At 38.1% G+C, this 288,358-nt stretch overlaps 1 protein-coding gene, 1 long non-coding RNA gene and 1 pseudogene across 14 annotated transcripts; 2 read left to right on the plus strand and 1 right to left on the minus strand.

The window, feature by feature from the left end:
• The first annotated feature begins 3,481 nt into the window (after positions 1-3,481).
• Positions 3,482-232,568, plus strand: AHI1 (Abelson helper integration site 1). Of its 11 annotated transcripts, none has more exons than XM_033235377.1 (29): positions 3,483-3,692; positions 4,027-4,088; positions 9,630-9,693; positions 11,159-11,283; positions 33,583-33,636; positions 34,857-35,416; positions 37,943-38,124; positions 43,821-44,040; positions 45,639-45,831; positions 48,077-48,172; positions 53,417-53,602; positions 54,717-54,869; positions 58,780-58,912; positions 63,318-63,441; positions 68,451-68,680; positions 70,403-70,509; positions 71,718-71,836; positions 72,958-73,088; positions 74,412-74,552; positions 92,658-92,854; positions 98,846-98,872; positions 108,856-108,976; positions 146,866-146,921; positions 189,662-189,824; positions 194,370-194,467; positions 214,399-214,457; positions 225,758-225,860; positions 228,388-228,450; positions 230,924-232,568. In XM_033235377.1, the coding sequence occupies exons 3-28, from the start codon at positions 9,684-9,686 to the stop codon at positions 228,436-228,438; spliced, it is 3,639 nt and encodes a 1,212-aa protein (XP_033091268.1). In that variant the 5' UTR covers positions 3,483-3,692; positions 4,027-4,088; positions 9,630-9,683; the 3' UTR covers positions 228,439-228,450; positions 230,924-232,568. The 11 variants fall into 11 exon arrangements, 8 of the variants coding, with proteins under 8 accessions (XP_033091270.1, XP_033091268.1, XP_033091269.1 ...); XR_004442955.1 differs by lacking the exon at positions 228,388-228,450 and adding an exon at positions 217,946-218,006 and having other exon boundaries at positions 3,507-3,692; XM_033235379.1 differs by lacking the exon at positions 33,583-33,636 and having other exon boundaries at positions 3,482-3,692.
• On the minus strand, positions 201,772-202,602 carry LOC117097492 (annotated as a pseudogene). The gene has a single exon (XR_004442958.1). The product of XR_004442958.1 is annotated as a 60S ribosomal protein L7-like (transcript).
• A 30,786-nt stretch (positions 232,569-263,354) lies between the features above and the next one.
• On the plus strand, positions 263,355-266,295 carry LOC117098073. 2 transcript variants are annotated; one of them, XR_004443164.1, is made up of 4 exons: positions 263,355-263,471; positions 264,620-264,740; positions 265,518-265,625; positions 266,085-266,295. It is a non-coding gene; the product is annotated as an uncharacterized LOC117098073 (long non-coding RNA). The 2 variants fall into 2 exon arrangements; XR_004443163.1 differs by lacking the exon at positions 263,355-263,471 and having other exon boundaries at positions 264,568-264,740.
• Positions 266,296-288,358: the final 22,063 nt, after the last annotated feature.

The following is a 288,358-nucleotide window of genomic DNA, read 5'->3' on the forward strand; positions in this document are numbered from 1 at the left end:
TTGGCATTTTTATGTAAGGAAGAGCTTTTCTTTATCCTGATTTTTCAAAAAAAAATCGTTTATTCATTTTACTATGGGCTCAAATATTCCTATTTTATTCAGTGGACTATAATCCATTAACATTATATTGGTGCTCAGATTGACCCAGATGTGGCCAATGGGGGCCCCTTCAAGCTGGCTTTGTGCCCTTTTGATATGTTTCTTCCTTCTGTGTTAACTTCCTTAATTTCTGGTGCAACAAGATTTTTCAGGCTCCTCTTCTAAAATCAACTATTTCTCCAAGGGATCCAGTTACTTTTAGTGAATAATAGTGTTCAGAAACCAAGATTTAGGCACATGTGCTCATTGCTTCTAGCATACCATTACTCTGAAACCCTTTCAGCAGATAGAGCTAGGAAGAGCATAATAGATAGATACGCACACACATATACAGACTTTCCTCTATATTTATTTCTACATGTGTTTATGTATATATTGAAAACTATAGGTTCACACTGACATATTCAATTCCAATCCAACATCACCACAAAGGTCATTGTGGAATTCCTCTTCTCTCAATTTGTAACTTCCTTCTCTGTCAGTGAGAAACCTGGCTCCCTTTAGACCCAACATATTTATTTCCTCACTCCCCTTTCATGCTTGCCACCTCTTTACTTGCCAAGGGGAAGGCGAAACAGCTGGTCATCGTTTTTTATTATTTCTTATCATTCATTATTCCATCCAATCAATCACTAAGTCCTGACATTTTTACCTCCTAAAAATTTCCCGAATTGATCTATTTCTCTCCATTCTGATTTTTCTTAGCCTTGACCATACCACCTTTGTCTCTTACATGGTTTACAGCAACGCCATCTTAAATGGTATTCCCGGATCTAGATTTGCTTCCTTCCTGTCTGTTCTCCACCCTGCAGTCAGAGTTATCTTTATGATATTAATATTTGAGAATTTCACTCCATAAAATTCTACAGTGGTATTGCATTGACCAGTACTGTCTGGGTCTCTTCACAGCCTGTTTAACTCTCTTGTTTTGTTTCCTCCAAAAGACCCTAGCCTCATTCTCTACCTTTTAGTTAGCCAACTTGAACTTTTTTTTTTTTTTTTTTAGTTCTTTTATTATACCAAACTTTCTTTTAGTGAACACTATACGCCACCTTCTTCTACCTGGAAACCCTTCCTAACCTGGACAACTCTACACATTATTTTGGTTTTTGCTTAAATGTCACTTCTGCTACGAAATATTCCCTGACCTCCCCACCCCACTGCACCTCTGCATGCTACTGTAAAGGCAGAAGCAAGAGATGATAACAGGGTTACACATCCGTAAGTCTGGGAATTGTATTCTGAAACTAAAACCCTACTAAGAATGAGCAGCCAGAGTCATAACTTCCCTTTGGAAAAGCGGGTACTTAAATGCAGTTGTGAGGACAAATGAAAAGTACATAAAACACCCACAATGCATAGCTCCTAGAAGGAGCTCAATATATGTTATTCGTTATTCACTCAACAAATGTTCATGAAATGCCAACTATTTCATAGATACTGTGGCAGATGCTGGGGATAGAAAAAATACAATGTAAACTATGAAAACATAGAATGAGTATGCAAAGTCTAATATATAGAAAGAATATCCAAAGTCTAATAAGGAGTAGGAGTATTTGAAGGAGTCAGTCAACGTGGTTAAGATTCGAAGGATGGATAACATTTGGCTGTGATATGCAGTAGTGTAAAAGGAGGAATTTTCAGGAAGAGAGGACAATATGTGTAAGGACAGGGCGTGCAAGGCTATGGATTGTTTTTCATAGTACACATAATTCAATGTTGCATAAAACTGCATGATACACATGATTCAATATTGCATAAAATTGGAACAATAAGCTAATGAGAGATGAAACTAGTCAGGGAGATGGCGCATCTTGTATCCTAGGCAAAGTAATCATTTTCTCTTACAGGTTGCCTTTCAAGAATTTTCAGCAGGAGAGCGCCATTATCCGATTTACATTTTTTTTTTTATTTTTATTTTTTTATTTTTTTTGAGACGGAGTCTCGCTCTGTCACCCAGGCTGGAGTGCTGTGGCCGGATCTCAGCTCACTGCAAGCTCCGCCTCCCGGGTTTACGCCATTCTCCTGCCTCAGCCTCCCGAGTAGCTGGGACTACAGGCGCCGCCACCTCGCCCGGCTAGTTTTTTGTAGTTTTTAGTAGAGACGGGGTTTCACCGTGTTAGCCAGGATGATCTCGATCTCCTGACCTCGTGATCCGCCCGTCTCGGCCTCCCAAAGTGCTGGGATTACAGGCTTGAGCCACCGCGCCCGGCCCCGATTTACATTTTTAGTCAGGACATTCTGAGAGCAGTGTGGGGAATTTTAAGAGTCAAAACTGGAGTCAGAGGACTGGTAAAGCGCCCACTTGAGGAATTTAAAAAGAGAATGGATATGCTTTGGTATAAGATGCATTTAGGATACTCTACAGTTCTTACTAAAACACTGGGAGCAAGTGTTTGACCCTTGATAGTGCAAGATTACAGCAAGATAGTGGTGGCTTACAGCAAGATAGAAATCTAGGAGAGTAGGTTTAGAATGCAAAGTTGAACAGCTCAGTTTGGTATACACATCGGATTAGTAATCTTTCTCGTTGCTTCCTCAAAGGATTTAGGGAAGCACATGGCATAGAGATATAGTTTCTAAGGTGTGGCGATGCCAGTGAGAATGGAAAAGCTGGCCTCCATAAACTCTCTCTCTGTACAAACGAAGCAACAGGTTACAGCGCGTGGCTGTAGATACAGGAAATGGCGTGTATTCATGAGTCCACGAGTAGCGCAACTAGTATTTTTCCAGCCCTGGTGACTCAGAGCTGAAGATGGCGCCTGTGGCAGAAATCAGAAAAGTGGGAGGGAGCATTAGGTGCAGAAAAGTATGGCGTTTTTACTTTTGTTTTCCACACACAGGGAGATAGATCAAAAGGAATCGTGCATAATTTTTTCTTAAGATTTTGTCCGTAGTACAACTTCATTTTCCACGCTTTAAAAATCATGTTTTCTTTTGTGGGCGCGATCGCGTGGGGAGTGACAAATCTATTTCTTTGCCTCATTCATTCATTTTCTTATTTTGGGCGACTTCCATAACAGCCTCCCCAGTTTTCCTTTGCCCCGTCAGGTTTTCCCTGCGCTTGCTACAATTCTAAGGCGGAAAGAGTATTTTTGGAGGTGAGGGCGGGGAAGACTCAGGCTCTTCGGGGGCACCCGCGCATTTCCGACTCCCTTCCAGCTACAAGCGGAGGAGACTCTTCCCGCTCGCATGGCCTCGGAGGCTGGAGCCCCGTAAGTTCCCCGAAGCGCCCGCCCGCCAACAGCCTGAGGGCTCCGGTGCAGGCGCCGCGCGGCCCCTTCTCCCCGACGGAGGCGGAGGCGGAGGCGGCGCGGGGGCGGGACCGGGGCCGCGATCCGGGCCTAGAGCGCGAGACGCGTCGGTCGCCATGGGAACGGCGGTGTAGGCAGGCGCTGACGTCAGCAGGCCGCGAGTTGTCCGCACTGCGGCACCGAGTCGTGGCTTGCTCCCAAACCCCGGTCGCTGGCGGGTAAGGTGGCTTCGTGGCCGCCTCACTTCGCGCCCGCGCCGCTGGGCGCGGGGGAGTCGATTTGCACTGTTCCGGGTGTCGGCTCGGGCGGGACGGGCAGTTCTGCCTACTCCTCCTCTCCGTGAGTACCTCGTGGGTTCGCTGGTGGCAGGAGCGCGGGCCCAGGTGCTCGGCCTGCCTGGCCCTCTCCGGGACGGCGTGTTGGGGCTGCTGGAGTCCGAGAGCGCAGGGGGCTGATCGCGGACTGACCGGGGAGCGTGAGCCGGGTGTCCCGGAGGAATGCGAATTCCCGGAGTCCTCAACGTACTTTTCCGCTTCTTTCACTAGTCTCCGTGTCTCCGGAGAGTTGAGCATGGTGTTCTGATAGGGAATTCAATCTTTGCCTTTCCTACTCCCGATTCTTGTTTAAATGCTTTTAAATCAGATGCGTACTGAGTATGTTTATTTCCTTTTAGAGTGTCATCCTGGGGCTGAATCTTCAACCTGTGAAAGCCTTCTTAATTACGTCTGAGAAAAGGTGATCAATTTGTTAAACTTATAAGAGCCAAATTCTATTAATAGGATTGTTTCGAGATGCATAAAAATAGAATAAAAATGTAGACTATTTAAGAATCCTTATCAAAGGTTGTGCTGCGTTTGGCATTCCTGTGAAAACATCTAATGTGAAAATAAAGTTTTTCCCTTTTGAGAAAGAGATGCCAACAGTTTTTTCACCTGTTGCATTAGCAGTTGCTGTTATTGCTTGGATTAGGAGGAAGATTGCTTCTTATGAGTACTCTGGGAAATTTTTTAAAGAATGCTTGAAATAAATTAAAATACCAAGAGTGTTTTTAAACCATACTTAGAATCTTGTTTATGAAGAATAATATTTATGAAGTTAGAATCTTGTGTACTTATGAAGAATCTTGTTGATCTATTCATTGAACTTTGTGTACAGGATTTTTGTTTGTCTTTTTTTCCCTTGCGATAACATTTGGTTAGAGGGAATTATCAAGCCTCTCAATTTTTTCTCCCGTTGATATTGAGTCACATATTGGCTGATAATCAGGTGGTCTGTAAAATAAAATGAGATGAAATGTAATCCATTTAATTTTCTTTTTTTTTCTTTTTTTTTTTTTTGAGACGGAGTCTCGCTCTGTCGCCCAGGCTGGACTGCAGTGGCCGGATCTCAGCTCACTGCAAGCTCCGCCTCCCGGGTTTACGCCATTCTCCTGCCTCAGCCTCCGGAGTAGCTGGGACTACAGGCGCCCACCACCTCGCCCGGCTAGTTTTTTGTATTTTTCAGTAGAGACAGGGTTTCACTGTGTTAGCCAGGATGGTTTCCATGTTCTGACCTCGTGATCCGCCCGTCTCGGCCTCCCAAAGTGCTGGGATTACAGGCTTGAGCCACCGCGCCCGGCCAATTTAATTTTCCTGTATAGTATCTCTTAGAAGCTCCTGTGAAAGGGTTTGTGAGGGAGAAGTTGTAAAATAATGGAATATATAAGATTCGGAGATGTCTTTTAAAGTCCGACCTGAATTTTCGCAGATATGTTACTAATTAAATATTAGTCATTAATTCTATCATGTGTTTGCTATAGTACACATTAAGATTTAGAGATGGCTGAGCGCAGTGTGTCACGCCTGTAATCCTAGCACTTTGGGAGGATCAAGAGTGGGTGGATCACTTGAGGTCAGGAGTTCAGTATCCTGACCTGTATCCAGGCCTGGCCAATGTTGGTGTATCCAGGCCTGGCCAATGTTGGTGATCATCTCTACTAAAAATACAAAACTTAGCCAGGTGTGGTGGAGCATACCTGTAGTCCCAGCTGCTAGGGAGATTGAGGCAGGGGAATTGCTTGATCCCAGGAGGCGGAGGCAGCAGTGAGCTGAGATTGTGCCACTGCACTCCAACGTGGGCAACAGAGGAAGACTCTGTCTCCAAAAAAAAAAAGAAAATTAGAGATGATTTCTATAATGTATTTGCTGTGTTATTAAATAATATTAGTATTTATTCAGTTGCGTATTAAGCTATTAATAGTAAATCTATGATTTATGTATTTTATTAATTACTTATTTTTAATACAATAATAATGGACAAAGTAATTTTATTTCAGTGTACTCATTACTTTGCTTTTTGGTATTTTCTCCTTGCAGTACTAAAACAAGTGCCATTTTAAATTCCCAGACAAGGAAAAACCAAGGATTAGAAATTAAGTAGCTTACCCAAGGCCACATCAGTAAGTGGTGACACTAGAGCTCAGACCTGAGTTTTTTTACTCTAGGACCATTGCTACTGCTTCACTTTGCTTTACTTCTTGTCGCTTCGCTTCTCTTCTCCTCTCTCTTCTTTCATAGTGGCAGATACATAACTATAGAGAGCATTGGCGTGGCCTCCAAAGCTAGCAGTTTGGTGGGAGTCAGAACATTTTACCAGGATGAAAATTCAGGGCTGAGGTAGAGGGAGTTACAAAGATTCAGCACCCTGGGAGCACAGAAGAGAAGTGCTTCACTGCCCTTCAAGGTGCGAATGCTCTCTAGAGAAGATACTTGCCTTCAGAGGATAATGAGGAGTTCGTTAGAATGACAAAGGAGGAAGGACATTTTTCAGGAGAGGGGATATATGTGTAATGATACAAAAGCAAGAGAGGACGTGGCACATGTGAAGGTCTGGAGGTAGTTTCACATGGCTGGAACACAGTGTATAGTGTGAAGGGGACATTTCATAAATGGCCTTGGACCTCAATGGTAAGGACTTGATATTTTTTTCAGTGTGTGATTGGGAGCTAGTGAAGAATTTTAAGCAAAGAAATGACACCGTCACATTTGAATTTTAGAAAATGACACTAGTTGCTGTGTAGATGATGATTTATTTTTTAAAAGGGAAAGGTGATTGTGGCATGGAAACAATCTTAAAACAAACAGCATCATCCTTCCACAGTATTTTTGTCCCAGAGTTACTGTCTCATGTCACTGCCTTTAGGGGTGATAGAAAGACAGTTGGAAGAATTCTGTAAAGAATTGTCTACATGTCCCTTCTACAGGGGTCACCTTCCATTCATCCCTCAGCCCCAGCCTGCTAGGTTTCTGCCCCTCCATAAACAGCTTTGACACATGTGACTTCCTGCTTGCAGATTCAGTGGACTTTCTTCAAAACCTCCAGCCTCTTTTGTTGCCACACAGTATGTAGGCTACATCTCCTTTAAAACTGTTTCCTTCTGTAATGCTTCTGTCTCCCAATTTTGTACCTGTCTCCCTGATTTTACTTTATATTGTGGGCTCTCAGGATTCTCATTGGCTTTTTATTTTCTTGCAACTATCATATTTATACATAACTCCCAAATCTTCAGCCTAGGGTCTCCCTGCTGGATTAATAGATTGCCTAACAAACATTATATGATTATATACATAAACACAGACACACACATATGACAGTAATAACAATTGTTATTTTTGAAGGGTTTGACCATGTGCTAGGCATTGTGCCAAGTATTTTACTTGCATGTTCTCATTTCATCTTTATAAAAACACTGTGAGTGATTTATTATTGTGAAAGATTAGGAAATTGATGTCCCTAGAGTGAATCTGCTGGCAGGTAGAACTGGTATTTGGATCCAAGGGTCTGACAATGGAGCTGATGCTTGTAGCTGCTCAGTGCCCTTCAGATACCCAACTCAACATGACCCACTCTAAGCTCAGTGACTGCACCCTAACAAGTACCTTTTATAATTATAGCTAACATTTATTGTTGCTGCTTCTGTCTAAGGTACTGTTGTAAATCATTTAACCCTTACAACAACCCTTTGAGTCGGCACTAGTAGAGTGTTTTTACAGATGAGGAAGCAAAGTCACACAAGTGACTATGGAAACTAATTCTAGGACATAGGTTTTAAACTGCTCTCCTATACTGCATTATATTACAGTTTAATGAGACTACTAACCTACTTATTCTACTTCTAGAAACGTGGGAATCATGTCCGATTCTTTCTCCTGCCTCTTCATTAGTTATTTAATCTTTCCAAAATATTATCTCACTCCATCACCCAGGCTGGAGCACATTGGTGCAGTCTCGGCTTACTGCAACCTCCACATCCCAGATTCAAGCGATTCTCCTGCCTCAGCCTCCCGAGTAGCTCCACGCCTGACTAGTTTTTGTATTTTTAGTAGAGATGGGGTTTTACCATGTTGGCCAGACAGGACTCAAACTCCTGACCTCAAGTGATCCGCCCGCCTCATCCTCCCAAAGTATTGGGATTACAGGCATGAATCACCATGCCCGGCAGACTTTTTTTTTGATGAATCATAGTCATAATATTGTTCAGCTTTTTCCCTGCCTGTTAGATGACTGTCAAGTAGTATAAATATTACATTTTTGTTTGTTTTATGATTTTTCTACTTACGTGCTCTCAGGGATGCTGTCATTGTGCTTGCCTTTGCAGCTTCTCTTTCTAATTTGATATAGACTAGAAAGTAGAAGACGAGTTATTAGATTCATAACTGCTAAAAGGAGTAAATACAGACTCCTATCACTAAAGTATAGGAGTTTTTACTCCATGGATTTAGTGATGTCTGTTTTGTCTGGGTACCACATGGTCGTTACCTAAATTAACTGACATAGTTAGGTATGTTTACATAATCATTTCTTTCTTTTTATAATTTCTTAGACATTTCTGCAAGAGGAACATGAATGTGGATCTCCAGGGAATTGGAGCATTAACCAATAAAGCCTTGGACCCAGTGTAGTGGCTCACACCTGTAATCCCAACACTTTGGGAGGCCGAGGTGGGCAGATCACATGAGGTCAGAAGTTCAAGACCAGCCTGGCCAACATGGTGAAACCCTGTCTCTACTAAAAATACAAAAATCAGCTGGGTGTGGTGGCACACACCTGTAATCCCAGCTACTTGGGAGGCTGAGGCAGAAGAATCGCTTGAACCTGGGAGGTTGCAGTGAGCCGAGATCATGCCACTGCACTGGACAAAGGGAGACTCCATCTCAAAAACAAACAGACCAATAATCCCTGAACCAGCTTTTCTTCTTTTTTTTTTTTAAACACTCTTCAGTTTTAGTCTCAGTAACATGCATATTACGTTCTAAGTGTTCTAATGTGAGAATTAATATGTTCATTTTAGACATACACCCCCATTTTTTAATAAAACGGGCAATTTAGTAGTATACATACTGAGTTTAAACACGGTTTTGAGTTCTGACACACAGTAATACACACCCAGGTTTTATTAAAGAAAGATGGTACACTTATTTGTACTGTCCTCTATTGTAGCAGAACTTTCAATGGCAGACACAGAGGTATTTAAATTCACTGTCTTGAGTATGCTGCCCGCAAGCATGCTTTAATGTAATAGTGAATGCTCTTAGGAAAGTCAATCCTGAGATGGAGTTTGGTTTCTTAAAAGTGTGTTGAAATGTTCATTAATATATTGAAACATTTTCAAACGTTTATTAACATACCACATTAGACGTTCACTGCCTTCAAAATGTTTTTTTGTTGGTTTCAAATATATAAATACTTTATTCATATATGATCCAGTTTGTTTCCCTTGATTTTAGGGCCCTAAACTGATTAAAATGTACCCAAGTCATTTGCATAAGGTTGGGATAAGGGAACATTGATTTATTATTATTATTATTATTAATTTTTTTTTTTTTTTTTTTTGAGGCGGAGTCTCGCTCTGTCGCCCGGACTGGAGTGCAGTGGCCAGATCTCAGCTCACTGCAAGCTCCGCCTCCCGGGTTTACGCCATTCTCCTGCCTCAGCCTCCCGAGTAGCTGGGACTACAGGCGCCCGCCACCTCGCCCGGCTAGTTTTTTTGTATTTTTAGTAGAGACGGGGTTTCACCGTGTTAGCCAGGATGGTCTCGATCTCCTGACCTCGTGATCCGCCCGTCTCAGCCTCCCAAAGTGCTGGGATTACAGGCTTGAGCCACCGCGCCTGGCCTGATTTATTATTATACACTTAATGAAGTAGTGGACATACAATGGCACGATCTTGTGTGAAGAATGTTTTATAATTTTTATTTGGAAGTTCCATATTACAAATACATCGTCTTTGTTTCAATAGGATCCTGATTGAGTCAATGCTTTACATTCTCAGTCCTCTGCATAAAGCTGAGAGATGCCTACTGGTAAGACTTTCATGAAATTTATGTATAAAATTTATATTTTATACATTTACTTTTAAGTTTGGTTTATTTTAAGGGATTCTTTAACAGGTCAATGAATACATTAGATGTCATTTACCAAATGTACTACATTTAGAGACACTTACTGGTTTTGTATTCAGTTTTCTATTTAATGTTGTAATTAAGGTTAGTATGTATTTAATGGATGGTAGTTTGGGACTCAGCTGGACAAGGTAAATAATGATTACAACATAGGGTTAGTTTTTACTTTTTATCATCAAAATTGAATGTTTTACTCAACCACAAGCATTGGCAATCTTTTCTAAAAGGCCCAGCTGGTAAATATTTTAGTCTTAGTCTCTGCTATAACTACTCAACTCTGTGTCTCTCTCTCTTTTAAAGCATGAAGGCAGTTATAACAATTCTTAATCAAATGGGCATGTCTGATTTCAATAAACCTTTACAAAAACAAGTGACTAGCCTGCAGCCCATAGTTTGCCAACACTTGCTCTAGAGCACCCATTCATTCAGCGTTTATTAATTCAAAACATAATGACTGAGTATGTACACTATGTCAGACCTCATAATTGTTGCTAGGGATGTAGTTATGGGGGAAACAGACAATATGTTTCTAAGAATTAAACAATTTCCATTTGGGTTAAGTGCTGCGAAGGAAGAGAACAACCCGCTATGTGAGAAAGATGAAAATTTAGATGAGTTTGTCAGGAGATGTTTTATTTACAGACAGCATTTAAACTAAAGACAGGTTAACACCAGCCAGGTGAGGAGTTAGAGGAAGTTTGCCTCAGAAACAGCTTCATGTGGGAAGGAGCTTGCTGTGACAGAGGAGCTAAAGGAAGGGTATTATAGCTAGAACATAGGCATCTGAGAGGGTATTTGTCTTGACTTGAAGCCCTAGAGATAGATCAGGGGATATGGAACCCTGTAGGGCATATAAAATACTTATTTTATCCTAAATGAAATGAGAAATTTTCAGGGGCTTAAGCATTATCTTATTGATGTTTTAAAGGAAAAACCTGTTAATGTTTGTGGAATACTGATTACAGGCTAGGCAGACCTTAGCCATTTTTCCTGCAAAATGATCTTTGACATAAGATAATTGTGATTTTACAGATAAGGAAAATTAAGTTCAGAGATGTTAAGTAACTTGTCTAAAGCCACATAACATGTAACTAACAGTGGTAGATGCTACTGTTTATCAGAAATAAAAAGTTAGCGAAGGAGACTTTTAGAGTGGCCAAAAAGGTCAGAGGGATACCGGTGAATGTTGTGATCACTAAAGTCAAAATAAAAAGTATTTTAAGAAGGAAAGACTGGTGAGTTTTTCTAACATAGCTAGAGAACTCATGCTGGTATTTACAAGACTTTATTTCTTAACATAATAGTAGTGTAGGTTATGTGTTACAATAGAGTCGTTTACAAAATGACATGACTCTGTCTTTTGTAGCTGAGAGTGAAGCAAAAGTAAAAACCAAAGTTCGCTTTGAAGAATTGCTTAAGACTCACAGTGATCTAATGCGTGAAAAGAAAAAACTGAAGAAAAAACTTGTCAAGTCTGGAGAAAACATCTCAGTAAGTAAATGATCATTGGGTAATGGTGATTTACATATCTGCATAAAATGCAGATATGACTGCATTTCATGTTAAAATTCTAAGGAGTTTTGAAAATTAAAAACAGTAACACTATGTCATGGTCAATAACACATGGTAAAATAAAGTTTACATTAGAATCAACATCACTGTGGAAGTATTGAGTTCATTCTTGAGTGCTGTCCTACAGGAAGAACACACACACAGTGGGAAGAGTGACCGGAGATAGTGGGGAAACTCCAAACTAGCCATGATACCATTTTGAAGAAAATATTTTTAACCCATAATTGTGAAGAACTTAGGAAGTAGTATCTTAACTTCTGATACTGAGTAGCTTGTGCTTATTTAAACTTTTTCTGTGTGATTCTACCCGACAGAACCGGGAGAAATCAATGGCCTTAAGGCAATAATTATCCTTTTATGTTTGAGACACACTTTCAAATGATAGAATTTTTGGCAGCACACTTTAAGGGATTAAAAATACAGTGCTTAAAGTAAAGACTAAGCAAATCAGCAACTAACTACAACCTGATCCCCTTGGAATCACAAAGAGTCTGTATTGGCATCCACAGTTAAATGTACTCTACACCCTTTATACCTATCTCGCTACTTCAATTGTGCTTTTTACTACTTTGACTGTTATCTCTTCTGTCCTCACAGAAAAAGAAATAGGTTCTAGTGTAAATAATAATGTAGTTTTTTTTTGGCAGGAGTTTTATGATGAGTTATACATCCTACATTTTGCTTGTTGTAAGATTTACCCCATTTTTTCTTAAGACCTATTTATTTTAGTATTCTGTCTGGCAGCTGTCAATGTAACAGTATAAATTCTGAAGTGAGGCAAAAATAAGTACTAACACAGGCCAAAATCCAGCTGCACACATGTGAGGGTTCATAGTATATACACTGGTATACTACTGCACAAAAATTTCCAACTGACAGAATGGGACAGATTAGCACTTCCATAGTGAATGCTGCTCTGAAATAGCATGTGCTTTTTCCGGTGGTGCTGGTGCACAATATGGTAGGGAATAGTGACATGGAGGATGAAACAGTGCTTATTGGTATATGCCTTCCCCTCAGATGGAGTGGTTTATGTTGGGCAAAAGCAAAAGGAACCCTGGAAACAGTTGTCTGCAGAGATGTTTTATGCTCAGAGAAGAACCTCATATTGTCTCTCAGTATTAAAGAACTGGGAGTTGTGAGCCATGAACAAGACTGAATCTAAACTGATTTAGACCAAGGTTTAAATTAAATGGATAATCAGAATGGGCAGAGGTTATTTCCATTTACCTAAAGTCCAGTTTAAATGTTGAGGGGCACATAAGTGTGAAATGACTAAACATAATTTACCCAGCCTCTCTTTGCAAACAGCAGGCCTGACTAGGCTTCTTTTCTTTCAGAAATAAGTACACTAGAAACAGATATTTGGAAAGAGATTTCCCAGCTCAAAAGAAGGGGAATATTTCTAGAGGACTTAGAGGAAAACAAAATATTTTTGACATGATTAACTTTAGGAAGTAAAAGAATAATACCTGCTTTCATTTGCTAGATGCCTGAATGCTTTCTATCTTTAGGCACTCTTCTAAACACTTTATATATATTCAGTCATTTAGTACAAACGACGAACTTATGGGGTTTCATTTCTTCGGAGGAGAAAACTACATCATAGAAGTTAAGAAACTTGCTGAAAGTTACATTGTAAATGGTAGAACCAGGATTCAAACACAGAGTGGGAGTGCAGAATCCACTGCCTTAACCACCACCCAATATTACCTATTTTAATGAAATTTGAAGAGATAGGACCTCTTCTTGAAAGAAGAACAGGGAATCCTACATACAAAACAGGCTGAGATGAGAAAGGGAGCAGTCTGAAATAAAATTAAGCAAGGAAAAAAGTCAAAATAAGGATTCATAATGGCAGGTTCATCTTATGTTCCAATTATATATAAGGCACAATAATAAGAGTTTTACAAATATTATTTCTAAATCTTAATGTTAATCTTGCAAGATAGGCATTGGGACTCTTTTTTTGCACATGAGAAATTTTATAAACGGACATGTTAAGTGATTTCCTTAGGTCATATAGTCAAAAATAGGATAACCGGGATTTAAGACCGCAGTCTCTGCAATTTTAAAAGTACATGTTCTTTCTTCAGTTGCTTCCTTAAGACTATATCTCAGGCCTAAAATGATAGAATTGACACTATGTTTGAAAAATCTAATCAGTGAAGTGGGAGACAAATTCGAGGTGAGAAGAAATGACCAAAACTAAAATGAAAGAAATAAAGAATGAGGACATAGGAAAATATTTGACCCACAAATAAGTATTCCCAGACAGCACTAGTGGAGCAGCAACAATAACAAGCATGACGAAGAAACCTTGCTGAGATTTCTGAAGAGATGAGTCCATCTTGCATTCCAGGCAAAACTTACGAGATGAGAACTATATCTAGAAACATTCTTTTGTTTTTATCTTAAGAGTAAAATAAATATTACAAACACTTAAACAGAAAAACATATAATACATTTCAGACTTCTCTGTAAAAACACTAAATCCAAAAGACAATGGAGAAATATTTAGAGCATTAAGGGAAAAATTGTAGCCTGAGGAATCTAGTCACCTAAGTTGTTAGTCATTTTTGATGGTAGTTGTAAACATACATGCATTATTAGCGAAATATTATCAGTGTTCCCTCCCTGAAAAAAAAACAAAGATTTAAGATTTATTAAAGATGTAGTACCATTTCTAGATAAGAATCAAAGTTAAGAATTTAAGAATAGAACATCTTAAGATCTTAGAGGGAGGGATGAAGAGAAGTTGGTTAAGGAGTATAAATATACAGTTGGAAGGAATAAATTCTAGTAGTTAGTATTACAGTAGGGAAATTACAGTTAATAATTTATTGTATATTTCAAAATAGCCAGAAGAAAAGATTTATGTTCCCAACATAAAAGATAAATGCTTGGAGTAATGGGTATGTCAGATGCTCTGATGTGATCATTATATACTATATACAGTGTCAGAATATCACATGTACCCCCAAAATATGTACAACTATTATGTATCAGTTAAAAAAATTTTAGTGGAAAATTTATGAACCAAAAATACATTGGATGAACTTTGGAATCAGTTAAATATGTAGAACTTTCTTAATTATTATATATGTCCAGAATAATTCCTGAAGATTTTACATTAGATATGTGTCTATGATAATGTGAGAGAACAGAACCAAATTGTTTTCAAAGATTAAGCAAAGCATCTTAACTTAGGAAGAAAAAGTCACGTAACCATTATTCTTAACTATAGCGTGTAGTCAAAAGTTATTATTTCATCCTAGAGTTTGAAATAAATAAAACAAGTGATATATATAAAATAGATTATTACACTTTCTAAGTCGTCTGAATTAAAAAAATTAAATGAGATTTTTTAAAAGAATATAATAAGAAATTTAAGAGCAAACTCAGTCATGACAATACATGTAAATAGTTTAAGCTTCCTATTTTTGAAAGCAGATTCAAAAATAGACTTTTAAAGTAATCAGGACCAGGCGTGGTAGCTCATGTCTGTAATCCCAACGCTTTGGAAATCCAAGGTGGGAGAAATTGCTTCAGTGCAGGAGTTCAAGACTAGCCTGGGCAATGTAGTAAGATCCCATCTCTCAAAAAATGAAAACTTACCTGGGCATGGTGGCATGCGCTTGTAGTCCTAGCTACTCGGGAGGCTGAGGTGGGAGGATTGCTTGAGCTGGGAGGTTGAGGCTGCAGTGAGCCATGATCATGCCACTGCATTCTTACCGGAGTGATAGAGCGAGATCCTGTCTCAAAAATAATAGTCATAATAAATAAAATAAAATATCAGGTATTTTGCTTGCAAGATTCACACATTAAACAAAATGACATAAAGTTTAAAAGTAAAAATGTGCAAAAATATAGACAGTTGTCTATGTTTTTCTTTCTGAAGAAAAACTTATAGCTGTCTCATTTATGAATGTGTTTTAAGAGAACAAAATCGCTATGTAAATATATGAACACATTGAAATTAATCATGTTAATAATCTGTCTCAGCCATATAGTTCCCTCGAAGAACTCAAGAATAGCTTCATAATTGGATATCAGTTAATATTAACAAGTTAGTGCAAATAAATTGAATAAAAACCATATAATATAAAAATAACAAGGAAAAAAGCTGTTGTATTTTAATTGGGAATAGGATGGTAATGGATTTTTTAGAACATTTTGTGTTCATGTATGTGAAAGCCATACATGTGAGCACCAAACCTAGAACACACTGTGGGGTTCTAGGAAAATGCAAATCCATACATATACATGGTATATTATGTATGATTTCAATAGTTTTCTGTGGGTCCCCTTGAAAAGGGGGACACTTAGCCTATAGGTTCTTCCTTTAAAATCAGGACCTGCAAGGGAAGATGTCTTTTCATCATAAGTGTTTAATAATCTTGAAGTAAATATATTAAGACATGAAACATGAAGATATGATAGCTTTTTTTCAATAGGTATTTGTCCATATTTGTTGCATAGCAGGCACCATAAGTGTTTTACATGTATTAACTCATCTAATTCTCACACACATCCTATAAAATGAGGCACAGAGGTTAAGAAATGTACCCAGGATCATATAACTAATAATAGTGAATCCAGATCCTACTGATTCTATAGCTTGTACAGTACAGTTCATAACAACTATACTGACTCCCTGTTATGCCAGTGCATAGTGTACAGTGTGGGCAAATATGATGCTTAGTGAGGAGAACAAATGATCATTATTGATGGTTTGAATGCTAATATTAGAAAACCTATGTGAATCAACCTGTGTCAACAAAATAAGTACATAAAATTAACGATTATAGCTAGAAACAATAAGAAAATATTGGAGAAAAATACAAAAATACAGATAGATACTACATACATAGAAACTACAAAAGTCCTGAAAGATCTTAAAAGTAAAATTTCCAAAAGTACAGATTCAAATAGAAAAAATTTATTAGTAGGTGTTACAGATAGGTTGCACTTTATATATACCAGGTGTTTCCAGATTAATTTTTAGTTTTAATCCAATTGTAATAGTTTCCAGTGGATGATTTATTTAGTTGCAAAATTAGGCTAAAGTTAATGCAGAAAAATACAACAGGAAGATTAACTGAAATATTTAAAACAAAAGGCCAGGCACAGTGGCTCACACCTGTAGTCCTAGCATTTTAGGAGGCCAAGGCAGGCAGATCACTTGAGGCTAGCAGTTCAAGACCAGCCTGGCCAACATGTTGAAACCCAGTCTCTACTAAAAATACAAAAAATTAGCCAGGCATGATGCTGTATACCTGTAATCCCAGCTACTTGGGTGGCTGAGACACGAGAATCACTTGAACCCAGGAGGTAGAGGTTTCAGTGAGCTGAGATCATGCCACTGCACTCCAGCCTGGGTGACGAGCGAAACTTTGAGGGACGGAATTTTATCTCACAAACTAAAAATTACGTTTCAGGTAACTCAAAAACTTAAATGTAAAAATCTAATAGGCAGGTATTTCCATAAGACAATAAAAATGACTGGCTGGTTTAACCTTCCAGTGTATAAAGATATTCTGTTCTTAAAAGGGATAAAAGACCTCCCAAATGAAGACAGCATTTTCTGCCTGCACACAGAAGACTCAATGAGTATTTGTTGAATGAATGAATAAATCTGATGTATAAGATACTTTTTTGTCAAAAACCAAACCTGGCTATAAGCCAGTTCACTGAGAAAAGTATGTAGTATTTTTATAGTCATAGCATTATTGCTCTTACATATAGCTACTGATAATAATTGCTAATATTTATTGAGCAACTACATAATGTGGAATCAGAAGGACCTTCTGAGTATTTTATAATTATCCTATAATCCTTGTAACAACCTTATGAGTAAGTTTCATCCCTATTGTTAACTTGTAAGGAAGTTGCATAAATTGATTCCATAAATATTAAGATGAGCAAAAGGAATGAGCTAAGTGAGCAAAAGGAATGAAAAAATAAAACCAGATACAAGAGAAAATAACATTGACTAATAAAATGTAGTAATATTTTAAAAGAGATTCAGATTGGAATACCAAGATATTTTTGCTTATCAAAAAGGTATTTAAAAGTTTATTAGTAGTATGGTAGCAAGCAAGGCTTTTTGGTAGAATGCTGGTAGAAAGGTTAACATGTGATATGGTTTGGCTGTGTCCCCACCCAAATCTTATCTTGAATTGTAACTTTCACAATTCCCATGTGTCATGGGAGGAACCCAGTGAGAGGTAATTGAATCATGGGGGCAGGTCTTTCCTCTGCTGTTCTCGTCATAGTGAATAAGTCTCATGAGATCTGATGGTTTTAAAAATTGGAGTTTCCCTGCACAAGCTCTCTCTGCCTGCCGCCATCCATGTAAGATGTGACTTGCTCCACCTTGCCTTCCACCATGATTGTGAGGCCTCGACCATGTGGAACTTTAAGTCCATTAAACCTCTTTCATTTGTAAATTGCCTAGTGTCAGTTATGTCTTTATCAGCAGCATGAAAATGAACTAATACACCGTGTTTGAAGTGGTTCAGGTTTTTCCAGCAGTATTCAATAGCCTGATTATAGTTATGGAAATAAAGTTCACTAAATTTGAACAGTGCCTGCAGTTTTACCAGACAAGTGTGATGGATAGGAAGTACATGAAAATGGCGGGTGATGATTGAAGTGATGGATTGTGGGATCAAAGTATCAGGAATTAGATAAGAGGGGCTTGATAAATACAGAGAATATAGTGGGCTCAGAGCATAATAAACTGCTTATTATTTTACACTGCTAAGTCTGGAGTGGTTTGATACTCAGGAATAGTAACTGGAACAAATAAATATGAATTGCTAAGAGTAAGTACTCAAATTGTAGCTATAACGATTTTTGGAGTTGCATATGCATTCTTTTAAAAGGGGAAAGTTAAGCCATATTTTGCTCACTTTTATTGTGTATATTGTATTATCTTGATTTTATCTTCTCTCACTTTATTTTTATAATAGTTCTTTTGTAGAGGTGATATCTTCTTCATCTTATGAATTACATTTTCTAAAACTTTTTGTATTGTGCACTGAATTGATTTTAAAAGGGTAGAAAATCTTCACAGTTTCCTAGGTATTAATAATATCCTTCATGTGTTCATTCACCTATATAAGTGCTGGCCTGGATTTAGCTTATAAATCTGTAATTACCTTTGGCTCTGTCAAAAACAAATTTAGAACCCCAATGTTTTCAGGGGGTAACTAAATTTAAAAAGTCTTAAATGGGCTGGGTTTGGTGGCTCACGCCTGTAATCCCAGCACTTTGGGAGGCTGAGATGGGCGGATCACAAGGTCAGGAGTTCGAGACCAGCCTGACCAACATAGTGCAACCCTGTCTCTACTAAAAATACAAAAAAAAAAAAATTAGCCGAGTGTGGTGGCAGGCACCTGTAGTCCCAGTTACTTGGGAGGCTGAGACAGGAGAATCACTTGAAGCTGGGAGGTGTAGGTTACAGTGAGCCAAGATTGCACCACTGACTCTAGCCTGGGTGACAGAGTGAGACTCCATCTCAAAAAAAAAAAAAAAAAAAAAGCCTTAAATGGATTATACTGGTTGAAGTAATTTCAGTGTATCCCAGAGCAAAGCCCAGCAATATTTAAAGGATTGCCAACAAAATCCAGCCACCAACAATATAAAATTTATAATGTCAGATATTCAATCAAATCTACCAGGCATTTAAAAAAAGAAAGATAACCTGACCCATTACCAAAAGATGAGTCAATCAATAGAAACAGACTCTAGGAGAGGAACAGGAAAACATAAAGAAGGTGTAAAAGAAAGAAATAGAACATATTTTCAAAGACCAAATCATACTTCTACAGATTAAAAAAATACAGTATTCAAAATTTTTAATTGACTGCAGTTAGCATACTGGACAATGCATTAAAATTATCAGTAAACGTGAAGAAATAGCAATATAAATTATTCAAATCAAACACAAAAAATCAGTGGTGGGCTGACATGGCCTGTCCAGGTTTATGATCGTTAAATATTAGGGAATTTTGTAAATTGGTTGTTAAACCATTAGTAACTTAAAATTGGCTATTTATATGAATACTTATGTCATGGAAGTTGGTAAACACTGGACTAGGCTTTTTGTTTGTACTACCCTATCCTCGCTGGAGAGTTTATTTAATAGCATACCACTAAAAAAGGCCTTTGGAATAGGAGTTGGAGAGAAGGAAGAAGAGAACACCAATGACCTATAGGACAATATTAGGCATTTTAACTTATGTGTACTTGAAACCTGAGGAATGGGGACAGAATACATTGGAAGAAATAATGACTAAAAACTTTGTAGACTGTGTGGAAACAAAATACCCACAGATCAGGAAAGCTCAACAGGTCATAAACAGAAGAAATATGAACAAAATCATACTACAGTTGCTGAAAATGAAGGATAAATTGAAAATCTTAAAAGCAGCCAGAGAAAATAAAGACTTTTTATGTGGGAGAATAATGCTAGCAGACTTCTCATCAGAAACTATTCTAGCTAAAAGACAATGGAACAATATTTCAAAATACTGAATAAAAAAAATTGTCAACCTAAAATTCTCTGTCCTCAAAAAGTTTCTATTTCACCTTCATTTTTGCAAGGAGACATATCTTGCAAAAATGAAGGTGAAATAAAAACTTTTTGAGGTGTACAAAAGCTGAAAGAATTTGTACAAGAAAGTGTTAAAAAAAAAATACCAAGTGGACATTTTGATTTACAATAAAGAAGAGCACAGCAAATAGTAAACATGATATAGAAGGCTTTTCTCTTACTAAAAAATCTCTTTAAAAGATTTTTTAAAGCAAGAATAATTAGTTGTTTTTTTGTAGGATTTATAATAAATGGTGAGTATCCCTAATCTGAAATCCGAAATGGTCAAGAATCCAAAAACATTTTGAGCATGATTATGCTCAAAGGAAATGCTCATTGGAGTATTTTGGATTTTGAATTTTAGATTAGGAATGTTGAACCAGTAAATAGAATGCATATATACAAAATCCAAAGAAATCTGAAACGCTTTTTGTCTCAAGCATTTTGGATAAGGATATTCGACCTGTATTTGTAGAAGTAAATGATTTAACAACGGTCTTAGTTTTCTGTTACTTATAACAGAATATCAGAAACGTAATTTATTAAGAAAAGGAATTTATTTCTTACAGGTTTTAAGGCTGAGAAGTCCAAGGTCAAGGGTTCACATCTGATGAGAACCTTTTTGCTGGTGAGGACTCTGCAGTCCCAAGGCAGTGCAGAGCATCATGTGCCAAGGGGGCTGAATGTGTTAGCCTAAGTCTGCTTCTTATAAAGTCACCAGCCCCACCGTTATGATGATCCTCTAATCCAGCAATCCCCAACCATTTTGGCACCAGGGGCCAGTTTTGTGGAAGACAGTTTTTCCATGGAGCGGGCCAGAGATGATGGTTTCAGAATGAAAGTGTTCCACCTCAGATCGTCAGGTATTAGTTAGATTCTCATAAGGAAATGTGCAACCTAGGTCCCTTGCATGCGTCATTTATAATAGGGTTGATGCTCCTGTGAGAATCTAATGCTGCCACTGATCTGACAGGAGGTGGAGCTCAGCCAATAATGCGCTCGCCCACCACTTACTTCCTGCTATGTGGTCTGATTCGTAAAAGGCCATGGACAAGCACCGCTCTGAGGCCTGGGGCATGGGGACCCCTGCCCTAATCCGTTAGCCCATTAATCCATAAATTGGTTAATCCATTGATGGATTAATCTGCTCATGAGGGCAAAGTCCTCATGACTCAATCACCACTAAAAGGCCTCAACTTTCAATACTGCCAAATTATGGACTAAATTTTAATGTGAGTTTTTGAGAGGACAAGTGTTCAGACGTAAGACCAACATAGCACAAAGTATGGGAGGAAATAAATAGAAGTATACTTTTGTGAGTTTCTTCTTTTTTCTTTTTTTTTTTAAGACAGGGTCTCGCTCTGTCACCCAGGCTGGAGTGCAGCGGTGAGATCACAGCTCACTGCAGCCTTGACTTTCTGGGCTTAAGCAATCCGCCCACCTCCACGCCCTCAGTAGCTGGGACTACAGGTGCACACCACCACATCTGGCTAATTTTTGTTTTTTCTGTAGAGACAGGGTCTCACTATGTTGCCCAGTCTGGTCTTGAACTTCTGGGTTCATGTGATTATCCTGCCTTGCATTCCCAAAGTGCTGCAATTATAGGTGTGAGCCACCATGCCTGGCTGAATTTCTTAAAATATATGTGAAGTGGCATTATTTAATGGTAGAACATTGTATTAGTCTTCTCTCACTGCTATAAAGAGCTAACTGAGACTGGGTAATTTATGAAGAAAAGAGGTTTAGTCACCTTACAGTTCAGCATGCTATATTGGGGGACATGGCTGGGGAGGCCTCTGGATGCTACAATCATGGTGGAAGGGGAGGCAGGCACAGTTTTCACATGGCCAGACCTGGAGAGAGAGCAAGCAAAGGGAGAAGTGCTACACACTTTCAAACAAAGGGATCTCAGGAGAACTCAAGAGAACAGCAGCAGGGAAGTCCACAGCCATGATTCAGTCACTTCCCACCTGGTCCCTCTTTCAACATGTGGTAGTAATTCACCATGAGATTTGGGTGAATACACAGAGCCAAACCGTATCATTCCACTCGTGGCCTCTCCCAAATCTCATGTCCTTCTCACATTTCAAAACACAATCATGCTTTCTCAACAGTTCCCCAAGTCTTACCTTATTTCAACATTAACCCGAAATTCCACAGTCCAAAATCTCATCTGACACAAGGTAGGTCTCTTCCATGAGCCTGTAAAATAAAAAACAAGTTAGTTACTTCTGAGATACAATGTGGGGATAGGGATTGGGTCAATGCTGCCATTCCAAAAGTAAGAGATTGGCCAAAACAAAGGGGCTATAGGCCCCTTGCAAGTCCAAAACCCAGCAGGGCAGTCATTAAATTTTAAAGCTCCAAAATAATCTCCTTTGACTCCATGTCTAACATCTAGACCACACTGACACAAGGGGTAGACTCCCAAGGCCTTGGGCAGCTCTACCCTGTGGCTCTGCATGGTACAGCCCCTGCAGCTGCTTTCACCGGCTGGCATTGAGTGCCTGTGGCTTTTCCAGGTGCGTGGTGCACACTGTCTGGATCTACAATTCTGAGCTCTGGAGGACAGTGACCCTCTTATCACAGCTCTACCAGGCAGTGCCCCAGTGGAGACTTGTGTGGGAACTCTAACCCCACATTTCCCTTCTGCACTGCCATAGTAGAGGTTCTCCATGAGGGTTCCACCCCTGCAGTGGACTTCTATCTGGATGTCCAAACATTTCCATACATCCTCTAAAATCTAGGCAGAGGTTTCCAAACCTCAGCTCTTGCCTTCTGCACACCCACAGGCTCAATACCACATGAAAGCTGCCAAGACATGGGGCTTTCACCCTCTGAATTAATAGCCCGAGCTGTCTCTTGGCCCCTTTTAGCCATAACTGGAGCCAGAGCAGCTGGGACACAGGGCCGCATGTCTCAAGCCTGCACAGAGCAGCGAGGCCCTGGGCCTGGCCCGTGAATCCATTTTTCCCTCCTAGGCTTCCAGGCCTGTGATAGGAAGGGCTCTGTGAAGGTCTCTGAAATGACCTGGAGGCATTTTCCCCAGAAAATTAGTTGTTCTTTTTAACCTCTTGGTCAGACTCCAAATTTTCCAAACTTTTGTGCCTGCTTCCCTTTTAAATATAAATTCCTGCTTCAGGTCGTTTCTTTCTTTATGCAAATGAGCACAGTTTTTTAGAAGCAACTAGGCCACATCTGAACACTTTGCTGCTTAGACGTTTCTTCCACCAGATACCCTAAATCATCTCTCTCAAGTTCAGTGCTCCACATATCTCTAGAGCAGGGGCACAATGCCACCAGTCTCTGCTAAAGCATAGCAAGAGCGGCCTTTACTCTAGTTCCCAATAAGTTCTTTGTCTCCATCTGAGACCTTGTCAGCTTGGCCATCTCTGTTCATATCAGTATCTGCATTTTGGTCATAGCCGTTTAACAAGTCTTTATGGAGTTCCAAACTTTGCTGTCTTCTTCTGAGCCCTTCAAACTGTTCCAGCTTTTGCCTGTTACCCAGTTCTAAAGTCACTTGCACATTTTCAGGTATCTTTATAGCAATGTCCCACTTCTCTGGTACCAATTTTCATATTAGTCCATTCTCACACTGCTCTAAAGAACTACCTGAAGCTGGACGCTGTGGCTCACGCCTGTAATCCCAGCACTTTGGGAGGCCAAGGTAGGCAGATTACCTGAGGTCAGGAGTTTGAGACTAGCCTGGCCAACATGGTGAAACGCTGTCTGTACTAAAAATAAAAAAAGTGGCTGGGTGTGGTGGCACGTTCCTGTAGTCCCAGCTACTCAGGAGGCTGAGGCAGGAGAACTGCTTGAAGCTGGGAGGCAGCAGCTATAGTGAGCCAGGGTCACACCACTGCACTCCATCCTGGGCAACAGAGTGGAGACTGGGTAATTTATGAGAAAAGAGGTTTAACAGACTCACAGTTCAACAGGCTATACAGAAGGCATAGCTGGGGAGACCTCAGGAAATTTATATTCATGGTGAAAGGTGATGGGGAAGCGGGCATGGACTTCACATGGCCAGAGCAGGAGAGAGAGAGTGCAAAGGAGGACGTGCTACACACTTTCAAACAATCAGAGCCAATCAGGTGGTGGGCACCTATAGTCCCAGTTACTCGGGAGGCTGAGGCAGGGGAATGGCATGAACCAGGGCGGTGGAGCTTGCAGTGAGCTGAGATCACGCCACTTCACTCCAGCCTGGGTGACAGAGCGAGACTATCTCAAAAACAAAAAAAAAAAAAAATGAGGACAGAGACAAAGAACAAATAGGACAAACAAAAGGAAATAATAGAATGGTATATTTAAACTCAGCAATATCAAGAATAATTTAAATGTGGATGGTCCAAATAGACCCAATAAAAAGTAGAAAGTGTCAGATTGGCAAATAAGAACCAACTATATGTTGACCATAAGAAACTTGCTTTGAATATAAGGGCATAGGTAGGTTAATATTTAAAGGATGGAAACATATACCATGCTAACACTAGTAAAAAGAAAACTGGAGTTGTTACATTGATATCAGAGAAAGTATATTTTAGAATAAAGAATATTGCCAAAGGTAAAAAGGAATTTTTTTAATGATAAAGGTGTCAGTATCAAGATATAACTGACTGTGTATGAAACTCATAACAAAGCTTCAAAATACGCAAAGCAAAAACTGATAGAAATGAAATGAGAAATAGATAAATCAGCAATTACAGTTAGACATGTTAGTATCCTCTCTCAGAAATTAATATAACAAGTAGTCAAAAAATCAATAAGAAAGTAGATTTCAATAACGTTGACAAATTTGAATTGAGTTTTATGAGAACATTATATCCAACAAACACAGAATACTCATTGTTTTCTAGTGTGTGTGGACTATTCACCAAGACAGACATCATTCTGGGCCATAATACAAGTCTACATAGCTTTATTTTATATATAAAAATTAAACTTTTAAATATAAAAGAAATTTTTTTAATAATACAAAATGTTTTCTTAGGCCACAACAGAATCAAATTAAAAATAGTTAACCAAAAGTTATCTGCAGTGTCACCAAATATTTGGAAATTCAATAAGACCCCAGATCAATATATTGAAGAAGAAAACACAAAAGAAATTATAATGTATTTTGAACTCGCTAAAAATGAAATTACAGCATATCAAAATTTATGGAATGCTGCTGAAGCATTACTTAGAAGGAAACTTGTAGCATTATATTAAAAATGAGGAATGGTCTGAGATCCATCATTGAAGCTTTCACCTTAAAAAAGTATGAAGAACAAATTAGACAAAATAAACACAGGATAGAAATAAGAGTATAAATCAGTGAAATAGAAAACCTCAGTAAATCCAAATGCAACTTTTTAAAAGAAGAATAAAATTATCATGTGTTGGGGATTTCCATGGCCACCCCCAGGCTTGATAATTCACTAGAGAGACTCACAGGACTCAAAAGCTGTTATACCCACACCATTTATTACAGTAAAAGGATACAGATTAAAATCAGCAAAGGGAAAAGGTGCATGGGACACAGCCCAGAAGAAACCAGATGCAAGCTTTCAGGTGCACCCCCCTAGTAGAGTTGCAAGGGACTCACTTAATTCCTCTAACAACATGTGACAAAATGTGCAAAGTGTTGCCACCCAGGGAAGCTCACCCAAGCCTTGATGTTCATGGTGTTGTGTAGAGGGCTGTGTGAGTTTTGTGTAGAGACAGTGCATTCAGTGCCTGTGTCACCAACCTCAGCTGCTCAGACTCCAAACCCCCAAAGCAAAAACACATGGTCACCATAAATCACATTGCTAATATAAGCTTTCCGGTGAAACTGTTATAGTGAGGCCCAAGGCTTCAGGCATTTAGAAACACTCTTATCAAGCACAACATTTCAAGGACTGGTCCTAAAAATAGGCCCTTCTTGGGATTTGCAGTTTTTTAGCAACCCAGGCTCATGAGTTAACTGTTTTCTGTACTACCTGTAACCAGGCTGATCAGGAAACAAGGAAAGAAGACGCAAATTGCCAATATCAGGATTGTAAGAGGGTATTTACTTTAGATGCTATAGACCTTAAAAGAATAATAAGAGTATTATGAGTAACTTTATGGTAATAAATTTAGCAGTTTAGATGAAATGTATAAATTACGTGAAGGGCACAAACTACTGAAGCTCACTCAAAAAGAAATAGATAACTTGAACATTGTATATCTTTTTAAAGAAACAGAATCTGTAGTTAAAAATCCTTTGTCAAAGGAAACTACTCCCAGGTGGCTTCATCAGTAACTTTTCGCAAACATTTGATGAAAAAATAATGCCAGTTCTATACAGACTCTTCCAGACTATAAAATAAGAGGGGATCCTTGTCCACTCCTTTTTGTGGGCAATAATTACATGGCTGCCAAAACCAGACAAAGATTTCAAGAAAAATACAGACCAAAATACCTTTTAAATATAGATGGCAAACATCTTCAGCAAAATATTAGAAAATCAATCTTATAAAAAGGATAATACCCCATGTCTGGGTGGAGTTTATGTCAGGAATATACTGTCAGTTCAGCATTAGAAAAAGCATCCAATGTAATTCCCCATATCCAAAGATTGAATTAGAAAACTGTGATCATCTCAATAAATGGAGTAAAAAGACTTGACAACATTTATTACTCATTCTTAAACCAACAGTAGATGGGACTTGTCTAAGGTAATGAGTTATCTCAATGGATTGTTGACAGTCAGTTATAGATTGAACTCCTTGTTCTACTCATACTCTCAGTACTGCATTTGACTAGTCTAAAAAAAAAAAGAATAGACAGTAACTTCCTCAACCTAATAAAGGGCATCTAAAAAATCCACAGCTAGCATCATGCTTAATGGCACAAAACTGAATGCTTTTGCTGTAAGCCTGAGCATGTGTCAGTCACTGTGTGTATTCACAATTGTATTGGAGACCCTGACAAATGCAGTAATGCAATTTTTAAAGGCATACAGATTGTAAAGGAAAAAGCAAACTGTATTCTCCGATTACGTAATTGTCTATGTTAATAACTCAAAAAATTTACAAAAAAGTGCTACTAGAGTTACAGATGGTTCTTATGATGGGATTATGTTCTTTGTAAACTGAAAGTATTGTAAGTTGAAAATGTATTCAATACACCTAACCAACTAAACACCATAGCTTGACCTAGCCTACCTTAAGTGTGCTCAGAACATTTACATTAGCCTACAGTTGTGCAAAATTAATACCAAGCCTGTTTTGTAATAAAGTGTTGAATAACTCACATAATTTATTAAATACTGTGCCAAAAGTGAATAACAGAATAATTGTATAGATACTTGGAAGTATGGTTTCTACTGAATGGCATGTTTATGTGCCATCATAAAGTCAAAAAAATCGTATGTCGAACCGTCATAAATAGAACCATTATTATTCAGGCACCATCTGTATTAGGGAGGTTAGCAGAATATATGGTCAATGTGTAAAAACCAGTTGTATTTCTATACCAGTAATGAATCACTTGAAATTAAAATTTAAAATAATTTATAATAGCAAAAAAAATGTGTAGCATTCAGGGATAAATTTATCAAAAATGTTCAAGAGTTGTACACTGAACCCCTCAGAGTGCTGAAAATAAAGACCTAAATAAATAGATATTCGTGTTCATGGATCAGAAGAATCAACATTGTCAAATGTCCATTCTCTGACAAGTTTTCTGTTGATTTAATTCAATCCTAATCAATATGCCAGAAGACTTTTTTTCTTGAAAATCTAAATGAGAAATAGAGAAATTAGCAATTACAGTTAGATCTGTCAGTATCCTGTCTCAGAAATTAATAGAACAAGTAGTCAAAAAATCAGAAATTTATTGGGAAATGTAAACAACAGACCTAGAATAGCCAAAACAATTTTGAAAAAGAAGAACAAAGTTGGAATTACACTTTCTGATTCAAAACTCATTATAAAGCAATAGTGATGAAGACAATCTGGAATTGTCATAAAGGTAGGCATATAAATCAGTAGAGCAGAATAGAATATAGAAATAGATTCAAATATTTATGTTCAATTGACTCTTGACAAAGTTGCCAAGGTAATTCACTAAAGGAAAGGATAATCTTTTCAACAAATGATCCTGCAACAATCAGATATTCATGTATAATAAACTTGGGACCATGTCATGTTTAAAAATTAACTGGAAGTAGATCAAAGACGTATATATGAGCTAAAACTGTATAACTTATAAGAGAAACATAGGATAATTGTAACCTTGGGTTAAGCAAAGATTTCTCAGGATACAAAAACACGAACCATAAAAGAAAAAAGGGCTAAATTGGAGTTTGTGAAAATTGAAAGCATTGCTATGGAAATGAAAATGTTTTATAGCTATAGGTTTGGATAAAATATTTTTAAAGCACTCTCTGATAAAATGTTGTATCTAGAATATTTTAAGAGCTCCTACAGCTCACTGATATGAAAACAAATGTCCTAATAAAAAAGGGCAAAAGATTTGGACACTTAACCGAAGAAGAGCTATAGACAGCAAATGGGCACATGTAAAGAGTCTTGCTGTCATAGTAATTAGGAAAATGAAGTTTAAAACAATACTGAGGTACTGTTGCACACCTCATACAACAGCTACAAAACAAAAATTGACAGTATTAAGTGCAGGCAAGGATGGTAAGTAACTGGAACTCTTAGAAATTGCTGATAAAAATGCAAAAGTACAGCCAGTTTGAGAAGCTGTTTGGCAATTGTTTAATAAGTTAAATATCTACTTACCATGTAGCACAGCAATTCCACTTCTGGATATTTACCCAAAAGAAGTGAAAACATATCTAATACTAGCACAAAACTGGAAATAATTCACATCTATTAATTGGTGTATGGAGAAACAAAATGTGGCATATAACTGTACAGTGGAATACTACGCCACAAAAATGGAATAAACTGCTATAAATACAGCAACATGGGTGAATCCTAAAACCTTTGTGCTGAATGAAGGAAACTAGACACAAAAGGCTATAGATGGTATAATTTCATTTATGTGAAAGTCTAGACAAGGCAAAGCTATTGTGATACCAGATCAGTGGTTGAGTAGGGACAGAGCATGGAGGGAAGGCGTTGACTCTGTAACAGGACATGTGGAATGATGGAAATGTTCAATGTCATGATTATGGTGGTGGTCACATGACTGTATACATTTGCCAAAATTCATTTAATTATACAATTAAAATTGGTGAATTTTATTGATGTAAGCTATATCTTAATAAAGCTGATTTTAATAGCACACAAACCAAAGCAAAAAACCCCGAATTGTTTAAAGAGGTAAAAGATGGGCAAAGATATAATAGGAACATGAGTGAACAAATGTATTTGGGATGTTTCAAAATTTAAACATAATTTGATCCTTGAAACAAAGGAGACTTTTTTTTTTTTAAACAATGGTACAGTACAACTAGAAGTTAACAAAAGTTTATGATTTACAAACTACTTGGGAATTTATCCCATAAAGCTGTTAGAGAGGGAAAGGAAATCAAAACCGCAAAAACAGGCTATTTAAAAAGTAATGGGCCGGGCGCGGTGGCTCAAGCCTGTAATCCCAGCACTTTGGGAGGCCGAGACGGGCGGATCACGAGGTCAGGAGATCGAGACCATCCTGGCTAACATGGTGAAACCCCGTCTCTACTAAAAAAAAAAAAATACAAAAAACTAGCCGGGCGAGGTGGCGGGCGCCTGTAGTCCCAGCTACTCGGGAGGCTGAGGCGGGAGAATGGCGTAAACCCGGGAGGCGGAGCTTGCAGTGAGCTGAGATCCGACCACTGCACTCCAGCCTGGGCGACAGAGCGAGACTCCGTCTCAAAAAAAAAAAAAAAAAAAAAGTAATGAAAATGTCAGTATAATGCTATGAAAGGTAGAGATGCTACTGAAGATACTCTGGGAACTTCATTCACTGCAGTATTTAAAAAACAACTAAAGAAAAAGACAAATTAATAATAAATATAAAGTCATAAAATTAATGTTATTAGTGCAAAGGCTGACAGATCAATAGTAAATAAACAAAAAACAGCCTTTTCCGATTAGCTTGCCTGGAGTTTCAATTTTAAAATTTTTTCCTTGAGACTAAATCTTTCTTCTCTTTCTAATTCATGATTAGGTCTTTTTCTAATTATTTCCTTCAGGAGTATACTCACAATTTGTATATATTGGTGCTACATTATTGGTACTCACTGAAAAAGTAGAAATAAAAATTTGCATATGCCCCATTTTAACATAATGGAAATTCAAGGTTATTGAGGTATGAATGAAGTCATAGAAAAAGAACATTCTAAAAAAAATAGCAATTTTTAAAAATGTTATTTTATATTCCGGGATACATGTGTAGGACTTGCAAGTTTGTTACACAGGTAACAAACCTATCAAACTGTCACCTAGGTATTAAGCCACATATGCATTAGCTTTTTATCCTGATGCCCTCCCTCCCCCAGATTCCCTGACAGGCCCCAGTGTTTGTTTTCCTCTCCCTGTGTCCATGTGTTCTCACTGTTCAGCTCCCACTTGGAAGTGATAACATGCAGTGTTTGGTTTTCTGTTCCTGCCTTTTATCCATGTCCCTACATGATCTCTTTCCTTTTTATGACTGATTAGTATTCCTTGGTGTGTATGTACCACATTTTCTTTATCCAGTCTATCATCGATGAACATTTGGGTTGATTCCATGTCTTTGCTATTGTGAATAGTGCTTTGGTGAACATATGCACGCGTGTATCTTTATAATAGAATTATTTATATTCCTTTGGGTATATGCCTAGTAATGGGATTGCTGGATCCAATAGTAATTCTGGTACTAGGTCTTTGAGGAATCGCCACAGTGTCTTCCACAGTGGTTGAACTAACACCACCAACAGTGTAAAAGCATTCCTATTTTTCCATAGCTTCACCAGCGTCTGTTGTTTCTTGACCAGTCACATTCTGACTGGTGTGAGATGGTATCTCATTGTGGTTTTGATTTGCATTTCTCTAACCATCAGTGATGTTGACCTTTTTATCATGTTTGTGGGCCACATGAATGTCTTCTTTTGAGAAGTGTGTATTCATGTCCTTTGCCCACTTTTTTATGGGGTTGTTTGGTTTTTTGTTATAAATTTGTTTAAATTCCTTGTAGGTACTAGATATTAGACCTTTGTCAAATGGATAGATTATAAGAATTTTCTCCCATTCTGGAGGTTGTCTGTTCACTCTGATGATAGTTTCTTTTGCTGTGCAGAAGCTCTTTTATTAGATCCCATTTGTCAATTTTTGCTTTTATTGCAGTTGCTGTTGACATTTTTTATTATGAAATCTTTGCCTGTGCCTATGTCCTGAATCGTATTGCCTAGATTTTCTTCTAGGGTTTTCATAGTTCTAGGTTTTACATTTAAGTGTTGAATCTATGTTGAGTTAATTTTTGTATAAGGTGTGAGGCAGGGGTCCAGTTTCAATGTTCTGCATGTGGCTAGCCAGTTTTCCCAGCACCACTTTTAAATAGGGAATCCTTTCCCTATTGCTTGTTTTTGTCAGGTTTGTCAAATATAAGATGGTTGATGTGTAGCCTTATTTCTGATGTCTTATTTCTGTTCCATTGGTCTATATGTCTGTTTTTGTATCTGTACCATGCTGTTTTGGTTACTCCAGTATAGTTTGAAGTCAGGTGGTATGATGTCTCCAGCTTTGTTCTTTTTGTTTAGGATTGTCTTGGCTATATAGGCTCTTTTTTGTTTCCGTATGAATTTTAAAGTAGTTTTTTCTAATTCTGTGAAGAACGTCAATGGTAGTTTAATAAGAATAGCATAGGATCTATAAATTACTTTGGGCGGTATGGCTGTGGATTTGTCATAAATGGCTCTTATTTTGAAGTATGTTCCCGTAAGTACCTTGTTTATTGAATGTTGAATTTTATCGAAGACCTTTTCCTGTGCCTATTCAGATAATCATATGGTTTTTGTCTTTAGTTCTGTCCATGTGATGAATTGTGTTTATTGATTTGCGTATGTTGAACCAGCCTTGCATCCCGTGGATGAAGCCGACTTGATGGTGGTGGATAAGTTTTTTGATGTGCTGCTGGATTTGGTTCCCAGTATTTTATTGAGGATTTTTGCATCGATGTTCGTCAGGGATATTGGCCTTAACGTTTTTTTCTTTCTTTGTTGTGTCTCTGCCAGGTTTTGGTATCAGGATGATGCTGGCCTCATAAAATTAGTTAGGAAGTAGCCCCTCCTTTTCAATTGTTTGAAATAGTTTCAGTAGAAATGGTACCTGTTCCGTTTTGTACCTCTGGTAGAATTCAGCTGTAAATCCATCTGGTCCTGGGCTTTTTTTGATTGGTTGTTTGTAGGCTATTTATTACTGCCTCAGTTTCAGAACTTGTATATTAGTCTATTCAGGGATTCAACTTCTTCCTGGTTCAGTGTTGGGAGGGTGTATGTGTCCAGCAATTTATCCATTTCTTCTAGTTTTTCTAGTTTATTTGCATAGAGGTGTTTATAGTATTCTCTGATGGTTGTCTGCATTTCTGTGGGGTCAATAGGGATATCCCCTGTATCATTTTTTTATTGTGTCTCTTTGATTCTAAAGTGATTCTTATGTCTCAACCTCCCAAGTAGCTGAGATTACAGGTGTGCACCATCATGCCTGGCTAATTTTTGTATTTTTGATAGAGATAGGGTTTCACCATGTTGGCCAGGCTGATGTCGAACTCCTGACCTCATGTGATCCACCTGCCTCAGCCTCCCAAGCTGCTGGGATTACAGTCGTGAGCCAGCATGCCCAGCCTCATTGATTTTTTGAAGGGTTTTTTTGTGTGTCTGTATCCTTCATTTCTGCTCTGATCTTGGTTATTTCTTGTCTTCTGCTAGCTTTGGGTTTTGTGTGTGTGTGTGTATTTTGTGGGGTTTTTTCCTTATTTATTTATTTATTTTTACAATTTAAAATTAAATATTGCTTCTAAAACCGAACATGTGAAAATAAACTTTTTTTAGAAAGAGAAATGTTATTTTTATTAGATTTGATTGGTGAAGTTTTTTTGGAGCCTATGGCATCATAATTTGCCCTCAAAGAACAGATAGAATTTGGAAACATATTTTAGGTGAGCAAAAGAGTCTTAGAGATGGTAAGATTTTAGATATGTATTGGGAAACTAGTTCTTTCAGCATTTTTAAAATCACCTTTTTATATACATTGGATATTTTTTAACTCTTTTAAAATATGGGGAGTTTCAAAGGTCAAACTCTGGTATGTATTGTTAAGTTTATTCATTTCTGGCACATTTCTCCATTTTGATTTTAGATTCATCTTGTAGCACCAAATGTTAACATGTAACATTCATACATTACAGTGTAACATTCTGCACGACAAAATGAATCCAAAGTGTTAGTCCAAAATGTTAATCTGAAGTTATATTCAGAGATTATTAATGAAATTCTGGAAGCATAAATTATGAGAGTACTCAGCAAGTGCTCTAAAATAGTATCATTATGTCCATGTAAAAAACTAAATAATCTTCCCAATAATTACACATTGTTGAACATTAATTATTGAGTTTTTCTTTATACAACCAATCTACGCTTAGCTGAAACTTTGTTATTGTGTCTTCTTTTTTAGCCTGACACTATTAGAAGTAATCCTCACTGTATTAAAGAAACTACAAGTGATGATGTAAGTACTGCTGACACTAACAGCCTGAAGAAGAGCATGAGAGTCACTAAAAACAAATTGAGGAACATACAGTCAGCAATGGTTTTTGTCCATTCTGTTTTTCAACACATCTGTTAAACTTTTATTTATATTATTCAGAATTTTATTTTGATATCAACAGTTGGATTTTCTTGGTCCAGTATGCTTTTGCATTTCTTTATTAATATTAATTATACTTATTTAAAATTCTTATTTATGATATGTATTTTCCTTTGGTGTTCATTTATTTATTGTGTTTGATTTGGTGGCTTTCCTTCATTGTGCTACCTTCCTTTAGTGTTTGTTAATTTTCCGTTGTCAAGCCATCTTTATATTTGAGAATATCTGTTCTGTTCCTTGTTGGTTGTTTTTAACATGGTCTGCCTCTGCAGTTTATGGGAATTGTACCTACCTGAAGCATACTGCCCTTTCTCTCTGTGCTGCCATGCTTAATCCATGGGTGAAAGTCAGCACAAATGGAGATGGGAAGCAGAGCTGTTCATCCCAGCTCCTTGATTGGTCATCCTTTGGTCTATCTAGTTTATCCCCTCCTCCTCCTTATATTACTTGACTCTTACCCTTATTTATTTTTTTCTATTAAAAATATATCTCATTATAAATAACTTTAATTGGGGAAAGAGGTACAAGATTGTGCTTAGTCTGTCACTGGATTTAACTTAATATGTAATATTTAGCAGCATTCTAGTGATATACTTAGATTTAGTGTAGGGTGATCTTAGAGCTGTAGACTTTTGATTTTACAGTGTAATTATGAAGCAAAATAAATGACCCATGTGTATTTCCTATTGGGTTAGCTGAAATGTCAATTCAATGGCTCTTTTGGCAATTTCTCAAGTATCTGTTAATTATATTAGAGTGTATATCATGAGGAAAATATGTATGAGAAAAATAGCATTTGAGATTTGAGCAATTAATTCACTTCTTAAAGGTCCTTAAGTACTTTTTTCCTATGTCAATTAACTTATTTCATCTGAAGTTACATTCAGAGATTGCTTATCAAATTCTGGAAGCATAAATTATGAGAGTACTCAAATGCTCTAAAATAGTATCACTGTGTCCAGGTGAAAAACTAAATAATCCTCCCAATAATTCCACATTGTCAAACATGAATTATTAGGTTTTTCTTTATGTAACTAATCAATGCGTAACTGAAACTTTGTTATCATGTCTTCTTTTCCTAGCCTGACACTGTTAGAAGCAATCTTCCCCATATTAAAGAAACTACAAGTGATGATGTAAGTGCTACTAACACTAACAACCTGAAGAAGACCATGAGAGTCGCTAAAAACAAATTGAGGAACACACAGTCAGCAACTGAAAATCCTAATGATGATGTTAGTGTAGAGGAGGACAAACAAGGAAAGCCAAATAAAAAGGTGGTAAAGATGGTGCCCCAGTTGACTACACAAGACATGAAACCGGAAACTCCTGAGAAGGAAGTTGATTCTACACACGAGAAAGCGCATACAAAGCCACAGCCAGGCATTGATCATCAGAAAAGTGAGAAGGCAAATGAGGGAAGAGAAGAGAATGATTTAGAAGGGGACGAAGAACTGATGCAAGCATATCAGCGCCATGTAACTGAAGAAATGGCAAAGGAGATTAAGAAAAAAATAAGAAAAAAACTGAAAGAACAGTTGACTTACTTTCCCTCAGATACTTTATTCCATGATGACAAATCAAGCAGTGAAAAAAAGAAAAAGAAAAAGAAAGTTCCAGTCTTCTCTAAAGCTGAAACAAGGTATTTTTACATTGATAAATGTAAAATATCCTCTTAGAAAAACACTATATTATTTTCAGGGTTTGAATATTATCTGTGGTTGGCAAAGAAAATTTTTAGGCTTTTATTTGGAGACATTGCCACTAAGATAAGAACACCCAGCTTTTACGTAGCACCTTACTATGTACTAGGTGCTTTACAAGAATTAACTCATTTATTTCTTATGACAATCTTATGAGGAAAAGTAATGTTCTTCCTATCTTGCTGATGAGGCAACTGAAGTACAGAACTAGTAAGAGGCTGAGCCAGAACCTTGTCTCTACCCTGAACTACTCACTTACATCTGCTTTCAAAGTAATAGCAACCTAATTACTTCCCCTTTTTTGAGTTACAAATACCTGTTTGGATATATAAATACAGCTTTTTTTCTTACACAAATAACATTATCTCATTGTAGAAAAACTATTCAAAGATAATCGCTGTTGGCAATTTGGTATTCTAATCTTTTTCTCTCTATGATGCTTATATATGTATGTACTTGTATATAGAGTATGAGTTTAAATGAACATATACATACATATATGTTCTCTACTCGGATAAAACAATAAGATAAAAATGCTTTTTACCTGCTATAATTAACTTTGTTCCCTCCTGCAGTTCTCCTCTAGAGAAACAGCTTGAGGTGGGAACATTCTATATGTGACTATTCCTTGGCATTCAGGATCAATTTCCCCTAAAACCCTCAATCAAAAATAATTCCCCTTTTTTCAAAAGCTAGGTGACTAGTGATAATAAAGATATGACAAACCAGGTTGCTGCAGGGACATGATAATATGTATTATCTGTTGATGCATTAAAGAGATTATCCCATAATTTAGCAGCTTTTAGGATGACAAGCATTTATGGTCTCATAGTTTCTATGGGCCAGCAATCTGGGACTGACTTTGCTGGGTGTCTCTGTCAATCACAGGTTGCAATCAGGATGTTAGCCAGGACTGAAGTCACCTCAAGCCTTGACTTGGGGAGGATCTGTCAAGTGACATAGCTGTTAGAAGGCCTTAGAAGATCCAGTTCTCAGCTCATTCATGTGGCTGTTGGTAGGCCTCAGGTCCTGACTGGCTTTGGGCCAAGTATACCAGTTCCTTGCCACGTGGACTTCCTCCATGTGGTCTACTCACAATATGGCCACTTGCTTCCCCAGACCAAGGGCTCTGAGAGAGAGCGAGACAGAAGTCACAGTCTTTTTGGAACCTAATCTTATAAGTGGCATTCATTACTTTTATCATATTCTGTCTGTTAGAAGTAAGTCATTAGGTCCAGCCCACACTGAAAAGAAAGGGGATTACACAAAGACATGAATATGAAGAGGTGGGGATCAGTAAGGTCCATCTTAGAGGCTTCCTACCACAGTAAACTATAAATCTTCCTTCTTATAGCTACCACCTCTGTGGTAGACTGGTAAGCCATAGTCAACATGAAATAAGGTTAGCTCATGAATTGTAAGTAACACATGACAGTGGTGTGCAAAGGGTAGCTGTTCTCCTTAAAGAACAGTGTTTGGTGATCAAATAGAATGGCTTTATGGAATGACTAATTTGAAATATTTCTCTAGTCTTATTTTCCTCAACCCATTTTTTGGAAAGGTGACTAAATATATTGGAAATTAATTTTTTATTATTTAAATGCAGATTTTTTTTTTACTTGATACATTAAAATGTTAGTAGGTTGGTTTTTCTTTAAACTCAGCATGCCTCTCGGTTGCTACTTCTTACCATTTACTAGTTCGCGTGATACAGATTTTAATTTTAGTAATAGCCTTCTGAAAATGTAGTGACTCACCAACCACTAGAAAATACAAGGAATTAATTTTTACCTAGAAATCTCAGCCTGAGCAATATGGTGAAACTCCATCTCTACAAAAAGTACAAAAATTAGCCAGGCATGGTGGCATGTGCCTGTAGTCCCAGCTATTTGGGAGGCAGAAGTGGGAGGATTGCTGGAGCCTGGGAGGTTGAGGCAGCAGTGAGCTATGATTGTACCACTGCACTCCAACTTGGGTGACAGAGCGAGACCCAGTCGTAAAAAAAAAAAAAAAAAGAAAGGAAAGAAAAAAGAGAAATCAAAAGCTGTGCTTGTGAAGCCTCTTGAAGACTGAACAAACCTAGAATACATTTTATACTTTTAAATAAGGTAATTTAAAAATTGGTTGATCAGTCATTTACTTGGCAGCAGGGTGGGCGTGCTTCGATAAGTCTTATGTAAAGAGAGATCAATTGCTCATAAAATATTAATACAATTTCCTTTCCCCTGGGGTTTAGAGCTCAGTTTTAGTTGAATCATGTAACTCCTCGCGAAGTTACAACCTGTGATACCTGTTTGACAGCTAATCATTTTAGTGTGTAGGAAGATATATGCATCTCAAGAAAAATAGTAGTGATTTTAGGATTATCTTTGCTCCTATTTACTGTTCACTCTGTTGCATCATGAATAATAATAATTATTATAATAATATATCTGCAATGGCTGATACTTGGATTATATTTGTAGTACATTGACCATCTCTGGTGACACAGTTGAAGGTGAACAAAAGAACGAATCTTCAGTTAGACCAGTTTCTTCAGATTCTCATCAAGATGATGAAATAAGCTCAATGGAACAAAACACAGAAGGCAGCATGCAAGATGACACAAAACCTAAACCAAAAAAACCAAAAAAGAAGGCTAAAGCAGGTTTGTTATACAAATTAAGTGAAAAATTGTGTACGTTGGTAGCAATAACTTGATTCTAGGAATTTTAGCCCTTAAAAACTAAAACTGTTGGGTATACTTGAAAATAATTCAATATAGAGTATGTGGTACTTCTTCTTGGATTCATCTAGATTAAAGTACACATGTATTTGTAGCTGTTTGTCTCTGATGAGTTTGTATCACTTGAGTCTTCTCTGATTCTTTTTATTTTTTAATTTTTGAGATGGTGTTTTGCTCTGTCTCCCAGTCTGGAATGCAGTGACACGATCTTGGCTCATTGTAACCTCCACCTCCCAGGTTAAAGTGATCCTTCTGCCTCAGCCTCCTGAGTAGCTGGGATGACAGGCGCATGCCACCATACCCGGCTATTTTTTGTATTTTTAGTAGAGATGGGGTTTCACCATGTTGGCCAAGCTGGTCTTGAACTCATGCCCTCAAGTGATCCACCTGCCTCAGCCTCCCAAAATGTTGGGATTGCAGGCATGAGCCACCATGCCTGACCTTCTCTGATTCTTCACATACTTTAAATTCAACTCTAAAATGATAGTGACTTTGTAGTTGCTATTGTGGCATAGAGGATTTCTTCTTTAAACCATTGAGTTTACATCCTTTAAATGGTTAAGACTCAGTTGTTGAAAGCTATAAATGGTCAGCAGCCAATAAACATTTCTGATGTTAAGGCTGCATCCTGTCAAAGATGGAATCTTCCCAATTCCTCGGCCTAATACCCTTCTCTTTCCTTTCTCAACTTTCTCTTTCCATTGTTGCTTTGTCTTCTCCTTTTCTTGTTTGTTTTCTCTTATTTTTCTTTACATATTCTTTTCTACTTATACATCCTTTTTTAGTCTTTCAGTTTCAATTTGGCGAAAAATTGGGATCAAAATGGGCAGTTTTAGATTTTATGGTACTTACTCATTAGAGGATGTAAGTGATGTTTTGTGGTTTCTATAATTAAATTTTAAAAATCTTTTGTTGAAGCATAATATATGTATATATATATAGAAAAGCACTAAGCAGTATATTTGTTTTAAATGTTTGTATATAAAGCACTAAACAGTATACTCATTATATACATATTTTTGAAGTTTTTTCACAAACTGAACATACCTGTAAAATCATTATCTGATTTAAGAAACAGAACATCATTAGCACCCAGAAAAATCACCTTGCCGTTTAGTTGCCCTATAGGAGTAACCACTACCTTGATATCTAACAGAGTTTATTTTTGCTTATTTTTATACTTTAATATGAATAGAATGATAAATACTGTGCTCTTTGTGCCTGGCTTTTTTTACTCAATGTGAGTTTTGTAAGATTTATACTACTGTTGCTTGCATACAATTGAGCTTATTCATTCTTAATTCTGTTTTTGTATTATTTAGATATCCATTGTGTGAATATACCACAATTAATTGGCCTATTTTATTGATCGACATTTGAGTTGTTTCTAGTTTTGGGCAATTATAAGTAAAATGGTAATTCACATTGCAGTCATGTATTTGGTAAGCACATGCTTACCTTTATCTTGGGCATATTAGGAGTAGAGTTGCTGTCATAGATTATGTATGTTTTTTGCTTTAATAATTACTTCCAGTTTCGAATGTTGGTTTACCCACTCGCAGTGTTTGAGAGTTGCAGTCACTCCACATCTTTACCAACGTGTAATACTGTTTTTTAAAGTTTTAGTCATTCTTGGCAGTGACTAAATTCCTCATTCTTCAGGAATGTATATGATATTCATTTTGGCTTTAATTTTATATCCATGGTAACTAGTGAAGTTGAGTGTTTTCATGTTTATTAACTACTTGGGTTTTGACATTTGTAAATATATTCAAGTTGTGCATTTTTTAAAAAACAGTATTGTCTTTTTCTAATTGATTTGTAATGATAGTTTATATACTCCAATATGAGATTATTCTCAGATATATACATACACGCATATATATTGCAAATGTCTTCCTACTCTAGTTTATTTCTCTCTCATTGGTGTCTTTTGAAAAGCAGAAATTTTGAATAGTCCAGTTTATCCATTTTTTTCCTTTGATGGTAAGTGCTCTCTGTGATTTAAGAAATCTTTCCCAAGTTCTGAAGATGTTTCTCTAAAAGTTTTATTTTAAGTTTTACTGTTTCTGTTTTACTTTTCACATTTATATATGCAGTTCATCTGAAATTGGTTTTTGTTAGGAAGCAGTGATCAAGATACGTTTTCTCGTGTGGATATATGTTATAATTGATCCAGTACCATTTACTGAAGAGAGTGTCTTTTTGCCTCTGTGTGGCAGTGTCACTTTTCTCATAAATAACATGACTGTGTTTATGTGTGGATCAGTTTTTATAGTCTCTATTCTTTTACAGTAGACAGTCTGTACCAACACCACCATGTCTAAATACTGTAGCTTTTTAATAGGTCTTGCTATTTAGTATTGTACTCTAGCTTTTTCCTTCTTCATCTGCATTGCCTAGGCTATTCTTTACTTTGCATTTCTATATGGATTTTAGAAGAGCTTCTCAATTCTCCCTCTTCCTTCCTACACCCATCCTGTCTTGCAAGCTGTGATTTTGATCTAGACTGGGTGAATCTATAGCGATTCACAGTATAACAGCTCTCTAAAGAGACTTGACATTTTTACAAAGTATTGATTCTCAGTCTATGAATTTGGTATGCACTTCCATTTATTTGCATCTTATTTAACATATCCCAGTAATATATATTTCAGCAGAATCTCTCCTTAGATTTATTCCTAGGAGTTGATGTTTCTTAATGATATTGTAAATGGCATTTAAAACTTTTTTGATTTTGGCTGGGCGTGGTGGCTCACGCCTGTAATCCCAGCGCTTTGGGAGGCTGAGGCGGGCGGATCATGAGGTCAGGCAATCAAGACCATCCTGCCTAACACGATGAAAGCCCGTCTCTACTAAAAATACAAAAAATTAGCCAGGCATGATGTCGGGCACCTGTAATCCCAACTACTCGGGAGGCTGAGGCAGGAAAATGTGTGAACTCAGGAAGCAGAGCTTGCAGTGAGCTGAGATCACGCCACTGCACTCCAGCCTGGGTGATAGAGCGAGATTCTGTCTCCAAAAAAATTTTTTTTTTGCTTTGTATTTGTTGCTGGTACATATGTGTAGAAATGTATTTACATTTTTTTAACGTTGTATCTATTGATTTGCTAAATTCACTTATTGCAAGAGTTTATTTATTTATTTATTTATTTTTGAGACAGGTTCTCACCTGTCACTCAGGCTGGAGTGCAGTGGCATGATCTCAGCTTACGGCAGCCTCCATTTGCCAGGCTCAAGGGATCCTCCCACCTCAGTCTTCTATGTAGCTGGTACTACAGGCATGCACCACCATTCCCGGCTAATTTTTTGTAGAGACAAGGTCTCACTACATTTTCCAGGCTGGTCTCAAACTCCTGGGCTCAAGCAATTCTCCTGCCCCACCCTCCCAGATTACTGGGATTACAGGTGTGAGCCATCATGGCCAACAGAGTTTATTGTTATATTGTTTTGATTTTTCTACATATACAATCATGTAATCTGTTAATAATGATAGTTTTATTGCTTCTTTTTCAGTCCTTATGCCTTATAATTTTGCTTGTCTTGGTACAGATCAAGATTTAGTTTCTTATCAGTCTTTTCACTTTTTTTAAAGCTTTTCTCAGCTATTTGATAGACTGTAGTTTTTGATCCAAATTTTCAAATTTTCATTTCTGTAGCATCTGAAAGGCTGTCCCATTTTTTCATTCATGGGATTGGCAATTTGTTTTCTCTCAAATTCTTGATCAGTCTTAGGATTTTAAGTTTATGAGTCTTTTCAAAAACCTTTAGCTTTGATTTTCTCTATTGTACATTTATGTATTATTTTAGTAGTTTTTCCTTGTAACTATATTATTTTCCTTTGTACTTATTCGAGTTTGATTTGCTACTTATTTCTAACTTTATAAATCAGATTTTATAAGAAAAATTTCAGTCTTCTTTTATATGCATTTAAGACTAAATTTCCATCAAAATACTACTTTACCTGCATCTCCAAAATTGTTAATATTGTGTCTTTTTATTATCATTTAACAGAAAATATTTTCTAATTTCCATTTTAATTGATCATGCATTATTTAGAAGTATGTTGCTTAGTTTCAGGCAGCAGATGCTTTTCTAGTTATCTTTTATTGGTTTCTGTCTTCTATTGTTGCAGATAACATTATGAATGATTTCAATCCTCTGAGTTTATTGAGGCGTTTTTTAATGACCATTTTATGGTCAGATTTGGTAAATATTCCATGCTCACTTGAAAAGAATGCAGTTTCTAATGTTGAGTACAGTGTCCTTTGTATGTCAGTTAGGTCAAGTTTAATTGTGCTCAGTTCTTCTTCTTAGTTTTTATGGTCTACTTATTCTGTCAGCTGTTGAGAGAGGTATTAACATTTCCACTCTGATTTTGTTTTTCTTGTATCTCTTATCAAGTTATCACTTTTATCATTATGCAGTGCCCTTCTTTATCTCTAATAATTCATAGTCCTAAATAATTTTTTAGCCCTAAAATACAATGGGAGTTTCAGTTTAGCCCTTCAGTGCTTTTCCACTTGCCATTTGCCACTTCAAAATTTGGCAAATTCTTTAAGCGGGAGACTGGCTATATGTTAGCCATCCTTCAGGTATCCTCTGTCTTTTTGTCACTCTCGCTACCATGCATGCCAAAATCTCTGCTGGTTTCTCTGTCCCTCAGTAGCAACCTTCTGCCAGAAATCGCACCTGGATTATCAACCTAGATATGTGACCAGAATTGGTAGATGACCCCAGGTGAAAAGTGGCTCTTGGTCCTCAATGTAAATTGACCACATCCTCCAGGGCTTCATCTTTGCCTGTTTTGTTTTGGTCCCCTTCCCCTGGCAGATCCTGGTCTGCTAGCACCACAAGCCTGGGAGATTTCACTACCTCTCTAGCTTCTCTATAGCATCAGAATTCAGTTTTGTGAGAAAAACTGGTCATGTTTGAGGCTTCTCAAATCTCCAGTTTTATCATTTTAGTCCTGTGGAATGACTGAAAGTTTTGCTGATTTCTCATTCTCCTGGCAGTGACCTTCTGCTTAAGCCAAACTCTGATCTTCAGCTCACACCCTGAATCAGCAAATGTCCCCAGAGACAGAAGCAGCTGCCAGTCCATCAGCTGACCTCTGACTGATTCTCCCTTTCTGGAATTTTAATCTGTCTAGTATACCTTGCTTCTGTACTTTCTGATGCCTTTAAAATTTAAAATAAGATATTTGTAATTTATTTGGCTCTTTCCAGTTGTTACCCAAAGTGTTTACCTGCTGCATCCTACTGCATCCTACCCAGAGGTAGAAATTCTAGTTGAGTCATGTATGTTCCACTTAGAAAATACCTAGATATAGTTACTTTTCTGACTTTGACTCTCTTTTTTTTTTTCTTTTTGTATTTCTCCTACTTATTAGGAAAAATATAAACAAGGATTTCTCACCTTATTTTTAATGCATTAGCAAATGTAGTATTTTACTTTCAGACTATGGTTTGCTGTTGTCTGGCTTTTTCTTTCTTTCCCCTTGAAGTTCCTTTGTTAACAAAGTGAAATCTTCATAGATCTTAAAGATTAGGTTATATGTAAATACAACTGTGGGAACAACTAATTATAACATTGATTTTTTTTTTCCATGCGTGTAGTTACAGATGATAACAAAGATGTTGATGGTGATGGTGTTCATGAAATAACAAGCCGAGATAGCCCAGTCTATCCCAAGTGTTTGCTTGATGATGACCTTGTCCTGGGAGTTTACATTCACCGAACTGATAGACTTAAGTCAGATTTTATGATTTCTCACCCAATGGTAAAAATTCATGTGGTTGATGAACATACTGGTCAACATGTCAAGAAAGATGATAGGTAATTTTTTTTAATTCCACAGCTAATTCTTGAAACTGAAACTGTCTGCAGTAGAAGTCTTTTTTCTGCCATTGGTAGTTGAAAGTCAGTGGGAATGGAGTTAGGATTTGTATTAGAGAATAGTCTACTAGTTGTAGGTGTTCATCAATCATTAACGTTGATCAGAATGTTGTAGAAGAAATGGAGAACATAGAATTTAGTAATTACTTTTTTTGTGGGGGGGGGGATGGAGTCTTGCTTTGTTACCCAGACTGGAATGCAGTGGTGCAATCTTGGCTCACTGCAACCTCTGCCTCCCAGGTTCAAGCAATTCTCCTGCCTCAGCCTCCTGAGTAGCTGGGATTGCACAGTGCCCGCCACCACACCGGGCTAATTTTTGTATTTTTACTGGAGGCGGAGTTTGGCCAGGCTGATCTCGAACTCCTGACCTCAGGCAATCTGCCTGCCTCAGCCTCCCAAAGTGCTAGGATTACAGGCATGAACCACCACGCCTGACTCAGTGAATACTTTTAAGTGGAAGGGAATAATTCATTTTAAGTGATAGAGAGCTTCTACCAGCTTACTAGACATAATTTATGGCATAAAATTGCATTGTAAATATTTTATATTGCATTTGTAAATGCTTTAATTGTCCAACCTCATATTTTTCTTTTGAAAGTAATGTTATCTGGGCCTCAAGTAAGGTAGATGAATCTTTAATGTTTTTTCTAAGATTACTTCTATAGCTAATGCATGCTTAGTTATGAAATCCCAAATGAAAAGTACAATGAAGTACATGTTTATACTAGAATTAAAAAAAAAAAAAAATTGTTTGGAAAGCCAGTGGGAAATGGAAACAGGAAGATTGTCCAAAAAAAAAACCCATTCACTTATTTATTTGCCTTAGGGCATGCAAAGAAAATATGACAGCTCAAGGGGTTTACAGTCTTGTGCCTTTTTTTATGTAAAATCAATTTTGTGTCTTTTTTTTTTTTTTTTTTTAAGACAAGATCTCACTCTCTCTCACCGGCTGGAGTGCAGTGGCACGATCACAACTTACTACAGCCTCAACCTCCCTGGGCTCAGGTGATCCTCCCACCTCAGATTCCCAAGTAGCTGGGATTGCAGACCTGTGCCACCATGCCCAGCTAACTTCTTTTCTATTTTTTGTAGAAACGAGGTTTCACCATGTTACCCAGGCTGGTCCCGAACTCCTTAGCTCAAGCAGTCCACCTGCCTCAACCTCCCAAAGTGCTGGGGTTACAGGCGTGAGCCACCGTGCCTGGCAATGTCTATTTTATTATAAACTCTTATAAAATTCTGAAGGAGTTTATTCCAGCTTTGTATGGCAAAGGTATAATCATACTTCTCACTTTATATTTCTATAATAAAATAATCCCGTGAAACTGATTGATAGTACACAAATGTAAGATGGACTGTTACTTTTTTAAGTCTTACGAAATTTGTAAGTTTCTAGATAGACATCAAAATAATCTTTCCTTTAGTATTATTGTGGCAATTCATTATTTCTGGTTGCCTCACCTTATACACTATATATATTTTTTTCTCACCTCAAAATTATAAAAATTGCATTAATGGAAGTATCTTTTTTTGTACAGTGGACGACGTGTTTCATCTTACTATGAAAAAGAGAATGTGGATTATATTCTTCCTATTATGACCCAGCCATATGATTTTAAACCATTAAAATCAAGACTTCCAGAGTGGGAAGAACAAATTATATTTAATGAAAATTTTCCCTATTTGCTTCGAGACTCTGATGAGAGTCCTAAAGTCATCCTGTTCTTTGAGGTAGGAATTGAATGGAGCAATTCAAATTAAATGATAGTTAATATTTAATAGCACAGATATAAGCTATTATTTTTAGTAGTCCAATAATGCAAAAAAAAGTAGTGTGAGAATTTAATCTCTAGGATTTAGTGTTTGTAGAATGCTGTGGAATACAAGTGAGACGCCCTTTTATAACCAGTGATAGCATATTTGCTGAGTACTACTTTGCCTACTTTGTATCATTTAATAATTACAACAACCCTGTGACTGTTAACTGTACTGAAGTGATGAATCCACTCTATATGAATGTATTTCTCCATTTTTAACCCATTTCACTAAGTGTAAACTCATTTAACCGTATCAGACACCCTAAGAATATGTGTACCACCTGGATAAATAAATGTACACAGATCAGTTAATTAATGCAATGTCATATGTAACCAAAAATGATGTAGAACTTCTGATATGTAAAGGGTTAGTGGTGGGTCAGAGAAGTCAGTGAAAGCTTTATGGAATAGATGGCTTTTGAGCTGACTAGTTATTATATAATTTTCTTAAAAATGAGAAGGTTTGGAGTAAAAGTGATTTCTCTAAAGTTACTCAAATTTTAAGTGTAAAAAAATGTGTTTGGAGATAGTTTGAACCTAGAATACCACATTTCTTTTCTCTGTCATGTGTTCTGTCTCCATAAGCAAAGGAAAGTAGAGAAAGCCCCCCTTCCAGTGTAAGCTAGATGGAGAAGTTTAGCATGGGAACAGCAAGTAACTTGGCATAACCAGTGCTGAAGATTCATTTTTTAGAATTACTTGTTTTTATGATCCTTCACTTTCAGATTGTCTGTATTTATGATATAAATATTCCAATATTTACATTTGTGATGATGTTGTGTGTGCTTTACATAAAGCTGTTATTGTTGAAAAATGGGTATAATTTTTACCTTAAGGAATTTTTTCTTTGTCTTCAAAATTTGTCATTTGTTATAATTTTCGGATAGATTGTTGTATTATAAACACTTTTGGTTGCTTCTTAAGTTTTCATATAATATGTTATTGCCTATGCAACTACTTTTTGATCTCAGTTTTTAAGTGTTTATTGAGGACAACTTGATAATGTCTCTCACAAGTCTTTAAAACCATTATTTTACTCCTAGGTATTTATCTTAAGGAAAAAATGGCAAGTCCACGAAGATGTGTGTGCAAGGATATTTATTTCAACACTGTTTATAATGGCAAAAATTTTAGGGAGATAAAATAACCTATATTTAGATCAGTAAGAGATATGGTTAAATAAGTTACAATTTTTGTTAAGTTTATGGTATTTGTGACGGAAGAATAGTAGGCAGTCATTAACATTATGGTATTCATGTGTATGTATTGACATGAAGAGATATTCACTACATGTTATATGAAAATAATTTGTGAAATAGCATTATTAGATTTGTAGTTCCATACATATGTTTAGGAATGCACAGAAAAAGATTTAGCCACCATTAACATGGTGGCCATCTATGGGTCTGGATTACAAGTTGTTTTTACTTTGCATATATATATATATTTTATATTATGTTTTCACTGAGCATGTATTATATCTGTAAAAAAGATTTAGGTATCCAAAAAACACAGACGAATGGAGTCTGTATCGTTTCTCAAGCAGTATTTTTTCTATAAAGGTCTCATTTTCGCAGCTGAGCTTTTAATAAGCACCAGTAAGTTTGAAGTGATAGCCTCTTATAAGTACCTAGAATACAATCTCTGTGGCAGGTTGCTTGCAAATCCATGAGCTTTAATGTCCAGACAGGATAGAGGAATGGAAGAAATCCTCTTGAGAAGCCTAATTATAACATATATCCAAAGAGAAAAACCTCAACTTCAGGAAGGTGATCCAAGACAAAGACCCAGAAATAGAGTCGTGAGTTTTTTAAACAATCCTTTGAAGTCTGCTCTGATACATAAAAAACAATGAAAGCTTAAGAATTCTATGCCTAGTGTATTTGTACCTAGGTTATATTTGAGGTGATTAACACTTTGCCTTGGATTTGAAATAAATCTTAGTATTTATGAATGAAAGATAAAGTAGTCAGAAAATGGACCCTCCCTAATTGAATGAGTTAACTTTAAGGTGAATGAAATGAGATAAAAATGTTTTTACTCCCTGTAAAGGTCAATGTTTTTAAGTACTATACAAATGATTTTTAAAATTTGTAATAATATACTGTTAGAAAATACTAAATTTTAGATAGCCTAGTCTTCTGTGAATTTATTTGCAGATTCTTGATTTCTTAAGCATGTATGAAATTAAGAATAATTCTGAGGTTCAAAACCAAGAATGTGGCTTTCGGAAAATTGCCTGGGCATTTCTTAAGGTATGTTTTTCACCATTTTAAACACTTTTAAAATAGTCTTCAAATGTAGTTGGCTACTTTCTCCCACGTCAGTTTGCTTTCATATAAGGAATTAGAATCTAAGGTAAGGTTGTAAGAATGAAGAGTCATTAATTCAAGCTCAGGTTATGCTCATTCAGATTCTTAAATATTTATAAATTTTTGTGTGCCAGTTACAGTATGTGCCAGTTACACTCTTTGGTTCTGAGGATGTAGCATTAAAAAAGACACAAACAGCCATGCCATTTATTCAATTCAACAAATATTTATTAAGACTTTTCTATGTGCCAGCTACTGTTCTTGTCAGTGGACAAAGATGACAAATCTTTGAACTCCTGGACTTTATATTCCAGCAACATAAACATAAAACAGTTGACTTCACAATTTGTCATTTAATTATAAATTTTTATAAGTATTATAAAGAGGTATGGGATGGATGATGGACTGTGGGGTCAGGGAAAGGATTCCTGAGGAAGAGACACACTGCCACCAGTGGGGAAGAGATGGTCCATGGTAGAGGGTACAATATATGCAAAAACCCTGATATTTGAAGGAGCAGGGTTAATTCAGAAAATCATAAAAAGGCCACCAGGATTGGAGGACAGAGACTAAGGGTGCATGAAGAGGTTACTAAGGTCAATGGGATGTTAATTATGATGAGGTCTTCTCAGTCATTATAGCTAGAGGAAGCCATTATAGAATTTAAAGAGCAATGGGAAGCCACTATAGGATTTTAAACAAAACAATAAAATAATCTGATTTATGTTTTAGAAAGATATATACTCTGTTATGTAGAGAACAGATTCTAGAGGGAGCAAATGTGGATACTGGATAATCAGGAAATTCTTACAGCAGTCTAGGTAAAAAATGTCTTTGTACATTTGTCTTTGACTGGGTGTCTGACTAGGGTATCTTTGACGAGGATGTTTCAGCAAAGATGAAAGACATAGATTGATGTTTTTTAAAAAGGATATTTTAATTTTATATTATCTGTTATTCCTTCAGACATCAATTTAAATTATGAAAAGTCTTGAGTAATTAGTCTGTTTTGTACCATCTTATAAAAACATTTTCATTTGTGCATCCATTCATTCAACACATGCGATCTATAAAATGTGAGATAGTCTGCCCGGCGCGGTGGCTCAAGCCTGTAATCCCAGCACTTTGGGAGGCCGAGGCGGGTGGATCACGAGGTCAGGAGATCGAGACCCTCCTGGCTAACACGGTGAAACCCCGTCTCTACTAAAAATACAAAAAACTTGGACTCGGGAAGGGGAACATCACACACTGGGGCCTATCATGGGGAGGGGGGAGGAGGGAGGGATTGCATTGGGGATTATACATGATATAAACGTTATGCACATGTACCCTAGAACTTAAAGTATAATAAAAAATAAAAAATAAAAAAAAATAAAAAAAAATACAAAAAACTAGCCGGGCGAGTTGGCGGGCGCCTGTAGTCCCAGCTACTCAGAGGCTGAGGCGGGAGAATGGCGGGAACCCGGGAGGCGGAGCTTGCAGTGAGCTGAGATCCGGCCACTGCACTCCAGCCTGGGCGACAGAGCGAGACTCCGTCTCAAATAAATAAATAAATAAATAAAAAATAAAATGTGAGATAGTCTGCTAAATACAGTACATTCATAGATAAATTAGACATTTTATATACCTGCCCTCCAATTTAATTTCTATGCAGACCTGTTACCTACGTTATTATGTGCTACAGAGCAGATGCTGTGAAAATCCGGTTGAAACATTTAATCCATATTGGGGGTTAGAGAGAGATTTTAGAAGTATTACAGTCAAAGGACTGAATAGCCGCCAGGTTGGCTGTGGTGAGTAAGTTAATTGAGAGTGGCCTTAGGCATCACCTGGTCCAGTGTACTATCTGTGATCACCCTTATATAAATCTTTTATGCCTTTTTCCATACCAGCTTTGATACTGATTTAGAGCAAAGAAAAAAGCCATTTATAAAAAAAAGCAAAAAAGTTCACTTTCACATAGTAAACATTGCCATCTTGTGGTTTTATTAGAAACTGCATTTCTTTTATGCTAAGATTCGTGCACACCTGCAGTATTTACTGTAAGTTGCACTTGGGAAATAGTAACATATTTCACAACATTTTTACCTCTAAATACTGTATGGATTTTTATTTATTTATTCATCTTATGCCATTGGCAAAAATGGCAGTCAAGAATTCTCCTTATCCCATCCCCACCCTGCAGAAAGGGTAAGGTATTCTATGTGCTTCACGTCTTCTAATACTTCTGTCTTTTTCATTAGACTGTCAGCTTTTTAGAGTCACCAATGACTTCTTTTGGGTAAATACGTTGAGCATTTTTAGTCCTTATTTTACTACATCTTTTTGCATTTAATATATCACTCTCTTGAAACTTCATGCTATAATATCACCAGCTCCCAGCATATTAATGGCACATAGAAAGTGCTTGGTGAATATATATATTGAGGGAATTAATCAATGATGATAGAAAGAGTGGCAAGGATAAAATTCATCTTCAAGAGAGTGGCATGACGGATGCAGTTGCTCACACCTGTAATCCCAGCATGCTGGGAGGCTGAGGTGAGCCAATCACTTGAGGTCAGGAGTTTGAGACCAGCCTGGCCAATATGGTAAAACCCTATCTCTACTAAAAATACAAAAATTAGCCAGATGTGGTGGTGTGCGCCTGTAATCCCAGCTACTCGGGAGGCTGAGGGGGCAGGATTGCTTGAACACGGGGAATGGAAGTTGTAGTGACCCGTGATTGTACCACTGCACTCCAGCCTGGGTGACAGAGTGAGATTCCATCTCAAAAAAAAAAGAAAATGGCATGAAGACAATTAAAATTTAAATCTTTTATTGCCTGTCCTATTGGTTCCAGGGATGTCTTGGATAATTGTTAAGTTATTACAGTAGTTCAAATGAGACTTTATCCTAATTCTCAGCTGTGCCTCAGATTCTCAGGTACTCTCAGTTCTTTTAGTACATATATGTGGCTATTCTTTTAAACTAAAAAGTGACAAAGCCTTATTTATTTGAGCTCTACATTATATAATTTATAACCATAATAGCAGGGTCTTGGCTGAATCTTAGTTGTTTACTCATGCTAAGCAGCATATTAATGTAAACTAAATTGCCTGGTTAAATTAAAACAATCTATGGAAAGTATGGTTTAGAAGCTGGGGAATATCTTTAAAATCACCGAGATGAGCTTTGGGGAGCTGTAGGAGAGTTAATGAAGGGAGTCTCGAGTGCTTATGATTTAATGACTGAACACAGCTATTACTCAATTTGGAACTGTTCTTTACCCCTGTGTGTCATTTGACACTAATCACAATGTCACCTGCTCAGCTTATAACCTCCATTGTCTTTACATTCTTTCCTAAAGGGGTAGGGGAAAAGATGGGCTGTATTTTGCCATCTCTCTTGTTGATGCATCATTCCTGAACTCATCATTTCTGAACAACATTCTAAATTTTTCCTCTGCCACTAAAGCTTCTCCAACCAAATCACTAATGATTTCTATTTTCCAAATTTATTGAACGTTTTTAAGTTATTTTGTCACATCTATGCATTTTACATATCACACTCTTGAAACTCTGTTACCTTGGTTTTCTTCACACCATCCTCTCCTGATTTTACTTATACCATTCTTTCAGTTTCCTTCATGGTCTTCTATCTACCTCCTTAATATCAGTCCTGCTCATGGTTTCATCTTTAACCCAGTTTTTTTGGAACCACTTTTCTCACCTGTGCTTCAGATTTGTAAATTCAGTCCCCTACTGGACATTTCAACTTGGATGACTTATAGATATCTCAGATTCTCCCAAACTGAGTATCCTTGCTGCTCTCTCTGCTACTTCAATTGGTGGTACCACCATCTGTCCACTCTCCCAGGTTTATGAACTTGGAGTTACACTGCTTTGGTAGCTACAAGTCACGTGGCAGTTTGAATTCAAATTAAATATAATTAAAAATTTAGTTTCACATTTGTACTAGCTATACTTCAAGTGCAGGGTAGCCACATGTGGATTCCGAATTGGTTAGAGTATTCCCATCATTATAGAAAGCTCTCTTGGACAGTGCTATCTTAGAGTCTTTCTTGACTCTGTGTTTTTTTTACTTTCCAAGTTACATGAGTCTACAGGCAACAGTTGTTAAATATGTTCCCTGCACTCAGTGCCTATTCTTCTAATTTAAGATACTTCCATGTTTTGTGTGAACTGTTGCAAAGGGTTCAAACTATCTTTCTGCTCCTAATTTGGAGAGGACATAAAGGTTAGACATTTCATTTCCTATGTTGAGTCATGGTCTAATGAAAGAGAATGTATTCTGACTTGGTAAGATTTTTATTTTTCTTATAAAAATCTCCATTTAAGGCCAGGCATGGTGGCTCATGCCTGTAATCCCAAAACTTTGGGAGGCCAAGTTGGGCAGATCACCTGAGGCCAGGAGTTCATGACCAGCCTGGCCAACATGGCAAAACCTCTGACTGCTAAAAACAAAAATCAGCCAGGTGTGGTAGCGTGCACCTGTAATGCCAGCTACTCAGGAGGCTGAGGCACAAGAATCACTTGAACCCAGGAGGTGGAGGTTGCAGTGAGCCGAGATTTTGCCGCTGCACTCCAGCTTGGATAACAGAATGAGATTCTGCCAAGAAAAAAAAAAAAGACAAAAATCTCCATTTATAATAGGGTTTTAAAGATAGACCTTTGAAAGAAAGTACACTAAAATACTGAAAAAAGTAATGAATGGCTTAAATGAGTTTAATTATCTTGAAATGGTTTTAACTTTTTAAAAATTTAAAACATCATAAAATTTTAACCATTAAAAATACTGATATTAAACAAATGGAAAATTTGTGTCTTGTGTAAATATACAGTTTAACCTTATCATTATTTCAGACGACTGGTATATCAATCACGTCCTTTGTTCAGTCTGAAATCTGGCACAGTAGTGTAAATGCTATACCAACAGTGTGAAATTGTTGTATATGTGAAAAGAGAGCTATCAGGAAAATATTTTAAAAGCCATTTGGGTTACCTTTTGTCAAAAATGATCTGGAACTGTGCTTAACTAAGTATGTAGTATTCTTTGCTTTGTAAAACTAAGAAATTGCAGCATGCCATATTAATCTTTTAAAATGTTTCTGACTTTATGCTATTGCTTTGTTGGATATATTTATTTTCAGTGACGGTCACATTTTATATGAATTCTTGTTTTAAGCTTCTGGGAGCCAATGGAAATGCAAACATCAACTCAAAACTTCGTTTGCAGCTGTATTACCCACCTACTAAGCCTCGATCCCAATTAAATGTTGTTGAGATGTTTGAATGGTGGTCAAAATGTCCAAGAAATCGTTACCCATCAACACTGTATGTAACTGTAAGAGGACTGAAGGTTCCAGACTGTGTAAGTTAATATAGTACATATAAGTGTATATCTTCTAGTGTTGAAATTAAATGGTGACATAACATGTTTTTCATTTCCAAAAAGATAAGACTTCTAATAATAATTTTAATAGATATCTGAGGTTATATATTAAGACTGTAATAGCTGATATTTAAAAGATGCTTAAATGAATTTTAAATGTGAAATACAGCTTTTAGTATTAGGAAAAATGTTTTGTTATAATTTGATTTTCAAAAATTAAAGATAAAAGGTGGACTTAAAGCAGAAGTTGAAAAATATTTTCTGTAATGGGCGAGATAGTATTTTAGGCTTTCGCCCTGTAGTTTCAGTCAATTTTGCCTTTATAGTGTGAAAGTAGCCACATAGACATATGTAGGCCATAACTAAACAAATGGGTGTGAAGTGTTCCAATAAAAGTTTATTTACAAAAGCAGGTAGCAGGCCAAATTTGGTGTGTGGGCTGCAGTTTGCAGACTCCTGATTCCTGGGTACATTTTTCACAATATTATTCAAATAATCAGTATGTAATGTTTCTACTGCTGCTGTTTTCCATAGATTAATATTATAAATAATCTTAGCAAAGAATTGACCCTAAAATAAAAAAGTTTTGCTTTTGTCTTATTTCTTATAAGACATTAATTTTTCAGGTCATTTGCACATTCTGTAGCTGATATATACTGTCACCACAGGACTGATTTGCATTGGTTTGGATGGAGTTAAATCTATTATTGAGAAATGATTTTTAAAACTTGAGATTTTTATGATACTAGTTTTGTGATTTTAAAGATACGGTATTATATCAGAGCCATGGCATAACTCATAAGTATTGGTGAAGAAGCAGAAACAAAGGGTAGAGTTATTAAAATCATTTCATGTAAATTTGTAGTCATATTTTTTCCTCAAAACCTTTTAAGACTTTTTGGTTATAGGACTGTAGTTTTAAGCAGCTTTTTTATTTTATTTAGAATAATGTACAAATAAAAGTAGAATTTTTTCTGGATTACATTTTGAAAATATTTTCATATTATTTGTTTCAGTATTTTTAAAACTATATGCTAGAAAAAGAAAAAGGTGAACATGATATATAAATTTTCATATTTTAATGCATGTTTAGATAAAGCCATCTTACCGCTCTATGATGGCTCTTCAGGAGGAAAAAGGTAAACCAGTGCATTGTGAACATCACCATGAGTCAAGCCCAATAGACACAGAACCTGGATTAGAAGAGTCAAAGGAAGTAATAAAGTGGAAACGACTCCCTGGGCAGGTGAAGTGTTTGATAATAGTGGATTTCTTTAGATGTTTACTTATTACCTTAAAAACTCCGATAACTCCTAGGATATCTAGCTTACTACTGAAAATCCTTGCTATTTATGATTTTGCCTTTCCATTAATTAATTTGATGAATAATAAGAGTGCCTAGCATGTGTATATAAGCACTATCTTACATTCTTCGTTTGGGCACTTGGGCAATTGTAAATTGTATTAGCTTGGGCTGCTGTAACAAAATACCACACACTGGGTGGCTTAAACATTTATTTCTCACAGTTCTGAAGGCTGGGAAGTTCAAGATCAAGATGCTAGCCAGCCTAGTTCCTGGTGAGGGTCCCCTTTTTGACTTGGAGTCAGCCTCCTCCTTGCTGTATTCTCACATGGTGGAGAGAGAGATCACCTTTCTTGCGTCTTTTCTTATAAGGGCACAAATCCGATTCATAAGCGTCTCACTCTCAGGACCAAATTACCTCCCAGAGACCCCCACATCTAAATACTATCACATAGGGGATTACAGCTTTAACATATGGTTTTTGAGAGGACATAGGCTTTAGCCTTTGGTCCATAGCAAAGATCAAGGTGCTGACTGGGTTGATTTCTTCTGAGGCTTCTCCTTGTCTTACAGTTGGCTGCCCTCTTGCTGCCTCCTCACATGATCTTTGTGCATGCACACCCCTGTTGTCTTTGCCCCGGTTGGATTAGGACCCTTCCATAATTATTTCATTTTAACGTAATCACCTCTTTAAAGACCACATCTCCAAATACTGTTACATTCTGAGGTGCTAGGGGTTAGAGCTTTAACATACTCATTTGGGTGACAAGAGGTAGGGGTGTGAGTGGCAGGAGAGAGGACACGATTCAGCCTGTAACAGCAGTCAGATAATGTAGATTTTTAGCCTGGGCAATATAGCAAGACCCATTCTCTTTAAAAAGGTTTTTTAATTAGATGGGCATGGTGGCATGCACCTGTAGTCCCAGCTACTCGGGAGACTGAGGAGGGAAGATTGAGCCCAGAATTCAAGACTGCGGTGAGCTATGATTGTGCCACTGCACTCAAGCCTGGATGACAGAATGAGACCCCATCTCTTAAAAACAAAATTAAAAAAATTTTTAAACAGATTTTTGATGTCTGTAAGACGTGTATCTCTTAATGTTTATGAATTCATGAAATTCTTTACAGCACCTGGCTTCTTCCCAAATCACACTTTGATAGAGATATGTACATATATATACTTCTACCACAAGCTGAGCGCATTTAAGCTTTTACTAAAGTGTTCTTACTAGATGAGCATTTTTTGCAATGGCGGGAAGCCTTGCTGATACAATTTTGCATTTTTTTACTTGTTTTTACAAAGAATGGAGTGGTTTATTTTATGCATATGAGCTACTACCAGATGAAATGTATTCAAGATCTTAATTTATTCAAACATCTAATGTAGAAATAAGAACTGACTGTTCTTATTTAGTCGTCTTCATTTTCTGTATTTTACATCACATTTGACTTTTTTTTTGAGGCCGATTTTACAGATACATTTTAAAATCACTTTGTGTTGGAATACTTCAAGCATAATAATATGGAGAGAATAACACTTAGATTTGCCCTTGGGGAACTTCCAGGTTAGGTGGGAAAAGACAGCAGTTACAGTGTTGTTTATTTTCAGATAGGCTTTAGAGAAGTCTTGAGGAAATGAGGAAATATAGGTATAAAGATGGTTGTACAGATCAGCAGTTCTCAAAATGTAGTTTGGAGACCTCTGGGAGTTCTGAGTCCCTTTCAGGGGGTTCTTGAAGTCAACTTCTTTTCATAATGATTCTAAGGTGTTACTAGTCTCTTTCAGATTCATTCTCTTACAAGTATGCAGTAGCATTTTCTAGAGGCTAAATAACATGTGATATCACAAGAGAGTGGAAGTAGTTATGAAAATCTAGATTTTATTAAGCTAGACATTTAAAGTTAGCATGGTTTATTTTATTTTTATGAAAACTCCAAATAGCCTCTGAAAAAAATGTTCAAGAATGTAAAGCATCTGGAAACTAAAAACATTCGAGAATTGTAGATATGAAGACTGAACTACAGTGGTGGAAGAAGGGCTCATTCAGCAGTGGAGCTTGAGATTGGCTAGGATGCCCAAGGTAGGGGTGAGTGAAGGAGGGATAAGGAAGGGTATTTCATATGAAGGCAAAGTTGCAAATAAGTGGGAAAGGACCTGTTGTATTCATTAGGCACTCAAAAGCTTGGCTGGTTGGAAACCGGAGTTTGTAAAAGAGGAGATGAAGTAGTGTACTGGATTAGGCCCACATTGTGGAGTGTCTTGAATGGTAGCCTAATACTTGATTGTGAGGGATGTGAGGAATAATGGAAGGTTTTCAGGTGAGTGAGAAAAGTAACAGTTGTATTTGAGGATGAATTAATGCGGGCAGTGGCATGGGGAGATCTTGAAGTAGTAACATCAGAATTAGACGGCAGTCATTGATGTGTGAGTTGATGAGGGTCTAATGAATACGAGAGACAGAAAGTAAGAACGAGCATGATTTAGTGACTGACAAGGTAGTAAAGGAGGGGAAAGAGTCAAGGCTTTTGAGGACCTTTATTGGAGTGTCTGTTCTGGATAGGGTACAGTGTCAAACCCTGAGAATACAAAGAACATGATAGTGGCTTCAATGTTTTCATTTTCAGCCTAGGTAACTGGGCACAGAGTTTTCCTTAACTACACTTCCTACTCTAGGAGCAGCAGCAAGTGGTTATAAAGCCTCATGACATTTCTTTCAGTTTTTGTTCCTTGTTACTCTCCTCTCCCTTTTCTTAATTACGTGGATGGAGGATGCAGAGAGAAAATGGGTAGCATGGAGTCTGGTACACGATTGACACTTAACAAATTCTTTTGAATTTTTCACATTCCTAGTAGCTGGTTGTAATGCTGTCTCCCGAGGTACTGCTAGATCTTGGTAGTATTTGTGAAAAACCTGGTACCTGTTTAGAAAGCATGCCCTTGAAGTAACAGTCTTTGAGTAGGTCCATTAAGCTAGGCTTGACCCTTGGAATAATCCTTCCTAGCCATGTAGAGCTAATAATGGTTACTCTTAGCTAGTAATAGCTACTCATAGGATGGCTGTGATGAATATACTGAAAGACATTTGTAATAAAGTACAACTTTCATGACGTATAGTAAGAGCCCAGTGTATGTTTAATTCAACTTTTGAATTATAAGAAACAGAAGAACTAAGGCTCACTGAAGGTTGGAAGAGATAGAATTAGGATAAATAAACGTAACTGATATTTTCTACGGTATATATTAATACCCAGAAAATTTGGGCTTCATCTGGTAGAAGAGAGTGAAAACATTAAAATTTTGAAGAAATTGTACTAATGAATGAGAGACCAATAAGGGCCAATTGATTACTTTGAAAATACATTTTGGAAGGCAGCCACAAAGGGTGATTATTTTAAGGTATGCAAAGAGAGAATGAGCATTCATACATTCTGGCTTAAGCTAGGCCCCATAGGTACTTGTGGTCTTGAAAAAAGCTTGTGACTTTAACAAAAGTGGCTTATTAGTGCTGTCACTAATAAGAATAAGGCTGTGACATACATTCTTTTAGTAGCTATATAGAAGCAATGTGGCAGCGAAGGCTTTAGAGTATCAGATATTGAAATTTTTCTATTTATATTTAGGTGAATTAAGTACTAGTTAAACATGAAGAACAAATCCACTTTAAAATTTTTATAGGCACTCATTCTCTTTTTGCAAAGTAATTTACTATGGTTTTTCAGTGTTCTGTATACTTGTTTTTCCCTTTCTCTGCGTCATAAAAGGACTTAAAAAAACTACAGTAGTTGAAATTAAAAAGTAGCCTTTGCATTTTAATGTTTTCTAATTTATATTTTTTAAATGTATTTTTTTTAGGCTTGCCGTATCCCAAACAAACACCTCTTCTCACTAAATGCAGGAGAACGAGGATGTTTTTGTCTTGATTTCTCCCACAATGGAAGAATATTAGCAGCAGCTTGTGCCAGCCGGGATGGATATCCAATTATTTGTGAGTAATAATCCTACCTGTTTAATCTGATTATAGTCTGCATGGAGGACGTTCTTTAGTTTTTTAAATTTGTGGAAATCTTAACTTGAGTAATCCCCTGTACTTCTCAATTAAAGAGAACAGATTTTCTTCAAGTAAAGAAAGTTCTTTTATAATAATTTTATACTTTTCTATACAATAACTGTTCAGAAGTAGAATGAGAATGATCAAATGAAAGATGGTAAATTTATTTTTAAAACATGCAGGAGGATTTTTGTAAACATTTTGTATTTTAAATATAGAAGTTTGGAAACAAGGATTAATACATCTCATGGGGAACATGAGTCCAGTGTGGTTAGTTGATAGCAGTGATGATGTGAGTTACAAAAGCCCCCAAATTTGCTGTGTAGTGCAATACAAATAATTGACTCAAGAGTACCTAGATGAAAACTTCTCATTATGTTAGGGAAGTCAGCAGAGAGGCCAAGCAATTATTTCTGTAGCTTTAGAGACTTTTTAAAGTGAGCATTAACATATAGACTTAGAAGCATTAAATACTCTTTCCTTTACTTCTGCCTCAATAGTAAGACCAGCTCTCCTCTGCAGAAGTAGCCAGCTCCTTGTGGGCATCTGCCCTAAACACTAGATCTTACTGAACTTTTCTCAGCTTAACACAGTTTGCTGTTACTTGGTTGATTCCTTTTTTTTTTTCATCAGGGACTCATAATTGACTTGGTGGGCATTTATTAAGTAGATATTGCTCCCCACGAAATAGTAATAAATTTTAAAAATAAAAAATCACTGTGTCATTTGATTACCACTATGCTATTTTTAAAATTCATCAAAAGCCCATATGTAGAGGGAAAAAAGGTTCTTAGGAAATGCTCCTAAGTTATTAATAGTAATTTATTTCTTTTGCATAGTGAAAGAATTATTTTATTCTGATTTTATGTTTTGAGAGCTTCTGTGATAAATATCTTATTTATGCTTAAATAAACCTGCTTAAAATGCTATGTAGATTGAGATATTGCTTAAATATCAAAAATAGAGGAAGAAGAGGAATCTTTGTCTTTGGTTTTTGACTATTTGATTATGATGTGTCTACTTGAAATTCCTTTAACTTGTTGTATGTGCAGATCAATGTTTTTCACAAATTTGAGAAGTGTTCAGTCGTTCTTTCTTGAAATGTTCTGTTTGGCCCTTTTCTCTTTCTTCTTCTGGGAGTCCCATTATGCCTGTGTTGGAACTCTTGGTGGTGTCCCGCAAGTCTCTGAAACTTTTCTGTTTTTCTTCATTCTTTTTCTGCTTTTTTCAGACGGGATCATCTCAGTTGACCTGTTGTCAAATTTAGTAATTCTTTCAGTTTGGATCTGCTGTTGAGCCCCTCTAGTGAATTATTTATTTCAGTTGTTGTACTTTTCAACTGTAAAATTTCTAGGTAGTCTTTTTTTTTTTTAATCATATCTGTCTCTTTATTGATACTCTGTTTTTTGGTGAGAAATCCTTTTCACACTTTAATTCTTTAGACCTGGTTTTCTTTAGATCTTTGAATATATTTATAACAGTAGATTAAAAGTCTTTGTTGAGAAAGCCCAGGGTCTGGGCTTCCTCAGTTTCTATGTAGACTACGTTTTTCCCCTGTGTATGGGCCACTCTTTCCCGTTTTTTCCATTTCTCATAATTTTGTGTTGAAAACTGGATGTTTTATTTTTATTTTTATTTTTATTTATTTATTTATTTTTGAGATGGAGTCTTGCTCTGTCGCCCAGGCTGGAGTGCAGTGGCCGGATCTCAGCTCACTGCAAGCTCCACCTCCCGGGTTCATGCTATTCTCCTGCCTCAGCCTCCGGAGTAGCTGGGACTACTGGCGCCCGCCACCTCGCCCGGCTAGTTTTTTTGTATTTTTTAGTAGAGACGGGGTTTCACCGTGTTAGCCAGGATGGTCTCGATCTCCTGACCTCGTGATCCGCCCGTCTGGGCCTCCCAAAGTGCTGGGATTACAGGCTTGAGCCACCGCGCCCGGCCTGGATGTTTTAATAATACAGTGTGGCAGCTCTGGAAATCAGATCCCCCCGTTTCTCCCCTCACGCCTACCCAGGATTTATTTTTGCAGTTAGCTTTGTGATTTTGGACTAATTCTGTAGTCTTTACTCTCTGTCATGTGTTGCCATTGATGTCTGTGCTCGGTTAAGTTAGTGGTCAGACAGTGATTTTTAAATACCTGAGTGGATAGGTCTACTGGTCTTTGCTGAGGGACTCTGTGTGTGTTGGGGTATACCTTCAGTGCTTCAATAGGCAATCTACAGCTCTGCCTTAGCTTTACTTTCTGTTTGTGCTGAGCCACTTCAGGTCAGCCCGAGTAAGAGGTAAAGACTCTTAGGTCTTTCTTAGTTGTGCATATTGCCTTCACATACATTCATGGGAATCCTCCTAGATACCCAGGAATATTTTGGAGCTTATCACTGTCCCCTATGGACATCTCATTCCCAGTTTTTTGTTTTGTTTTGTTTTTTTGTTTTTATTTTAAGTTCTTTGGTGAGCGTCTTCTTAGCTTCAGTTAGTATCAATGCCTCAGGCAGCTGTGATATTAAATGATGCCGTGGGTGGTTGTGACATGCACGTTAAGGTTAGGGCTGTTCTCCCAGAGCATGCTGTGAGCCAGGTCAAATCAAGGCAGGCCTTCAGAGTGGATCTTTCCTGGAGGGCCAGACTGTCAAATAGTAAGAAGTCTTTGGGGATGGGGCTTTTAGGGAGCATCAGACCTGTTCTGCCCCATCCAGTGGCTGTTAATCTCCTGATTTTTATTGGTTTTTAAGGCTCCTTTAAAGTTTGAGACAGGAATGAGAACATGGCAAGTTAAAACACCATAATAAAGCTCAATGTTCTTACCAAATTCAGCCATTTTTCTTAAATACTCTTCAAATTTTTGTAAGCTTTACTTAATTTTCAGAATTCTGAAAATGTTGATTTTTTGACAGTTTTTGCCAGTGTTTTTGCTGCTTCTATGGGGAGGAGATTTTTTTTAAGACTCTTATTTTGCTATTCCGCAAGTACAGTAGTCCCTCTTTTTCCATAGGGAATATGTTCCAAGACCCTCAGTGGAAGCCTGAAACCTCAAGTAGTGCTGAACCCGATTGCCATCAGTAGAAACACGTCTGCTCATGCTTTCCACCCACAGATTTGTATCTTTTCCATCTTAACAAAGTACTTACCATGCACTGAAGGCCATTACTTTTGTCATTTGAGGCGTGACAGCAAAACTAGCACAAACCTCTTTTTCGTTCTTCACAATTTCACAGATAGATTTTTACTGTAGATCCTAGCAACTTCAACATATGATTTTTTTCTTTCCTTTTTAAATCAAGAACTTTCACCTTTTCACTCAAAGGAAGTACTTTATGGTTCCCCTTTGGCATATGCCAAGTGCCAACATTATTACTCTTGCACTTTGGGGCCATTAAGTAAAATAAGGGTTACTTGAACAAAAACACTGGTTGACAACCAGTCTGATAACTGAGACAGCTCCTAAGTTTCTGATAGACAGTTAGCATCAATATAACATGGATACATTGGACACAGGATAATTCACATCCTGGACAGATGGAGCTAGATGGCGTGAGATTTCATAGCACTACTCAGAATGATGTGCGTTTTAAAACTTAGGAATTATTTGTTTCTGGAATTTTCCATTTAATATTTTCAGACCATGGTCGACTGCTGGTAACTGAAATCACAGAAAGTGAAACTGCACATAAGCGGGGACTGCTGTTATTTCTGAACTGCTAAGTATTTTAAAAGGCAATTGATTTTTACCACTAGATGGAAGCAGAGACTTGGAAACTTTGTTTTTCTGTGTTATTATCTTAGATTTCATTTTATGTTTAAACATAGAGTAAAGTACCACGGTGCTTTTTGTGTCTGATTGAGTCATTGTTAATTCCCATACTATCCCTGATTACTATCCCTGTTCATTTTAGTATTAAAATTTACTTTTGACAATAGCACAATTTAAATTTCTCATTACTTCAAACAATGAAACTTTTGGTTGGCATTTAGTTGATTTTCAGGTAAAATAATAATGAAAGCCCAAGTTATAGAATATTTTAAGTGAATTGAAATGTAAATGTTACTATTCAACTGATAAATTTGTTATTAAAGATTCTTAGGGGATTTCTTTAAAGAGATGAAAATAATTGATAATTGTAGCAAAATTATAACTCATAATTTTGCATGTGAATTTTTGTGTAAAGCAAATGAAAAACTATTCTTAAGTAAATTTTTAAATTTTCTTTATGCTGCACATGTCTTTGGTTATAATTTTGTTACAGACTGCTTATGTCTAAATAATATTAAATTATGTATTTGTATATTATTGGATTAAGGATTTCTGTCTGGAAACCTACTAATTTCTAAATATTTTCATTAGTATATGAAATTCCTTCTGGACGTTTCATGAGAGAATTGTGTGGCCACCTCAATATCATTTATGATCTTTCCTGGTCAAAAGATGATCGCTACATCCTTACTTCATCATCTGATGGCACTGCCAGGTTAGTATCCTTGAGAAGTACTTATGTGCATACTATTTGCCATCAAGAAAAGCAAAGAGAATACAAGGTGATGTAACTACTCTTATGCTCCAGTCATATTTTACCTATGAAGGGACTGTCATAAATATGCATCATGCAGACTGATTTCATAAATTATAGTAACACTTTTTAAAGACATTTTTCTTAAATGTCGTTTATTTATGTAGTATATAATATTTCTAGTCCACACCATCTTTAAATGATCATTATGTAAACTGATTAATGCTTCAAGATGAGGTTAGGGGTTATTAAACACCTGAGATTTTCCTGAGATTTTTTCTAGAGCATAAGCTCTTGGTGGCAGGGATACTGTCTTCACTGTTGTCTGGATATGCAGAGGCTAGCATCCAGTGGTGCTCAGTACATCACAGTAGAGGAAATAAATATGTAGCTTACATTTTAAGAGTTTTATAGATTGGTTAAACATTTGCATTTTTCAGAATGTCAATCTTAAAAATAATTTATCCCTTTTCAACTTAATAAGTATCACAAAAACATTTTAAAAGCGAACTTTTAAAGTTTCATTTATACTTTTTTAGTTGCTTGCTCTACCTTGTAACTAACATGTAAGCAGTTGAGATCCATGCTGAATTCATTGTCATTTACTTCTGCCTTCTCTCTTAACAGTTCATTTTACTTTCAGTGTTTGGACCACTTCGTCTACTGATCTTGCCAACCTCCTTTTCTGTATAAAATGTCTAATCAAGATATTATCATTATTGGTTAGTTTTTATTTAAATGAAAAAGACGAGAATGAGTAACAATTGACTTCCTTCTTGGTCATGCTGGGAACATACTATTACTCCCTTTTGACAATATCCTCAAGAACCTATCTGATCTGTTCTTTTAGCACAGCCATTCTGCCTAATGCCAGGCCATACTAGAGAAAAATGTTTAACTTTGCTGAGGGGTGACTTTGGATTTATAAGTCTTAACATCACCTAAGCTGTCATCTCTGCTGAGGAATCCTTTTACTTTACTCAGCTTCCTTTTCTCATTCCTCTGGCAGCAGATCCAAACTTACCATGAACATTCTCTACAGTAAATCACAGTCTTCGCATTTCATTAGATGACTATATTCAGTTTAGATGAAATTTGTCAGACATGAACTTCATATATTTCCCTCTGATTTCCCTCCTAATATCCATAGATATATCCATTTTTAATCTCTGTCCATCTCTTAACAAAGAGGCATGAGACTGACTTTTTAAAGGCTGTTTGACCTGTACGTTTAATCTCAGTCCCTGAAAATTTGTATTACATCTACTAATCTGATGAATATCTTTCCCTCTATTGATTGTGTCCTCTCATCTTAGAAATAGGCTCAAATGGGCCGGGTGCAGTGGCTCATGCCTGTAATCCCAGCACTTTGGGAAGCCAAGGTGGGGAGATCACTGGAGGTCAGGAGTTCAAGATCAGCCTGGCCAACATGGCGAAACCCTGTCTCTACTAAAAATACAAAAATAAGCTGGGTGTGGTGGTGCACATCTGCAGTCCCAGTTACTTGGGAGGCTGAGGCAAGAGAATTACTTGAACCGGGAGGTGGAGGTTGCAGTGAGCCGAGATTGCGCCATTGCACTCCAGCCTGGACAACAGATTGAGACTCTGTCTCAAAAAAAAAAAAAAAAAAGAAAAGAAATAATGCTCAAATGACCTTATCTTAAAAACATCATTTTTAGTTCTTCCTGCCTTCTAGACTAGCCCATTATTTTTCTCTTTCTACACCATCAGAAGCATTCTACACATACTGTCTTTACTTCAGCCCAGTTATTCTGGCTTTCTTTCCCACCGTGCTACATAAACTTCTTTCTTCAAGAGGTTGGCAGTTTCTTGCTATTTTTAAATCCGTTTGGCCAGTTTAACTCCTGCTATGCTTGCCTTCACTGTAGTAATTGATTATTGACCAGTCTTGAAATACTTTGAATTCATGGTTTTCATTGATAACCTCTTCTCTTCTGTTTTTATTACTCTGACCAGTTCTATCCATTCTCTTTCTCTGTTTCATTTTCCTCTCCTGATTGTCTATATGTTTTATCCCCAGGATCCTTTACTTGATCATCTCCTGGTTTTATATGCTTATCCTAGTTTCTCTTACCTTCCCCAGCTTTGACTCTCACTGATATGCTAATAACTTCTAGTGCACACCTTTTTTTATGAATTTGACTTCCTATTACACGTTTCCATTTAAATGGTCCATTGCCACCTCAAATCCAAAACCAAACTTACCAACCTCTTTAAATTTTGTTTTCCTCCTTTAATTCTCTTGCATATATTTTAATGGCATCCTTATTCACCATCTCCCAAGCTGAAAACTCAGAGTAGTGTTCATCGCTTCTTTCTTTCCCATCACTTCTTTCACATCTAACTAGCACTAAAGTCTGCCAATTCTCCCTCCTAAAAGGCTCACAATTTTGTCACATCCTCTCTATCGCGTTTGCTTTAATTCAAGCCCTATTTTGCTGTTGACCTCAGTGTTCATTGTCTAAGTCCTCTGTCTCTGCTGTGCTAAAATTATCTTTCCGTAACTATCTTTCATAATGCCTTAATTTTTTAAAAGACTTTACCCATTGTCCCTTGAAAAATTTTCCAGTTCCTTAGCATGGCCTAACAGGCATGTTCCTCGTTGACCCCACATTCTTCTCTCATGCCCTTCCTTGTACCCTTTGCTTCACCCACGTAATCTTTTGAAACACCCTAGCATCTTATCTTCTTTGGCATCTTCCTGCCCTTTGAAACCTACCTACTTTTCCTATACCTAAATGACCTTCTCCTACCCTTGCTGACTAACTCACTCGTTCAACAAAAATTAAATGCCTTTTGTGAGCTCTCATAGGTTTGTAGTTATTAGTTAAAATCCAGCTCGACTTCTATTATTCCTTGAGGCTATCTTGGGTTTCTGCACACAATATGTAGTATACTATACTAAAGCACACATTTTTTCCTTATTTATCTTTAAAACTGATATTAATTTAGGACTGTTTACATCATTAAAATAGTATTGTGAAAGCATTAACTGAGTGAAAAGAGAAGCATTGTAGCTAGCATCAAAACAACAAGGAGATTTTTGAAAGAGGTAAGGAATACTTGTAATAAATGAGCTGTTGTCCAAAGAAAAAAAATTAGAATTGCAAATGCTCACAAGTGGCAGAAGTATGGATTTCTGTCCATGTCTTCACCTTCTTTATTCCTGAGGATCCCTGACACATATTATTGTCAGTGTCTCCTAAGTATTTCCCACTTGGTTAGCTCTCTGCCATATGGGTTTATCCTAAATACCCTTATTTAGATATCCCCAGAATAATCTGTTTTTCTCAAATCAACAACGCCTAATACAGTCAGAAAGACTTTTCCATGTATAATGGCTCCCAAACAGGCCTACATGTCCCCACTATTCCCTCTTTCCAAACATACGGCTTAACTTCGGTGTGTTTTTTCTTTCCCAAATCTAGTAATTTTTATGTGTGTTCATTCAGTCTTTACAAGTTTGTGTTTCTTTGTTCTCTATGATCTAGTCTGATTTTTTTTCCCCAAGCCCATTTATATATTCCTTTGAATGTCAGATTCTCCCATCACCTGGGTAACAGAAGCCATCATTGATTCCAGTTCAGTTTTTACACAAAAAGTGTTACTTTTTTTTTTTAATATTATGTCTAATTATATTGAGCTGTTTTGAAGATGTATTTTCTTCATTTCTGCCTGTTATATAGTATTTTAAATAATGCTACTAAGATTTATTGCCAAACAACTGAGTTTTTTATCTTTTATCTTTTTAATATTTTCCCAAAATTAGTGGTTTTATTCTTCTAATAGGCATCATATTTCCTATAAATATGCTTATTGAAAATATACTGTGGTAAAAAAATGTTTGTGCAATTGATTCATGTGTTTTATTTTTACTCGAAAACATGTTCTTTCACTTCCTCTATTATTAGTTTGGATTCTTAGTAATTGAAGATCATATCCTATATTGTAAGCAGCTGCTGAGGAAACTCATAGAATATTATTCTTGAATAGAAACTGTTTTTTTTTCTCTTATCAGTAATCTTGTAACAGACTTACTTTGCTTTAGTTTTCAAGCAGTAATTAAAAGGATGAATACAAATCCCATATTTAAAATTAATATGTTCTTCTAATTTTGATAACCAAATATATTTTAAAAACCAATGCTTCACACTTATATAGCACCTGTATATTGGTAGATTTCACCTAGTTCTATACATTGCTAGAAATGCAGAGTATCTAACAGATTAACCCTTAGGGATTTACTCATTTGTCAAGACTGTCGCAGTGATTATAATCTTAATTTTTTTTAATTAGCCATTATTTAGAGGACAGGATAATGAATGTTAAACACAAAGAACGTGCTTAATGTAGGATAGTCTTTTCTATCAAAATGTCATAGTTATTTTAATCTTATTTTACTTGAGAATTCAAAATATAATAATTTTAGTATCTCTTTTAAATCTTTGAGATTTTCATTTTTACTATCTAGGCTTTGAAATTACAAATATAAAAGTTAATAGACGATGCTATTCTCTAAACCCCCATTAATAAACATTTTGTAAAAGTGGTATACACAATGTAAATGGGAAATCATTAAAGTTTCTCCTTACATATTTTTTATGCATATTGTACTAAATGCAATATTTTACCAGCTGTTCAATGTGTGTTTAACCAATGACAAAATAGGTAGGTTTAAAAAACAGTTATTAATTTTATAGTATAGATTACAATTAGTGGATGTAATATGCTGGATGATAACTATAACAAATAACTTTGTCACAATGTGAAAATTCCAGTCATCAAATATGAGATCATCATTATATTTTTCATTGTTTTAAAACTTGGTTTACCATTGGTAGTTGTCACTTGCTTACTCAAGGTTCATTGGCTATGTTGGTTCTTAGAAAAACTGTTAAAATAAACTTCTGCTTTTCAGAAGCAATATGTAACTTCTTATCCTTTTCCAGGATATGGAAAAATGAAATAAACAATACAAATACTTTCAGAGTTTTACCTCATCCTTCTTTTGTTTACACGGCTAAATTCCATCCAGCTGTAAGAGAGCTGGTAGTTACAGGATGCTATGATTCCATGATACGGATATGGAAAGTTGAGATGAGAGAGGATTCTGCCATGTTGGTCCGACAGTTTGACGTTCACAAAAGTTTTATCAACTCACTTTGTTTTGATACTGAAGGTATGTCAGAGACTATGAATGAAGACCAGCTATGTGAAGAATTTTTTTTACCAGAATAATAGTTATCGAGGCTTGAGAGGGTTATGTACTGATGATTGTGCGTATTTAGGTTTATGCTTGTTTTGCAGGTCATATGATAGATTTGACATTGAAGGAGTTCTGTTTGTAACTTTTAAGTTATTAAATTCTTAAACATTTAAAATTGCATAAATATATTTCTTTGAACTGGTGATTATCATTCTTACTTTTTTTCAAGAACCTTAAAATTTGCAAACATATAGAAGGGAAATTTGCAATTATTTAAAGTAAGAATAATATAGTGGCTAGGCACGGTGACTCATGCCTGTAATCCCAACACTTTGGGAGGCCAAGATGGGTTGATCATGAGGTCCGGAAATCAAGACCATCCTGGCTAACACGGTGAAACACCATCTCTACTAAAAATACAAAAAATTAGCTGGGTGTGGTGCTGGGCTCCTGTAGTCCCAGCTACTTGGGAGGCTGAGGCAGGAGAATCACTTGAACCTGGGAGGTAGAGGTTGCAGTGAGCTGAGATCGCGCCACTGCACTCCAGCCTGGGTGACAGAGTGAGATTCCGTCTCAAAAAAAAAGAATAATGTAGTATGTCTTAAAGATGTAAAACATAAATCATTTTATTATCCGAAAGAATAAAGAAATTTATTATATCTATTAAATAGTCACTTTTTACATAATTTCAGAGACTAGGCATGTAGGCTGTCACTATAATTAATTGGCATGGGATCCAGATCAAAAGGATAATACTGCTGATTTACTCAGTTCAGCTGTAGGGATGTTAATAAATTTGGAACATATTCAGGAAAGAAAGGTATCTGAAAACTAACTGTCATAATAGCAGTAGTTCAGATTGTAAAAGAGACATAAAGACTTTCTTCAACTATTTGGCCATAAGATATCCAAATGTGCAGAAAAAAAGAAAAAGAAAAAGAAAGAAAATTGGTCCATTTTACTCCAGTGGGTAGAGGTGGGCCAAAACTGTAGAAGGTAGATTTTCTTTGTACAGAATTACAAAGAATATTTTAATACAGGAAGCAGTTCACCAATTGAATAGTTGTTTTGTAAAATACTGAATTCACCGTTGCTGAACAGCCATCTGTTAGTGGTGGTGTTTGAGATATTCCTGAGTGGGTATGAAGTTGAACTTTCTGAGGTCTGTCAACTTTAAGATGATTTGACTCCAAAGAATTGATGTTAAATTGGAATACCTGTTATTTATTATTTTATTCATTTCCTGATCATTTAATGAGTTTCTACTGGGTCTCAGGTATTATACTAACACTATGTATTAGAATATAGGTATTTTTCTAGGACTCCAAAATAGATTTATAGGTTAATAAAGTGAGAAATAATGTTACATGTCGGATGGTTCAAATTATTTGGCTTTGGAATATGAGCCATATACACATGTACTGAGAGGCTCATTTCTTTTTGTAGTTAAATTCAGGTAAGTGACAAAGGGAAATAAGTCATCAAAAATAATTTAAAAGAGTAAAGAATTCATTTAAAGATAATTGGGGTTTGTTTGTAAGTTGCATTTTGATTTTTGGCTTTTTTAAACTGAAATACCTTTTAATAGCCCTTCAATTCTTTGACTGTTTTACTGGGGTATGGTTCCCCCAGTCTCCTATTATTTGTTTCTAACTCTGGGACATTCGTAAGTGAGTAATCTTGTTTTTTAAATAGGTCATCATATGTATTCAGGAGACTGTACAGGGGTGATTGTTGCTTGGAATACCTATGTCAAGGTTAATGATTTGGAACATTCAGTGCGTCACTGGACTATAAATAAGGTATAAAATCATATTTTATATTATGGGATTTAATTAAAGAAGTTGGAAAACTCCAATCACATGACTTTAAGATAGGATGTCAGGACATTCTGTTCTCTCATTTCAAAAAATTAACACTTTTTCTTAGTCAGTTATCAATAATTAATTAGCACACGCTCCTGGTGGCTGATTGATGATATAATGACTTAGTGAAGATTTTTAAAATTTCGGCCAGGTGTTAATGTCACTTTTTTATACCCCATTTGCACTGTGGCATTCAGTAATCCATTGGGTGACATTTATGCTAAAATGAGATGTATGTTATATTACCATCGATAAGTAATAATTTATATTTTCTGTTATATCCTTTTTCCTTGGTCCAATAACATCTCTAAAAACAGTGTTCTCAGTATTTTGTCAACACTGGTGTCTTTCAGAGTTATGTAATTATTATGAAAGTCTGTCATTTAATCACAATAATTATTTCATTTGAAATTTGCTAAATGGAAACAAATGAATAAGTTCTTTCATTTGGGGGCAGGAGTGTTTTTAAGACAGCTTGTATGTTAAGCAATTTTGTTAGTGTACATTTTTTACTTTTTATTTAAAAATACAAATGAATCATTAAACTTGAATTTATTTTATATAAATTGATCCAGTTTCTGCCTAACATATTATACCTTTTTCTTCAGTTTTTCTTAATAATAACAGTAGTTGAAAAAAGACACCCTAAGTGAAAAATAATTTTCATTAATTTTAGTTAAATCCATTGAGTCTATCAGATCTGTTGAAAAAGCAGTTCATCTGTTGTTAGAAATTCTTATCTAAATAAGAATAGAAACTTGAAAATTGATTCTACATGTGGTTTTGAATTTATAAAAATTGGAAGCTTCTTACATGATTTTAAACAAAAAATTTCATGTTACAAGATGTGTTTGTTGGAAATGCTTCTTGTTTGGGATTGACTAAATTTTGGGAAAGTGAACATACTACAGAAACACATAATAATTAAATTTGCATTTACATATTGCATAACAACACAAAAATACAGTTCATCAGCTTTATTTTCAACACTAAACTGAAGTTACTCAGAATCCTTTTGCTAACAATTATAAAGCATCCTATACAGCAGAATTGGAAAAGGTATTTTAAGATTAATTTTGTACCCCCAAAAGAGTTTAAGATTAGATAAACTTTTCATTAGTACTATTTTTTTTTTATCATTTTAGGAAATTAAAGAAACTGAGTTTAAGGGGATTCCAATAAATTATTTGGAGGTTCATCCCAATGGAAAACGTTTGTTAATTCATACCAAAAACAGTACTTTAAGAATTATGGATCTCCGGATGTAAGTATATTTCAGTATTGACAGGATAAGTACTCACAGAATAAGTAATGAATTAAATTATATTTATAAAATTCGGTAGTGGTTCTCAACTAGGCAGTGTCCCCACACTCACCAAGGAACATCTGGCAGTATCTGGAGATTTTTTTTTTTTATGTTGCTTCTAGTATCTAATGAGTAGAGATCAAAAATATTGCTAAGCATCCTACAGCCCATAGGATAGTCTCCCTAAAACAGTTATCCAGCCCAAAATGTGAATAGTTCTGAGGCTGAAATGTAGTTAGTTGCTTTTATTTTCACAATTTAAAAAAAAGAAACTTCTACCTTCAACAATGATATTGATTGATACTGATATTATCACTATGATACTGTTACAGCATTAGTATAATATGATGTAACAACAGGACAGGGCTTATGATTTATACGTCCTTGTTTTTTTCCTTTATTTCCAAATAATGGTGAACGTAGGGAAATATCCTTCTTATAAAAGGTGGGAGCAGCGTTCTGGGAAAATCAGCATAGACTTCTAGTGCACTTTTGTTTGGTGTTAGAGATGATAATAGTGCCTGCCTGGCACAAAGTATGTGCTGAAATGGTGTTTACTATTTTTTCGTGAGTGCAAAAATATGGAAGGCTATGTACCATATTTAGCAGATGGTTTAATAATATGTTTTATCTAATTGTTTTCAGAGATCAAATATTCCTTGTATTATTTTTAAAAATTCATCAGTTAGAAGACTATATGAGTATAAAAATTCTATCCATTATTTTAGTTACCAGCTCAAATGCTATCCATAGTCTCTCTTTCTCTGTAGCTAGAATTAATTTCTCTTGTCCAAGTTTGAAAAGAACTCTTCTGTTTGTCTTTTGCAGTACGTTCTACATCCACCTTCTATTTTACATTGACATGTTTCTCCTCTCTTGCTAAATTGTAAACTCCCTGGGCTCTTGGGACTAGCTCTCCTTTATTCTGCATCCATTATATTATAGAATGTCTCCCATATGACAGATTCTCAAAAAATGTTTGTTGAATGGAAATTAAGCATTTAAGAGAAAATATTTTATACCACCAGTCATTTACATGATTAAGACAGTTACATTTGTAAAATCTTTTCTGCTTGTAGATTAGTAGCAAGGAAATTTGTAGGAGCAGCAAATTATCGGGAGAAGATTCATAGTACTTTGACTCCATGTGGGACTTTTCTGTTTGCTGGAAGTGAGGATGGTATAGTGTATGTTTGGAACCCAGAAACAGGTGAGTATTTATAGAACTTTAAAAATCGTTTGGGGAGGTACAGGGCTTTGAAGAAGTGTGAAAATTCTACCATTTTTATGGAATAATTTTCAAGGAAATTCTGCTTTCGGGTTTTCAATTATGGTTTTTAAGATTAGAAAGCCTTCAGAGGAACTTATCTACAGCCTAAACTTGTATTAAATTTTGTTCTCTATTGCTTTAATATCTTTATGGATTTAGAATTTCACATTATAATTCAAGGTTTGTTCTTTCATGGCCTATGAGACATTACTGATCTTAGAAAATCGTTTAATGGAGACTAACACAAAGTACAAAATGTTACAAGCTGAATTTGGAATATGATTAGGTAGACAAATTGTTAAACATCTATAATATATTTTCATTAGTAACAGAAACATACCTGTGAAAGTTTTGAAATCTGAAACTTAAATAGCAAGTTACCTGAATTACTGCAATTCAGTTTTTTTCCAATAGACAATTACATTGGGAAGTTCATTTGTGCCTCACCTTTGCTTTCCAAAAGAAAATCTAAAGCTACATGAATGTTTTTAATAAGAAATTGAGAGAATTTCATAAAACTAACTTTAAAATTTCTTTAATGAACAGTATTTGATTTTTTCCTTGTTTATTTTTGTATTTTTTCTTTTAGGCATTTTGACTAGTCAGCTAACTTAGGCTTTTGTTTGAATGTTTCCTGTACCGTGTTTTGATGCTTTAGCATCAATTCAGTAGCGTTGTCTCCCTCACCTTCAATAAATGAATCTAGGTTCTTTGCTTTTTGATTCCTGACTGATTTTCTTGCGTTCCACAGATCTCTGCTTTAGACATCTTTTAGGCCAGAGTCATAAGTATCTTTCAAGCAAATGGGTACCTCAAACAGCATCTGGGGAAAAAAAAAAAAAAATGGAAAAGTTAATCCTTCACCAAAACTCACCCAACTAGAGTTTCTTTAGTTTTAGAGTCCTGTAATTTCTCCCATAGTTCTACCCAGAGTTCTCTGTCATTTGGAGTTTGCTTAGCTCTGTCCAATCTCCAATCTCAGAGTCATATACCTCTCTACTTCCTTCTGTGCCCTTTGTCTTTCTTTTGTGCCTTGAAAACCTCATTGAAGAGGTAGAAAGTAGAAAGAGGAGGGTCAATGAAATGTAAAATAAAGATAATTTCATACATTGTCACTCAAACATTTTTAAATATTTGAGGTTTTCACATAAATAATATGAGCATTACTATATTTTCTAATAAATGGCAGAATAATCTTGTAACAAGATTTATCTGATATAGATATGCTCTGATAAACATTTTTTAATCTCTCTTTTTATTTAGGAGAACAAGTAGCCATGTATTCTGACTTGCCATTCAAGTCACCTGTTCGAGACATTTCTTATCATCCATTTGAAAATATGGTTGCATTCTGTGCATTTGGGCAAAATGAGCCAATTCTTCTGTATATTTATGATTTCCATGGTAAGTCCACCACTTGGTAAGTAAAGAATTTTTAGAGTAACATTTACATTTAGACTAAACCGGGAATCTGTCTGGCATTTAAATGCTGACCAAAGTACACCTAACAATTGTGCCCTTCCGTTGGAATCACAGAAAGCTAGCCACCAGTTTCTTTGTAAATCAATTTAAATAAATAGAATTTACCTAAAAAATATTTGGAATATGTTAACTAAATTTAAGAGGTAAGTAACACTTAGGAAATACAGATCTTTAATGTTTTTGGTTGACTATTGAGTTAATATTTTATCCTATATTCTTAACTAAAGCATATAGTTTTAATAAGTTGTAGTTTTGAGAGTTTCTTAACATAAAAAGTAGGGGAAAAATCACATGTCAGTGAAAACATCACCTGGAATTAGAAATCTAATGTCTTTCAGGTCTGCAATTACACTATTCTATCATTCTGAGAAATAATAAGGAAATAAAAAGTTTGGATACCTTATATTTCAGGGACAGTATGGTATTTTAATAATTCTCTGGATTTATGCTGGTTTTCATATATTTCTTTAATTTCTGTCCTGAAATTAGGATTCCACTCTTCTATATTATACTGTTAGTGCTGTCATTCTCAAAATTGCATTTCTGTTTTCTTTATACATTCTTGTACAAAAATGAAAAGTCTTCGTTAGTTTCTTTGATTTGCTTATGGAAAGTTAACTGTATTAAGTTAATATAGATTGAATTGATTAATGGTTGTGATAAATACTAAGTTATTAGGCAATTAAGTTATAAATCTGAAGTTCTTGATCACAGTATGGATTATATTATGCCTTCCTGGGTGAATTGTGCTAGAGAAAAATATTTTCTAGCATAATTTATTGTAAAATCAAGATTTAATCTTTATTTTAAAGAATTTTATAGAGAAGAAATCATTTCTGCAACACATACTCAGATTTATAGAACACTATTACTAATGGTGGAATTGTCAACCAACACAGTACCATTTACTGTTACAAGCAGACGTTAGCAAAAATAAACACTGCCTGATTATACGAAAAAGCAGATGCATTCCTCAAATCATTCAATGTCCAAATCTGGTGTCTAGTTTCAACATGTATCCTGAAACAGTTCTCTCTTTGTACCCACTCTAAATCTTCACATAAATGAAGAGTTATAGCAAAGTACTTTATATTTGGAACTGTTATACAGGAAATAGGCAGCACAGTTATTTCCTCAGACTCTTAAGAGGTTTTACAATAGTCTTCATTCAATTTCTAATTTGCTTTTTATGCCTTTGAAATTTTCACTACACATACACATTAAAGTTCCACTCTATCTTTTCTTCAAGCAATTTATTTTTTGTCACTGACAGAGGATTTTATCATCAGATTAGCCCAGGATAGTTAGGTTTGCCAATTTGGTTTTTAGGCAATAAGCATGGAAGTCCATTCTAGAGGCATAGTAGTAGAAAGAGCTAAGCATTTTAGGAGTCCAAAAAAACGGGGTTTAGACTCTATTCTCTTCCTCTAGTGACCTTGCACAAGCATCTTTCCTGAAGCTCCATTTTCGTATCTGTTAAAATGTACTACAGTACTAGTACCTGTCCTACCTAAGAGAGGTATTTGTGAAGATACTGTGAGACCATGACTGTGAAAGGACTAGGTAAATTGATAAGCACGGTATTGAAACAAAAGATAAAATGAGTTGTCATGCTTATCCAACCAGTATACACTTGACTACATGTAAGAATTTCTGTTTTAATATGCTGATAAGCATCTCTATATAGAAAGGAGTTGAAGAGTTTTTTTCTCCTCCCTTTTACTCTGTTGCTTAGTCTTTTATTTATTAAAGTATGTTTCTTTCCAGGTTAATTTATTAGAGTATAAATGCATAAAAATTAAAAATCAAAGATGTTATTTCCACACTATCTTAATGTGCAAGAGGAAGGATTTCTGTGAGCATTTTAGAAATTAAAATATTCAAATAATAGCACATTAAATTAAAATTATTTGTGCAATATATCACAAACACAATTTTTGATATGCAAACACACCTTTACAAATTAAAACTCAAAAATGTTTCAACACATTCTCCCAACTTGTTGCTATTTTTAAAAAGAGGAAGCTTAAGAAGAAGTTAAGTAATCTTAAGACATCTAAGATTTAGCAGAGTTCTTGTGAATGGTATAGATCCATAAGAAAAGTGTAATGTTTATTACTGACCTATTAGAGTTTTGTCTTATATTTTATTTTTTAATACAGGAATATTTTGCTCATAATGTTTTGTTTGAAAATAAAGTTTACATATGGCTTTACATAAATATTTTAATAGTATAAAATTCAAAAAACACAAAAGACTTCAGAGATTTTTAAGTGGTGTTTTAAAACATTATCAGATAATTTTCAAGGAAAATGGAGCAAGCTTATTTTTTTTTTATAAGCTAAACAAGTTGTGAATGAGACCACAGTGGTAACTAAATGTATCATCCATCTTTCAGTTCTAGCAAAATCTGTGAAGAGTTAGCAAGCATCTTTCCCTGGTAAACATATGTTCAGGTTGTGGTCTTTTGGGTCTTTCATTCTACTGACTTTTTGCTTTTTTTGGTAAGAAATATGATTTTTACTTTCAGAAGGCAGTTTTATTTGCCTGATGTTGAAAGGGTTAATCATCCAGTAATACAAAATTTAGTCACAGAGTACCACAAATAATGTACTTTTAGGATTCCCATAATAACAGAGCACTAGTCAGAGAAACGGCTTCTACTGAATTAAATTCATGAAGCTAGACTTCAGTTAATGTTTTGTTGTTAATCAATATTTATTCACCTCGGTCTCTAGGATATTGTTCTAAATTTAATAATAATTTTGGTTAATACTTACATAGCATTTTCTTTGTTCCTGGTACTGTTTTTAAGTTTTTGCAATAATCTTGTGGCATAGGGGCTGTTATCCTCGCTTTACAGGAGCCATGGCTTTAAATCAATGCAGTTTGCTCCTGGAGTCCATGCTCATATTTGCTGCACTAAATTTCCTTTTCAGCACATTTCTTGAAATATTAGTTTCTAAATGTCTAATAATAAAACCTTGTTTTGTCTACAGTACAGTTTTTTCTATGTTTCTTTGTGGAGTATGTAGTTTCCTTGTATTTTCTATACTTTGTAAGAAGCAAAGATGGAAGCTTGTTCATCTTTTTCCTACTAGTACCTACCCAGAATACTGACACATAGTAAATGCGCATGTAGTGTTTTCAGTGGAGTCAAGTCTAATTTGGGAAGTTCTCAACATTATTTGATAATTCTGCGTAATAAGGCTGATTTTTCACTAGGTGGCAATGTCTCCTCTGAACCAGTATTAACTCTGGAGTGCTTTGTAGTCGTAGTATCTTAGACAAGACAAATCTTTATTAAGCACCTATTGTGTGTCAAGTTGAGCTGTGCTATGAAACGCAGGAATCAGACTCAGATTACCATTCTTTTTTCTAGTCCTTTGTACTTCCTAGTTAGTTGATTACATCTGTAAAAGAAATTTAAACCAAAAAGCAGTTTCTGCTACTGACATGATTTTATTAATACATTTCATATTAATTAATGATAGCCTACATTGTCATTATTAACAAACATTTTTTATATTGTTACACATTTTACCAGAGTTCAGGGCAACATGTACCTTTAGTTTCCTGTAAAATTTGTTATTTAACTTGCTCATTGCCTAGAAGCATGTGGTATTTATAATGCCATATGTCTAACATAGTACCTGGCATATTACTAATATGCAATAAATGAGTAAATTTTGGCATTAACAATTACAAATCCTGTAGAATAGCATTTTTTCCTTAAATTTTATAAAAATGTATACTGAGAGGTATCATCAGTTAGTAAATTTGGGGCTAATAACAGTGGTAGTAGTAGCTCATATTTATCAAGCATTTAATGTGTCTTCCACACTTAGGAGCATTTTACATCCATTATCTCATACCATCCTTCTAAAACTCTTCAGTGTAGGTCCCATTATTATCCTCATTTTGCAGATGATGAAACGGAGGCACAGAGAAAACAATAATTTTCCTAAAGTAACACGGTAGTAAAGCCACCATTTTGTTCTAAGCTGACTCCAGAGTCCGTGTTCTTAATGCATTAAGCTATCTGTCTTAGGCACTTATTTAGTCTTTGCGTTTCCTGATCGTGAAGTAAATTTAAAAGGTAGCTAAATATTCCTATGATAAAATGTGTTGTTGGTTTTCAATTTCAGCATTTAGGAGAACCCCCTTAAGAAAGGAAGTTTGCTTATCTAGTATTATTAATAGTTCACTCCTTTAAAAATGTGGGAGGTGGCTGGGTGTGGTGGCTCATACCTGTAATCTCAGCACTTTGGGAGGCTGAGGCAGGAGGATCGCTTGAGGCCAGGAGTTTGAGACCAGACTGAGCAACATAATGTGCCCTCATCTCTACGTACATACATATGTACATACATGCATACATACATAAAAATAAAAATTTGAGGATTAACATAATTATGGTGTAATAAGCCATTATGTTCTTAATGTAGTTTAAAGTACAAATATTCTTTAGTATATAGCATTAATTTTTATTTTTTTTTTTTTTTCCTTGAGACAGGGTCTCCGCTCTGTCACCCAGGCTGGAGTGCAGTAGCATAATCACAGCTCACTGCAGCCTCAACCTCCTGGGCTCAAACGGTCCTCCAACCTCAGCCTCCCTAGTAGCTGGGACCACAGGATACTCGCTTAATTTCTTGTGTATATTTTTTGTAGAGACAGGGTTTTGCCATGTTTGAGACGAGCCTAGGCCTGGTCTCAAGTGATCTGCTCACCCTAGTCTCCCAAAGTGCTGGGATTACAGGCATGAGCCACCATGCCTGGCCTCATTACATTTTAATATAACTCCTTTTACAATATTTTTGAAACAAGGTAATGTCCAGTAGAAATAAATTTAATACCCACAGTTTTATGTACAATATAGGTACAATGTCGTGGTTTTCTATATTGGAGATAGCTATTTGTATGTATTTATTTGTAATACCATGTACATACAGTATATCTACAAATGTAGAAATACATTTGTTTTCAATATTCTATATGGCATTCATTTCTAATGCGAATAATTCAAAAGCACATTCAGATATCATAATTCTCATACGAGATTATATCATTAAAATATAACTAATAGTAGAGCAGAATTTTAAACATTTATTTTTAGCCTGGTAGGAGAAATTAAAAGATAGAAATGCCACATTTTAAGACATGCCAAAACTACCTATTTCTTGGTTATATGCTGAAGTACCTATTTTAATATTATTCACATAATAGGTACTTTGATTTGAGAGTTTGTCATTCAAGAACTCAAAACACATGGAAAATTTAGTCAATTTGATAGTATTGAGCATAAACCAGAGCCCTGAACTCCTCTTTAAGGCATTTTTTAAAAATGTTTACAGTAGTGTTTTTAATTGCACTAAGGCATGAATGATATGATGTAAAATAGACAGCAACAAAGACTGGAGTAAGAGAGCGCTGGCATTCTAGACAAAATACTGCCACTCTCTGTTTGACCCTGGTCAAATAATTTACCTTTCTGCACCTGTTTTTTTTTTCCACTTGTATAATTAGAATAGCATCTATTCTATTTTATATCAATATTTTTATCAAAGGATAAAATGAAACTATAAAATGAGGCATGAAGCATAAATACAGGCGTACCTCGTTTTCCTGGTCTTTGCTTTATTATGCTTCATAGATACTACGTTTTCTACAGATTGAAGTTTTGTGGCAATTCTATGTTAAGCCAGTCTATTGGTGCCATTTTTCCAACATTGTGTGCTCACTTTGTGTGTCTCTGTCACGTTTTCATAATTCTCAAAATATTTCACACCTTTTCATTATTATATCTGTTATGGTGATCTGTGATGAGTGCTCTTTGATGTTACAATGGTAATTGCTTTGGGGCACCACAAACTGTACCCATATAAGATGGCAAACTTAATTGATAAATGTTGTAAGTGTTCTGACTGCCCCACCCACCAGCCATTCTCCCATGTCTCTCCCTCTCTTCAGGCCTCCCTCTTCTCTGAGACACAGTATTGAAATGAGGCCAGCTAATAACCCTGCAGTGGCCTCTAAGTATTCAAGTGAAAGGAAGAATTGCACATCTCTCATTTTAAATCAAAAGGTAGAAGTGATTAAGCTCAGTGAGGAAGGCATGGAGAAAGCTGAGATAGGGCAAAGGCTAAGACTTTTGTGCCATATAGTTAGCCAAGTTGTGAATGCAAAGGAAAGGTTCTTCATCAGTGAACACACAAATGACAGGAAAGTAAAACAACCTTATTGCTGATATGGACAAAGTTTTTGTGATCTAGATAGAAGATCAAACCAGCCACAGTACCCCCTTATGCCAGAGCCTAATCTAGAGCAAGGCCTCTAACTCTCTTAAAGTCTACGAAGGCTGCGAGAGGTGAGGAAGCTGCAGGAGAAAAGTTTGAAACTAGCAGAGGCTCATTTATGAGGTTTAAGGAAGGTAACCATCTCCATAACATTAAAATGCAAGGTGAAGCAACAAGTGATGATGTAGAAGCCGTAGCAAGTTATCCAGAAGATCTAGCTGAGATCATTGATGAAAGTGGCTACAGTAAACCACATATTTTCAATGGAGATGAAACAGCTTTCTATTGGAAGAAGATGCCCTCCAGTAGTTTCATAGCTAGAGAGGAGAAGTCAAACCTGGCTTCAGAGCTTTAAAGAACAGCCTACTGGTTGTGGCAGCTCATGCCTGTAATCTCAGCACTTTGAGAGGCGGAGGGGGGTGGATCACTTGAGGTCAGGAGATCGAGACCAGCCTGGCCAACATGGTGAAATCCTCTGTCTACTAAAAATACAAAAATTAGCCAGATATGGTGGCATGCACCTGTAATCCCAGCTACTTGAGAGGCTGAGTCAGGGGAATCGCTTGAACCCAGGAGGCAGAGGTTGCAGTGAGCCAGGATCACACCATTGCACTCCAGCCTGGGTGACAGAGTGAGAGTTCGTCTCAAAAAAAAAAAAAAGAACAGGCTGACTCTTTTGTTAGGGCTAAGGCAGCTGACGATTTGAAGTTTAAGTCAACGCTCATGGACTATTCCAAAAATCCTAGAGCTCTTAAGAATTACACTACATTGGACCTCTTTAAGGAGAACTGCAAACCACTGCTCAGGGAAATAAGAGAGGACACAAACAAATGGAAAAACATTCCATGCTCATGGATAGGAAGAATCAATATATGAAAATGGCCATACTTCCCAAAGTAATTTATAGATTCAATGCTATCCCCATCAAACTACCATCGACTTTCTTCACAGAATTAGAAAAAACTACTTTAAGGCCAGGCACAGTGGCTCATGCCTGTAATCTCAGCACTTTGGGAGGCCGAGGCAGGCAGATCACGATGTCAAGAGATTGAGACCACCCTGGCCAACATGATGAAACCCCATCTCTACTAAAAATACAAAAATTAGCCACGCGTGTTGGTGGGCGCCTATAATCCCAGCTACTCGGGAGGCTGAGGCAGGAGAATCGCTTGAACCTGGGAGGCAAGGAGGTTGCAGTGAGCCGAGATGGCACCACTCCAGCCTAGGTGACAGTGAGATCTGGTCTCAAAAAAAAAAAAAAGAAAAGAAAACTACTTTTAAATTTCATATGAAACCAAAAAAAGAGCCCATATAGCCAAGACAATCCTAAGCAAAAAGAACGAAGCTGGAGGCATCATGCTACCTGACTTCAAACTATACTACAAGGCTACAGTAATCAAAACAGCATGGTATTGGTACCAAAATAGATACATAGACCAATGGAACAGAACAGAGGCCTCAGAAATAACGCCACACATCTGCAGCCATCTGATCTTTGACAAAGCTAACAAAAACAAGCAATGGGGAAAGGATTTCCTATTTAATAAATGGCGCTGGGAAAACTGGCTAGCCGTATGCAGAAAACAGAAACTGGACCCCTTGCTTACATCTTATACAAAAATTAACTCAACATGGATTAAAGACTTAAACGTAAGACCTAAAATGATAAAATCCCTAGAAGAAAACCTAGGCAGTACCATTCAGAACATAGGCATGGGCCAAGACTTCGTGACTAAAACACCAAAAGCAATGGCAACAAAAGCCAAAATTGACAAATGGGATCTAGTTAAACTAAAGAGCTTCTGCACAGCAAAAGAAACTATCATGAGAATGAATAGGCAACCTACAGAATGGGAGAAAATTTTTGCAATCTATCTATCTGACAAAGGGCTAATATCTGGAATCTGTGAAGAACTTAAACAAATTTACAAGAAAAAAAAAAACCCCATCAAAAAGTGGGCAAAGGATATGAACAGACACTTCTCAAAAGAGGACATTTATGTGGCCAACAAACATGAAAAAAAGCTCATCATCACTGGTCATTAGAGAAATGCAAATGAAAATCACAGGGAGGTGCTATCTCACGCCAGTTAGAATGGCAAGTGTTAAAAAGCCAAGAAACAACAGATGCTGGAGAGGATGTGGAGAAATAGGAACACTTTTACACTGTGAACAATGTTCACAGCGTCTTCACCAGGAGTAGATCCCGTCTCAAGAAATGACTTTCTTTGCTCATCCATTCTAGTTTGATAATGAGATTGCAGTAATTCATTCACATCTTCAGGCTCTACTTCTAATTCTAGTTCTCTTGCTATTTTCACCAAATCTGCAGTCACTTCCTTCACTGAAGTCTTGAAGCCCTCAAAGTCATCCATGGGGGTTGGAATGCACTTCTTTCAAACTTCTGTTAGTGTCCACATTTTGACCTCCTCTTATGAATCATGAATGTTCTTAATGGCATTTAGAAAGGTGAATTCTTTCCAGGTTTTCAATGTACTTTGCCCAGCTCCATCAGAGGAATCACTATCTATGTCAGCTATGGACTTATCAGATGTATTTCTTAAATAGTAGGATGTGAAAGTCAAAATTACTCCTTGATCCGTGGGCTTCAGAATGGATGCTGTGTTAGCAGGTATGAAAACAACATTCATCTCTTTGGACATTTCCATTAGAGCTCTTGGATGACCAGGTGCATTGTGAATGAGAAGTGATATTTTGAAAGAAATATTTTTTTCTGACTGGTAAGTCACAACAGTGGGCCTAAAAGATATAGTAAATCATCTTGTAAACGAATGTGCTATCATCGAGGCTTTGCTGTTCCATTTATAGAGCAGAGGAGATGTAGTGTAATTCTATTTGTTAAATTATTATTATACTTTAAGTTCTGGGATACATGTGTAGAACGTGCAGGTTTGTTAGGTATACACGTGCCATGGTGGTTTGCTGCACCCATCAACCCCATCAACCTGTCATCTACATTAGGTATTTCTCCTAATGCTCTCCTTCCCCTAGCCCCCTACCCCTTGAAAGGCCCCGGTGTGTGATGTTCCCCTTCCTGTGTCCATGTGTTCTCATTGTTCAACTCTGACTTATGAGTGAAAACCTGCGGCGTTGGTTTTTTGTCCTTGCGATAGTTTGCTGAGAGTGATGGTTTCCAGCTTCATCCATGTCCCTGCAAAGGACATGAACTCATCCTTTTTTATGGCTGCATAGTATTGCATGGTGTATGGTGTATATGTGCCACATTTTCTTTATCCAGTCTATCATTGATGGACATATGGGTTGGTTCCAAGTCTTTGCTATTGTGAATGGTGCCGCAGTAAACATACGTGTGCATGTGTCTTTATAGTAGAATGATTTATAATCCTTTGGGTATATACCCAGTAATGGGATGGCTGGGTCAAATGTTATTTCTGGTTCTAGACCACACTGTCTTCCACAATGGTTGAACTAGTTTACAATCCCACCAACAGTGTAAAAGTGTTCCTGTTTCTCCACATCCTCTCCAGCACCTGTTGTTTCCTGACTTTTTAATGATCACCATTCTAACTGGTGTGATATGGTATCTCATTGTGGTTTTGATTTGCATTTCTCTGATGGCGAGTGATGATGATCATTTTTTCATGTGTCTGTTGGCTACATAAATGTCTTCTTTTGAGAAGTGTCTGTTCATATCCTTCACCCACTTTTTGATGGGGTTGTTTGTTTTTTTCTTGTAAATTTGTTTAAGTTCTTTGTAGATTCTGGATATTAGCCCTCTGTGAGATGAGTAGATTGCAAAAATTTTCTCCCATTCTGTAGGTTGCCTTTTCACTCTGATGGTAGTTTATTTTGCTGTGCAGAAGCTCTTTAGTTTAATTAGATCCTATTTGTCAATTTTGGCTTTTGTTGCCATAGATTTTGGTGTTTTAGACATGAAGTCCTTGCCCATGTCTATGTCCTGAATGATATTGCCTAGGTTTTCTTCTAGGGTTTTTATGGGTTTAGGTCTAACATTTAAGTCTTTAATACATCTTGAATTAATTTTTGTATAAGGTGTAATGCGTTGATTTTTTAGACATAATGCTATTGCACACTTAATAGACTACAGTATAGTGTAACCATAACTTTTATATGCACTGGAAAATTAAAAACATATGACTTTCTTTATTGAGATATATGCTTTATTGCAGTAGTCTGAAACCAAACCCACTATATCTCTGAGTAATGCCTGTGTTATTAGAGTTCGTAAACTAGGCTGCAGTTGGGAAATTGTAGCTATTCTCTGTAGCAGGGTATGCATGACACTTTTTCAGTTGGATAACATTCTGTGTGATGATTGATAATGGAATAGGAACCAACAAGAGCAGAATAGCATGTACTGCAGGGGATTTGCAGATAGTTGATTCAATTTTGATATCCAGCTAATCAATTTGCCAGATGCTGGTAGATGCTGTCTCATTTGATTAGCTGTAAGACTTGAATCTGCTGCACATTACTATATAGATTTTGAACAGTTTTATTAGTTATATTTCAAAGTTCTAATTGACTTACAAGGTATGTCGAGGAAATATAGAATTGTTAACAGGCCCTGAAACACAGGCTACCAGAATTGAAGTGTTAGTCTATAGAACTTCTTGGATCCATCAATTCAGTATCTCAAGATTAGCTGAAGGAGGAACAAGTCAGGCCAGATAAAATACAAAAAAAAAAAAAAAACATTCTAAGTCCTGAACATTCACTAGAGAAAGAGATGCTTCTTTTGTTAGATGTTAGAGAAAGACAAGGAGAATGCTATGTAACTGCTAAGTGCTGGGAAACTAAGTAGAACTACCAGCTTATAGGCATGATATTATAACTGGAAATACAATAGTTTATAGGTAAATAAATTAGGTATGCAGTAAGATGACCATATACAGTAACAGGATTATATATAATGAAATGTCTTGAACAAAGGAATTAAATGGTGAACCAAAAGAGAATCTTATTGTTAATATAATGTAAGGGAAAGAATATGTTGTGATTCCAGGTTCACTTTATTATAAAGTCAGTAATGTAAGTACATAGATTGTAATAATAACAAACTTTGCATTTGCTTCAAACTCAAAGGGCAGTGGATTAAAATATCTTATTTCCTCAGTCCTTCCTCCTGTAAAGATAAAAATCTCTTGAGAAAACCACATTATTTTTTCATAATTGTTTAACTCAAGAACATACACAAAAGCACCAAGCTTCTTATATAAATCAAAGGAGTGTCCATCATAAAAACATTTTAAGAATTTTTTAATTTTGTAAAATTTTGAATCCCAAATGATAGCCTATTAGAAGTAAATTTAGAAGGATTTTGATAGATATAACATTTCTTTAAGCAAATGTAGTTGCCATCTCTGTACTCTCATCATCTGTCCATTTCTCTGCTATACCACTTAGCACCTTGCAGTAATTTTTTTCTCCTTTGAAAGGTCGAAACCTCAAGTAGGGCCAGTGTCTGTATTCCTAGAACCTGCTTAGTGCATGGTACATGACAGCTCTTCAAAAAGTGAGGAGAAGATGGGAGTGAGACTGTTAAAATTATGAGTTTTAAACATATCAGGTTAAATTAGAGCTAAATTTTAAACAGCAAAGTTAACACAGAAAGTAATGATAAAGTGAAGAAATAGTTATTTAATTGCAAAATTATGCTCCAGCCATGGCCTATGTCAAAGTGTTTTAGAAACCCCTGAAATGTTAAAAGCATAGAGCTTGGAGGAATATCAGAAGTCACCTACAATCTATTAATATTTCTCAATGAAATAATCTGTATAGTCTGATACAAATTGATGTATATATTTGTGGAAGCTGGAGGAGGGGGAAGAGCACAAGAACTTGTGAACAGCGTCTGTTTCTAGTGTCTGAGAAACCAAGTCTTTATGAATATTTCTGCAGATTTTTTTTTGTGGCTGCCTTCACAGAACTAAAGGTGTTAAAGATAAAATAGGGTGTTTAATTTGACCCCTTGAATACCAGTCAGTTGACTTTTGTATAGAAAATTTCCTTTAGATGACAAAAACAAGTATTCATAATTGTTTGTATTTATTTATGTTATCTGCTTCCATTTGGGCCATTTTAATCCTTCTGAAAGGCGTGTCAATACCTGGAAAAATAAGAAAGAGATAAATAATTAGGCTACGCTTTTTGTTACTTTTTTTCCAGTTAAAAATGTCATTTTTAAGAAAGAAATATAATACATGTTTAGCATTTTATAATACTTAGAAAATAGTTTGACAAAAAGAGTAAAATGAAAAATACTGAAATCTTAGTAACCTATATAACCGTTGCTTACTTAGGTGTATGTGCTTCTGGGCCATTTCTCTGCATGTTCACTCACTCAAATGAAAATGAAATCATGGTTGTTAGGTACACAATCTCAGAGAAAATATAGGGAGTTAAAAAATGTCATTAAATAATTAAACCCAGTTTTATTTTCCATTCATAGCAGCAAAACACAATTAAATGTTGAAAGGACAATTTTTAAAAGCAAGTAAGACAAAGATCATGAAACATGATATGCATTTGTTGATTTATTTATTCCTGAAACCCACCTACTGTTAAACATTACAAATTCCAGTTCATGGAGCACTTATTTTCTTTTACAGTTTTAAAGTTTCTCTTGTTCTGTAAGCAGTCTTTGAATAGTTGAGGTTAAATAAGTGTTGTGATTGTTTTGGAGAAAAATTCAAAATGTGTAATGAAGAATAATAGTCAAATCCATAACAATCTACAGAGAAATGGCTGCACTTCTGTTTAAAAACAGTAATTAGTATTGAGGAATGTACATCACTAAAAGGGTGGAGTGTAACCAGGTCCTCTCCCTTGATGATATCCTTTGGTACTCACTACTGTCAAGGTCTGCAGGGAGAGAACACCAATTATTATTGAACTGTTCTTCATTTAGTGTGCCTAAATGAAATAGTACATGAATATAAAGATCAGAGACCTAATATTGTTTATATGCATCATCTCAGACTCATAGTTGGTGAAACCAAGGCTAGTAACTTGAAAAAATGGTTGTCTTTTTGTGTATACTATTGTTTTATAAATTATTTTTTTCCAATGGATAATATATTATGAGCAGTTTTCCATTGTGATAGTTACATTTCTATACATAATTTTAGTGGCTAAATTCCCTTTCATTAAATGAATATACTGTACTTTATTTATTTATTTATTTATTTTTATTTATTTATTTTTTTTTTTGAGACGGAGTCTCACTCTGTCCACCAGGCTGGAGTGCAGTGGCACGATCTCGGCTCACTGCAAGCTCCGCCTCCTGGATTCACGCCATTCTCCTGCCTCAGCCTCCCTTGTAGCTGGGACTACAGGCGCCCGCCACTGCGCCCGGCTAATTTTTTTGTATTTTTAGTAGAGATGGGGTTTCACCATGGTCTCGATCTCCTGACCTTGTGATCCGCCCGCCTCGGCCTCCCAAAGTGCTGGGATTACAAGTGTGAGCCACCACGCCCGGCCTATACTGTACTTTAAACAGCTGTTGTTGCGCAATTACACTGTTATGTCTTTTTCAACGTTTAAATAGTGCTTCAGTACACACCTAGCTACCCTTACATTCCTTGGGAAATAATATCTTGAGGTACAGTGGGTCAGTTAAACAGGCCAAAAAAAAAAAAAAAAGGCACTTTCTAATTTGCATTTTTGTTACTAATTACTTTAATTTTTAATGAAGTTATATTTTTGTTGGACACATAGCTCTTTTGTGAATATTCTTTAATGGTTCTTTGCCCATGTTTCTGTTCGATTATTAATCTTTAGTTTATTTCATGAGAACTCTGCATGGTAAGAATAGTTACCCCTTTCATTACAATTTTGTCATTTTTTTTTTGGTGAATGGCTTTATTGAGGTATAATTGACATGTTATAAACTGAACATATTTAAATGTACTATCTGATAAGTTTAGACATTTATACACCTGGGAGACCATTGCCTCAATCAAGATAATGAACATATTCGTCATCCCCAGAAGTTACTTTGTGCCCTTTTGTGTTCTGTTCCTTCCTCACCCTTAGCCCAGGCAACCACTATAAATTAGTTTGCATTTTCCAGAATTGTATGTAAGTGAAGCTGTATATATCATGTACTCTTTTTTTAATCTGGCTCCTTTCACTTATAAGTACTTTGATAAATCTGTGTTTCAGCATTTATCAGTAATTTATTCTATATATTGTTGGGTGTTGTTTAATTGTATGGCTGTGCCACACAATGTTTGTTTATCCATTCACCTGTTAATGGACATTGGGGTTGTATTCAGGTTTTAGGTATTACAAGTAAAGTTTCTCCAAATATTCACATACAAGTCTTTGTATGGTCATATGCTTTCATTTCTCTTGGATAAATTTCTAGGAGTAGAAGGGCTGGATCATATTGCAGATGTGCGTTTGACTTCTTAAGAAGCTGCCAGACTATTTTCTGAAGTGGTTGTGCCATTTAACATTTGACATTCCCACCATTAGTGTATCAGTGTACTTGCCAACTTTGAAATGGCCAGTCTTTTGAATTTTAGCCATTCTAATATACGTGCAGTGCTATTTTATTGTGGTTTTAATTTGCTTTTCCCTAATGACTAACGATATTGAGCACCTTTTTTTGCCTGCTTGTCATCCATATAGCTTCTTCAGTAAATTGTCTTTTCAAATCTTTTGTCTGTTTTTTAAATTGTCCTATTTGTTTTCTGATTATTAAGTTTTGAGATTTATTTGTGTTTTCTATATACAAGTATTTATCAGGCATATGATTTGCAGGTTGTTTCTCCCCAGTCTGGTTTGTTTTCTAATTGTCTTAACAATTTAAAAAACAGAAGTTGAAATTTTGATGAAGTTCAAATTATTAGTTTGTTCTTTTATGCATTATAGCGTTGTATCTAAGAAATCTTTGCCTAACCCAAGTTCACAAAAGTGTTCTCTGTTTTTTTCTAGAAGTCTTATAGATTTAGGTTTTACATTTAGATCTGTGGTTCATTTTGAGTTACTTTTGTACATGTTGTAAAGTATGGATCAAAGTTCATTTTCTTCACATATGAATATCCAGCTATTCTAACACCATTTGTTGGAAAAACTGTCTTTTCTCCACTGAATGGCCTTTATACTTTGTCTATATACCCTGGGCACTTTGTACTATTCTGTTGATCTATTGATTTATCTTTATGCCAGTAGCAAACTGTGTGGATTACTGTAGCTTTATAAGATTTGAAGTCAGGTTTTCTGTTCTTTTTCAAAGTTGTTTTGGCTATTCTAGGTAATATTCATTTCCATGTTGATTTTAGAATTTGTTTTACAATTTCTCCAAAAATAACCTGCTGGAATTTTGAGTGGGACTGCATTGAATCTTCAGATCATGTGGGAAGAATTTACATCTTACCAATATTGTGTATGCCACCCAATGAATACAATGACAAATTGCTTTTTCAGTTTCTCTCAGCAGTATTTTTAGTGAAACAGGTCTTTCACATTTTTCATCCTTTTTTTTTTTTTCCAAAGTATGTCATGTTTTTTATGCCATAGTAAATGGCATATGTATTTTTTTAATTTCAATTTTTGTTCTTCATTACTTGTATATAGACATATAGAGAATTTTTGTGTTTTGATCTCATCTCCTACAACATTGCTAAAGTCAATTCTAGTGCCTTGTTTTTTTAGATTCCATTTAGAATTTGTACACAGATGTGGAGCCAGGACTTCAGAGTGAGAAGCTCCTTAAATTTTGCTGCCTGTGTACTTCACTTGCCTTACTCCACTTTAGCTCTAGCTAGACAATCATGTCTGCAAAGAAAGACAGTTTTATTTTTCTTTTATACAATTTGTCCTTTTCTTGGTAGTTTCAAGCAGCAGAGTAAATCTAGTCCCTACTCCATTTTGGTCAAAAATAGAAGAATGCTATTATGTCATTTCCTTTTCAATTTTTATTGTAGTAGTTTATTTATATATTTAAGTCTTAAATATGATTTTAAAAATCACATTAGCTCTGTCATCCAGTCTGCACTGGAATGCAGTGGCAGCCTTGACCTCCAGTCTCAAGCAATCCTCCCACCTCAGCCTCCTCAGTAGCTGGAAACCACAGGCACATGGCACACTGCCCGATTAATTTTTCAATTTTTTGTAGAAACAGGGTCTCACTGTCTTGCCAGGGCTAGTCTCAAACTCCTAGGCTCAAATGATCCTCCCATCTCAGCCTCCCAGAGTACCAGGATTAAGGCATGAGACACCGTGCCTGGCCAGTTTTTTTTATTTTAATGAAGACTCTTTAAATGTTCACGTTACAAAATCTGTTCATTGGTCCATAAGAATGTTGACAATTATTAACCTTTTCTGACTCATGTAATCTTTCGATAGATAACCTCATAAAAATTATGAATCAGCTTTCCAGAAACGCTTATATAAACACACTCACATTTCCATAGTAATTTCAGTAGTCCATAGACTCACTGAAGGTTCATCCATTGATTCCATATTATCATTCCCTGTTTTGAGATTTCTTTCTTTCATGTCATGTTTAGGAAGGCTTTCCATTTCAAGATTATATAACTAAGGAAATACTTTTTTAAATGATGAGTTTATATATTTTTTCTCCTTTTTATATATAGACATTTAAAATTTTTCAAGTTCATATGTTTTCAGTGATCAAATGAGGTAATGTATGTGATAGCACCCCAAAAAATACAAGGTGCAGCACAGATGCTACTATGCTCGTTATCATCATCATCATCAGTCATCATCAAAACATTCACCCTTTGAGCCATCTTCCTCACTCTAGAGAATTAACTCCAAAATAAGAATTATGTTAAGAAACAAAGTCAGCTATGAAAGTAATTATTCTTGCGTGATCTATAAGGGAGAACAGATAACACTATAAATAGAGTTATCTCTTGTTATCCATAGAGGACTGGTGGTTCCAGAACCCCTGGGGATACCAAAATCTATGGATGCTAAAGTCACTTATGTAAAATGGCATAGTTCTTGCATATAAGCTGTGGACATCCTCTCATATACTTGGAATCATCTATGGATTACTTATAATACCTAATAGAGTATAAATGCTATGTAAATAGTTATACTGTATTATTGTAGTTATTTTTTTCTGAATATTTTTGATCCATAGTTGGTTGAATTCATGGATAGGGAACCCACAGATATAGAGGACCAACTGTATTCAGTACAAGAGAATGTGTAAAAAAAAAAATTACGGAGCTTCATTAAATGAGATACTGTAAAACATTTAATAATGATAATTACGCCATTGTAGAAATATGAGAAATACTTGCATTTAAATTGAGAAATGTTAAATTGTATTTACATTATGGTATCTTACATAGAATGTGTGTAAAAATTAAGAAGGGTACAGAAATATGAAAATAGTTGTTTTAGAGTGGCTTGTGAGTATTATTTTAGTATTTCCCTTAATTCTGCTATGCCTTTGATTTTTTAATATTATTTTTCTGTATACATATATTTAAAGTTAGTCTCCCATCCCAATTTACATGGCCTTCACAGCTCAATTACAATGCTGCCTGACATGAAATTCTGTTTCCTTCCTTATGATTTTATAGCAGCAAATAATTTCAAATTTTGCTAGTCATGGTGTCTTATTATTACGCCGTTTTTAAGATGCGTTAATGCAGTTTCTGATTATTTGTTGAATGCTACAGTTTTGGGGCTTGATTATGCTTTTACTGTGATGATTTAACTAATTATGGATTCATTTCTTCAGTTGCCCAGCAGGAGGCTGAAATGTTCAAACGCTGCAATGGAACATTTCCATTACCTGGAATACACCAAAGTCAAGATGCCCTGTGTACATGTCCAAAACTACCCCATCAAGGCTCTTTTCAGATTGATGAATTTGTCCACACTGAAAATTCTTCAACAAAGATGCATCTAGTAAAACAGAGACTTGAAACTGTCACAGTATGTTTATTTTATGCAGTTGAAACTTTAAAACTATTTCTATCCTGTTTTACATTGCCATGCCAATAAATACTCATTTAATGAAGTAAGTGAATTACTTAAAATTAGACCTTCTTATACTTTTATGGTTCCTTTCAGTTACTTATTCCTAAACCCTTAATTGCAATAGACAAACTGAATTTAGGATAATCTGTCATGCTGTTCTGACTTGATATCTCTGTAAAGACTAGCCCAGGACCTAGTAATAATGGAGGGCTCTGAACCAGATGACCACTAGGACTTAACATATGGGTATGACTCCATCTCCTAGGAAAAAAAGAGAAACCGTGACTTTCTCAGCCCAGCATGGTGGCACACACCTGTAATCTCAGCCACTCAGGTGGCTGAGGCACAAGAATCGCTTGAACCCGGGAGGCAGAGTTGCAGTAAGGCGAGATCGTGCCACTGCACTCCAGCCTGGGTGACAAAGTGAGACTGTGTCCCCCCTTCCCCCAAAAAGGAAAGTAAGTCAAATCATATCTTAAAATGCTTTGCTGTAAGAAACAGAATATTTAGAGTGTGTTCTCAATAAAATAGAAGAAAACAGAATTTCTATTAATGAAGAGATGAAAAGAGAGTCCCAAGATTTTGATTTTAAAAAGACATCTAAGATAAAATGAATTTAAAGAAAATCAAAAGGTAAGCTTCAATTAATTCCACATTGCAAATGGCAAAAGAGAAAGTTGACACTTTAAAATATCAGATCAATAGTGTAGCATAGAGAACTAATTTCAGAAGCATACAAGAATACAGAAAAAAGAGATAGGTGAAAACTGTGGTTAAGAGTGTAGCTCTAGTGTCCAGCTGCTTAGGCATAGGAATAGCATAGGCTCCAACTGTGCCAGCTTTGTGACTGGATAAGTTGAAGTAAACCTAGTTTTCCTCATCTATAAAATGAGGTGGTTTTAATTTAGAGACAGGGTCTCACTTTGTGGCCCAGGCTGGAATGCAGTGGTGTGATCATTGCTCACTGCAGTCTCGAACTCCTGGGCTCAAGCAGTTCTCCTGCCTCTGACTCTTGAGTAGCTGGGACTGTAGGCATACACCACCAGGCCTAGCTAATTAAAAAAAATTTTTTTTTATAGAGACAGGGTCTTGGTATGTTGCCCAGGCTGATCTCCAACTCCTAGCCTCAAGCAGTCAGCAGTCCTCTTGCCTCAGCCTCCCAGAGTACTGGGATTTCAGGCGTGAGCCATTATGGGGATTGTAATATTTCTTACCTTACGGGATTTTTAAGATTCAGTGAGACCCTAAAAGTAAACCTCTTAACAGGGTGTCTGATACATAGTGCCACTGATAAATGTTAGTTATTATTGTTGGTAATGAGAGAAGAGATGAATATGAGATAGATTGTGCACATGGTTGATCAGTGTTGTTAAAGAAGAGACCAGCATGTGTGAAAAGAGATAACAAAGATCAAATACAAAAGGCCTTCCTGTGCTAAAGTCCTAAATCTGTAAAATGAAAGTATCTATTACCAGACCAATTAATGAAAAGATGCCAGTATCCTTAGAAATATCCTAGTGAAATAGTTTGATTTTTAAAGATGTCTTAAAGAAAAATCATAGATATGATGGGGGAAAAAAAAGACTGGTTATCTACATAGGAACTAAGCTATCTTCGAACTTCTCTATAAGAGCCAAAGTAATAATGAAGCTGAAATAATACCTGTAGTATAATTCAAATTCACTAAGATAGAAAGATAAATCAGTGGGGAAAGGAAGAATTGTTCCCTTGTATGGTGTTGGGAAACATTGTTAACTATGAGTTAACTGAAAGATACAGTCAGTTTACATCTATATCTTAGGTCACTCACCTAAATCAAATTCTCATTTACCAAGGAGTTAAATATGAAAATCCAGATCTTTTTTAAAACTAGGGAAATACACCAGCAAATATTTCTCAAATGAATGAAAACATACTAATTTTAAAAGCAGTGGAAAATCCTCTCCCAAAATATTAATAGACTATTGACATATAATTTTAAATTTCTCTGTTTAAAAATATAAGGTTGTGTATGTATGTGTGTATATGCAAAACATACAAACACACACATATATGTGCAATAAACACCAGCCAGGGGAAATGTTTACATAAAATATATTAAAGAAGCATGTTAAAATGCAAAAAACTAAACAGTAAAGAAAAAATAGTAAATCTTTTCTTTGTTAAAGAAATGGGTAAAAGAAACTGTTCTAAAAGGAGAAGTGTTTCATAAGCGTATTTTAAAAGTTTTATCTCACTACTAATAAGAAAAGTACCACAGAAACCAGGTATTGCCCATAAAATTGGAAAATAGATCATGAAAATGAAGAGAAGGAAGATGGTTTGTTAAAGGTAATGTAGCATTCTGTTAGTGAAAATTCCTAGAAAATTTTTCTGAAAGATAAATGGTCAAATGTAATAAGAAGCCTAAGCATCCTGAAAAAATCTTTGACCATACTTTTAGTAGAATTAAGTGGAAGTCCTTTTATTAGGATTACTTTGAGCTCCTTGAAGACAGGGGCTGTGCAGCCTTGTTCATTGTTTTATTCTTACTTTCTTTAATAAATATTATCCCTTCTCTTGCTCCCTTGATAGAGATCTCGATTAGTTTTAAACTATACAAGGAACTACACTGAGACAGCTTTAGTTTTTGACTGTGTTTTGACTATAGTTCTGACTATGCTCTCTTCCTCTCTCCTTTTCTCCACAAAGTTAGAGACTTGAAGGTGTATACCAGGATGCAGATTACACTCCATCTCTGGGTTTAGATTTAACCTAAACCCAGAATATATGTAGGAATATAGAAAAATATATATATTTCTTAGTTAAATTTTAGCATATATAACTATAAATAAATTTATTTCAATATTATAGTTCTTTGTATTTTAACATTTTTAATGTAATCAAATAATGCACGGTGTTCCAGATTTTAAAAGGAAGTCTGAATAGATACATTGAGCTTTAAAGATGAAGAGAAACATGTTTCTTCACCGGGGAAAAAAAAATGTGTTCCTTGTGTAAAAACTTGCATGGCAAAGTAACTTCATCTACAGACGTAAAAATAGCTCACCAACAGATTTATAAAAACAAGTTTCCTACAGTCTGTTGGTCTTTATACTGTAAAACTTAACATCCTGGAATCACCTAAGTCTTGTAGCTTTTTTCTAATTTCATTTTATATACCTGTCATCCTCAGATAAATGAAAGGATGTAAGAACTAAAGAAAGTAGATGTAAAGGAAAAATAAAATCAGGAAACTGATTTTTAAGAAATGAAATCAAAGGCAAGGGAGAAGCAAATTGATAATTTATTATAAAAGAAAAAATTTACTTCAAATTATTACTTTATTTAGCTTTTATGATATCTTTTCTTTTTAAAATTATTTAGAGAATATGTCTGCTTTGGTATTGAGGTAGATAGAAGCTGCCTTTGGAAATGAAAGCTTTTGCTTTGGTTTTTAAAAACCATTATTTTTCCTTTATTGAGAGAATTCACTGAATTTATTTTTCTGTTGCTATCTGCAATGTATTTTCTTTCCGAGTGTACATAGTATGTTTGGGAATACAAACAAAATGTCGTCTTTATTCCCATGGCAGCCTCATTCTATGTTTTGCAAACATTTAGGTTGACTGAATTCCCACCTTTTGTCATTATGCCTTTTCTCTTGTTTTTTGCAATTTCAGCAGACCCCAAATTCCTTTTTTTATTTATTTGTTATTACAATAGAAATGTTTTTCTAATAAATTATAGTACAGGTTTAGGGTGTAAGTTTTGGGGGGTATGGGTGAGTGAATTGCATAATAAATTCAGTTCAGCAGGTATATAATAGTTGTTTAGGCATTAATGAGTAAAAGATACAAAAAATAGATAATTTTCAGTTATCGGGAGCATTACCATTTAGTCATAATATAAATCACTTAATTATTTCATAATTAGCATAGTTGACTGCATGTTGCTGCCACAGCAATACCTAGCAGCATTCTGCAACCCAGGTAAGACTTCACGGGTGGACAGTATCTCGAGAGCACTGGTAAATCTCATTCTAAGTTTTCAGATCCAGAAATTTGATTTTATCAGTACATCCATATTGCTCAGAATCTGAAGTATCTATTAAGATTAATCAATCCTACAAAAAGTTGATTAATAAGTGGGAATCCATGAAAATATACCTTATAATATAATAAAAGGTAGACCATTCTGGCAGCCTGAACACTCAAGATCTCTTCCTATCTAAATTTAACCTGAAGCCCAGGCTAATGATCACAGTTGATTGCTAAGTAGAGCCATAGGAGTATGGATTGAATGGGTTTGAAAATGTTTTATGCCAATTTTGACAAAAGATTAATTTTCTCTACCCCACAGGAGAGACCACCTTATATATTGATTAATGATAACTAACATCTGTTTAATTATTAGTAATAATTGATATATTTCTGGCACTGTGCTAAATGCTTTACATTTTATTGTATTTAATTCTCAAACCATCCTATAAGGATGAGAATTATTCCCATTTTCCAGAAGAGGAATTTGAGGCTTGCAGAGATCAAGCCGCATAACCAGGATCACACAAGTAGTAAGCCCTGTAGCTGGGATTCAGCCCAGATAGTTGGACTCCCATGTCCACAGTCAGTTTAACTGTCTCCTTTTAGTGACTGAATTACTGATATGCTTTAGACACAGTATCTGGCTCTTAGAAATTTCTAGATAAAAAAATTAATAGATATTCCAGATTTTGAGCAACTGTGGATGCACTGATAAAATCAAATTTCTGGATCTAAAAACTTAGAATGTGATACACTGAGGTTCTCAAGGTACTGTCCACCTGTGAGGTCTTACCTAGGTTGCAGAATGCTTTTAGGTATTGCTGTGGCAGCAACATGCAGTCAAGTATGCTGATAAATAATTAAATGATTTATATTATGACTAAGTGGTAATGCTCCCAATAACTGAGTATTATCTATTTATTTTCAGTTCTCTTTTTTCCTAAACTCCGTGTTGATTATGACCATTTTCCACTAGCTCTGTACTAGGCTGATGATACATGCTGGCTAACTCCTAATTGGACTTGAGTATTTTTTCTTTTTTTTTTTTTTTTTTGAGACGGAATCTCATGCTGACACCCAGGCTGGAGTGCAGTGGCGCAATCTTGGCTCACTACAACCTCCACCTCCCGGGTTCAAGCGATTCTCCTGCCTCAGTAGCTGGGACTACAGGTGCGTGCCACCACGCACAGCTAATTTTTGTATTTTTAGTAGAGTCAGGGTTTCACCACGTTGGCCCAGGATGGTCTCGTTCTCTCGACCTCGTGATCCTCCTGCCTCGGCCTCCCAAAGTGCTGGGATTACAAGGCGGGAGCCACCGCACCTGGCTGGACTTGAGTATTTTTAGTGTCTCCTTAGCAGCAAATTTTCAAATTGTCCATAATACGTCGACTTTTACTAGTTTCTCTTTCAAAATGATCTTTTCTTAGGCTTGTACCATGAGTTGTACAGAGTTCCTTTCTGTAGCTCCTTCAATACTAGTCATATATTTTATCATTTAGTAGTGTTTACTATTTAATATTAGATTTCATCTGATACAAATAATATGGGAATGATATGGCTATTATTATTTATAGAGATAATTATATATTGCAGTTAACTCAGCATGTGTCTTTTACACCTGTTAGTGTTCTAGTGTAGAATTTTATTGTTCTTTTGATTGAAGAGCAAATTTTTCTTGAGACAGATAACCTGTGAGCCCTCAGGAGTTTCACAGTGCCATTTGTTTGGGCAAGTTAGATTTACCTTGAACATGTCATTAAGTCTCTTTTATTGGAAACAGAGGCAATGGCAGGATAATGGATAAAGAAACTTCCAAACGCTGCTTTAGGTTATTAGAAGATTAACATCTGAATGTTTTGAAAACAGTCAATACTTTATTTACTGAAATTATGAATACTTCCTTATTTTATTGTATTTCTTTTAGGAGGTGATACGATCCTGTGCTGCAAAAGTAAGTAGTTTTTATTACCAAGAACATAACTTTAAAGGTATCGTGATGCTCCAAAGAACTGGAATGCACCATTCATAGAGTTGGGAACCTTTATAAAAGTTAATCTGATGTGTACTTTCGTTATTGGAGCTCAGGTTTATCAAAGAATTACAATGCTGGAACCTGATAATTCAGTAGGGGTGATCATTTAGCAAGTAGCTTCACATTTTTAAAGATTTAAGAATACTAAGTGATTGAGATACTTTCAGTAAGGGATCAACAAGGTCATGCCATTTTCTGAGAAAAATTTTATATGATGTTTAATTTGTATAAGACACCAGTCAATACAGTTCCAGTAGGTATATGCTGAGTAAACTGTATAAGCATTGAAATGCATGTAAGCTGTACATAAATGATTTATTGTACTGATAATGCTCTTTTTCATTTATAAGTCTTTCACGTTTCTTTTCTCGTTTAACTATACTGTATAATAATCCTGAGAGATGGATTAGATATAATTGTTATTCCAGTTTTAGAAAGGAGGAAACTGAGGTTTATTCAGGTTGAGTGATTTGCCCAAGGTCCCAAGTTAGTCTAAAAATGGTAGTGTACAAAAAGACTCTCGATTAGTAAACAGTTTCAACTAGATTGTATCTTAGATACTTTCAGCATAGCAGCTGTCCTCCTTTTACAAGCAAGGTTATTTTATGTATAACTTTTAACTTAGGTGTTGGGAAAATAAATTAAGGAGTTGGAATGGCAACATGTGTTCATCCTTCCCTCTTCTTCTGTCCACTCCCAAAATTCAGTTGAATAATTAGACATCTATTCATTTAACAAATATAATTATATATCACAAAGAAAAGGTAAAACATCCAGAATGAAAGAATTAGAATGGTGTTAGTATAGAGACTGTTTCATATAATGTCAGTGCAGTGGAAATTTTTTTTTATTCACTGGGCACCTACTACCATTTGGTAGTAGGCACTTGGAATGCAATAGGTTATTGTCTCTTTCCTCATGGGGCATCTTAGGGAGGGAAGAACGTGTCAGAAAATACAAGACTTACCCCATCACTGAGCTGTCCAGCATCAGTCACAGAACCCATCACTTTTATACCTAATTATCACAAGTCAACAGGATATGGAATATAGACGAGGGGAAGGAAGACGAGGGGGAAAAAGAAAACAAGCTATATTCTGACTTGGGCTGCAGATGTTCAGGAAACGTTCCTGATAGCAATGGTTGGTGTAATGATTGTAGCTCCAAGATTACTAAACCTTCTGAAGTATGCGTTGTATATAAAATTGGAGGCAAAAATACAATTTATTTTCTGACTAGCAATTCAAAGCTATTTATCTTTATTTAACAAATGTACTGCATACTCTTCTTTTGGAATGCTGTCTGAATGTCCAAAGAATAAAATGTCCTGCACAGATTGAGCAAGTCTTTATGGAGAACAGCCTCTACTAATCTGGAAACTCCCCAAGGGTGAAGGATCATGCCATTCATCTTCATATCCCTAGTATTTAATAACGGTAGAATAAATACTCATTGAAAAATGATTAATTTGGAAATGAATCAGTGTCTGGAAAAATTAACCTTACTAGTATCTTCAGTTATTCTTTTTTATAATAGTTTTATTGAGCTGTAATTTACGTACTGTAATGTTCACCCTTTTAAAATATACAGTTCACTGTTTTTACCATATTCACAAAGTTTTGCAACCATCCCTACTATCTGATTTTAGAGTTTTTCATCACCCCTGAATGAAGTCTCATATCTCTTAGCAGTCATTCCCAGTTCCTACACATACAGACTCTAAATACAAACTCTTGGAACATACCCCAAATTCCTGGCATCCATTAACACACATTATAGATTTGGCTAATCTGGACATTTCGTATAAATGGAGTCAGATGATATGTAGTCATTTATAACTGACTTCTTTTACTCAAAAAAATGTTTTCAGGATTCCTCTATTTGTAACATGTATCAGTGAACAACTCAGGGGTTAGGGGGACCAACCCCCTATGCAGTCAAAAATAAGTGTATAACTTTTGACTCCCCCCAAAAATTAGTACTCATAGCGTGCTGTTAACTGAAAGCCTTGATGGTAATGTAAACAGTTCATTAACACATATTTTATGTGTTATGTGTATTATATACTGTATTCTTGAGCCAGAGAACAGAAAATGTTATTAAGAAAATTAAAAGGAAGAAGAAATACATTTACTATTCATTAAGCAAAGTGAATCATCATAGAGGTCTTCCTTTGTCTTCACATTGAATAGCCTGAGGAGGAAAAGGAGGGTTCGGTCTTGCTATTTCACTGGGAGCAGAGGCAGAAGAGGTGGAGAAGTGGGGAGGGGAGGCAGGAGAGGCAGGCACACTTGGTGTAACTTACTGAAAAACTCCACCTATAAGTGGACATGCACAGTTCAAACTCATGTTGTTCAAGGGTCAACTGCACTACTTTTTATTGCCAAATAAGATTTCATTGTATAAATAGGTTATGTATTGTTATATTTGATCAGTTTATGAATATTTGGGTTGTTTCTACTTTTTAGCTGTTAAGATAATACTCCTACGAACATTGCGTGTATAAGTTTTGGTGTGGATATACTCATTTCTATGGGATGTTTATCTAGGAGTGGAACTGTTGGGATATATGGTAACTATGTTTGGCACTTTAAAGAACTCCCAAAACGTTTTCCAGAGCGTGTGAACCATTTTCGAATTCCACCAGCAGTGTACGAATGAGGTTCCAGTTTCTTCTCATCCTCACCAACACCTGTATTCTCTTCTTTATAGCCATCCTAGTGGGTGAAAAGTGGTTATATCATAGTGATTTTGATTTGCGTTTTCTTTATGACTAATGATGTTGAGCATTTTTTATGTGCCGTTTGTACTTTTTTTTCTGGAGAAATATCTGTTTAAATATTTCACCTGGTTTTAAAATTGGAATTTTTTTGTCTTTTTATTGTTTACTTTTGAGTTCTTTATATATTCTAGATACAAGTGTCTTATGAGCTAGATGATTTGCAAATATATTATCCCATTTTGTGGATTGTCTTTTCACTTTCTTGATGGTGTCTTTTGAAACAAAAAGGTTTTTTTATGAGGTTCAGTTTATTGTTTCTTTTGTCACTTGTGCTTTTTGTGTTGTATAAAAAACCATTTTCTAGCCTTGTGTCACAAAGATTTACTCCTATGTTTTCTTCTTAAGATTTTTATAGTTTTAAATCTTACATTCAAGTCTGTGATTATTTTGCATTAATTTTTGTATATGGTATGATGGACAGGTCCACTTTCATTCTATTGCATGAGGCTATCCAGTTGTCTCAGCACTACTTATCGAAAACAGTGCTTTGCCCTTTGACTGGTGTTGGCACCCTTGTCAGAAACCTTTAATCTTAACAACAGAGTATATTTATGCAGTTTCTCATCTATTAGAGCTAGGATAATAAATTTTCACCGTGTGTCCGTTACATAAGTTTTTTCCCTTCTACAGTATTTTTATGTTGTTGAAGGCTCATTTGTTTTTTCCATTAGCATTCTTTAAGCAAGTATTTATTGAGTGCCTACCAAGTGTTTTTCTAAGTGCTTGGAATATAATAGTGAACAAGAACCTTTTATTGTAGAGAGATACATAATCTTAAAAGGAAACAAATAAGGTAATTTCAGATAATAAGTGATGTGAAGAAAATAGCGTAGGTTCGTGGAACAAAGAATGAGTGGGAGGGGAAGCTGCTCTCAAGAGGATGGTCATAGAAGGCCTTGCTGAAACACTTGACAAGGAGCTAGGCATGTGCTGCAAAAATCCTCATCTAGGAAGAAAACTAGCATGCTCAAGGAACAGAAAGAAGACCACTTTGCTTAAGTAGTGTAGTGAGCAAGCAAGGGGAAACAATTGTAAACCAAAAAGTTTCTGAGACAGGTCTCAATCAGTTTAGAGGTTTATTCTGCTAAGGTTAAGGACAGGGCCCAGAAGAAAAAACACGAATCACAGACACAGTCTGTGGTCTGCCTTTCTCCAAAGATGATTTTGGGGGCTTCAGTATTTAAAGGGAAAAAAACAGGCTGGAGGAGAAAAGAAGGGTATGGTCACATTACTGAATCCACAAGTTGCAAGAGAAAAGGCGCAGGTAGGGGGATAGTCAATTACGTATTCATCTTACACTCAGTAAATCGACACTTTTCAAAAGATAAGGTGAACATGGAAGCTACCTGTGGAGATAATTAACCTTTTATCTGTAGCTATCTGCTTCTGAACAAAAAGAAAAGGAACTTCTTGCATGACTCAGCTTTCAACTTAATTTTTTTCTTTTTGACATTAGATTATAAATTACCTCAAGGAGGAATAACACACACTCTCTTTTTCTGTCTCTTTAAATTTTATATAATACTGCTTTTGCTTCTACCCTCCACACACGTCTGTAAGCTTCTTGAAGCCAGGAAACTCCATCTTTTTTTTTTTTTTTTTTTTGAAGTATTAAATCACCTACCCTAGATGAATATAAATTCAGCCAAGTTGAAGTTTATTGAGTTATGTTTAGTGGAAGAATGCTGTAAAGGTAAAGTGGTAATGTATACAGTAGTTGAATCCACCTCGGAACATACTATTCACTGAAAACATTTTTTTAAAGGTTCAAAAATAGAGAATCCAGAGAACATAATTTTTTAATTTTTCTGTTTAAAACATATATTTGGATATTTTTGAGATTTGAGTAGAATAGTGTTTTTCAATTATTTGGAAAGTTTTTTTAAAAAAAAAATTTTTTTTTAAAGTAATTATTTTTTCGTGGTATTCTAAAACTGGATAACTGCAAATTAAGATGAGAGCTTATGAACACAAAAAGGAAACAACAGACACTGAGGTCTACTTAAGGGCGAAGGGTGGAAGGAGAGAGAGGAGCAGAAAAGATAACCATAAGATACTGGACTTAATACCTGTGTGATGAAATAATCAATGAAACAAGTCCCTGTGACATGAGTTTACCTATGTAACAAAGCTTTACATGCACCCCTGAACCTAAAAGAAAAGTTTTTTAAAAAAGATTTATTATTTTGGCAGTATTTGGAAGACTGGCTTAACTGGAGGAGTGGTACAAACTATAGTAATCTATATGTGGAGCTTGGTGAGCAATCTAGTATGAGTCCCAGCCTTCTGGCCTTGGCAAGTAGGAGGAGAATGATGGCTTTCCCTAAGAAAGTAAACAGTGGGGCAAAGTTTAGTTTAGTTCTGAACTTAACGATCAGGAGATGTGTTTTAGATTTAAGAAACATCAACATTAGAAAGCAGATGAATTGATGGAAACAAATGTTTCTGCCCAGTGTAATTATGTGATATGAAGGAAGAGGACGAGCTCGGCGGATCTAACAAATAGCACTGATGAGGAATGGCTGGACATAGCAGGATAACCAAGAGAAGATGGCTCCCCAGAAACAAAGATAGAAGGATAGAGGCCTAAGTCAATCTGCTGAATTTGATCATTTGAAGTCCAGGGTTACCATAAGTCCAGATTCAGTTTTATCATGGAGACAAGGTTTGTTGTACCCGGTTGAAGACTGAAGGATTCAGATATATGGATAGCAGTTGTGTGCTGTTTTTCAAGGAATTTAGCTTTTAAGAAAGTAATGGAATCAGAGGGCGAGTTTTAGTTGGTTTGTCTACTCTTTGTTTTTGTACTAAAATAGAAGGGTCTGTGCTTCTAGCCTGCAGGGAAATAGCCAGTAGGAATTTGAAAGTAGAAATTGTTTTTTGTTTTGCAGCAGGTTCTACCCTGTCACCCAAGCTGAGTGCAGTGGCGTCATCACGGCTCAATGCAGCCTCAACCTTCGGGGCTTAAGCAGTTCTCCTGCCTCAGCCTCCTGGGTAGCTGAGACCACAGGTGTGCACTGCCATGCCCAGCTAATTTTTAATTGTTTTGTAGAGAAGAGGTCTCACTGTATCGCCCAGGCTGGTCTTGGACTCAAGTGATCCTCCTGCCTCAGCCTCCCAAATTGCTGGGATTATAGGCATGAGTCATTGGGCCTGGCCTGAAAGTAGAATTTGGAAAAGCCTTAAGGATATCCCTAAGGGGACTGAGGGATGAATCTTGAACATAATGCTCCTCTTCCTCTATCCCTAGAAGTAAAGACAAGGATAGGTGCGAGAGGTCCGTTCTTTCCTAAGTTTGGAAATGAGAAGTTCGGGGTTCAAGACCAAATTTTCTCTGTGAAGCAGGGCAGTCAGCTAAGAGAGAAAAGGAGGTAAAGGTTTTGAGAAAACCAAGATGCATTGAGGTAAATTGCTTTACCCTAAGGAATATTGCTGGATAATTGATTTGAGCCAGGACTAGATCTTAATTTTGAAATTGACATGAAGGTGTCATATCAGTGATCTATGAACCACCAGTCCTTGGTACCTATCAGAGGCTCAGAAATCTTAATTAAATATAGCTAAAACTTTATAGTGACTGATTCAAATTTGAATACTGGTTTTAGCTAATGTAGTAGTAATGAAGTGGTTTGGGGGTAAGATTTTTCTGGTATCTTATTGCTGTAGAAATTTTTCTTTAACAGTTACAGTGTTTTCTTCCAAATCCCTCACTTCTCTGTCCTGGCTTATAAAGAAAACATCTGAGCACTGAGAGGTCATATTTGAATTGCTCTTTATAATACTGTAGGCTACTCATTGCTTAGACTTCACTAAGCTAGAAATCACAAGAGCATAAGCTACTCTTAAAATGTATAAGAATGTAAAACATACCTGACTTCAAATATCTTGAACCTCACTTTGGCTCAAGTTTTCTGTTTAACTTTTTCTTTGATACTGGTATTTTAATTTTTACAACAGATAAATGATTTGCAAAAAAAAAGTTTCCTGGATATTATTGGTTTGTTTTTTCTAATGCCACCAGAACTGCCATCAGATTAAAATATTTTCTACATTATTGTTCAGATTAGTGGAAAAATATGACAGCTGTCTGGGAGAGAGAGATGAACTTCTGAACTTTTAAGTATACAGATGGCATTAACATTCTTTCTATTATAATTTAAAACCAACTTGAGGTATCATCACAGCTTGAAACTTCATAAACAATTCTTCAGGTGAATGTAGCATGTTATCTAAAATTAGCTAAAAAATTAGACCTGTAAGTATATATGGAAATGAGTATTATGTATCTCCCAAAGGTTTTAAATTTTAACTAATCAGTAAAAGTGAAACTAATTGTCAGCTTGCTTAATATTGTGCATTCAATTTTATGTTCAGAGCAGCAAGCTTTTTAACATGAAAATTAACCCCCCCGCCCCTGTCTAGAGAATTGGTATTTGCATATTTTGCTTGTCTGTTTATACCCTAAAGGAGTAGGCAAAACAGTTTTATGATTAACTTGGCAGAAGTTCCAGGTGATTTTTTTTCTTTATTATGAATTTCATTAAATTTTTATGCTTTTAGTTTTAAACTGACTTTGGCAGACTGTGGTTTTTGCATGAAGCAAACAGAAAAGTGTGTTGTGAAAAGAGGGTAGATTGGTGTAGGGTAGACTATCTTAACCAACCTTTCTGTTGTTGTAAAATTATTAAGCAATTCTTTTCCACAGCACATATTTCAAAAATAGATATTGCTTCACTCTATTTAATGGTTATTATTATTTTTCTTCCTCTAGATGAAGTAATAAATATGTACGAGCTAGCTTTGAAAATGGTTTGAGTTCTAATTTCAAAACAAAGTGCTAATAATAACAATAATAATTAACAGTTACCCCAAACCTTAGAAATCATCTGCTCTGTTAAGTTACTACTCTCATCACTTTGTGGACATTTGAGTAGTCTGTAAAAAAAATGTCAAGAAAGATCAGAATTATAAAAATGTTTAGGAAGAACATATAATTATAGGTTGTAGGTTTAAAAAAAAAAGAAAACAACATTTTGTTTTGAAAGAATGGCAAGTCTTTCTGTTTGAACAGAGGCAGTTGAGTATCCTATTTTAGCTTTCCTGGTATTTTTTGTTTTTAACACAAATTTATGAAGAGGAAGACTATAAATGGCTATTGTATGTGTGTATGTATCTATATATATATATGGATATATGTAGGTGTATGTGTGTGCAAAGATGTGTGTGTATATAGATACATCTTCATTTCCCCAGCATACACGTTTGTTTGCACCAGATTTTTAAATACGTTACTTGATATTTAAGAGAAAAATTTTCAAGAAGTAAAACTGAGAAATGATTCCAAAAAGAAGTGAATGAGATAGTTAAGTGATAAATATATTCTTTTACATTTGAAAGCACAGAACTCTGAAAAATTGGCCACATAATCATAAATACCTAATTACCATTACTTCTAGTGATGTTAATAATAACTGATGTTACCCCTTGTTTGTATACTACTTTATGGTTTGCCCTTGCCAATATATTCTACTTAATCTATTTCTTATTTAATGTTCATTAGTGCTTTATGGTTAACATACAAATAGCACTTTATGATACCAGTTCATCATTATTGCTTTCCTGGCACATTCCCGTTGAAGTATAGAGATTATTTTTCTTATCTCCATTTAAAGATGGAAAGTGAAGCTCAAAGATATTAAATGAGTTTTCGTTTTTGGTATTGTATCACTATCGCTGATCAATTTTGATCTGTATTTAATGGATTTTGATAGAATTTTTAAAGCTGGGTGATATTTTAGGACTGATGTGGTATTTGGCCCCTCCAACTACTTTGGAAAATACTTTTTTTTTTAATGAGATGACATAATAGTTTAGTTACTGAGAACTATATTAACATATGATCTTAATTGACTTTTTCACCGAATTTGCTAACTCTTTAAGAGAAAAACCTAAACCAAGATATACTGTTTATTATCACTGTTTAAAAGCAGAAAATAGATAAAAATTTACAAATATGTAAATAATGAATCAGATAAAGGGCATGTAACCAGAGCCCAGTATTGTCTTATACAGAACATCAAAAGGAAAATTTTAAATACTTGCACAGTAGAACTTCTCTGTATGGTTTTCCTTATTTAAACAAAAAAATGTGAAAGGGGCTCTTTTAATATAGTAATATTTATATGCCATAAATAATCGTTTTGTTAATTTACAGATTACATTTTTGAAGTGAATTAGAAATCAGACTGTCAATTTCTCCAAAATAGATCACATTTTATTATGCTTTTTGAAAGTAATGAAAAATATAAAATGATTGATTCGTTAATAATGAAAAAAAGATAGTTTTTTTCTGAAATGAATTCTGATTTACAAGATGAATTTACTTATAAACATTTCAAGCTTTTTCAGTGAACTGTTTATTTTCCTACAAGAGCTATAGTTAAAATGTTGTGTTTATTATGCATTTCATTTCTGTGAGATTGGTAGTGTGCATTCAGATAATCATACTAGGTTTTGTGTGTTATAGAACATTGTATTTACATACAGAAATTTTCCTTGTTATTTTAATGATATGTTTAAACAGTATCCTAAGAGTAAGGTGTTTTGATGCAATGGAAACTATTTCACATGGCAAGTTAGGTTACAGCTGTGTTATCTGTGTCACCATGATGTATATAAACATGAGTAGTACAGGTGTTTTCTGTGTATCTCTGAAAAGGAAGTACCTGCTATTTCACTAAAATGCTAGAGAAATGTGAATGTGAAACATTTTTACTCTTCCTTAATTGAACCAGTCAAGGAGTCATTTTTATTTCTTGCATTTCTTTGTGTAAGAAATGCCTAAGACCACTCTAAGTTATTAATAATGTCAGTTCCATGGTGAACTTTAGTAAGGCTGATTTATTTTCATATAGCTATGTTCTAATTGCTATTATATTTTTTCCTTGATGAAAATGATTCTCTTTTGTAAACTTTACAAACTAACCATGTACGTGATTACCACTCCTTTTGACCTATCATGTGTCCTGGTTTGTATAATAAGCAAATATTTCTCATCCAGTTTTTGCATCAGTAATCCAGGAAATTACACTGTAATTTCTGATTTGTTTTCCTAATACAGGTCAACAAAAATCTCTCATTTACTTCACCACCAGCAGTCTCCTCACAACAGTCTAAGTTAAAGCCGTCAAACATGCTGACCGCTGAAGAGATTCTACATCAGTTTGGTTTCACTCAGACCGGTGAGCCCCTTTCTTACTTTGACAATTCTTTTAAATGTTCAGATAGATGGTCGTTTTGTTGATGAATATCACTTATTTCTTTAGAAATAAAGCTCATAATGGTCGGTTTTCGCACTTGACAAATTCTATTCTAGCATCTCTTTTGTCCTTAAAAGCACCAAGGTTATTTCAAAAGTAAGTTTGGATTTGGTAACGGTAGATACACTGAACCTATGTGCTGTTAACAGATAATAATTTAAAACTAGCAAAACACGTGAGTTTTAAACCTTTATGACGTTAAATCTGATTCAGTTTCCCAGTTAAAGAACTCATCATAGATGGATAATCCCATGTTATAATTCATTTCAAGGAAAGCCAAGGTAAAATACATGTTGGCAGAAATAGGATGTAACCTGTAGTGATGTCACATCCCATTAAAGGGCAAATTAACAAAATATGCAAAAAAGCTTGTTACAAAACTATACTGAATCACTGAAGTGAACTATACAATTGTTTTGGCTAATGTTTTAAATGAGTTTCAATAAGGTTTTAAAAGGATATCAAAGGAAAAACATCTAAATGAGAAATGTTTGTTTGTGGTATTGAAAGATGACTTTTTCTTTTCATTAGCTGTATGTTTTTGACAGTATTTTTTCTACTACTGAATTCTTTTAGAAAGATAGGAAAGCTGAAAAAAACAAAACAATTATCTTTTACAAAAATTATGTGAAAAAAATTTGAGTATGAGAAGATCAACATAATTTACTTAGAAATTTGAGGACAATATATACCACTTTTTTACCTTGAAAGTATTTGGAACTTTCATATACAAGTTATTTTAATACTGCTGTATAGGTTACATATTATAGTGAGAAAATTCTTGGATTCACAACTCTTATGCTCAACCCTGGCTGTGCCTGTTATAACCCTTATTACCTGCAAACCTTAGGCTCTTCATTTGAAAACTGAAAATGATATTTACATTATATATTGTTGAAGTTTAAATGAGATTGCACACATGAAAACACTGTAAGCATAAGGTACTGTATGAATATAACATATTTATATTGTAAACATGACGAATATGTGTAAGCTAACTTTGAACTACTTTGAAATCTAATTTCAAGTCACTATAATAATTAGTAACAATTATCTCAAACCTTAGAAATGTTTAATTTGTAGTGTTCCAGATATCTGCCAGAAACTAAAGTAATAATGTTGGCCGTTGTTATTTCCAGTGGAGCTGCATCATATACTACCTCTTTAGATTGTTCTTTTCACCCTAAATAGATACTTGGCTTGGCTTCAGACCTTGTCATGTTTATAACTAGGAGGGAGGGAACCTCTCTCCACCACTCTGTCCCTACCAACTGTCTGGGAACAAACTTTTCATTCCACAATTCAGGATTAAAAGCTTAGAAGATAAATATCTGATTGAGTTAATATATTGTTTAAAATTCATTTAAGCAGTATCTTATGTCTGTCTGCCAACAAGGTATAGATAATAAATACAAAAAATTTTTTTTCATTTTTTGTAAAGGGAAAGGGCAGAGGGAATAGGTAGGAATGCCTTTGAAATGGGAAGAAGGATTACCACTGAGACAAATTAAAGGGGAAGAGGGATATGATAAAGGCAAGCCTTTCAAACTTCATGATTATACATAGGATTAGCTCCATTTCACTTCAGTTTCCATGGCCATGTAGACCATAAGAGGGATATTTATATCCCTGCACATACTATCTTAGAAGCATGACGATTAAGCCATTTGGTTACTAATATGCCTAACCGCATTTTAAAGCATATCTTTCTTAGAAATGTCATTGAGATATCACTGAACAGAAAAGTTACAAAAGCATAATATGTGGTCCATCTCAAAATGGCCAAATTAATCTCTTTTATTAAGAAGCCAGTGTTGATGAAAATAAATCCTGCCTTAGGAACCAGGTGAGCTGGTGTTCAGACCTAACTCTATTTCCAAATGCGGAGTCTTGAGCAGTTTCTTCAGGCCAAAGTTTTCTCATCCCTCCAAATAAGTGAGGGCTCTGGCTTTGGTGAGTTTCTGTCTTAAAAATTCTGTGATTCTATTCAGCGTTCAAATCAGTTTGTAAAGTGGATAAATAATTAAGTGTTGATTGTAAAAATAATCTATTAGAATCTGAAATACATGACTACAAAAACAAATCATGTAAATAGAATGTTTAAAAATAAAAATCTCACTGAAAACCTATCTGAAATATGCAAGTCACATCTGTCAATGTTTGCCTTTGGACGGTATAAAAGAAAGCTATTTACACAGAGCTAGTAAGCATGAGCCCAGTAGCACTCATGCTAGGAGACGTAAGAGTAAGGGTTGATTTTATGTATATGTAAGTGGGTTTACATGTTGCAGTGCTAGACTCTGAAGTGGGTTTATGTTCTGTTGAAACTTTTATTGATCATATGCAAGATGAGTTCTAGGTAACGGAGACTACTAGAAAAGTAAGCATTTCTCTCTTCTTTGGTTTGTATTCCTCACAATTTCTAGAATACTTCATTTATTCATTCTAAAATCATTTTAAGTGACCACTTTGTTTAAGGCCCTCTATTTAGCCTGTGGAGTAAATGTTACAGTCTCTGCCTTCAGGAACCTCTAGTCTCGCTAGGGAGATACGTAAGTATGCACCAAATTAAGTCAGAATGTGACAGATTCTGAAATCACAGTGTAAACAAAGTGTCACCAGAATAAAGAGGGATAGGAGAGCTAAAACATTCTCAAACTTTATATGTTCAAATAGAACTCTTGGTTTTTTGGCCTCAGAAACCCTTCCTTCCACCTCCACTTCCCCTACTACCAAGTCTCCCTAATCCCAGTACTCCACAGCGCCATTCACACAGTTGTTTAGGAATAACTAGGAGCCATTCATGATTACTCCTTTTCTCTCTACTTCCCTCTTTCCCACTTGCCCATGCTGTATTTGGATTTCAGCCAATCTTTCTCCCCAGCTACAAAATGCCATTGCAGTAGTCCCTGTACCTACTGCAGTAGCCCTGAATAAAGTCTTTCTTACTGTGCTTTGACAAGTATCATTGAATAATTTTTTTCTTTAACAGTACTTAGAAGAGAGCTTGGTATGGCTAGGGAGTGGTTTGAGTCTTGGTTTAACTGGAAAAGGTGAGATGAACGTGTTTAAGGTGAACTAAGTTTGCAGAGGTAGATTGGGTCAAATCATACCACACTGAGGAATTCACATATTATTCTCTAGATCAGGGGTCCCAACCCCCCACCCACACCCCCAGGTGCACAGCAGGAGGTGAGTGATGGAGCTGGGAGCATTACTGCATGAACTCTGCCTCCTGTCAGATCAGCAACATCATTGGATTCTATTATGAACTGCGCATGTAGGGATCTAGGTTGTGAGCTCCTTATGAGAATCTAATGCCTGATCTGAGGTGGAATAGTTTCATCCCAAAACCATTCACCTTTCCTCATCCCCTGCCCCCAGTCCATGGAAGAATGATCTTCCATGAACCTGGTCCCTGGTGCCAAAAAGGTTGGGGACTGCTGCTGTGGGTAAAAGAATTATCCAAGGAATGAATATAAAAGGGATATTCTAAAATGTATTTTTTTCTTTGAATACAGCTGGCATCTGTATGAGGAATAGGTTACCTGTATCCAGAAAAGCTAGATACAATTCCTATGAGATGCTTATTTTAAGAACTGTTCATTAAGCTGTTAGTCTAAGTTCTTAACAAATCAGATAATCCTATAAAAATTAAAACTATAGCATCTTCCCTGAGTAATTTTTATAAGAAAAAATATAATTTTAACATTTTTGTTAAATTTTAGGGCATAGCCCATCTAAATGCCTCACCATGTAGTAAGCATCTTATATTGTATATCAAAACTGTTTCCATACTTCTCTAGTGTAATAAAGAAAATCTATAAAACAATAACAGCAACTTGCATTTGTATGAAAATTTATAAAGTGCTTTCATATATATCCTTATTTGATCATCAACAAAACTCTCTGAAAAGTAGAGTAAACATGAAAATCATGGGGAGTAAAATCATTTTAGAGCTTTTGGGACCTTAAAACTTTTATTACTCAATTTCTGTACAGTAAAACTGAGAATCAGAGAGGCTGACATGTTAGAATTCTCATAGCTAGAGGCAGTCATGTCTAGCTCAGTACTTCTCATCCTCACCATACCTAACTGCCTATTCCTGGACGATGGTACATGTTTAGGGAGGTGAAGTGGGCTCCCTGCTCACAGCCCTCAGGGAGACTGTGTCTAGAGCCACTCCTTCATTCGTTGTCCTACCACATTGCCAAGTGGGCCCTCTGGCTATGGGTATTACCTTCTTTTTTTACTAGCTTTAGAGTTCTAAGATATATTGGAAAGTAATAATATAAGCAGTATAACTATTTGGAAAAGGTGGGGTTTTTGAGACTGAGGTGTCAAGGAGGACATCCTATTTCCTGAGGATTAATGAACTTACATCTTTCTTTGACCTTTAAATATAATTCTGTTTGTCAGTTGTTAGGTTTTTTTAAGGTTTGATTTCCAGTAATTATGGTATGTAGTCTCCAGTCAAATCAACAGGCTCTATACAGAGAAGTTTTATTCTGTTATTTTATCTGAATCCAGATCACACTCAACCATCTCAAGAGTCCCTGCTATCGAACAGGGGTGTCCAATCTTTTGGCTTCCTGGGGTCACATTGGAAGAAGACTTGTCTTGGGCAGCACATAAGATACACTAATACTAACGATTGCTGATGAGTTTAAAAACAACAACAACACCACCAAAAAAAATCTCATAATATTTTTGAGAAAGTTTATGAATTTATGTTGAGCTGCATTCAGAGTCATCACACGGCCTGTGGGTTGGACAAGCTTGCTATAGAACTAAGTTTTAAAATGTGGATTATTCAGTAATAAAAATCAATCACTGTTATGGGTACGCAGGGGAGAGAAATTAGCAGGAAGTGTTACTACTGGCAATGGGGAGAGAAATCAGCAGAAAGCGTTACTACTGGTGATGGGGAGAGAAATCAGCAGAAAGCGTTACTACTGGCGATGGGGTAGTTGTATCATCTTTGCATGTTTATATTTTGAAGGACAGCATATTTCATTTTATGGACTTTGTATATATTTTCACAGCATTGCTCTAAATTAAATTTAATTCATATTAAATAGATAAATTGAGTCAAACAAAAGAAAATGAATCATTTTATTAATATGACTTTATTCATGCACTCTTCAAATTATCTTTATTAATTGTAAACTTATAGTGCGGTGATAGGGATAACATGATTTTTTAAAACTATCAATAGCTTCTCCCTTCTCCAAATTTTATTTATGTTCTCCGTTAGACCCTGTAAAACTATGTTAAACTTTTATACCATAAACCAACCATTTAATCTAATATTTTGCCATGTCCTATTTTCCTTCACAGTGAAAATATTTGATTCAAACAAAATCATCAAGTTAGTCAGTGACTGGTATTGGTTAAGAGATCTGTCAAACTAACTCTTGTGCTTCTACATGTTGAATAATATTTGAAGAACTGTTTTTTTTTTTTTTTTTTTTGAGACAGTCTCGCTCTATCACCCAGACTGGAGTGCGGTGGCACAATCTCAGCTCACTGCGAGCTCCGCCTCCCAGGTTCACGCCATTTCTCCTGCCTCAGCCTCCTGTGTAGCTGGAACTACAGGCACCTGCCACCACGCCTGGCTAATTTTTTGTATTTTTTAGTAGAGACGGGGTTTCACCGTGTTAGCCAGGATGGTCTCCATCTCCTGACCTCGTGATCTGCCCACCTCGGCCTCCCAGAGTGCTGGGATTACAGGCGTGAGCCAGTGCGCCTGGCCATATTTTGTGTTTTTTAACACAAAGCCTTGCTCTTGTCACCCAGGCTGGAGTGCACTGGCACGATCTCAGTTCACTGCAACCTCCACCTCCCGGATTCCAATGATTCTCCTGCCTCAGCATCCCAAGTAGCTTGGATTACAGGCACGCACCACCATGCCCGGCTAATTTTTGTATTTTTAGTAGAGACAGGGTTTCACCATGTTGGCCACGATGGTCTCGGTCTCCTGACCTCGTGATCCGCCCACCTTGGCCTCCCAAAGTGCTGGGATTACAGGCATGAGCCACCGCACCTGCTGGAACAACTGCATTTTTTCATTCATTTTGTGTGTCTTTGAAAGTATATACTTATATTCCCTTGACTAACTCTTAAAATTGAGAGTTATTTTTCCAGTTAAATTTTTTATTGTTTTTAAGATTTTAGTATATTAAAGTTTTAATTTTTTATAGAGAAATGTAAAATGTTTTAGACAACTAAAATGTGAAATGAATCCTGGATCATAATTTCACCAGAGATTCTGTGATATTCTTCTATAAGCTATTGTAGAAGGTAGATTACATCTAAGCTGGAAACATGATGATTCTTGTATTTCAAAGAAAAAACATTTTGGCAAAAATTAGTATTTAGAATGACTCTCAGTAAACACAGCTGATGGTAAAAGGGGGTTTCCATTTTAAGGAAGGTAAAATGAGCTTCAAAGACTCTCTCATCTCATCAGAATTGGCAGAGCTTTCTGTTAGTATTACTTCATGAACTTTAAACTGTTAATTGAAAACGAATGTTTGATTTAATTCTGGTTTCAAACTTCCATAATTCCAGTATTTCAGGTGGTGAGATAGGTGAAAGGCATTAATTCATTATTGTAGATTAATAGGTAATCTACAAAATTAACTGATTTCTGTAGACACATGCCCTGAAATGTGTTTTTTGGTACTAAAAATAATCAAAAATGTTTTTATTATGCAGTTTTTAATGGCAAGAATTTGTTTTCCAGTCACTTTGCTGAATTCAATACATGTATATTATGGTGGAAAAAGCACTAGACTCAAGGTCAGCCAGCCAGAAGAAATGAGCCTGACCTGGGATCCCACCACTTCCCGTTTTGTTAGGTAGTTCGCTTTGTCTCTTTGAATAAATGTCTCCACGTTTCCTACTTCATATAATTGTCAGAATCAACACAATACATTTAATACTTTGAAACTCAGAAAATATTGGGAGAATAAACAGTATGAGGTTACGGGAGGTTTTTTGATTTTTTTTTTTTTTTAGTTTGAAATTATGCAATTTGTTTTGTTGCCAAAAGAGTGGAAGATATCTTATTTTAAGACATGACTTAATAAAATTTGTTAAGTGATGATTATAGGAAAAAGAACATGTCAAAGAGACAAATAATGGATATAACATTTTTAGAAGCATGCCAAAAAAGACATTAAGATGAAGTAATTTCAAGAAGAAAGTTGTCAAGCATCTTAAACTTGAATAATCCACTAGAACACTTAACTTTCCAAACTTTAGCTTTCTACATGAGTACCATCCTTAACCCATCTTTGGCATGTAATGAGATAACATTGAGATTTTCAGATGATTAAAATCAAAGTACTCTGTCATCTGTGTAATCTGGCCAAAGGCGATAGGGCATGGGCTCGGTGGGGGACAATCCTTTATTCCACAGATGTTAAAATAGAGCAAAAGTAACAACAGAACTCCATGTGCTAGCCTCTGTTTCTCTTAGAATTTGACCATCTCTAAGATCATAATCCCCAGAGACATCAGAAAATCTTGAGGTACTTCATGTAATTCCATTTTGCAACCTGTAGTTTTTCCTCCCTTAAGAAAATGCTTTTCAGCCAGGTGCTGTGTCTCATGCCTGTAATCCCAGCACTTTTGGGAGGCTGAGGCTGGAGATACTTGAGCGCAGGCGTTTGAGACCAACTTGGGCAACATGATGAAGCTCTGTCTACAAAAAATTCAAAATAGTTAGCCAAGTGTAGTGGCATGTGCCTATAGTCCCAGCTGCTCAAGAGGCTGAGATGGGAGGATCACTTGAGCCCTGGAGATCGAGACACAGCAAGACCCTGTCTCGAAAAAGAAGGCCAGGAGGGGTGGCTCACGCCTTATAATCTCAGCACTTTGGGAGGCTGAGGTGGGCCAATTACCTGAGGTCAGGAGTTCAAGACCCGCCTGGCCAACATGGTGAAACCCGTCTCTACTGAAATTACAAAAATTAGCCGGGCGTGGTGGTGGGCACCTGTAATCCCAGCTACTCAGGAGTCTTAGGAGAATTGCTTGAACCTGGGAGGTGGAGGTTGCAGTGAGCTGAGACCACACCACTGCACTCCAGCCTGGACGACAAGAGCAAAACTCCATCTCAAAAAAATAAAAGGAAAAAGAAAAAACACTTTTATATAGTATATAACATCAAAATGGGAGAAAGGGTGCTTGTTTTTTTTTGTTTGGTTGGTTGGTTTTTACCAAAAATGTTTTGTTACAGTTGTTTATTGACAGAAGCACTGATATGTGGAGGAATGAGCTTCGGATTAGGAGTTAACACCAAATTTCTAATTCAGCCTTTATCACTCAGAAACCACTTGATGTATTCAACTTCTGAACTGCTTGCAGTAGGCCAGATGATATGTTTAGTGCTAGTTGTTCAGATTAAAAATCATAGACCCTGCCTTCAAGAGTCGACAGTTTTTTGTTAGAAGTAGACAGTTATTCACTGCAGTGTGATCAGTGTTCTCCCATTGGTAAATGCTATAACATCATAAAAACGGTAAAAAATTTTGTGAATATATTAAAGCCTAACTCAGACTTACGTGCCTGGGGTAAGTTAAGAAAGAATTTAAAGACACTGATTTCTGAACCAAGTTTTAAAGGCATCAGTCCCCCTTTAAAAGAGGAGGGCTGTGGACTGTAGGGTTGAAGAGGGGGAACAGCTTCTGAAGTTTTTCATATGTAAAATGGAGGTTCTGATGCTTCATTTCCTGCTTTTCAGAAATGCTGTTACAGTGATCTAATGTGATAACAAGCACTATGAAGTCACTTTTTAAGTGCATAAGCAACCAAATGTAGGTTATTACTATTACCTTTAATTTCTCTAGCATTAATTCAGCAAAAGTAGCTTAATTTGAAAAAAAAAAAAGTTATGATAAAAATGAAGACAACAGGATGAAAACTTATATATGTCAGGGAGGTAGTCAGACTTCCTTAATCATCTGAATTCTGTTCCATCTAATCTACTGAGGACCAAGAATTACTCCTAAAGCTAATGTTGATTTCATTTCATACCCTTTCTCTAGCCTCCAATCAACACAAAAATCTTGGAGGTGTGACAGTTGCCATATTTGGATTTTTCTGTTAATCACATGGATTTTTCCTTTATCATGACTATTTTATATTCTCCTTCCACAAATCCTTCGTTTGTTAGGATTTCTTATTGTTGTGATTGGATTCTCTAAAATTGATATTTGATCGGTACATTGAAGTATAAGGAGTCATTTTAATATCCTGTATCAGTATTTTTTTTTTTTTTTTTTTTTTTTTTGAGGCGGAGTCTCGCTCTGTCGCCGGGACTGGAGTGCAGTGGCCAGATCTCAGCTCACTGCAAGCTCCGCCTCCCGGGTTTACGCCATTCTCCTGCCTCAGCCTCCCGAGTAGCTGGGACTACAGGCGCCCGCCACCTCGCCCGGCTAGTTTTTGTATTTTTAGTAGAGACGGGGTTTCACCGTGTATCAGTATTATACTAAGTAACTATGCAATGATCTGAAGTAGATTAACTATACTTAATCTAGTAAGTATTAAAACTTATTCCTCACTTGAAGACCAGGTGTGGTGGCTCACGCCTGTAACCCCAACACTTTGGGAGGCCGTCGCGGATGGATCACTTGAGGTCAGGAGTTCAAGGCAGGTGGATCACTTGAGGTCAGTTCAAGACCAGCCTGACCAACATGGTGAAACCCTTTTCTACTAAAAATACAAAAATTAGCCGGGCACGGTAGCAGGTATCTGTAATTCCAGCTACTCGGTGAGGCTGGGGCATAAGAATCACTTGAACCCAGGAGGCAGAGGTTGCAGTAAGCTGAGATTGTGCCACTGCACTCCAACCTGGGCGACAGAGTGAGACTCCATCTCAAAAACAAACAAACAAACAAAACTTACTCATCACTTGTGATGAAAGCCCCTGTATCTTTAATGATAAATGCCACTTGAACCCGTGTTTCTAAACATGTTAATAATTTAAAATATGCTTTCACACTTGTCATTTCTTAATTTAAGAATCATTTTTATTAACTCTAGTGAATATTAATGTTCTTAATGAATGGTTCTTCATGTACAGGGATATGCAGTTAGTGTCCCTGTTGGGATATTAAATTTCTCCTAATGCTGTCTGAGGGGAGAATGTGAATGCAAACTTTGCTTATTTAAATTAACAGAGTCAAATGAGCTTGAATCTGCTCGCTGTTTCCTAGCCATTTATTTTGTAAGAAGCTATTTTGTATGATGTTTATATGACACATATGGTTCCAGTCTCATAATTTCAACTTTTTTCCCTATCTGTTAAAAATAGAAAACTTAGTGTAAGCTTTTCTTCTTTTGTCAGTCACATTTATTTGCAAATTGATGTATTTGATTTAAAACCCTTCTGAATTCAGTTATCAAAGAATATTGTAGCATTTTCCTCATAGATAAATTTTAAAAGTGAAATAATTATATCAACAATGAAAATTAAAAAGCAAGCAATGGAAGACCATGAACTACAGGAAATTAAAATGAGATCTTATTGAGTTAATGAATATGAAAACTACATAATTTAATGCTACCATAGCCAAAGTATGAGCTAGATCATTTAATTTTTATTTTATAGAATTCTGATGTTTACCTTTTCCAAAGCTTTCCCGTTGATATATGATAACTTCTTAATTTAAAGACTTATAGAAGTTATTTGCATATAGCATCTTTTTAAAAAAGATCAAATGTAAAACTTCTGAGAGTTTAGGCACAATTGTACAGAGCTGTTGTATGGCTCTGAAATATACAATCTAATTTCAGAAAAGATACTCAGCCTCAAACTTATGTGGTAAAATATGTAAGCTATTTACATGTGTAACAGAAATATAATCTTTGCTAGGAGTTCCCTGAAAGAAGTGTCTATATGCGTCTGTATTTCAATCTTCTGTCTCATTTCGTGTTCTGTATGTTTTGTTTTGTTTTGTTTTTTCTCGTATTGATGTTTTCTGGCTACCATTACACCTTCCTAAATCAATTGATGTTCCTTTGTGTTCATTTTTTTTTTAATCTGTTTATGTATCCTGTGTTTTTCTTCCATGCCAATGGTTTTTCCTTATATATCTGATGATCCTTAGTGTCTCTTTAAAAATGAAGAACTGGGTACAAATATGATTTCTTCTTCTGTTCTGAGAATGGCTCTACAATCTCACTGTTTTCTTCACCTAAGCAGAAAGTATATTGAAAACTTCATATACATGGCTAGCACAAATTAACTGGCAGCTTATGTTTAGGGTAAACAAGTAAAGTGAATGGGCCCACCTATGATACTGTCATGCAAGTTGCCAAAATGAGAATAACTGGGACAGCATATCCACACTAAGAAGGCTACATGCTTCCCAGATGGTTCACGCTGTTATTTTTAGAGACAATTCCACTGTGGTTTGTTTTGTTTTTGTTTTTGTTTTGTGGCAGACTGTTAATGCTGGGCATCCTTCATTTTCTGGGGATTTCACAGCCTGTTTATCTTAGGTATTGTACAAATGAATCTTCGTTACTTCTTCTGGTTTTCATTCAGGTTTTCCCCTTTCCAAATATGCTGATTCCAAATTCACAGATTTCATAGTCAGATGGCTTCTGTATCTACTACAGAAGTGTATTCCGACACTTCTCCAATGGTGTATTCCGACAGATGTTTCTAATCGTTTTCCATCTTCTATAAATTTGTTGAAATCTCTCATCTCTTCAAGCTCAAAAGGGACCTTTTCATTGCTAATTCTAGTGGTCAATTGTTTGTTCTTATCTTCACCTATCAGCAGCATTTGACACATTTGATCACTTCTAAATACATGATTACTGGGACACCACATTCTCTTGGTTTTCCTCTTATCTCTTTAGGCACTCTTTATTGTCCTTTGCTAATTCTTCCTCTTTTCTTCCATGTCTTATAGGATTGTTTCACTGCAATTTGACCCTGTTTTATTCCCTGTATATGCCCACTCCCTTAGTGATCTCATGACTTTAAGTAAAACTCATATGTCAGTGATTTTCAAATGTTTTATCTTCAACCCTTACCTCTTTTCTAAACTGTAGATGTACACAGTCCATTATGGTAGCTAGAGGCTGGTATAACATAGGAACTAAATTTTTAATTTTATTTCATTTTAATTAATTTACTTTTTAGGGGGTGGGGGGATGGAGTCTTGCTCTGTCACCCAGGCAGGAGTGCAGTGGTGTGATCTTGAATCGCTGCAACCTCCGTCCCCCGGGTTCAAGTGATTCTCCTGCCTCAGCCTCCCAAGTAGCTGGGACTACAGGCACCCGCCACCACGCCTGGCTAATTTTCTTATTTTTACTAGAGACGGGGTTTCACCATGGTGGGCAGGCTGGTGTTGAACTCCTGACCCCAGGTGATCCGCCCACCTCAGCCTCCCAAAGTGCTGGGATTATAGGCGTGAGCTACCATGCCTGGCCAATTTGCATTTTAAAAATCACATCTGGCCAGTAGGTACCACATGGGCCAGTGCAGGTTTATAAAATCCACTTCATTATCTGACTCCCAACAAATCAGATGTTACAATATAAAGAATAGATTACCAGTTAAAAACCGAATACAAGTAACACATTTAATAATAAAACTTGCCTAAATGTTGAAGATTTTGTGGTGGCATTTCATCATCATGATTTTGAAGATGTTATTAATAAGCAATTTTGGTTAACTTGAATAGGGACTCGAAGTGTCTAATTTTTCCTATTTAAATAAATATGTGAGATTCTGGTAGCACTTAGCCAGAGGTCAGAGGCATTTGTATTTAGATCCAGATTCTGTTGCTTAATGCTGCGACTTGAGCAAGTTATTATTTCATCTCAGTGACGTGTCGTTTGAAAATAGAGGACAGGAAAATGTTTACTACAAGTGAAAGTTTTAAAATACCAAGATTTGTTTGTCTTACAGTGCAATAGGAATAATAGATTGTATCTTTATAACTATATTCAGAAGTACTTTAATCATTGAACCTTTTAATTTTAAATTTATCTAACTTCCCAGTAAATTTTAGAAAGGGAAAGCACTGGGTTCTTAGAACTAAACCTAGTAAATGTCTTATGTTAAAATCTATATTCCTATAGTACATATATATTATTTCTAAATATAACTTTCAGCCATATTGTTGAAAACATTTCAATAAGTGGTTTTTATTATATAAAGTAGAAGACTTTAAAGGTTTCAACTACTTTATCGGAACATAATTTATACCGTGGTGAAAGTAGTAAATGTTTTGCAACTCACTGCTTTGCCTCTAGGGTAAAGGGAGCTCAGTAATCAGTTTACTCCAAGGTGAGAATTGAAGGAAGAATTACAACAATGCCATATGGCTGCAACAGGTGAGAGGGTTGGTTATAAAATAGCTAAATTATTATGACCAGGCATAACTTTTTTTTTATAGTTTGAGAATATGACTACATTAATATAGTTTACTATCAACCATAAAATGCATTTTATAATTTTGTAATCTCAAATCGAAATGGACAGTTCAATTTTTAAGATAATTGGGCATACAAAATGTTATAAAATATATTTCCAAATACGTGGATTTTAAAATACGTTTTTCTATAACTTTTTTTTTTTTTCTGCTAATACGCTTAATACATGCCTTTGAAGAAAATGAGTATTCTGTTCTGTCTGAGCAAGATGGCTCACACCTGTAATCCCAACACTTTGGGAGGCCGAGGCAGGTGATCGCTTGAGCCTAGGAATTCATGACCAACCTGGGGCACATAGTGGGACCCTGTCTCTTTTAACAAAAAAAAAATTTTTTTTAATTATCTGGGAGTGGTGGCACATGCCTGTGGTCCCAGCTACTCAGAAGGTTGAGGCAGAGGGGGATCGATTGAACCCAGGAGGTTGAGGCTACAGTGAACCATGATCCTTCCACTCCATTCCAGCCTGGGTGACAGAGCAAGACCCTACATCCAAACAAAAAAAAAAAAAAGGAAGGAGGGAAGGAGGAAATAGACGGAGGGAGGGAGGAAGGCAGGAAGGAAGGAATCATAATTTTAAGCCATCTTTAGTTCTTCACTATTATGGTGTATATATTTATATATACAAAATGTTGGACACATTTCTGATAATGAAAAGTATTTTAATTCACGGTTAAAATGAAAGGTCTTTTTCTCTGAATTATTAATATATACTCAGTGTCTCATATTTCACATCAGTGTTCATTTCAGCCATTCTATTCTGTGATTCTGTGGTAAATGATCCAATTTTTAAAATATATATATATATATATTTTTTTTTTTTTTACTAACTTTGCTTAGGATGGGCACTGCCTGGAACCATGCAAGCAGCTCTTCATGTTTCCTCCTGTAGGGGAGAAATGAAATAGCATTTGTATCACAAAAAAAAAAAAAAAAAAAAATTATTTTCTTTGTAAATCCCTATGTCTCAAAGTAACTTTTTAAAAAATAAAGTCTGTGACGAGAAATTTTTAGTTTTTAAACATTTTAGTTTGTGTCTACTGAAAGCTCTGGAAATTCAGAAGAAGGAGGCTATCTAATTAAGCTCTCATTTACTCTTAGGTCATAATCTTACTTACTCTAGTCATTTACTCTTAGTCAGGTCATAATCTGCTAAAACTATGCTCAGAATAGCCCTAAGGTTTCCCTTACAGAAGTGAAGTGCATACTTTTGCATTTTGTGGTTTAGTCAGTTTGGTCTGGATAGTGAACAGTCTGTGATATCATAGAATTTACTGGTAATGTTTTCTGGAAATGAATATCTGTCACGTTAACTAACAATGGAAATTAGGTTTAGGAACCAGACCTTCTGATAATGATAGGGACTTAGAGATAATGTTGATTTGTATTTTCTAGAATTTTAAATGCACATTTTAAAGAAGCCTTTTCCTTGAATGAAAAGTGAATGAAAATGTAAAGAATCACTGTGTTGTTCTTAGTCAGCAACTTGCCTACCAGTGTGAGAGCAAAGGTATTGAGAAATATGGAAAGTGACAAATGACTATATGCGTGACTGGTCAGTTTTTTTTTTTAAGTAACATAAGAGATTTTTGTGTTATAAATGGTTAATAAGTAAAAAGTGGAACATTGTTCTTACTTCAGACAATTTACTTTTTTCCTCAGCTTTCTCTAAGAAAACATTCAACTGTAATTCATAAGGAATAAAAGTTAAGAACGATTTCTGACTGGTTTCCATCCTTTTTTTGAGAAGAACCAGAAATACTACATTTTAATAGAAGTACTCTAATGAAAACTGTTATTCAATTTAAAAAATAAAAACATTTTTAATATTTTCAAAAATTAATTGAAGCAGTTCATCAAGCATTGTTTATGGAGAGCCTACAATATGACAGAGACTCTGCCAAGCACTGTGAGAAATGGAAGATGAAAGCCCTCAGAGGCTTTCCAGTCTATCTGGAGAGTCCAGCAGGCAAAGAAATAGTTATAATATGATGGTGGTAAATTCAACAGGGCATGCATATAAAACACTGTGGCAGTGCAGAGAGGGGAGTAAATCCGATTACATGTATCATCCTTATAAAGTGGACGTAGTTTTATGGCCCTGTTTAGAAGTTTATTTTGCCCTTGAAATATACAACAATATCATCTATTTAGGAGTTCTCTAAATGATAGCTTAGAACTCGGAATCTGGATTTTGTTGCTGGCCTTTTGTAAGGCTCATGTGTCACAAGTCATATAATGACTTAATTAATTAATATGCTTTTTTCAAATCTGTCTCCCAAGGATCTTGCAATATTCTGAGAATAAGTGAGTTTATACTTATAAAGGACTCCAATTTATTTCATATTAATGTCTATGTGGGTGTGTTTGTATATCATGTCAATGTCTATGTGTTGTATGTGTATGTGTTATTGTATATACTTGCCACTTTTTAAAAAAGAATCAAGTCTTTTACATCTCATTGCTGTTAAATTTGTCTGAGAAATATAGAGGATGAACAGGTGTTTTGTTTTGGCCAACTCAGAATCGGTGAAGCTTGTTTTTTTGTGGGAGTCCTCTTTTCCTTTTTTTCCCTCCTTTGTTAGTGACATTATGAGGCATAATGTTTTCTCAGTCTTTTTAGTCTGATTTTAAAGTGAAGATTGAATGAAGAGTTGAAAGTAAAACACTTTAAAAGCAAATGTAAAAGGCAGTTATAAATGCTCCTATAACAGGCAAATTAATGTACTTAATGTTCACTGAACTACTACAGGGAAAAAAATTAATAACATAATAAGCATATTTTTTAAAATGACTTCTCTTTGCTTTGGATATGGAAAACTTTTTCTAAATCATCATGCTTATGTTCAAAGTTTAAATTTAAAAGTTTTCCCTATAATTTAAAATGTCTGTTTTATGGAAAGACCTGGAAAAATGGGTTCACACCATCTCACATTCTCAATACCATACCAATATAATAGACCAAAAAAATGTTTTCCATCATTAAATCCTTTCTTGTTTTAACTTTGTACTTTTGCGGGGCTGAGGGGGTTGGTTTTATTTTACTTAAAAAGATGTTTATTTTTTACACATGCAGGTACTGGGAGTGCAAGATCATTTATACATTCAGTAAGTACCCAGTGCATACTTACAGTGTCCCAGGCACTTTTATACGTGCTCTGAAGGTATCAGTGAACAAAACTGGTAAAACTCCCCATCTTTGTGTAGCTAACCTTCTAGTGGAGAATGACATGAAGCAAATGAGTCTGATTATTCCCCAGTATCTGGGGAATTGGTTTCAGGACCCCTTGTAGATAGCAAGGTCCTTGGATGCTCAAGTCCCTAATATAAAATGGACAGTATTTGGATATGACCTACGTACATCCTCCTATATACTTTAAATCATCTCTAGATTACTTATAATACCTAATACATTGTAAATACTGTGTAAAGAGTTGTTGTCCTGTATTGCGTAGGGAATAATGACAAGAAAAAGACTGTGTTCAGTACAGATGCATTTCTTTTCTGAATTGTTTCAATCCATGGCTGGTTGAATGCATGGATGCAGAACCCATGGATACAGAGGGCTGCTAAATAAAAACAGTATAATGACAAAGCAGGGAAGGGAGTTGCACCTGTGGAGTAGGGTTAGGTTGCTGTTTCAATGTTTAAATGGGGTGGTCAAAGAAAGCTTCACAAAGTAACTGAGAATTAAGCAAAATTTAGATGAAGAAGAGAGAAAGGGAGGGAGGAAGGGAAGAAGGGAGGAAGGAGGGAGGGAAAGAAGGAAGGAAGGAGGGAGGAAGAGGGGAAGGGGGAGAGGGACGGAGAGGGGGAAGGTGGGGGAGGAGGGAGGGAAGGGAGGGAGGGAGCTTGGAAAAAAGGAAGCTAGGAAAAAAAGGAAACAAGGAAAGAAGCTAGGAAACTGAGTTGTTTGGGAGAATAACATCCCCATCCAAGATCCTGGAACAGAATTGTACTTGATATGCAGTTGGAACAGCAAAGAGGTCAGTATAGCTGGATTGGAGGGAACAAGGAGGAAAGTAGAAGACAGTAGATCCAGAGAGGTAGCAGTGGGCCCAGATTGTACAGAACCTTGTAGAAATGAAGTGCAGAACTCAGCCCCATCCCTCGCACTGCTAGTATTCACTGGAGACCTATTTTTAAAAAGGTAGGTAGATGGGATTGCATAGTTTGATATTTGCTGTAAAAGGAATGAACGAAGTGTACTAGAGAATGCAGATGATGTAGTAACAAATTCTGTGTTAGAGAAGATAATAAGACCTTATAGAGAAGACTATATGTGAACTAATTGTAAGATGAGAAGAATCATAAAATGTTTTAGGGCATTCCAGCTAGGAAGGCCAGTGAAAAGGTGATCTAATAATTGAGGTAGGAGAAGGGGGTTGAAGTAAGAGAGTGGAGATGTTAAATCATTAACATGGAGGTCTAGAATGTGAATGAAAAGAAAATAAGTAGAATTTGAGGGTGCTAGAGGCTTTTAATTTAGGTGAATGAGTGGGTAGCAATCCATAAATGAAAATAGGAAATACAGGAATATTGAGAGGAAGATATTGAATTGTATTTTGGATAGATTGAGTTTGAAATGCCTACAAGATATTATGGCATTTCTGAAACACGATATCTAATAGCTTGCTCGTTCATTTGAACCTCATTTATTAAACATCCTACTGTGAGTCAAGCCCTGTGCTAGGAACTATACAGTGTATTTTGGAATACAGGCTTAGAGTATAAGTATAGATGGAGTCATTGGTATATGTGTGGTATTTGAGCCCATGGGAGCTAATGAGATAAGCTGGAAGAGGCTATTTAGTGAAAAAAAAACTAAGAACTATTAGGAGTGACTATGAGGTGGATAACTTGAATGTTTGTTACCCAAAAAGACAGTAAAGAAAAAAAGGAGGAAACAAGAAAATACAAGAAGCTTCTTTTGGTGTTATATATTTTTTTTTAATTCTGTAGTATAACAAATCTGAGTAAAAAGGAAATGCTGAAATTATAAATTTACCTTTCTTATCCTTGTTATATTTGTACTTTTGATTTTCAGTCCATAACATATTGTTAAATCTATATGTTAATCTATTGTCAATCTACTTTCCATCTATAACATTATTGTTAAAATAATATTAATGTTAAAGACAGATATTAAATTGTATTTTAAGGATTGAACACACAGAATTGAAGTTTGTTGGCTTTGCCAGTGTAATTTATTAGGAACACACCCTACTAGCCTCAGATAGGGTATCTAGAGCATGTTGCAAAGGATATGATTTGAACAGACTCCAGTCCATATTATAGTTTACTGAGGAAATTTATCAAATACTAAAAATTGTAGGCAACTCTTTATGGTTTTAGGTAGAAATTAGTATAGTTGGTATTTGATCATTGGTTAGCACAATTATTTGGGCATTAGTTTAGAAGTCTGTTAAATCTCTGCTAACTTTATGTATTCATTTTATCAAGTGAATTTTATTTTTGACTAATATATGGAAATAAATAATACAGATTATTAAAGACTGGCATAGCCCAGGAAGGTCTTCCCAGAGATGTGAGTTGCAAATAACTACTCCAAGATCACATATCTAACAATTGTCAGAGCCAGTCTTGTAATAAATGCAAAATGGCCCCAGAGTCAGGACATACACTAGTAAATTATCCCTTGAAATGTTGTTTTTCCTAATTGTAAAGGAACAAATACTAATCATGGAGAATTATCAATAACTGATACCTCTGATTTGGGACAGTAATTTTCCCAGAAAATTATTATTTTTCAATAAACATAGTAAATTTATTGAGTAGAGCAATCAACATGTAGAATATAAATATGTAATATTTATTCATTCATGCATTAATTTTTTAGCTTTCTCTTATTTTTAGGAAGGTGATCTGATAAATCAGAGTTGAGAAGGAGTGCTTTGTTTCTAATTGCTTTTAATAATGCTGAGACATTTTTAAAATAAGAACTTTGGCTGGGCTTAGTGGTTCATGCACCTGGTACTTTGGGAGGTTGGGGCAGGAAGATTGCTTGAGGCCAGGAATTCAAGACAAGCCTGGGCAACATAGTGAGACCCGTTACTACAAAAAATTTTAAAAATTAGCTGAGTGTGGTGGTACATGCCTGTAGTCCCACAGCTCAGGTGGCAGAGGTGGGAGAATCACTTGAGTCCAGGAGATCAAGTCTGCAGTGAGCCATGATTATGCCACTGCACTCCAACCTGGGCAACCAAGCAAGACCCTGTATCATAAATGAATGAATGAATCAATCAACCAATCAATGATTGAAGATCAAGGCTGCAGTGAGCCATGATTATGCCACTGCACTCCAACCTGGGCAACCAAGCAAGACCCTGTATCATGAATGAATGAATGCATGAATGAATGAATGAATAAATAAATAAAATAACTCAAAACCATATTACTCTGCTTATGTGGAAGACTTTACAGTGTTCAAAACTGTTAAAGATTCGGTTGCCTGCTATAAGATAATAAACGTCTATTTAGGCAAAACCGTTGAAGATTCGGTTTGCCTACTATAAGATAATTAAATGTCTATTCAGGGCCTATTATTCCCCAACTGTATTTTGAAATTTTTTAAAACCATAAAAAATTGAAAAAATGTAAAATAAAACCCCTAATTTTGCATTTGCTTCTTCCTTCCCAAAACTTCATCAGACATCTGCTAAAGTAAGGATATTTTACTTACCACAGTACTGTCTAATCACAGTACCATTATCATACCTAAGAAAAATAGCCAAGATTCTAATCTAATTAAGTTTATATTCAGATTTCCCTAATTGTGTCAAAAAAGTCTTAAGCAATTTTTTGTTTACATGCTTATTTTATTCAGCATCCAGTCCAGATTCATACTTAAATTGCTTGTCTTGTCATTTTTATGTCATTTAATTTCAGTTAATCTAGAATCTTTTTTTGGTTGTTACAACATTGACTTTTTAAAGAGTCGGACTGGACCAACTGTCTCATTAAATGTCCAATATTTTGAATGTATTTCATCCTGATTATATTCAGGCTAAACTTTTTTGGCAAAAATACTATGAAAAATATCTAAAAAGTACCTGTAAATGGTTTGCATCATATCAGGTGCATATTATGTCAGCTTGTCCCACTTTTGGTGTTGTCAGGTTTAGTCCTTAATTAAGGTGGTGAACACCAGATCTCTTCATTGTAAAAATTAATATTTTTCTTTGTAATTGTTGAAATAATCTGTGGAATGATACTTTAAGGCTATGTGAATATCTGGTTCCCAACCTTCCTTTGTTCCTTCTGTATGTTCCTTACTTAGTGGGCTTAGTAAGCCTACTTCATAGTTTCAGTGTCCGTTGATGATCCTGGCCTGAACTAACTATTGTAGTGGGCAGAGGATACAAAATGGTGTTTTCTAGTGCTGTTATCACCTTTACATTTATTGGCTGGTATTCTTCTGTCGAATATTTTCTTCCCTCCACACACACCACCACCACCGCCCCCCTGGGTTCCTGTCTTTCTTTCTATATGAGTACTATGGGTTTTTTTTATTCAATTTGTTATACTACTTTTTTTTTTTTTTTTTTGAGACGGAGTCTTGCGCTGTCACCCAGGCTAGAGTGCAGTGGCGGGACCTCAGCTCACTGCAAGCTCCGCCTCCCGGGTTTACGCCCTTCTCCTGCCTCAGCCTCCCGAGTAGCTGGGACCACAGGCGCCTGCCACCTCGCCCGGCTAGTTTTTTGTATTTTTTAGTAGAGACGGGGTTTCACCTTGTTAGCCAGGATGGTCTCGATCTCCTGACCTCGTGATCCGCCCGTCTCGGCCTCCCAAAGTGCTGGGATTACAGGCTTGAGCCACCGCGCCCGGCCTGTTATACTACTTTTCTAACATTTTTTGTGTGTGGTTCAAATTGTCCCCTAATTTGGCAAAGGAGAGCCCATTCATTCCTGCTCTTGTGTCTTTGACATGAACTGGTAAGCCTTTGAGCACTTCCATGCTTATAATGTCCTGAGTTTGTCTGGTACTATCCCTACCCCAGAGCTGCAATCAGTCGTTTATCTAAACCACTCTGGTACTATTAATAGATAATGCAATTTAGAAACTAAAATCTGGGACTAAGTACACTCATTGCTGTTGGGGAATCATTGCTTCTAGATCCTGTCAGTGAATATAACTTGAAAATAAATTTTTACAAAATCAAGTTTTATCTTTATTGTATATTTGTGTGCTTTCGTTTGACATAATAGGGAGCCTTGTCATTTATCAATAATAAAGGCTGCAAATATTTTTCCCACTTTGTCATTTGGCTTTTGACTTTGCAGCACAAATGTTGCAAGGTATGGATTCAATTTATTTTTCAAAAGGTCCATTCACTTGTCTCCAACATATTGTCCCAAAACCACGTACTGGAAAATATCTCTTCTTCTGCATATACCATATGTACTTGAATCTTTTTCTAAACATTTTAATCTGTTTTGTACATCTACATGGCTACTCGTGTGTTAATACTGCATTATTTTAGTTACAGAGGCTTTTTATGATATATACTAATATTGAGTAGTGTTTATTTCCGGTGGTTGCTCGTTTTTTTCCCCTCAGGATTTTTTTTAAGGTATTCTTGCATGTTCTTCTATATGATTTTTAGAATCAACTTGTCTAGTGCTGGGAAAAAACTTTTTAAAAATTAAAATCATATTAAATTTATATATTGTCCTAGGGAGAGCTGACATTTATATGATGCTACATTGTCTTGTCACACAACATGGATATTCCAATTAGATACTCCTCAACTTACAATAGAGTTATAGCCCGATAAACCCATAATATGTCAGAAAAGCATCCAAACCTACCAAACATCATACTTTAGCATAGCCTGCCTTAAACATGCTCAGAACACTTACATTAGATGTAAGTGTACATTAGATGTACATTAGATGTACGTGTACATTAGCCTGTGGTTGGGCCACATCATCTAAGACAAAGCCTATTTTATAATAAAGTGTTGAATATCTCTTGTAGTTTATTGAATATTCCACTGAAAGTGAAAAACTGAGTAGTTGTGTGGGTACTCAAAGTATGCTTTTCACTGAAAGCATGTTACTTTCAAACTATGGTCAAGTTGAAAAATTGATAAGTCAGACCATCATAAGTCAAGGACCACCTGTACTTTTGTATTTTTCAGAAGTATTTTTGTTCTTCATACTGTTCTACACATTTTTTGTTATATTTATTCATGTATTTTATTATTTATGTTGCCTTTATAAGTGAAGTATTCTCTTTCATTGTATATTCTAATTCGTTGAATATGTAAGAGAAATTGATTTTTGAGGTCGGGCATGATGGCTCACGCCTGTAATCCCAGCACTTTGGGAGGCCGAGGCAGGTGGATCACCTGAGGTCAGAAGTTCAAGACCAGCCTGGTCAACATGGTGAAACCCTGTCTCTACTAAATATACAAAAAGTAGCCAGGCATGATGGCGGGTGCCTATAATCTCAACTACTCAGGAGGCTGAGGCAGGAGAATTGCTTGAACCTGGGAGGAAGAGGTTGCAGTGAGCCGAGATCGCACCATTGCACTCTAGCCTGGTCAACAGGAATGAAACTTCATTCCAAAAAAAAAGAGAGAAATTGATTTTTGCATATTAAATTTTATATGATGCTAACTTTCCAATTTATTTTAGTAGTTCTGGTACTGATTGTGTTAATTTTAGCATTGATTCTTTTGGACTTACTAGATATAAAATTATATTATCTGCAAAATGTAGTTCACCTTCTTTTCCAGTTCTTAAGAAAGGCTTGCAGTCTCAGGACAGAAAACTTCTTTACATTAATTCAGCAGAAAAGATCTCTGCCTTCTATAACTGTATTTTATTGGAATATAATAAATTCCATGTTTTCATAGGCACAGATAATCAAAGCATAATTCTATCTCTGTTCTATATAGAAAGATCCACGGGGATTGCCAAAACTGACATAGGATACCCGAAACAAGTAACTCATCCATCCTGGCTAACACGGTGAAACCCCGTCTCTACTAAAAAATACAAAAAGCTAGCCGGGCGAGGTGGCTGGTGCCTGTAGTCCCAGCTACTTGGGAGGCTGAGGCAGGAGAATGGTGTAAACACGGGAGGCGGAGCTTGCAGTGAGCTGAGATCCGGCCACTGCACTCCAGCCTGGGTGACAGAGCGAGACTCTGTCTCAAAAAAAAAAAACAAGTAACTCATAAGATGTCTTGAAAAGGAGGTTAGAGCTTCTCCTGTTCCCAGAACAGTGCCTTGTGCTTAGTGAGTAGCTTGTAACCATTTGGTAATGAATGATACATAAGATTGCTGGATATATGTTCTGTCTTCAAAACTTGGCACATATTCCTGCCTGTTTTTGTTTTGCAGCATATCTGTTTGTCTTTGTTCTTCTTTCTTTGATCATAGTCCTGAGTTAAAGGTTGGTAAGGTTTAGGAAAACTAAAAAAATGTATGCTTTCAGCTGTTCAAATTAGGTACAATAGAGTAAAATGTCATGATCTGATTTTCTACAAAATAAATACTAAAAATGTCTCCCAAGAAACATAAAATTTCTTTTATTATCTTCTCTAGCCTGTGTTACTATCTGGGAAATTTGGGAAATGTTTAAGTATGGTCATGCATCACTTAACAATGGGGATACATTCTAAGAAATACGTAGTTAGGTGATTTTTTTCATTGTGCAAATATCATAGAGTGTACTTACACACACCTAGATAGTATAGCCTACTACACCTAAGCTGTGTGGTATGGCCACCTGTTCCTACACTATAAACCTGTACAGCATATGACCATACCTAATGCTGCAGGCAGTTGTAACACAATGGTAAATAATTGTGTATCTAAACATAGAAAAGGTAGAGCAAAATGCAATATTGTAATCTTATGGGACCCCCATTGTATGTGCGATCTGTCATTGACTAAAACATCATTACTCAGCACATGACTAATGCATTTCAGTTTTGCGCTAAGTTTAGGAACATTACCAAAGGGTAAATTAACGTTTTTTAAGACAGTCCTAGTACATTAACTCAGGCATTCAGATGACTAATACACCTAACACTGCATTGTAGCATATGAATCTGGTGAATGTAGCATAGGAGAATAGATTCATTCAGTTAAAATTTGAGTCAATTCTTGAAGACCTTCTATATTTTAAGCATTTGGGTTAGGCACTGTGGATATGAAGATGAAAAAAATCAGGTCCCAAACACAGGGGCTAAACAAACACATAAATGGGTCTGAAGGGTTTGTGGCTTAGAGGTGTGGGTGTCAGTCCAGGTACTGCTGCTTTTAGTTATATGACCTTAGGAATGTTACCTACCTTCTAATTTACTTTCTGAAAGCCACTGTTTCCTTCCTTTAAAATAGGGTTATCTTGTTATTTAGTAATTAACTTAAACTTCTTTTGTGTATATTTGACAAAGTCTCACCCTGTCACCTGGGCTGGAGTGCAGTGGTACAACTATAGCTCACTGAAGCCTTGACCTCCCAGGCTCAACTCAGGCCATCCTCCCAAGTAGCTGGAACTACACATGCACACCCACATCCAGCTAATTTTGTTGTTGTTGTTGTTGGTGGAGACAGGGTCTCACTATGTTGCCAGAACTAGTCTCAAACTCCCAGGCTCAAACAATTCTGCCTCAGCCTCCCAAAGTGCTGGAATTACAGGCATGAGCCACTGCACCTGGCGAGAATTCTTAATAGCTGTTTTTTGTCTGTTTTGTTTTAATTTAAAAGACTGATTCTTCCATTGGCATCAGTGTCACTACCAGTTCTAGTTTATTTCTTCTTCTTCAGGCTACTGAGGCTCTTGAAGAAAGTTATTTTCTTTGCCTCTTCGTGGTCTGTTGCCCCAGCTATACTGATGGAAGTCTGAGTTGTACCAAAATCAAACCTGCCCAACTGATACCCCTCTGCTGAGGCACAGGAGTAAGCCTCTCTTCTCAAGTCTCATTAGTTGCAAGTTACAACCATCTCCCAATGACTGGGACTGAATGCCAGTTCTTCCAGAAACCAGTTCTTCCAGGTGTATAGACCCTTTTTAGGGTTATTATGATTCATAGGATCTGCTAGGCCCTTAATGTACTACAACATTAAACTTATAGATATTGCCCATTTCCAAAGGGATTTATAGCTTCTGCTGGCTGAAAGCCCTCAATGAACTCTGAAAACTTAGTTTTCTACTCACACATTTGGAAAAAGCCTGCTTACCTTGCACAAATCCTCGCTCAGCACTGAGTAGAACAAAGTCCTCCCACCCCGACCCTTTGCCTTGACATACTGGTCCTGAGATCCCAGGAAAACTTCATTCTGATATACACTCCAGGGTTTGCCAGCCTTCTTGTCTTAGTCTTTGTAGATCTCTAGAAAGAAACTAAACTATATGACTTCAAATGTTAAAATCTCTAGAGTAGAAAGGATGTTCACATAGAAGATTATTTGAAAAGATTATCACGAAGATAAAAGTTGTGAAGGTAAAGATGATCTATAAAATTAAATAATAAGGGCCGGGCGCGGTGGCTCAAGCCTGTAATCCCAGCACTTTGGGAGGTCGAGACGGGTGGATCACGAGGTCAGGAGATCGAGACCATCCTGGCTAACACGGTGAAACCCCGTCTCTACTAAAAAAAAAAAAAAATACAAAAACTAGCCAGGCGAGGTGGCAGGCACCTGTAGTCCCAGCTATTCCGGAGGCTGAGGCAGGAGAATGGCGTGAACCCGGGAGGCGGAGCTTGCAGTGAGCTGAGATCCAGTCACTGCACTCCAGCCCGGGCGACAGAGCGAGACTCCGTCTCAAAAAAAAAAAAAAAATTAAATAATAGGATAAAATTTCCCTGAGCAGAAGAATGATAAGACTCTGCAGGTCAAAGCGTTTATCAAGTCCCAGGAAAAGATGAATGATAACAAAGGCACTCAGCCATACTCTGGTGAAATTCCTGATTTCCTAGGTAAAGGAAAAATATCACAAGCTTCTACAGAGGAGTGACAGGTTCTTTACATAGGAAAGAAAATCAGATGAGCACTTGACATATCTAAAACACTAGAAGCTGGCTGATAGTGGAGTAACATATAGGCAACCAAGATAAAGGATTTCTTATCCAAAGGAAGGCATATTTGGATATACCAGGATTTAGAGTATACTGTAACCAAATGACAACTGAATGAAACAGATATCTCAAGACAGAGGAAAACATTAGATTTTTCTGTTAAGCATAGAGAAAAAGATTAGATGTTTTCTTACACTATGTCATTTTGTTTCATAAATTCATAGTTAGCACTTCTGCAAATTCTCATGCATTTTTCTCTTTAAACTTAACTATATAAAAAGAGAAATAAAAGCCTTCTAAAAGTTTAATCTTGATATGGAGCAAGGAGATATTGGTAAGTATAGTATCTTGGTTGGAGAGAGGTTTAGACATAAATTTATTTGGATAAATAATAAATGTATTTATTACTGTTAGAATCTAGAAGGTAACTAACAGCAGATTTTAAGTGTTGGTAAAATTGAAAACAAAAATTCAAGATCAACAGGCAAGAAAAAAAGGGAGTATACACTGAAATAGACCAAAAACAAGAAATTTTAAAAAGCAACAATATAACTAATTGGAAGTAGAGTTTTGCTTCTAATTAATATGTACATTGTAATGATCATCACTGTTACTATATGATTGAGAAGACCTCACATAAACTAAAAAGCCATCAAAGAGATGTGGTCACAGAGAATTCTAAATAAAATAAATTGCAAAGAGAAATGAACCCTACTGCATCAAGAAGTAAAGGCAAGCAGTCACTTTAATACATGGGAACATTTATTGAGATAGAAACCAGGCAAGCAGAAGAGCAAGCCTTCTATAAGCAGAGTTACTGCTGAGGCAAGGAGAGATGAGCTGAACTTCCAAGTACTATGTGGACTGGCATGATAGATGGGAATCTGAAAGATCCCAAATGTCACTCAGTCCTCTTCGCCTATCAGTTCTCCTCAGGAGGACTTTTGCAGCTTAAACACTGACAGGAAACTGGGAGAAAGGCAGAGAGAGTTCTCATAATCTCTAGAAGTTTAAATCCCAAAGTCCCCCTAGAAGGAATAACTCATCTCATTTTGGGGAGAGTTATAATAGGTGTATTGAAATTAACTAAGCAACAGCCCAGTCCCAACCCAAGTCAACTCCTGATTTGAAAAGAGATCTACCCCTTAGGTTTCTGAAAAAGGAAATGGTGAACCTTTTCTGAGGGAATACGTTTTCTATTTCAGTCTACTGATTACATGTCTAGCAGTTTTAACCTATAATCAAATTCTGAGGCATAAAAATTAGCAGGAATAAATGACCCATAAGCAAGAAAAGGAACAATGAATAAAAGGAATCCTACAGATAATCAAAATGTTGGAATTAGCAGGCAAGAATTGTAAAATACCCGTTACATATATGTTAAATGACATGAGGAACCATGAGCAAAAGGAGTGCAAAGATGGAGAATTTCATGAAAAATAAATGAATGGATATATAACAGATAAAATGAAAATTCATTAGATGGGCGTAACAACAGATAACAGCAGATAACAGATAGGACACCTTAAAAGAAAGGACTACTGAACTGGAGGGCAAAACAATAAAAATTATGCAGATTATCCAAATTGAAACAAGATAAAGAGGAGGCATGGGAAGAAGAAAGAGTCAGATCTGTGTGACCCTATGAAATGGAATAAACATGCAATTGGGATTGCAAAAGGAAAATAGAAAATGTGGGTGAAGAAATATTTGAAGAAATAATGGGCTAGTAGTTTTCCTCTAATTAAAGACAACCTATAGGCATAAGCTTAGCAAGGAGAAGTAGTCATCAGCATTTCAAGCTTGTTTCCATAACTGTGTTGATGCTGTCTCAAAATGGCAGATAGGAGGCAGGACTAACTTGCAGCTCCCACTTGGACGGACAGAGCAGTGCGCAGAGAATCACATTGTGAACTTTTGCTCCAAGAACTAGTGCAGGAAAATACCAGAAAAGCTGAGAGAATCCACAGATCTGTTAGAGGAGGGAGCTTGCTGCTACAGGCTCTGTGAGACGGCTGAAAAACTTAGTGCCCAAAGTGTGAGAGAGGGAATGTCCACCTCTGAACACACATTCTCACTGGGGAACTTGCAGGTCCACATCGCCAGAAAAGGATTTGACCTTACCTGGAGCTGAGACAAATTTAGAGAGCTGAGTGAAATATAGGGGTAGAGAAAGCTGTGGGAAGAGCCCTGTGGGCACTCTTGGTCCTCAGGGAAGCCATTCCTGCATTCCTGACTGTCTTGCAGGAGTCCTTGGGGAGGGTCGCCAGTGGAATTGGAGGAAGACCATAAAGAGAAGGAAACGTCTAGCTCAAGTTTATAACAATTTCAACAGAAGCCAAGTTTCCTGGACAGAATCTGAAGGAGGGAGCAAATGAGGAGTGCAGATACGAGCACAGAATCCACAGCAGGTGGGAAGGTGCAAAACCTGAAAGCCCTGCTTGCTTTCTCAGAGGAGAGGCTTGTAGCCTGGGGCAAGTTCTCAACCCTGCTCACTGGCTGCCTAGAAATAAGCTCCTTGCTACTGAGGGGTAGAGTGGGAATGAGAGTGACATTTTGGGATGCGTGGGAGCTGGGTGAGGCCTGGAAAGTCTTACCAATAGACTCAAAAGTAAAAGAATGAACGTAAGAGCTAAAAGAAAAGGCTTTCTAATTAACCCAATCCGACAAAGCCAAAGAAAAAAATTTTTAAATGAACAAAGCCTCTTAGAAGTTTGGTATTATGTTAAATGACCAAATCTAAGAAGAATTGGTGTTCCTGAGGAAAAAGAGAAATCCAAAAGTTTGGAAAACGTACTTAAGGGAATAATCTAGGGAAAATTCCCTGGTCTTGCTAGAGATATAGACATCCAAATGCAAGAAGCTCAAAGAACACCTGGGAAATTCATCACAAAAAGATCATCACCTAGTCACATCATCAGGTTATCTAAAGTCAAGATGAAGGAAAGAATCTTAAGAGCTGAGGCAAAAGCATCAGGTAACTTATAAAGGAAAATCTGTCAGATTAACAGCAGATTTCTTAGCAGAAATCCTAGAAGCTAGAAGGGATTGGGGTCCTATCTTTAGCCTCCTTAAACAAAACAATCATCAGCCAAGAATTTTGTATCCAGAGGAACTAAGCTTCATAAATGAAGGAACTCCAAAAGGAACCCTCAAAACCGTGTAAATACGTGGAATTTAAATAAACTGATCCCAAATGATCATTGGGTCACCAACGAAATCAAGATGGAAATTTAAACATTCTTTGAACTGGATGATAATAGTGATACAACTTGTCAAAACCTCTGGAATACAGCAAAAGCAGTGCTAAGAGGAAAGTTCATAGCCATAAATGCCTACAATCATCTGAAAGAGCACAGGCACACAGGTCATACCTCAAGGAGCTAGAGAAACAAGAACAAACCAAACCCAAACCCAGCAGAAGAGAAGAAATAACAAATATCAGAGCAGACCTAAATGAAACAACAAAAAAAATACGAAATATGAATGAAATGAAAAGCTGGTTCTTTGAAAAGATTAACAAAATTGACAGACCACTAGTGAGACGAACCAAGAAAAAGAAGAGAGAAGATCCAAATAAGCTCAATTAAAAACGAAATGGGGGCTTATTACAACCAACCCACCAAAACAAAAGATTGTTCCAGGCTACTGTGAAAGCCTTTATGTACAAAAATCAGAAAACCTAAAGGAGGTGGATAAATTCCTGGAAATATACTATCCTTCTAGATAAAACCGCAAAGAAATAGAAACTCTGAACAGACCAATAACAAGCACAAAGATTGAAATGGTAATAAAAAAAAAATTGCCATCAAAAATAAATCCAGGACCAGATGGATTCACAGCTGATTTCTATCAGACATTCAAAGAAGAGTTGTTACCAATCCTCTTGACACTATTCCAAAAGATAGAGAACAAGGGAATCTTTCCTAAATCATTCTGTGAAGCCCGTGTTACTGTAATACCAAAGCCAGGAAAGGATATAACAAGAAAAAAAGAAAACTGCAGACCAATATCCCTGATGAATATAGATGCAAAAATCCTCAAGAAAATACTGGCTAACCAAATCCAGTAGCATATCAAAAAGATAATGTACCATGATCAAGCAGGGATGGTTTAACATATGCAAGTCAATAAGTGTGATATAGAACTTAAACAGAATTAAAAATAAAAGTAATATTGTCATCTCAATAGAAAAAAGCATTTGACAAAATCCAGTGTTCTTTATGATTAAAACCCTCAGCAAAATTGATGTAGAAGGGACATACCTTAAGATAATAAGAGCTATCGGTGACAAACCTACAGTCAACATTATACTGAACAGGGAAAAGTTGAAAGTACTCCCCCTGAGAAATGGAACAAGACAAGGATGCCCACTTTCACCACTTCTGTTCAACATAATACTGGAAGTCCTAGCCATAGTAATCAGACAAGGGAAAGAAAGAAAAGACATTCAAATCAGTAAAGAAGTCAAACTGTCGCTGTTTGCTGATGATATGATTGTATACGTAGAAAACCCTAAAGACTTATCCAGAAAGCTCCTAGATCTGATAAATTAATTCAGTAGAGTTTCTGGATACAAAATCAATGTACACAAATCAGTAGCAGCGCTAAACACCAACAGTGACCAAGCTGAGAATCAAACCAAGAACTCAACCCCCTTTATAGAAGCTGCAAAAAAATAAAGTAAAACACTTAGGAATGTACCTAACCAAGGAGGTGAAAGATCTCTACAAGGAAAAGTACAAAACTGCTGGAAGAAATCACAGATGACACCAAAAAAATGGAAACACATCCCATGCTCATAGATGCGTAAAATCAATATTGCGAAAATGACCACAACTGCCAAAAGCAATAAAAAATTCAATGCAATTTGCATCAAAATACCACCATCATTCTTCACAGAACTAGAAAACAATCCTAAAATTCATATGAAACCAAAAAAGAGCCCATGTAGCCAAAGCAAGATGAAGCAAAAAGAACAAATGTGGAGGCATCACATTATCCAACTTCAAACTATATTATAAGGCTATAGTCACCAAAACAGCATAGTACTGATACTAGACCAATGAAACAGAATAGAGAACCCAGAAATAAACCCAAATGCTTAGCAGCCAACTGATCTTTGACAAAGCAAACAAAACATAAAAGTGAGGAAAGGACACCCTATTCAACAAATGGTGCTGGGATAATTGGCAAACCAATGTCGAAGAATGAAACTGGATCCTCATCTCTCATTTTATGCAAAAATCAACTCAAGATGGATGAAAGACTTAAATCTAAGACCCAGAGTCATAAAAATTCTGGAAGATAATATCGGAAAACCCCTACTAGACACTGGCTTAGGCAAAGACTTTATGACCAAGAACCCAAAAGCAATCGCAACAAAAACAAAGATAGATGGGACGTAGTTAAACTAAAAGGCTTCTGCATAGCAAAAGAATCAGCAGAGTAAACAGAGAACCCACAGAGTGGGAGAAAATCTTCTCAAAGTATGCATCTGACAAAGAACTACTATCCAGAATCTACAAGGAACTCAAATCAGCAAGAAAAAAAAACAATCCCATCAGAAAGTGGGCTAAGGACATGCATATACAATTGACAGTTGTCAAAAGAAGATATACAAAAGGCCAACAAGCATATGAAAAAATGCTCAACATCACTAATGATCAGGGAACTGCAAATCAAAACTGCAATGTGATGCCCCCTTACTTCTGCAAGAATGGCCATAATCAAAAAATAATAGATGTTGGTGTAAATGCGGTGAAAAGGGAACACTCCTGCATTGCTGGTGGGAATGTGAACATGAACAATCACTGTGGGAAACAGTGTGGAGTTTCGTTAAAGAACTGTTAGGTTGGTGAAAAAGTTACTGCAGTTTTTGCCATTAGTTTCAATCAGCAAAATCCACAATTACTTTTGCACCAACCTAATAAAAGTAGCGCTTTTGGTCCAGCAATCCCACTACCGTCTACCCAGAAAAAGAAAAGGGTCATTATACAAAAAAGATACTTACACACACATGTTTATAGCAGCACAATTTGCAGTTGCAAAAATATGGAACCATCCCAAATGCCCATCAATCAACAAGTATATGTATATACACCACATTTTCTTTATACATATATATACACATACACACACACCTACACACACACACCATGGAATACTACTTAGTCATAAAAGGGAATGGAATAATGGCATTCACAGCAACCTGGATAGAATTGGAGACTCTTATTCTAAGGACTTTGGGAACTTGGGGCAAAGGGTGGGACAGGGGTGAGGGATGGAAGAGTACACATTGGATACAGTGTACACTACTTGGGTGACAGGTGCACAAAATTTCAGAAATCACCACTACAGAACTTACCCGTGTAACCAAACACCACTTGTTCCTCAAAGACCTTTTGAAATAAAAAATAAAATTTAAAAAAATAAAATTTGAAAGCTTAGTAAAATCCAAGAAGGATACACACATATGCAGATACATATATATAAATGAAACCATAGATACCTCCTAATTAAACTGAAGAAAATGAAAATTTTATATTCCTGTAGAGTATAAATATACACGTGTGTGTGTGTGTGTGTGTGTATAAAACCATACCTAGATACCTCCTGATTGAACTAAAAAGAAAAGTACAAAAGCAACCAGAGGGGAAAAAAATGTGTCAGGTTCAGGGAAATCATAGTAAGAATGATACCTTCCTTCTCATAAGAAGTAATGGAATGAAATCATTTTCTAAAAGCAAATGGCTATTAACCTAGATTTCAATCTCCAGGAAAACATTCTTTGTAAATGAATCCCTACTAAAGATTTTTCAGGAAAAAACAAAACATAGTCACCAGCAGACTTACACTACAAAATAACAGGGGGTTAATGATCTTATGTGAAAGCCTGGATCTGTAAGAAGGAGTAAAGATAAATATATCGGTTTAAAACAACAATACTGACAGTGTATTGTGGTGTTTATAACATATAGAAGTTAAATACAAGGCAGCAAAAGCATAAATGTGGTTGGATAAATGGGGATAACACTTTTAAGTTGCTTATATTATTCTTGAAGTAGAAAAAATTCTAATTCAAAGTATAGTAAAGTTGTATGTTGCAATCTCTATATTAGCCATTAAAAAATATGAAGAGATGTAGCTAAAAAGCCATCAGAGGACATAAAATGGAAGAGTAAAACTATTTGACTATTCCAAAAGAATATAGAAAAAGAGGAAGAAAGGAACAAAAAGAAATGCAGTAAGATAGCAAAATGCTAAACTTCAACAAAGCCATATGAGTAATTGCGTTAAATGTAAATAGTCAAATCATTGAAAGGCAGAGATTGTTAGACTGGACAACCTAGCAGTAATATTTATTGATTGATTGATTCTTTATTCTGCTGACAGACTGCCTTTATAATTTTTTTCATTTTTATTTGTTGATAGGTCGATTTATTCTGCCTATATTCTATATTCCTGAGTTCATTAGGACATATGCAGGTTTTAAAATATTTCATAACATCAACATTTTAACTATATTCCTTCACAATTATGTTGAATGAACATAACATGTATAATTTAGAGTATAAACAATAGTATTTTTATTTATTTCATATTTACCAGAAAGTAAGTGTATTATTAGGGTTCTCCAGAGAAACGGAACCAGTAGGAAGTCCATAGAGAGAGAAAGGTTTACTTTAAGGGATTGGCTCAAACATTGTGGGGGCTGGCGAAACCAAAATCTGCAGGTTAGGCCTACAGGAGGGAGACGTAGGAAAGAGTTGCAGTTCCAGTCTGAGGGCAGCCTATTGGCAGAATCCCCTCGCTGTCAAATGAGTTGTCATTTTCTTAAGGCCTTCATCTGATTGAATGAGGCCCATGTACATTATGGAGGGCAGTGTGCTTTACTCAAAGCCTGTTGATTTAAATGTTAATTCCATCCAAAACCTTCAAAGAAATATCTAGAATAATGTTTGATCAAGTATCTGGGTGCCATGGCCTAGCTAAGTAGAGATTTAATACTATCCATTATAGCAAGCTATTTATTATAAGCTTTCAATAATTGTTATACCTTAATAAAAGTGAAATGAGATACAGATAGGTTTTTAAGTAAAATTTACCTAAAATAGGAAGTTATTTTGATACATTTTTTCTAAAGTTTATTCCTTTCTATTTATTTTTTACTGCAAGCTTGAACAAACATGCATAATTGTATCTCCAAATGATATTATTTATATATGTAATCTAAATTTAAAACTAAGATTAGGCCGGGCGCGGTGGCTCAAGCCTGTAATCCCAGCACTTTGGGAGGCCGAGACGGGCGGATCACGAGGTCAGGAGATCGAGACCATCCTGGCTAACACGGTGAAACCCCGTCTCTACTAAAAAATACAAAAAACTAGCCGGGCGAGGTGGCGGGCGCCTGTAGTCGCAGCTACTCGGGAGGCTGAGGCAGGAGAATGGCGTGAACCCGGGAGGTGGAGCTTGCAGTGAGCTGAGATCCAGCCACTGCACTCCAGCCTGGGCGACAGAGCGAGACTCTGTCTCAAAAAAAAAAAAAAAAAAAACGAAGATTATAACTTTGGATAATCCACTTTTTGAAATTCTAATTTTCAAAACATTCTTATCCTAAAATTGAAACTCTAAAATCTGTAGAGTTTTTTGGTTTTTTTCTTGTTATTGTATAAACTATGTATATAGATTTTTTCCTGGTTTGCTTTGGTTTTTATTATTTTAAAGTTCCTATTCTCCAATTAAAATTACTTTCTATTTAGATAAGAATTTAAAAATCGATAATCAGCCTAGGTCAGTTTTATAGCAGTCAGATTACAATAGCAAGAAGACGTGTGTAAGATGTTGTTAATTGCTGAACTCTGGCATGACCACTCTCATTGAAAGCCAGTTGCCATGCCACACAGTTCTCAGTGGTTGCAGCTAGGATTGTGAGACTGTAGGGGGGCTGACAAAGTTGGGATTTCTCAATTTATTCTCTGTATGCTTCTGTATTGTTAAAATCTTACAATAGGAATCTACATTACTTGAGTATTTGCCTGCGTGTTGTACCCTTTAAAAAAAGAAATTTACCCAAAACTGGTGTTACTCTATGAAGAAGAGTGTCTTTCCATCAAAATTACCTTAAAGATTTTATTACACTTAAGATGAAACTCTGTTAATTTGCTCTGTGGTAGTTCTTCAAAAAAGGATATCCATGCTTTACTAGACTCTTGTAGTCAGAAACTGTAATATATTCATCTTTTATCACTGGGTGCCAAGAATAACCACTCAAAAATATTAGTCAATTGAATGAAAGTAGTATAGTGCTTTATACTTCACTGGCTAACAATAAATGTTAAAAAAATTTAATGAGGCCGGGCGCGGTGGCTCAAGCCTGTAATCCCAGCACTTTGGGAGGCCGAGACGGGCGGATCACGAGGTCAGGAGATCGAGACCATCCTGGCTAACACGGTGAAACCCCGTCACTACTAAAAAATACAAAAAACTAGCCGGGCGAGGTGGCGGGCGCCTGTAGTCCCAGCTACTCAGGAGGCTGAGGCAGGAGAATGGCGTAAAACCTGGGAGGCGGAGCTTGCAGTGAGCTGAGATCCGGCCACTGCACTCCAGCCTGGGCAATAGAGCAAGACTCCGCCTCAAAAAAAAAAAAAAAAATTTAATGAAACAAAAACTGTTACTTTAATCATGTTTCATGATTCATTTTGAAAATACTCTTGCAAAGCGATAGAAAGTGATTGTTTGTGTTGATCTCACTTAATCCTTTACCATACTTTAAGAAAAATGAGTCATATGCTTTTAGAAGAAGAACTAATATTTAAAGTAGGAATTTTACTAATTGCTATTAACAGACATTGTAGTTCTTGCCTCTAGTCCTGCATATGACAGCCTTTAGCATTATTTGAACAAACTGTGTTAATATCCTACATTATAGGTTAGTTTGCTGGTAGACAGAAATTAGGAATTAAACAAGGCCCACACTTGTGTTCATTTTTAACTTGAGTTAGACTTTGAACCAGTGTCTTTACAGATGAGATGTCCTGTGTCACGTCCTGAAAGGCTCTTTATTACAAAGAAATGCAGTAGAGAACATTGAGAACAAAAAGATAAATCCACACATGATAAAAGAATATTTCTCGAGATTAGCTGTCTGTGTTACCATTTTAAAGCAGGGAATCAGGGGAACATTTTTCTTCAGATACTCATGGTGATTGAATAAATAGAGTATGTCATAGTAGGAAGTCAGATGATCAAAGAGAAATTCAGATGGATTTATTTATTCTTTTGAGAAAATAGGACAGTGGTGATTCACTTCATAGCCCTTGTGATACTTCTTTTGGAAAACTTCATATCTTTGAATCAGAAATAAAACTTTCATAGAAGAAAAGCAGCAGAGCCCAGATAATGGTGTGATTTTTGAGCTGAGAGCAGGATATGGACGCATCTTACACTATTGCTAGACATCACTTGAATGGGAAAAAAGGCTTAGTTAACCTTGAGTCAGTTTAGCTAAACTCACCAATTTTTCTGACCAAAGAATTCATGATACATCTTAAAGGGATCCTGCCTTCCGAGTGAGACCTTTTTTTTTTTTTTTTTTGAGGCGGAGTCTCGCTCGGTCGCCCAGACTGGAGTGCAGTGGCCGGATCTCAGCTCACTGCAAGCTCCGCCTCCCGGGTTCACGCCATTCTCCTGCCTCAGCCTCCCGAGTAGCTGGGACTACAGGCGCCCGCCACCTCGTCCGGCTAGTTTTTGTATTTTTAGTAGAGACGGGGTTTCACCGTGTTAGCCAGGATGGTCTCGATCTCCTGACCTCGTGATCCGCCCGTCTCGGCCTCCCAAAGTGCTGGGATTACAGGCTTGAGCCACCGCGCCCGGCCTTTTTTTTTTTTTTTGGAGACAGAGTCTCTGCTCTGTCGCCCAGGCTGGAGTGCAGTGGCGTGATCTCGGCTCACTGCAAGCTCCGCCTCCCGGGTTCACGCCATTCTCCTGCCTCAGCCTCCGGAGTAGCTGGGACTACAGGCGCCCGCCACCTCGCCCGGCTAGTTTTTTGTATTTTTTAGCAGAGACGGGGTTTCACCGTGTAGACCAGGATGGTCTCGATCTCCTGACCTCGTGATCCACCCGTCTCGGCCTCCCAAAGTGCTGGGATTACAGGCTTGAGCCACCGCGCCCGGCCGAGACTTTTTTCTTGAAAGCTGTGTGAGTCATAATAAATGTTTTTCCACTAAAATGGCATAAATATTTTCAACATGAAATGGACAGGCTTAATAACCAAATATTCACAATGTTTTCTTTCCACAGGGATTATCAGCAAAGACAGAAAGCCTTGTAACCATCAGGTAGATACAGCACCAACGGTAAGACAGTCTGTTGCTGCATTATTAAAAGTGTTAAGAAGCTGCAAGATTATACTGGTTATAGTTACAGTGCCATTGTAGAAAGCTCTTACAACCTCCCTTTTGCCGAAAGTTATATCCCTGCAAGATTGGTTTATATTAATGTTGTTAACTTAGAGATAATTTATAATTTTGATAATGTAATGTAAATATTTGTACAACTTGATTTTTACCCTTCTAAAAATGAATGTTATTTTGTGCACTAGCATCATTATTTAAAGTGAATGTTTTATAATAGTGAAAAAAGGCCATTATGCTTCATTTCTCTTATAGGTTACTTTGCTTTATTATTACAGAACTGAAGTCTTATCTTTTATCCCTCTTCTCAACAAAAGGCATTTAACAATTATAGCATCTATTCACTATATTTAAAAAGTTTTATTAATAAAAGGAAGAGAATTAGATTTCCCTTTTAGTCTCTAAATATAATATTTGTGTGAAACATATATTAGTTGCTAGTTTGCAATTAAAAGACTCTTAAGATGATATAGAGTACACTGTACGTTCCCTAGTCCTACTCTTATTTCTTATCCTTTGTATTCATGAGTCTTCCAAGTACTTCCTGTGATTCTCCATTTCCTGCTGTGAGAAAGATTTGGTAATAAAGGTTGAGTATCCCTTATCCAAAATGCTTGGGACCAAAAGTGTTTTGGATTTTGGTCTTTTTCAAATTTTGGAACATTTGTGTTATACTTCCTGCATCCCTGAGCCAAAAATTAGAAATCCAAAATGTCCCAATGAACGTTTTCTTTGAAAGTCATGTCAATGTTAATAAAGTTTCAGATTTTGGAGGATTTCACATTTCAGGTTTTTGGATTAGGGATATTTAAACTGTACCAATTAAGAAAATAAAGATGGCTGGGCGTGGTGGCTTATGCCTGTAATCCCAGCACTTTGGGAGGCCAAGATGGGCAGATCACAAGGTCAGGAGATCGAGACCATCCTGGCCAACATGGTGAAACCCTGTCTCTACTAAAATACAAAAAATTAGCTGGGCGTGGTGGTGCACACCTGTAGTCCCAACTACTCAGGAGGCTGAGGCAGGGGAATCGCTTGAACCCAGGAGGTGGAGGTTGCTGTGAGCGGAGATTGCGCCACTGCACTCCAGCCTGGCACCAGAGCAAGACACCATCTCCAAAATAAATAAATAAAGATAATATTAAAGTATTTGAATTGTGTTGATGATTAATATATGCCTCAGTAGCAAATTGACTCTCTTTTCTATTTGTAATAAATCCCTATGATTGATTTAACATGTTTGATAACTTAATATGTGGGACTCCAGAAAAGACCAGTACATGAGGAATTAGCATACTCATTAAAAAGTACTTGGCAGTAGTATGTATGTTTCAGTTATCGTTTAGTAAATATGCTAAAAGAGTAGCCGTAACATGATTATAAATTTTATTCCTTAGTATTAAAAAATTAAAGATGGCAATTAAGAAAAATTTATTATTTTAATATATTTGAATAATATACTCAGTCCTTTTTGATGTATTTTTTTGAGGAAGGATTGGCTGCTCTTCTCCTTCTGTGTCTCTGCTACAAACTAAGGAAGTTACTACCTCTCTCCCTGACAGCCCCCCGGCTTGCCAACACTTAATCTTTGCCCTTTCTCCATCACCTCTAAATAGAATCATAAGTCTGTTCATTATTATTACCTAACGCTCTCTGGTCCCAGACCAGGACAGGTAAAGTCTGATTTTCACAGAAATGTAATTTTACCTAATTTCCATCCTTGAACCTATATTCTCTTATTTTCTTTTTTATTATTATTATTATTATTATACTTTAAGTTCTAGGGTACATGTGCATAACGTGCAGGTTTGTTACATATGTATACTTGTGCCATGTTGGTGTGCTGCACCCATCAACTCGTCAGCACCCATCAACTTGTCATTTACATCAGGTATAACTCCCACTGCAATCCCTCCCCCATCCTCCCTCCCCATGATATAGGCCCCGGTGTGTGATGTTCCCCTTCGCGAGTCCAAGTGATCTCATTGTTCAGTTCCCACCTATGAGAACACGCGGTGTTTGGTTTCCTGTTCTTGCGATAGTTTGCTGAGAATGATGGTTTCCAGCTCTATCCATGTCCCTACAAAGGACACGAACTCATCCTTTTTTATGGCTGCATAGTATTCCATGGTGTATATGTGCCACGTTTTCTTAATCCAGTCTGTCACAGATGGACATTTGGGTTGATTCCAAGTCTTTGCTACTGCGAATAGTGCCGCAATAAACATACGTGTGCATGTGTCTTTATAGCAGCATGATTTATAATCCTTTGGGTATATACCCAGTAATGGGATGGCTGGGTCATATGGTACTTCTAGTTCTAGATCCTTGAGGAATCGCCATACTGTTTTCCATAATGGTTGAACTAGTTTACAATCCCACCAATAGTGTAAAAGTGTCCCTATTTCTCCACATCCTCTCCAGCACCTGTTGTTTCCTGACTTTTTAATGATTGCCATTCTAACTGGTGTGAGATGGTATCTCACTGTGGTTTTGATTAGCATTTCTCTGATGGCCAGTGATGATGATCATTTTTTCATGTGTCTGTTGGCTGTATGAATGTCTTCTTTTGAGAAATGTCTGTTCATATCCTTTGCCCACTTTTTGATGGGGTTGTTTGTTTTTTTCTTGTAAATTTGTTTAAGTTCTTTGTAGATTCTGGATATTAGCCTTCTGTGAGATGAGTAGATTGCAAAAATTTTCTCCCATTCTGTAGGTTGCCTGTTCACTCTGATGGTAGTTTCTTTTGCTGTGCAGAAGCTCTTTAGTTTAATTAGATCCCATTTGTCAATTTTGACTTTTGTTGCCGTTGCTTTTGGTGTTTTAGACATGAAGTCCTTGCCTATCCCTATGTCCTGAACGGTATTGCCTAGGTTTTCTTCTAGGGCTTTTATGGTATTAGGTCTAACATTTAAGTCTCTAATCCATCTTGAATTAATTTTCGTATAAGGAGTAAGGAAAGGATCCAGTTTCAGCTTTCTACTTATGGCTAGCCAATTTTCCCAGCACCATTTATTTATTATTATTATTATTTTTTTAGCACCATTTATTAAATAGGGAATCCTTTCCCCGTTTCTTGTTTTTGTCAGGTTTGTCAAAGATCAGATGGCTGTAGATGTGTGGTATTATTTCTGAGGACTCTGTTCTATTCCATTGGTCTATATCTCTGTTTTGGTACTAGTACCATGCTATTTTGGTTACTGTAGCCTTGTAGTATAGTTTGAAGTCAGGTAGCATGATGCCTCCAGCTTTGTTCTTTTGACTTAGGATTGTCTTGACAATGCGGGCTCTTTTTTGGTTCCATATGAAATTTAAAGCAGTTTTTTCCAATTCTGTGAAGAAACTCGTTGGTAGCTTGATGGGGATGACATTGATTCTATAAATTACCTTGGGCAGTATGGCCATTTTCACGATATCGAGTCTTCCTATCCATGAGCATGGTATGCTTTTCCATTTGTTTGTGTCCTCTTTTATTTCACTGAGCAGTGGTTTGTAGTTCTCCTTGGAGAGGTCCTTTACATCTCTTGTAAGCTGGATTCCTAGGTATTTTATTCTCTTTGAAGCAATTGTGAATGGAAGTTCATTCCTGATTTGGTTCTCTGTTTGTCTGTTAGTGGTGTATAGGAATGCTTGTGATTTTTGCACATTAATTTTGTATCCTGAGACTTTGCTGAAGTTGCTTATCAGCTTAAGGAGATTTTGGGCTGAGACGATGGGGTTTTCTAAATATACAATCATGTCATCTGCAAACAGGGACAATTTGACTTCTTCTTTTCCTAACTGAATACCCTTGATTTCTTTCTCTTGCCTGATTGCCCTAGCTAGAACTTCCAACACTATGTTGAATAGGAGTGGTGAGAGAGGGCATCCCTCTCTTGTGCCAGTTTTCAAAGGAAATTTTTCCAGTTTTTGCCCATTCAGTATGATATTGGCTGTGGGTTTGTCATAAATAGCTCTTATTATTTTGAGATACGTTCCATCAATACCGAATTTATTGAGCGTTTTTAGCATGAAGGGCTGTTGAATTTTGTCAAAGGCTTTTTCTGCATCTATTGAGATAATCATGTGGTTTTTGTCTTTGGTTCTGTTTATATGCTGGATTACATTTATTGATTTGCGTATGCTGAACCAGCCTTGCATCCCAGGGATGAAACCCACTTGATCATGGTAGATAAGCTTTTTGATGTGCTGCTGGATCCGGTTTGCCAGTATTTTATTGAGGATTTTTGCATCGATGTTCATCAGGGGTATTGGTCTAAAATTCTCTTTTTTTGTTGTGTCTCTGCCAGGCTTTGGTATCAAGATGATGTTGGCTTCATAAAATGAGTTAGGGAGGATTCCCTCTTTTTCTATTGATTGGAATAGTTTCAGAAGAAATGGTACCAGCTCCTCTTTGTACCTCTGGTAGAATTCAGCTGTGAATCCATCTGGTCCTGGACTTTTTTTGGTTGGTAGGCTATTAATTATTGCCTCAATTTCAGAGCCTGCTATTGGTCTATTCAGGGATTCAGCTTCTTCCTGGTTTAGTCTTGGGAGAGTGTAAGTGTCCAGGAAATTATCCATTTCTTCTAGATTTTCTAGTTGATTTGCATAGAGGTGTTTATAGTATTCTCTGATGGTAGTTCGTATTTCTGTGGGGTCGGTGGTGATATCCCCTTTATCATTTTTTATTGCGTCTATTTGATTCCTCTCTCTTTTCTTCTTTATTAGTCTTGCTAGCAGTCTATCAATTTTGTTGATCTTTTCAAAAAACCAACTCCTGGATTCATTGATTTTTTGAAGGGTTTTTTGTGTCTCTATCTCCTTCAGTTCTGCTCTGATCTTAGTTTTTTCTTGCCTTCTGCTAGCTTTTGAATGTGTTTGCTCTTGCTTCTCTAGTTATTTTAATTGTGATATTAGAGTGTCAATTTTAGATCTTTCCAGCTTTCTCTTGTGAGCATTTAGTGCTATAAATTTCCTTCTACATACTGCTCTAAATGTGTCCCAGAGATTCTGGTATGTTGTATCTTTGTTCTCATTGGTTTCAAAGAACATCTTTATTTCTGCCTTCATTTCGTTATGTACCCAGTAGTCATTCAGGAGCAGGTTGTTCAGTTTCCATGTAGTTGAGCAGTTTTGATTGAGTTTCTTAGTCCTGAGTTCTAGTTTGATTGCACTGTGGTCTGAGAGACAGTTTGTTATAATTTCTGTTCTTGTGCATTTGCTGAGGAGTGCTTTACTTCCAATTATGTGGTCAATTTTGGAATAAGTGTGATGTGGTGCTGAGAAGAATGTATATTCTGTTGATTTGGGGTGGAGAGTTCTGTAGATGTCTATTAGGTCGGCTTGCTGCAGAGATGAGTTCAATTCCTGGATATCCTTGTTAACGTTCTGTCTCATTGATCTATCTAACGTTGACAGTGGGGTATTGAAGTCTCCCATTATTATTGTATGGGAATCTAAGTCTCTTTGTAAGTGTCTAAGGACTTGCTTTATGAATTTGGGTGCTCCTGTATTGGGTGCATATATATTTAGGATAGTTAGCTCTTCCTGTTGAATTGATCCCTTTACCATTATGTAATGACCTTCTTTGTCTCTTTTGATCTTTGATGGTTTAAAGTCTGTTTTATCAGAGAGTAGGATTGCAACCCCTGCTTTTTTTTTGTTCTCCATTTGCTTGGTAGATCTTCCTCCATCCCTTTATTTTGAGCCTATGTATGTCTCTGCATGTGAGATGGGTCTCCTGAATACAGCAAACTGATGGGTCCTGACTCTATCCAGTTTGCCAGTCTGTGTCTTTTAATTGGACCATTTAGTCCATTTGGATTTAAGGTTAATATTGTTATGTATGAACTTGATCCTGCCATTATGATATTAACTGGTTATTTTGCTCGTTAGTTGATGCAGTTTCTTCCTAGCCTCGATAGTCTTTACATTTTGGCATGTTTTTGCAATGGCTGGTACCGGTTGTTCCTGTCCATGTTTAGTGCTTCCTTCAGGGTCTTTTGTAAGGCAGGCCTGGTGGTGACAAAATCTCTAAGCATTTGCTTCTCTGTAAAGGATTTTATTTCTCCTTCACTGATGAAACTTAGTTTGGCTGGATATGAAATTCTGGGTTGAAAATACTTTTCTTTAAGAATGTTGAATATTGGCCCCCACTCTCTTCTGGCTTGTAGAGTTTCTGCAGAGAGATCTGCTGTTAGTCTGATGGGCTTCCCTTTGTGGGTAACCCGACCTTTCTCTCTGGCTGCCCTTAAGATTTTTTCCTTCATTTCAACTTTGGTGAATCTGGCAATTATGTGTCTTGGAGTTGCTCTTCTGGAGGAGTATCTTTGTGGCGTTCTCTTATTTCCTGAATTTGAATGTTGGCCTGCCCTACTAGGTTGGGGAAGTTCTCCTGGATGATATCCTGAAGAGTATTTTCCAACTTGGTTCCATTTTCCCCCTCACTTTCAGGCACTCTAATCAGACGTAGATTTGGTCTTCTTACATAATCCCATACTTCTTGCAGGCTTTGTTCATTTCTTTTTCTTCTTTTTTCTTTAGATTTCTCTTCTCGCTTCATTTCATTCATTTGATCCTCAATCGCTGATACTCTTTCTTCCAGTTGATCGAGTCGGTTACTGAAGCTTGTGCATTTGTCACGTATTTCTCGTGTCATGGTTTTCATCTCTGTCAGTTCGTTTATGGCCTTCTCTGCATTAATTATTCTAGTTATCAATTCTTCCACTCTTTTTTGAAGATTTTTAGTTTCTTTGCGCTGGGTACAGAATTCCTCCTTTAGCTCTGAGAAGTTTGATGGACTGAAGCCTTCTTCTCTCATCTCGTCAAAGTCATTCTCCATCCAGCTTTGCTGGCAATGAGCTGCGTTCCTTTGCAGGGGGAGATGCGCTCTTATTTTTTGAATTTCCAGCTTTTCTGCCCTGCTTTTTCCCCATCTTTATGGTTTTATCTGCCTCTAGTCTTTGATGATGGTGACGTACTGATGGGGTTTTGGTGTGGGTGTCCTTCCTGTTTGTTAGTTTTTCTTCTAACAGTCAGGACCCGACCCTCAGCTGTAGGTCTGTTGGAGATTGCTTGAGGTCCACTCCAGACCCTGTTTGCCTGTGTATCAGCAGCAGAGGCTGCAGGAGATAGAATATTGCTGAACAGCGAGTGTACCTGTCTGATTCTTGCTTTGGAAGCTTCCTCTCAGGGGTGTACTCCACCATGTGAGGTGTGGGTTGTCGGTCTGCCCCTAGTGGGGGATGTCTCCCATTTAGGCTACTCAGGGGTCAGGGACCCACTTGAGCAGGCAGTCTGTCCGTACTCAGATCTCAACCTCTGTGTTGGGAGATCCACTGCTCTCTTCAAAGCTGTCAGACAGAGTCATTTGCGTCTGCAGAGGTTTCTGCTGCTTTGTTGTTGTTGTTGTTGTTGATTAGTTGTGCCCTGTCCCCAGAGGTGGAGTCTACAGAGACAGACAGGGCTCCTTGAGCTGCTGTGAGCTCCACCCAGTTCGAGCTTCCCAGGGCTTTGTTTACCTACTTAAGCCTCAGCAATGGTGGGCACCCCTCCCCCAGCCTCGCGGCTGCCTTGCAGTTAGATCACAAGCTGCTGTGCTAGCAATGAGAGAGGCTCCGTGGGCGGGTGTGGGACCCTCCCAGCCAAGTGTGGGATATAATCTCCTGGTGTGCCCGTTTGCTAAGACCCTTGGTACAGCGCAGTATTGGGGTGGGAGTTACCCGATTTTCCAGGTGTTGTGTGTCTCAGTTCCCCTGGCTAGGAAAAGGGATTCCCTTCCCCCTTGCGCTTCCCAGGTGAGGTGATGCCTCGCCCTGCTTCAGCTCTCGCTGGTTGGGCTGCAGCAGCTGACCAGCACTGATTGTCCCGCACTCCCTAGTGAGATGAACCTAGTACCTCAGTTGAAAATGCAGAAATCACCTGTCTTCTGTGTCACTCGCGCTGGGAGTTGGAGACTGGAGCTGTTCGTATTCGGCCATCTTGCTCCGCCCCCTCTTATTTTCTTTAAAGGGCTTAGGAGAAGAAAATGTTTAGGATAGGGAGGAAAAAAAGGAGTCTGTCTAAGTACGTATCAAAGTGGGATATTTGTAGCCCCAAACTTTGTATTCTGCTGACCCAAAAAGAAGAGATACCGTGATTTAAGTGTCTGTGAGAGCCTGAGAAAAAAACAGAAAGGGAGTCAGCCAGGATTTTAGACTAGCTGAGGCTGGGACCCTGAGTGACTTCTCGACCCCAGACTTAACCCTGGATTCCCAGCTTACTTCTTTACCCATTTTCACGCCCACATCCCGCTTGCTCCAAGTGCTGCCATGAATGGCAGTTCTAGGAGAGTGCTATATGCTAGTTGCAGCCATTAAATGGGTGAGGGAAATGAGCAAATGAGAATTTATCAGACCTCTTTTCAAAGGAAAGATGTTTCTTTTTTTTCTCTCTCTCTCTCTTTTTGAGACAGAGTCTCGCTGTGTCACCCAGGCTGGAGTGCTGTGGCTCAATCTTGGCTCACTGCAATCTCCTCCTCCCGAGTTCAAGCAGTTCTCCTGCCTCAGCCTCCTAGGTAGCTGGAATTACAGGCGTGTGCTACCACGCCCAGCTAATTTTTGTATTTTTAGTAGAGATGGGGTTTCACCATCTTGGTCAGGCTGGTCTCAAACTCCTGACCTCGTGATCCGCCTGCCCCGGCCTCTCAAAGTGCTGGGATTACAGGTGTGGGCCACCGCGCCCCGCCAGTATGTTTCTTAACATTCCAAGTTGGAATTCTGAATGAAGTTTACAGTAAATATATGGTTATGGTCAATCAAACTTGAGGTTGATTCTATAGTACTATAATATAATCCAGTGTCCCTTCAGTAAATAAAGATCAGCCTGAGAACAAAACCACCTCTGTCCCCTTGTTCCATGTCACCTCTCACTCTCTTTTTAATTTACTTGTTTCCTTTTTGCTTTTGATTTAGTACATGAACTTTGATTTTTTTTTGTTTGGGTTTTTTTTCTTTCTTACAAATAGTACCATATTTGTTTTTTTGAGATACCTTTAATAGAAAGTGAAAAAAAAAATCTCCACATGACATGACATGACACCCCCTCCAGGAAAAAGAATCAAACCTCTATTTTAACTGTCTATAATCACTTAATTTTTTTTTTTTTTTTTTTTGGCATGCTGAGCTCTTAATTTTGTTTATACCTCAGAGTACATTTTCTAGTTGTTCTTCAAGAATTAGAAAATGGGAAGTGAATTATCCAAGTCTACATATTTTTAAATACTTGTCAGTTGCCTTTACTATTAGACAGCTTGCCAGGATTTTTAATTACTTGAACATAACCTTTTCTCCTCAGAACATTGTGGAAATTGATTATCTTTGCATTCTGGCATTTAGTATTGCAGAAGAGACATTGGTTATCAGACTGCTAGTCATTCTCTTGTGTAAGGAACCTATGTGGCCTGCTCGTATATTATAGATATTGTTTTATTTTCTTTATACCTGATGTCCTAGGTCAGTTTTGATGGTTAAATGTGTGGCTTTCTTTTCACTCATTTTTGTCCTGAACGATATTCATTCAGACACTGTACTATTGATAATAGAAAAAGTAAATAAGACATGAGATAATCATGATGTTAGATTATATGAAACGACTTACATCGTGCCACTTTAAGAATTAGTCCCTCTGCACCTGCTTATCGCTTATAGTAAGTTAAGGATAAAATCAGCCTCAGATTAATCAGAGGTTATTGTTTGAACCCTAAAAGGCAGGTGTAAAAGTTAGTTAATTGTTAAGTCAGCACAAGTTTGAATCCTGTATTTACTTTAAATGAAGGACTTATTTGCAAACCAAAGGGAAATGGCAACTAGCATAAGGAAGTATTCCCCCAGGAACATAGTTAAAACATATCTACCTTTCAGTGTACAGTCATACACGTAGCAAATCCCATAGCTTTTCACATTTTCTGGCAGAATTAATATACATGTAAAATACATTGAAACATGATAAGCCATACTGAATATATAATTTCTAGTGTCTTGAGTAGTATTGTTTTTGAATCTCTTCCAGTGAAAACTAATATGGTAAAATTCAAATGACGTCAATATGGCCTATTCGAATGAATAACTTAAATTTTTGTACAACTCCTACATTCCAAAGTTGTAACACTAATATTAATATTTTTAGTTTTTATTCGGTGACCCTGTAACCCCTGGTAGAGAACAAAGCTTCTTTTAGCAAATGGATTTTGGGCAGTATATAAAATTACAGCTTGCATTTTCACAGAGGCCTACACATCTATCACAGCAGGTTGAAATAAAATCCAGACTGTCTCATCAGGATTATACCAACTATGAAACACTTGCCATGTGTCTTTGTCTTAAGTATTCTTTTAATTATTAGAATTTAAAGCATCCTAACCTGATCGGAAATTTAAATGTTGATTCATTATTCTTCATATTTATAAGACCAATTTTAAAAGCTATTAATTTATTCCTTCTGCAGTTACCCTTCTTCAAAGTTTTCCAAGGGCTGAATGAATTTTTGTCACATGATTTTTCATCAGTAGTAAACTTTAATATGCGTTAGACTTATTTTGTTATTCTGAAATATTTCTGAGATGTTTGTAATGTTGTTTGCCATTAACACTAAACTTATTCATAAATATATTGATCTGAATCATATAAATTAAATTTTGTCCTGAATCTCTTGGATTATGTATCTGTACTTACTCAACAACTGTTGAGTTGTGACTGTTGTTAGATTGTTATCCTTGTTTAGCCCATTCTGTAGATTCACAAGAGTGCCACCTATTGCACTATTATACTTTTGTATACTTTATACATATATTCATGTAAAATATGGCTGTTTCATATTTTAACATAATAATTGGGACAGCTTACATGTAGATACATGTATGAGTTCAAGTGAAATGTCCTTTATTCAAAGGAAGCACTTTATTTTCTATAATTTATTGCATTTTCCAAGAATTCATAGTATGTAAACTGGGGTGAATGGGCCCCTATAAAACTCATAAAGTAGAAGCCATGGCCAATCTCTTCCTGTAGGTAATTGCAGGGTGGAGAGGGAACTAATAAACTATAAGCTTTTATAACTTGTCATAAAAGAACTTGTTTTCACTTATCAATAAAGTAGCAATTCAAAGCAGTTCTATTGAAATTCAAATATAAATGCAAAATATGTTCTCTTTAACAACCACTTGTAGTCTTCCATAATATAACATTTTTAAGTATATGCACATCAGTTTATTTCTCCAGACATTATAAATTATGAAACTTATGTTGATTTTTTTCCCATTAGCGTACCCTGCTGGCATTTATGTTTTTCTTAGACTTTTTTCCCTCCATTTCTTTTTCAGCTTTGCTAAATTTTTCTACCTGAGAAACTCTTAAAATTCTGAAAATTTTATACTACTGGAAGATATAACAGCAGCATAAATTGAATTTTCTAAATTATCAGGAAACATTAGATATACAGTATACATAGGATAGGAGTACCATACCAAGCACTGGAGAGATATGGAAGTACTATGGGAAAAGTAGAAATACCAAAAAAAAAACCATAAAACATGATTTTACAGGTGTTTAGATATCATATCTATAGATAGATAGATAGATAGATAGATAGATAATGTGTCTTTGAGTAGTTCTTGATGTCATTAGAAAAGTGATCTGTAAACAACTAAACCGTAATATATGAAATGAATAAAAAATTCAGAGCAATAACGGAAGGGATGTCATGTTACTGAGGCAGTTTGTGCCCAAGTGTAGGAATATGGTGTAAGGCTTTGAGTGCTGTAGGAATTCCCAGGACTGAAGTGGTTTAGGAAGGCTGTTTAGAGTTGGAAAGTGCTAAACCAGATCTTGAAAGGATGAGATTTTTAAAACAATAGGATTTGCTAGACCAGAGTAACAGTGTGACCAAAGATCATAGAAGGGCACACTGTGTACACAGAGTCTATAGATGGGTAGAAAATTTGACTGCAGCAGCGTAGATGAGATAGTGGAAGATTATAAAATGTGATTTGGGCATGATTTATAAAGATCATTGAATGTTAGGTTAACAGTTAAGACTCTGTATAAGCAGTAGTAAGGCATTTGATCATGAGAATAATATGATCAAGGGAGTAATGTTTTAAAAGGATTAAATAAAAGCAGCTCATGAAATTGCAGGTGGTGGTGATAGGAAGAAGGTAACTGAGCTGTGAAGCTTCAGAAATCGACATTTGTGATGATAAGGATTTGAACAAGGGGACTATCGGGATCAATCTGGAAATGGAAATAGAGATATGCTTATAAAAAAGACTTGGAGATGAGACCTGATGAAAGGGACTCAAAGGAAAACTTGTATCCCATTGTTGGAAGGCCCGAGCTTAGGTTATGGGAAGTCAAGTATTATAATTGCGTGCAGGTTCTTCACAATAGGCATCCAAAGGCCCCATCCGGGAAGGAGTCGTAGGTCCAGAGTCTTTAGAAAAAGCTGAGTCAGGAACCATTCTCCTCCTACCCACCTCCGAAATCTCTTCCACAGAACTGTTTGTCCAAACCAAAAATATGATCATGTATTTAAGATCCTGTGGTGTACCTCATCACCTGCCAGATGAAAACCTAATTGTTTCGTATGTCATTTGAAACCCTTCGGCTACTTTTCTAAACTTATCTCCAGTTTGTCCCACTACTCACTCTGGCCACTGAGTTATTTGCAGTTCCTAAATATGCCTGTGGTTTCTCACATAGAGAAGCAGTGTTCAAAGTAAAGGACACTGATTCCAGAACCAAATTACTTGGTGTCGAGTCCTGATTCTTTGGCTGTGTTTGTCTTTAGTCACGTTTCTTTACCTCTTTGTGCTTCAGTTTGCTCATCTGTAAATGGGGATAATACCTACCTCGTGGAATGTTATGAGAAATAAATGAGTTTATGCAAATGGGACCTCGATATATTTCTGTATACCAGCTGCTGAATATTATTTAATTACAGGAGATAGCCAGATATTAAGGACAAGAATATATTTCAAGCTTGAGACGTAAAACTAGGTCAAGAGTCAAAGGGAAGACCCAAGGGTCCCAGTTAGGTCAAGGAGATCAGGAACAAGGAAACCTGGTGAATGTTGCCTCCCACAGCTGGCTTGTGTCTTAGTCAATTTTCTTTCTTCTTTTTGTTTTTTGTTTGTTTGTTTGTTTTATTTATGTGCGTGTTTATTTATTGCATATTGTGACTCTTCCCTGGAATCAGTGCAGAAGCTCAGTTACGCCAGGACAATAGGCATGAACTGGGACTATCTGGGGCAACCCTAAATATCTGATCACCTTATTCATAAGTTCTGTAAGTGATGATAGCCGAAGTGATCTTTTAAAAATGTAAATCAGAATGGGATAACCTCCTGCTTAACACCCTCAGTAACTTCTCCTTATGTTTAGGATAAAACCCAAACCCTTTCCCAGGGCCTATAGGACCTTGCATGATCTGCTCTCTGCCTATCTCTTCAGCATCATCCTATGTTACTCTGTTCTGAGTTTCTTGAGCATAAGTAACTTTTCTCCCACTTACCCATAGACCTTCGAATATTTGGTCTCTCTGCCCCTGAATATACATAAGCTTTTGCATAATAGGCTTTTTCTTGAGATCCCAGGTAAATGTTAACTTTTCAAAAGACCTTCCTTCACCCCCATTAGTCTTTATTATTACACCTTGTTTTTTTCTCAGCAGTTATCCCAATTTGGAATTTTTTAAATTTATTTTCTTATCTGGTCTTCCTCAGTTGGATGTAAGTTCCATGACAGCATGGACCATGTCCATCTTACTCACCACTACTTATAGGCCTTCACTGGATACTGCTTAAATGAATAAATACATATATGATGAAACTAAAAATAAATAAGAACAGAGGGACAGCCTGGATGTGTGTCCATATTTTAAAAGTTGGAAGAAGAGCCCTCAAAGAAGACAAAATGTAGAAAAGGAGGCAGGAGATCAGGGATAATGTAGCATCTCGGAAACCAATGCAAGTATGGAAATGGAGGGTGTTTTTATGCTATCTCTGGGAGAATGAGAGCAGGGCCCAGAAAGGAAGCTGGATGGTCACACTAGGAGGCATGGTGAATCAGAAGCAATTCAAGAGGCTCATCATGAGAGGAGATGGAAAATCGAATAGCAATTAATTTAGCCCTGTGGGATATGTTACTGACTCATTTCAGAAAAGAAAGCATTTTGCCAAAAGAACTACGATGAGATAAACCTATATAGAATGTGAAATAAATATTTCTTTTTCCATGTTCTGTGAAAGTGAAAAGTACAGTTTGCGTAATTATACAACAGTATTCCATTCAAAATAAATATTTATCAGATGGAAGGAAAGATCCAGCAGTATGAATGAGGCAGGAGAAAGATGCAAACTGAGTTTTAGCGTTTGACAAAGGAGTAGAGTAGGTCGATTGTGCAAGGTCTCTTACCAAGAGACTTACTTTTCTAATTGCTAAAATGAGGAGAGTTGAAAAAATTGATCTTAAAGTCAACTTTTGGGTCTAAAGTTCTGTGAATCTTTTTCAGCTGCTCGTATTGCTCAAAGACAATATATTAGAGCAGAAAAATGAAGCACATCTCTAGTGGTCATCCTTTGAATGCTCACTTATCATTTTATTCATTCTTAGGATTCAGTTAGAATTCACTTCCCTATATTATAATGTGGCAGTTAACGCCACCACCATTTTTGTTGAAAACTTCATGCTGCTTAACAAGTGGGCATAGGTTAGTTGTTGTCGGTAGATCAGAATCTAAGTCTCTTCACTATAGGGCCCAGTCTCTCCACCTTCATAAAATCAGTGCTTGATAAACAATGCTAAGCAGCCGGATGTGGGATCCAGATATCTGTGCAATTTAGCCAGCAGATGGGTTGGAGAACACGTGTAGTATATAGTGTGAAAGAGGGAGGACCCTGGTCAGGCTGCCTAGTGTTCTACTGAATGAACACCCAGTAATCTGTTTTCTTCATTTCATAAATTCTCACTATTTTTTCTAAGATAAGAAAAAGGCAGGTGCAGTGGTGCATACCTGTAATACCAGCACTCCCAAGGCAGGAGGATCGCTTGAGGGAAGAGTTCAAGACTGGCCTGGACAACACAGCAGGAACCTGTCTCTTAAAAACATTTTTTTTTTTTTTAAATTAGTCAGGTGCAGTGCCATGCCCCTGTTGTCCCAGCCTCTCTGGAGGCTAAAGCAGAAGGATCACTTGAGCCCAGGATTTCAAGACTGCAGTGAACTATAGTCACACCACTGTATTGCAGCCTGGGCAACATATAAATATTAAATTACTAAACTTAGTAGTGCTTTGTTGTGAACATTAATGATATAATAAAGGCTTACATGTGTTGAACACTCACTGTGTTACCAGTATATAGTTCTGATATCTATGCCTACTTTTATTCTGCATAATTCTATTTGGTAGATATTATTATTTCTATTTTATAAATTTGAAACTGAGGCACTGAAAAGTGAAGAGAGGCTTCCCTAGGATCACACACGTAATAAATATAGAGCCAAGAAGTTATTTTCTCTTAACATGTTACATAAAAGCCTCTGAAGTTATTAAGATTTCCATCAAGAGTTTTTCAGAGACTGTGTTATCTATTAATATTAGAATATTGTGATAAGAGTATTGAGACATTTCTAGTATGTTTCTAGTCATTTAAGTTCAGCATATGAAAAGAGTATCAGTAGTTACTAAAGAAAGTGTACCCTTACTTGTGGATACATTCTTTTCAGGGAAAATATAAAAACTAGTTCTATGTTAAGAACACTGTGTGCATTAATTACTCAAGTTTTGTTCTTTGCTACAGATAATTAGTATATTAGCTTTGCTCTGCATTTAGATCATTGTAGTACAAATAAGTTTCCTCTTATGTACATATAGCTCTTAAAATGTTTGAGGACATCATTTCATCTTGTTCTTCTCTTTTTTAGGCTGCGTCCTTTCTTTTTTTTTTTTTTTTTTTTTTTTTTTTTTTTTTTTTTTTACTTCTCTTAGTATTCATTCCTTTCCAGTTTGTTTATGTTCTTCAGAAAAGTGGCATTTAGAACTAGACTTAATGTTCCAATTATAATACAAAAAATGTAGTGGTATTATTGGTTTCTATTATCTGGATGTTTTGTTTGTTATTGAATTGTGACCTACCATAACTCCTTGATGTTTTAAAGATAGGCCGTCAAGACAGATCTTCTCATTATTTATATATTTGTGCCTCATACTATCCTTATATCTGGAAAGAAGATGAGAATAGTGTCTGCCTTATTAATATTATTCTGTTGTTTCAAGTACTAAATACTGTGTCTAACACACGGTACTCTCTCGGCCATTAGTTATTACTATTTAACCCTAACTGCAAAGTTGTCCATTTATTTTTACTGAATTTCATAGATTCACTTTTGACTCACTAACCTGCTTGTCAATATTCTTTTGAATCTTGATTTTCTCAACTATGGTAATAGCTCTCTTCCAAACTTTGTAACATTGACAAGTTTTATAATGCCTCATCTAAGTTTTCTTTATTCAAAAACATTAGAAAAATATTAAACAGTACACAAAATCAAAATGGCAACATTTTTTTTTTTTCCTGCAGGCAACTGAAGTTTTTATTTTTAAGTAATTTTGCCTGGGGAGTGTTATTACTTCATAGTAATTTCAGTGTTGTATTGTACTTTAACAAAGCATTTACTGCATGCCTTTGAAATAAGATATAGTGGTTACTTAAAATTTCCCTTTCCCAAAATGAAAATAAAATTTGACCACTCTAAGGAAGCAGTAATATAGTCACTAGCAGCAAGCAAACCTTGAGTTAACAGGCCATGAAATGAAAGAAACAATTATTTAGAAAAGAAAAAATTTAACACACATTGTTATGGAGCATTACTTTCTATTTGGGGAGAAATTTAATCAAAGATTATCAAACTACTAGTACCCTGGTTTTCCTGCCTAGATGGACATCTATCATCTGCCACTATTAATGTTCCATAGATTGTTTTTTTGCCGTGATAAACATGTAAGTTCACCAAGTTTCATCTTCTTCTGGTACTCTATCCTGTCATCTCAGTGTCCCCAGCAGTGAGATTAGTCTTTGACAGAGATAGCCTCACGGCAGTCACTAACACAGATACCCTTGGTATAACTACATAATTGGGTCACAGATTAGCTAGATGCATAAAGATTAAGTAAGATAAATCCCTGGGGGGGGGGAACCCTTCTTATTCTGTATTTGAAATCAAACTTCATAAAGTTTTCTTGTCAGCATATCTCTGGCTGCTACTATCTTATGGCAACACATGCAGACTTCTCTGGGAGCACTTTTTGGATTCAGAGCTTATTTTACCAAATCTGAAAATAAATATTGGTTTTCAGCAGAGGAATTCCAGTTAGTGGATCTGCATTTGATTTAGAAAATATGATCACAAGGCCGGGCGCGGTGGCTCAAGCCTGTATCAGCACTTTGGGAGCCGAGGCGGCGGATCACGAGGTCAGGAGATCGAGACCATCCTGGCTAACACGGTGAAACCCCGTCTCTACTAAAAAATACAAAAAACTAGCCGGGCGACATGGCGGGCGCCTGTAGTCCCAGCTACTCGGGAGGCTGAGGCAGGAGAATGGCCTAAACCCAGGAGGTGGAGCTTGCAGTGAGCTGAGATCCGGCCACTGCACTCCAGCCTGGGCGCAGAGCGAGACTCCGTCTCAAAAAAAAAAAAAAAAAAAAAGAAAATATGATCACATTTATAGCTGTGAGTGTTCTACAGAATATTTTACTACAAAACACCTTTCCTCTGTGATAATTTGAAGAACTTCAGGAATTGGATAATATTTATTGGGCACCTACTATATATTGTGCAAAGTAGATAATCTCACTTGAATGTCATAATAATTCTATGAGATAAATTATTATCATCACCACCTTTTGCCAATAAGAAAACAGACAAAAGGTCTTTAAGCATCGTCTAGAACCATTTAGATTTAATGTGTTAATTCATTATGATAAATGAGCCAAAAATATTAACTCTAAAAACAGAGTCAGTTTATGTGAATAAACCATTAAACTCTAATGTCATTCAGTGACACAAGGCAAATTTTGTGAAAATTGAGAGCAGTTTAGGTAGTATTAACAGCAGTTAGCATGTATGAAACAATGTATATTTTTAAAAGCCCTGCTACATACTGTATATTATCTCATCTGATCTTTGTAAGGTAACTGTAACTTTCAATGGGATTAGGCAGGGAGTGTGACAATGAGGTTGTAGACAACAGGCACCACTGGAAAGGCTGAACAGAATGGCAGCTAAAAAGAGCATGATGACCTTGATTTCCTCCTTCTTAATAAATCCACCATGGAAGTTAGCTAAGAAAGCCAATTTCTAAAACATTTCTTGGAAAACATTCCATCAACCCACAAAGAAGTTTCAAACAGATAACGATCTGAGGCTAGTGGATAGAATCTTAGTCTGTTTCCTGGGAAGAGGGGCACTTTAGTTCTAATAGCTGTGGACTGGGTTAAAGATATGTAAGTAACAGAGTAATCTGGATGTGAGAAGGGGATCTTGGGGTTTGGTGGGAAGAAAGGGGCCCAGAAGCTGTGGTTTTTGTAGTGCACTGGCAGAGTCACCTGTGACCTTGAGAAAGGAAATTACAAACACCTGCTACACTTCAAACTATACTACCCACATGCCACAGACAGCTGCTTGAAGAAAAGGAGTGAAGAAATGAGAAGGTGATTATTTGTATCACCCAAGAATGAGGTGATGGGGCTGCTTCCTCTCTTCCTTGAGACCTACTTGGTAAGCTCACTGTACACACTGAAGTTTCAGCTAATGTTCAAGCATGAATGACTGTCTAGCTGATATTCTAATCTTAATTCTTCTTTTCTTTATCTCTTACTAGAAAAAAGATCTTTATAATCCATACTTAGACTGTTACCACTTGATAATTTAAAGAAACTAAAAATAAGCACAGCTCGGCTGGGCGCGGTGGCTCACACCTGTAATCCTAAGCACTTTGGGATGCCGAGGTGGGCGGATCACGAGGTCAGGAGATAGAGACCAGCCTGGCTAATACAGTGAGACCCCCGTCTCTACTAAAAATAAAAATAAAAATAATTAGCCAGGCATGGTGGTGGGCGCCTGTAGCCCCAGCTACTTGGGAGGCTGAGGCAGGAGAATGGCGTGAACCCGGGAGGTGGAGCTTGCAGTGAGCCGAGATCACGCCACTGCATTCCAGCCTGCACTCAGCGAGACTCGGTCTCAAAAATAAATAAATAAATAAATAAAAATAAAATAAAAATGAAAATTAGAACAGCTCAATAAAACTCCTGTCTTCCCCAGGACCTTCACTGGGACTTTCCACCTTGGTTTTCTGTCATTGGTACTACCAGCTGTTTGGTCTTACGAACAATACCTTGGTGTAATATGTTAAGCTTAGCTAGTTCTCTTATGTCCCACATATGTTGCTTTCTCCTTTGATTATATTTCTACAGTCTAACCTCTTTTGTCTATTTCCATGGCCAGGATCAAGGTTGTTTCTCTGATGTGGAGAAATATGGTCTCCTTATCTGTATTTTTGTTTGCAGTTTGCACTGTTGCTTTCTTCATCATAAGCAGCTACACTTCCTTTAACAATCATTTCCATGATGTTCTTTTTTTATAACAGCTTGATTTGTATATAATTCACATGCCATAAAATGCACCCTTTTAAAGTGTACTGTTCAGTGGGTTTTAATATATTTTTAGAGTTTTGCAGCCACCACCTCTGTCTGATTTTGAAACATTCGTTGGCCCCCAAAAGAAATCCCATACTCATTAAAAATGACCCCTTCCATTTCTTCACCTCTAACAACTATTAATCAACTTTCCGTCTCTATGGATTTGCCTATTCTGGATATTTTATATAAACGCACTGTGTAGCCTTTTGTGTCTGGCTTTTTTCACTTACCATAATGTTTTCAAGGTTCATCCATGTTGTGCCATGTATCAGAATTTCATTCCTTTTGATGACCAAAAATAATATCAAGTATATGGATATGCCACATTTTTTATCCATTAATTCACTGATGGACATTTTGGTTGCTTCCATTTTTAGCTACCATGAATATTACTCTGTGAGCATTCATGTACAGGTTTTTGCATGGACATAAGTTTTCCATTCTCTTGGGTATATATTTAGAAGTAGAATTGCTGCATCATATGGTGACTCTGTTTAACCTTTTGAGGAACTGTCAAAATGTTTTCCAAAGCAGCTGAACCACTTTACAATCACACCAGACATGAATGAGTGTTGCAATTTCTCCACATCCTAACTTGTTACTGATTATTTATTATAACTATCCTAGTGGATGAGAAGTGACACCTCATGATTTTCATTTGCATTTCCCAATGACAATAATGTGAGCATCTTCTGAAATGACATTTGTATATTTTCTTTGGAGAAATGTCTAATTCAGATTCTTTACTCATTTTCTAATTTGGGAGATTATAATTATGTTTTGTTATATAATTATGTATACTAGATTTTTACACTGTGTGTGTGTGTGTGTGGTGTGTGTGTGTGTGTCAGAGCTTATTTTACCAAACTGAGAAATAATTTTTGGTTTTCAGAAGTGGAGTTGAAGTAGGCTTGCTGTGCCTATGGAGTAGCCATTCTGTATTCCTTTACTTTCCTAATAAACTTGCTTTCACTTTAGGAATTCTCCTCTAATTCTAAAAAAGAAAGAGAGAGAGAGAGAGAAGACAGAGAGAAAGGAAAGGAAAGGAAAAAGGAAAGGAAGGGAAAGAAAGAAGAGAGAGGGAGGGAAGAAGGAAGAAAGAAAGGAAGAGAGGGAGGGAGGGAGTGAGGGTTTGAAGTTAACAAATCTGTATTTGGTTGGAAAATATGGTCACATAGCTGTAGGCATTCTACAGAAAATATCATTCCTTGTTAATACTCAAATAATTTAGGAATTTAATAATAATTATACCTAACTCTTGAGTACTTAATATGTGCCAGGCATATAGTATATAAATATACCTATATAGTACATCAAAATTGTAAAATTTTATAAAATATATAAATTTTTAATGTAAATATATTCATATTATTTTTATCTAATTAAATTAACCTGTTTATTATTGACTTGTAAGAGTTATTTGTATAGTCTGGATACAAGTCTCTTATTAGATACATTCAGCTCTCTGTGTCTGTAGGTTCTGCATTCATAGATTCATCCAACTACAAATGGAAAATATTTGAAAAAAATAACTATGAAAATAAAAATAGTGTAAACAAAAAATAGTATAACAACTATTTATATAGCATTTACATTGTATTAGGTATTATAAATAATCTAGAGATTAAAGTGTATGGGAGGATTGTGTAAGTTGTATGCAAATACTATTTTATATAAGGGACTTGAACATCCATAGATTTTGTTATCCAAGGGGGATCCTGGAACCAATCCTCCAAGGGTGCCGAAGGTTGACTGTATATGATTTGCAGATATTTTCTTCCATTCTATAGGTTGTCTTTTCTCTTTCTTGATCATATCCTTTGACACACAAAATGTTTTAGATTTTGATAAAGTTTAGTTTACTTTTTTATTTTGTCACTTGTACCTATGATATTATATCTAAGAAACCATTGCCTGATCTGAAGATTGACTCTCAGATTTTCTTATGAGGGTTTTATATATTTAGCTGTTACCTTTAGGTCTATAATCCAGTTTGACTTTATTTTTGTAGACGGTGTGAGTTAAGGATCCAACTGTATTCTTTTGCATTTAGCTATTGTTGAAAAAAGTTGCAGGGGGGGCGGTTTGTTTTTTTTTTTGGTTTTGGGTTGTTTTTTTTTTTTCCTTTTAATTGTCTCTTGGCACCCTTGTTGAAAATCAGTTGACCAAAAATGTAAGAGTTTATATCTAGAGTCTGAATTTTTTTGCATTGATCCATACACACGCCTATTCTTATGGTCAGCATTACACTGTTTTAATTACTGTACCTCTGTAGAAGTTTTAAAATCAGGATGTGGCCTTCAACCTTGTTCTTTTTTGAGATTGTTTTGGCTATTCTAGATCCCTTGCATTTCGGTAGGAATCTTATGATCACTTTCTCAGCTCTTGCAATATTTGTTACGGGAATTACATTAAATTCACACATCATATTGTGAAAACGTTAAGTCTTCCCAGTCTTTTGGCATGGGTCCATTTATTTAGGTCTGTTTAAATTTTTTCAGTGGTATTTTGTGGTTTTCAGTGTATAACTCTTAGTTTTTTTGTTGTTGTTGTTGTTGTTAAATTTATTTGTTACTGTATGCCATTGCAAATGGAATTGGTTTTATATTCAGATTGTTCATTACTCTGGTAAAGATGTTTATCGCTTGAGTATAGAAAGATAAATGGTTTTTTTGTATATTGGTCATGTATCCTGTGACCTTTTTGAATTTGTATATTCTAACAGGTTTTGGGGGGGTTTTTTTGTTTGTTTGTTTGTTTTAGATTTTCTTGTTGGGGGTGTCAGTTCTTTGAGATTATCTGCATACTCTGCTAATAGAGATAGTTTTACTTCTCCTTTCTGATCTGGGTGCCTTTTTTTTTTTTCTTGCTTAATTTTTCCAGTTAGAACCTCCAGTACAATGTTGAAGTGGTGTGAATGAATGTCCCTATCTTTTTCCTAATCTTAGAAGGTAAACTTTCAGTCTTTCACCATTAATTATGAAATTAGCTATGCTTCTATGTGTGTGTGTGTGTTTGTGTGTGTGTGTGTGTGTGTGTAGCCTATATATAGCCTAGAAAGGCTATATATAGGCTTTATCAGGTTGAGGACATTTCCTTGCATTCTTACTTTGTTGAGTGTTTTTATTAGGAAATGTTGTTAAATGCTTTTCCAATCTACTGAGTTTATTCTGTGGATCTTACCTTTAATGCTATTAATATGGTCTACTACACTGATAGATTTTCATATGTTAAGCCAACCTGTCATTCCCGTGACAAATCCCACTTGTTATGATGTATAATATAATCTTTTTCATATGTTGTTGATTCTGTTTATTGGTATATTATTGAGAGTTTTGCATCAGTACTCATAAGGGACATTGATCTGTAATTTTCTTGTCTGTTTTGGGATCATGGTAATACTGATGGAATGAATTAGAAAATGTTCATTTGTCTCTTAATTTAGGCAAGTTTGTGAAAGATTGGCATTTCTTTAAACGTTTGGTACAATTCACCAACGATGCATTCTGGGCAGTTTTTTGATTACTGATTTAATCTCTTTATTGGCCTATTCACGTTTTCTATCTTCTTCAGTCAGTTTTAAGTTGCATCTTTCTAGGATTTTGTCCCTTTCATATAAGCTATTTAATTTATTAACATACAATTGATAGTTCACTTCCTTATAATAAATTTTATTTTCCTAAAGTAGTTAGTGATACTCCCTCTTTCATTCCTGATTTTATTAATTTGGATCTTACCTTTTTTTTCTACCCTGGTCAGTCTATTTGAAGTTTTGTCTATTTTCTTGATCTTTCAAAGAACCAATTTTTATTTCACTAATTTTCTCTACTCTTTTTCTATTTGTTGTTTTATTTATTTCCACTCTAATTTTTTTTCCCTCTGCTTCCTTTGGGTTTAATTTTTATTTAACAATTTTTAAGGTATACAGTAAAAAACAGTCACTTGATATCTTTTTTCTCTTAATAAAAACATTTACAACTATAAAATTTCATCAAATTACTGCTTTTTCTATACCCCATATATATTGGTATATGTGTTTTTCTTTTCATTTATTCTCTTGTAATTTCCGGGAGGTTTTATTTTTGTACCCAATGGTTATTTGGAGTATGTTGTTTATGTTCCACACATTGCAAAATTTTCTGTGAATGATTTTCAGTTTATCATGGTTGGAGAACATAGTTTCTGTGCTCTCAGGTTTTTAAAAATTATTTATTTAAATAAGTTTTATTTTTGGGCCTAACATATTGTCTCCTAGAGAATGTTCTATGTACACTCAAGAAGAACATGTATTCTGCTTTTGTTAAGTGAAGCATCCTATAGATATCTATTAGGTCTAGTTGTTTACAGCATTGATTAAATCCTCTATTTTTATGTTGATCTTTGAGACTGTATCAAGTACTTGCATGTTTATACTTTTTAAGTCTTCTTGATTGGTTGACCCTTTTATTTTTATAAAATGTCCTTCTTTGTCTCTAGTGAGTTTTTCTCTTAAAGTCTATTTTGCCTGATATTAGATTAGGCACTCCAGTTCTCTTTTGATTTTCATTTGCATAGTATGTGTTTTTCCATTTTTTCAGCAGTCTTGTGTCCTTAAATCTGAAGTGTTCTTCTTGTACATAGCTTGTAATTGGATTATTTATTTTATTCATTCGGATAATCTCTGCTTTTTGTTTGGGGGTGTTTAATCTGTTTACACTTAATGAAATTACTGATAAGATAGGATGATATCTACAGTTTGGTTTTGGAGTTTTATATGTCTGATGTATTATTATTGTTGCTTTTCCTTTGTTCCACGATTAGTCACTTTTGGGGGTTAAATTAGCATTTTTTACTATGTAATTTTAATTTTCTTTTCCCTTTAGCATATTTTCTTGAGTTTTTTCAGTGTTTACCCTTAGAATTATTTTTTTTTTTTTTTTTTTTTTTGAGACGGAGTCTCGCTCTGTCGCCCAGGCTGGAGTGCAGTGGCCGGATCTCAGCTCACTGCAAGCTCCGCCTCCCGGGTTTATGCCATTCTCCTGCCTCAGCCTCCGCAGTAGCTGGGACTACAGGCGCCCGCCACCTCGCCCGGCTAGATTTTTGTATTTTTTTAGTAGAGACGGGGTTTCACCGTGTTAGCCAGGATGGTCTCGATCTCCTGACCTCGTGATCTGCCCGTCTCGGCCTCCCAAAGTGCTGGGATTACAGGCTTGAGCCACCGCGCCCGGCTAGAATTACAATTAACATCTCACAACAATGTGGTTTGGATTAATACCAAGTGAATTTCAATAGTATATAAAAACTTTGCTCCAAGATAGTTCGTTTCGCTTCTGCCTCCTTTGTGCTGTTCTTCTCATGCAAATTATGTCTTTATACATTTTAAGCCCACCAACTTATTTTTATAACTATTTCTTTACAAAGCTTTTTTAAATTAGATGGAGAGAAAAGAATTACAAACAAAAACATATATATATATATATATACACATACTGGTTTTTATATTTTGTGTAGTTACCTTTATCAGTGTTCTTTATTTCTTTAAATGGATTTTATTTACTGTCAGTGCCCTTTCATTTCAGCCTGAAGGACTTCTATTAGTTTTTCTTGAAGGGCAGATCCATGAGCAACAACCTCTCTTGAGTTACCAATTATCTTACAATGTATTTATTTCACCTTTTTTTTTTAAATTTATTTTTTCAGTGACCCAGGACACTGCTTTTCCTTCCTCTTTTGTTTTTTGTTTTTTGAGACAGTCGCCCAGGCTGGAGTGCAGTGGCACGATCTCAGCTTACCGCAACCTCTGCCCCCAGGTTCAAGTGATTCTTCTGCCTCAGCCTCCTGAGTAGCTGAGATTACAGGTGCGCCTCACCACGCCCAGCTAATTTTTTTGTATTTTTAGTAGAGACAAGGTTTCACCATGTTGGTCAGGCTGGTCTTGAACTCCTGACCTCATGATCCACCCGCCTCAGCCTCCCAAAATGCTGGGATTACAGGCATGAGCCACCGTGCCTGGCCCGTCCCTCCATCCCTTTTTTTTTTTTTAAGGATTGTTTTGCAGGATAGTTTGAATTCTTGGTTGAGTCTGCTTTCAACACAGTATCAAAAGCATCATCCCACTAACTTCTGGCCTTCACAGTTAATCTTATTGAGAATCACTTCTGTGTGATGAGTTGTTTTAGTCTATCTTGTTTTATTCTATCAAAGGTTCTATCTTTGACCTTCAGTCATTTGACCATGATTTGTCTAGATATGGATCTTTTTTAATCTGTTCTACTTGGAGTTGATTTAGCTTATCAATGTACAGATTAATGTTTTCCATCAAATTTGGGAAGTTTGGGGTCATTTTTCCCCCTTTCTCTGACTCTTCTTCTGGGAGTCCCATTATGCGTATGTTGGTACATTTGATGGCATCCCATAATTCTCTGAGGCTCTGTTCATTGTTATTCATTCTATTTTCCTTCTGTTCCTCAGACTAAATCATCTCAATTTACTTATCTTGAAGTTTACTGATTCTTTTGCCAGTTTATATCTACTATTGAGTCCCTCTAGTGAATATCGTACTTTTCAACTGCAGAATTTCACTTGTTTTTTTAAATTATATCTCTATATTGATTTTTTGTTTGTTTGTTTGGTGAGGTATCATTTATACTTTCCCTTTAGACAAGGTTTCCTTTAGGTCTTTGAACATACTTATAATAGTATTTAAAATATTTGTCTATTAAGTCCAACATCTGGGCTTTCTCAGGAGCAATTCTGTTAACTGTTTTGCCTCTCATATGGAGACATACTTTCCTCTTTCCTTGCATCTTTCATAACTTTTTCACAAGTGGATATTTTAACTTATGTAATGTGGCAAATTGGAAATTAATTTATCTAGTCCTAACTCATATCACCACCTAAGGCAGGTGCAGTGTTAAACAGCTACCATTAATTGCTTTTGACAAATGCCCTAGGAATATAATCATTCACGCAGCATGCTCTGAGTCAGATCTTAAAAAGATGAGTCCTGGGATATGGTGGCGGGCACCTGTAATCCCAGCTAATTGGGAGGCTGAGGCAGGAGAATCACTTGAACCCAGTAGGCGGAGGTTGCAGTGAGCCGATATTGCACCATAGCACTCCAGTCAAGGCCACAGAGTGAGACTCCATCTCAAAAAAAGAAAGAAAGAAAGAAAGAGAGAGAGAGACAGAGAGAGAGAGAGAGGAAGGAAGGAAGGAAGGAAGGAAGGAAGGGAGGGAGGGAGGGAGGGAGGGAGGGAGGGAGGGAGGGAGGAAGGGAAAAGAAGGAAAGATAGATGAGCCCTGGGAATGGAGCTTTTCAGGGAGCTGCTACACAGGTCATAAAGTGACATTTCTTTGGGATTGGGCTTTGGAGGTGCTCCAGAACCATTCTGCCCTGTCTAGTAACTGCGTAGTTGTGAGATTATTGGCTTGTAAGGCTACCACCGAGTTGGCAAGGGGATAATAGGAATAGAGAAAATTAAAATTCCACAAAGCTTGCTGTTTCTGCTGATATTTGCTGTTACTCTTAAATTCACACTCTTGAGATTATTGCAAGCCTTTAGTTAGTTTTCAGAGTTCTGATAAAGTTGATTTTGACTGTTAATCCCAGTGTTCTTGCATTGATGGAGGAGCCCATTTCACTGCTTCAGTGTTCTGGAAGTGATTCCCCTTTACTCATTTATCCTTAAGCTCAGAGTTTTCCATTTGTTTCTGAAGATTCTATTTGCTACTTTCTATTTTGCCGTTCAAAATACTCTTTCATAAGTTTTAGAGTCCCCTAATCAACTGTCTACATTTCCTTATGTATCACAATTAGAATTATATGCTAACGTAGGGATGTTTCTTTTCTCTCTTTTTTGTTTTTTTTCGTAGGTGGAGTTTCACTCTTGTTGCCCAGGCTGGAGTGCAGTGGTGCGATCTCAGCTCACTGCAACTTCCACCTCCCACGTTCAAGTTATTCTCCTGCCTCAGCTTCCTGAGTAGCTGGGATTACAAGTGTGTGCCACCATGCCCAGCTAATTTTTTTTGTATTATTAGTAGAGACGGGACTTCACCACGTTGGCCAGGCTGGTCTCGAACTCCTGACCTCAGAAGATCCACCTGCCTTGGCCTCCCAAAGTGCTGGGATTACAGGCATGAGCCACCACACCCAGCCAGGGATGTTTTCTACTATGCTTCTTCATTATCCTTTCTGTTATTATATCCTTAACTTCTTCCCCATAAACCAAATGCTCATATGCATGTGCATGAGCTTCTCCTAGAATATTTGGATTGACATTGGAATTAGATAAGCCTCGGTGTTTTAGTAAAATAAGCAGTTAATTATCGATGTCCGGCTATCTGCTTTCTCATTTAATTTTAGTACTCAAGATTTCTTCACAGCCTTTTTTTTTTTTCTTTTTTCTTTTTTTTTTTTCAGAAACAGAATCTCACTCTGTAACCCAGGCTGGAGTGCAGTAGCAACATCATCACGGCTCACTGCAGCCGTGGTGACCTCCCGGGTTCAAGCAGTCCTCCTACCTCAGCCTCCTGAGTAGCTGGGACTACAGGTGCATGCCACCACACCCAGCTAATTTTTTTATTTTTTTGTAGAGATGGAGGTCTCACTGTGTTGCCCAGGTTGGTCTCGAACTCCTGGGCTCAGGTGATCCTCCCTCCTTGACCTCCCAAAGTGCTGGGATTACAGGCATGAGCCACTGTGCTTGGCCTCTTCACAGCCTTTCCACAGTAACTTTCCTCTAGTCATTTTAGTACTTTCCTGCCACCCCTAAGTACCAACTTCAGTAATCAAATAGACACAAATGTTAATGTATGCATAGTAGTTATGTTCATATATACATATATGTGTATGTGGTACGTGTATGCCGCCACCTTGGTCTCATTTCAGTTTCCCATGTAGCTTCCTCCTTTGGTGGCCTCAACAGATTGTGACTGAGAAATGAGTATGCAGAAAAGTACTTTGTTGATCTTCTTCAGGAGTCTTCATTATTAATACAGAAATGCCAAGTCTTTAAGACACTTTTTTTGGCATAATTTTAAGGAAAGTGACAAGCAGTGAACCAAGCAGGTTTGTGTTCCCATGGTTCCATGAGTGCTTATAATGTAAGTCTAGTGATTAAGAAGAGCATAGACTTGGGAGAAAAGCAGACTTGCTCACATGTCTGCTCTGCTAAACTGTATAACTTAAAAATAACAATTATTTTAGTTTATAGTTAAGGAAACTAAGGCGTGATAAATACTAAATGGGGTAGTTAGGAATATATGTGTATGTGTGTGTGTGTATGTGTATACATATATATGTATAGTATAAAATGGTTAACACCTTCCTGAGACATAGCAAGCATTAAGTAAATGGTAGATACCTGTATTCCTAAATATATCTGGACAAATGCACAGGCATGTCTATAATGTATCAGATGATTAATAGTAACAGTAAATGAACATCAATGCTGAGAGAAAACCCAACTGAGGTCTGTATGATTGTTTTAGAGCTAACGAGTTCTAACCTTGTTTGAATAAAATTAAAACATCTAAATGAGATGTTTAAAAAACAGAATACTGGCCGGGCGCGGTGGCTCAAGCCTGTAATCCCAGCACTTTGGGAGGCCGAGACGGGCAGATCACGAGGTCAGGAGATCGAGACCATCCTGGCTAACACGGTGAAACCCCGTCTCTACTAAAAAATACAAAAAAACTAGCCGGGCGAGGTGGCGGGCGCCTGTAGTCCCAGCCACTCGGGAGGCTGAGGCAGGAGAATGGCGTAAACCCGGGAGGCAGAGCTTGCAGTGAGCTGAGATCCGGCCACTGCACTCCAGCCTGGGCGACAGAGCGAGACTCCGCCTCAAAAAAAAAAAAAAAAAAAAAAAACAATACCTCATAAGATACAGGAGATTATTATAAAGGCAGGGTCTCACTTTGTCATCCAGGCTGATGTGCAGTGGCATGATCTCAGCTCACTGCAGCCTCGACTTCCAGGGCTCAAGCTGTCCTCCTGCCTCAGCCTCCCAGGTAGCTGGGACTACAGGCATGCACTACCATGCCTGGCTAATTTTTGTATTTTTAGTAGAGACAGGATTTCACCATGTTGCCTAGGCTTGTCTTGAACTCCTGGACTCAAGCGATCCTCCCACCTCAGCCTCCCAAAGTGCTGGGATTTACAAGTGTGAGCCACCTCACCCAGCCCAGGCTACACTAAATTTATTTAAAAATCAATTGTGCTGTGACATTATGACAGCTATAACAAAAGTAGGCAATAGGAATTTTTCAGCTCCATTATATGGGACCACTGTCGTATATGCAGTACGTCATTGACTGAAATGTCATTATGTAGTATATGTCTGTATTTTTAAATGTGGATGTTTATGTATTTCTTTTTTTTTTTTTTTTGAGATGGAGTTTCACTCTTGTAGCCCAGGCTGGAGTGCAGTAGTGCAATCTCAGCTCACTACAACCTCTGCCTCCTGGGTTCAAGCGATTCGACTGCCTCAGCCTCCGAAGAAGCTGGGACTACAGGTGTGCTCCACCATGCCCAGCTAATTTTTCTATTTTTAGTAGAGACGGGGTTTTGCCATTTTGGCCAGGCTGGTCTCAAACTCCTGACCTCAGTGATCCACCCACCTCGGCTGGGATTACACGCATGAGCTACCACGCCCTGCCCTGTTTATATATTTCTAAAATGTTTTATAACTACTGAAACTGTATCTGTAAATCGTGAGTAGGATGTTACTTACAAATTCTTGGATTTGTTCTCATTTAAAAATATTGTCTGGGTCTATTACTAGTAATTTTACATTTACTTATAGCTTACAGTTCATTAAGAGAATTTAAAGAAATTCATTATACTTTTCCGAAATAATTCATGCACAAGTTATTTTAATATTATATATCTGCATGCACCTTGGTACTGTTTATTAGCAACATAAAAGTAGAGAAACAGAAGAGTAACTTTTACAAATGTTAGAGGTACCCTTTCTTTTTTGAAAAGGAATACCAAACCAAATACAATGTATCATCCCAAAAAATGGAAGCTCTCTGAGGGCGGGATTTTTTTTTTATTTCTTTTATTCGTTATTCTTTCCTTAGCCTGTAAGAGTATTTGATAATAGGTAACTGATGATCGTTGTTGGACAAACAGATTCAATTTTTAAAGTTTGTGTATTTTTCTATTTTAAAATTTGACTAATCTTTAAGAGATTTTAAGGAAACCTAAAAATTATATACTATGACTCCTAGTTGCAGTTTGAGCATAAGCTTGTTGAAAAAAAATGACAAAGTAGATGTTACATTGACCAAATCTAGAGCTAGAGAGCATTTCAGTGTGGCAGGTGGGAAACTAAGCAAGATAAATAAAGCTAATAACTCAGAAAGGGAGAGTAGGTTCATTTCTTAAGTTTGGCCAGTAACATTCTAAGATTCGACTTTATATTTTAAATTATGTTTCTTACCCATTCAGTTACTACTTGATATGTGCAGAAATAAGTATGTATGTTTTATAAAGTAGACCAGTAAAATAAAGTATTAACTAAACGTTTGGTACATCAGAATTGCTGAAAGACTTGCTAAAACACAGATTACTGGGCCCATCCCCAGAATTTATGATACCCTTGATTTGGAATAGGGCCCAAGAATTTGCATTTCTAACAAGTTTCCAGGTGATGTTGCTGCTGCAGGTCTGGGGAGTACATTTTGAGAACCCTAATCTAAATCAGTGATTCATCATTTTCTTTTTATAGTGAGCAGATTATGCCTCCCAAGAAAGAAAATGAAAATACACTATAATTTTTTTCTTCTCTTAACAAATCTGTAGTCCAATGTATAAAGGTCTGTAGAATTCTCTTGATTTCTTTTTAGCGAATAGCCAATAAAAACATGTATTTTAGAAACTTTTTCAATGTAACACCAATTATTTCTTATAACAAAGTATGTGAATTGTGATTCACAGTAAGAAAAGGTTTAATTCCTACCAATTGTCTTAGTCTGTTTGGGCTGCTGTAACAAAATACCACAGACTGAGTGACTTATAAATGACTGAAGTTTGTTTCTCACATTTCTGGAGACTGGAAAGTCTAAGCTCAAGGGACTGGCAGATTTGATGTCTGATGAGGACCCATTTCCTGGTTCATAGATGACATCGTCTTGCTGTGTCTTCACAAGTGGAAGGGGCAAGGAAGCTCTCTGGGGTTTCTTTTGTAAGGGCTTTAATTCCATTCCTGCCTTCATGACCTAATCACCTCTCAAAGGCCCCATCATCACATCGATGATTAAGTTTCAGCATATGAATTTGAGGGGGCACAAACATTCAGATGATAGCACCAACCGTCATATAAAAATGAGCTTTCACATGTAAAGTAGCTTTATTTTTGAAGCCCAAAGGTCAAGTTCAGTCTAACTTGGAAAGTCATCCCTATTTGTCAGAGAATAAGAAAAGTATTTCCAAATGGTAAATTCAGAGGAAATGCTTTATCGTTATTGTTGTCTAATTACTACTAAGAGGCTTTTCCTATATACTATTGCAGCAATCAGACAAAAGCTTTTCCAGTTAATGTATGATCACAAACAATAAAGCTACGATGTTATCCAATAAATTAATATCTTCAGTTTACCTTAAAATCTATGAATGTTGTTCTTTTGAAATAATTATTTGAGTACTTAGTTTGGTAAAATTTTAAAGCTGGAAGGTATACCACATATCATCTTGTCTAGACCTCTTATTTTACAGATACATAATCTGAGTGCTTTAACCTTGGAGGCCTACACAGGACTGAAAACTCATTCTCTTGATTTCTAGTTTATTCTTTCCAATACCTTTGGTCATTATTTTATCAGAAGATATTTGGAATTAAATACTTTCAAATGCTTGTTTGAAGTGTTTAAGTTTCACATATCCTTGCATTATATAGCAAGATAGGAATAGATCATTTATCTGATACAGAGGCAATAAACTGTGTGCAATTATTCACTTTCTTTATCTCTGTTTTCTTAATCTATTATTATCCAGATAAGATCAGTTAAAAATAATAGGACCTTGATTTCTTTTTTATAAATATCTTTAGGGTTGTCCCTGAATATAATGGTAAGGGACTGTATGTTTCTACCACATGATGCTAGAAATAGGGCTATATGTTTCTTTATTCCTCTTATGAAATAAAATATAGTCCTAGTGTCACTATTAGTAAAGGAATCATTTGAATATTTAATAATGTGCTTCTGTACAATTCAGGATTTATTGTTAAATTTGGTTTTCTACAAATATTTTTTATCTTTGACATTATTGAGAAATGAGACTTTCTTAAAGCATATTTTATTTCACTTTTAAAATAATTAAAACATTACTCTATATTTGGCTCTATATTAAATGGTAATAATTGTACCAGTAATCCTAAGGAGTACCTGAAGTCTTTGGCTGAGTGCTGATCTGCACATATGTGGAACAAAACTTCGTAAGAAAAGGACCATCAGAGAGTAGAAGGCACAAGAACAGGATGGCAAAAATTCACATTTCTGATAGCCTGAATGGATAAACCTTCTGTCAGAAGACAAAATTGTAATAAATTGAAAGATCTTAGTTGGCGTATTTGCCAGAATGGGGCAGCATTTCATTCCATAAAATAGAATATATGTTCCAATAAGGTAAGCAAAAGAGGTTGGTTTTATAGACAGAGAAGGAATGGGGGGAGAAACAAAGAATAAAGAGCAGATTGGTTTTTTAAAGTTACTTTCCTTGTATATCAGGAAAAGGAAAACAGAACAATAGAAAAATAACTGGTTAACTTCAGGTTACTTTTTGTTGTCAGGATTAAAAGAGAGGGAGCTTCATTACCATACTGGTTGAAGATTTAAACTGGCCTATTTGGGAAATTGGCTCTCTCTCTTTCCCAATTTCTTAGAAGGCGAATTAACAAGTTAGTTTTGGTTTGATGACACAGAACTTCAGCACAAGTGACTTCATTTTGATTGTTAGTCTGATCTGTTGGGGCCTAGTTCAGGAGCTTAGTCCAACGGCTTTTAATTTTTATCCAATATTCCCAATATGTGGAGCATCAGGTAGAATCATCAGGAAGGTCACACCTTGGTAGTGGGGTTAATTTAGCCCTAGAGTAAAGTCTTCTCTGAATATGCTATATCAAAACCTAAACCTGGGCCAGGTGTGGTGGCTCACGCCTGTAATCCCAACACTTTGGAGGCCGACGCAGGCAGATCATGAGGTCAGGAGATCGAGACCAGCCTGACCAACATGGTGCAACCCTGTCTCTACTAAAAATACAAAAATTAGCTGCGCTTGGTGGCACATGCCTGTAATCCCATCTACTCAGGAGGCTGACACAGGAGAATCGCTTGAACCTGGGAGACAGAGATTGCAGTGAGCTGAGATTGCACCACTGCACTCCAGCCTGGGTGACAGAGTGAGACTCCGTCTCAAAAAAAAAAAAAAAAAAACCTAAACCTGAAAACCGGTATCAAGTAATTACATGCCAGAACAAAGTCCAACACTCTTGAAAGAAATAGAAGAAAATCCAGCACTTACCAAAGTAAAAATCATGTCTATTAGTTTCCTAGGGCTGTTGGAGCAAACTACCACAAACTTGGTGGCTTTAAAACATACGACATTTATTCACTCACAGTACTGGAAGCCAGAAGCCTGAAATCAGGTTAGCCAAGGAGAAAGCATAAAGAAAGTGATGGGATCCAGATGCCACAATGTCTTATTAGACTGGCACAGAGAAGTTCCCAAATGATTATGGGCCCAGTTGAAGTAGTACTGAAGGAAAAAGTGCTCATGCATGTGAATTTATTCAGTGCTTAGCTTGTCGAATGACTTGGAGGTGTTATAAATATCAATTATTGGATTGCATTGTGGATAAAACTGCAAGGAACAAATATGCTGCTGAATTCTGCTGGTTGGTGTTCCCTCAGTACACTGGTTTCATTGACCAAGGGTCATTGAGAATTCTTCAGAGACCACTATAATAATATTTAATCCCTTGAAAGATAATACAGAAAGGAATTCCGCTAATACCTTACAACAGCCTGGCAGACTCTGCCTGAATCAAGAAATGGTGTCTGGAAAGCACTGCTTTCCAGCAGTGCTGGAAAAGACTGAAAATCGTGTGTCAAAAAAACACAACTTGCCAGTCCAGTGACACTGAGACCATGATTATGCCCAAGCTTTGAGAAAAAGAACTCTGTTTCAAATATGTGAACAGTGGTCAAAATTTGACCACATGGATTTTGTGAAACATCTCAGTTTCCAGACCTGTCATTACCAAGATGGACATATTCGCTCGTGTCTTTAAACTTCTGTCACAGAAAGATTTCTTAATTACTCTGTCAGCTCAAGATTCGAGTCATATTGCTGAAGATATTCTGTCATGCCTACATGCCAAGCCACAGGTTGCAAGAAATGGTATGTTATAATAGACACTCATCAAAAGAATGATCAAGAAAGATATTTCTATAGTGATGCCTGACTGAACAAGGAGAAAATAGACTGTTACTTCAGAACAAACTTCTGGATAGGACTGTGCCACCTAACTTCTTTATATAACTTTAATTTGTTATAAAATATTGAGATAATAAAATCTAATTGGACATGGGGAAGTTATGATTTACTCAGAATCCACTGCCAAGTTAAAACAAGCAAAGAAGTTTACTACATACAATATGTTGATCAGAAGACAGTAGGTGATCTTCATATGAGAAGTTTAGAGCACATTGGATAAGAACACTGAAATACAAGCAGATTCCCATGAGCCACATTGTTTTTGCCTTTCAGTATGTTAAGGGAGTAATCCTAACTGAATGGTTAGATTCGGCTGCCGTCACGTTGATAGATGGTGGCATGTGAAACCACCCTGATTCCTCATTGCATAGCAATTCTGGACAGTCATACCTTGAAGATATTGCCGGTTTGGTTCCAGACCACTGCAATAAGGTGAATATCACAGTGAAACGAGTCACACAAATTTGGAGGTTTCTCAGTACATAAAAAACTATGTTTAAAATTATGTTTGCTGTGGTCTATTATGTAGTAGTACCATGTCTAAAAGAACAGTGTACATACATTAATGAAAAAAATACTTGTTTGCTAAAAAGTGCCAATCATCATCTCAGCCTGCAGCAAGTCATCTTTTTACTGGAGGCAAGTCTTGCCTCAGTGTTGATGGCAGCTGACTGATCAGAGTGGTGGTTGCTGAAGGTTGTGGTGACTGTGGCAATTTCTTAAAATAAGACAAAAATGAAATTTGCCACATCGATTGACTCTCCTTTCACAAAAGATTTTTCTGTAGCATGCAGTGCTGTCTGATAGCATTTTACCCAAAGTAAAACTTTCAGTATTGCATTCAGTCCTCTCAAACCCTGCTGTTGCTTTATCAACTAAATTTATGTGATATTCTAAATCCTCTGTTATTTCAGCAAGATTCACGGCATCTTCACCAGGAGTAGATTCCATCTGAAGAAACCACTTTCTTTGTTCATCCATAAGAAACAACTCTTCATCCATTTGTTTTATCATGAGATTGCAGCAATTCAATCACATGTTCAGGCTCCACTTCTAATTCTAGTTTTCTTGCTGTTTCCACCAAATCTGCAGTTACTTCCTCCACTGAAGTCTTAGAGCCCTCAGAGTCATCCATGAGAGTCAGAATAAACTTCTTCCACACTCCTATTAATGTTGACAATTGGATGTCCTCCCGTGAACCACAAATGTTTTTAATGTCATCTAGATAGTGCATCCTTTCCAGAAGGTTTTCAACTTATTTGCTCATATTCATCAGAGGAATCACTATCTATGTCCAGCTATGGACTTGAGAAATATATTTCTTAAATGACAAAACTTGAAAGTCAAAACTACTCCTTGATCCATGGGCTGCACAATGGATGTTGTGGTAGCTGGCATGAAAACAACATTTATTTCTCTGTACATCTCCATCAGAGTTCTTTGGTAGACCAGTGAGAAGTAATATTTTGAAAGGAATCTTTTTTTCTGAGCAGAAGTTCACAAAGCAGTAGGGCTTAAAATATTCAGTAAACCATGCTGTAGATGGATGGGCTATCATCTAGATTTGTTCTTCCATTTATAGAGGAGAGACAGAGTGGATTTAACATAATTCTTAAGGACTCTAGGATTTTTGAAATGGCAATTGAACACTGGCTTCAATTTGAAGTCACCAGCTGTTATTAGTTCCTAACAGGAGAGTCAGCCTGTTCTTTGAAGCTTTTAAGCCAGTCATTGACTTCTCCTCTCTAGCTATGAAAGTCCTAGACGGCATCTTCTTCCAATATAAGTCTGTTTAATCTCCATTGAGAAAATCTGTTCTTTAGCCACCTTCATTAGTGATCTTAGCTAGATCTGGATAACTTGCTGCAGCTTGTACCTCAGCGCTTGCAGCTTCACCTTGCACTTTTATGTTATGGAGATGGCTTCTTTCTTCACACTTCATGAATCAACCTCTGCTAGCTTCCAACTTTTCTTCTGCAGCTTCCTCGCCTCTCTCAGCCTTCATAGAATTGAAGAGAGTTAAGGCTTTGCTCTGGATTGGACTTTGGCTTAAGAGAATGTTGTGGCTAGTTTGATCTTCTATCCAGACCACTAAAACTTCCATATCAGAAATAAAGCTGTTTTGTTTTCTTATCATTCATGTATTCACTGGAGTAGCACTTTTAATTTCCTTCAAGAACTTTTCCTTTGTATTTGTAACTTGACCGTTTGGCACAAAAGGCCAGGTTTTGCCTCTATCAGCTTTCTACATCCCTTCCTCACTAAACTTAATCATTTCTAGTTTTTTATTTAAAATGAAGGACTTGAAACTCTTTTTTGGTTTGAACACTTAGGGGCCATTATAGAATTACTAATTGGCCTAATTTCAATACCATTATATCTCAGGAAATAAGAAGCCCAAGAAGGGGAGAGAGACCTGGTGGTAGGGGGTAAGAGGGTGTAGGTTGGTTGGTGAAGCAATCAAAGCATACACAACATTTATCAATTAAGTTATTGTTTTCTATGGCTATGATTTGTGGCACCCCAAAACAATTACATTGCTAACATCAGAGACCACCTATCATAGATCACCATAACAGATGTAATAATAATGGAAAAATTTGAACTATTATAAGAATTACCAGAATATGATACACAGACACAAGTAAGCACATGCTGTTGGAAAAAAAAAATGACCTTGATAGACTTGCTCAATGCAGGGTTGCCACAAACCTTCAGTTGGCAAAAAAAATTGCAGTATCTGCATGTTTGGGAAAAACTTTGAAACCATGTTTTCACTGTGCTCTCACATCACTTTTAACACAGAAGACTTCCATGACCAGCTAGATGTACTCCAATCCAATTCTAGTACCCTCTACTTGAAGACAGCGTCAGATCCCACAGGCTGAGGGCTCAGTCCCCAAGACTGCCCCCAAACCCAGACACCATTCACAAGTCCAGGCTTCCAGAACTTTTGACCAACTGGCTTCAAGTTGGGATTGCCACAACCTCCTCTTCCAGTTCACTTAATTTGCTGGAGTAACTCTTGGAACTCTTGGAAACACTTACTTACATTTACTGGTTTATTACAAGGCATGTTACAAAGGAAAGAGATGAAGAGATACGTAGAGCGATCTATGGGGGAAGAAGGGGAAGCCTCTCTGACCTCCCTGGGGCGCCACCCTCCTGGAACCTCCATTTGTTCAGCTATCTGGAAGCTCTCCTAACCCAGTCCTCTTAGGTTTTTTATGGAAGCTCTGTGACATCCGCATTCCTTCCTCCAGGGTAGAGAGGGGAAGGACCCTCTGACTGTTCATAAGACCTACAGTTAGAAAGGTAGGGGGTGGTGATTAGAGCCTTACTTTGGGGCAGGTAAAAGGAGAGCAGGAGGAGGTCAGAGATATTCTGTTTTCTGAGGCCTGCCCCTAAGGCCTAACATACCCACCATTAAACCAAAAAACTAACAAGGGATATGGGAGTTATGAACCAGGACCTGGAAACAGAAACATAATACATATTATAACACCACACTGTGAAATACAATAAAATGAGGTCTGCCTGTACTTAAATGTCAACAATGGTATTATGATGACATGCTCCAATTTCTTTGCTTTAGAGAATGTAGCATCACCAGTCATCACCCTCCCAGGGATGCTGGTTGTAGAGTTTTATGACAAAGACATTTCTACATCCGGAGATGACAGCTTCATAGTGTGGAAAACGGTTCTGTGAGTTGCTGAGGACCTGAAATGGATACATTGAGGCATTACCTAGTTGTAGTTTTAGGCTGGGGTGGTAGTAAGTGGTTCATCTGATACCATCAGGTTTAAAATGTACTAGCCCTCTAGGGCTGGCCTAACAAAATACCACAGACTGGGTGGTTTTACAGAAATTTATTTTCTCAATGTGGTATGTGTATGTTTGTGGACTGCTACTCATCCATTTTAAAAAGTATGAAATAATGTATTTTGCAGCAACTTGTGTGGAACTGGGGCCATTATCCTAAGTGAGGTAACTCAGGAACGAAACCAAATACTACATGTTCTCACTTAAAAGTAGGAGCTAAGCTACACAAAGGCATACAGAGAGGTATAATGAGCATTGGGAAGTCAGAAAAGTGGAAGGAGGGTGGGAGAGGGATGAAGAATGAAAAATTACCTGTTGGGGGCGGGCACAGTGGTTCACGTCTGTAATCCCAGCACTTCGGGAGGCCAAGGCAGGCAGATCACCTGATGTCAGGAGTTTGAGACCAGTCTGGCCAACGTGATGAAACCCCATCTCTACTACAAATACAGAAATTAGCCGGGCATGGTGGCGGGCACCTGTAATCCCAGCTACTCAGGAGGCCAAGGCAGGAGAATAGCTTGAACCCTGGAGACGGAGGTTGCAGTGAGCTGAGATGGTGCCACTGCACTCCAGCCTGGGCAAGAGAGCAAGACTCTGTCTCAAAAAAAAAAAAAGATTACCTGTGGGGTACAGTGTATACTATTTACATGACAGGTACACTGAAAGCCCAGACTTCACCACTCTACAATTCATCCATGTAACCAGAAAACACTTGCACCCCTAAAGCTATTGAAATAATTTTTTAAAAAAAGAAGAAGAAATTAATTTTCTCACAGTTCTGGAGGCTAGAAGACCAAGATCAAGGTGCTAGCACAGTCGGTTTCTCCTACTGCCTCTCCTGTTGTCTTGCAGATGGCCACTTTCTCACTGTATCTTCCTTTCATAAAAATGCCAGTTCTGTTAATCCAGGCCCCACCCCTATGATTTCATTTAATCTGAATTACCTCTATAAAGGCCATGTCTCCAAATACATTCACACTGGGAGCTAGGGCTTCAGCCTGTGAATTTTGAGTGACACAATTCAGTCCATAACAGTCACAGAGTGCAGAACATGTTTACAGGTACTAGTGGGCCATGCAAAATTAATGTGTGTATTTGGTTCTGTAAGAAGAGAATAATCAGTAGGTACTATAATAGAAAAGATGTAATGTCGACTCTCATAGGCTTTTTGGACCCCTGTGCCTCTGAAGGGATTCTTTTATCAAGACACCCCTGTATGTAAAATTCAGGAAAATTTTTCAGACTTCATTTGATAAGCTTCAGATTTTCCAAGGTTCACACAGTGACACAGCCTGATGCAGGATTTCCTAAGTGATTCTGTTGCCTAAGCTGAATCTCGCCTGTTCTCCTTCCCAACAGCCACCTAGGGCTCCAGACAAATAAGCATACGTTAACCTCATATTTGCATGAGACTCATTAAAGTTGTGGTGTTTCAGTGTACCACAACCAGGATAAGGAACAGGAATGAACCATCACAGAGTTTCTTGGAACTAGGGGAAAAGAAAGAAAGAAGGAAAGGAAGGAGAGAGATTGAGACTGGGTTTAAGTCTTGATTCTATCACTTACTAGTTTACTTGACTTTAGGGAAGTTCCAAAATTTCTCTGGACATCAAATTCCTCTTTTGTAAAATGTAAATAAGGATACATGGCCTCACCAAGTTGTCGTAAGGATTAAGCAGAATAACACCTAAACAACTAGTATGGTATCTAGAACATGGTAAGCACTCGGTACATTTTAATTAGCTTTCCTCTTCTATGATAGTACCAGGTGAGAGAGTGAAAGAGAAATTTGGAGAACAAAGAGAAAAGTTAAAAGTTCCACTTTTATGTAAGCGAGTTAATCGATATACTAAAGTATAACTTGTAAACCTTAAATAATACCCTGCATCACATGTTGTAAATTAGATACTATGCTAAGCTGTACAATAGGCATTGCATTTGAGCCATTTGAATTAAATTATCATTACTGCTCTTATATGGTGACAGCAGTTAAGTCCAAACTCATTTGTTAGAATTGCCTGGTTGATGTGTTAATAAATATTGTTAAATGGATTAAAAGGTACCAGAAACAGCTATGTGAACTGTAATGGAATCCTCTGGTTAAAACCCTTCTGTGCCTTTCCATTGACCATATTATTGAGTCTGAACTTTTTCAACATGCATGATCTGAGCCCTACTTACTCCATTAGCCTCAGCTTCTCCTACCCTTCTGTCTCAGCTCTCACATCTAATGCCGGGTTCCCATCACACTGGATTCTTAGGTGTCTCTTCCCTGGACTCACACATGCTGTGCACACTGGGACATGATATATATATATTATCATTACTGCTCTTATATGGTGACAGCAGTTAAGTCCAAACTCATTTGTTAGAATTGCCTGGTTGATGTGTGTGTATATATATATGTAAATATATATATAAATATATATATAAATTACATATATATGTAATTTTCCATTACATATGTAGTTGTATAAGCCAAACATTTTCAGATACTGTTTAAGTAGAGGGGAAAACAGCCTAAATGTATTATTTAGTATAGATGTTATTATGTCCTGCTTTATACAGTGTATCAGATCTAAATCTAAAATGAATTGAGGTCTTCCTCCTTTTAACTACTATAAGAGTTTTTTTTTTCTTTTCTTTTTTCTTTTTTTTTTTTTTTTTTTAGAGACAAGGTCTTTCTGTGTCACCCAGGCACCCAGGCTGAAGTGTAGTGGTGCAGTCATAGCTCACTGCAGCCTCCAAACCCTGGGGCTCAAGTGATTCTCCCACCTCAGCCTCCTGAGTGGCTAGGACTGCAGGCACACACTACCACACCCAACTAATTTTTTTTTTTTTTTGTATAGAGATGAAGGTCTGGCTTTATTGCTCAGGTTGATCTCGAACTCTTGGCTTCGAGCAGTCCTCCTGCCTCGGCCTCCCAAAGTGCTGAGATTACAGGCATAAGCCATCATGCCCAGCCAAGGATCTTTAAATTCCTGTGCAGCCACTGCCATATCATTTTGACTTGGGTTTTCAAAAGAAAAGGAAATCAAATATGATTACCATAACACAAAGAAGAGGATTCTCATAAAAAGGCTTTTCCTCTTAAATTCGTATCAAATAACTTATAAGGATACTTTTTAAAGATAGAAGGTTTAAGTTGTTGATGTAAAACATAAAAAATTTATGTGTATGTACAGAAATTTATCTCAAAAAGAGATATTAACAGTAAACCAAGCGATGCAATCAGATTGTTCCACTGAGTTTTTCCTTTTTGTAAAACTGTAGACCTTCTGAAGAATTTTTTTTCAGATGCATCTGCTTAGCACAGAGAATGAGACTTAAAGGTGGTATAAAACAATTCTAAAAAAGTAAATGGTATGCGAACTTTTTTTTATTTGCTTCACAAGTAGTTTACTTAAAAAAATTAACATCTGCTATTTTGAAGCTAATCTTAGTGTATTGAATGCTCATAACCATTTCTCAATCCCACAGTCTTTTATCTTGCTTCTCCTGCTGTGTTCCCACCACCCCTCATCCCATTAGCAAACTTTGAGACAGCCTCACACTTACCAAAGTACTGCTTTGGTTTCAGCTGCTCTTCTGCAAGAGGAAGTGAATGTTGGGGGTTTTCTCTGTGGTACAGTTGTGATAAAGCTGTGGTGGTCTTATCTCTCTCTTAGGTAGTGGCTCTTTATGACTACACAGCGAATCGATCAGATGAACTAACCATCCATCGCGGAGACATTATCCGAGTGTTTTTCAAAGATAATGAAGACTGGTGGTATGGCAGCATAGGAAAGGGACAGGAAGGTTATTTTCCAGCTAATCATGTGGCTAGTGAAAGTAAGTTTTATGCTCCCTTCCTGGTTTACTAGTATGGTATAACTGATAGTCCAAGATTTTATCATTTTCTAGTCTTTAATTTACTGTCTTTGTAACCTTTGCATATGTTTACCAATGGATATTGCTTTTCATTCTCATGATGTAAAAAAATAAAAAGAGGAGGCACTAGTATGTTAGAAAGCTGCTACATTCTGAGATTGGAATGTTTGCTTCATGGACTTCTTATCCCAGGGGACCCTGCCCCTCTAGCTACCAGCTTTCTTATTCAACTCGTTTGACCCTGCCACCTGCCTCGTGCACAGTTCTGTCAGTTCTTCTCTTGCCACAGTGACTTCTCAGCTGACTGGCATCTTAAGAGCCTCTAGTTCCCCAACTGCAGTTCTTTTACTTTGTGTACCTCAGTCCTAGCTGGTTACCTGTGAAAACAAAACTACAATAAGTTGTTTCATTCTCAAGTAAATTTAGCCCTCATTTATGGGAAAAAACAAAATGAGCCAGAGCTGAAAATATGTAAGCACAAAGTTGATAAATGACAATTATTTAAAAGCTATATGCACATGTTGACAAAGCCTAGAACTTACCATGTGATGTGACAAGACTGTATGAACCTATCTTGTATTTTAATTTCTACTTTGTGTTTTAATAATGTTTTTTGTTCAATAAATAACAGCTTAAAAATGAAAAAAAAAGAACTAGAAAAGAAAATCTAAATACGGGTTTCTGAAAGCTGTAGATTCACCAGTAGGCCTTGAGAGGTGAAAACAGAACTAACGCAGAGAGCCTGAAAACAGAAAATAATAATAACTTTAAAACTATCATTAAAGAGAAGAAGTACAGTAGTGCTTCTTCAGAAGAATACATCCTATCCACAATTAACTTGATAGCATACTATCAAGGAAAAGCACAACACTCAGGGGTCAGGAAAACTGATTTTTAACCTCAGCTCAACGTCTTACACTCATATGCCCCAGTTACCTTCTGTAAAATGAAGGAATTAAGTGATATCGTCTGTAAGCTTTACTTCTGTAAGCACAAAAATTCTGGTTCTGATTCAAAATGTAGTATAGGCAGGCCAGGCACTGTGGCTCATGCCTGTAATCCCAGCACTTTGGGAGGCTGAGGCAGGCAGATCACTTGAGGTCAGGAGTTCAAGACCAGCCTGGCCAACACGGCAAAACCTCGTCTCTACTAACAATACCAAAATTTAGCCAGGCGTGGTGGCAGGCACCTGTAATCCCAGCTACTTGGGAGGCTGAGGCAGGAGAATCGCTTGAACCTGGGAGGCAGAGGTTGCAGTGAGCCAAGATTGTGCCATTGCACTCCAACCTAACAAGACAGCAAAACTCTGTCTCAAAAAAAAAAAAAAAATGTAGTATAGGCAGCCTTGAAATTGAGAACAATCTGTGTTTTGAATATTTAAGTCTTTTGTTTCTGTAAAGAAATAATTATTATAAATAATAGTTGGTTTTCAGGCTAGTCCATGAAACTGTTTAACCTAAAACTATGACTAAACAAAAATATTATTGATTATAACTTAAGTTTTCAATTTTGACAGCCAAAGAGATGAAGGAATGGAAGAAGAATTTCCTTCGTGATTACCAGATGCTGGGCTAAGCCTAGATAAAATTGTCTATCTTTGGCACCTTCCCACGACCTTGTCTGCAGCCACGTCCTTCCCATTGCTCCCTTCCCCAGTCTCTCAAGTGCCCTAAGTCTCACTGTAGCTCCCTTCTTCAGCTTATCTGCCACAGTCAGCAGACTCCTCCCCTAAAAAGTGCTATGTGTCTCAAAAATTGTACCACTTCTCATTCACATAACAAAATTCTTAATTTCTTCTGTGTAACTATTTCAGTTACCTTCTTGTAAGTAGTAAATGACATATAACTCTGTTTTTTTTTTTTCTTTTTTTGAGACAGAGCCTCATTTTGTCACCCAGGCTAGAGTGCAGTGATGCAGTCATGGCTCACTGCAGCCTTGACCTCCCGGGCTCAATCAGTCCTCCCATCTCAGCCTCATGAGTAGCTGGAACTACAGGCGCATGCTCCCATGCCCAGCTAATTTTGACATACAACTCTTAAACTCTGTTAGAGGTATATTTTTGTGTTTAGAAGAGGTTGTGTAATGGAAAAAACATAAGACAATATGAAAGGAAGAAATTTTAGGACAGGTTAATTCCCATGTAGGCATAAGACAGCATATAAGTTCCATAAGTTCAGCACTTTTAACTTCCAGATCATCTAAAATAGCCAAGTTCCTTCTTCCCATCATTGGCTCTCCCACAGGGTCAACAGCTGAGGTTAAACAGGGGTAGCTTCTGTTTAAATCAAGCTTTTTAAATCAACAGCTGCCAGCACATACTCTGGAGTATGCCTCATTTTAACAAAATATTAGAATCCATTATTCTTTTTGTATACAAGTGGAAATATTTTTTAAATTTTCTCACTTGTGTATCTCCAGGCAAGGTGGGATTAAGTGCTTTAACTTGAGAATCTAGTTTACAAAAATAACCTCTTAGGCTTGCAGATCTTGAGAAGATATAGATGTTGAGCTACAGTGAATTGAAAAGCAGATAAGGCCAGATGCAATGGCTCATGCCTGTAATCCCAACACTTCAGGAGGCTGAAAAGGGAGGATCACTTGAGGCCAAGTGTTTGAGACTAGCCTGGGCAATATAACAAGACTCATCTCCACAAAAAATAAGTTTTTTTTAAAAGCTAATAAAATTTGATCTTCTTCCATAATGATCAAAGCCAGACCTCTGAGGCATATTGCAGTGATGAGTTGATGGCTACATATAGAAATTAATTATTTGTCTCAATAATGACCATCCTTCACCTGCCATAATTCTTTATTGTATCCCAGAATAATTTATTTTTTCTTTTGGCATCAGTCACTGCTTCTTTAAAAAGCCTCGTATAGACCAGAACAAACAGGGAAAAAAAAAAAAAAAAACTTAGAAAATCTGAGACTGTAATGATTGAATTCTCACACTTCATTAGGGATTATTTCCCTTTCCCTTTTATCCTTTTTTTACCTGAATTTAACAAAAAACTCAATTGCCCAGTTTTAACATTAGAGAAAAAAATGACTGTCAGTAGCATATTCTAGTCTAAAAATAGTAGGAAGAATTGTCCTTGATCTTTATCTGAAGCCAACTATGCAAAGTAAATGATCTAAGGGAGTGTATGAGCAGAATCTCCACCCACTGTTCAATTGAGAGCCTGTCCTCTAAGAGAACACCACAATAAAAGAAGTTCATACTTCCACTGTTATAAAGAACTTATTCTCTTTGTATCTTAAGGCGCTGGAAAGAACAACATGATCAGCTTCTCCCCATCACATCTAACACCCTTAAAATATGAGATAAAGAAACCCAATAATAAAACCACTCCACATACGAAGACAATTAGTATATCTCATAATCTTAGTTGTACGATTTTGATCAAGTATATTTCAGTAATTTCTTTCAATTCAGAGATGTTCTTAACCAAAATATATTTTTGTTTTAACCCTTCAAAATTTGCACATAGCTCTTTAGATTCAATACCCTATATAGATTCAATAGATTATATAGAATATTGGATTATAAGAATCTTAAATTCAACACTGTATATAGATTCAATATCATATAGAGTCCTAACTCCATGCTTATTGATTTCATATCATCTTCCCAAATTATCTTTTCCTTTTTTTTTTGAGACAGTCTCTCCCTGTCTCCCAGCCTGGAGTGCAGTGGTGCTATCTTGACTCACTGCAATCTCCACCTCCCAGGTTCAAGTAGTTCCCATGCCTCAGCCTCCCAAAGCTGGGACTACAGGTGCCCGCCACCATGCCCTGCTAATTTTTATATTTTTGGGTGGGGACGGGGTTTCGCCATGTTGGCCAGCCTGGCCTCAAACTATTGGCCTCAAGTGATCCGCCCGCCTTGGCCTCCCAAAGTGCTGGCATGAGCCACTGTGCCCTGCCCCCAAATTATTTTTTCCGCATACCTCTGACTGGTAAAATCCTACCTAGTCTTCAGAGTCTGATACACCTACCGCTTCTTCCATGAAGCGTTTTCCATCCCCACATCAGAGTTTGTCTTTGTAATTATTTCACTTTCAAATAATGTCACATTTATTTTATAGTTACTGGTAAAGATGTCTTTCTCTGACCAGATTGTAAGCTTCTTGCTAGCGGAGACCATCTTTTGATGATCTCCATATATTCTCCAGCAGTTCCTAGCAGATATCCTGGCATTTAGCAGGTTCCTGGTAAATGTGTATTGAGATAAAATAAGCATCTGTCTGACCACATAATAAGTGAAAATGACACCTTCTACATTTCTGAAATCCAGATGATTAAAATTTTCCAATCATAGTTCTTTTGATAACTAGTGAGTAAAACTGCAAATTGCCATAACAAGTAAGTTTTAGGTATCTTATTGGTACACCAAGGAACAGAATATTTCTTTAATTTCGTATTTGCCCCTACCATCAATTGTTTTTCCCCCATGAAGCAGTGCTCCTCAATTTGATTGCATGAATTCTTTTTTTCCAATTTCAGCACTGTATCAAGAACTGCCTCCTGAGATAAAAGAGCGATCCCCTCCTTTAAGCCCTGAGGAAACAACTAAAATAGAAAAGTCTCCAGCTCGTCAAAAGGTAAATGTTTTTAAGAATATGTGTTTGCATGTGTATTTTGATTTTCACTGTCTCTGGATAAAATATGACTTTATTTTTTATGCTTGTTATCCTTCATTGTTCACATTATTTTTTATGTCTTGGTACCTTTCTCACATTATTTTTTATGTCTTGGTACCTACATCATTATGAAATACATAAGGCAAATATTATAGCCATTTTCCAGATAAGGAAACTGAGGAGGCTCAGAGAGGTTAAAGTAGACTCCGGGTCACAGCCTAAGTGATAGGACAAGGACCCAAAGTGGAACTTGTGGCTTTAGGTGCTATCTCTACTCTGCACTTATTTCTTTAACTGTGGTACGGACAGTGTCATCAGCCCCACCTGGGAGGTAAACATTTATGCTGGAGATCACTGGAGTTCACAAAACTAAGATGTTCTATCTTTCTGGAGCATTCCTTTTAAATGTTTTTATGTTAAAATGAATGTGGATGTATTATCAGCCACAGCAGCCAGAGAACTGTCGTGTGTTTCCGTCTGTGTCATCAGGCCCTTTGGGGATGTTAATCAGTATTCTTCTGAGGTTAGCAGTGCTTTGGCAGGAATGTTTAATAAGCGCTGTACTGTCGTGTGTACTGCTTACTAAACTTTTATTATACCACATTAGCTCTTCCCTTAGACTGAGTAACCTCACTGCTTCTTGATTCCATGAACCAACATAGGTCTTTTTTACAAATACATTTCATGTACATATCATTACAGTGTCAAAATAAAATTTTTTGACAGTTGAACCTGACATGTATTGTTCAGTCATTCAGCATGTATTTATTGAATGCCTTCGTCCATGCACTCTATTAATCCCCACTGAAACAGGAGTTTCAGGAGTAGGCAAGGCACTTGCCCTTAAGTTGCTTACAGGCTGGCGCACACACCTGCAAGCAAGCAAGTCCAGTAGACTGGTAGAAACTGTAATGAAGATATATACACAGTATATTGGGAACACATATGAAGAAACCCTCTTAAATATACCCTGGGGGAGTCCATGTAGAGTTCCTAAGGAGGAGATACTTGACCTGAGGCATCTAGGATGCAAAAATATGTGTTAAGTCAGTGAAGTTAGAAAAAACTTTCCAGCAGAGGGAATAACATAACTAAGTTATGGGATCTATGATTATGTCTGGGCATAAATTCTAATAGAGAGAAGGACGGGAGAAATGCAGGAACCAGGCCACAGAAGAGCGTAGCATACTCTGCTAAAACACTTAGATTTTATACTCCAGACAAAGGGGATCCCCTGAAGGAGGTAATTCAGGGAATGACATGAACAGATTTGCGTGTTAGAAAGGTCATTCTAGTGCAGCAGAGTAGTTGCTGAATTTGAGGTAGCTAAGGATCTAGCACAAGGAAATTCGGAATCCATGGAAATAAAATATGAAAACCTGAACTAGTGGGGATGGAGGGCAGGGGACATAAGCTGTAATTGACAGGATTTTATGATTGATTGGATTTTATTAGTGAGGTTGGAATCTAGGATTTTGCTAAGCGTCTTGACTTAATACAACTGAATAAACAGTTATTTAATGAAATAAATAAGAAAGATTTGAGAAGACAGGGGCAAGAAATCATCATTCCTTGCAGAGTAAGAGATGACAAGCTCGGTTTTAGATATCTCCATTTGTTAGTAGTATCTGTAGTGCTCTCAGAGAGAAGTATTCACTGGGAGCCAGTAATGCAGGATTGGAATTTGAGAGAATGTAGAGCTTCAAAATCAAATGAGAATTAGTGTGTTAGTTCTATTATATCAGTAAATGGAAGCTTGTAATGAAGGCAGAGCCCAGAAAGTATGTCATAGAGTTATAAGAGGGGAAGGCCAAGGACAGAACCCAGTTAAACACTAGTATTAAGGGACAGTTAAAAGAAGAGACAATTGAGAAAGAATAAAGGAAAAAAAGAAAAAATAATAAACATTTTAAAAAGTGCCCTGGAAGCCAGAAGAGGTAGAGAGGTTCAAGAAGAGTCTAGCTGGAAACAGCCAAGCAGTTAGGTTGTCGAAGCATTTGGTCATCCAGAGGATCCTGGTAGCTTTGCACCAGTATCAGTAGAGTGGCAAGGATTGAAGAGCAGAGTAAAGGTGGAATGAGGCCCCAGCATGTGAACGCTCATGGAAGCCCTTCTCAGAGCTTCACTTTGAAGAATAAAAAAAGATTCCGCAGTGGCTAAAGGGAGGCCTGGTGTCCATGGATTATTTTTTAAATAATGGACAGACATAAAATTATATATTAAGGAGACAAAGCCAATAGACAGGTTCAGGTTGAAGATAGATAAAGAAAGGACACCAAGGACACAGTGGATCTTGGAGAAAGCAGGAAATACTTTACTGGAAAGACAGATTGACAGATTAGTCTTGCTCCAAGCAGAGGGTTCTCAACTGAGAGTGATTGTGCCTTCCAGGAGTCATTTGGCAATGTTTGGAGATACTTTTTGTTTTCTCAACTACAAGGTGGGGGATAATATTGGCATCTGGTGGGTAGAGGTCATGGATGTTTCTCAGTATCCTAGAATGCAGAGAACAGCTCCCCCAACAAAGAATTCTCTGGCCAAAAATGTCAACAGTATGGAGCTTAGAGCAGTGACCCTCTAACACAGGTAAATGTGGATAGGGATGTAGATAAGTTAATAAAGGGTTGAAGTCTAGAAATTAAAGATATTTTTATGTTCTCCAAAACAAAAAGCAAGGTTTACTTCTAATGCGAGGGGCAAAAGGAGTGAGATAGGAACACAAGAAGTATAATAACCATTGGAGTAAGGAAAATAGGGGCTCATTTAGGATATATGAAAAGATTCCTTAGTAGTTCTGGGAGCTGCTGTTTGGGTACCATAAAAATGGAAGTGGCATAAATCTGTACAGTTGGATTTTTTTTTTTTTAGTAGTCTCTTCTCAGCACCTAAGGCATAGCAGTAGAGGAGGCAGATTTGGTTTAATATATAACTGGAGTTGTGAATGTGAAAGGAACACAAGAGGTTGAAGTTACCAGAGTGACGCACCATAGAGGATTATCCAGTTGGAAAGGACATAGAATCAGAAGACTGGCATGGTTAGAAAGCAGGTTCTCCTCTACAAGGTTGCAGCAAGCTACCGGGGCCCAGGTAGAGGCATAGTGTCATATGGAAAAGGAGTCAGCAAGCTGGAACTATAGTGTTCAAGGCCATAAACTCTTGCTTATTTAGTGTCTCAGATGTCTTGCAGCTCAGGTTATGATAAATTCATAGAGTATGTCTAAAAGCTAAAGTGACATTGAGGAACATGTTGTTAGAGTTGAACTGGTCAAGGAACTAGGACCCAGAGTGTTGGACAGGTTGTACTCTTGAGCATTAAGATTCCAGGATGATAGCAAGAGTTAGGATGAAGAGGAAACCGATAAACAAAGAGCTGATATCCTTAATTCTTAGGTTAGAACAAAGGTCTCAACTTTGGCTTCACATTGAAATCACCAAACCAGTTAAAAAACTAGATATGGATTACAATCTCTACCCCTTCAAATACATTTGATTGGTGAAATAGGACCTTGGCAAGGGCAGATTTCAAAAGCTTTCCAGGTAATTTTAATGTGCAGCCAACATTGGCAGCCATTGTGTTAGAGTGACCACAAGGTCTGCAGATCACAGATGCAAAGATAAGCAGAGGATGTAGTAACCAGGTGTCAGAGCACCCAAGGAAAAGTGCTTTGGCATTACAGTACCCTAAAATCAGCAGTAGGGAGCTAAGAGGAGGTCATTGTTAACTCCCGGCTCTCATGGTTCATGAGAGAACTATGAACTATGTGAAAATGGGCATGTGAGAATGAATAGCCTGTGCTGTAAGGAACTGAAAGAAAAATGATTTCTTGGTAAAACATCAGTTTCAAATAAGCATGGTGATGGTTGCCTACAACAATGTAAGGACTGTAAGGGATACAGTCAAAAGGATTGGCAGAAATTTGATAATGGGCAAATGTTGCATGTGTAATATTACCCATTGTTTGTAATTCAGCACCAGATTTAGGAATTTAGGAAAATGCTTGTCTTAGTTGCGTCTGCTATAACAAATGTAGACTGGGTGGTTTAAATAACATTTTTTTTCTCACAGTTCTGGAAGCTGGGAAGTTCATGATCAATGTGCTGACAGATCCAGGGTCTGGTCAAAGTCTCCTCCCTGGTTTGCAACCTCACTTATCCTCACTGGGCAGAGAGCAGAGAGAGGAAGCAAATGTTTTTGTGTGTCTCATTATAAAACCACCAATACCATTTATGAGGGCTCTGCCCTCATGACCTAATTACCCCCCAAATACCTTCTAATAACCATCTCATTGAGAGTTAGGATTTTAACACGTGAACATGAGGCCCATAACATAAACATGAGGTTAACACAAACGTAACACAAACCTGAGGTCTAAATTTACAACATAAAAACCTTTAATGCAGTGGAAGCATTTATAAGATTGGTATAAAGGGTTGCTGTGGCAGCTAACGATACGTTTAGTCTATATTAAAAACTGTGTGATGCTATGAAAGATACAGCCTTTACTTTCTGTGATTTTCTCACGTCCCTGATTCTGCAACATGCTAACCTTTGAAACTGAGATGACCTGACCCCCGCTCCTCTTGGTATGTTTCTGTCTATTATCCTTGAGTTAACGTTGACTCTGCCAGAGGAAATATAAAGAACTCTGTCAGTGTCTTACCTGTGAAGTTGGTATTGCCCCTTCATCTTCCTGATGTGCCTATGTTCTTAGGGATAGGGACCTCCTACTCGCTTCCAAAATTTCCCAGTTGTCACTGCCTGTGCCACTCCTCTACTTAGGTGGACTCACTGCATCATAGTCTTAGTTTAGACAGTAGTTGATTTTTTAAATTTCCTATGACTTTTGCCCCTCACAGACTGATCTCCATGCTTCAAACATGCCTTCATACTCATATTGCAGCAGACCAGTTCTTCAGATACCATCATAACCCTTGAGGTCTACTTCAGACTAATCCCACTGATGGCCAAACCTTAATTCTAATACATTTAAGGAATTTACAGTCATGTAAAGGAGTTAGAGAGGGTAAAACTCCATTTGGGCCAGGGAGTAGGAATGTTCTCATGGAGGGTATGAAACTCAAATTAGGTTTTAAAGCTTAAGATGCATGGATTTCTTTTGTTGAAGAATTTGATCTTCTCTATCTGAATCCACGTGTTAGAATAGAATCCTGCATATATTTTTTCCTCTTAGGAATGTGCTATGTGTGTAAGACAGTATTTTACTTCCCAGTGAGAGAAAGTATAACAAATGATCTATGTTTATGTAAAAAGAAACCCCTAAGAAATATAATGTTGCCTTGAGTAATTAAAATGATTTGGGTGCACTCTGAGTCATGGAACTAAAAGCCAACTTTTGAGAAATGTGTAACTGAGCTTCTTAGCACCTGGCTAGTTGCATTTCTTAAATTTAGCTCCTTTATTAAAATATATATGGTTTGATTTTATCAAGACCTTACCTTATAAACCTCCCACAGAGTCTGTCAGATATTTAATTTCATGTACAAGTCTTATTTTTATTATCACATATAAGATGTTTTGTTTTGTTTTTTTAAGAAAGAACATAAAAAGTAGTCTCTGATAAAGTGACTAAAATTGTGGGGCATCTAAGTTCATAGAACTACAAAACTAGTGACATGGAAAGGACCTCAGAGATCATCCTTGGTGATTCTAATCAACTCCTTCATTCTACAGGAAATTGAGATCCAGGAAACTCTAAGCTTGTTTAAAATGATGCTGCTAATTAGGAGCATGGCCTCCACATTCTCAGGCCAGTGCCCATTTTCCTCCACCATCTAGTTAGCAACACACACACACAGTTGGTACCTGCACAGTTAGCCAGGCTTTGTATCACACTGGTTTTTTACATCCCTGATTTTTTGGTTTGTTTTTGTTTTCTTTGTTTGTTTGTTTGTTTGAGATAGAGTCTCGCTGTGTTGCCAAACTGGAGTGCAGTGACGAGATCTCAGCTCGCCGCAACCTCCACCTCCCAAGTTCAAGCAATTCTCATGCCTCAGCCTCCCAAGTAGCTGAGATTACAGGTGTGCACCACCATGCCCGGCTAATTTTTTGTATTTTTAGTAGAGACAGGGTTTCACTATGTTGGCCAGGCTGGCCTCAAACTCCTGACCTCAAGTGATCCACCTGCCTCAGCCTCCCAAACTGCTGGGATTATAGGCATGAGCCACCTTACCTAGCCCACATCCCTGTTTTGTGTTTGTTTCATTGTACCCTTCTTCATGTGTAAGTTTTAAGAATTGTACTCTGTTTTTAATGAAAAAAGGAAATAAACCTCAATCATTTTCCTTTTTAAAATTATTTCTTTTCAAACTATAGAGTAAGAAGTAAAATTATACCTCTTAATAGCTTGGCAGCTGCTGCATCTTACATGTTCTTCCAAGTGGAACACACCTGCTCTGTTGCTAATTGTGCCAGGTACCTTCCAGCATTTCATCTGGTTCATTGAAATGTTAGTGGGTGATGGCAGCATTTGTTGCTGGCTCTTTGCTGGAGGAGGAGGGGACGAGATGAGTTAATCATCCCAGAACAAATCAGTAACAACTTATACCACAGGAGAGTGGGAGCAGGATAATGTTTTCCTCCAAGTTCATTCTAGAACGTTTTTACCAAGGTGTGCTACAAATTGCATCTAATAGAAGAGAGAATATAGGTGCTATCAGGAAGGAGAGAAAATCAGAAGCTTCGAAAACAAGTAGTGCTGACAAACTTTGTTCTATTTTTTGTATTTTGGGACTTTTTTTGTTTTTTAGCCTTTTTATTTTTGCTAGCCTAAGTATTAACCTGTATGATCCATTTATTTGGGGAGGAAAGTTATTACTAAAATTTTTTTAATTATTAGAGTTGTTCTACTGTAAAAAATAATGTATGTTCATAGTTTTTTTTTGTTTTTGTTTTTTGAAAGGCAAAAGAAAAACACATTTATATGGTAGTTTATAAACAAGCGAAGGCCCAAGAAATAAATTTTAGAAACTGAATTCAATTTTTTCCATAAACCAAAGTTGGATTACCGTACCTACAAATTATGTACAAATGCTTGTGAAACAGACTTAGAATAAACCCATTTTGAATCACTCAGCACAGTTAAAAACAAAATCTTTTGCAGAGAAAAGCCTTTTAAAAACCTAAGAGAGATGTTTTTCACAGACTCAACCCTGATTTTGCACAAAATGGGACTTACCACAGTAGTTACGGGAAGACAGAGGCAGGCTAACAACAAAAAAAATCACAAATACAACAATGTATTTCATTTTGACAGCAGGTACTGTTTATTAAGCTGACGAGACTCGAAAAATAATCATGGTAGACACCTTAGTTCATTCTTCTAATAAGCCTGTTGATCTGGTCCTCCCTGTTGCCAGCATCTCCACCTTCTACAAAATGGGTGGTCTTTTTCTTCATTCCACCTCATGGAGAAGATAATTTGAAAGGCCACAGGAAGTTATTTGCCTCTTTGAAGCGTTTTCCAACAGTATAGATCTCATGAATCAGATCCTCCATGCAGATGATGCCATATTTACCAAGAGATCGAGCAATCAAAGCATTATCTGTCAAAGCAATTCGCTTCTTATTGATTTTGCCATAACTACGCTTGTAGATTAGCTCATTTACTGACTTCAGATTGGGGTACCCCCATGCAATATGTGGTTCTACAATCCTCAGCATGTTAATCGAAGCCTTGTTGAGCTTCACAAAGGTTCCATTGAAGATTTGACGAAGGCGAAGAAGCTGCAATACCTTTCGGACCTTTGGGCTCACGCCATTGATACCTCTGATCCTGATGACAAACGCCAATTTGGGTTCAGCAGGTACATAGAAGTTGCCAGCTTTTCTTGCCATCCTCGCCATTCGAATTTCAGTTCTGTACATCTGCCTATATTCCTTGTGATAGTGCTTCGCTTTTTCATGGATAAGCTTCCTCCTTGCCTTTCAAAGCATCTTTTGGGCAAACTTCTTTCTCAGGCGCTTGATCTTCAGCTCTGCGAAATTCCTTCGCTTTTTCTTAAGGGTTTCTGGCACAGCAGGAGCCTTCTTCTTCTTCTCTTCTGCACCCTCCATGGTTCCAGCCGGAAAAAGAGCCATAGTTTTAAAATTTTAACCAGTATAGTATAAAATGAAAAATGAATCTTCTGTCCTGCTGGTATTTATGCTCATTCTGTTTCTTGTGCATGCTTACAAAAATGTTCTTGCATATATAGACATGTCTTTGTCTATTTTTTATGTTTATGAAACTAGGATCATACTTAAGATTCTGCTTTTTCTTTTTTCAATATATCTTCAACATCTTTTTTTTTTTTTGAGATGGAGTCTCACCCTGCTACCCAGGATGGAGTGCAGTGGCGGGATCCCAGCTCACTGCAACCTCTGCCTCCCCGGTTCAAGTGATTCTCCTGCCTCAGCCTCCCGAGTAGCTCAGACTACAGGTGTGGGCCACCACGCCCTGCTAATGTTTGTACTTTTAGTAGAGATGGGATTTCATCATATTGGCCAGGCTCATCTCAAACTCCTAGCCTCAAGTGATCTGCCCGCCTCGGCCTCCCAAAGTGCTGCAATTACAAGTGTGAGCCATCACTCCTGGCCTCTTTTCTTATTAGCAGAGACCATCCTATTTTTTAACCATTTTTAGGTACCAAAATACCCAGTTTTCTTTTTTTAATTCCTAAAATCTGTTTTAGGAATTAAACTCCCAAAAATCCTATTTTCTTTTTTCTTTGTTATTTCTTTTTTTTTTTTTTTTTTTTTTTTTTTTTGAGACAGAGTCTGCTCTGTCGCCCAGGCTGGAGTGCAGTGGCCGGATCTCAGCTCACTGCAAGCTCCGCCTCCCGGGTTTACGCCATTCTCCTGCCTCAGCCTCCCAAGTAGCTGGGACTACAGGCGCCCACCACCTCGCCCGGCTAGCTTTTTGTATTTTTTTTAGTAGAGACGGGGTTTCACCGTGTTAGCCAGGATGGTCTCGATCTCCTAAAACAAAACCCAAAGCAAGAAAGTACTGTTTACCTTCTATTAGTGTTTCAACATTAATACAGTCAAGTATGTTTTTATATAAATGCTAGATGTACAGTAATAAGTAGGCACAGAAATGTTAGATTATTTTTGAAACTGTGGAGAAATTACTGTTATTTTTGCTTATATTTTTCTCTAAAAATTCATTAAATTAATAGTTATTGGTTTTGCTATTCAAGATAATTATAAAAATATCTATTATAGCTAATCTTCACGTGAGCAGAGGAGTGTCTTTATTTTTTCATTATTTTATTAAGCATGTAGAGTCAATAAGAGCATGCTAGCTTAATTCCAAAGGATAGACGCTTCTAAACCAAAATGTATACTCTAGCTATGTTCAGGAATAGCTGCTTTCTTGCCTAGTTCAAAACAAGAACAGAGAACCCAAAAACATTAGATAACTTCATGGTAGTTCCTCTTCCAGCCAAACACACACACGCAAAATTTTTTTTTTTTTTGAGACGAAGTCTCGCTCTGTCGCCCAGGCTGGAGTGCAGTGGTGCAATCTTGGCTCACGGCAACCTCCGCCCGTCCAGGTTTAAGCAGTTCTCTGCCTCAGCCTCCGGAGTAGCTGGGGTTACAGGCGCCCACCACCACACCCAGCTAATTTTTTGTATTTTTAATGGTGAATCTGTCAGCCTCTCAGAAAAATGGTAGGCAATAAGTAGATTGCCCTCAATGAGCATGTGTTTTTCTTAGTCTTCAAAGTATCTAATAATTGTGCTGTATAACACTATTTTCAAACATCACTTTATAGAGAAAATTTTTTTCCATTTATTGGTCCCTGTACCAGGAATGAACCTGAATTATTGTTAATCATAGGAATAATATGATTTATTATTATCTTAAGTCCAACAACAAATTTATAATACACAGTGCTGATTTTTGTTATGGTGAAAGTTTTTCCAAATAGCCAGTAGTTAGTTAATATACACTAAATCTTTGGAAATATGGTCGTAATTGTTGCTTCTTTTCTATTGCTAAAGAATAATATCAATTTGTATTTTTTTACTTTAGTAATTCTGTTCATCAAAGAAAATACAGTGATTTATCTCTATTATATTTAATAAAATTAATTTATGCTTGGATTTGCTTTAAACTTTTTGTAATATTTGAAGTTTTCTTTCTTTATCTGAAGAGAACTGAATCAAAACTAACTTTGTATACATCAAGGATAGTGATGAAACTGACCTGAAATCTTACCTTATAAGTAAGTTAAAACTAAAATGCGGCCGGGCGCGGTGGCTCACACCTGTAATCCCAGCCCTTTGGGAGGCGAAGGCAGGTGGATCACCTGAGGTCAGGAGTTCAAGACCAACCTGACCAACATGGAGAAACCCTGTCTCTACTAAAAATACAAAATTAGCTGGGCATGGTGGCCCACGCCTGTAATCCCAGCTACTCGGGAGGCTGAGGCAAGAGAATCACTTGATCCCAGGAGGCAGAGGTTACGGTGAGCTGAGATCGCGCCATTGCACTCCAGCCTGGGCAACAAGAGCAAAACTCCGTCTCAAAAAAAAAAGAACACTAAAGTGCTTATTTGTGTCCCATGAAGAATTTCAATGCAGATAGCACTAATATGTTTTTTCTTTCCCCATAATTTGTTTCAATAATTTATAACACCTGTTTTGAGAAAAAAGTATTAATTTCATATAAATGTTATTTGCATTTGAAAAATATGTATTATTGTGGAGTCTAGAGAGATAAGTGTCCCATAAAGAAGGTGGATGGGGCCGGGCGCGGTGGCTCAAGCCTGTAATCCCAGCACTTTGGGAGGCCGAGACGGGCGGATCACGAGGTCAGGAGATCGAGACCACCCTGGCTAACACGGTGGAACCCCGTCTCTACTAAAAATACAAAAAACTAGCCGGGCGAGGTGGCGGCGCCTGTAGTCCCAGCTACTCGGGAGGCTGAGGCAGGAGAATGGCGTGAACCCGGGAGGCGTAGCTTGCAGTGAGCTGAGATCTGGCCACTGCACTCCACCCTGGGTAACAGAGCGAGACTCCGTCTCAAAAAAAAAAAAAGAAGGTGGATGGTATCCCAATGATGTAACAGCAAAGCCTGTGTGAGTTACATTTACCTCACACCCACAGATTCCACTCCCAAAAGTAGAGTCCCGAAATGACCTACACAGAGGACTCTCAAAGCCTCCAGAAATTAATAGAAACTCTCTCCTACTCGGAACGGAACTTAGAAGGCCTTGATTCTCTTGAAGTCTGGCAACTCCTTTCACTGCTTCTTTTACTCCTGTGCCTCTGCCATTGTGTTTGACATGTGTACCTCCGCCCCTGCTTTGTCTCCTCCCCCACAACAGCCCTGTTTCTTGCCACTTTGGGCAAGTGCTCTCCATGTTTCCAGGACCCTCTTAACTCTCTACAAGGTGAGACCCTGCAGGCTGCTTATCTTCTCAGTGTATCCAGTCTGAAGGCAGGACCTAGAGAATTGCCAGTGGTTCTGAAATGAAGGGAACATGAGAGAATCCCCCTGTAGTTTCACTTCAAAACAAGGTTTAGGGAATGTGTCATTTCCTCAATATCTTCCTAAATTCTCGTTAATTGAAAGTTTCACAGAATAATCTAGGGATGAATTGCTTTTCTGTTTAGCAACCCACTCCTTATGTAGTTGATTTGAGTCTCTGAGCTCAGCCTCTGCCACATCTCATTTTTTCTTACACAGATCTTCCATTAAAACTTAGTTTAGGGAATACTGTAAATTCTCAAATTCTAAGGGTTGTTTTTATCAGGTAACATATTTGCTCTTCACGATATTTTTCAGAGGTTCAGCAGGGCACAGGGGCTCATGCTTTTAATCCCAGCATTTTGGGAGGCCAAGGTGGATGGATCGCTTGAGCTCAGGAGTTCAAGACTGGCCTGGGCAACATGGTGAAACCCCATCTCTACAAAACATACAAAAATTATCCAGGCATGGTACTCTGCATCTGTAGTCCCAGCTACTTGGGAGGCTGAGGTGGGAGGATTGCTTCAGCCTGAGAGGATGAGGCTGCAGTGAGCAGTGATCGTGCCACTGCACTCAAGTCTGGGCAACAGAGCAGGACTCTGTGTCACAAAAAAAAAAAAAAAAAAAAAAAAAAACGGAAGGTTAACCTAAATATCAGTAACATCCCTCTAAAAGTCTGTTACAGATCTAAAATGTGAAAGATGTTATTCTCTGTCACCCTAACTCTGCTGTCCTCTTGTTTTGTCAACCATGCTATTCTAGGGTTTCTCAACCTCGGCACTATTGGCATTTGGGGCTGGATAATTCTTTGTCGTTGGGAATATGTTGTGCATTATAACATGGTTAGTGCCATTGTTGTCCTCTGTCCACTAGATGCCAGACGCACCTCTTCCCACTTGTGACAAACAAAAATGTCTTTCAGACACGGCCAGATTTCCCTGGGAGTCAGAATCACTCCTTACTCTCCAGTTGAGAACTGCTCTATTTTAATTTTTATATATAATATATATAAATTACAAAATGAATATTGTAATTAAAGGAAAAAACACAAGTGTAAAATAAAAAACTTTTCATTTTAAGATCCTGTAATGAAATTTTGCTTACTGTAATTTTGCCTACTGGAATAATGAAATTATTCCATTAACTGAAGTATATGAGCAGTGGTATATGAGCTATAGACTACCCCACTTAAAAATAAGAATTTTACATAAAGATATATTCAGCTTTGTGAAACTCAAAGTGGTGAGTATATATAAAATGTCTAATAATTAAATTTAGATACCTATTGACTAATGTTAATTTCCTTTGCTTCAGAAGTTAACCATATGCTAATCTTTTCATAAACTATGGAAAATCAACTGTATGCTAATATTTTTATAATTACTTAGCAGTCACAGTAATGGGTCATATTGGTCTCTCATTTTAATATGGTTCCCCTTTAGGTACATAAAAAGGGAAGAACTTTTTCTTATTTAAGTGTGTCTTTTATTCAGGCAAGCCATGCATACAATAAAAGATGTTTCAACATATTGGAACAAATTTGCTTTTATTACTCTTTTATTTGAATTTTTTTGTACTTAATGAGTCTTTTCTCTTTTTACCTCTCTTACCGCTTCCCCATTGTTATAGGCGTTTTTAAGCAGCCACCTCTTACACACCACTGTATTTTGGTGACCTAGTTTGGGAAGAACTATTCCCTAGTGATAAGAGATTAGGAAATAGTTTAGTCCCAAAAGAGGAAGTGGGTAACCCAAATGACCCTTCAGTTTGCAGGAATTCTAAGAAAGGGGGTGCCTTCTGGTGCTTCTTGCCTCCGTGGTTATCTGCAATCAGTTTTCATTCTTCTCAAACCAGACCTCTCAGACCACTAGGAAATAAAAGCAGGATTATTTAGCAATATGATGCCAGATGCATCAGCAGTGCTTGGAGTGTATCACTTGTCTCACCAATCCCCAGGCCTGGTAGGGGGACATTTAGTGGTCCATTTCTTTCACTAGTGCCCAGGACTGGTGGGGGCACAACCAGTTGCCCATTTTTCTCACTTCTACTCTGGTATTTAATCATAGCTTTTTAAAAATTACAGAATTGTATTGACACTGTCTCTTCATGAGATTTGTGATTACCTACCTCAGCGAGGCCCATGGTCTTGGTCATCTTTTTTGTTCTTCCCTACTGACTCTACCCCATTCTCTATAGCAACAGGTCAGAATACAATGTCCACATTTCTCACTCAAGCTGCTCATTTCTTACTCCAAGTTGACTTGGTCTTCTGCTTTCTTGAAGAGAGGCCGTATAATATGAATCCCCTCACATTTTCATCCCTGCTTTCTCTGTATTTCTGTAATTTTACCCTCCTGCAGCTGTTTTCAGGTATCAGAGAAGGAACTGCTTTTCCTTTCTATGGCAGACCTCTCCAGTTGTGCTTTTGGTCATTTTCCTGTCTCACATTCTTCTGGTCCTTACTCAATCAGTGATCCCCATCCCCACTCACCAACCAGCATTGAAATTTTTATTTATTCATTTGACACATACTTTGAGTGCCTGCTGGTTTTCCGTGCACTGTGGTAGAAGAGAGCCTGGATGGTATAATGGTCAATAAAACAAAAATAGTCCTTGCACTTATGGAACTTACAGTCTAACCAGTGAAAGTAACTTTAATCAAAGAGTCACAAAGCGAAACATAAAAGCAATAAAAGGACAGTGAAGGGAAACTATGAGGCCGTGTGGTGAGAAGTGGATGAATTAGGTTTTAAGAGGGGCTGGGTAGGCGGAAGGATTCATTTGATGCATTAGAAACAGCATGTGGAAAAGCCTACTCTGGCCAGAAATGTTTCATAATGGCTGCAGCTTAGGACACAAGGTTGAAAGCAGAAAAAGCTGGACCTGAACAAGTAGACAGGATTGAGGAGGTCCTTGCCTGGCGTGTTAAGGAGCTGAATTTTATCCTGAAGGTAGTAAGGAGCCATCAAAGTATTTAAAGCAAGGGGATGACATGATCATATTGGTTGTTTCAAAAGCTCATTCTAGAAGCTCTGAAAAGACTGGGAAAAGCCTACTGAAAGAAATAAGACCAGAAGTGGCTGTTGCAATAATTCAAGCCAAAAATAATAAGGAGCTAGGAATTGATGACTAAATCCATGTGAAGGAAAAGACATCTGACTTTCTAATTGAAACATCTCCGTGTGTAATAATATAGGAAGGACTTCCATTTGAGACATGTGAAGTTCATAGCACCTGCAACAGCCAATTGCAGATACCTTGCAGACATCTATGAGGCTCAGGAGAGATTTGCTGAAAACTCAGATTTGCAAGATAGTTTTGATTAAAATTTATGGATCCAAGTATATTTTCAGAAAAATTGCTGTGTTTAAACTTGGTTTGCTGAAAACTAACCATTGCTAAGTTGTTACGTTCTGAAGAAAACTTGATATCTGAATCCATGGGAATAGAGGAGTGTCAAGAATGAAAATGATAAAAGGTAGAAGACAGGGCCTTAAGGAATGCCATCTTTTTTAGAGTGAACTGAAGGGAAGGAACTTGGGAAGAATATTTCTGTGTAACAGCCACTGCCTGATATACAGCCTTCTGGTCTCTGCTGGTAACAGTATCCATTCTCCCATTCTTCAGTCTTCATTGCATCTTTTACCTGCCTCCTGAAGATACTTTCCTAAAATAGAAAACAAATCATGTGACTTACCAGTGCATAAATCTTAGTTGGCTCCATATTTGTCTATAAAGTCTGAATCTCGTAAGTTTTTATCTAGGTCTCACCCCTCAAAGATTAAATAGATTTTCTCACCTATTTTTGCCTTATCTTCCAAAACACCCTCCTAATTATGCTGCCCCACAGATAAGTATTTGATACAGTTTTTAATTGGCACAATTAGTATCCAAAACTACAAATTGTGTTCAGGATGGTCTTCACTTTTTGGAGATGGAATCTCGCTCTGTCTCCCAGGTTGGAGTGCAGTGGCATAATCTTGGCTCACTGCAACCTCTGCCTCAGCCTCCCGAGTAACTGGGATTACAGGTGCCCGCCACCACACCCGGCTAATTTTTGCATTTTTAGTAGAGACCGGGATTTCACCATGTTGGCCAGGCTGGTTTTGGACTCCTGACCTTGTGATCTGCCTGCCTTGGTCTCCCAAAGTGCTGGCATTACAGGTGTGAGCCACCACACCCAGCGGTCTTCATTTTTTGTTACAGTATGCTTCTAGAAGCTGCATCTTAATACAGAAGAATTTTTCCCTTAAGGAAGAGCATTATAATTGGAGGATTTAACATCAAGTAAACCAGATACATTATCAGTAATTTTGAAATCAGGCCAGGCATGGTGGCTCATGCCCATAATTCTAGCACTTTGGGAAGCTGGGGCAGGAGGATCACTTGAGGCCAGGAGTTTAAGACTAATCCAGACAATATCGTGAAACCTCATCTCAACTAAAAAATCAAAAAAAGTTAGTCAGACATGATGGCATACACCTGTAGTCCCTGCTACTCAAGAGACTGAGGCCACAGGTTGGCCTGAGCCCAGGAGGTCGAGGCCACAGTGAGCTATGACCACGCCACTGCACTCCAGCCTGAGCGACAGAGCGAGATCCTGTCTCAAATTAGAAAGTAAGTGAATAAACAAATATATACATACATACATTCTAAAGTCAAAGAAAATTTCAAACTTATGTGAATATTTAAAATCATTAAATTGTGCTCCTGGAAACAGAATTGTGGCAATAAAAGAAACCTTTCTAGTCTTGCGTAGAGCTTGTATACTCCAGTAGTTTGTAAACTGCCATCTATAGGGCCCTATTCCTCAGGGATCTGGGGGCATAGGGTTGGGAAGCAGAGGGTGCCAGGCCATGCAAACCTAGTTTCACCCAGAGTAATTCTTTTTTTTTTTTTTTTTTTTTTTTTGAGACGGAGTCTCGCTCTGTCACCCAGGCTGGGAGTGCAGTGGCCGGATCTCAGCTCACTGCAAGCTCCGCCTCCCGGGTTCACGCCATTCTCCTACCTCAGTCTCCCGAGTAGCTGGGACTACAGGCACCACCACCTCGCCCGGCTAGTTTTTTTTTTTGTATTTTTAGTAGAGACGGTTTCACCGTGTTAGCCAGGATGGTCTCGATCTCCTGACCTTGTGATCTGCCCGTCTCAGCCTCCCAAAGTGCTGGGATTACAGGCTTGAGCCACCGCGCCCGGCCTTCACCCAGAGTAATTCTTATTTCACATATTTACACATGAGCCTTTCAAATAAAATTGTATTGAAAATAGTTTTGCCCTTAAATCAGTTTGAAAAACACTAGTATAAACTTCACACTACTTCTGTGTCCTTGGTAACTCTGGGCCTCCATTTCCTGGTCTGTAAAATAAGAGAATGGTGCTATGATGCTTATGTTTTTATTTTGAACCCCCACCCACTTTCAGGTGAAAAAAAAAGACCCCAAGAGAGGCTAAGTGGTTTACTCAGGCCACATAGAGTTAATGACAGAACCAAGGCAAGAATTGAACCACCAACCCTAGTTGTTTTTCCTCTCTTGCATCCTTTTTTAAAAAATTCCTACAAAGTAGATATAAACAAACTATGAAATTATGTGGAAAAGGTATATCTATAATGAGGTATATAAGCAGCATGTAAAAATAGAACTATACTGTATCATAAATTTGCCTTATTTAAGTCTTGTGTGCTAGATGCAACATACATTGATTGAACATTAACCCAATTTTATATTCATTCTTCAAGTTTATAAAAATATTTGGGGGAACTGTTTGTGTAGCCCATTTCTCTTTTACAAAGCTATCTATGAGTTGTTTCCTTCCTTATAAATTTCCACGTAATCAGTGGAAGCATTTCATCATTCCATTAATCATTTATTTTATGTTAACTCTCATTGCATTTAAATTTAAAAGCATCACTAACAAGTTGTGAGGGTTTGGAAAGCAAGGATCTCTAGATTCAGGTCCTTTCACTCATCACTTTTGCTCTGCTCATTTTCCTGTCTTCATCCCCTCCTCTCTAAGTCAACGGTATCCATGAAGAGGAAACAAAGTCATAAGACTTTGTTTGAGAAGTGTGTATGGAAGGAAAGGCAGTCATGTTCCTTGGCCTTGTCGATGGTGGGGGGTATTTGCAGGCTGATTGCACACCAGCCTTGGGGGCTTTTTTGTTTAAAGGTAAAATAAAACAAAACAGCTCACAGAGACACCTCCTTCCTCCCCCCGCTTCTGCCTCCATGAGTAACTACCCATATGACATGCTGCTGCTGAGACCAAGGAATGAGTGAGTAAAGGTGTTTAGAAGTGAAATATTGGTCCTAGTTAAGTGTCCTTTTCAAGTAAGTTTTAAAACTTTGTAATGTGGACCCCGTATTAACTTAGGAGTCATATAATTTGAACACAGGCTAAGCTGCCTCTGCATCATTAAAAAGGATTTGGGTATCCCAGGAATACGCAGTAGGAATACGCAGTAGGAAAGATGGCAGGGGCGATGTTTAACATACCTAAGACAAACTTTCTGAGGATGTCACAGCATCCATTTCACATGAACAAACTTAGCAGAATTGGCAAGACCTGCACATGGCAACATATTGTTACTCATTTTTCAGGATAACAAAAAATAATTAAAAGTAACATTGGCTTAACGCTGATATATAGTTCAGTGTGACTTCTCTCCTCTCAACCTCTGGAATAGGTTCAAATTGATGGGAATTTTGGATTAGAGCCCTTATGTTATTTTTTGAAAAGTTTTATCAAGTTTCATATATACTTATATTAATGGTAAGATGCTGGTCTTGCCATGGGCAAAGAGATAAAAATGATACCGAGACCTTGTAAAGAATAGCTGGACATGGAAGTGCACACCTGTAACCCCAGCAACTCAGAAGGCTGAGATGGGAGGATTGCTTGAGCCCAGGAGTTCAAGGCTGCAGTGAGCTGTGATCATACTACTGTACTCCACCCTGAGCAGCGAAGCATGACCCCATCCCTAAAAAAAAGAAAAGAATAAAACATTTCACATTTAATTTGATTGCTGTGTTTAGAATTTATTTCACAAGTCTAGAAAGAAACAGGATAATTTCTGTTATGATGGTGCTTTCTGAGGTTTTGATGATTTTCTTTGCTTATTGCTTTATTGGATGAAGGCAGTCTGAATTAGTAGTTGAATCTGAGATTTCCTGTGTATGTGGACTTTTTTCCCAAACACGTTTTAACTGAGTCAGAGCAATTCCACTGGTGGAGAAAAATCAAGATGTCATGGGTACTTTTGTTGTTCTACCAAACTGGGTCACCTGTTACAACACTCACCTTTTACCACAAAGTCTTCTTGCTCTTCAATTCTTGTTTTTATTATGCTTGACTTAAAGCTATACAGTTAGCAGTACTAGTCATATAATTGTGGTCCAGAAAAGCATAATATCCTCTTGAAATCTGTAAGAAAAGTAATGCTTGTTTAAAGATAGTGCCAAATCTTGCTGAAGAATGATCTTGCAGAAATCTGATTGTGAAGAAGGAAATCTAAAAAGGCCAAACAAGCTTCAGTAGAGATAACACCGGGAAAGCAGTTACTCAAACAAGACTGAAAGAGAAGGTTGTATTCCTTTTCTTTCATTTCATTTTGTTTTTATGTTTTCTGGATTACTGAAAAAATTAGGAACATATGGTATATCCCCTTCATTTGTATATTATTGAACTTCAACATAATAACAATTCGTATTTTCTTTGTGAATGTTTAACGGATCCTTTCCATAACATGTGATTATCTCTAAAAAAAATTGCAATTCATTTTATAGCAACATTAGGTTGATTTATAGAATACTATATATCATATCAAACTCTATTTCCCTCAGTATAATTTGAAGTTAATGTTTCAGATTCTAAAGGAAGTATCCAACATTCAGGTTATAATTTGGTACCCTTGAAAGTGCTTATTGTTTTTCTCATGAAGGTGCCGTTAATAAAACAAGATATACTGAGCACATTTTGTAGATTTAAAGAGTTTTCAAATTCAAAATCTTGCATACAGCTCAATGTGTATTACTCTGAAAATATAGAGTATACTATAAAGAATATGAAGGAAAGATACAGGCTGAAAGATATATTTAGAGCTTAAGTAGTATACCACATTGTATTGGGAGATTAATTTAAACTGATTCACAACTGAATTTTTCTTTTCTTTTCTTTTCTTTTTTTTTTTTGTCACATACCTGAAAGCTGACTTTACTTATAAAGAGTGCTTAAACTCTCTGGAGGACTGCTTCCTTGGTTTTTCATGGGAGCAAATATATTGTCCTGATAGACATTCCTGTTCAGAACAGGTGTATTCTCTCCCCATTCAGGAAGTTGGTGGGTTTCCAGCATGTGAATATTGACTGTGTTGTCTTTTCTCATTTTTTACTTATTACTTGTTTTTCCTCTTCTTCCACAGCAATCAATCAATAAGAACAAGTCCCAGGACTTCAGACTAGGCTCAGAATCTATGACACAGTAAGCAACTTCTTCAAAATAATTGGCAGTGATAAATGGGGTTTTCTTTTAAGGACAGTTTCTCCATTTCTCATTTTTATAATATTATCAAACTATAAGTTAAATTTAGCTTGTTTAAGCTACAAATTTTTTTCTTTTCTTTTCTTTTTTTTTTTTTTTTTTTTTTTGAGACGGAGCCTTGCTCTGTCTCCCAGGTTGGAGTACAATGGCACAATCTCGGCTCATTGCAACCTCCACCTCCTCTCCTGGGCTCAAGCGATTCTCCTGCCTCAGCCTCCCAAGTAGCTGGGATTACAGGCACACGCCATCGTTCCCAGCTAATTTTTGTATTTTTAGTAGGGACGGGGTTTCACCATGTTGGCCCGGCTGGTCTTGAACTCTTGACCTCAGGTGATCCAGCTTCCTCAGCCTCCCAAAGTGCTGGGATTACAGGCATGAGCCACTGCGCCTGGCCATTTGAACTATGAATATTTTAATAGTTGGACTCTGAGAATGTGTATTATTACAAAGTTATAAGAAATCCTATTAAACTAGTATCACACAAAACTTTAGAGGACCTATTTTGTCATTTATTTTTACTTGAGTACTATTTTGAAATACCATTAACTGAAAACAATGATGTGCTAAAAGTAAAATTATGAATGCCTTTTTTGAAGCATTAAGAAAAAAGCTAATAAGCAGAACATTGTCTTTATGTATTTTCTATAAATGCTTAACGTATTTGAGTAATTTATTTTGAAGTATTTATTTTAAAAGAACTCTGGAAAGTTTTTATATTTGTAATTAGTACTTGCTGTTTCACTTAATATGCCCATACAAAGTCATTCTTTTACCTCAAAAAAAATTTTTACATCAAAACGTTCCCAAAATATTTCTCAATTTTTATCATTTTAGATTATCTTTTGGACCTAACATTATGTCCAAACTTTATATTCAAATTACATTACTAACAAAATATAACAGGAGTGTAACAGCCTTGAACAGCTTAGCTATCATACCCTCGGATCCCATCACCACCACCCCCACATACATTGCTGGGTGCCTGCTTACTCACACGTGCACACAGACAATCCCTGCTGAGTTTCCTTGGGGAAAATATTTGTTCAAGTTAATCCTGCTCTATGCTTTGGCAATTTGACGAATAATATGTCTCTTCCAGTACAAAAATTCTGATTCAGATGACAGTTATTTACAGGAATTGTCTAATAAAATCATGCAGCATTTCACAAGACAGTATTTCATTATACAGATGAAAGACAAATGTAATTTTTAAGAGTCACAGAATCATGATCTGGAAGATACCTTAGAAATTCTTTCTATAATCCCTCTGTTTTATAGTTAAGAAAACTAAAGGGAAAGGCCTTGTGCACATTTCACAGGGCGTATTTGTTAGCACTTGAACCACAACCTAAAATCTCCAGATTCCCAGACTACTGGCTTCTTGTTGTTGTTGTTGATTTTCTTTTTAGCTAGATTTCATATTCACAGACTCCATGGTAAGGTATCATTTTGTTGTAAGTTTTCTTTCTTTTCGAGAGAAAAAACCAATCATGTAACTATTTATAGCCCTGTATGGCTTCAGAGCACATTCACTCGTGTTATTACATTTGATTCTCATAGTACCCTTGGAGGAGGGACAGATCGGTATTCTGCCTCTTGTTTTTCAAATCGAGAAACAAGATCTAAAAGGCTCTGACTTGTCTCGGATCCCTGCATGTGGTACGTGGAGACCCAGTCCCACAACATGGCTCCCCTGATTTCAGTCTCTGGTTCTTCTTATGCTGTCCCTCTGCCTGTCATATGGTTCAAGCACACATCCCAGGTTTTATAGTTTCTTGTTTTTCTGTTATCTGTCAGATTATGTTTTTAGTTCCAGTCTCTGGACAATTAAAATTTTGCATAATAGTGGATAAATAGTCACTGACCCTAAGGAGCTTATACTCAACAACAAAATACACTAGAAACAATAAGGACAGACTGTTTTAACAACTGGAAAAAAAAATGACCATGTTTAACACATCATGGGAACAGTGCTCTTGGCGTCTTTGCACATATTTCATAAAAATTGTTAGAACTTTTTACTTAATATTATGCAAATGAAAAAATATCTCCTACAATCACCTCACTCGGTCTACATTTTATACCAGTTTTCACAAGATACAGAGATCCATGTCATGCCCTCCAGATTCAAGTTCAATAAAACCTCACAAACATCTCAGCTTCTAAAGGATGTCAGGATAGCTCAGCTTCTCTTTTTGAAGATGCTTCTGAAAATAAAAATTTTCATGAGAAGTTCAGATATGTCTAAATGCCCAAATTCATCTAAAGCTTTTGGACTTTCCCTACTTAGAATTTCTTAGAAGTAAGGATGAATTAAGATAGATTTCTCATGACTTGAAAACTGTAGGCGAGTTGATGGTGGAAACACTAGATCCCAGCAAGTACAAAGAAGTCATTTCTTTGATTTACCTAAATGAGTTTCTTGTACCCAAGTAAATGGACAGAGGCTAATTTTTTGTTTCTTTGCAGCCCTGGCTTTCAGTTTGTAACATTTGCTTATTAGTTGGTTGACCAATATATGTAAATGAGCCACATTCAGCCTCTTATTACTTTCCACTTGAATTTCTTTTTTTTTTTTAGAAATGTCAGTCACTTCTGTCCAAGCAATTTATACACATTTTAGTAAAACTACATTCTCTTTTTTAAGATATCAAGAAGAAACTTCTATAGGTTAATTTAACAAAGGTATTTTCCTGAAAATCTTAAACTTCTACCTTTTATACCACATGCCCCATGATATTCTTCATATATGATCTGCTGCCTCAGTCAGAGTTGGCAATGAGGCTGCTATAAATATGTTGTCATCCTTAACAAGTAGTGTTAATGTTCCATAGTTACTAATATAGCCTATATTGAATTTTGTTGGGTTTTTTTAACATAGCATCCTTTATTTCATTAACAACTTTGTTCAGAGGGAGGTTAATTCATATAGTTAATCATATTAAAGTCTTTTATTTATAAGCCCTGAATCTGAACTCAATGAATGAAATCTCTTCTTAATCTAGTGCAGCTATAAATGTCAATTCCAAGTATAATGTCAAATTCCTTATAAATGTCAAATCCAAGTGATAGGATTATCACTTCACTGTATGTTTTTTCCATCTTTATAATAACCATTCTAGGCTCTTTCATTTCTGTTTCTTTTTATGAGGAGGTAGTTTATAGTCCACTTTTTTTTTTCTAAAATAATCCTGCTACTCACCACTTTTCTGCCTTTTTTTACCCTCATCCCACTCCCAGTTTCTGAAATTGAAGCCATTTATTGTCATGTGTGTGACCTCACAGTGTGCTCAGCAGTGAGCTAGATGCATTGAAAAATATTAAAGAAGCATTACAGGTCAGATGAGGAAATGGAAATAAGAAGCATTTAAAAGGCAACCAATAATACAATTAGATGGAAAATGATGTGATGCAAATTGTAATTACAGAAGAGAGCTGAATGAGAAGGCAGGAGGAGTATGCATAGCTAGAGAAGGCCTCTAGATGAAGGTACGGCTTCAACTGAGCTTTTGTCCTCCTTATGGGAGGGTATTTGGATGTGATGTGGGAAAGAACTAGTCTAAAGGAGCATAGGGCTATGAAGAGAGGGGAGAGAGTGGGAGGAGACTGATTGATTAGTGACTTGGAGTTGAGGAATTGCAGTAGGAGAGAAAAACAGGATAGAGATTGTGGCTTTAGAAGAATGCAATGTGAGTGTTTTGAGGGCATCTGATGATGGAAGGTGGGGCTAGGAGACATGTCTTGCTGTGTTTGCCCAGCATTTTGCATGAGCCTGAGCAAACATTATTTGTCTGTATCAAGAATTTGGTCTTGTCCTAGACCTTGATGCTACTGCCATAAAGAGGAAGGATCAGGATCAGTCTTTCAAGGTGTCAGTGGTTCATTAGTGAGCATTAGTCCAATTGGGAAAATGTGATCATCTGCTCTCTGATCTAGGTGCTATGCTAGGCACTGAAATGCAGTGACGAATGATACAATACACAGCTTGTACATTGTGGAAGTGCCCAGTGTGGCCAGGAAGACAGACACATAATACAGTCATTTGCTAAATATAGATTTGCTGAGCACCCTCGATGTCACACACAGTATTCTAGGCACTGAGGATACAGCAGTAAACAGATAAAAAAAAATCCCTGCTATAAGGAGCTAACATTTTATTTACCTTCATGCAAAATAAGTGAAATGTCTAATTATACCAGATGTATGCTACACTATGGAGAAAAATAAAGCATGGGTAGGGGAAAGGAGAGGAGACATGAAGGTTGCAGTTATAAATCGGGGCGTGAGAGAAGGCCTGAGAAAAGTGGAAGGAGGCAGGGAATTGAGTAATGTGAGTAGGTAAAAGACAAGTGACTCGGGCCCTGAAGCAGAAGCATACCTGTTACCCTCAAAGAAAAGTAAGGAAATTAGGGTTTTTAGAGTAGAGTAAGCAAGTGGGAGAGATTGGATAAAATCAGAGACAGTAACAAGACCTTATATACTATTGTAAGACTTTTGGCTTTTACATCAAGTGAAGCAGGAAGCCATTAAACACAGGAAGTGACTTACAATTTAACAGAATCCCTCTGACATTTAAGGTAAGAATAGACATTAATGGACAAGGGTTGAATCAGAGAGACCAGTTAAAATAATATTGAAATTATCCAGGTGAGACTTGGTGGTGGTGCCTTGGAAAAAAGTGGGAGCAATGAAGTCAGTGAGAAGAGGTCAGATTTTGTGTATACATCTATATATATATATATATATATATTTTTTTTTTTTTCCTTGAGACAAGGTCTTGCTCTGTCATCCAGGCTGGTGTGCACGGCTCACTGCAGCCTCGATCTCCCAGGCTCAAGTGATCCTCTGACTTCAGCCGCCCAAGTAGCTGGGACTACAGGTGCATGTCACCATGCCTGGCTAATTTTTGTATTTTTACTCATGACCTTGTGATCCACCTGCCTAGGCCTCCCAAAGTGCTGGGATTACAGGCGTGAGCCACCACACCCGGCCATATATTTCTAATTTATAGAGCGATACACTTGATATAAAATAAATTGCGGCCAGGCACAGTGGCTCATACCTGTAATCCCAGCACTTTGGGAGGCCGAGGCAGATGGATCATCTGAGATCAGGAGTTTGAGACCAGCCTGGTCAACATGGTGAAACCCCGTCTCTACAAAAAATACAAAAAAATTAGCCAGGCGTGGTGGCGGGTGCCTGTAATCCCAACTACTCAGGAAGCTGAGGCAGGAGAATCGCTTCAACCTGGGAGGTGGAGATTGCAGTGAGCCAAGATCGTGCCACTGCACTCCAGCTCGGAAGACAGAGTGAGACTCCATCTCAAAAAAATAAAATGAAATAAAATAAAATAAACAGTTTAAGTTTTGACATGGGTAAATACCCATGAACCATCACCACAATTAAGGTAATGAGCATACCATCTCTCCAAGACTTCTGATGCTCTTTTGTAATTTTGCCCTCCTACATCTTTCTTCCCTTGCCTGAGCCGTATCCCCAGATAATCACTGATCTACTTTCTCTCACTGTCTAGAGTTTTAAATACCACAGTTTGTTTATTCATGTACTTTTGTTGATGGACCTTTGAATCATTTCCACTTTGCGGCTACTACAAATACAACTAATGTCAACATTTATGTACAAGTTTTTGTGGCTACTACAAATAAAGCTAATATCAACATTTATGTACAAGTCTTTGTATGAACATAGGAGAGTTTTTTGTTTAACATCGTGTCACTGAAAGAGGCATTGAAGAAGGTTATGCTTTCATTTTTCTTGGGTGACACCTAGGAGTAGAACGGCTGGATTATATAGTTTGTTTATGCTTAACTTTTTAAGAAACTGCTAAATTGTTTTCCATATGATTGTACCATTTTATAGTCCTACCATCTACCAACATGTATGAGTTCTGCTTCCTCACCAATATTTCATATGGTCAGTCCTTCTAATTTAGCCATTCTAATACATGTAGAGATATATTGTTGTGGTTTGATTTTGCATATCCCCAACAACTAATGATGATAAGCATCCTTTAATGTGCTTACCTTCCATGCATACATCTTCTTTGGTGAAATTTCTGTTCAAATCTTTTACTAGCCGGGCGCGGTGGCTCAAGCCTGTAATCTGAGCACTTTGGGAGGCCGAGGCGGGTGGATCACGAGGTCAGGAGATCAAAGACCATCCTGGCTAACATGGTGAAACCCCGTCTCTACTAAAAATACAAAAAACTAGCCGGGCATGGTGGCGGGCACCTGTAGTCCCAGCTACTCGGAGGCTGAGGCGGGAGAATGGCGTGAACCCGGGAGGCGGAGCTTGCAGTGAGCCGAGATCGCGCCACTGCACTCCAGCCTGGGCAACACAGCGAGACTCGTCTCAAAAAAAAAAAAAAAAATCTTTTACTCATTTGTATTAGGTTGTTTGTTTTATTAAGTTTTAAGAGTTATTTATATATTCTAAATATGTTCTTTATCAACTATGTGATTTTCAGATATTTTTCCTAATCTCTGTTTTGCCTTTTTATTCTTTTAGCAGTGACTTTTGAAGAGCAAATTTTTTTACTTTGTTGAAGTCACATTTATCAAATTTTTTCTTTTACAAATCATACTTTAGTATAATGTCTAAGAAACCTCTGCCAACTCAAAGCCACTAAAGTTTTCTCTTATATTTTCTTGTAGAAGTTTTATAATTTTTTATTTAAGACTATGAACTGTTTTCATTTAGTTTGTGTGTGTGATATGTGATGGGAGTTTTGGATCAGAGTTTGCTTTTTTTCTTTTTTTTTTTTTTGCATTTGGATATCCAGTTGTTCCACCATCATTTGTTGAAAAACAACTCTGTCTCAACTGAATGGCCTTGCACGTTTGTTGAAAATCAGCTCTTAATATATATGTGGGTCTGTTTATGGTCTATCTGTTATTTTTCTGTTTTTCTTTTGGGTTTTTTTGGGGAGGGTTGGTTGGTTATTTGTTTTGAGGCAGAATCTCCCTTTGTCATCCAAGCTGGAGTGCAATGGCATGATCTTGGCTCACTGAAACCTCTGCCTCCAGGGTTCAAGCAATTCTCCTGCCTCAGCCACCCGAGTAGCTGGATTAATAGGCGTACACCACTACACAAGCTAATTTGGGTTTTGTTTTTTTTTGTTTTTTTTTTTTTTTTTTTTTTGAGACGGAGTCTCGCTCTGTCGCCCAGGCTGGAGTGCAGTGGCCGGATCTCAGCTCACTGCAACCTCCGCCTCCCGGGTTCAGGTGATTCTCCTACCTCAGCCTCCTGAGTAGCTGGGATTACAGGTGCACACCACAACACCCGGCTAATTTATTGTATTTTTAGTAGAGATGGGGTTTCACTATGTTGGCTAGGCTGGTCTCAAACTCCTAGCCTCAAGTGATCCACCTGCCTCAGCCTCCCCAAGTGCTGGAATTGCAGGCATGAGCCAAAGCACCCAGCCAATTATTTTTCTATTTCTCTATCTTTATGCTACTACCACATTATTTTAATTACTGAGTAGTTTTATAGTATGTCTTGAAATCAGATAATATTAGTCCTCCAACTTTGTCCTTTTCAAAGTTGGTTTGACTATTTAATATTTAGGGTTCTTTCCATTTCCACATGAATTTTAGAATTAGCTTATGAATTTCTATAGCATATTCCAATTGATATTGCATTTAATCCAGATATTAATTTGGGGAGAATTGACATTTTAACAATATTCAATCATCTGAGTCATTAACATGATATATCTTTGCATTTATTTACAACTTCTTTATTTTCTCTTAGTAATTTTTTTTGTTTTCAATGTGTAGGTCTTGGACATACAGTGTATAGGTCTTTGGTTGATTTATTCCTATATATTTCATATGTAAATGGTATTGTTTTTAAGTTTCAATTTACAGGTATTTGTCACTAGTTTATAGAAATACTACCAATTATTGTATGTCGATCTTGTTTTATGTCACGCTACTAAACTCACTTGTTTGTTGTAATAGCTTTTAGTAGATTCCACGAGATAGTCTATGTAGACAGTCATGCAAATAAAAAACAGTTTTCTTTCTTCACAATCTGGGTGACTTTAATTTTTTTTTTTTTCACCCGGTTACACTGGGTAGAACCTCTAATACAGTGTTGAATAAAACTAGTGAGAATAGACATTCTTGTCTTGTTCCTGATCATGTGGGAAATGAACAGGAAAGCATTTGCTCTTTTACCATGAAGTATGATGTTATTCCAGGTTTTTTATAAATGCCCTTTATTAGGTAGTTTCCCTTTCCTAAGAGTTTTTGTCAGGAATAGATGTTTGATTTCTCAAATGTGTTTTTGCATTGGTTAAGTAATCTATGGTTTTTGTTTTTAAATTTCTTAATATGGTGAATTACATTGATATTCAAATGTTAAACCAACTTCGCGTTCCTGGGAGAAACCCTACTTAGTGGGCATGTTATCCTTTTTATAAATTGTTGAATTTGATTTGCTAAAATTTCCTTTAGAACTTCTTGCATTTCGTTCATGAGAAATATGGATCTGTAATTTTTTTTTTTTTAACATCTTAAGCTGATTTTGATAAGGAGATAATTCTGGCTTCATGGAACAAGTTGGGAAGAATTCCCACCTCTTCAATTTTCTGAAATAGTCTGTGTAGATTTAGTATTACTTCCTCCTTGTGTAATTTCTATTTCTTTATTCATATTCTCTATTTAGTGAGACATTGCTCATACATTAGTTCTTTAGACATGTTTCCTTTAGTTCTTTGGACACATTTTTAATTACGGATTTTAAGTCCTTGTCTAGTAAGGCCAGTGTCTGGGCTTCCTCGGGGACAGTTCTGTTCATTGCTAGTGGGAATAAACACTGTTCGGGGCCTCAGTAATTTTCCCAGATGTGTGCACTCATCAGTTCTCTGCTGGATACTTGAGGGGAACCTTCTGCGGATCTTCATTGTCTGTGGCTCAGTATCTTGAAAATTGTTGTCTCATGTGTTTTGTTCAGGTTTTGTTGCTGCTGTTGTTGTTATTTTAGACGAGAGGTAAATCTAGTTCCTCCTACTCTATCTGGGCTACAAGCAAAGGTCTACATGTCCTATGTATTTTCAAGGTAGCTTTTTGATAGATTGTGTATAGATTGTGAGAGATAAAAGAAGAAAGAGGATCACTACAGTCTGATCTTCCTAGAGTGGGCTTTAGTGGTCAGAGAAAGCCAAAGAGGAAGACAGCATTTAAGACCATATAGACACGATGGAGTAAACAAGAAGAATAGGGCCTAGAAGTCAGGAGCTAAGGCACAAAAGTATGGCAGTGCCTGGGATACCCTCAGACCAGCAAGTATGCATGGGGTCTCGTGTGTGTGTGTGTGTGTGTGTGTGTGTGTGTGTGTCCAGATAGTTAAACATTTCACCTAAAAGAAATGCAGATTTCTGACTTCTTGAAAATAATCCGCCGGGCGCGGTGGCTCAAGCCTGTAATCCCAGCACTTTGGGAGGCCGAGATGGGCGGATCACGAGGTCAGGAGATCAAGACCATCCTGGCTAACACGGTGAAACCCCGTCTCTACTAAAAATACAAAAACTAGCCGGGCGAGGTGGCGGGCGCCTGTAGTCCCAGCTCCTTGGGAGGCTGAGGCAGGAGAATGGCGTAAACCGGGAGGCGGAGCTTGCAGTGAGCTGAGACCTGGCCACTGCACTCCAGTCCGGGCGACAGAGCGAGACTCCGCCTCAAAAAAAAAAAAAAAAAGAAAATAATCCAGAGTTCTGGACCTCAGCTCTACATTCTTTGATGACACCCATCAATGAGCTGAGATGGACTGCCTCCTTTAGATGAGTCATCCCTTCTCCAGTTTGCCACAGTCCATTGTATCATTGTCTCTGCTGTATTATCTTTGGCTTGCTTCCCTTATTCACCTTATCAGTATAGAATATAGATTCCTTGAAAATAAGACCAAAAGGGCACACTTCAGAAAGATTAAGATTGTGTGTTATCCGTGTTTTTCCAGAACTTAACCTTTCCTTTGTTCTTTTATCATTCTATCTAAATGTACTGTCGTTTCTTGTTTGTAATTTCTGACCTTTTCATTCTCAGTCATCTGACTTCATTTCACTTACTTATACATTTCTTTGTTGGTCTATTCAGGGTGCCACAGAGAATACCACAGACTTCATTGCTTAAACGACAGAAACTTATTTTCACATAGTTCTGGGGGCTAGAAGCCCCAAGGTCAAGGTGCCAGCAGGATTGGTTTCCAGTGAGGCCTCTCTTCCTGGCTTAGAGATGTCTGCCTCCTCATTGTATCCTCACGTGGCCTCTCCTCTGTGCAAAAAGAGCACGCTTTTCATCTTTCTCGTCTTCTGAGGACGCTAGTCTTATTAGATTAGAGCCCCACTCTTCTGACTCCATTTAACCTTAGTTACCTCCCTAGAAGCCCCTGTCTCCAAATACAATTACATTAGGAGTTCAGGTGTCAACATATGAATTTTGGGGAAATATCATTTGGTTCACAAGAATCTCTATTCAGTCCTATTTAATACCTGATTTTGAAATTCTTGCATCTTTTTCAAGCTCCTCTGTGGTGTTTCTCACCATTCCTAGACAACTTAGAGAGAAGATACTCTCTTCCATTCTTGTTTTCCTTTTTTTTTCATTGTTTTTGTGTTTTCTGTCTCCTAATATAAAGTGCATTACTACACACTCATCCACAAAACATTTGTTTTATATTTTGCTGTTGCCATTGAATCATTTGGAAAGCTACATTGCTCATTCCACAGATCAGGATGTTACAGCTTTCTTATATATACACTTCCTTCATTTCTTTTCTTGTCATTAATGAATGTCCTGTAGTTTTACGTGTGTGTGTGTGTGTGTGTGTGTGTGTGTGTGTGTGTTTCCACCTAAGTTGATAGAACTTTCCGGTTTTTCCCAGGCATCTAATATTTTTCTGAGACAGATGAAATTTATTTTATTCTGTAAGTCCACAGATAATAGTTTTAGATTTTGACATTTATTTTATTCTTGTCCCTTTATCATGGCTAAAAAGGAGCTCAACCAGCCAAAGGTTTGTCTGTTTACATTATTTTAAGCAGCTCCCTGTCTCTCACTCCCGCGTATACTTGTTAATTCTGCCGGATGTTTTTCTGTCATATCCTCACATTTATCCCCATTTTTATTTCCACTGCCACGTCCCTAGATCAAAGCCTCATCTGAGCTTTTACCTCAGCTCTCTTTTACTGGCTCCTTGTTTCTGATCTTTCCCTCCTATAGTTCTGAAATGAGCCAAGAACAGAGCCATGAGGACCAAGGACACATAATGGAAACACAGGTGAGGAAGAACCAGCAAGCAGGCCAAAAAGTCACTCTAATAGAGGTAAGGGAAAACCAATAGAAAGTTGTGCTATATTGTCAACAGGAAAAGATTTAGGAAAGCATGGTCAGCAAGGACAAATACCAGAGAGAGACAAGGACTGACAAGTCCCATTTGGGATCTGTAACCAGGAGGCCATTTGCGACCTTGGAGAAGATAGTTTTGATGGAGAAACCCAAAAGCATAAATCAGATGGTCTCCAGCCCAAAGGGAAAAAGTCTGTAAGAATAGTCTTAACTTTCTTTAGAAGCTGGAATTTAAAGGAGAGAAAAGGCTAGGCGGTAACTAGTGGAAAACACAGGGTATAGAGATCTTTATAACGAGGGGAATGACAAGAATATTTACAAACTGAAAGAGCCACTTGAGAAGGAGCCATCTGCGGTGTTGGAGCCGAGTGCTAGTCCCAGGGGGCCTAAGGAAATCCAGAGGATCACTGCTCAAGAGTGGGCCACTTTTTCTACTGAGACAGGCCAGTGGGAAAACGTGTTTGGATGGTAGGGGTTGGTGTGTAAGAAAGGCAGGAAAGGCCTGCCAGAAGGCCTTTTCTCTATCAAGTAGAAGTGAAGTTTCCGTTGAAAGTGAAACTCCAGGCCGGGCGCGGTGTCTCAAGCCTGTAATCCCAGCACTTTGGGAGGCGGAGACGGGCGGATCACAAGGTCAGGAGATCCAGACCATCCTGGCGAACACGGTGAAACCCCGTCTCTACTAAAAATACAAAAAATTAGACGGGCGCGGTGGCGGGCGCCTGTAGTCCCAGCTACTCGGGAGGCTGAGGCAGGAGAATGGCGTGAACCCGGAAGGTGGAGCTTGCAGTGAGCCGAGATCTCGCCACTGCACTCCAGCCTGGGCGACAGAGCCAGACTCCGTCTCAAAAAAAAAGAAAGTGAAATGTTACAAACTGTTCGTGTCCACATTTATGAATTTGTCATTTTGTACGAACTAGATTCAAAATTTTCGTATTTTTATTTTTCCATTGTAGAAAACTAAAATCTAATTGTACAGAAGCATATAGATGAATTATAAGCATATAGATTATATAATCATGGGCTAATGAATGATTTTTAACCTTGATACCAGAATTGGAAAACATTATAAAACAGATTTTTAAATAATGGAAACTTTAAAATTATGCAAGTCAAAGAGAAGAAACATCATAGAATTTTTAAATGAACAGTAACTTGGAATGGAAGAGATTTACCCATAAAAGAGTAATACTTCTTTTTTTTTTTTTTTTTTTTTTTTTTTTTGAGACTTCTTGCTCTGTCACCCAGGCTAGAATACAGTGGTGCAATCTCAGCTTACTGCAATCTCCACCTCCCGGGTTCAAGTGATTCTCCTGCCTCAGCCTCCTGAGTAGCTGGGACTACAGGCACACATCACCACACCCAGCTAATTTTTGTATTTTTAGTAGAGACAGGGTTTTGCCTTGTTGCCCAGGCTGGTCTTAATCTCCTGACTTCAAGTGATCCACCTACCTCGGCCTCCCAAAGTGCTGGGATTACAGGTGTGAGCCACTGCACCTGGCCAAGAGTAATACCCTTAACAAACAAAACGCTCTAAGAGGAGCTTTTTCAACAAGAAAAAAAAAAAAAAGAAGTAGAAAAATGGGACAAAGGTATACACAGGACATTCTTAAAGGATTCTTAAAGGGATAGATATAAATGGCCACAGACATATGAAAAATGTTTACCATCCATTGATCAAATTAATGAAAATTAAAACAATAAAACGAGACAGTATTTTACCCTTTCAAAATGACAAGTTTCAAACTTATGATACATACCTAGTATTGATGAGAAAATGGAAAGTGGGTTCCTGCTTACACTGCTGGTAATACTATAAGATTGATCCATTCTTTGTGGAGTATAATTAGGTAATATGTTGGGGTTTGTTTTTTTTGTTTTGTTTTCAAAATGTGCATATCTTTGACCTAACAGTTCAACTTCAAGGAATCTCTTGTAGGAAAGTATTCAAGTACACATGGAGAGATTTAGTTAAAAGGCTACTCCTTCGAGCAGTATTTTTAAAATAAAGGGTTGATTAAAATATGAAATATTTATATAACAGAATATCATATGGTTATTATTCATCATATTATGGAAGTATTTTTATGGACAGGAAAATATCTTTATGATTTTTAAGTAAAAGATTATAAAATAGTTTATATAATATACATCAAAAGACATCAATAATTATATGAGTAGTAAGATTATAGTGATTTTTTTCTTCTGTTTTAACTTTGTGCATTTTCTAATTTATCTACTTAGTGTATATTTACTACTCGATCATTTCTTTCAAAATGAATGTAATTGTTAGAAATTTTCTAACACAGCCTGTTGTTTCTACATTTAAAGAAACCAAGGTTTCAAAGTTACAGCTACAAAGTGCCGAGCTAGGAATTAATCTTCTTGATCCCAAGTTCAGGGCTGTTTTACACATTGCTTTGTATATGAACTCTGATTAGATGGGCAGTGCTTCCAGTCAGGGGCTATTATTTAATACATACATTTTTTTCCTCTACTGCACTTAGCCTGGTGTCTTGCCACAGAAGCAAACCTTCAGGAAAGATCTATTGGATTGAATGTCTTGTGGGGTAAGGTCCAGGTTTTTTTGTTGTGTTTTGTTTTTGTTTTTGTTTTTTTGAGAGGGAACCTTGCTGTGTTGCCCAGGCTGGACTGCAGTGGTGCGATCTCAGCTCACTGTAACCTCCGCCTCCTGGATTCAAGTGATTCTCCTGCCTCAGCCTCCTGAGTAGCTGGAATTACAGGCACCCACCACCACACCTGGCTAATTTTTGTATTTTAGTAGAGATGGGGTTTCACCATGTTGGCCAAGCTGGTCTTGAACTCCTGACCTCAAGTGATCCACCCATTTCAGCCTCCCAAAATGCTGGGATGACAGGCATGAGCCACTATGCCCGGCCACGGCCCAGAATTTTTATGAATCGTATTCCCCAGACATAACATACACACAAACACTAACCTAGTTTCATACTTGTTTTCGTAAGCTTGCTAAGAAGAATGTTTCTTTCTCTTTTCATCACAAGAGCCTTTAAAAAGGCCTTTGCTTCATTACTTTCTTCCTCTGTTAGATTATAGAGATACTTTATGAGAAGATAGAGAGGGAATGGCTTTGCATTTATTCTTGTCTTTTGGTTAGATGTCTTCTCCTCCCTCTTTCAGCACATCCCTGTTGTCTCCTAGTTTTCAGGTCCCTTTGCTGTTAGCGTTCATCAAGCCAGTGTGCCACTCTTGATTTTCCTCCCATCGTCAGGAAGGGTGGGCCAATGTCCGAAGGGTGCACTTGATCATCTTTATTCTGTCTCTTTTCTCCCTTTTATGCGCCATCTTTGTCATTCTCTATCCAGTGTGTTTCTTCCTCTTCTAAGTCTGAATCATTTCCCTCAAAGATGTTATCTTTGCTGCCTACTTTAGATTTTTCGAGTTGAATTTCTCTTTGGGTTCCTCTCCTGAAGGTCCTTCTGGCTTCTCTGTTTACTTCTCACAGTGCCGTCACCACCTGATTGATTTCCCTTGTCCTACATCTTCTGCACGTGCAGGATCCATCTCACTAATTTCCAGCTGTTGTTCTCCCCTTCTCCCCCTTCCCTTTTCTGTTTTTCTTATTCTTTGTTGACCTCGCACTACCATGAACTCTTCCTCTCACTTTGTTTTTTCTTATTCTTCCTCTGAGATCCTTTACCCTCCTCACTGCCTTTTTGCATGTGACTTTAGCCCAGCCTTCATTGAAACTACTTTCTTTTCCATTTTTATCAGATCCTAATTTGGCGAAAGTTTTATGTACTTTTTCTGTTTATGTACAGGGAGACTTTTTTTGCCCCTAGTGATATTATACCTCGGCATGCCATATCTGTACCATTTTTATACTCAACTTCATGTGCATTCATGAACTTCCCTGGAACATATTTTTGGCCTTCTATATATGATACAAGCTTACCTGGAGTAGCTCCATTTAACAAATTTAAAATCAAGAAACATCAAGTAACAAAGAATGTTTTGCCCTTCATATGTAAATGTTTTTTATATGAAAAGATAGGGCGACCATTGATTTAAGATTGGGCCTGTTCCTTAAAGCACAGGTGTCCCCAGCCCCTCCTGTGCCCCCACGGAGAGCCCTTCAGGAATGGTTAGCTGACGCCCTTTCTTGCCACAATGTGCCAGCTGTCACTTTTCTCAGGAGTGGTCGATGGAGTTGACTGCTACCTTAACCAGATTTGCCATCATTCTGAAACTGCATTGTGTTTTCTAAGGACAACCAGGTGTTAAGCCTTTCTCTTTAGAGGAAAGACAGTAACCTTTTTGTGTAAGTCCAGAACTCATCGATGCTGTATGAATGATTGCATTAAAAAATGTTAGGTTTAGCCCCACTAGTTTATCTCACACTAGTTGTAGTGCAAATACTACCTGCTTTCTAAGGAAGCAACTTCTTATTTCATCTGCATATTGGTTCTTGATTTTTATGAATTGTATAATTTGTTTTACATCAGAGCCACATCTAGATGCTTAATTGTTGCTATCTTGATCAATCAGAAATGAGACAACCCATTTTTTAATTGATTTGAAAAATGTAATAACCTAATTATATAAAAGTAGGCATAGCTTAGACTAAATGAAAGAATGTTATTTAATAAAATTATCTATGTCCTTTCGAATCACTAACCCTGAATATCATTGATGAGGACTTTTTTTCCCATGTAATGAAGAATTTCATATACTCTGATTGCCTGCTCTTCATTTCTGGAAGTTACTCATGGTTTGGAGTTTTTAGTGTCTATATTTGGGAATTATATTTATTTCTTGCTTAATGCAGGAGCAAGCCTTAAACAATTGCTAATGATCCAAAGAGATACTAACAATATGTTTGAGAGGCAAACTAGAAGATAGGAAATTAGTATTTTGGTCTTTTTTGGTTGTGTTTGTATGTGTTTATGTTTTACACAGTGTCTTTTATTACCTGTGCTATTGCCTGAGCACACTAAGATTTGGTTGTAGTCAGAAGACATTATTCAAATTTATTTAGTACATTTTGTATATTTTTCTTTCCAGTAAAGAATTGAAGAAAAGTGAAGAGATGCCCAAATGCACAGAGGTGAAAATGACAAATTAAACCAAATGGAATTTCTCTTCAGAGTTCAGAATTTTCAGATACTAAGGAGGAAGAAAGGATCCACTACTTCTTGTTCTTATGAATGACTCTAGAAAAATCAGAATCAAGTTGTGGGTGGAAAAATCAATGTGGCCTTTGAGCTCAATTGTTATAAACCATTGCGATTGTTGTTGGTCCAAGTATTGGTACTTATATTGGTAGTAATTGCATCATAGTTACATTACCAGTGTTGGAAAACTCATGAAGAAAACACTGTAATTGCTACTCAGCAAATGTGAATAAAAGGTATTTGCATTGTTAGGATGTCTGTTAAGTAATCATTTAATATTATTGGTAATGTGGTTATCTATGTGGTGTTATGCCCAGAATATGAAGTGTCTGCTTTTGAAATTCACTTTATTCAAAAGAGAAGCAGCTGGCTGGGCACGGTGCCTCATGCCTGTAATCCCAGCACTTTAGAAGGCCAAGGTGGGTGGATCACCTAAGGTCAGGAATTCAAGACCAGCCTGACCGACATGGTGAAACCCTGTCTCTACTAAAAATACAAAAATTAGCTGGGCGTCGTGGCAGGCGCCTGTAATCCCAACTACTGAGGCAGGAGAATCACCCAGGAGGCAGAGGTTGCAGTGAGCCGAGATCATGCCATTGCACTCTAGCCTGGGCAACAGAGCAAAACTCTGTCTCCAAAAAACAAAAAAGATAACCAGCTTTAGAATATGGCATATTCAAAATGGTTACAGTAACAAAGACATTAAAAGAAAACAATTTACTTTCGAATTTAAAGTTTGTGTTTCTTAAGAATGAATCATGTAGGTAACTTCATACATCTAAACTAAAAGTGATTTTTGGCTGGACTGACAACAGTGTTCCAAATGTCTTTACTTTTTAAAAAAGACATTTCATATTTAAGCACATACCTATTTTGTAGACTTACATTGTTTAATATTTATTTTAATCTTAATATTTTTACATTATTATATTGCATTTATTTATTTCTAAGTTCCAGAATAATAGCATCATTATTATAGACTATATGTTTTGAAGCTAGATATTATAATGGGGTATTCATTTTTTGTTCTTTTCTCTACTCCTTTCTCAACTGTGTGATAAGGTCTGCTGATAAAATATTTAACCCCAAGAAAGTGAAAACTAATGTAAAATTAGAAAGACTTATCCAAATTAGACAATCAATTCCATTAAAATAAGAAGTGAGAAAAACAATGCTGGGCATTGAGGTGTAAATTTTACCCAGTGTGAAATATCTTCTAATAAAAATATATTTGGCTCTTATCCCTGCACATGTTGTAGAGGCATAAAAATTGGTAAACATGTCCCTGCTGTGTAGAACTTTTAAAAAAGGCATTTTTCAAAGTGTTGAGTGGCATTGATAACTGTTGAAGCCTGAAGCCATCAGCACAAAAGTCTGTTCTGATGGCACTGAGTTTTCATTGTTCTGGATGCGTAAGTCTGTGCATCACGTACAGCTGGGCCCAGCCAGCTTGAGTCCCTCTTGTACAAGCTTGTTTTTTTCTGTCTTGTGAATGCACTTGATAATTTAAAAATAAAAATATCTGTTTCTCTGCAGTTTCAGCTCATAATTTTGAGATATGTGTTGATTTTCTGATGGAATCACCAAGAATTTCAACAGGTTTAGAAATAATTTAAGATGAGTGAAAAATATGTCAGGGGGAGCTAAGCATTTGCTAAGATCTTGAGGTTTATATGAAAAATGAAGGATTATTTTTATATTGCAACTACTAAAGACAAAAATAGCAGTTGAAGCAAACACCAAGAAAATTTGGCTCTACTGAAAACCCAGTCCTTTTCCCCTTTGTCTTGCTGACAAAGTAAGACTAGGGTTATGTTCATGAATAGATTAATAAAAGGTCTTTACCACCCAGTCTGAGATGAGATGGGATGAGGGAGATCATGACAGTGCCCTCTAAGCAGTAGATCCAGCTGATAATCAAGCAGAAAATCAGACACCAGAATCCATTTGATGATGTATGGCATTAAACATTTCCTTATATCAAATTGGGTTTGTTGTATCTTTATTCTGAAAGTATTGAATTTTATCCCATGTCATCTCTTTTCTCCAAACAAGTAACAATTTGACATTATCTTCTATATCTAAATAATATTTTTAAACCGTTGTTAGAAACACACTTCCCAATTATTGATCCAACTCTGTCTTGAAGATTAACGTTTCTTCAGTATTGAAATGATACTGTGTATAGGACTTGGAAAGCTAGAATAAAAATCAAGTTTTTAAAAGACTTAAAACATGGCCGGGCGCGGTGGCTCAAGCCTGTAATCCCAGCACTTTGGGAGGCCGAGGCGAGTGGATCACGAGGTCAGGAGATCGAGACCCTCCTGGCTAACACGGTGAAACCCCGTCTCTACTAAAAATACCAAAAAAAATAGCCGGGCGCGGTGGCAGGCGCCTGTAGTCCCAGCTACTCGGAGGCTGAGGCGGGAGAATGGCGGGAACCCGGGAGGCGGAGCTTGCAGTGAGCCGAGATCGCGCCACTGCACTCCAGCCTGGGCGACAGAGCAAGACTCCGTCTCAAAAAAAAAAAAAAAAAAAAAAAGACTTAAAACATGAAATATTTTACACAATGAATGCAAATGTATGTATAAAATGCATATTTTAAATGAAATCAATGCTTTTAAATGGCTAACACTTGGTACTTCTGAAATCTTGTGCAGGGTTTCTGTCACATACAAATGAATACTTGACCTTAATATTATCTTTAAATTATAGAAGAATTTAATTAAAGAAAGATATCTTTTCTTTAGGAAGCTCAGCAAGACTATGTTTGAGAAATACTTAGCATTTTATAGCTTCATGTGACATGTTGTCACTTTAGTCATATATTTAGCCACAAATATTTTTAAGAGGAAGTTCTAGAAACTATAACAAAATTTTGTGACCTTACATTTTTATATGTATTCAAATGATTTCCATCTGATGGCCATACCTGTTTAGTGAATTATGGAAACATTTCTAAGCAATCCAAATGTTTTAAGCTATATATTTCTTCGTTTCTATTTAATTGAACTGTACCAAAAATAGTCCCCAAATCTTCACTTTATTATGTATGTACATGACCTCATTTACTTTTCACATCAAATCCATTAGATAGATAAAATCTTCCCTGCTATACAGCTAAGGAAACCAAGTTCTGAAGGTTAAGTAACTTCTCCAAGTGCACAACTCCAGCCACTGCTAGCTGCAAATGGAGATGTCAGACTCCACTGGGTGATCTGTAAAGTACTGGATCTCAGTTGCTGTGGAGAGGAAAATGCTGATACTTGGGAGATGACAGCACACACAAGAGTAAGGAAGCAGTTGGCATGTACCTATGACCACACTCAGGGACTAGAAACATCTCAAATGTTTGTCATTCAACAGTGACCTAAATAAAATATATCTGAGTGAATTTTTTTTTAAAAAACTGATCTTTTTTTAGTAGATAACCATTTTAGTAAATCTTTACTCCATACGATAATTATGTTAAGAAACAGATTCTATAGAATCAAACTAATGACATGTACAGTAACATTTTATTCAAGAAACCGAAAAGGCGCCATTCCAGTCATATATGAGATAATAAAAACATCAAGAAGCACGTCAATCAAAAGGCTGTGTTGACTGGAGAACTCATTCTATGGATGGACACAATTATCTGCAGGAGAATTGAATGTCAGCATCATTTAGGGTTAACAATAGACTAACTAGGCAAAAGCAGACAGCTACTCTCTGCAGAGACCCAGGAAGCAAACTTGGTAATGAGGCACTTCATTCTTCATATCCTTCTGCTCTAATTATTAAAGTGAATAGGAAATACTTTAAGCTAAGGCGGGAACTGGATAACAAAAACATTTGTTTTGTAAACACAAAGAATGCTATTTTTCTAATGATCCCCTTCAAATCTACATCAGGCATATGTTGTGAGCAGTCTGTTTTCTAAAGTTGCTCTTCTAACACCTCAAATTCATACTGATTATAGATGGGTTATTTTCGTCTCAAAAAGCTGGGGAAGCTAGTGCTGCTAAGAATCAACAATTTTAGTTTCTCCTCAGTCTGAAAAAAAGGGATATGTACACACATAGTTCATGTTCTATCTTTTATCACTTAGGTCAAAATGGTCCAATATGTACTTCAGTGTTATTTCTAAAAGTACTAAACAATATGATTTGTACTCACTGTAGTTCATTTCTTCATAAAAATCATTTGAGCCCAATGAAAGAATAGAAGAAAATTTAAGAATGGTTTCCTTATAAAACATTTATATAAGTAAACTCAAATATTGCCAATCAAAGGATGATTTCTTAACATTGCTTGGAGTGGAGATGTTAGTGAAGATAAGAAAAAAAATAGTCTTAAAGGAGGAAAAAGCAAGAAGTTGAGGAACATAACTTGCTGCCAGAGCAAAAATAAGCAACTGAAGCTTGCGCAAAGTGGTCACAAGACAAGGAAGAAGGTTCCCTGGAGAAAAGTTTGGTAGCTTCAGTTTGGTTTTTTGATGTTTTCAGCTGAGAATCAGTATTTAAGGTTTTTTTTTTTTTGTCTTAAATTTGTTCACAGGGCCATTCCGTATAAATGCTCCACATAATTTTTCCTGAACTATGATTCTTTAATAAAAAGCACAGTAATGTGTTTAACCATCCCTGCCTATTATACAAAAGTTAATGTTCAGAAGTGTCTACTGATGCTACTTTTAGCAGCTAAATATTTCCATGGTGGTAAAGAAATATCAGTAAAATCTATGCACTTTAAGCATGTAGAATTCTTATACTTATCATGTGTGCAGGCAGAGTACATAATAAACTAGTCTATAGCAGCTGTAAATTTCTGAGGATTTATCTAACCACAAATACATTGAAATGGGGAAATGGGTCTATATTAAACTATGCAAGATGCTGCTGGAGCTTTGCCATTTCTGCAACATCCTGTAATTAATTTATCATGACAGGTCTGGCAAACTGAAACATCCAATACACTTGCGACAGACTGTTACACTATAGTTGTTAGACATCCTGTAGTCACATTAAGTGAAGGTAGATTTTTTTTTTTTTTTTTTTTTTGCCTTCATACATGAATATAGGGCCGTTACATTTAGAGTACCCTGTTGCCAAGGACAGACTTGTAATTTTTGAATTTCAGAATAACAATATATAGAATATGGAAAATATCCCAGACTGAAATTATGAGTTCAGTCTCTTCTCTGCCATGTGTGGTCTTTTCCTAAAGAGGGACAGTCCTGGGAAGGGGAACGATACAATTTGGTCAGCGCTTCCCATGCATGCGTCCCTCGGGCTAGCTAGGATGGACTCTCTCCTGGAAGATTTGAAGGTCAGCTCTCTCTTAGATGTCTCTCCAACACATTCTTTTCCCGTAAGCCAAGCTCACAAGACCAGCTTCTGTGTGCCAGCCTCTTCTGGAAGCTGCAGTCCTGCCATTTGCAAACTTAAAGTACAAATAAATATTGAAATTATTCCTGCTCCAACCCCATCCAATCCAGAGAAAGAAGAAAATGTAAAGCTTGTGGGGGGTTTTGGCCAAAATAGATCCTATCTAACAATATGTTCTATGGCGGTTCATATCAGTGTGAAAGAAAGAGCCGCTCTTGATTTGATGTGTGTAATTTGATGCAGGTAAAATAGTGACTGACGCTAAGGATGGAGCTATGTAGTAAATGAGCCTTCTTGCTCCAGGAGTGAAGTGAAGATACTTCCCATGAAAAGTGAGACCTATATTGAGTGATGGTCCATAGCCTTGCCCATTTCCTAGGGAAGATCAGAGTTTCTCAGTCTACAAACAAGTGAGGTCAAGGGGGTCTGGGAACCTTAAATCTGGACATTTCAGTGAGAGGAAAAAGATGTTAGGGAAAGGTCCCAGGTGATGGAGAATGAGTCCTGCTCTGTGGGAAAGAGGTGAGAAGCTGGGCAAGGGGCCTCAAGTGGTCCCAGCCTGCTTACTGCAGGTTAACGGTAAACACTTGACTTTGTATTTTCTTTGTATTTTCTTTCTTTGTCTTTACTATTGGAAATGGATCCTGTCTCGGAAGACCTAAGAGGTTTGTTGCTTGGCTTAAGTTTTAAAAGAAAAGCATCCAGCAGATCCCCAAACCGAGCAACTCAAGGGAAATGTGAATGAGAGACCATGGAAGAGAAGCTTGTGTGCCCTCCCGCTTCCTACACCGGAAGGTCCCCCTCCAGAGCTATTCCATGTCAGAGTTGGGGAGAGTGTGCCCAAAAACATGAGAACGAAGACCCTTCTTTCACACAAGTAACCTGTCCAGGACCACAGACACCAGTGGCAGCACCCTGCCTCCTTCTGCAAACTCCTGCTGTTTTACTAGGCAACATTCACACCTAAAGCTGCATCATCAAATCCTAATGCCAAAAAGTCCTGTATTTTCTCAACCTCCTACACAACTAAAAGTGAATATCCCTCGTAGAACACGGTCTATGTTCTGATAAATCCCCTTTTAAAACCAGGTTATTACAAATGATGAATTTGAATGAATAAGGGTAAAAGTAGGTAAAAAATGTAAACAAGATGGCATCAGAAAGTCAGGAGAAATGACATTTCTATGCACACATGGTGGGAGGAGGTTAGGTTTTTTATTCTTATTTTTATTTTACTTTAAGTTCTGGGATGCATGTACAGAACGTGCAGGTTTGTTACATAGGTATATGTGTGCCATGGTGGTTTGCGGCACCCATCAACCTGTCATCAAGGTTTTAAGCCCCGCATGCATTAGCTATTGGCGCTGATGCTCTACCTCCTCTCGCCCTCCCCACCATTTATTTTTATTTTTTGACTGTATTGACAACTGGATACAGATAGTGTGACTAATTCTATTTACCTATCAGTAGCTGGAATTATTGACTACTTTCCTAAATATATTTTTGTGATTCGGGATCCTCAATAATTTTAACATTTAAATATGTTTTTTAATGTATGTGTATGTCAAAATGTGAATGTGTACACATTCACTTATTCAACAGCTTAATTGCTGAATGCGCATTTGTTGACAGACACTTGAACCAGGAGCCTTGGCTCTTCTACTCTGTTTCACCTTGAAATTGTCACAATATTTATTATGGCTGCTGTCACCCTACAGTGGCTGTCAGAGGAACTCCATACTCTACCAGTCAACTTGAGCCTCATAACAATCTTTAGTAGACAAAAAAAAAAAAAGGCATTATTATCTCATTTTTAAAAACCAGTTACAAAGAAGTCAAATAACTGGACCAACTATTGATCAGAACCCAGGTGCCCTCTGCCCAGTGCTGTGTTTTTCCAAACAAGAAAATTCTTTACTGACATCTGAGAAATGTGGAAATAAATTATAAGACAAGCCAATCTGTGTTCCCTGTGCAAGATGCAACTATGAATTAGGCTAATTTATTTATTTATTTATTTATTTTGAGACGGAGTCTCGCTCTGTCGCCCAGGCTGGAGTGCAGTGGCCGGATCTCAGCTCACTGCAAGCTCCGCCTCCCGGGTTCACGCCATTCTCCTGCCTCAGCCTCCGAGTAGCTGGGACTACAGGCGCCGCCACCTCGCCCGGCTAGTTTTTTGTATTTTTAGTAGAGACGGGGTTTCACCGTGTTAGCCAGGATGGTCTCGATCTCCTGACCTCGTGATCCGCCCGCCTCGGCCTCCCAAAGTGCTGGGATTACAGGCTTGAGCCACCGCGCCCGGCCGAATTAGGCTAATTTAGATATATGCTTTTTGGAATCAAGTTATGGTCTCTTCCTGTAGTCATTTATGTTTGTGTTTTTGCTGCAGTTCTCTGTATATTTCATTTTTATGTAAGAACCTAAAATATGAAATCCCAACACAGGTCAAATAAGAGAATTTTTTAAAATATTTTTTATTTCACTAGCTTTTAGAGTACAAGTGGTTTTTGGTTACATGGATTAATTATATAGCAGTGAAGTCTGAGATTGTAGTGCACCCATCACCCAAGTAGTATATGTTGTACCCCATATATAGTTTTTTATCCCACACCCCTCCTCCCACTTTCCCCCTTCTGAGTCTGCAAAGACAATATATCACTGTATGTCTTTGTGTCCTCATAGCTTAGCTCCCACTTCTAAGTGAGAACGTATGATATTTGGTTTTCCATTCCTAAATTACTTCACTTAGAATCATGGCCTTCAGCGCTATCCAAGTTGCTGCAAAAGACATTATTTTGTCCCTTTTTTATGACTGAGTGGTATTCCATGGTGTATACATGCCACATTTTCTTTTTTGTTGTTGTTTGTTTTGTTTTGTTTTTGAAACAGAGTTTCGCTTTTCCTGCCCAGGCTGGAGTGCAATGGTGCAATCTCAGCTCACTGCAATCTCCACCTCCCAGGTTCAAGAGATTCTTCCACCTCAGCCTCCAGAGTAGCTGGGATTACAGGCACCTGCCACCATGCCTGGCTAATTTGTTGTTGTTGTTGTTGTTGTATTTTTAGTAGAGATGAGGTTTGACCATGTTGGCCAGGCTGGTCTTGAACTCTTGACCTCAGGTGATCCACCCACCTTGGTCTCCCAAAGTGCTGGAATTACAAATGTAAGCTACCGCCCGGCCCACATGCCACATTTTCTCTATCCACTCTTTGGTTGATGGCCACTTAGGATGGTTCTATATCTTTGAAACTGTGAATTATGCTGCAATAAATATATGTGAGCAAATGTTTTTTCATTTAATGTCTTATTTTCCTTTGGGTAGACACCCAGTAGTGGGGTTGCTGGTAGATCTACATTTAGTTCTTTAAGGAATCTCCATACTGTTGTCCATAGAGGTTGTACTAATTTACATTTCCACCAGCAGTGTAAAAGTGTTACCTTTTCACCACATCCATGCCAACATCTATTGTTTTCTGACTTTAATGATGGCCATTTTTATCGCTTCTCAGTCTTTTGGCTGAGATCAAATGTATTAATGGCCATTCTTGCAAGAGTAAGGTGATATCTCATGGTGGTTTTAACTTACATTTCCCTGATGTTTAGTGATGTTGAGCATTTATTTATGTTTGCTGGCAATTTGTATATCTCCTTTGAGAAATGTCTGTTTATGTCATTTGCTCACTTTTTGACGGGATTTTTTTTTTCTTGCTGATTTCTTTGAGTTCCTTGTAGATTCTGGATACTAGTCCTTTGTTAGGTGCATAATTTGCACATATTTCCTCCCATTCTGTGCATTGTCTGTTTATTCTGATGATTATTTCTTTTACTGTGCAGAAGCTTTTTATATTTAATCAGGTCCTGTTTATTTTTGTTTTGCTGCATTTGCTTTTGGGGTTTGAGTCATGAATTCTTTGCCTAGGCCAATGTCCAGAAGAGTTTTTCCAAGATTATCTTCTAGAATTGTTATGGCTTCAGGTCTTAGATTTAAATCTTTGATCCACCTTGAGTAGATTTTTATATAAGGTGAGAGATATAGATCCAGTTTCATTCTTCTACACGTGACTATCCAGTTTTTTCAGCACCATTTATTAAATAGGGTGTCCTTTCCACAGTTTTCGTTTTTGAATTAAATAAGAGTATTTAAATTTTTTTAATTATGTTTTGTAGATGGGAAAAAGAGATATGCAGAAAAGACCAGAATTCCTTTTTCTTTTCTTTTTTTTTTTTTTTTGAGACGGAGTCTTGCTCTGTCTCCCGGGCTGGAGTGCAGTGGCCGGATCTCAGTTCACTGCAAGCTCCGCCTCCCGGGTTTTACGCCATTCTCCTGCCTCAGCCTCCCGAGTAGCTGGGACTACAGGCGCCCGCCACCTAGCCCGGCTAGTTTTTTTGTATTTTTTTAGTAGAGACGGGTTTCACCATGTTAGCCAGGATGGTCTTGATCTCCTGACCTCGTGATCCGCCCGTCTCGGCCTCCCAAAGTGCTGGGATTACAGGCTTGAGCCACCGCGCCCGGCCCAGAATTCCTTTTTCAAAACCTTTTTATGAGCCAAACAAAACACAATCATTTAATGCATTGTATATTCAAATCCAATAGTTATTGTTCAAATGCAAATAAATTATTTTCTATTAAGGGGCAATATATTTTCATTTGACCTAAAGCTTCATTAGATCAACTCACCAGCTTGGAAGTACCACAGACCACTTCATGAAATGCAAGCCTGACCACACCATGGCCTCCTTAAAACTCCACACTGAAGCCCCATCCATTATCCTAAAGCCATTGAGATCTTCCTGTTTGCCTAGAATAATTCCTATACATCTATTTTTGTGCCCTCCAATACCACAAATGAAATTCAATCACCTTGGAAGTGACAGAAAAATTAAGAAACTTGGTTGATACCTGTAAAAGTCCAAGTATCATTTACAGCCATCCCACCCTGAATGCACCCGATCTCATCTGAAAAAGTCCAAGCAGCTCAGCAGGGTGGATAAAAGCCTTCAGGATCTGCTCCTGTGGGTTTTCCAGGTTCACTGGCTTGCTATGGAATCCTCTGCTCACATGGCAGCAGGACCGTACTACTTCCCTCCAATGACCATTGACACTCCAAGCCTTTGAGTTCTTGCTACTTGAAAACAGTTTTTTCCCAATGCCTTTCCTGGGTATTGTCATTCTGGTTTCATCCTTAATGTCACATGCACTAAGATTCCTTTCCTGATCTCTTAATGTTGCGTGAGTTACCTCCCATTGTTCTCATTATGCCCTACACCTAATGCCTATCAAGACATTAGCACAGAACATTGAAACTGACATACCTATAGATTGTGAGCTCACGAAAGTTAGAAATGCTCTCATGCACATCTTTGTACGCATGACACCAACCACTGACTTGGCACCCAGTAGGAGGCTGAAAATGCTGTCCGGACCTGGGTGTGGATTGCAATAGAAAGGCTGAAATAACAATCTACTAATATTCTCCATCTATCAGTAGCATGTATTATTCAATATTTCTTGTCTGCCTGAGACAATTCTCATAATTGCTCAATATCATAGAATGTTCTCAAATGGAAGATAATCTTTTTAAAATTCTAAATGCCCAGCAAGAATAGGGAATTTATGGAGAAATCTAAAAATGTTTCATTAGTCATTCTACCATAGCTTCCCGTGGTCACAGCTGTCTTCTTTCTTTTTTCATTCTCTCTTCCCTATATCATACTCTCTTTTTTTCTCATTTCTGGCTCTCTTTTTTCTTTTTCTCTGCCTTACTTCACCCAGTAGCATTCACTGCACTCAAAACTTAACCATTAACACGACTGCTGATCACCATCTCAGGCTGCTCCTGATGCTGGGGAATCCCAGATGGAAGTCCCTTCCACGCTGTGAACTTGGAGACCTTTACTCATGCCTGAAGTGCATGCTGAGTAACTTTTTATTTACATAAAGACACAATCTTCAAATGTGGATGTAATCTTCCTTTTATGTCTTTAACCTTTTTTATTGAGGCAAATTAGCCAGAAGGTTAAATCTGCTTTGCATCGTATTTTGCATTCTCATTCATCTGAGGGTAAATAGCCTTCAAAAGACTTCTAAAAATTTGTATATCTAAACCTTGTTGCCTGTGAATCTGATATCTTGGCCACTTTTTTTCTTTACAATTTCAATAGTTATCTGAGAGAAAAGATTCCTAGATTCATAAACAGAAGTCCAGAGCATCACTGTGGCTGAGTCTGATCATCCAATGATAAGGCTCCACAGTTCCTTGGATGAGTCTTCATACCATTAAGTGAGCCTAGCCCTTTGCATCACCCATATTTTTATCATCTAAAAATAAAAATGTAAAAGCTTCGAACAATTCTTTGTTCGACAAGCAAGCCTAATATCCAGCCCAGCAGTGTTGACATGAAAAGTTTCAGCCGGATGCAGTGGTTCACAACTGTAATCCCAAAACTTTGGGAGGCCGAGGCAGGCGGATCACAAGGTCAGGAGTTTGAGACCAGCCTGACCAACATGGCGAAACCCTATCTCTACCAAAAATACAAAAATTAGCCAGGCCTGGTGGTGGGCGCCTGTAGTCCCAGCTACTCAGGAGGCTGAGGCAAGCAAATCACTTGAACTCAGGAGGCAGAGGTTACAGTGAGATCGTGCCACTGCACTCCATCCTGGGCGACAGAGTGAGACTCCATCTAAAAAAAAAATGTTTCAAGAGCACCCTGACGACCCCGAGGCAGAGGTATAGAAGTCACGCTCAGACTGGCTGGCTGGAGGAAAGACGTGGAGCTCAACGTGCTCTGGCACTGGTTCAGTTCAGCTGCATCTGCGCATAGTCAGGACACTGTGCACTCGGATTTCTATGCGACTGAGAGCAATGCTGCTGAACACCTTTAATTTACTCTTGGTGTGCTTTCAGCTTTTGAGTTTATACTCCTGAGGATTTGTGTAACTATACTCCTAAGTATAAATGTTAGTCTGGTCAGCTCCTTAAGAATGGAGGCCATTGTGGGTAACCTCACTATGGCACCCACTCTGTCTACACAGTCAGAGAAATGTAATTTTGGCATTTATCATATTAAATAAATCACTCTTAGCCAAGTGCAGTGGCTCACACCTGTAATCCCAACACGTTGGGAGGCTGAGGCAGGTGGATTACTTGAGGCTAGGAATTCGAAACCAGCCTGGCCAACATGACAAAACCCTGTCTCTACTAAAAATACAAAAATCAGCCAGGTGCATGGCCAGCATCTGTCACTCCTACTCAGGAGGCTGAGACAGGAGAATTGCTTAAACCCAGGAGGTGGAGGTTGCAATGAGCCAAGACCACACCACTGCATTCCAGCCTGGGCAACAGAGGGAGACTCTGCTTCAAAAAATATACATAATAAAATAAAATAAATAAATTACTCTTAATAATACCACATCACTCTGCTCAAAAATTTATTTAACCCCTTTAGTAGGTTGCAGCTATTAAGTTCACAAAATAATTGCCATTATTCCAATTTACCTTGTCCTATGTACAGAGTCATAATTTATCAGGAAAAGAAAAAGTGTTTATTGTTACAATTATTCATAATTATAGACTAATTTTAATAATAGCTAGCATCTGCTGAGTGCACACTAAGTAAACTGGGATTCTTGTTAGGAAAGTTATGTGCATTATCTCATTTAATATTCAGAATAAACTCACAAGGTAGATATTATTATTTCTATTTAAAAACAAAACAAAAACCCTAAAGCTCAGAAATATTAACCAATGTGTCTGAGATCACACAGCTTTTAAGTTGGGGTGTCAGGATCAGATTTCTGGGATGTCTGACTCCAAAATTCCCCTCTTAATCATTAGGTTACTGCCCTTGAGTGTGCCAAACTATACACTATATTTCTTTTAAAATGAACTAGCTTCTTTTAAATGCCTCTTCCACTCACAGTTGACAAAAAGTAATTTTTTATTATTAAAAAATGAGTAAGATCCAGACCAGCCTACAGAATATAGCAAGACCTCATCTCCACAAAAAAAATAAGAAATAAAATAGCCAGGCGTGTTGGCACACACTTGTAGTTCCAGATTCTCGGGAGGCTGAGCTGGGAGGATTGCTTGAGCCCAGGAGAATGAGGCTGCAGTGAACCATGATCACACCACTGCACCCCAGCCTGGGTAACAGTGAGACCCCGTCTCTAAAAAAAAAAAAAGAAAAAGAAAAAAAGTGAATAAGAAAGCTAAACATTTAATATTTTCCAAATTTCAAATACCTTTTACAAAACAATCTTCAACAAAATACGTTGATCAAAATGATCTCAAGGTTGCATATTGCTCTGGAAATATTTACATATTTACATCAACCTTTAACATTCAGGCCTGGCACAGCGGCTCGTGCCTATAATCCTAACAGTTTGGGAGGCCGAGGCGGGCTGCTCGCTTAAGCCCAGGAGTTTGAGACCAGCCTGGGCAACGTGGCGAAACCCCGTCTCTACAAAAAAATACAAAAAAATTAGCCAGGCATAGTGGCATGTGCCTGTGGTCCCAGCTACTTGGGAGGCTAAAATGGGAGGATCGCTTAGAGCCTAGAAAGTTGAGGCTGAAGTGAGCTGTGATTGTGCTACTGTACTCCAGCCTGGGTAACAAAGGGAAAAACAAAAACAAAAAACCCTTTAATGTTTGAGTAGAACTTTTTTTTTTTTCAAATTTTATGTGATACAGAAAAGTTATCCTAGTCCAAAAAGAATGATGAATAAAAGACCATCACCAATGTGTTCCACACCCTTGCGAGAATGATGACTATTAGGGTTGCTTTGGGATGAAAGCAGAGGTCCCTGCGGAAGACCTTCCTTCTGAGCGTGTTCCCACACTGTCCTAAGGAGACAGAGATGGCCCTTTATCACCCGCGGCCCTTGTTGCACCTTCATCATAAACAGCCTCACTGTAGCTGTTAATTTGCTGTCTGTCGCATGATAATGTGTTTTCACATTTATTCCCTGTGCTTAGCTTAGTGCTGGCACATAGTAGGCACATTCCAAAAATAGAGAAGAGAGGCAGATCTAGGCCGCAGGCTTATTTCCTATCTATCAATAACCGGTCTGAGGAGGAATTGTATGGAGGGATATTAACATATGGAAAATACGCAACAGGATCACATCATCCCACATTGGCCCTGTGTCTATCTATTTCTATTTCCTGGAGGAAATCTATTTCCACTCCTCCCAGCTTTCCACCTACCTCCTCTCTTAGCCTGTACCCCCGCCCCTCCGCCCTGGGCTCAGCTGCAAGGTGTCTTTTTAATTCTTACTTTCTCTTTATTTACATCAAAATTGTTTACAGAGCCCCACACCTTCTGGCTTCCAGCTGGTAGAAGGTGCAAACAAAAGCAAGACAAACACACACTGCATCTGTACCTTGAAACAGCCTCAATTCCAGGTGGTTGAAGGGACTCCCTGGGGCACCTGGAATTCAGGTGGGGCCACAGCAGTGTTTCAAGTCAAGCCTGCCTGTAATTCCCCTTTCCTCTTTGCTGCCAGGCAGTGGAGAGCTGGGTGTACAAAGCCAATTGCTCAAGTTCTCTCAGGTGTGCGCATCTGGGTGTGTGCAGCAATGAAGGGCAGGCCAATGCCCCGAAACTTACTCAGCCCTTGGCTTCACCAAGACCACTGCGAGCCAATGTCAGGTTTCTCCATCTGTTTCCTAAAAATCACACTCCTCCTGGACTAAAGGGGAAAAATCTTCTCCCTGAACTATGGTACTAATCTCTAGAGCCTGTCTTTTGGGAACTGAAGCAGGTAGTGAAGAATTCCTGCTCCAGCCATTCTGCCAGGTAGGGGGCCCCGCCCCCGCCTCCCCCACAATATGTTCCAGTTTTCCCTGTCACTGATTGCTCCTGGTTACCTTGTGGTGCCAATGGATGTAAAGGCATGTCAACACTGCCATTACAAGCTTTTCTTGTCAATGATTCATAACATTAGAACAAATAATCATCTGGCCTTACTCCTAGCAGGCAGAAAAAGACACAGCCGAGTTAACCGGAAGGTAACGTATGCAAGTAGTTGGGTATTTGCTAATTATTTCTGACCCAGAGAACCCAATAGACTGTAGCGACAGTTTTTCACCCCATGGTGTTTAAACTTTCATAAGTAGAAAATGGACCTGGGTCAGAAAGAAGGGAGACAGGCTTTAAAAAGAGAGTCTTCTGGTGTTTGACTTGAGGACCTTTTTTTTTTTTTTTTGAGTCAGAGTGTCACTCTGTTGCCCAGACTGGAGTACAGTGGTGCAATCTCTGCTCACTGCAACCTCTGCCTCCCGGGTTCAAGCGATTCTCCTGCCTCAACCTCCTGAGTAGCTGGGATTACAGGTGCGCACCACCACGCCCAGCTAATTTTTTTTTTTTTTTTTTTTGTATTTTTAGTAGAGACGGGGTTTCAATATGTTGGTCAGGCTGGTCTCGAACTCCTGAACTCAGGTGATCCGCGTGCCTCAGCCTCCCAAAGTGCTGGGATTACAGGTGTGAGCCACTGCACTGGGGCTGACTTGAGTTTTTTTCTGCCAAAAAAATTAAGAAAGCTTTATGAAACCTTGTACAAGTTTTCCCATTTTCCTCTTAATTCTTCCAAAATTCTTTTCTTTAAAGTTCAGTTTTAAACATTGGCAAATCAAGTAAGAAAGAAGCCCATTTCCTTATGGCACAGCTCAATACTCAATAAGAGATCCAGGATGAAAACCAAGAATCTTCATTCCCAGCTCTATAGGAAAAAAATTTACACGATTTATGCAAAACTTCAAAGGAAGCCCCTCCTTCCACACACCTCCCATTTGTGTGGGTGTTTCCTTCATCCCCCTACCACCAGCGTGGGTTTTTAGGTGAGTATAATTGTGCTTTTGTCTTGGACTTGGCTCACCCCACTACACTCAACTCCTAGAGCCCCTGGCCTGGAGCCCAGGGTGGGGCTTTGCCCTCAGTACTGTAAACAATCATAATTACCTTTACAAACTTAAAAAAAAAAAATTCAAGGCCAAGAATATAGAGCATGCTATAACCCCTTGTGCACAAATCTGTTAGAATGTGCATGGTGTCTCCCTCATAAAATGGCCAAAGGGAAAAGAAAATCAACAGCTCTCAGTGTCCCCATGGGCCTCTCTGGGCCTGGGAGTTCTCTGCTTCCAGCTTGTAGTGGTGACAGCAGTACAAGTGAAAGGGATAAATATTAAAGCAGAACTTAAAGAGATCTTCTCACCATTCATGCAGCTTCTGTGAATTGGATGGAAACAGAGGCATGGTGCAGATATGCCTGCCCTAGACTCCGAAAGGAAGGAGGTGCATCTCCTGACCTCGGCTGTAGCATGTCTGAGGCTACTCCTTACAGTATCTCTGTCTGGTTGACAGCACCTATTGTTCTGATGAAGTTGACATGCATCCAAGCATCTGCCTCATTTGGATTACCACCATGGTGCCAAGGCTATGATTCCCACATAATCTTGGTAGTTTATTTCATGCACAATCACTAGCAGGTGTGATCTATGTCTAAGATCAAAACAATTCGACCGGGCGCGGTGGCTCAAGCCTGTAATCCAAGCACTTTGGGAGGTCGAGACGGGCGGATCACGAGGTCAGGAGATCGAGACCATCCTGGCTAACACGGTGAAACCCCGTCTCTACTAAAAAAATACAAAAAAAAACTAGCCGGGCGAGGTGGTGGGCGCCTGTAGTCCCAGCTACTCGGGAGGCTGAGGCAGGAGAATGGCGGAAACCCTGGAGGCGGAGCTTACAGTGAGCTGAGATCCGGCCACTGCACTCCAGCCTGGGTGACAGAGCGAGACTCCGTCTCAAAAAAAAAAAAAAAAAAAAAAACAATTCATGAAAATTCAAAGTTTTTAAATTCAATCACTTTTGGCCACACAGTTTCATCAAGATTCATACAAAAGGTTTGATTTATCAATGAGATGGATTGCTTTCCAGGCCACAGAGTTCCTTTGATTATTTTACTGCCAGGTTAACAGGTGTGAGGATGGAGACCTGGACATCTAGACAGATGCCTTCAACCTAGCATGGACTCATGTCAAAGGCCATGTCAAAGCCAAAGACATAGAATGGGGAGCTCTCTGGCTGGGCAAGCGTGATGATTTTACTAAGCCTCTCTAAGGAAGTGTCAGAGTTGTGTACATGTCATTTTTTCCATTCAGAAGCCAAAACACTGCTCCATGGCTGTGAGTTATTGAGCTCATGTTCTGTGTTTGTGTTAGGGTATGTTTCGGGCATGTTCATCATCAAGAATGTTCATCTGCAGTGTTCCTTGTGCTGAGAGAAGGTGATTTACAACGCAGCTACCAGAATGAGAAACCATGGGATCCACAATACTAACACTTCATTAACAAGCTCTTGGTTGGGCACTGTGGCTCACACCTGTAATCCCAACACGTTGGGAAGCCAAGACAGGAGGATCACTTGAGGCCAGGAGTTCGAAGCCAGCCTGGGCAATATACAGAGACCCCCATCCCTACAAAAATTAAATTACAAATAAAGTAAATTAGCTGGGCATGGTGGTACATGCCTGTAGTCCCAGCTACTCAGGGGGCTGAGGTGGGAGGGTCACTTGAACTTGGGAGGTCAAGGCTGCAGTGAGCCCTGATTACATCACTGCACTCTAGCCTGGGCAACACAGCAAGACCCTGTCTCTAAAAAAAAGTTATATATATATATATATATTTTTAAAGCAAGCTCTTTGCCTTGCCTCAGGACCCTGCTGAGGAGTGCCTCCACCCCCTCACCCCCATCCACCCACAGCTCTGGGGCCTTCCCTTGAAGTGCTAGCTTATAATCACCAGTTACTGACTTCCCTTCTCTCCCTAGGAGGGCTCAGTGTTTAGGAGGTTATTCCTCCCTTGTGCTTAGCTTCTTTCCAAATGGTTAACTCTTCTGAGAGCTATTCCTGTAGCACTCACGGTTCCTGCTTCTTCCTTTGATAAAGATTGCCCACATCCCAATGTAATCTCCCAGTTCATCCCTCCAGCAACACTCCCTCAAGACTGCCAGAGAGGCAGCATTCTCCCTACAGTCCTCTGTCTGGTCTCCACACAAATGCAACCACCTGGGTGGGGGACTCCCCAGTGGCAAATGTCCTTGCACACAACTATGAAAAGTAACCCAGGTAAGATGTAGTGGGAGTCCTGGGGGAAAACACAGCCAAACCAGCTCAGGACCAGTGAAGCTGCTCAGCTTTCTGTCTTTGGAGGTTTTTAAACTAGGCTGCACACTGGTGTCTCCTCTCTACTGCTTGTCTACCACCTAAAATAACTTGTTTAATGTTAATAATTTTAAAAATGATGAGGGCATAAAGGGATTGGTTTTCTGGAACAGGTAGCTTAAGACTTATTCAACACCCAAAGAGTTCATCTTGTAACGCATCCCATTCCAGAGGCTCGTTCGTCACACGCCGTCTCCATCTATCTATTGATTAAAAAAATAAGATGTGTCCCAGCCTTGGCTTCAAAGCTGGAGAGACCTAGCAATATATTTTTTTAAACTTTTTCTCTGACATCGTGTCGTTCCTTCCTTTGTTGCAGGTGGCATTAGTTTGAAGTACAGTTCCCATGCCTTTGGGCTGAATGGCTTAGAACCTACAGAGGGTTATGAACTGTTTTCTAAACCATGAGACTTGTCTCTTTGGCTCATCTAGGTGAAAAAAGGGTTAAGTCCTCTGGGTAAAACATTGTCAATCACTAGTGGCTGCCACCAAGATGAAAAACAAGTTGCACCTGTACACAGGCAATTTAAGAGATTCTGGTCAGCTATTTTTCTCTGGTGCTTTGTTCTGCCAGCTGCCTCTGTGCTTTGGATGCAGGTGGAAGCATGGACTTTGCTATCTATAAAAAAATTTAATGGTGAAGATCAACTTCCGCTTCACCTCCCCAGGGATCAAAGTTTTGGGGCTTTTTTTTTTTCTTTTTCCTGAAAGACTGGTAGAGCAACGCCTAGACAATGGGCAAGTTGTTGAGGCTCCCCTTCTCCCCACACAAGTAGCAGGAGATCTTTGACAGATTCTATTTTTTTTCTTCCCAATTTGAAGGAAATAAAGGAAACGTGGAGATGCATGTCAAACATTTGCCAAAAGGAGGACTGGAGAATGACAGCTGGGAGCCTGGGCCGCCATCACAGCCTGCTGCGCGTAGGGCAGGTGGCAATAATGTGGACAGGACAGGCTCTCTGCCTGCGAGTGTGAGGCACACACTTACTATACAGCATCCTCTGTGGAAGAGAGGGTGTCACACAAGTTATATGCATGGTCAGATGACTTTCCATGACACAATGGATGACCACTAAGGTGTGTAGGAAGAAGCTTAAAAACCTGATGCTCTGGCTTAACAAGAAACTCTAAGTAAATGTGCCTCACCAATGACATCATCAAAGTTTGTGAACTCATTCAACAAATGACTACAAAAAGATTTATCATCTATCATGTACCAGTCACTACATTAGTTATTGGACTAATGGTGACTATTACGGGCTGAATTACGTGTCCTCTGAAATTCACATACTGAAGCCCTAACCCCTAGAACCTCAGAATGTGACTGTATCTGGAGACAGGACCTTTAGAAATGCGATTACGGCCCAGGCACAGTGGCTCAGCACTTAGGGAGGCCAAGGCAAGAGGATCGCGTGAGACCAAGAGATTAAAACCAGCCTAGGCAACACAGTGAGACCCTGTCTCTGCAAAAAATTTAAAAATTAGCCAGTGTCGTGATGCACACCTGTAGTCCCAGCTACTCAGGAGGTTGGAGTGGGAACCCACTTGAGCCCAGGAGTTCAAGGTGGCAGTGAGCCATAATTGCACCACTGCACTCCAGCCTGGGTGACAGAGCGAGACCATGTCTCTAAAATAATAACAATAATAATAATAAAATTTTTAAGGTGATTAAATTAAAATAAGGTTGTTAGCATGGGCCCTAATCCAACTGACTGGTGTCCTTTTAAGCAGAGGAAATTTTACAGACAAAAACACTCAAGGGCTCATGCACTGAGGAAAGACTATGTGAGGACACAGAAAGAAGGTGGCCACCTGCAAGCCAAGGAGAGAGGCCTGAGCACAAATCAAACCAGCCAACACTTTGATCTTGGTCTTCCAGCCCCCAGAACTATGAGAACTATGAGAAAATAAATTTCTGTTGCTTAGGCCACTTAGTATGTGATATTTTATGTGGTAGTCCTAGCAAACCAATAGAACAGTGAACAAGGCAAGGTCCTTGTTCTTGCTAAACTTAAAATCTATTAAAGAACTCAAAAATCTCGTGCCCACATAAGCAAAGGAGAAAGGGAGGTGACTAAAGACACTTGTAAACACTAGTAAGACAGCCAGAGTTAGTATGAGAAGCAGGCCCGGGACTTCCAGCTAATCTTTGGACGTATTTTATTATGGGGCATGTGGCCATTACCCAGGATATTTGAATCAAGGGTTAAACAGTATTATCACTCTGCTTCAACACAAGAAAGCAAGAAATCCTGCCCTGATCATGTGAGGGGGAGGGAGGAAATCTAGCAGATCTGACCTAAAAGGGCAAATGGAAAAGAACTGTGTGGCTCAATGCACATCACAAATGTGTGGGCTTCAACATGACCACTAGAAGCAAAGGAAATTTGTATATTTTTATAATCACCACACAGGTGCTTATTTTAGATTGTTTTCTTGAAAGTTGTTAGTTATTTCTTTTTAACCTCACTACCCTATAGACTGACTCCCTCAAAGGAAGCGTAACATAAGATAAAAATATAGAAGTTTCTATTTGGAGCTCAACAGGTTAAAACAGAGCTGAAAATAGCTCCTGGGTATGTCTTAGGGTTGGCTGACTGTTTAATCCTCTGATATGTAAGAGAAATTGACGTGTTCTCGTCTGAATAGCCACTGTATCTATCATGAAGCTTACTGTCCTTGGGATTCTTCAGCATGGTCATTGGGGGAACTGAGCTTTGTGTTCCCAAAGAAAAATACGAAGCTCTTCTACGCCAACCAGATAAACTGTGACGAAGTGTGTAATTCCTATTGTGTGGCTGGTATGCTCCAGGCATGATTCAGATATTGAGATTCTGTCCAGACAGGCGAGGACCCCTGCGTGTGTAGGCAAGGAGGTGGGTAGTGTCTCCAGTCAAGGGAGAAGCCACTTATTGGAACAGTTATAAAAGTTCCACCAAATCCTGGAGGGAGGTGTGGAGGCCTCAGGCAGGAACCCAGGATGAGCCCTGAGTAGAAAGGCCCTATGCTAGTGGCAGGGTTTAAATCTTTTCCTTGGGTTGCCAGATAAAATACAAGATTCCCAGTCAAATTTGAATTTCAGATAAACAGCAAATCATTTTTAAGATAAGTATGCCTCATGCCACATCTGGAACTTGCAATATTTGGGACATACTTATATCAAAGAATTCTGTGTTATTTACATGAAATTCAAATTTTAACTGAGTGCCCTATACTTTGATTTGTTAAATCCAGTGATCTTTTCTTAATGCTGAATACCCATTTCAATGTGAAAGGGAAGTAAGATTTGTTCCCTATTTGTGAAGATGGGCCTAGGGCTGAGTCAGGTTGTCTTTAAAAGTGTACTCATCTGTCGGGTTCTTTCTGCATAGTATGGAGCACCAAAGCCAGAAGATTATAGAAAGATGAGAAAACCATACAGCAGAAACCTGACAGCTTTTATTCCTCATGCATGCTCTTGGCTTAGCCATCTTTTCCACTCCCTTCACGTTTAAAGAAGTCTCCCTAAATTCCCTGGCCATCTCAGCTGTGCGAAGGTGGCAAACCTTAGGAAAGTCTCCCAGACAGGAAGGGCTGGCTGGCCTCACTTTGGCGGGAGCATTAAAGTGAATCGTAGTCCCCCAGGGGACAGCAAGTGTTGAAATAAAAAAGACAAAGTCAGAGCCATTTGGCCAGACAGTCCTTCCTGCCTGGGAGGCTCTGGCACTTGTCTTATGGAAGGAGGAAAATACTTCTCCCAAGTATGAAGAAATCATCCGAAATGCAAAGGCTCTCTGGTCCCGCAGTAGCCGGTCCCTCCACCTTCAGCCAAGGGATTCCTTAATTCATCAACCAGTACTTACAGAGGACCTGCCGTGTGCCAAATACTGTGCCGCTGCAGGAAACACAACGAATGGGCGTCACCTTCACCCCAAAGAGCTTCTGTCTCCCGGGAGATCCCGATGCTGCTCTTCGTAGACTCGGCCCGGGCCTGGGCCTTGTCATCCAGCTCCCCCTCCACTGCCTCACAGAGACTCATTCAGTGACTGCCCATTACACATCAGCATGGAGAACGGCTATGGCCTGTATGTGTATGTCCCCTGCAGATGCACATGTTGAAATCCTAAGCCCCAGGGCGATGATCTTAGGGGGCAGGGTCTTTGGGAGGTGATTAGGCCGTAAAGGTGGAGCCCCCATGAATGGGATGAGTGCCCTTAGAAAAGAGGCTCAAGAGAGAACCCTCACTCCTTCCACTACATTTGCACACCATTAGAAGATACCGTCCAGGAATCAGGAAGCAGGCCCTCACCAAAAAACAAATCTGCCGGCACCCAGCTTCCAGAATGGGTAGGAAAAAAAGTCTGTATTTCTAAGTTGCTCAGCCTGTGGTATTTTAGCCTGAATAGACTAAGAGAGGAAGAAGGTGTTCATCACAGACATTTGTCCTGGGCTCAGGCTCCCCTTCAGTAACTTGTCGTATAAGCCTGGAGCTCTTTCCTTTCATTCCAGCTGGTCACACACAGGACAGCTCAGCATTCCCTCATACCTAGACCATCTGTGATGCTGGGATGGGAGTTCTGGCATATTCAAGGTGAGTGGTCGTGTCTGGCAGCACCTACTCCCTGTACCTCCATCACACTGTCCTGTTTCACTATCCCAGCTGCACACATCACTACCTGGGACTGTTCCCTTTGTTTGTGTGTGTGTGTGTGTTTGTCACACCTCTCTGAATTAGATTGAAAACATCATGGAAGAAGCCATCTCAACTTTCTTTCACTATTGTTTCTCCAAAGCCTACAATAGTACCTGACACAGGACACACTTAATAAACATGCATTTAATGAACGAACAAGCAAGCAAATAACCAAATTACTTGTCCCAGGCAACCAATGTGTGAAATACACAGGGTGGATCTCATGCACTGGAACAGAGCTGCATGTGGGAGATGAGGGAACTGCATCTTCCAAAGATGACGTGCACGTGCTCTGTTTTCTCATGGAGATATCTGGTACCGTGGCACGTGCTCCATTTTCTCGTGGAGATACCTGGTACTGTGGCATGTGCACCGTTTTCTCATGGAGATATCTGGTACTGTATCTGTCGTCCTTATCGCGGTCACCCACACGGGAACCTAGGAACCCACTTAGCCTCCTCCTTCTCTCCTTCTGTATGAAGCGTATTGTTACCCAGTATTATTACTTCCATCTCCACCTCTGTAGAGCTACCAGGCTGGCCCTTCACCTCTGTCACCTCCTCCAAGTGTATTAGTCAGGGTTCTCCCAGGAAACAGAACCAAAGAGGAGAGATAGAGATAGAGATAGGGATAGAGATAATAGAGACGGAGACAGGAATAGAAATAGAGATAAAGATTTACTTTCAGGAATTGGCTCACACAGTGGTGGGAATAGACAGTTTGCAGGGCAAACTGGAAATTCCAGCAAGAGCTGATGTTGTCTTGAGCCAGAAGGCAGTCTGGAGGCAGAGTTCCTACCTCTCAGGAGTGAGGGGAACCTTGGTTTTTCTATGAAAGCCTTCAACTGATTAAATGAGGCCACTCACACTAGGGAGGATCAGCTGCTTTACTCAAAGATTTAAATGTCAGTCACATCTAAAAAATACCAGCCGGCATGGTAGCCCATGCCTGTAATACCAACACTTTGAGAGGTCAAGGCTGGAGGATTGTTTGAGGTCAGGAGTTCAAGACCAGCCTAGGCAACACAGCAAGACTCCTATCTGTACAAAAAAATGAAGAAACTAGGCGATTGTGGTGACTCACACCTGTAGTCCTAGCTCCTTGGGAGGGTGAGGCAGGAGGATCACCTGAGCCCAGGAATTCCAGGCTGCAGTGAGTTATGACAGTGACATGACACTCAAGCCTGGGTGACAGAGAGAGACTGTTACAAAAAAAATGTATTTTTCTTATAAAATAAAACATTGATTTAAAATACCTCACAGCAACATCTGGACTGGTGTTTGACCAAACAGCTGGATTCCACAGCCCTAGCTAGGTTGACAGGGATGGCTTTTGTAGATGATGCTACCTTCATCCCAGCCTCTTCCATGGTGCCATCAGTACCACAGAGGATGAAAAGCTAAAAATGGTATTTCTAAGACTCCCTTGTAACTGGAATTCTTAATAGGGCTGGGTCTAGGATGAGGCAAGCAAGGCACCCCAGGCCCAAAATTTAAGGGGCACCAAAAAAACTCAGTAATCAAGATTAGTACTCTTAATGCAGTATTTTGAAAAATCAAAAAGTGGCTCAGCCGGGCGCGGTGACTCATGCCTGTAATCCCAGCACTTTGGGAGGCCGAGGCGGGCGGATCACGAGGTCAGGAGATCGAGACCATCTTGGCTAACACGGTGAAACCCCATCTCTACTAAAAATACAAAAAATTAGCTGGGCGTGGTGGTGGGCGCCTGTAGCCCCAGCTGCTCAGGAGGCTGAGGCAGGAGAATGGCGTGAACCCGGGAGGCAGAGCTTGCAGTGAGCCGAGATCATGCCACTGCACTACAGCCTAGGCTACAGAGCGAGACTCCATCTCAAAAAACAAAAGTGGCTGTGTGCAGTGACTCATGCCCGTAGTCCCAGCACTCTGGGAGATGGAGGCAGACAGATTGCTTGAGCCCAGTTTTTGAGTTCAAGACCAGCCTGGCAACACGGTAAAACCCCGTCTCTATAAAAAAAAAAATACAAAAAAATTAGCTGGGAATGATGGTGTGTGCCTGTAGTCCCAGCTACTTGACAGGCTGAGGTGGGAGAATCACCTGAGGTTGGGAAGTCAAAGCTGCAGTGAGCCATGATTGAGTCACTGCACTCCAGCCTGGATGACAGAGCCAGACCCTGTCAAAAAAGAAAAATAGATAAAAAGTAATGCAGTATTGCTGACATTTCGTTTTGCCTCTGACTCCAATACGGCTTGGCAGGGCAGGGTTCTTAATGGATTTAAGATCCCCCATAAGAAGCACTCGTGTGGAATCTGAAGGGCAGGATGAAGTGGAAGAGATCTTTCTCTGCTGGTTTCTGCTGGCAAGCACAATGGTGCTCCCGTGTCCAGTCACTGCTGCAATGGGGGGTGCAAGGCGGGGGCTGCAAGGCGGGGGCTGTAAGGCAGGGGCTGGGCTCTTCACATTCTGCTGTTGCAAATGGAGCAGCCTAGCATAGCTCTCCAGCTAGTACTTGCAGTGACCGCAGTGCCTGCCACAGCTAGGGTGGGTTCTTTCAGAAACCTATTGTGCTAAAAGTGGTCTCTTGATTCCCCCACTGTTGAGTCAGGTGATTCTGCAATGTTGTTCATTCCTAGAGGTCAGCCCAGAGCCCATTTCTCTTGCCCTTCCAAAGAAGTGTAAAAACGCCCAATTTCCGCCGGGCGCGGTGGCTCAAGCATGTAATCCCAGCACTTTGGGAGGCCGAGACGGGCGGATCACGAGGTCAGGAGATTGAGACCATCCTGGCTAACACGGTGAAACCCCGTCTCTACTAAAAAAATACAAAAATTAGCCGGGCGAGATGGCGGCGCCTGAAGTCCTAGCTACTCGGGAGGCTGAGGCGAGAGAATGGCGTAAACCCAGGAGGCGGAGCTTGCAGTGAGCTGAGATCCGGCCACTGCACTCCAGCCTGGGCGACAGAGTGAGACTCCATCTCAAAAAAAAAACAAAAACAAAAAAAAAAAAAAAAAAAAACGCCCAATTTCCTACATTACATCCCTTTCTGGTTGACATCCCTAGAGAGGTCTCTGTTGACCAGTGTCATCACATCTCTCATGTTCATCCCATCCTTTCAAGCCCCACCATCCTGCTCTTATTCAGGTCCCCTTTAATCTCTCCCCTCCTCTCTGTGACATGGCTTCCAGATGACTATACATTCACCCTCTTTACACCTTTTTTTTTTTTCATTCTCCATACCCAGATAGAATCTCTTCTTCTCTGGTGGCTTCCACTCTATGATGTAGATTCACCCTGTTCCCAAGGATTTAGATAACATTAGTGTGCCCTGTGTCCATTAGAATGTCCAGTGTCAAAAATCCAATATGGAAAGTTTACAGAATTTCTTTAAATGCTCAGGGAGCTTACATCCATTTCCCACCATCTATCTCCAGTGAATTCTTCATTTCTTGATTTCCCACATTCTGCATTTCCTCACGAGGCGTTTTTGTGTGTAGAAGACCTGACTAAATAGTTTGGGGCAAAGCAACCTCATTTTTTAAAAGTCTTACATCTTCTCTGCCTTCTTCCACTCTCACTTGTTTACTGTCCCTCTTCTCTCTCAGAAAGAAAAACATCCCTCAATTTTCTGATTTTCTAGTGTTCTTCATTTCTTCCACCTTCTCCTTATGGGCCTTCTCCTAGCTTTCCACATACAATTGGCCAATCAATGTTTTCTTCCTGAAAAATCACGTTATGTCCTTCAGAAGACTTCTGCTAGAGCTCAGGTTGCGAACATGAGCTGGCAAGAGCTAAATTACTCTAAAGAATTGGATCAAGACACTAAGAGTTCATGGAAACAATCTGGGAGAAGAGGTGAGAAAGACATGGGCAAGGAGAGGAGCCAGGAGAGTGGCTAGAAGCCAGGACACTCCATGAGGTGGTTAGGACAGTGAGAATTCCCAGGGAGGTGATAGAAGAACTTTCAACAACAACAACAAAAAAAAGTCTGATGTTCAATTAAAGTGCTGTGGAGGGAGAACTGTGTTGTGTTTAGGTGCTTGGGCTCTGGCTCATTCATTGTGTTCTGGCTCATTCATTGTGTTCTGGCTCATTGATTGTGGTTTTTGTTTGTTTGTTTGTTTGAGACAGAGTCTCATTCTGCGCCCAGGCTAGAGTGAAATGAAGCAATCGCAGCTCACTGCAACCTCCACCTCCCGGGTTCAAGCGATCCTCCCACCTCAGTCTAGCTAGTAGCTGTGACTATAGGCATGTGCCACCATTCCTGACTAATTTTTGTATTTTTAAGACATGCGGGGTTTCACTATGTTGGCCAGGCTGGTCTTGAACTCCTGACTTCAAATGATCCACCCGCCTCGGCCTCCCAAAGTGCTAGGATTACAGGCATAAGCCACTGCCTGACTTGACAGTGTTCAAAATTCACCTCTATCATTAACTTGCTCTGTGATTAGCAAGCTGTTCAATCTCTTAAGCCTCATTTCTTTTTTGTAAAACAGGATAATACCTGTTAAAAAGAAAAAGCCTATTTCTAATGACTATTGCAGGATTAAATAATATGTGAAAAGTTCCTGGCAAAAGAAATCAATTTCCTGGAAGTGTTAGCTATGATGATGACTTATACAATGACTTTGAGCAGATGCTGTTACTGCTGCCATGTAAATTGCCATTGTCTCTCCAAACTTACATTAAAATTCTGTGGGCTTGTAAAAAAAATATGTAAAACATTAAAATAATTGAATTCCCTGTTCCGGATGAGGCAAGGATGAAGGGCACGTAAATTCACAAGGGCAAGTGAATTCATAAACTGACCTAATACAGCAGAAGCGATTGCTCTTGGGCACAACATGCAAGCTTGTTGAGGAGGAGCGGAAATCTGGGAGAGAGACTTTCCCGAGGCTGGGGATGGAGGACTGAGCCAATTACACCCAGATCTGAAAGAGCAGGGAGAATGCTGGTGATAACTGAGTTCAGGGTCCTTCAAGCAGCCGTCAGATGGCTACTGCAGAGCCAACAGCTTCTCCCTCCCCACTTCCTGTGGTTGTCTCTGGCAGGCGTGCAGTGTTGAGGATTCTGAAACCATGTCCCAGTTCAGTCTGAGCTTGGATGACCTAACTGATTAAGGACCCTGACATGACTCAGAAGTGTTTTATGTCAGGAGTCGGCAAATGATGGCCCCAGGGTGAAATCCAGGCCACAACCTGTTTCTGTGCGACCCACAAGCTAAGAATGCTTTTTCCATTTTCAAATGCTTGCAGGAAAATTTAATAAGAATATTATAGGCTGGGCGCGGTGGCTCACGCCTGTAATCCCAGCACCTTGGGAGGCCGAGGCAGGCGAATCACGAGGTCAGGAGATCGAGACCATCTTGGCTAACACGGTAAAACCCCGTCTCTACTAAAAATACAAAAAATTAGCCGGGCGAGGTGGCAGGCGCCTGTAGTCCCCTCTACTCGGGAGGCTGAGGCAGGAGAATGGCGTGAACCCGGGAGGCGGAGCTTGCAATGAGCCGAGATAGTGCCACCGCACTCCAGCCTGGGCGACAAAGCGAGACTCTGTCTCAAAAAAAAAAAAAAGAATATTATTACATGACACATGAAAACAATATAAAATGCAAACTGTACCAGTACAGTTTAAAGTTTTTAAATTGATCAATTTTAAAAGGTATGGGAAAAAATGGTTTTGCTCTTGTTATACAAGTAACTACGTAATATCCTTGATTATGTTTCTTGATTATGTTTCTTGGCCCAGAAATCTTGAAATACTTACTATCTTGCTCTTTACAGAGAAAGGCCAACCAACCTTGTTTCATGTTATGCAAAGGAGTCACCGCACGACGTCTTCTCAACCTTACGGGTGCACTCTCTATTTTCAACTTGACTTTATCCTATACAAATTGTGGGTGGGAGCCCAAAGAGGTCTATGGTTTGATTTCCCTTCTTTTGGTAGAAAAATCCTTTTTAAAATTATCCCTTAGTAACAAGGACATTAATAAGTCAATAAGGTAAGCTCGATTGATTAGCTTTTTTCTTTTATCGAATACTAAAAATGAGTCAGTAAGTAGCTCTCATTGTCTCCTGCTTTAGAGACCAAAGGATAAGACAGGCCCACAGCCATGCTAATGATGTCACTTTCGTAGTGTTTCTTCTGTTTGCATGGTGACTGTTAAGTTCTGCTTTGCCTGATTTTTATTTTTTTGTTTAAAAAAATGCTCTTCTCTGCCCGTGACCACCCACCTCACTTCTGTGACTAATTGCAGACACCTGCTTTCTCAGTAAGATGTGAGATTTGGGCATAATTTATCTGCTAGAGATTGGAGAAGTTCCCTCAAGTCCATGGCCTTGCCTGTGGTCCCCAGCCCTGGGAAGGGAAACACCTTCTCTTCTCCTTCCAGTAGGCTCCTCTGGTGCCTCTCCTCCAGAAAAGCTAGGTGAACTTTGAATTTTTTCAGTGTAATAATTTCCCCCCATAATTACATTATAATATCAATGGAGCTTATCTCATTGCAGATTGATCTTCCATTGGCACCGACTCTTTTTTTTTTTTTTTTTTTTTTTTTTTTTTGAGGCGGAGTCTCGCTCTGTCGCCCGGACTGGAGTGCAGTGGCCCGATCTCAGCTCACTGCAAGCTCCGCCTCCCAGGTTTTACGCCATTCTCCTGCCTCAGCCTCCCGAGTAGCTGGGACTACAGGCGCCCACCACCTCGCCCGGCTAGTTTTTGTATTTTTTTTTAGTAGAGACGGGGTTTCACCGTGTTAGCCAGGATGGTCTCGATCTCCCGACCTCGCGATCCGCCCGTCTCGGCCTCCCAAAGTGCTGGGATTACAGGCTTGAGCCACCGCGCCCGGCCGGCACCGACTCTTAAAACTTTCTCTTTCTCAGTCCCACCCTCTGTCAAGTGCTGCAGTTAATGACATGAGGAAGAGGATGAAATGCATCAGAGCTTTACTGGAGATGCCTTTTAAAAAGAAGCTCATGATTCTTTTAGGGTAGAGAAAAATCCTTTGCAAAGTGAATAATATTACTGTAGTTATATTTTCTGCCAATTTTGGTTTTCTTCAGAAGAAACAGAAACAGTATTCCTCCTTTTCTGAAAACTTCTTTCCTGAAGCCTATTTAATCATCCAGCAACCATTTACTTGATTTTGCCTAATTGGTTTTACAGAAGCAATAAAGCTCTTTGTGAGGAATCAAACAATAGAGTTATAAAGAAAATCACCCTTCCTCTCCTTCCTCCAACCTCATTCACTGGGTCAATCAAGGATTTCTTCCATATGTTTCTCTACATTTAGATACGCAAAAGCAAATGTAAAGAGTTATTTTTCTACCTTTTACAAAAAAAAAAAAAAGGTACATTGTAAATATCACCCTGAAATTATCATCAATATGTGTGGAGCTAAATCGTTCTTGGTAGTTGCCTGCTATTCCATTATTCCATTGTATAGCTGTTGAGGTCCCTGCTGATAGACCTTTTTTTTTTTTTTTTTTTTTTTGAGACAAGAGTCTCTCTCTGTTGCCCAGGCTGGAGTGTAGTGGTGCAATCTTGGCTCACTGCAACCTCTACCTCCTGGGTTCAAGTGATTTTCCTGCCTCAACCTCCTGAGTAGCTGGGACTACAGGCACGTGCCACTACGCCTAGCTAATTTTTTGTATTTTTAGTAGACATAAGGTTTCACCATGTTGACCAGGCTGGTCTCGAACTCCTGGCCTCTAGGGATCTGCCTACTTTGGCGTCCCAAAGTGCTGGGATTATAGGTGTGAGCCACTGCATCCAGCCCCTGATCGACTTTCAATTTGATAAAGATTTACTTTGTACCAAATACATACTAGACACTTCAACAGATTGTGGAGAGAGAAAAATGAACAGCTCATAACCTTTCATGACACCAAGGTCCTGTGGGGAAGATAAAATAAATGATTGCATGTGGACACTGCATGTGACAATGAGGAGGGCACAATTGCACAGCGAAGGGACAGAGAACATAGAGGGGGATTCAGAGTCATCTGGGGATGAGTCCAACACACAGGAGAGAGGGTGCAGGCACAGGGAACAGCACGTGCAAAGCCAAGGAGGCTGCAGGAGCTGGTCATGCTCAGGAAACTGGCTGAAGCATCATGCCCATGCAGGTGCTGCTGGAAAGCCCAGAGGGGTAGGTGGGCACAGAAGTCAGTGGGCTGGTATACCAAACTAGAGAGTCAGGATGCGTCCAGTGGGCTGAGAGTAAAGAGGGACATGCAAGTGTTTAAAGCAAGGCCTATTAAGCCATTCTCATGCTGCTAATAAAGACATACCCAAGACAGGGTGGGTAATTTATAAAGGAAAGATGTTTAATGGACTCTCAGTTCCACATGGCTGGGGAGGCCTCACAATCATGGCGGAAGATGAAGGAAGAGCAAAGGGAGGTCTTACAAAGGGCAGCCAGCAAGTGAGAGCATGTGCAGGGAAACTCTCATTTACAAAACCATCAGATGTCGTGGGAATTATTCACTATCATGAGAACAGCATGGAAAAGACCTCCCCCCATGATTCAATAACCTCCCACCAGGTCCTTCCCGTGATGCGTGGGAATTACAGGAGCTACAATTCAAGATGAGATTTGGGTGGGGTGACACCCAAACCATACCACAAGGCAATCAGATTCTGTTTTTAGAGGATATCTGGAGGGCATCTGGAAATGAAACTTGTGAGGAAAGCATCATCTAATCACGGGAGGATACTGGACCAAGGTGGGGCAGTGAGGGAAGAATGAAGGGGAGGTGGTGATGGGAACTAGCCTTCTGAGGTGAACCTGGTAAGACTTGTGGGCAGATTGAGAGGAGTGGTGATGCAGGAGGACTTCTAGGTTGGCAACCAGGTGTACCCAATGAAGGACAGGCAGGAGGAGGGCAGACGTGCCCAGGAGAGGTGAAGACTTCCATTTTGCACATGTGGAGTTTGAGCTGCCTGTGGAACATCTTGGGCTCTTTGAACATTTCTTCAGATGTGAGGTGATGATGGCCTTCCTAAAGTACCTTTCTTTCATTCTGTGATAGGTTTTCCTCCTTCACAGAGAAAATGGAATACAGTGACGCAGTAGGGTTCTAATCATGACTGCTATCTCAGGAGATGGGAGCAACACAGTAGCCAGGGACTCTGCTACAGGGGCAGTGCCTCTGAGTTCACAGGGGCCTCCTCCCACTGACAAACTAAAACTATGACCATCTGGGTAGATCAGTAAGTAAATGACATCCTTCCTTAGGGCTGAGGCCACATCAGAGGGTGTGGCTAGAGAGTGGAGGTGGCGGGGATCCCATCAGTGAAGCACTTGTTTACAGGTCCCATCAGCAGCAGCTCTCGGAGCAGCCTGTCCCCAGTGAGCATCTCTTTGAGAGTGACCACTGTCACTAATGACCTCCTTGTTGCCTAATCCAGCATACATTATCATCCCACATCTTCATTCAGCAAACAGTACAGAACACTCCCCTCTGTGCCAAGCATACTGAACTGCCAGAGACATCATAATGAGCAAGACTTGCTTTCAAGGTGCTCTCGGACCAGTTGGGAAGTCTGAAAGTGACAACCCCCTTTCGGTGACAAATTCCCTTACTGCAAAATGATTGCTTCAAGACTGATAGGTACAAAGTATAGCAGTGTGACAAAGGAAAGTTACATTGGTGTTACATGGAGCAAAAGGTGGAAAAGATTCTCCTGGGATAAGCAGGAGTCCATCTACAAGATGGCCTAGGCCCTCATTAGCATATTCTGCCAGAGGTATTTGAACCACAGTGACTCCATCTTGAATAAGAACTGGGTGAAATGAAGATGAGACCTGCCGGGCTACATTCCCAGGAGTTTAAGCGTTTTTAGTCACAGGATGAGATAGGAAGTTGGCAGGACTGGTATCACAAGATACAGGTCAGTCATAAAGATCCTACTGATAAAACAGGATGCAGTAAAGAAGCCGGCCAAAACCAAGAATACCATGAAAGTGACCCGGGTCGTCCTCACTGTTCATTACATGTAATTATAATGCATTAGCATGCTAAAAGACACTCCCACCAGTGCCATCACAGTTTACAGATGCCATGGTAACAACTGGAACTTACTCTATATGGCTTAAGAAGGGGAGGAACCCTCAGCTGGGGGGGAATCTCCACCCCTTTCCCAGAAAACTCATGAATAATCTATCATTTGTTTAGCATATGATCAAAAAATAACCATAAAAATAGCCAACCAGCAGCCTTTGGGGCTGCTCTGCCTATGGAATAGCCAGCCTTTGTTTCTTTACTTCTCTAATAAACCTGCTTTCACTTTACTCTGTGGACTTGCCCAGAATTCTCTCTTGTGCAAGATCCAAGAACTCTCTCTTGGGGTCTGGGTAGGGACGCCCTTTCCAATAAACACTTCCACAGAGAAGGCGGCCCTGGTTCCCAGACATTGTCAGGGAATCAGCTGTAGCAGAATCATCTGGAGAGGTTTTGAGAGTCAGTCCCGGCAAGAAAGGTATTTGCAATTTTAAAAATCTGACAATGTAGAGAAAATGACAGAATTTATTTTCAGAGAATGCTTTCTTTAGGAAATACATGCTAATAATGTTTCTTAAATACAAACCTCAGAGGGGCTTGGCTGGAGGGGAAGCTTGAGGCCAAAAGTGCAAAGTTGCTCTGAAAAATGAAGGGTTGTGGTCAGACGCGGGGAAGATCAGACGCAGGAAAAATGCCTTCAACTTGGGCATCATCTAGGTGGTTCCCAGAGGCAGACGGAGATGATTTTTGGGTTGGAGAGAAAGGGAAAGAACTTCAAACTGGAGTAGAGGACAGGAGATAAGAGGGGAAGAAGAGGCAGGGGGCGGATAAGGTCTGGGTATCAGGACAGCAATGGCCAGGCGCTAACTTGTCTGATGGTGGGAAGGGCCAAGTCACGCAGGAGCAGTGGTGTCTGGTATGGAATATTAAGTTGTTTCCTATTGCTGTCTTTCATCATTCGGTCATTAGTTAAGCTTTATACCACTGCTCAGTGTCAGCATTAGTTAAGCTTTATACCTTAAGGTCTTCAGTTAGTTTTATACCAGGTTATTACCGAAGCTCTATACCACTGCTCAGTGGCAGCATGGTGGTGGCGATGTCCTGGGGAAAGGAGAAGGTAAAGTGATGCAAAGACAGATATCGAGACCTCCAAACTGATCAAGGAAAAAGTTGAGGGCAAGAGGTCTCAGCTGGTATAACAGGAAAAAGAAAAAATCAAGGAAAACCGAACTATCGGTCCTCTCCTTTAACCCAGGATTCCTCAGAGGCAATTCAGGAGGGAAATGGAATTCCTCTGGAAATACACATCATGGAAGCTTGAGTTCTTTTGGGTGGCTGGAGTTATATCTCTGATTCCAAAAAGGTAAAAGACTTGAAAAGTAAACTACAAATACAGATTTTCTTTCTGTGTCCTGTCTGTCCCTGAGAATTCTGTTTTCAAAGGTTTGAGGTGGGGTTGTGTCCAGGTGGTTCTGAGGTGCGGTTAGGGTTGAGGACCACTGCCATAAGTCATAGGGCCACGGGAATTTCAACGAGAGAGTTTTTGTTTGAGAGTGCTCACTTTGGTGGCAGGGTGGTGGCAGGTTGATGAGGCACAGAAGGAGACCGGGTCTTGAGAACTGACGGGGCCTGCCATATGGGGCCCTCCCAAGGAGGCTTCCTGTGTGTGCAAGGTATCACAGCCCCGCCATCCAGCGACGTATCACGTACCACTCTCTTCCTCTGAGTGCGCATTCTCCATAGCAGCAGAATAACAGTCACTTGTCATTCCACTACCTGATCTGGAGGAAGAGAAAAACCAGCAGTGTTTGTCTTTACTCAGGATGCCATCTCTGGAAGACAGGGACTGAGCCAAGGGCGTGGACCTAGGATTTGACTCTCAGCTTTGGAATCCTGCTAACTTCTAGTTTCCACATCTCATCGAAAAGTCAGGAAGCGGCTAAAGCAAATGCTGCCTTTCGCATCAGACCTAAGTGCAGCTGCAGCTTCAAAGGAGAAGCTTAGTTTCCTTCCCCAGTTGGAATGCTCCAATATTTCCCTACTTTTCAATAAAATGCTGAAAAGAAATTCCAATGCTGCTATGCTTACAAATGCGATATTTAAAATGTGTACTTAATTAAAGTTGAGAACAGATAAACCCCTTTAGGGGCTTTCTTTCCTTAGAAATGCATCCTGTGTTCTCATTTTGAGGGACAAAACGTAACAAGTACTGGGTATAATAAAAATAATTGCCTCTAAACCTACACAGCCTTCACTCCCCACACCTCCCTTTTGAATGTAAATGTGGGCAATACCAGGAAATGAGCCGGGCACAATATTTGCGCTAGGTCCTCATATCTCCACTCTCTCTATTTGGAGTCTTAGGTAAACATGCCCCCAGCCAGAGAGCCAGCCCTGTGCGAACCCTGCAGCCTCTTCAATAAAGCACCTCCTCGAAATTCTGATTCACATCTCTCAAATCCATTGTAATCCTTCACAGTCAGAAAACAAAAGCCACTGTACCGAGCTTAAAACAGTAAGTGCCTTACACTGAAGACACCTTTAATATCTAACTCTACCAAACATCGGGAGAGAATGCTTATTTCGGGAGTCATCTCACTTGTTCATGGGCATTTAATGCATAAATCTCAAGTATACATTATGATATGTTATTATATGAAATGTATACAGTATAGGTCGTGCACATAGGAATGTAGTACTGTTACTAGTATATAATCCTTCTGCTGTAGTACGAAGTAATGTAAGTCCTGCACACAAATGCACGCCTCACAATACGGAGTGTTACACATCATGTAACATGTGTACTATTCATAACTCTATACCATTCAAAATGCTAATTGTCACTTTTTTTTCAAAGTCCAAGCATTTGTTTTGGAAGAATAAGGCCAAAGCTCACATTGTTCTAACTGTATGGCCAGCTGCTGGCTTTACCACAATGAGACGCATTGTTGGGTAAATGGAGTCCCTCAGGTGAATGTAATTATGCAAATCCTTCCCTAACTACCAGCACTCTCTTGGCCCTCCCCGCTGGCCGCCCACCACTGGGAACACTGTCAGATCGCATTACCGGAGGCCTCACTTGTTTGCTGGGAGTATCCTCCCCGCATTCTCCGGAAAAGAACCTGCTGCTGGCCCTGTCCCCGTAAGGCCTGTGGGCCCACTCGGGACCTCACCAGAAGACCAAGCTTTTTTCACCAGCTGACACATTTCTTCACTATATCTTGAGCATTGGAAAACATGCCTTTTAATTCCCTAAGGCAGTGTCTACCACCCCTTGTTCAACGGCAGGCCTGCACAAAGATGTTTCTAACGCCAGAGGCAGGAGAGAGGGAATGAATGAGGCTCCTTCACTGAAGCCCCTGGAAATGATGTAGACACACGGTCAAGTATCATTCACACACACACACACACACACACACACACACTTCTTCATTCACTCCAGAACAATCTTAAGCGGTTATGCAATCACGCACTTTAGCATCCCTCATCCAGACATGGGAACACGGGTGACATTACTTATTTATTGACATAGCTATAGACATACTTAGAAATAGGGAACCTGGACAAAAAAACTCTCTCGAAAGTCCCCACCCCGTTTAATTTACATGGGTCACTCATGTGTGGGGGTCATTTTTTCCCACTGTTTTGGTGATTTCCCACAGTCACCAAACTAGAACTCCGCCTAGAGTGAGCCCTGCATAAATGTGGAGGGAATGCCGTACTTAAACTAACTTTTGTTTACCTTCTAGAACCAGCTCAACAAAATAAGAAACTTACCTTAGTTATTGTCAGGTCTCTGAGCCCAAGCCTATCTCCCTTCACTGACTCTCTTTTTGGACTCAGCCTGCCTGCACCCAGGTGAAATAAACAGCTTTGTTGTCACACAAAGCCTCTTTGGTGGTCTCTTCACACGGACGTGCATGACAATTATCATCTGTATTACTAGTGAATAATACTTCATTTCTCAACATTTTGTAAATTGCACTTTGCGGTTTAACCTATTGACAAGAGGGTTTGAATGAAAAGTAAAATATCAAAACAGTGAACCAAACAATACTTCTCTGAAGAAAATAAAGTAGCCAAAAGAGGTTAAAAACACAGAACCGTGAACACAAAATTCATTTACTTTAACTCTAACTCAGCCTTGATAGCAAGATGATTCCTGAAGAATGAGATATTTTAAATCCCAACACTATAAAATCTGTAAAAACGTCAGAGAAGGTATGAGTGAGACTAAGCCTTGGTTAGCAGAAGGAAAGGAGAGGAAAGAGATCAAACCTACTAGAAAAGAACTTTCTTCTTTCAGAGCTGAGCCCAGGCACGATGGCAGTAAGAAAGAAGGAGCCTCACTTGTTCCTTTCTTTGCACAAAAGGTGTTCGATCATTGTGGATGGAATCAGAGGAAATGGGAAGGTCTGTGGGAGGAAGTGAATAGGGTGCTTTGTCTTTTTAAGTTTTTCTGGATCCTGCAGTTCTACTTTAACAAAAGAAAAAGGGATCTGGGCCCTGGTAATAAAATATAGGTTTGCATAACCTTTCATCTTAATTCAAGAGCCCCTAGGTTGAGGTGTACGAACTAAGAATAAATTTATGTATTGTAACCAACCGCAACTCTACTCAAGATTTGTAAGAGTGTCTATCACATGTAGAAAATATAGAACAGACTTTCTAACTAAACTGTTTCCTCACATCCTGATTATAATATTTAAATTTTTTCATTATTTCTAGCTATTGTTTAGTTCGTTCTGTTGGCAATAAACTGTGCCAGGCGTTTTACTCATGGGAACATCTTTATTCTTCAAAGCAATCACATCAGTTGGAATTATTATTATTATTATTATTTTGAGACGGACTTTCGCTCTTGTTGCCCAGGCTGGAGTGCAATGGCACGATCTCAGCTCATTGCAACCTCTGCCTCCCAGGTTCAAGGGATTCTCCTGCCTCAGCCTCCTGAGTAGCTGGGATTACAGGCATGCACCACCATGCCCGGCTAATTTTGTATTTTTAGTAGAGATGGGGTTTCTCCATGTTGGTCAGGCTGATCTCGAACTCCCGACCTCAGGTGATCCGCCCACCTTAGCCTCCCAAAGTACTGGGATTACAGGGGTAAGCCACCACACCCGGCTAGGTGGAATTATTGTCTTCATTTTACTGCAGAGGACACTGAGGCCCATCTACATTGAGAAAGGAACCAGAAAGTATATGGGTCTGCTACAAAGCAGGCCCCACAGTGGAGCAGATCTCGGGGTCTCCTGCCCTTTGTGGCCTCTTCTCTGATACTCTCCTGTGGAAAGTTGGCCTGAATAAGTCCACACAAGGAGTCTGGAGCCTGGAAGGCCCAAGTCAGCTGTCAAGGTCCCCAGTGAAGGCAGAAACTCATCAGCCCTCACTGAAGAAGTCACCAGTAAAGGCTGCTGACATATCATGGGCACATCCTCTGGTCACTCCTGGGAAACTGAACTTCTTTTGTCTAAAATACAAATTGTATCCATGTGAACCTAAAGATTTCTTAAATTTCTGAATTTTCTTTAGTGTCATGATTCCATTTGGAAATTATTCTCATTTCTTGGAAGTACCTGCTTGTTGTGAGATGTTTACATTATGGGAGAAGAGGAGAAAATTTAAATACAGTAGTCCACCTTATCCTTGGTGGATTATGTCCCAAGCCCCACAGTGTGTATCTGAAACCCTGGATAGCACAAACCCTGTATATACTCTGTTTCTTTTTATACATACACACCCATGAGAAAGTCTAATGTATAAATTAGGCATAGTAAGAGATTAACAATAATAACTAATAATAAAATAGAACAATTATAACAATAGACTGCAATAAAAGTTATGTGAATGTGGTCTCTCTCTCAAAACATCTTATTGTGAATACTGAATCTCAAAAAGTAAAACTGTGGATAACAGGGGACTCCGGTAATGCAGACAAATATTTTCTAAATAATATTGCCTCAGTGAGGCAGATAAAGAATTGTGTCTGTGCTTTTTATAAAGCAAAATTTTGCATCTTTTTGACTGGGTTGTAAGGGAGAAAACCCAATCTTTTTCTCACCCATCACTAGGTCCATGACTGAGGCACTTGTCAGAGGCGTTTGAACCAGAGCAACTCTATCTTAAACAGGAGCTGGGTAAAACGAGGCTGAGGCCTACTGGGCTGCATTCCCAGATGATTAGGCATTCTAAGTCACAGGATGAGATACGAGTTCAGCACAAGATACAGGTCATAAAGACCTTGCTGATAAAATAGGTTGCAGTAAAGAAGCCAGCCAAAACCCACCAAAACCAAGATGGCGACGAGAGTGACCTCTCTTCGTCCTCACTGCTACACTCCCACTAGCACCATGACAGTTTACAAATGCCATGACAACATAAGAAAGTTACCCTATATGGTCTAACAAAGGGAGGCATGAATAATCCACTCCTTGTTTAGCATATCATCAAGAAATAACCATAAAAATGGGCAACCAGCAGCCCTCGGGGCTGCTCTGTGTATGGTGTAGCAATTCTTTTATTCCTCTACTTTCTTTTTTTTTTTTGAGACGGAGTCTTGCTCTGCCACCCAGGCTGGAGTGCAGTGGCCGGATCTCAGCTCACTGCAAGCTCCGCCTCCCGGGTTTACGCCATTCTCCTGCCTCAGCCTCCCCAGTAGCTGGGACTACAGGCGCCCGCCTCGTCGCCCGGCTAGTTTTTTGTATTTTTAAGTAGAGACAGGGTTTCACCATATTAGCCAGGATGGTTTCGATCTCCTGACCTCGTGATCCGCCCGTCTCGGCCTCCCAAAGTGCTGGGATTACAGGCTTGAGCCACCGCGCCCGGCCTTATTCCTCTACTTTCTTAATAAACTTGCTTTCACTTTATGGACTTGCCCTGAATTCTTTCTTGAGTAAGATCCAACAACCCTCTCTTGGCATCTGGATCCAGACCCCTTTACCCTAACACACCTATAGCAAAAGACAGATTAACAAGAAAAAGAGCAAATTTATTTAATATCACAACCCAAACAAATGTTTTCTCCTGCTGGCCTGAGTTGAGAAAGGAAGCACTAGGAGAAATTTTTACCCCGTCTTTTTTTTTTTTTCTGGAGACAAAGTCTCGCTCTGTCACCCAGGCTGTTGCTTACTACAACCTCCACCTCCCAGGTTCAGGCGATTCTCATGCCTCAGCCTCCCAGGTAGCTGGGATTACAGGTGTGAGCCACCATGCCCAGCTAATTTTGTATTTCTAGTAGAGATGGGGTTTCACCATGTTGGCTAGGCTGGTCTTGAACTCCTGACCTCAGGTAATCCACTTGCCTTGGCCTCCCAAAGTGCTGGGATTACATGGGTGAGCCACCGCACCCGGGCTTACCTCCTGTCTTGACTGGGCATTACAGATAGAGATGCGGAGAGCTGACCTAGGTGAGAATTCCTACCTTCTGCTTGCTTTTTGTCGGTTGTCTCAGGATCTTTTCTGCAGGCTTCAGAGGGAGTGTGATGTCTCCGTTGCCCCATGTTGGGCACCAGAAACTGTAGAGGAGAAAAGGTAATATCTTTTCATCACATCAAGATTCAAGGCTGAGACCCTACACAGAAGACAGATTAATAAGAGAGAAGCATATGAATTAATTTTTGTTTTGTTTTGTTTTTTTGAGACGGAGTCTCGCTCTGTCGTCCAGGCTGGAGTGCAGTGGCCGGATCTCAGCTCACTGCAAGCTCCGCCTCCCGGGTTCCCGCCATTCTCCTGCCTCAGCCTCCGAGTAGCTGGGACTACAGGCGCCCACCACCGCGCCCGGCTAGTTTTTGTATTTTTTAGTGGAGACGGGGTTTCACCATGTTAGCCAGGATGGTCTCGATCTCCTGACCTCGTGATCTACCCACTTCGGCCTCCCAAAGTGCTGGGATTACAGGCTTGAGCCATCGCACCTGGCCACGAGTTTATTTAATATAAGTTTTATGTTATATAGGAGCCTTCAGAAATAAAGACACAAGGAGACAGGAAAACCTATGTATTTTTATGTTAAGTTTGATGAAGAAGTGGATCCTTGTGGAGAAGTGAGATTGGACAAAAGGGGTATGATCAAATGTTGATAAATGGGGGCGAACTTAGCAAGGGCTGCTTGTTCAGATTCTTCTCCATATCCTTGTGTCTTTCCCTTTGGGATAGGACAGCATCCCCGGAATAAGAGTTTTATGACCTGCTACAGAGAGAAGAGTGTGGCGACGTGAGGGAGGCTTTCCTGCTTCTGCTGTTTTCTCAAGTGCCAAGCAAGGTACTGTATCTACCCACCTCGTGATCCACCCACCTCGGCCTCCCAAAGTGCTGAAGTGCTGGGATTACAGGTGTGAGCCACCGCCCCGACCTTTTTTTTTTCTTTCTTTCTTTTGAGACAGAGTCTCGCTCTGTCGCCCAGGCTGGAGTGCAGTGGTAGTATCTCAGCTCACTGCAAGCTCTGCCTACCGGGTTTACGCCATTCTCCTGCCTCAGCCTCTTGAGTAGCTGGGACTACATGCACCCGCCACCTCGCCCAGCTAGTTTTTTGTACTTTTTTTTTAGTAGAGACGGGGTTTCACTGTGTTAGCCAGGATGGTCTCGATCTCCTGACCTCGTGATCCGCCCGTCTCAGCCTCCCAAAGTGCTGGGATTACAGGCTTGAGCCACCGCGCCCAGCATTTTTTTTTTCTTAAACAATGTCTTGCTCTGTCACCCAGGCTGGAATGCAGTGGCCCAATCACGGCTCACCTGGGTCAACCTGGGCTCAAGTGATCCTCCTACCTCAGTCTCCCAAGTAGCTGGGATCACAGGTGTGAACCATTGCATCCAGCTAATTTATTTATTTTTTTGTAGAGATGGGGTCTCCCTGTGCTGCCTATACTGATCTCAAACTCCTATACTCAAGCAATCCTCCTGCCTCAGCCTCCCAAAGTGCTGGGATTACAGATATCAGCTGCTGCGCCCAGCTGGAGTCAATTATTTACCAAGACCCAAATTATATTAGCTATACAATATAGAACAGTAAACAAGCTGTCAGTCTGAAGCCAGAACTGTACTAGAAGTATTTTAAAGGCCCGTATTCCTTATATAAAATGCAGATTGCAGTAACACTTTGCTAACTAACAACCACGGCTTCCTCCAAGTGTCCCTTCCCAGCCTCTCCACCGCAGGGCCAGCGGAATTCTGAAAGATGTGCAGCTGAATGCTGCCCTAGAAACGAAATTGTACCCTGCCTTTCAGATGTTCTAAAACCATCAGTGTAAGCACTGGAAAGAAAAAAATGAAAAATATAACCCAGACTCACCTGTCAACTTTAAAGTTTCTAATAATCTGTCAAAAGACAGTTTTGCAACCAGAGAAGTAGGGGACAGTAAATGGAGATCTTTTTTCACCTGCGGTCTCGGGCTTAGGTATTGAAAGGAAATAGGCAGTGGGAGCGTTTCACGGTTGAGGAGGCCATACAGGTACGGCTGAAAATCTGCTGTCTCTTCCACCTGAAACTGTCAGCTCAGAAACACTGCTTCCCATTGATCCCAAGCCAGGGCAGTGGTTTCTGGGGTTGTTAGAGGGGTTTTTCTTGGCTGCCAGGCTGACAGCAACACAGACCTTAGAAATGACAACTGAACAATAGGAAAATTCTACCATGTTGGTATTAATCATTACAAAGGAAAGCCTGTTCCCTGATGCCGGCAGCAAAAACCTAGAGCAGGGAGTCAGTCCCTTTGCTCCCCTCCTTCTGACCAAAATCAGGCACCAAAGCAATCAAACAAGGGTAAGGTAGATAGGAAGAGGGAGAAAGCCTGTTCAAAGGCCAAATTATCCTATTTTCTTAGAAAAAGTACCTTTGTAACTACGGTGAAGTGCATTGTTATCAGATAAAGGCCCGTGTAGCAGCCTGTACAACTGAGTGACTAATAGTTTATTATTTGATGCTGATGATTAATACAACAAAGCACCAATAAGTGACTCAATCTTCAATCCCTAGTCAGAAGATTTTATCAGGTGCTTGCTAAACACTTGCATGGAAATATGAATAATCGTTTACCTGAATGATATTCTTCCATGTGCACGTAGAAAAGGGGTGTGTTTCAGCATCTCCTGGCTTAAATGAATACATAAATAGATCTGTTTTATTTATTTATTTATTTATTGAGATGGAGTCTCACTCTATCGCCCAGGTTGGAGTGCAGTGGCGCAATCGTGGCTGACTGCAACCTCCGCCTCCTGGGTTCAAGTGATCCTCCTGTCTCAGCCTCCTGAGTAGCTGGGACTACAGGCACATGCCACCACATCTGGCTAATTTTTGTATTTTTAGTAGAGTTGGGATTTCACCACGTTGGCCAGGCTTGTCTCGAATTCCTTACCTCAAGTGATCCACCTGCCTTGGCCTCCCAGAAGGCTGGGATTAGCCATGAGCCACTGTGCCCAACCAGGTCTATTTCTTTTAATTTTCCTATGTTTTCTGTGTTATCCATATTCTAGTAACATGTAGGGTCTATGAAAAGCTGCTTGTCTTCTTGTGAACACGGAAGAGTGGGTCCTGTCTGCTGACCTGGAGGTGTTGGGGTTCGCGTTATTTTCCTTCTCAGCATTGCCTATGATTTGTTACTATTGTTAGGGATATAAAGTAACAGTAAAGAAAATTTGGAAGATGGACACAGTAAATCCCAACTACTTTCCCTTTTGAAAATTTCTGTCTAATATTAATTCTTAGACATTCTTATTTGTTTACATGGTAGCTCATTTCCTATATGCGTAATGATAGACCCTGCGTTCCTTTACTGAACATTTCACAGTGGCCGTTTTACCTCCTTTATGTAGGCTACTATATATATATATAATTTTTAAAAATAGGTAAGTTCTTGCTCTACCACCCAAGTAGGAGTCGGAGCGTAGTGGCATGATCACTGCTCACTGTGGTCTCATCCTCCCTAGCTCAAGCCATCCTCCTGCCTCAGCCTCATGAGTAGTTGAGACTACAATTGTACACCACTGAGCACGGCTAATTTTTAAAATTTTTTTGTAGAGATGAGGTCTTGCTATGTTGTCCAGGCTGGTCTCCAACTTCTGGGCTCAAACAATCCTCCTGTATCAGCCTCCCAAAGTGCTGAGACTACAGGTGTAAGCCACCACACCTGGTCATATTTCAAATGACTTCACTGTACCATAATTTAATTAATGCCTTATTGTTGAATATATAGCTTCTTTTCTTCCTTTCTTTCTTCCAACTTATTAACTTCAAATCCTCTCTTCTTCCTTTCTTCCTGTGCTAAATCCTACCTCTTCTTATTTATTTTGGCATTTTTATACCAAGTTTCCAGAAGTGGAATTATTGTCTCAAGGCAAATAAAGAGTTTTACTGTTCTTTATATAATATTGTTAAATTGTTTTCCAAAATATTTGTAGCAATTCACACTGCCAGCAATAGAAGATGAGAGTAGCAAATTCCACACCCTCTTCTAACAGTTTGAATTGCCAAAAAATCCTCACACTTTGACGCATATCTTTTATTTTTAGTGAGGTTCACAATTTTAAGTCTTTTATTTACTTATTATGCTTCTTTTGTTGAAATATTCATTGATCTACTAGGATCTCTATGTTTTTCTTACCAACTTGTATGACTGTTTTAAATAGTAAAGAATTTGTTGTATTTATCATTTTTGCTCTATTCAGTTTTCACAGCCTCTTATATGACTTTCTACTTTAAGGAAGATTTTTTTTTTTTTGAGATGTAAATGCTTTCAACATTTCTTTTCCTTCCTTCCTTCCTTCCTTCCTTCCTTCCTTCCTCTCTTTCTTTCTTCTTTTTTTTTTTTTTCCAGAGTCTGGCTTATTGCCCAGGCTGGAGTGCAGTGGTGCGATCTGTGTTCATTGCAACCTCCACCTCCCAGGTTCAAGCAGTTCTCCTGCCTCAGCCTCCCAAGTAGCTGGGATTACAGGTGCCTGCCACCATGCCCGGCTAATTTTTGTGTTTTCAGTAGAGACGTTGTTTCACCATGTTGGCCAGGCTGTTCTCGAACTCCTTACCTCAAGTGATCCACCCACCTTGACCTCCCAAAGTGCTGGGATTAAAAGGCGTGAGCCATGGCACCCGACCTCAACATCTCTTGTTTTTTTTTTTCTCGCTCTGTCACCAGGCTGGAGTGCAATGGCACAATCTCAGCTCACTGCAACCTCTGCCTCCCAGGTTCAAGCAGATCTCCTGCCTCAGCCTCCCGAGTAGCTGAGATTATAGGTGCATGCCACCACGCCCAGCTAATTTTTGTATTTTTAGTAGAGATGGGGTTTCACCACATTGGCCAGGCTGGTCTCAAACTCCTGACTTCGTGATATGCCTACCTCAGCCTCCCAAAGTGCTAGGATTACAGGCGTGAGCCACCATACCCAGCCCATTTCTTTAGCTAAATGTATTGACTTCTGGCATTGTGATTTCATCTTCTAAAGTTAATAAAGTAATCCAGCAATTAGATATTTGATAAATATTCAACCTTTTCTGTAAATTAAAATAATATTTAGTTTTTTTTACTACATCATGTAGTATATGATGCAAGTATAAATGGATTTTTTACTCCAATTACTAACCACCAACCACTGTTCTTTTCTTTCCTGGTCATTTTATGCAGCCTCCCTTATGATATATTAAATTCTTATAAACACAGAGCTATCTCAACCCAGTGCTACATATGCATTTAGTGTCTGCTTTGGAATATGCTCCCTTACAGGGGGGTGCTGGCTTTCTTCTTTTTCTTTTTCTTTCCTATAATATTCTTTGATATTTAATATATTCCTTCTTTTAAATGAAATATGAAATCACATCATCAACTTTAAAGCATCATGTTGGGATTTGGAGGTATTGCTTTAAACCTGAGAAATTATTTCTTGTGCCACCTGGGATAAAGTAACAACTGATGCCTGGAATATTTTAGCAATGGCTATTGTGAACCAAGCTGGACTACACAAATTTTCGCTCAGAACAGCCTGAGGCAGATATGAATGGAGAGGCCAATATACATCATAGCCAATGAGAGGACTGCAGATCCATATCAGAGAGAAATGTCAAGAATCAGGTCCAAGGGGAGTGAGTCAAGCCTTGAAAGGTACAAAAAGTATTAAGACATTTAAAACCAAGGAGCAAGAATAGACCAGAAAACAGGTGCTACGTGACCATCAGTGCATAAGCAAACCCTGGTTCTTCCTCCTTTGACTTTCCCTTCATCTTAGCAGTACTGTCATGTGCCTGGCTATCATTTTAGTAAACTGGAAATAAGCTTTTCTGATCCGTTGTAAACTGTCCTCATGAATGAAGTTCAAGCATCTCTGAGCTTTCTTCAGTCTTCAATGGGATCTCAGTGTTTGATGAATTCTGTAAAAATCTTCAGCCAATTGAGAGTGCCTCTTTCCTTGCAGCTGCCTCATTCTGGATTTTTTAATAGGTTGAAGAAACATTTGCTTTGTAATATTCTGTAATATTTTGTTTCAAAATGTGTACTCTTGGAATCAGCTGTAAATCATAATATATACCTTTAATAATTTTCCAACTTCAAAATTGCTTTTTTAAAACAACAGAAAAGACATGATGCTCTCTTAACTCTAAACACTGTTTTCTAAGACTAAAATATTTTCAACAAAAAATTTCAGGTATATTCTATTTTCTTCAGTTAAGATCAAGATAGCAGAGAATAGCCAGATAAGTTCCCCATGAATCTGTCTTTACTCAAAACACTGCTATGAGTTCAAACACATTTTATTTATGAATGGTTTTTGAAATTCTCCAGAGCTTTTTATTTCTATTAGAAACTCTTTTTACAAATGACATCTCTATGAGTAAATATTTAAAAGAACAAGTGTCATAAAGAACTGAATGTTGCATCCATTATAATACTGTATTCCAATGTTAGATCTCAAGACCAAGACTCTTTTTTTTTTTTTTTTTTTTTTTTTGAGGCGGAGTCTCGCTCTGTCGCCCGGACTGGAGTGCAGTGGCCAGATCTCAGCTCACTGCAAGCTCCGCCTCCTGGGTTTCCGCCATTCTCCTGCTTCAGCCTCCCAAGTAGCTGGGACTACAGGCGCCCGCCACCTCGCCCGGCTAGTTTTTGTATTTTTAGTAGAGACGGGGTTTCACCGTATTAGCCAGGATGGTCTCGATCTCCTGACCTCGTGATCCGCCCGTCTCGGCCTCCCAAAGTGCTGGGATTACAGGCTTGAGCCACCGCGCCCGGCCAAGACCAAGACTCTTTGAAACTTCAATGTTATCTGCAGAATTCCTGTTTGAAAGTGCTTTCATGTTCTTAATTTTTTATGAGTATTTTTAGTAGACAATTATATTTTACCTGTCTATCACATTCCTTTGGAGGAACTTCTTCTCCAAGTTTTAGCCATGAGATCCAATGGTAGCAGCCATCATTTATGTCATCCCACATTCTTGGCCACATCGCTGTTCAAGAGGAGAGACCTTGAATCAACAGAAGATACGTGGAATTCCAAAGCACTTGAAAAAGCCTCGTGTAACAGACACTCTTGGTTCTTTGTGCCACTCCACTGGGGTACCCTTTTCTGCATGCCTGTGCTCTTGGCCCTGTGTGCTTTATGTCTAAGAGCTCACATCTGTGACTCTTTTCTGAGGTCTATCTTAGGCTACTGGAGATGCTTTGCCTTTATATGTTGCCTGCAAGCAAGTGCAAAGAGTCAGAAGCACTTGAAATTCATGCTCCCTGGGTGGCCTTTAGCCAATGCCTGACAGCTTTGGGAGTTTAAAGCCCAGGAAACTTGTCTGGTGTCTGGATAACTCAGATCATCGTTTATACACTAGAACGACCTTGCAGGATAAGGCTAAGACTGGAATTTTCCTGAAATCGTACCCTTGCTTGGCTTCTTCCCCATTCCCTGTCCTGTTCCCTGTACTTCCCCCAGCCCCCCACCTCCCATTTCCTTTCTCTTGGAGCACTTTCATTATATTAGTTTGGTGCAAAAGTAATTGCCGAGTTTTGTTATTACTTTTAATGACAAAACTCCCCAATTACTTTTGCATCAACCTAATACATCACACTCGCACACACAGCCTCATGGCAGGGTCTGCTTCTAGGGAATCTGACCTAAGCAGCATGGACTCAGGCTGGGCCAGTAAGTGAGTCTTTCCCTGAGAGGTTCATACTTGGAGCTGGGAGGTAGCAAGCTTATCGGGATGTCAGTCTGAAGCTGCTGGTGGCTTGAGAGAATGAAGCTGACCCACAGAAGAAGCAGAAACAACCCTGATGCTATTGTAGCCTCTGCCTCCAGCTGCTTTTGAGGCTATGCCCACTCCTACCTTCTGAAGATGTGGTTGAGATAGTTAAGTTAGGTACCTGTCATTTGCATCCAAGAAAACCATCACTAAAGGGGTCAAGACTAAAGAGCTCGGCCAGGCGCAGTGGCTCACCCTTGTAATCCCAGCACTTTGGGAGGCCGAGGCGGGCGGATCACGAGATCAGGAGATAGAGACCATCCTGGCTAACCCGGTGAAACGCTGTCTCTACCAAAAACACAAAAAATTGGCCGGGCATTGTGGCGGGCGCCTGTAGTCCCAGTTACTCGGCAGGAGAATGGAGTCAACCCGGGAGGCGGAGGTTGCAGTGAGCCGAGATCGCACCACTGCACTCCAGCCTGGGCGACAGATATAGGCTCCGTCTCAAAAAAAAAAAAAAGACTAAAGAGTTCTCAAATCCTAAAGACCCTTCTCGTGGAGAAGAGCACAGTTCTACATAACTGTATGCAATTGCAGGGGTACACAGTCCCATTCCTGGGTTCTTTATAGTTCAGCTCAACTGTATTAGCATCTTACATACACGTACGAGTTCATGAGCATTAAAAACTTACGGGCTGCTCTTCAAGGAGAACTACAAACCACTGCTCAGTGAAATCAAAGAGGACACAAACAAATGGAAGAACATACCATGCTCATGGATAGGAAGAATCAATATCGTGAAAATGGCCATACTGCCCAAGGTGATTTATAGATTTAATGCCATCCCCATCAAGCTACCAATGACTTTCTTCACAGAATTGGAAAAAACTGCTTTAAAGTTCATATGGAACCAAAAAAGAGCCCGCATTGCCAAGACAATCCTAAGTCAAAAGGACAAAGCTGGAGGCGTCACGCTACCTGACTTCAAACTATACTACAAGGCTACAGTAACCAAAACAGCATGGTACTGGTACCACAACAGAGATATAGACCAATGGAACAGAACAGAGTCCTCAGAAATAATACCACACATCTACAGCCATCTGATCTTTGACAAACCTGAGAGAAACAAGAAATGGGGAAAGGATTCCCTATTTAATAAATGGTGCTGGGAAAATTGGCTAGCCATAAGTAGAAAGCTGAAACTGGATCCTTTCCTTACCCCTTATACGAAAATTAATTCAAGATGGATTAGAGACTTAAATGTTAGACCTAATACCATAAAAACCCTAGAAGAAAATCTAGGTAGTACCATTCAGGACATAGGCATGGGCAAGGACTTCATGTCTAAAACACCAAAAGCAACGGCAGCAAAAGCAAAAATTGACACATGGGATCTAATTAAACTAAAGAGCTTTTGCACAGCTAAAGAAACTACCATCAGAGTGAACAGGCAACCTACAGAATGGGAAAAAATTTTTGCAACCTACTCATCTGACAAAGGGCTAATATCCAGAATCTACAAAGAACTCAAACAAATATACAAGAAAAAAACAAACAACCCCATCAAAAAGTGGGGAAAGGATATGAACAGACATTTCTCAAAAGAAGACATCCATACAGCCAACAGACACATGAAAAAATGCTCGTCATCACTCGCCATCAGAGAAATGCAAATCAAAACTACAATGAGATACCATCTCACACCAGTTAGAATGGCAATCATTAAGAAGTCAGGAAACAACAGGTGTTGGAGAGGATGTGGAGAAATAGGAACACTTTTACACTGTTGGTGGGATTGTAAACTAGTTCAACCATTATGGAAAACAGTATGGCGTTTCCTCAAGGATCTAGAACTAGATGTACCATATGACCCAGCCATCCCACTACTGGGTATATACCCAAAGGATTATAAATTACTCTACTACAAAGACACATGCACACGTATGTTTATTGCGGCACTATTCACAATAGCAAAGACTTGGAATCAACCCAAATGTCCATCTGTGACAGACTGGATTAAGAAAATGTGGCACATATACACCATGGAATACTATGCAGCCATAAAAAAGGATGAGTTTGCATCCTTTGTAGGGACATGGATGCAGCTGGAAACCATCATTCTTAGCAAACTATCACAAGAAGAGAAAACCAAACACCGCATGTTCTCACTCATAGGTGGGAACTGAACAATGAGATCACTTGGACTCGGGAAGGGGAACATCACACACTGGGGCCTATCATGGGGAGGGGGGAGGAGGGAGGGATTGCATGGGGGAGTTATACATGATATAAACGTCATGCACATGTACCCTAGAACTTAAAGTATAATAAAATAAAAAAAAAAAAAAAAAAAAAACTTACGGGCTGCCCATGACTTTTCCTGACAACAGAGTTTGCCTTGCTAATCTCTTAGCCATTTTTGAGAAAAACAGTAACCAGGACTTCTGTTTTGGGTTTTTTTCCCAAGTAAACAGTCACCATCACAGAAATCACAACTGATCAAGTCAATACATAAGGAAGCTAAAAAAAAAAAAAGTATGTGCAAGCAGAGTACGTATTCAAAACGGTGCAAATGGCCAAATGACCAGGCGTGATGGCTCACACCTGTAATCCCAGCACTTTGGGAGGCCGAGGCAGGCAGATCGCTTGAGGTCAGGAGTTTGAGACCAGCCTGCCCAACATGGTGAAACCCCATCTCTACTAAAAATACAAAATTTAGCTGGATATGGTGGCACACGCCTGTCATCCCAGCTATTCAGGAGGCGGAGGCAGGAGAATTGCTTGAACCCAGGAGGTGGAGTTTGCAGTGAGCAGAGATAGTGCCAGGGGGACAGAGCAAGACTCCATCTAAAAAAAAAAAAAGAAAAAAAAAAAAAACACAACAAGCAAATATTCACATGAATAGAAAATTTATGAAGACAAGGAGGCAGGAGAGATGCATCAGTGGACAATTGGACTATCATCTCACATTCTTTTTTAAAATTATTTTTTGTAGAGACGGGGTCTCACTGTGTTTACCAGGCTGGTCATGATCTCCTGACCTCAAACAATCCTCCCACCTCAGCCTCCCAGAATGCTGGGATTACAAGCATGAGCCACTGTGCCTGGCCTCTCATCTCACACCGAGTGAGCAACATGGAAGTGTCTGTAGTACATCTTTGACTGGGAAAAAATATTTATACTGTTTTAAGATCAATAGAACTATGACTTAAATCCCACAATTCCCCTTGAGTTTATGCATTTTGTCATTTTTTCATGCGTCCAAGTGAAAAAGAAACAATTCTCTTAGCACAGTTGGGAGAGCTCCTGTCTTCTCCCTGCCCTGCCCCCTTCAGCACCCTGACCCCACCCCCCACACAGTATATTATGTCGGAAAGATTAAGTGGCTTAGCACCACCAGGCCCAAAATGACAGATTCATGTTCAGTGCCTAAATTTCTTTTTTCCTTCCTTTCTGTTTTTAGAGATGGAAACATCTCTAAACATTTTTAGAGGGGTCTTGCTTTTTGCCCGGGCTGCAGTACAGTGGCACAGTCATAGCTCACTACCACCTGGAACTTCTGGGCTCAAGCGGTCCTCCTGCTTTGGCTTCCCCAAGTGCTGGGATTACAGGCTTGAGCCGCTGCACCCGGCCCCACATTTCTTTTTTGAGTGCTAATTCACTACTCACATGAGCCTCATATTGTTTTCCCTGAACCTTCTGAAGCTCCCCTTCTATCATCAAGAAACCCCCATGGTGCTGAGCATGGCAGCTCATATCTGTAATTGCAGCATTCTGGGAGGCTGAGGCAGGAGAATCTCTTGAGGGCAGGAGTTTGAGACCAGCCTGGGTAACATAGCAAGAGCCTGTCTCTACAAAAAATAAAAAAAATTAGCTGGGTGAGGCAGCATGTGCCTATCATCCCAGCTACTCCAGAGGCTGAGATTGGAGGATTGCTTGAGTCCAGGAGTTTGAGCCTGCAGTGAGCCATGATTGCACCACGGCACTCCAGCCTGGGCAGCAGAGTAAGACCCTGTCTCAAAACAAAACAAAACAAAACAAAACAAAACCAACCATGGGTTTGGGCTTCAGACCAGCCTGAAGCTAAGCCTGCTCATGGTGCTCTTGGGACATTTGCCTTCATCTCTCTGCATCTAGAGCCAACAGGAAGGTGTTAGGAGAGGCAGGAAGGCAGGGTTTCCATCAGCATCAGGCAGGAGGGGACAAAGGAGTTTTTCGTGCCTGGCAGAATCCTCACTCTAAGATGGTAGGAACATACAGTCACAGCTATATATCCCTTTGGGAAACTTTTTGGGAACTAGGAATATTTGCCTCCATCTGACCGTGTTATTTTCTGCTTTGTGAAAAGCAGAGATATGTGCTTTTCTGTAGTTTTATAAATGTAATCTTCTATCCTGTGACAGAAAAAGAATGAGAAAGGGAGAAAGAAAAAGAAAGAAAGAAAGAAAGAAAGAAAGAAAGAAAGAAAGAAAGAAAGAAAGAAAGAAAAAGAAAGAGAAAGAAAGAAGAAAAGGAAGGAAGGAAGGAAGGAAGGGAGGGAGGGAGGGGAACTTGACATTTGATAACTGTGTTTGTGAGCATCTTTCTGGTCATCCTATCATCTTCTCATTTTGACAGGCACATGTCAAACTTCAGTGCTGCTTGGATCTCTTTCCCTTCACTGAGACTTGATTTTATCTGGTGACAGTTTTCCTTTTAACCAGTTATCAGGAGTAGGAGGCTTATATCCCCTTTCCCCTTTATACTTCACATCTTGAAACTTCAGAGCCACACATGTTGCTACATGACATATCACCACAAACTTAGCCACTTAAAACAACCCTCCTTTATGAGCTCACAGGGATGTGGTCCACAGGCTAGGAGGAGAGGGCTGGCTCCTTAGGGTCTCACAGGGCGGAAATGGAGGCAGATGCTGGATGGAGTGCTTATCTGGACGTCCTGGGGAAGAAGAATCAGCTTTCAAGCTCCTTCAGGCTGTTGACAGAATTCAGATCCTGTGGTTGGTGAGGACAGAGGACCCCCTTCCTTACTGGCCGTCAGGTGGGAGTGACTCTCAGCTCTGGGGGCTTCTCTCTGTTCCTTGCATGAGGACCCTATATCCTCAAAGCCAGTAATAGGCGTGAATTCCCTCACACTTTGAATTGCTCTGACTTCATCTTCTGCTACTTTCTAGAGAAAATTCTCTGCTTTAAAGGGCTTGCCTGCTGGGCTAGGCCCACCAGTATGATCTCCATGCAGGGTGGCTGACTCGGGAGTTTACTGACAACTGCAGAACTCTTTCATAGCTGCACCGAGCTTAGTATTTGCATAAGTAGGGCACAGGTCTCTGCGTTAAGTGGTCATCTTTAGAATTCTGCCCACCACAGCTACCAACCTGGAAGCACTTTAGTCCCCTTGGAGGCTCCCGGATGAATGTGGAGGTCTCCATGTTCCAGAGCTAGTAAGAGTATGTTCTTCCAGGGTGGCTTCCGCTTCTGGGGTTACTTGCTGCTTACGGCTTGGATTTTGTCTGCTAGGCCTCTCTGTCATCTTATTCTTTGTCTTCTTTGGGTGGGAGGTTTAGAGATTCCTCCTACATTTTTGTGAGGCTAAAAATTCTTTTTAAAAGTATGTAATAATAGATTCAATGTCCACAGATTCTTTATTAATCAAATGAATCTCTGTGTGTGTGTGTGTGTGTGTGTGCATGTGTGTGTGTGTGTGTGTTTATTTACATGGCATGGCTACTGAACAATCAGAGTGGACACCAACTATGAGTGACCCATGCAGCTAAATAACAGCCCTGCTCTGCTCCAGTGTCTAGGAGGCACTGTATTAAGTGCTATGGGAGACAGCAAGATGAATGCAAAAAAAAAGAAGATCTGACATAAAAATCTTGTGAGAGGCTAGACATGGTGGCTCATTCCTATAATCTCAGCACTTTGGGAGGCTGAGGTAGGAGGATCACTTGATGCCAGGAGTTTCAGGCTGCAGTGAGCCGTGATCACACCACTGCACTCTAGCCTGGATGACAGAGTGAGACCCTGTCTCAAAAAATAAATAAATAAATAAATAAATAAATAAATAAATAAATAATCTTGTGAGGAAGATGAAGTATGTGTATAAAGGGTAAAGAGAGATGAAAATACTCATAAATTGCTCTTTGAGATGAGAGGGGAGAAGGATTATTTCTAGCTCAGGAGTCCAGAAGATTCCTTGGGCCTCCTGCTCATGAGGAGAAGCCTGCAGACCAGGCACTCAGGACTTACACATCTCAGCTAGGGAAAAGCTGTTTCTCAAGATTTCTCTAGAATATGCACACGAATGCACTGCAGCATATAAAAGGCACTTTGATGTCCAACACAGGGGTAACTCTATTTTCTGAGTTAGACCTAATTTTGAATATTTAAAAAATAAACCATGACATGATGATGTTATCAATTTCATGACATCAAGAGACTCAGAGACTAGTGAACAAATGATCTATTGCTATTTTATTCTCCATCCAAAGTAACATTATAGAATGTTCAGATGTTATCTTACTGGCCTTCCATCTGCTCACAAGATTTCCTTTTTTCAGGTTTCTCGTCTTTTGATGAGCAATCTTGAAACTGGATTCTGTTTCAACAACTGCACATATGCTTTAAAGGGGAAGATGTGCTGACCCTTCTGGTGGCACCTTTCAGGGTGCAGAGGATTGCTGTGGTGCTTACTTTGATGGATTATTTGCAAAAATGGCTGCAATTATTCAGCTCCCTCTGCAGTGGTGGAGTCTGTGTCTGCTCTGCTTGACTCTCAGCTGATCCTATGGCCTGCTTAGACCAAGAGACTGCAAAAGAAGTGACTGTCTGTGCTGAGCCCTCATCTCTAGAGACAATGCACGCTTCCACCTGCCCCTTTCAAACTCTGCGGAGCTGCCTTGTGAACAGCCCAGGCTCCTCATCCAGCCCAATCCAGAGGCAGAGCAGATGGCAGTTGCTTGAGGGAAGGTATCTGAGGTCAGCAGAACTGGAGATTCACCAGAAGGAATTCATGGCTGTTATTTTAAGACACTAAGTTTTGGGTTGCTTTGCTAATATGATCATAGTTCCATTTCTCTTTGGAGGCAGGTCAAATGGGTAAGTCCCACCCTGCTCTTAGAAGCAACATTAAACAGTAGTTTGGGGCAAAGGTTTCTCACAGAAACTTCACAAGCATGACAGACTCCATATGTTTCAATAACAGGCAAAGTATCTTTCTGTGAAAGGCACACTCAGATTTTGTGTAATTTACTGAAGAACTCTAGCTAAAAGCCACAATATTTTATTCCCATCTTTTTTCTGAGAGTGGAAAAAACCCATTAAATGTGTGATACATTTTAGGGGCTTCAGAATTAAAGGAGAATTTAATTGAGGGTCTTCAGGACCTCTGACCTTTCAAAATGCTCTAGTGGTGCCATTCACACAGCATTGGTCAAATTTTAGGGGTCGTGTCTGAAACTTTTGGATAACAAAAAAGTCTTTTTATGTTAAAAATTATTTTACTTGATTTCTTAAGTAATATTTACAGCATACTTTATCTTTTACAGAACATTTAAACCTTATAAATTTAAGATGTAGGTATTATCCCCCAAGCCCTCCCCCACAAAACACATATGATACGTGAACAAAACTGAGGCTCAGAGAGATGAAGTCACTTCTCCTAATGGAAGAGGCAGGGCATGTTCTTATTGCCATCTGACACCAAAACTCATCCTTTTCCCACATGTTAATAAATGATCAGTGGTTTAGCATCGGATAGTGTAGTTCCTTTAAGGCCTTCAAAATGTTAACCATTTCTCTTCTTGCACAACATCTTTTATTTATTTATTTTTTTGAGATGGAGTTTCACTCTTGTTGCCCAGGCTGGAGTGCGGCGGTGCGATCTGAGCTCACTGCAACCTCTGCCTCGTTGGTTCAAGTGATTCTCCTGCCTCAGCCTCCTGAGTAGCTGGAATTACAGGCACGCACCACCACACCCGACTAATTTTGCATTTTCAGTAGAGATGGGGTTTTACCATGTTGTCCAGGCTAGTCTTGAACTCCTGACCTCAGGTGATCCGCCTGCCTTGGACTCCCAAAGTGCTGGGATTACAGGCATGAGCCATCACACCTGTCTAACATCTGTCTTTAATTTGGAAATATGGAGTATAATTTGGAAAATATGGAGTAAAGAAATCATTAACTTATAACTACAAGCCATTTAATTTTTTAAAAAGATCGAGTCCAGTTGCTGACACCTGTAATCACAGCACTTTGGGAGGCGGAGGCAGATGGATCACCTAAGACCAGGAGTTAGAGATCAGCCTGGCCAACATGGCGAAACTCTGTCTCTCTAAAAAATACAAAAATTAGCCCAGTGTGGTGGCGCGTGCCGGCAGTCCCAGCTATTCAGGAAGCTGAGGTAGGAGGACAGCTTGAGCTTGGGAGGCAGAGGTTGCAGTGAGCCATGATAGTGCCACTATGCTCCAGCCTGGAGCCAGACCATGTCTCTAAAAAAAAAAAAAAAAAAAAAACCACAAACACACACGCACACACACACACACACAAACCCCACAAAAAATCCCATAACATCTCTCCAGTCTTACTTATATGCTCAGCTTTCAAATGTTTATAATGTACCACTAACCTTACCACTGCATGGCGTTCACCCTTCCTGTCAACATTTTATTATGAATATTTTAGAAGTCCAGAAAAGTCAAAAGATTTTTCTTTTTTTTGACAGAGTCTAGCTCTGTCGCCCAGGCTGGAGTGCAGTGGTGAGATCCTGGCTCAACTACAACCTCCACCTCCTGGGTTCAAGTGATTCTCCTGCCTCAGCCTCTGGAGTAGCTGGGACTACGGGTGCACACCACCACACCCGGCTAATTTTTATATTTTCGGCAGAGACGGGGTTTTGCCATTGTTGGCCAGGCTGGTCTTGAACTGACCTCAAGTGATCTGCCTGCCTCGGCCTCT

The sequence above is a fragment of the Trachypithecus francoisi genome, unplaced genomic scaffold, assembly GCF_009764315.1.
Source record: "Trachypithecus francoisi isolate TF-2019V2 unplaced genomic scaffold, Tfra_2.0 Lachesis_group15, whole genome shotgun sequence".
Taxonomy (NCBI): domain Eukaryota; kingdom Metazoa; phylum Chordata; class Mammalia; order Primates; family Cercopithecidae; genus Trachypithecus; species Trachypithecus francoisi.

What these genes read in the sequence shown, in the direction of transcription:
- AHI1 (XM_033235377.1), top strand. An exon ending in GGAAACGACTCCCTGGGCAG is followed by an intron (nt 54,870 to 58,779) that starts GTGAAGTGTTTG and finishes TATTTTTTTTAG; the next exon opens with GCTTGCCGTATCCCAAACAA. An exon ending in AGTCTCCAGCTCGTCAAAAG is followed by an intron (nt 194,468 to 214,398) that starts GTAAATGTTTTT and finishes CTTCTTCCACAG; the next exon opens with CAATCAATCAATAAGAACAA.